This window comes from Eschrichtius robustus, chromosome 16, assembly GCF_028021215.1.
Source record: "Eschrichtius robustus isolate mEscRob2 chromosome 16, mEscRob2.pri, whole genome shotgun sequence".
Taxonomy (NCBI): Eukaryota; Metazoa; Chordata; class Mammalia; order Artiodactyla; family Eschrichtiidae; genus Eschrichtius; species Eschrichtius robustus.
This window is the reverse complement of record NC_090839.1, coordinates 63,350,939-63,637,299: the sequence shown is the minus strand read 5'-3', so window position 1 is coordinate 63,637,299 and position 286,361 is coordinate 63,350,939. Positions and strand designations below refer to the sequence as shown.

The 286,361-nt window shown below is 51.6% G+C and overlaps 3 protein-coding genes across 6 annotated transcripts; 2 read left to right on the top strand and 1 right to left on the bottom strand.

Annotated features, from left to right (window-relative positions):
• Positions 1 to 10,326: 10,326 nt before the first annotated feature.
• On the top strand, positions 10,327 to 12,011 carry SOCS1 (suppressor of cytokine signaling 1). The gene is made up of 2 exons (XM_068524553.1): positions 10,327 to 10,412; positions 10,989 to 12,011. Exon 2 carries the CDS (start codon positions 11,039 to 11,041, stop codon positions 11,687 to 11,689), a length of 651 nt encoding a protein of 216 aa, XP_068380654.1. The 5' UTR covers positions 10,327 to 10,412; positions 10,989 to 11,038; the 3' UTR covers positions 11,690 to 12,011.
• A 46,341-nt stretch (positions 12,012 to 58,352) lies between these two features.
• Positions 58,353 to 267,057, bottom strand: CLEC16A (C-type lectin domain containing 16A). Of its 4 annotated transcripts, XM_068565834.1 has the most exons (24): positions 266,806 to 267,057; positions 254,834 to 254,962; positions 250,383 to 250,516; positions 241,547 to 241,695; positions 238,676 to 238,781; positions 236,784 to 236,907; positions 233,935 to 234,109; positions 232,432 to 232,485; positions 229,213 to 229,326; positions 213,266 to 213,497; positions 198,434 to 198,563; positions 194,477 to 194,577; positions 181,593 to 181,715; positions 177,798 to 177,907; positions 176,972 to 177,016; positions 174,291 to 174,341; positions 171,077 to 171,205; positions 162,647 to 162,767; positions 114,917 to 115,068; positions 112,569 to 112,773; positions 110,697 to 110,861; positions 72,112 to 72,273; positions 65,604 to 65,727; positions 61,803 to 61,876 (listed from the first exon to the last, which is right to left on the bottom strand). In XM_068565834.1, the coding sequence occupies exons 1-23, from the start codon at positions 266,883 to 266,885 to the stop codon at positions 65,651 to 65,653; spliced, it is 2,868 nt and encodes a 955-aa protein (XP_068421935.1). In that variant the 5' UTR covers positions 266,886 to 267,057; the 3' UTR covers positions 61,803 to 61,876; positions 65,604 to 65,650. The 4 variants fall into 4 exon arrangements, with proteins under 4 accessions (XP_068421933.1, XP_068421934.1, XP_068421935.1 ...); XM_068565832.1 differs by lacking the exon at positions 65,604 to 65,727 and having other exon boundaries at positions 58,353 to 61,876; XM_068565833.1 differs by lacking the exon at positions 65,604 to 65,727 and having other exon boundaries at positions 58,353 to 61,876; positions 213,314 to 213,497.
• Positions 267,058 to 269,127: 2,070 nt separating this feature from the next.
• On the top strand, positions 269,128 to 282,269 carry DEXI (Dexi homolog). Its single transcript, XM_068524688.1, has 2 exons — positions 269,128 to 270,049; positions 281,620 to 282,269. The coding sequence occupies exon 1, from the start codon at positions 269,616 to 269,618 to the stop codon at positions 269,901 to 269,903; it is 288 nt and encodes a 95-aa protein (XP_068380789.1). The 5' UTR covers positions 269,128 to 269,615; the 3' UTR covers positions 269,904 to 270,049; positions 281,620 to 282,269.
• Positions 282,270 to 286,361: the final 4,092 nt, after the last annotated feature.

Here is a 286,361-nt window from a genome sequence, read left to right as displayed (position 1 = left end):
GAGACTAGGGAGCTCCCACCGGGCCCCGTGTGCACACACAGGTGGGCTTTCTTCCACAGGAGGTCTGAGCAGGGATGCAGGGCCCTCATTAGCAGGGAAGGGAGCTGAGTCGGCAGGCAGGAATCGAGGGAGGAAAACAGTTTTCAAGGGCCTCCTGTGGCTTGACAGGCATCTCAGGCTCACAAGAATACCAGGAAGGAAGGGATGACATTCCTTTGTCAGATAAGGAAACCGGGCCTTGAAAACCAAAACGAACTACCCGAGATTGGGCATCAGAACAAAGTGGGCTTTGAACCTGACTCTGAATCTCCTGGCTTTAAATCTTGCTGGGGAGGTGGGCTTGCCAGGCAGGCCCCAGGACCACCGTCAGTCCATGTGGTTATTCTTGTCATCTACCCAGTAAGTCATCCAGTCATTCACCCATCCAGTTCATTCATGGATGTATGATAAATGGATGGGATAAATGGATGGCTTTGCAAGTCAAAAGGACCTTAATGATTGTCTCAGTTCTATCCATGCCCCATATTCAAATACACATGAGCATCCAAAACCCAAAGGAGACGGTTAAGTGACTTTAGGAAGCACTCAGCTATTAAAGGCCCCCTTTCCCATTCCTATCCCTTAGGATGAAAGCACAACTAAGATGGCACCCCATGGCTTTGTTTCTGTGTCAGTTTCACCCAGATGAGAAACGCCATCATGCGTGGAATGCTAGAAGGAAGAAGTCAAACTTTTTGCAGGAACATGTTACTACAGTGATTTCTATGCAACACTGATTAAAGCTTGTACACTGGATGACTTATCCTTGAGTCGACATTTTGATTTCATTAAACGTGTCACGTGTTTGGGGGCCTGGTTTGGAAGCACAAAGCAGGGAAGAGGCTGGGCAGGGAGGAGGGACATGCCTTGTGATGGGATCTCATGAAAGTATAAGGAACAAATCCTCACACAGGGGCACAAATGAATGGGAGGTGGAGACATCAAGAAGACTTTGGAGTAGATGGGCAACACTCTGCTTGGGCAGAGCCCTCCTTTGTCCTATACGCTCCCATGTTCGTGCACACAGGTGCACACACACACACTCACACATGGGATGCCCACGGGCCCACACACTGTTCATGTGACCCACATGCAGTAGGCAGCCCAGGACCGTGGCAGGAGAGAGGCAGGAGGAGGGGTTAGGTATGTGCGTTCTGCAGTCCAGAGCATCCTGAGCTTGAATCCTGGCTCATTCTGTTTCCCTCCTGCGTGGCCTTGGGCTAGTGATCAACCTCTGAGCCTCACTTGTTTCAACAAACTCTACTAAGGGACCAAGTGTTTTCAGGGGCTGGGCTAGGTTCTGGGAAAACAGAGGACACACAAGGCCCTGTCCACAGAAAGAACACAAACGTGTAAGCACAAGATTTGCTGGTCACAATAAGCAGTATCAAAGGAGCAAGGTCTGGACGTAACGCAGAGCAACTCTGGTGCAGCAGGGGTGGGGACAGAGGTCAAGGAAGGCCCAGTGGAGGAGACCTGGGCCTGGAGGGCCCAGGAGGAGGGGAGCACATTCCAGGCCAAGGGAACAGCATGTGCAAAGCCCCAAGGAAGGAAAGAGCTTGAGGTGTTCCAAAGACTGGCGTGGCTGGCACAGATGTGCAGGTGGCCGCCAGGGGGTGGCAGCACCAGGTGGGGGCCAGGCCACGCAGGATTTGCAGGGCCGTGGGGAGCTTGGACATTTTATTTGGTGTGATAAGTCACGGGAGGGTCTTAATCAGGCGAGAGACAGGGTCTAGTGTCTTTGCTGGGTGGAGACTGAATGGTAGGGGACAGAAGGGACAAGGGGAAGAGCTGTGGGAGGTCATGGCCAGGAGGGAGGGAGCAGGGCCTGGACCAAGGGCGGCACAGGAGGCCTTCCTCTTGGAGGGCAGGTCTGAGATCCGAGATTCATGCTTCCTTCCCCCCAAACCTCCTGGTTCCCTGTTTAAAAACAAAAGGCCACAAAATGTCATGATAGTCATCGACACCTCAGTGCTAAAGAGTTTGGGAAGTGCTTCTAGAGAGCAGTTTTAAGGGAGGAGGTGGAGACAGAGGGTCAGAGGATAAGGTCAGGGACTTTGAGCCCCACTCACCAAAGGACTTCCCTATTCCCTGGACAGTGTCCTTTCATGATACAATCACTGAAGGCAGGAGCTTACTGTAGAGACATCAACTCTGCAATAGAGGAAGTGAGCTGGGAAGCAGACAGACTGGGTCACATGTGTGGTTTATGGCCCCATCTTAACCCCACATTTCCCTGAAACCAACACTCAGAAAAAAGTGGTACAAATACACAGACATCCAGTCACATATACAAAGAAATTGCCATTCAAACCCACTCAGACGCAGAGCCCGAGGTTCACGTGCGGACTCCCAGATACACACACCCCCATACACACACGCAGGCTCCCACCTGCCTCCCCTCCCACACACCGAAACACACACAAGCAAGCACATGCGGGCACACAGCTACCCTCCCGCAGTCAGACACATGATGACAAGAGGACAAAAATCAAACCACAGATTCATTCTTTCACTTGCTTGGTTTGGGGTGGGGCAGTAGTAGTTTGGGGGCAGGCCTGCTGAAAACCCAGATTCAGGAAACAGAGAGAAACGGATGCTAAATTCAGCCACCTAGAGGGCCTGCACATTCCCCCCACCACCACCCCATGTTGGGATGTTGGGGTGAAGTGAGGTCTGAGAAATAGACACAGCCCCGCCTGTGGTGGGACTGCTCGCTCAGCTGCCCGGGCACCATTAAGCGGACCCAACAGTCCTGGGGGTGGCGGGGGGAGCAGCCAGGGAAGAGGGTACAGAGCCTGCGTTGAGATGCCCATTTGAGGTATGATTCAGGAGGAAAAAGACCTCAAACTCTGTAGATTCAGCTCCCCTATTCCCTCGCTGGGTGACCCTGGGGCTGTCTCTTAACCTCTCTGAGCCTTATTTGCACCTCAGGCTTTGTCAAGAGGTCCAAGGCGCCATGCTGTTCTTGATCGCTGCATCCCCTGTACTTAGCACATATTAGGAGCTCAGCAAATATTTGCTGAATAAATGAAAGAATGTGCAGGCATTAAAGCAACAGTGAGGGGCTTCCCTGGTGGCGCAGTGGTTAAGAATCCGCCTGCCAGTGCAGGCGACATGGGTTCGAGCCCTGGTCCGGGAAGATCCCACATGCCGTGGAGCAACTAAGCCCTGGCACCACAACTACTGAGCCCGCGTGTCACAACTACTGAAGCCCATGTGCCTAGAGCCTGTGCTCCACAACAAGAGAAGCCACTGCAATGAGAAGCCCACGCACCACAACAAAGAGTAGCCCCCGCTCGCCACAACTAGAGAAAGCCCGCACGCAGTAACGAAGACCCAACGCAGCCAAAAATAAACAAATAAATAAATTTATTAAAAAAAAAAAAAAAGCAACAGTGAGATGCCACTTTTGAACCCAGTGAATGGGCAAAACCAGAAAAGTTTTGATAATAACAAGTACTGGGAGAACCCAGCGAAGCAAATACAGTTGAATGCAGTTGCCAAGGGGTCAAATGTGCACGCACATGTTGGCAGGCGAACGGGGCAGTGTCTATGAACATTTACAGTGTGCAAAGCATTTCTCTCATGTGTGCCAGGGCCACATGGCTTGCAAGAGCAAAAAACTGCAAACAACCCACAGGATGGCTAAATGAACACGCAGGTTCACTGAGGACTATCGTGTAGGTTTTAAAAGAATGGGGTTGATCTCTATGCTATCTACTCAGATTGCCAGGACATGCTATCAGGTGAAAAGGGCTAGATGGAGAAAGATATACCATTGATGGAGGGGAAAAATTCTACACAAAGCAACACTGTACTTCTATGGGGGAAAATGCAGGTATGTAAGTGCTTAGAAAAAGATCTGGAAGGACATAGACTAAGCTGGTGCCTGGGGATATGTCTGGGGAGGGGAAATACTTTATTTTCTACTAGGAAATGAAAATCAGGGAGAAAAGGCATGAGCATCAGTGAAGTATCTAATAAGCGCTCAGCAAAGCTCTGTTGACTCTGAAAAGAGATAGCACAGGAATGCTGAATGTAAACTCTGCATCTGCAAACTGGTCCAGGCGAGGTGACCCAGAAGGCTCTCCTCAGTGGGACTCACCACCCCAGGGCAGGGAGAGGCCAAGGCTAGCCACCCACTGCCTTCCCCCAGCCAAGCCTCTGCCTATAAACCATCAGGGTGGCACCAGGGCCTCTCCTGCTTCCTTGAGCCTCGTCTCCTGCCACCTGCCACTCGGGTCCTCTAATTTTGGCCTCCAGGCCCTTGCTGACACCCTGCTCTGCCAGGAGTCCTCTCCCTTCTCCTCCCTGGGCTGAGTCTCACTCGCTCTTTAAAATTCGGGTCAAGGGTCGCCTCCTCCCAGAGGCTGCTCATCCCTGCCGGCTTGGCCAGGGGCCTCCCTCTTCTCCAGCCAGCAGGCACCGGGCTTCCCACGCGGCCGGCGCGGGCCACCATCAAGTCTCCTGCTGGTCAGTGTGCCCTGAAGCAACAGGCCTTAAGCGAAAGAACTGGGGTGCGATCAGCCCCTCCAACGGTGTGGCAGCCGCAGAGCTGAGGAGCCCTCCTGCCCCCGCCCCCAGTGTCCCCAGCCTGTGACGGTCAGCCCTCGTGTCTAGTTGCCCAGCTTCTGCAAATTCTTATTTCCCCTCTGTGTCAACTGGCAAAGGTAACCACCATTGTTCTTGTCATCAGCTGCTGACACCTACTTTGCCACTTATGGGATGGGGTAGGGTGGGAACCAGATCGGCCTATTAGAATAATGCCCCAAAATAGGCTCCGAGCAAGATCCTGGGAGATTTACTGATGAAAAGGCACTGGGCCTGCCAGGCTTGGGCTTTCTGACAGCTCTATCGGCCACTGCATTAAGGGAACTTGCCTGAAGCCACAGGGAGGGTGGGAGGGAGGGTGGTGGTGGGGTGGGGAGCTGGGACCAGGACCTGGTGTGCCACAACCAGGGCTCTCAGAAATCCTCTTTCCCGCCCCTCCTTTTTCTGAGTTATTAACACAGTACCAGCAACTGCTTTCTGAAAGCCGGTTAATACTGGATACTTCACGTAATCTCTGACCTAATCTCTCCTTTTTCACCTGTTACACGGGGATAATAGGCCTGCTGGAATGTTCCCACCAAGTCTCCCCAGGACCTTGGAAGACCAGCCACCAGCTCAGGCCATCACTCCTCCTCTGCCGGACGAGAGCCTTCTCCTTGGGCTCGAGCGTCCCCTCCCCTCCACGGAAACACACCACCTTTCCTGCCGTCGGGACCAGCCGGGACTAGGTTCTACCCCATGTAATGCAGCAACCTCTCTGCACAGAGGCCGAGCCCCAGGTCTCTCCAAAACACTTTCACCAAGTTCCATCAGCTCCCCTTTTCTCATCTGGTAAATGGCGACATAATTTCCACCTCACAGAACCATGGGGGAGAGTAAATAAGACAACATACCAAGACACTGCCACCTGGCCCACAGCAGGCTCAGCAAATGGTGACTCCTCTTCCAGGGAGGGAGGGGTGACCCCAGAACTCAGGTCTTGGAGTCCTCAAGCAGTGTTCTCTACTACAAAGCATGAATGTCCTGGCTTTCCCTTAGGACTGTCTTTGTACCAATTTTGGGGGCTAGTGTGGTAACATCCAGGGAGGGGGAGGTCAGGGACAGTTGTGAGGTGTGTCCCAAGGCCCCCACTATAGGTCTCTGTGGCTAATACCCCAGCTGTCCAGAATTTCAGCAGCCAGAGGGTTTTTTCCACACCCAATCCTGTAGTGTCTCCTGGGCCTGAAGGAATGTCTCCTGCAGTCAGGGTGAAATCCAAACCCCTCCCACGTTCCAACAAAGCCCTGCCCCATCAACTGGACCCCTGTCAACCTCTATAACTCACCCCTGCACTCACCCTCTGGCTCTCTACACCAACTACACGTCTCCTTTCTGATCCTCAACTATGCCAATCACTCCCACCACAGGGCCTTTGCACTGGCTGTTCTCACTACCTGGAATCCTCATCACCCCACTTTTAGAAAGGCCTCAACTCCAGCCTCCAAGAGGCTTTCCCTGACTGCCTTATCTCACGCCTGCCCCCACTCCACAAACACCTTGTTGTTCCCTTTTTCCCTCTTTATTTTCCCATAGCACTTACCATGATCTGAAATACTCATGTGAATTCACTGTCTCCCCTATGTCTGCTTGAAGACCCCTGAGTTCCCAGTGCCTGGCAGACAGTAGGCACTCAATAAATACCTACTGAATAAATACTGAAAGAGTGAAATAAATGTCATTACCCCTACCTTGCAGATGAGGAAATCGAGCCACAGAGAAGCTAAGAAGCTGGCCCCAGGCCATGTGTTCATTAAGTGACAGATTGAAACCAGAATCCATGCTCTAAGCCAGCAGTCCCCAACCTTTTTGGCACCAGGGACCGGTTTCATGGAAGACAATTTTTCCACAGACGGGGGTGGGGGTGGTGACGGATCAGGCAGTAATGAGAGCGATGGGGGGGATGGATCAGGCAGTAACGCGAGCAATGGGGAGCCGCAGATGAAGTGACGAAGCTTCGAAGCTTCGCTCGCTTGCCCACCGCCCACCTCCTGCTGTGCAGCCCGGTTCCTAACAGGCCGTCTGTGGCCCAGGGGTTGGGGACCCCTGCTCTAAGCCCCACAGCTCGAGGCTCCCCAGAGGCACAGACTCCCATGGGAATCATGGCTGTAAAGAAAGGCTGATGAGCGCCGGGGCAGAGGGCAGTTTCAAGACTACACGACCTGACCAGGGGCTGCTTTTCCCAGCAGGACTTTGCCAAAGCTAGAAAGAGAAACTGAAAAACTGAGCTCCGAGGGCCAAGATCTTGACTCCCCCCAGCTGCTGGCTAAGCCCCTCACTTCTGGGGCAGCCAGGGCTGCTGAGGGTGGGGGTGGGGGGAGGAGAACCAGCCAACAGGTCTGGCTGTGACCCAGCAAGTTGTGGACATAGGGCTGACCCAACTGCCCTGTGACAAGAAGTCACTTGTGCTAAGCACTTTCTCTGTACCTGGCCCTTTGCTTTTGGGCTTTGCTTCCATGCTGCTCTGTGAGGCACAAAACCTCCAAAGCTCATTTTGCAGCTGGGGCAAATGAGGCCCAGAGAGGGCAAGTTGCTTGCCTATGGTCTCCACAGCTGTGGAGTCTGAGCTCCTCAGGGCTCCCACGTGGCCTAGCTTCCTGCGACTCTACTGCCGGTCCTCCAGGGAGAACAGCCCAGGAGACAAATGCTTGTCAATCAGTGTATTTCTTTTTCCCCTTTGTATCTGGATTCGGTTTCGTTTTGAACTCAGGACTTCAGAAAATGAAACCAAAGCTGTAGTAACTGTCACTATTGGTGGTGAGGAGAGCCCATGTGTGCTTGGCAACTTGTGCCTGCCTCACTATGGCTTGCACAACCAGGATCTGCTCAGGGTAGAGGATGAGGCCCACTGTACAGGCAAGGAAACCAAGACTCAGAACGGCCCAAAGCCACAAAGTGGGAGACAGAGGCTTGGCTGGCAAGACCCGGGGCCTCCACAAGCTTATAAAGAGGAAAGTTGGCAGAACGGTCCTCACTCCTCCCCAAGCAGGCTCAGGTTGCAAATGAATCTGATTTCTTTGGCATCTACTGTTTTTCCAGAAGACAGACTGGGATTCGAGATCACCAGGAATCTGGTTAGGGTGTGGGGGTAGGGGGAGAAGGTGGAGAGGGAGTTTACAGCACAGTAGGCAAGCGCTAAAGCTTTGGGGTCTGACACCCTGGGTATGAAGCTCCGCCCTGCCCCTTCTGAGTTGTGTGCCCCTGGGCAAGTGACTCCCCCTCTCAGTTTCCCTATCTGTAAAATGGGCAGATTGGATTGCTGTGTCAATCCAATGGTCTAAGGACTGTAACGCATTTATCACCCAGTCAGTTTAGGCCAATACACCACAGGTATCAGTAAATGAAATGGAGGGGGCTCCAGGGGGATGGGTTGGCATGTGGCAGCAAGTAGGGGGCCGAGAGGAGGAGGCCCCGGTGCCCGGGAAAAAGAGGTTGCTCTCCCAAGTGGCCATCCGGTCTGTCAATGGGGGGTGGGGGGGCATATGGGCCATCAGCTATGTATAAATCTCCCTCTGCCCAGAGGCCTGCCGAGGAGACATGCTGGCAGGAAGACAAGTCATGCAGGAGCCAGCCCAGCCTGGCTGCCTTCTCTGAGCCTGGACCACCTGCCTCCAGCTCAAGTGAGAAGGAGGTGCTATGCCTCCCCACTGCCAGCACCCAGGGGCCTGGTTTACCTCCTACTCCACCCATGCCTTCTATGGCCTGCTTTCCTTGGGCTAGAACTTCTGAAATGAAGCCACGTGTCTGCAGGCTCCATTTTGCTGTCACAGCCACTGACAGCCGCTGATAAACAATAGCAGCAACAGCGAACACCTACTGAACGCTTATTATACACCAGGGACTGGTCTAAGCATTTGACCCATAATCACTCATTTAATCCCCACGCTAGGACGGAGATATTATTACCTCCTTCATAGATGAAGAAACCAGGCAAGGGAGTTAACTACATGTTCAAGGTCACAAGAACAGAGAGTTGCAAAATTGGAGTTGGAAACCAGATAGATTGGGTCCAAAGTCCAATACTTTATATTGTCACCTACCACAGGGCAGCCCCCCGCGGGTGCTCCAGAATGACCACAGCACCTGACCACTGACACATGCATGGCTCTGCATCTTCTCACTCCCTTGCACACAAGTGCATGAGCACTCTCTCTCTCTCTAACACACACACACACACACACACACACACACCCCAAGACAACCACATCAATGACCAACACCAGCTGTTGCCAACACGAATTAACGCAGACAATGGGGTCCTAAGCAAGGCTGGTTCTGGGCCACCCCTTTGAAACACGGGGTTCCTGGGATCTACCTAGGGCCAGGGAAGGAAATCGCCAGGAAGGCGGGCAGGAGGACCTGGCTCCAGCCAGGGCTCCGAGCAGAGGAGCTAGCTGGGTTGCAGCCTGAGAGCTGCCGGTAGAGGGCAGTGTGTGCCAGCGTGAGGCCAGTCCCTGCCAAGCCTGGCGTCTTCCCCGGGACCCCTCCCAGACTGTGAGACAGGCTACCCACCAGCCCCCAAGCTCATTTGTTCTTTCTTTCATTCAAAAATACGTGTACCAGCCAGGCACCTACTCCGTGCCTTTCCACGACAGAGAGCATCACACACAAATGTACAAATCGTAGCTGGTACCCCATCATTCCAAGGCGGAGGTGTGAGTGTGGGGAGGGGGCAGATGGGAGCAGTGCGGGGGAATCTGTAAAGTAGAAGTCGGGGGAGAGGAGGGGCTGGCCAGGAAAACTCAAAGTAGGTTTTTGGAATTATCACATCTGAAAATGAACTATCTTTTCACTGGGCTCCCAAGTGCATTTAGGGGTGTCCAGATGCGCCTTCCTCTCCCCAAAATAAAAGCGAGGAGGGCGTGCCTCGTTTGGAGCTCCCCCTCTGCCAACCACTGGGCCTCAGTTTCTCCAGCTGTCGTGCAGTAGGGAGGGCTGGCCAAGGCCGCCGGTACCTTGCTGGGCCTCAACCGGTTTCCGAGGAACTGGGCTCGCAGCCGAGGCACCCCTCCCGCACCGCCAAAGGGTTCCTCCGAAGCCTGTGGTCAGGCCGCCGCTTCCTGGGAATCCCACGCCAAGACCAGGGACAGCGACAGGCACGGAAGGGTGCGGAGGCGGCCATCCAGAGGCTCCGAGACTACGTGGGCAGGGCAGTGGAGGGAGCAGTCCCGAGGGGTCCCAGTTGGGACCCCAGGGTCGGATGGAGGTGTCTGGCTCCGGAGTAGAGGACACAGCTCTACCAGAGATGGGTGCTGAGACACCTGGAGGGGAAGAGGGGTGTGTCACGGTTAGTCCAGAGTATCCTAAAGGGCTTGCCTGCAGAAATCTGCGACCGAAGGTACGTGGGGGCAAAGTAGGGCCGCCAGTTCCGAAGGGGGCGTCTGAGAAGTGCCCAGGAGGTTGAGAGGTGGTGCTAGAGACCTTGACGGGTGGGGGGGGGGTCCTAGGACAGATGCGAGGCTAGGTCAGGGCGGGGGGCTTCCCCGGGTAGGGCTCCCTGATTCGTGGAAAAGGTAGAGCCGGCCTGGCCTCCGCGGCGCGCAGAAAAAGAAACCGAAGGTGGCGCGGAAAGGCGGGCCTGTAAGGGGGTGGGGTCTGTAGGGGGAGGAGCCTTCGGCCGACCACGCCCCCAAGCCAGTTTAAAAGACTGGTGCAGGGGCGGGCGCGCAGCAGACAGAGCTGCGGCCGTGGCAGCTGCACGGCTCCTGGCCCTGGAGCATGCGCGAGAGCAGCCCCGGAGACCCTAGCCGCCCCGCTTGCGGCGCCCCGCGCCCCGCCGCCAGGTGAGCGGGGCAGTGGGCTAGGAAGCGGGAGGGAGAGGGGAGGAAAGCACAGGACAGCCGGGTGTCTGGGCGGCCTCGGGGGCTGCGTGGTGGGGTCGCGGCCGCCACGCTCCTGGCCCCCTCTGGCCCCACCCTGGCCGACCCCGCGCGTGGGGTTCCCGCAGCGCAGCTTTTCTCCTGCCTTTCCCCAATTCGCCCGGACAAGGCGCCAATTCCCGGCCTGGCCAGGAGGCGGCGGTCGCGGGGCGGTGAGCCGAGGGCCGGTTGGCCGGAATCGGGGCAGGCTTCTCCCCGGCACCTCTCCACGCCCCCTTCTTGTACCCAAACTCGGAGCGACTCGGGGGCTGCACTCCGCTCCACCGAGCTCCCACCCGCCTTGAAGTGCTCCGCGAGCGGGGAAGCCCATTTTCTAGATGAGCCCACAGAGGCTCAAAGGGCCGCGCGGACTTGGTCTTGAGCCCTCGGCCCTTTAGGAGCGGCTCACCCCAGGGCCCCACCCCTCCCAAGTTGCCTCGCGGGCCCTCACCTGCCCAGCCCCACCCAGACTCCCTGCTCACAGCCTGTCTCCCTCATCAGCGCACCCCCGGACGCTATGGCCCACCCCTCCGGCCGGCCCCGCGTGTAGGATGGTAGCACACAACCAGGTGGCAGCCGACAATGCAATCTCCACGGCAGCAGAGCCCCGACGGCGGCCAGAGCCTTCCTCCTCCTCCTCCTCCTCCTCTTCCTCCTCCTCGCCCGCTGCCCCGGCGCGCCCGCGGCCCTGCCCGGCTGCCCCGGCTCCGACCGCGGGCGACACGCACTTCCGCACGTTCCGCTCGCACGCCGAGTACCGGCGCATCACCCGGGCCAGCGCGCTCCTGGACGCCTGCGGCTTCTACTGGGGACCCCTGAGCGTGCACGGGGCGCACGAGCGGCTGCGCGCCGAGCCCGTGGGCACCTTTCTGGTGCGCGACAGCCGCCAGCGGAACTGCTTTTTCGCCCTCAGCGTGAAGATGGCCTCGGGCCCCACGAGCATCCGCGTGCACTTCCAGGCCGGCCGCTTCCACCTGGACGGCAGCCGCGAGAGCTTCGACTGCCTCTTCGAGCTGCTGGAGCACTACGTGGCGGCGCCGCCCCGCATGCTGGGGGCCCCGCTGCGCCAGCGCCGTGTGCGGCCGCTTCAGGAGCTGTGCCGCCAGCGCATTGTGGCCACCGTGGGCCGCGAGAACCTGGCGCGCATCCCCCTCAACCCCGTCCTCCGGGACTACTTGAGCTCCTTCCCCTTCCAGATCTGACCGGCCGCGCACGCAGCATTAACTGGGTCGCCTTATTATTTTCTATTATTATTATTTCCCTGGAACCACGTGGGTGCCCTCCCCGCCTGGGTTGGAGGGAGAGGGTGTAGGGGGCGAGGCGCCTTCTGCCCTGGGTTGGAGACAAGGCCGCAGACCCCTCCCCACCTCTTGTGGGCGTGCCCCCTCCCGGTGCTCCCTCTGGGTCCCCCTGGTTGTCGTAGCAGCTTAACTTAATTGTATCTGGGGCCAGGACCTGAACTCGTACCTCCTACCTCTTCATGTTTACATACACCCAGTATCTTTGCACAAACCAGGGGTTGGGGGAGGGTCTCTGGCTTTATTTTTCTGCTGTGCAGAATCCTATTTTATATTTTTTACCACCAGTTTAGGTAATAAACTTTATTATGAAAGTTTTTTTTTTTTAAGAAAACAGGTTTCTAGAGCGTGTGCTTTGGGCAAAGGTTTTCCATGGTTCTGAGTGGGTCCAGGTTCCTAAGACTGACCCGTGTGGCCGAAGATGGTGTATGGCCCGTGTTCTGTGGCTGGGAACCCTGCATGGCTCCACCCTCAGCTCTCAGGGGTAGACGAACCGTTGGTCTAGTTTTGGTATTGTGTGTAAAATGGCAGCTCATGTTTGAGCACTTAATGTGTGCCAGGCCCTGTTCTGTGCTTTACATGCTTAAATTTACTTAATCTATAAAGACAACCCTATGAAGCAAGGCTCTTATCCCCATTTTACAGAAGAGAAAACTGAGGCAGGGTAAATTTGCCTGTGGCCATTCTTATGTCAGAGAAGATACTGGGGCCTTTTTTGGCTGTCCTCCCAGAAATCTGTTTGAATGGATGACAGAGAGGAAACTTCTTTCATTCTATGACCACAACTTTTTCCAGGAAGAGGGTGGGGGTGGGGGCTTGTTGAGTTTTTGGAAGGAGGCGTGGCACATTCTGAAACTCAGCATATAGGAAGGCATATTTTATATGGGATGGGGATACAGGGTTGGGTCTGAACTTCCTTCTTCCCGCCCTGTTCTGTCTTGTGTACTTTTTGGTGAACACACAACTTGGAGCCAGAAAGATGCTCTGTGGTCTGTGGTGTCAGAAGGGCCCTGTTGGCAGCTTTGGGCAATTCCCTTTACCTCTCGGGGCCTCAGCGACTACCTCTAAAATGGGCTTGCTGGAAGAGGTGCTTTGCTGTAACCCTCAGCAGTAGGCAGTGATGCAAAGGGGACGGAGGCGGTGATGTTTTCTGGAGCTTGGGCCGGCCAGCATCACCAGAGAGTGCCCAGGAAACGGGTTTTATGGCTACGCCTTGTATCTGTGGCCAGTCTGCTGGCCACTCAGGGCTGTGTTGCTGCACCCAGTGAATCGAGTCATTTTCAGGTTTAGGGTTAAACGGCTTTACAGACACATTTTTAGAGGTCAGAATGGCCCTCTGCAGCCTTGGACATGCTTATAATGGAGTGTCCTAATATTTAATAATACCTTTCAGACTTGAAAGTGCAGCATAAAATTAACTTCATAGTTGGAGAGCTGGAGCAGCCCAGGCTTGTCTTAGGGATTAAATAGGTTCCAGACCTCAAGGTTAAGAATGACCAGGAGAGATTTTGTATCTCAGAGAGCTTTGGCAATTTCATCCTTTAATGAAGTGGGGTGGGAGGAAAGGAGGTGATGTCTGTGTGCCTCCAAGGAATCACTGCTTTTTCTTCTTTGAACCATCTCCCTGCCCTTTGTTCTCTACTGTGTGGACCAACTCCTGTCCTTGTTCTGACTTTCCTGTCTCCTACCCAGCTTGGGCAGTGCTGAGAGAAACCCAAGAAAGCAGTGCTTGCGCATACGGCAAACACTTATGAGCGCTTACTGTATGCTGGGCCCTGTGCTACCTTGTTTAAGCTGCACAACCAGCCTGTGAGTTAGCAACCTCTCCCCCATTTTACAGATGGGAAAACTGAGGCTCAGAGAGGCAAAGTAGGGCATACAGCAAGTGGTGGAGCCAGATTTTCAAACTTAGTACTGCTTCAGAGGCTGGGTACCACTAGGCAACACAGCCTCCCACAAGGGCCTAATGGTTGCAATAATAGTAACAGTAGCAGCTGCTAACATTTATATATAGCGTCACTGGGCAGGTACCATTCCGAGCACCTAGTTACCTATGTTAAGCATTCAACCTTCACCCGAGCCTTAGGATTTAGGTACTATTAACATGCCCATTTTGCAGATGAGGAAACAGGTCCTCATCTAAAGAGGGACGAATCGCAGTTAGTTTACAATATGTCCAGGGTTTTTTTCTCCTTTCAAAAAAAGCTTAAATATCACATCTTCATTATACAAACTCATACACAAACCCATTCCCCTTAGCAAAACAGCTAAGACTAAAGCTCCTCTAATCACACTTCCCAGAGCTGGCCCCTTCTCTTTGTGAGTCATTTTTTAAAAAGCTATACCGGACTTCCCTGGTGGCGCAGTGGTTAAGAATCTGCCTGCCAATGCAGGGGACATGGGTTCAAGCCCTGGTCCAGGAAGACTCCACATGCCACAGAGCAACTAAGCCCATGCACCACAACTACTGAGCCTGCGCTCTAGAGCCCGCAAGCCACAACTACTGAGCCTGCATGCCACAACTACTGAAGCCCGTGCGCCTAGAGCCCGTGCTCCCCAACAAGAGAAGCCACCACAATGAGAAGCCCGCGCACTGCAACGAAGAGTAGCCCCCGCTCGCTGCAACTAGAGAAAGCCCGCGTGCAGCAACGAAGACCCAATACAGCCAAAAAAAAAAAAAAAAAAAAAGCTATATTAACACACATACTGTGACCTAAAGTGAACTAGAAGCCCCCCAGGAGCTGCACTCCAGGCCCTGAGTGACAGATCTCCGGCATACACCAGTGCAGACACACTGCAGGGCAGGAGGGCGGGGAGGGCGCAGGCTGTGTGGCTTCCCCGTGGTGCAGGTTCTCTCAAACCTCAGCTTCACGATTCAGCAGTGCTGACGTCAATTTACAAGAATAAAAAGTGAGAGGAGGGTTGGTGTGTGTGTGGAACTGGGCTGGGGGCCCAGGAGCGGCTGAGCTGGGCAGTGGAGGGCAAACAGGATGGAAAAGGGGCAGCTCTTTAGAACGGTGGGGACTGCGTGCGGGTGTGGGAACAACCTCTGACCTGCATCAAAGCCATTCCAGAGCTGGGGACGCTGATCCCCATTTTAGAGATGAGGAAACGGGGGCTCAGAGAAGTATAGTCACTTACTCAGGGTCACACAGCTCAACAGTGATAGCCAAGACTTGCACCAGGTCCACCCCACTCTCAAGGCAATTGGTTTCCTCAAGAGTGGAGGAGGCAAGAGGGAGGAACCCTGTGAAGATGCATATTCCCAGGCCTCACCTCAGCCTGCCTGATCCTCCCAACTTTATGAGTGGAACTGTTACTGTCCCCCAGTCAGGAAGTGGAGAGCTGAGCCTCTTCCTGAGGTGATGCACATAAGGCATTTAGCCCAGAGCCTGGCAGTATGTCTCTGAATGATGTGGTATCCAATAAATGATAATGAGGTTCATATAACAAAGATTCACTGAGCACCAGCTATGTTCCAGGCATTACTCTAAGCCCAAAGGATACAGGAATGGACAAAATTGAGGGAGTCCAGTCCCTGCTCTCGTGGAGTTCACATTCAGGGCCTCAGACAGTAACTAAATATGAAACTAAAGGCACGAGAACAAACCAAGGAGTGACAGTACTCAGATGGAAACTCGACAAGGTGGTTGGACAGTGGGTGGGGCTATTTTAGAAAGAAGGTCAGGAAGGCTCCTCTAAGGTGACACTGAAATTGTGCCTGGAATGACAGGTCAGCGCCAGCCTGGGAGGCAGGCATTCTGGGCAGAGGGAACAGCAAGTGCAAAGGCCGTCAGCTGGGAGCAAGTTCAGCCCGTTCCAGTCGCTGGCTGAGCTGGAGGGGAGATGATGGAGTGAAGGCCAGCGGCAGGACATGAGGTGGAATGGGCAGACAGTGGGCGGAGCCACTAGTGAGGAGTGTGTATGTGAAGTGTGATGGGGAGCCTGGGCATGACCTGATCTCATCTGTGCTGGGACCAGGTCCTCTGACTCCTAGGTAGAGGTGCACCAAGGCAGGGGGGGCTTGGGGAGAAGGTCTTAGGCTTCTTGCCTTGTTATGTGTGTATTTGGGGATTGGGGTGGGGGGTGTCATTCTTGGTCAGACCCCTCAACGCCTCAGCTTAAGCCAATCAGGTCACAAAGAGGCAGGGACAGCCACAGGACCTACCTGGTCCAGTGCTGAGACCAAGTATGGGCCAGGCCTGGTGTGGCCAGCCCTGGGGCTGGCATCAGTCAGAAACCCCATTTATTATCAGACCCCAAGCCTAGGTCTGAACAAAGCCCCAGGGCATAGCCCCCCAGACTCCAGTGAGGGGCTTCTTGGAGCAGTGCTCACCTGTGCAGGGCGGAGCTGGCCTCAACTTTGGGGAAGGACACACAGGACCTGAAAGGAGGTGGATTGGGCCTGACACAGGGTGGGTGCGGCCACCTGGAGGCTTGCTTTGCATCCCCCTCACCTGGTGTCTACTCCCATCATCCAGAGACTCCCCAGGGCGAGGCTTCTAGGGAATAACATGGGCCTGGCCTGATTCTAGGGGGTCTCAAGGTCCCTTACAGAGAGGAGTGCAGTCTTCAACAAAGCAAATTCACAGCGGGACAACAGTGCCCAAGGTGGGCGCTCAACTGCCCCTCCCACCTGGTCCTGGCCCTCAGACAGCCCACAGGGGAAACAGGTTCCACGATCTACACGGGTTGTTTGGCCCCAGTACAACCGCCTACCCTCCCTCCCACCCGCCCCAAAACCACACACTCCATGTGAGGTCGGGCATCTCCAAGCCCCATCTCCAGTGGCTCCCCGCCGCGCTCAGAAGGCCCACCTCCCACGAGGACCCATGAGGCGGCAGGGTGTCCCTGCCCACGCGTCTGGCCTCAGCACTCACCTCACTCCCTCCGGCCACCGGGCCTTTGCACATGCTGTTCCCGTGCCTCCAGCAGTTTCAAGGTGAAGGGCTCACACAGGTACAAGTGCCGTAGCCCAAGGGCTCCGCACGGGTCCGGAGCTCCCAGGCCGCCACGTGCCGCGTGCTGATGACGTCACCACGCCGCCCTCCCCTGCCGCTGCCCCGGATCCCACCGGACGCGAACTCGTATCTGTCGGCGGCGGGCCTCGGCAATGCTCGGCTCTGTTCGGCCGCGCTCGGCTCCCCAAGGCCTCTCCGAGCCGCCGCGGGATACCTGGCCCCTCTGGCCTCCGCGTGGTCCTAACGCCGCCCTGTGCGTGCTGCCCACTTGGAAGACCCCACGCCCCCCAACCCCCACCCCGCCACCCGCCCAGAGAGGACGGTCGGGTCAAGGGCGTACTAGCGGGCCCTCCCCGCCCCCTCTAGTCTTAAGAAACCAAAAAGCGCTTCCACCGCATCCCAGTCCGCACGGAACCCTGCTGCCCCAACTCACACAGCCCTTAGATCCCGAACCCCATTTTCCTCACCTGGAAATGAGATTAGTCACTGTACCCACCCGATGGACGAAATTAAGTAAGAGGGTGCCTGTAAGGTGCTTAACACGTGATAGGTATCCAATAATTGGGACTGGCCTCTCTGCTTCTTGATTGTTGCATTGCTGCTATTTTAAAATAATGCCCATTACTGAGCACCTAATGGGTGCTCATACTTCACCTAGGTTGCATCATAGGAGATGGGCTCAGAAAGGTGAAGGAATTGCCCCCCTAATGCGTAAATGGCAAAGCCAGAGTTCGACTCCAGGCGCTTGATGCCCAAGGTCATCATCTTACCCACTACAGTGCTCAAGCGTTCATGCGTTAATGTGCTTCTGACACTTAGGACCACCCTGGAAGTTGTTCAGAGCCATAGAACCAGCTGGGGCTCAGAGCACCTCACTCGCCTGCCCTTTTCCCCCAGCACAGGCTGGGAAGCCAGGCGAGACAGTGGGCTGGTAACTTACCTGCAAGGCTGCATCAGAATTCAGCCTAGGAGAATGGCCAGGGCTGCTTGATCAGAAGGGACCCTGGGGGAGTGGCTCTGGGGCAGCCCTGGTAGCTGGTGGCGGGGGGGGGGGGGGGGGGCCATGAATGCAAATGAGGACGGGCAAGGATAGAGCCGGGAAGGTGATGTTCAGGGCTGGCCCCACCTGGGGACCTGCAGGGGCCTGTGTGATGACATACTCCCTTCCGTACCTCTCACACCTGGTGCAGCGGGAGGGGTATCCAGAGGCAGGAATGGAGAGGAGGGGGCAAGGCCTGGGTAAGTCCACCTTGGAGGGCCCCTCCCCACCAACATTTCACTGTGGGAGGCAGCACAGAGGGGCAGAAAGAGCTGGGACCCAGGCCCTGGGTTTGAGTCCTGACTGTTAACAGTGTGACTGTAGTGGTGGCCTTATCTATAAAACAAGAGTTAGACTCAATTGGACCCACTCTGCCTCTCTGCCTTGCTTGAGAAGGGTCATGAGGATCAAATGATTTACTATAAGTGGAAATAAAATGGATCACCACCCAAATATAGGAACTGTAATAATTATTACTATCTTGCATCACACGGGCTGCACAGATGTATTTGAATCAGCACAGCCATGAAGCCAGACAGACCTGGTTTCACTCCCAACTTGCCATTTGCTACGAACAGCAGTGGCTACCAGCTCATCCATGTCAAATGCTCACTAGACAGTAGGCATTGGTCTACGTATTGATAATTCATGCATTGTATCTCATTTAACCCTCACAAGAACCATATGAAACAGGTACTATTATGGTTATTATACTCATTTTGCTGATGAGGAAACTGAGGCACAGAGAGGTTAAATAAAGTGCCCAGGGTCACACAGCAGCTAGGTGGCAGAACCTAGAGGGTTCCAACACAGGCAGCCCGATTTTACAGCCATTCCCTCATTTTAAGCTTTAAACTGAGGTTTCCAAACCGTCAGATGCTGGAGATACACTTTTATGATTTTTGCCAGTTCTATTCAAGTTCCAGCTGTGTTATTCAATTATATTCTCCAAATCAAGTTACTTGGTTTCCTGAAGTAAGTTTTATTCAAAGGGAAACATAGAATTACTATACATGGAAAGCCAGAATCACCTGCCACAAAGAGGTAACCCTTAAAAAAATGCAGTGAAATTCAAACAATGTTAGTAAGTTCCAGCTAGAGATTGGTGTCTTGCTCTGCTCTGAGAGAAGGTCTGCTTTGTGTTTGGTTGAGAGGGAGGGAGGCAGGGAGAGAGAGAGAGAGAGACAGGGAGGCACGTGTCAAGTGTCAGAAAGGTGTTTAACACATAGTAGCAGCCATATGAGACTGTCTCCTTGTCTTAAGGGGAAAATATGAAATCTCTGTTTCACGGCAGCTCAATCCTTTATCAAAATGTCCCTGGGTCCCGCCAAAAACCATCATCCAGGGACCCTTCAGGGCACCCATCCCATACCTGGAAACACTGCCCAACGTGGCTGCCAGCTGTGTGTCGTGGGCACTGACTCTGAGCCTCAGTTTCCTCACCTGTGAAATGGGGTAAGCATCTGGATCTCACAGGGTACGGGGGATGAAAAGGAAGTAATTTTAAGCACACAGTACGTATTCAATAAGAGACCTGATGTTGGCAGGGCAGGGTGGGCCCTATGTCGGGGGCCCTGCCCCCCCCCCAACCCCGTCTCCAGCTTGGGACACTGAAAATGAAAGCCCAGTGTGGCCAGCCTGGGGCTCTTCTGTGCTGTTTATCTGATCTTCTGCCAAGTCCCCTCTGTACTAACCTGGTGACAGGAAGGGCCACCGTTTCTGGAAGGTGGGTCAAAGTGAAACTACCTCAGGTCCAGGCAGGAGGGGTCCTGGCGGGCTCCCCCAGCCAAGTGGGCAGGGCGTGGGAGTGGGGCAAGGAATGCAGGCTTGAGCCTTAAAGTGGCCTCCCCTTCACTGGATTGGAGATGGGGAAACTGAGGACCAGAGATGTGGGCTCAGGCCCCTTTGCAGGCACTAGAGGCAGTTGGGTGTGATCATCTAAATGACCAATTTGATCACCTCACACCCCTGGTCACATACACCCCTTCACTCCCACTGCAAATGAGTATTGCTGTTGGCTCCCTTTTATCTAGCCCTTTCTAAAGAGGTACCATTATTGTCTCATTTCACAGACAAGGCAACCTAGCCCAGGAGAGGTTGAGTTCCTTGTCTATGATCTCACAGCTGATAAAAGTAGTAGAAGCAGTATTTGAACCAAGCTAGATGACCCCAGAGCATTCTAGCGGCTCCCAACTGCTAGATACTAAAATATGACCACTTTCCCATGGGATCTGAGGGCCTTCACTGCCTGGTCCCACCGTACATGTCTAGTCCCTCACCGTTCCCTTCACATTCCTCATCTGCTTGCATCATCCCCAATTTCTCATCATTCCTTTGGCCTTTTGAGCAACCCAGGGAAAGTCTTTAATGTTTCTCATGCTTGCTCGTCACTTGGCAAACTCCTACTCAACTTTCAAAGCCCAGCTCAGCCATCTCCTCCCCCAGGAAAAAAAGGGCAAGTGAGTCAGAGAAAGAGATGGAGACAGGCAGAGAGAGGGAGCAAGAGGCAGAGATGGGGAGGCGGGGAGTGGGGAGAGGAGAGGACGGGAGAGAAGAGGAAAGATAAGAAGGGAAAATAGGAAGGAAAGAGAAAATAGAGAGAGGGCCTAGGAATGAGAGAAAGGACTTGTGGATGGATGGGTGAGTAAATGAATGAGTGCATGAATGAATAATAAGTGAATGAGTGGGTGAAGGAATAAATAATCCAAATCATGTACAAAATAAAGGGCAAGTGAATAAAGAGGAAGCATTGGCGGCCGGGACGGGTGGCAGGCTGTTACCCCCAGCGGCCCCTGCTCCTACCCTCATGGCTGTGGATGGGGCCGGGCAGGACCTCTCTGGGCTCCAGGCCTGGTCCATGTCCTGAAGTGGTGGCTGTGTCCTTGACATTTGACAAAGCCTTGCCTGCAACACCCTCCCCTCCCAACCAAGAACCTTGGGCACCTACTCCGCTCCAGCCCCAGAAAACTGAAAGTAAAAGCCATCCTGAGCTTTGCCCAGCCTTCGTGTCCCTCAGTGGTTTCTTAGAAATCAGCTGCCTGGGCTACCAGCTGCAGCCTGGACTTCCTCCCTCACCCAAGGGCCCCCTCCCCTGGTGGGTGCCATGCTCCCAGAAGAGATGGGACCAAAGGCCTGTGCTGGAGTTGGGGGGACCCCTCCAGAAAGCTTGGGAGTCATGCATTCATCCCACAAATGTTTATTCATGCTTCATGTGTGCGGGTACAAGGGAACAGATGAATCTGAGCCATTCAGAGAGTTAGGAGAAAAAGGACTTACACAGGGTCTCCGTATCACCTGATCCAGGCCCCAGGTGGCTGGAGGGTTGGTGGGGGGGCACCAAGAAAAGAATAGCTAATTAGCTTAAGACTCATGGGGAGGAGGGGGGGAGATGCGGAGTCAGGTGAGGCTCCAATTCACCTGGGCAGCCAAGGTGGGGAAGGGCATCTCAGGCAGAGGGAACAGCATATGCAAAGTGACCTATGTTATCTCCCATAATCCGTCTAACTGCCACTGAAGTAGGCATGTTTCTCTGGCTTTTGCAGGCGAAGAAACTAAGGCTCAGAGAAGTGTGGTGATTTATTTGCCCAAGACGGACCTCACGGCTGGAGTGGAGATCCGAATGCAGCCCATGTGCCTAGCCTCTCTTAACTGAGTCCCAAGTAATATCCCAGATCCTTACCATGGCTGTCTCACTGGAGCATGCCCTCTGCCCCAGGCCCTGGACTCCTGCGCACCTCTCTTAAATCCTCAGCACCACTCTGTAGAGAGACATGGTTAGGAGAAAAAATAAGGCTCAGAGAGGTAAAGTGACTTGCCTAGGTCACACAACCTGCTGGGGCAGAGCAGGGATTCACATCCAGGTTTGTGGGATTCCAAAGTGCCCCCTCCTTCCTCTGCATGAGGCATCTGGGCCCTCACAGAACACAGACCTGACCTGACAGTCTCTTTCCCCACATTGGGAAGAGGTGGAGGGGGCAGCAAGTACAAAGGCTCAGTGGCTGGAGAGCAGCATCCACACAGGGTGTGTTGTGAGCTAGAGCTTTGCTCTCAGCGAACTGCCCCACATCATTCTGTAAGGTCCTGAAGGGGCTGTCGGTCACAGTGCTCTGGCCACAGGTGGATGTGGACCAGACCCGGCCAGGGTTCCCCATGCCCCAGTTCAGGGAAGGCACGTGACCTAAGCTTGACCAGTCAGAGACCCTCCTGGGACTTTTTTGCTGGAACAGGAACTCGTTCCTCTAAACTGAGGCCTGCTGGCAGCCATTGTGCCCACTGGGTCAAAAGAGTGGAAGAGAAGGAGCACAAGACAGAGCCCTGATGCGTTGTGGGAGCCCCTACATCCAGCCATGCCTGAAATCCACCTCTGGACTTACCTGTTACACACGTTTCCGTTTTTGCTTATGTTTGTCTGAGTTATGTTTCTGCCATTTGCAACCCAAAGGTAATCAGAGTTTGAAGAGCAGCAAGGGGTCAGGTTTGGCTAGAACGAAGGGTAAGCAAGTGAAATGGAACCACTCATCCTAAGAAGAGGCCAAACAACTCTCCGACTGAAAGAAGCGAGACTAGTTTTGCCAGGAGCTGGGGCCCACAATGCTCCCCTCTCTCGCTGATATCTGCCCTCAGAGAAAGCTGGAATGCAGACACTTTCACACCTCCTGATTCATGGTTGCTCTTAATAACTTCTATTTGTGCTGGAAAAAAAAATTCCACATTAAAAAAATTTTCCTTCCCTTTTTTTAAAAAAGAGACTTTATTTTTAGAACAGTTTTAGATTCACATCAAAATTGAGTGGAAAGCACAGAGTTTCCATATCCTTACTGCCCCCCCCCGGCCTCCCCCCCACCACTATCAACATCCCCCATCAGTTCACATTATGTTTTTTTTGTTTTATAAATTTATTTTATTTATTTATTTTTCGCTGCGTTGGGTCTTCGTTGCTGTGTGCGGGCTTTCTCTAGTTGCGGCGAGCGGGGGCTACTGTTCGTTGCAGTGTGTGGGCTTCTCATTGCGGCGGCTTCTCTTGTTGCGGAGCACGGGCTCTAGGCACACGGGCTTCAGTAGTTGTGGCACGCGGGCTCAGTATTTGTGGCTTGCGGGCTCTAGAGCGCAGGCTCAGTAGTTGTGGCGCACGGGCTTAGTTGCTCCGCAGCATGTGGGATCTTCCCGAACCAGGGCTCGAACGCCATGTCCCCTGCGTTGGCAGGTGGATTCTTAACCACTGCGCCACCAGGGAAGCCCCCACATTATGTTTTAATCTCCACATTTATTTTAAATTTGTAAAAGCATCTACCAATAATGTTAGTATGAAATACATTCTATATTTTCTTGATTTCCACAGATACATACATTTTTTCTTTTTTTTTAAAAAAAAGACACCATTCTTTATGACTCATATGGTAACCCACTTTTTCCACTGAGCGTTTCGTGAGCAGCCTTCCAGGTCATTGGTTGAGAAGGTAAGGATGATGGTACCCGTTTCATCAGTAAGGAAGCCGAGGTCCAGCGGGAGCCGGGAAGGGACACATGTTGACCTTGTGAGGCACATTTCATTGGACGCTCTCAACTGTCCACTGAGGTTTTGTTTCTTCTTCAGGGATGGGAAAACTGCTGTGCAGAGAGGGAAAGTCACTCTTGTTGGAGGGAGGGGAGTCCCCAAATCCCTGCGCGGGGGGAGGGGGAGGGGCTGCTGGTCAACAGGGCTACACCAGCAGGGCCTCTAGGCGCTCTGTCCTGAGGGGAGGGAGGCTGGTCCTCTGAGGAGCCCTCTGATGTGTCCCTGAGGGACAGCCTTGCTTCATGCCTGCCTCAGCCATGCTGCTACTAAACTTTCCAGGATGCGTCCGGTGCAGAAAAGATTTGTGCCTCTGGCTAATTCTCATACTCAGGCTGGTACTGAGTACCTGTCGTACACCGGACACCGCTGGGGGCGCCATGCACACGGTCTCAGTTAGTCCTTCTTACCACCCTGCAGGGTAGGACTGTTAGCATCCCCATTTCTCAGATGAGGAGACTGAGGCCCAGAGAAGTGAAATGACTTGCCAAAGGCCACACAGCTAATATGCGGTAAAACCAAAATTGGACCTCAGTGAGGTCTGAATCCAGACAGAAGCATCAACATCCTGGTCGGGTCTCTGACTTTGTAAATTGTTAACCACACACACACACACACACACACACACACACACACACGTGCACACACACCCCAACTGGCCAAGAGGTCTTGAGTGGTGTGCTACAGAGCTCTGGCCGCAGCTACATCCTTCCTTCCATCTTCCCAGTTTCCTTCATGAGAATCCAGACAACCTGCTTATTGCAAAGACCGTGAACCCCCTGGGCAACAGAGTCAGGATCCCAAACGAGCCCTGCATTAAGACATTGAGTGGACACCAGGGTGACATTTAAGACATTGATATAAAGTCCTACCCTGGGATTAGAAAAAGCAATCACCCCAATACTGGTTGACTTCTGTCCCTAATACCACGGTTGAATGTAAGCTCAAGACGACCTGTGAGCCAGCTGCAGTGTGCACAAGTTGGCAGTAGGACCTTCCCAGCAAGGGTGTTTGGGATGACAAGTGACACGTAGTGACAGTGACAGTGTTGGCTTAGGCACCTGTGTGCACAAATGTTGAGCCCTCACCTCATGCCTGCACAGGGCACATGCTCAGGAATCAAGGGTGACATCGAGCGTTGGTGACAATGAAGAATGCTTACACCCCTCCTGGGCACATGCTACATGATCAATAAACATGGATTTGACAAGGAGAGGATGGGGGAGAGAATGGGTAACATTTAGCATCAGTAATATCATTGGTGTTATGTCATTAGATAGGAGATATCAAGTATTATCATATGACATAAGGGCTATTCTTGATTTAGCACTAATTACATACAGGCATGGTGCTAAGCACTTCACACTATCTCGTTTAATTCTTGAAACAGTCTTGCGGTGGATCCTGTTAAGCTGAATCACATGAAATTGCTGCTTTTGTAGGTCAAAAACGCAAGAGTATTGGCAATACGGTTCAACCTCACAGCATCTTCATTTCTACAGATTGAGTGAACCCCACTGGCAGGGCCCGAGGTGCCTGCCTGCTCAGAGGACTCTGGTTTTGTCCTTGGTTCCTCCTCTTCACCCCCGCTCTCATTCTGGCGACGCGTGCCCCCACCCCCCGCCCTGTTGCGGCCAGGTCTATATTTACAGCCTGAGTTTCTGTGAAGTGGGGACTCGAGGAAGTGACTTATTCCAGAGTCATCACAGCCACCCAGAGATAATGACATCCAAGAACCTTCAGTTTCTGACTGTCCCCCTCTCCCCCGCCAGTATGGGACTTCCCCCCCGCCCCCTCTGGATTTCCAAGGCTCAAACCAGCCAGACAGAAACAGAAATTGTATGTCTGCCTACCAAGTGTCCCCTGTCTGGTGGGCAGATGAAATGGAGCAGAATATCTGTGTCCATTTTCCTACCAGTAACACCGAGGAAAATCTGTGCCCAACCTGGTTGTCAACTGCCCCCGTCAGGGGCAGAGAGGAGAGAGGGTGGGTTTCTGGACATCCGGGGCCCCAGCCTGGTCCAGCTGAGCCCGAGCACCCCAGAGGCCATTGGAAGGACCTTCTGGACCAGCCCTGCCCCGCCACTCCTGGGGCTGGTGCTGACCTGACAGCCAAACCGTAGGGGTGCTGGGCCCGGAGGGGTGGAGTATTTCCAGGTAGTCAGACTGAGATAGAGAGTGGCAGCTGTGGGGGCAGCGGAGGAGGAAGGGAGCAGCCTGGTCCCCTCCGTGCACAGCCCGCCCGCCAGGCACAGCCGGTCTTCGGGGAAGTCGCGGAGTCGGAGTTCCAGGAAGCGATAATGCTTGTTGAAACCTCTTTCTTGTGGCCTGGTCTCGTCACATGGCTTGGTGGGGACCAACGTCAAGCAGGGCCACAGGTCTGAGCCAGCTCGCACCCTGGCAGCTGCTGCCACCCTGTGCTCTTCCCCAGAGGCTGAAGGGGAGGAGGGGTTGGGCAGGAAGGCAGGCACGCGTGGCTCCCACCTCCACACGCCTGTCCCAGGCTGAAAGCAAATGACCCCTGGGCCAAAGGGTTTCATGAAAGCGTGTAGTAGGTGCTGAGGAGATAGAAATTCTTTTTTCCTTTCCCGTGAAGCCAGGGAACGTGTTTTTCTTCATTCCAGAGCAGGGCTCTCCACCTCGGCACTACTGACTTTTCTGTTGTGGGGATGGTCCTTTGTATTGTAGGTGTTTAGCAGCATCTCTGGCCTCTACCCACTAGACACCAGTAGTACCCACACCCACTCCACAGTGGTGACAATAAAAATGTCTCCAGACATAGCCAACTGTTCCCAGCCAACAGATATTCTGCTCCATCTGTTTTTGAGGGACAAAACCCTGATCCAGATTCAGCGCCTGGCACATAGTAGGTGCTCGGAAATTAGTAGGTCCTCATCCCTGATGGCAGAGCATGTCTGGTTCATTTTTTTAAAAAATATTTATTTATTTATTTGGTTGCACTGGGTCTTAGTTGTGGCAGGTGGACTCCTTAGTTGCAGCTTGCAGGCTCCTTAATTGTGGCTCGCTGGCTCCTTAGGTGCGGCACATGGGCTCCTTAGTTGTGGCGTGTGAACTCTTAGTTGCAGCATTCATGTGGGATCTAGTTCCCTGACCAGGGATCGAACCCGGGCCCCCTAAATTGGGAGCACGGAGTCTTAACCACTGCGCCACCAGGGAAGTCCCTGGTTCATTTTTATACCCCAACACCTGGCATCATGGAGGTGCAAAGGGATAATTTGGGAGGCTGTTAGCCCTCCAATCTCTATCAGCCTCTAATAAACATACCATCTAAATAAAAACTGTGCTGAAGGCCTTGAACTTGAGGACAGGAGGCTGAATTGAGGGTGGGGTCAGGCCTGACACGAGGGGTAAAGGGAAAGGCCATGTGCCCGTCAGCGAGACGCCCTTTTTCCCCATCCCCCTGTATGGTCCCTGGAAGCTGGCAGCCCTGCTTTCCCCCAGGCAGGAGACTGGGGGATGCTTTTTGGAGAAACTGACATGCCTAGGAGAGGACACTTCAGATGCTGACTCTGGGATTCTACTGTGACAGCCGGATCCTGCCCAGTCGCCTGGATAAGACTCACCTGTCCACATGCCCTGCCCACAGGCAGGGAGCTTCTGATGATCTGTTTTCAGTTTCCTGCTCTTCAATATGAACTCATAGCCGAGGATCACTGGACACTGGAGGCAGGCTTGTACAATGAAAGACAGAGATCAAAATCAGCCGAAGAAAAGAACTCCTGGAAAACAGGGCCAATGCAGGGAGGAGGAAAAATCAAGACAACAAAAGCCCCCATAGGAATAAGAGATGTTGCATCTATAAAACAAGAACAAGAGGCTGCGTAAAGGAACATTCAGTGACCAAGAAAGAACTAGAGAGGTGAGAACAGAAAGAAAAACTTCAGTATTAGCATTGCAAGAGGAGATTGGAAAATCTCCCAGAAAGACAAAGAGATTGAAAATACGACATAAAAGATAAAGAAATGAGGGTATCATCCTACAAGATACAACATCTGACTCATAAGTGTTAAAGAGAGAACGGAGAAAACGGAGGGAAAAAATTTTCTAAAACTGAAGGACTTGAGCTTCCACATTGGAGAAGCTTATCAATAACTGCATTAGTTTTCTATATCCATGTACAAATCACCCCAGCTCTTGGCGCTATGGTAGGAAAAATTCTAAGATAGTCCCCATCGTTTCCCGCCACCCTGTCTAATCCCCAGGACGTGTATATAATGGATTTTGCCCCTGTGATTAGGTTATAGCATAAGGTTGGTTTTACAAAAGCCCTTCAAAATCGGAGCATTTTCTCTGGCTGGTGCCAGAAGAGGAAGTCAGAGATTTGAAGCACAGGAAAGATGTGATGCAGTGTTGCTGGAGTGGAGGAGGAGGGGCCATGTGTGGATGAAATGTGGGTCACCTCTAGAGTTAAGAGCAGCCCTCGGCTGATACTCAGCAAGGAAACGGGGACCTCAGACCTACAACCACAGGAACTGAATTTTGCCAAAAATCAAGAATGAGCTTGGAAGCAAATTTTTTCCCTGGAGCCTCCAGATGGGAACTGGAACCCCAGCTGACCCCTTGATTTTGGCCCCGTAAGACCCTGAGCAGCAAACTGCACCATGCTGTGCCAAACTTCTGACCTGAGAAAACTGTGAGATAATAAATTTGTGGTTTTTGAAGCCACTAAGTTTGTGATAATTTGTTATACAGAAAAGAAAGAAAGAAAGAGAGAGGGAGAGAGAGAGAAAGAAAGAAAGAAAGAACGAAAGAAAGAGAGAGAGAGAGAGAGAGGGAGGGAGGGAGGGAGGAAGGAAGGAAGGAAGGGAAGGAAGGAAGGAAGGGAGGAAAGGAAGGGGGGAAGGGAGGAAGGAAGGAGGAAGGAAGGAAGGAAGGAAGGAAGGAAGGAAGGAAGGAAGGAAGGAAGGAAAGGAAAGGAAGGGAAGGAAGGAAGGAAGAAAAGGAAGGAAGGAAGGAACGAACGAAGAAAGAAAAGCAAAAAAGGGAAAACCCATAGACCTGCTTAAAGGAACAGATATTTATCTCACACTGCACTGTTTCTGTGGGTCAGGAATCAGGGAGAGATTCAGCTGGATGGTTGTGGCACAGGGTCTCCCTTGAGGTTGCAGTCAAGGTGTCAGCTGGGGCTGGAGGACCCGCTTCAATGGGGGCTCACTCACACAGCTGTAGGCAGGAGGCCTCAGTTCCTCACTGCAAAGGCCTCGCTGTGGGGCTGCTTGAGTGCCCTCACAACATGGAAGCTGGCTTCCCCCAGAGCAAGTGAGCCAAGAGGGGGTAACATAGAAGCCACATGCATTTTATGACCTGGCTTTGGGAGTCACATTATTATCATCATTGTCATCAACCCAGATCTATTGCTTCCTAGCCAAGTGACCCAGGGAAGGTTCCTTAACCACTTTGAGCCTCAGTTTCCCCATCTGTGAAATGGAGAGATACTCTCCACCAGAAGGATAAGAACAGAGCTGAGATGAAATAAAAATAATACCCCTTGAAGGACCCTGCATGCAGCTGTTGGGTCTGAGGAATCTTATTTTGTCTCCATCTCCCACTCTTCTATCCAAGTCCAAATAATCCCTGGGATCTTAGGCCCAAGCAAGAGGGGCTGAGACCCAGGGCTCAGGGAAGGTTTGGGGCCTGAATTGATCACGGAACAGTCCCCACTCTGAGCCCTGAGCTGTGAGGGACACTGTCCTCTCTAGAGCTGGTCCAGCCCCTTGGGGCTCCCTCCTGTCATCTGCTTGCTGCTCAGAAATGTCTTTGTCCACTTGGGTGGCCCCTGGTGACTCCTGATTCTGCTCCAAGCCTCCATGGCTCTGCCTGTCACATGCCACCATTAGAGGACACACAAGATTTTGCACAGGTGCCAACAGGAACGGCACTGTTGGAGTCCCGCCCTGTATCAGGCTCCATCTGACAGATTCAAGAGCAGAGACAGGAATGAGGATGAGAGTGACCGGAGATAGGTACTGGGAGTGAATCCGGTCCTGAAGTTCAAGGCCTGGGTTCTGCCAGCTCCAAGTTAGAGCCCTGCCACGGCTCCTTCTGTTGTATGACCAGAGCACGTTTTCTTCCCTGAGCTCACGTATCCCAGCTAGAAAATCAGAGTAACACTGGCATTTACCTCTTAGGGCATGCGTTTGTTCATTCACTCAACAAATATGTATTGAGCACCTACTATGTGCCAGGCATTCTCCCTGGCTCTGGGTTCTCAGCAGTGACAAAAACAGACCAAGTTCCCTGCCCTCCAGGACTTTACAGTCTAGCAGGTGGAGAGACAGACCATAACCATGAAGCACACTAAGGAGTATGTGAGAGGGAGATAAGTGCCCTGGAGTAAAATAAAGCAGGTGGGGGCTAGGAGATGCCAGGGATGGGTTGCTAGTCTATTTGGATGGTCAGGGAAGCCTCTCTGAGAAGCAGAAAACTAAAAGAGGTACGTCAGCTACCCATTTGGATGTGGAAAGAGCATTCTAGGCAGAAGCAAGAGCAGATGCAAAGGCCCTGAGGCAGCATGTTCAAGGAAAGGGGTAAGTGTAGCTGGTACAGCGTGAGTGAGGGGGTGAAGAGTAGATGAGGTCAGAGAGGTGGGGGGTGGTATCTGATCAGGTAGGGACTTGTGGATTCTTGAAAGGGTTTTGGTTTTTACTCAGAGTGAGATGGGAGCATAGAAGGGTTCTGAGCCTAGGAGCTGCTAGGAGGATTCAATGAGACATGTATGTAAAGCACTCAGTAGTGTGCCTGGCACATAGTAGGCGCTCCATAATTGCTGGTTGTTATTATTACTGTTGTTATTATTGTTTAGGTACTAGGAAGCAAATTGGAAACTATAAAAAGCTATAGGGATGCAAATCTTCATTGCCCGACAGAACTTCTAAGATGTTTTCAAATGCTATCATTAAGCATTAACCATGCAAAAGGTAGGTTTCATTTCATTTTCTGGAAGAGCAACCTAAGGCTCAGAGAGGTTAGGAGACTTGCCTGACTGCACAGTGAAAAATGGCAGAGCCCAACTCACCAGAACCCAGGTCTTCTGAATCCAGCTGATGCCCACTCGTTCGGCCGTTGCGGCTGAGGGTCCTTGGTGCAGTGGGCAGGTGGTGGTCCCTGTGCAAAACACAAGGCAGAAGCTTGGGGGCTGCATTTGGGACTGTCCAGCATCATCAAAGGGAAAAGCCTAGAGCCTCCAGCTCTGACCTGGCCCATCAGGCAGAGCAAGTTCCCAGAGACCAAAAGAGTCCCCAGGGCATCATTGAGGATGCCTTTGGTCCAAGTAACAGGAAGCCTGATGTAAAGTGGCTTAAAGAAGCTGGAAATGTAATATGTTGTTCAGCAGGAAGTCCAGAGGTAGGGTAGGTTTCTGGACTGGTGGATTCAGAAGCCCCACCAGGCCTCCGCAGAGCCAGGTTCCTTCATTTCTCTGCTCTGGCATCTCGGCCTTGGTTTCACCTGAGGCTGGTCCTTGGATGGCAGATGCAAATACAGGCGTCCCATCCAGAAGGAAAATAGAAGCCATCTCTCTCCAGGGCTCCCCCTTAGGAGCAAGGAAACCTTTCCCAGAAAACCCCAGCAGGCTTTCCTCCTGTCTCATTGCCCAGAATTGGGTTACCTGCCCGTTGTTGAAGCGATCACTGACCAGGGACTAGAACTTCCTTAACTGATATGGAATGAGTGTTGGAGAGTGGGTCAAACTGAGCTTTTAAAATAAAGCCCCAGTCTTCCCTCCTTCCCTGTATCCATGCCCTTGACAATATGACTTTGCTGCTCCTCTCATTAAGAAATCTATGTCGGGACTTCCCTGGTGGCGCAGTGGTTGAGAATCCGCCTGCCAATGCAGGGGACACGGTTCGAGCCCTGGTCCGGGAGGATCCCACATGCCGCGGAGCAACTAAGCCCGTGCGCCACAACTTCTGAGCCTGTGCTCTAGAGCCTGCGTGCTGCAACTACTGAGTCCACATGCCACAACTACTGAAGCCCACGCGCCTAGAGCCTGTTCTCCACAACAAGAGAAGCCACCGCAATGAGAAGCCCGCACACCACAACGAAGAGTAGCCCCCGCTCACCGCAACCAGAGAAAGCCTGCACGCAGCAACGAAGACCCAACGCAGCCAAAAATAAATAAATTAATTAATTAAAAAAGAAAAAAAAAAGAAATCTATGTCTCTATCCTAGAACCTGGGCTGCTTTAGCCAACAGACAGTGATGAAGGTGATGAAAGTATGTCCTGCTTCCTAGCCTGGGCCTCAAGATGCCTTTTGGCTTCTACTTGTTCTCTTGGGATTCTGCATCCACCATGAGAACAAGCCCAAGCTGGTCTGCTGGATGATGAGAGGCCACACAGAGCAGAGAAGAACCATCCTAGCTGAGACCACTCAAGACCAGCTAGCCCCAGCTGACCCACCAGCTGACTATGGATGCAAGAGTGTACCAGCCAAGATCAGCCGAGCCCTGCCCAGACCAGAAGAACCACCCAGCCAACCCACAGACTATGAGCAATAGTAAATGCTGATCATTTTAAACCACTCATTCTGGGGGGGGTGGTGGTTATGCAGCAATAGATAACTGATACAGGGAACTGACCACCTTATGCAGTTAACTACTCACTGGAGGCTAGTCCTTTTAGAGGCGCAGGAAATGTCATTCATTGATTGACTACATCTTCCTGCCCACTCTGAGGCAGGCAACTCAAAGACTGATAAGGCCTGGCCCCTGCCTCAGGAAGTCCCCAGTCTGGATGGGAAATGAATTTGTCAGCTGAAGCTTATAGACCTCCCATGGTTCCCCACTGCCTGGGGAGCAGGATCTGACAGGCTGTGTGACCTGTTCCTGCAGGCCAGCCTCATTCCTTCCCCCCTACCCGCCCCCCCACCTCGCCTGTCCCCAAGCCCCACACCCTCTGCCCCTGGACCTTTGCACACACTGATTTCTCCCTCTGGACTGCTCTGGCCCACCTTCTATGATCTATGAACACCACTCTCCTTTGTGACTCAGCTCAGGTGTCCCATCTCCCAGGAGCCTTCCCAGAACCACTTCCCACCCAAGTCAAGAGTCCCCTTGGGGCTCCCACAGTCCCCTGGGCTCCCTCTAGCTCTGCCTTCATCACTCTGCGTTGTGACTCTTTGTCCTTCAGTCCAGCTGCCTCACTTCACAGATATGGAAACTGAGGTCCAGAAAGGAGAAGTGGCTCGCCCAAGGCAGAGCCAAGCTAAGCCCCACCCAGGGCTGTCTTGGCTGCCCCACCTGCAGTTTTGCTGCTTTCCTTTCCTCAAGCCCCGTGGGGGGCGGGACATGGCAGTCAGGGGGCTGGGGGGACTACCTGCGCTCCTGCCATGCGCCAGGTCCTGTGCTAGGGTGGGATTCCTGGGAAGGTCTCCTGGCAGCCTCCATCCTCCCAACGGCCCTGCGAGGTAGGCATGGCATAAGCAGCGTCCCCCTCTCCAGGTGGGGACAGGGGGCTCAGAGGGAAGAGGCTTGCCAAGGTCACACGGCCGGGAAGGGACAGGTCAGGGACTCGAACCCAGACCTCACCACACTCCGCATCTGGCCTCCTCTCGGGCTTTCAGGCTGAGCTGAGGCCACTCATGGTGGGAGGGGGTTATGGAGAGAAGGCTGGGGCGGGCAGGGGGGAGCACGGGATGTCGGGGAACCACCGAGGCAGGAAGAGGCAGAGCAGAAAGTGAAAGGGGCTAGAGGCCGAGAATAGTTGCGGGTGACAGAAGCAGGGGACTACAGATGCCGCCAGAAAGAGAAACCAGGCTGCGCCCCAGGGAGGGGGTGGCGCCCACTCCCCAGCCCCGACCTGGCTGGCGGGCCTGGGTGGATGCCCCAAAAGGTGGGAGAGGAATTGCGGGTGAAGGGGCTGTCTGGGGGAGGAGAGGATTTCATAGCTGGCTTTACTCAGACCTCCACCTATTTCAATGAGCTTGGAGGTTTTGGGGACCAATAAAACCCATCAAGACAAAATAGCCTGTGAACCGCCAGCCTTTGCTGCAAAGAGAAACCAGTTTATCAATGTCTCCACCATCGACTACCACTGTCTCCAGCGGCAGTTCAGTGCAGTGGTTTAAGCACCTGGGTTCAATCCTAGCTCTGCCACTGGCTGGCTACGTGACCTTGGGCAAGTCACTTCACCTCTCTGGGCCTCTGCTGACATCGCCTACTTCGTGGGGGTGTCCTGAGGATTAATTGACTGCGTATGTGTAAAGCACACGGAACAGGTCAGAGAAAGTGCTCAACAAACATCTCAGCTTGTATTCTCCACCATCTACATCTATAGTTAACAACACACACACACACACACACACACACACACACACACACACAGTCCCTCCAGAATGTAAATGGTGCAATAGCAGGGATTTGGTTTTGTTCACCACTGTGTCTCCAGTGCCTGGAGCAGTGCCTGGCATACAGCAGGTGCTCAAAAAATGTGTGTGGAAAGAAGGAAGGAGGGAGGTATTTCCAGGGGTGGGGCTTCCATCCTGTTTCTCTGTATTTTATCTTTTATCATGTCGCCATGCACCACTTGGATTGAAAAAAAATATTTTCAGGGAGATCCAAGAGGAGAGGTGGCTTGCAAGCTGTGATGGCTTTCAGCTCAAGATGGGTCCCTCCCTGCTGGGAGCCCCAGAGACTAGCCTCTCCAGGGCCCGGCAGGGGTGGCAGCCGTGGGGCCAGCAGGCAGTGAGAGAGGCAACAGGAAACTCATCAGGACAGGCTGTTCCCAGCCTACTGAGAACCGCAGGCGAGAGGACCCGCTGTTCAGGGCTGAGATCTGCACGTCCCCCCTGCCACCCCCCACTCCCCCCCGCCCCAGGGGAAGTGTCACCAGTGTCCAGGGTGGGGACCTCTGCCCTGGCCTGGGGTTCTTGTGGCTCCTCTGATCTCTACGAGGAACTCGGGGCAGCTTGCTTTCCAGGAACCCTTCCTGCAACAATGGGTGATGGCTCACAGCCAAGGTCTGGGAGGCTGTGTGACCCCGGACGAATCGCTCACCTCTCTGGGCCTTCGCTTCCTCACCTGCCAAATGGAGAAAGTAGGGCACCACATTCAGGAGCATGGTGAGGATCAAGAGTGAAGTTCAATTGTTTTGCTTTACCATCAGTTAAATTACTTCATCAAAAATTGTAATAAATACACATAACATAAAAGTCATCATTTTAAAGTGTGCAGTTTAGTGGCATTTAGTACATTCCCAAAGCTATACACCCATCACCTCCATTTAGTTCCAGAACATTTTCATCAGCCCCAAATAAAACCCCGTACCCATTAGCATTCATTCAACACACCCCCCTGCTTCCAGCCCCTGGCAACCACCAACCTACTTTCCTCCTCTGTGGATTTGCCTATTCTGGATGTTTCATACGAAAAGAATCATACAGTATGTGGCCTTTTGTGTCTGGCTTCTTTCACTTAGCATGATGATTCCCAGGTTCATCCATGTTGTAGCAGGTGTCCGTACTTCTTTCCTATAATTCCTAGAATCCATCGATTATTTTTTAAAAATGATTTTCAAAAGTGTTTATTGGGGTAAAACACACAATCATAGTGTGTGCTCATACAAAGTGTCCAACTTGATATATTTTGACATAGGTGGATGCCAGTGGAACTACCACCTGACTTAAGATACAGGACATTTCTGGTCCCCAAGAAGGTTCCCTCAGACCACCCTGACCCTCCTCCCCGCAGAGGTAGTCACTGGTTCTGGTTTCTGTCACCGTTGATGAATTTTGCCTTCAGATAAGTGGAATTATACGGTGTGTGAGGTTTTACATCGGTCTTCTTTCACTCAACACTGTGTCCGTGACCTCCATCCACGCTGTTACGTTAGGTGGGAGTTCGTTCTTTTTCTTCACCAAGCAGTATTCCGTCCGATGGCTGCATCACACTGTTTATCCATTGTCCTGCTGGGGGATACGTGGGTTGTCTCCAGGGACGTTCCCTGAGCGACGCTGCTGCTGTGAACATCTGTGCATCTGCCTGTGGGGGAGGGCCCCTGGGGTCTCGGGGTTAACCCCCAGGAGTGGGATTGCTAGGGCCCGGGGGCTGTGCAGGTTGCCAGTTTTCTGGGGGGGGGTGGTTAGTGACTTCCATTTCCCCCCCCCCCAGTGGGCCTGAGAGTGCCTGGGGGTCTGCATCCCCTGCAGCACTCGGTGTGGTCAGCCTTGCTGATTTTAGTCCTTCGGTTAGGGGCTGTCATCACTCCTTTAGATTCAGTACATACAATGATGAGAGAAAATGACAGGATAAAATTCTGCACGTACACTGAAGCAAACAGACAACTGTTTCCAGAGTGAGATTTGAAACCGAGGCGTTGGCAATAACAGCAGTTAACGCCTTCCATGGTTCCCACACCTGGGCCCTGGGCCCAGCACTTTCTAAGCAGCAACCCCTGGAATCCTCGCAACCAACCTATGAGGCCCGGGTATTATCCCCATCTCACTGATGTGCAAACTGAAGCACAGGAGGGGTTATGTGGGCCACTGAGGTTACACAGTCAGCAAGAGGCAGCTTAGTCTCAAGTCGAAGAACCCCAGTCCCCAGGCCCCCCGACTCTGCCCTGAGACTAGGGCATGACACGTGTGGTTTGGGGGTATCTCAAAGAGCTCCTCTGGAGCTTGATTTCAGAAGGATGGAGTGCCCGACCCTCACCTCACAGCCCCACTCACACCCACCCACACACCACGCACATACACATCTGACACACCACACACACTCACACACACCCTGGCACAAGTACATTCACACCCACCCATACACCACACACATACACATCTGACACACCACACACACTCACACACATCCTGGCACAAGTACATTCACACCCACCCACACACCACACACACACACACCTGACACCGCACACTCCACACACTCACAAAAGACACACACACTATGCACTCTTACACAAATACCACACCACACACGCTCACACACTCTTACACACACACACGAATACCCTCACACACACCACACACCCTGACACACATACTCATGTACCATCACACGTCACATACCCATACACACCACATATACCCTCACGTGCACACACACACACACACACACACACACACACACACACACAGGCTTTAGAGAGCCGAGCCTTGTCTGGGACATCTGCATACAAAAGGCGGGTGGCAGGTGACAGGACATTGCTGCAAAGCAAAGCCAACCCCCCTTCCCAGACCCTCCTGTCCTCAAATCTGACCTGGGTCCTCTGGGAACAATCCGCTGGGGCAGCACAGGCAACTTCCTGACAGCCCTCCAGGCCTGCAGGGCTCACTGACCCCAGGCCAGGCTCTGGGCCAGGAGATTTCCCTGGGTTGTTTCTCTTGACCCTCACGTGAGTCTGTGAGGTGGGATGTTATCCCCCTTTTCAGAGGAGGAAGCCAAGGCCCAGAGCAGGAAGTCACCTGGGCGGCTGTCTCCTGCCCGGGGTGGCATTTAGAGACAGGTGTCAGGCATTGGCCTGCTTGCTCTCGGAGCCTTTCCTGCTCACCTCTGTGTGGCGAGAACTGACACTCCCAGGCTGCCTTGGCCCTGGTTTCAGCTGGGTTCCGCCAGCAGGAGACTGGAGGGTGGAGGAGGGGAGAAGCGGGGGGGGGGGGGGTCTCCCTCTGCATCAGGTGGCATCTTTGGCAGCAGCGGGGACTTCTCTGTGGCACCAGCTCCCGTGGGAAAGTCCTTCCCCTGAGCAGTTCCGCAGCCATTCCTCCGCCCACGGGGGCCCCGGCTCCTGGGCTCTGGAAAACCGTCTCCCCGTCTCCCTCCCCATCTTGCGAGTGCTCAGGGCGCCGTCCTGTTGGTGCTCATCATACCCTGATCTGCCCCATCGTTCAGGTCACCATTTTCCTTTACTAGAAACACCCGGTGTGGTTTCTGTTTTCCTGACATATGTCAGGGCGGGGATTTAAACCCAGAACACCTGACTCCTGAGGCGGCCGGTTTCACCATCAGGCAGCACTGCTTCTTAGTGGAGCCTTCCTTGGAAGTGGGCCTCCTGTGTAAGCTGCTCTCACCTCCCTGTGGTCTGAGCTGAGCTGCAATACCACCCACCACCAGTAGGGGAGAAATCACCCAGGGATGGGGACTCCCACCTACTCCCCAGCAGAGTGCTTAGACAGAATCCCCCGTTTAGAGAGCTTTCCTCCCACTAAAGGAAGTAATATCTTCATTTGTTTGTTAATCAAAGGGGTTACTAACTGCTAGAAAGAACCTCTGACCCGTCAAGATTCTCAATGAACAGAATTCCTGGCAATAATAGAGAGCTTACACAGTCTTCCCTGACTAAACCACATTGGCAGAGAGAGTAAACACACAATTTCCATGGGGTTATTGCCAAAAATAGCTCCCAGAGGTCCCCGGCCTGGAACTTCTAATCTAACCCAGTGTGTTCTTCAGGTCTAGAAATTCCATATGGTTAAGACTGCAAGTTTGGTACAGTGACTTGCTTCTCTCCTTCAGCAGACAGCCCTGTGACCACATAAGAGGGTGGGTCTGGAGTCAGAAAGACCCATGTTGGCATCTCAGCTCTTTGAGTCATCTGCTGTGAGGTTTTAGGCAAGTTGCCAAACCTCTCTGAGCTTCAGTCTCCCAATTTGTAAAATGAGGATGATAATACCTGCCCTGAAGGATTGTTAGGAAGATGAAATGAGCTAAGGTGTGTGTTAAGTGCTTGGCACAAATAAAAAATGCCCATACAGCTTCCCTGGTGGCGCAGTGGTTGAGAGTCTGCCTGCCAGTGCAGGGGACACGGGTTCGAGCCCTGGTCTGGGAAGATCCCACATGCCGCGGAGCAACTAGGCCTGTTAGCCACAACTACCAAGCCTGCGCGTCTGGAGCCTGTGCTCCGCAACAAGAGAGGCCGCCACAGTGAGGTCCGCGCACCGCAATGAAGAGCGGCCCCCGCTCACCGCAACTGGAGAAAGCCCACGCACAGAAACGAAGACCCAACACAGCCAAAAATAAATAAATAAATAAATTAAAAAAAAAAAAAGATTCATTTCAATAACACTTAAAAAAAAAAAATGCCCATACCCTTTATTCCAATTTTCTATGGTTTATTTCTGCTCCATGAAGTCTAAGGCTTCAGCTGGGGGTGACTCAATGTCTGGAGGCTTCTTCTTCACTCTCATGAGTGGTATCTTTGCTGGTATGACTCAAAGGCCGGGTATCACTGGGACTGTTGATTCATGTGCCAATATGTGGCCTCTTCATGTATCTTGGGCCTCCTTACAGCTTGGCAGCCTCACACGGTGGTTCAGGGCTCCAAGAGCAAGTGTTGCAGCAAACAAGGTGGGAACTGCATGGCCTTTTATGACCCAGCCTTGGATGTCACATAGCATCGCTTCTGCAGTGCTCTCTTGGTTCAATTCATCACAGCCCACTCTGACTTAGGGGAGGAGCTATGGACCCCATCTCTCGATCCAAGAAATATCAAAAATTTTATGACTACATTTTCAAAGCACCACACCCTTTGACTTAGCCATTCCATCCCTGAGTATTACTCCTCCAGATATACTGGAAATAATTCCTGTACAAAGACAGTCATTGCAGCCCTGACTGTAACAGCAAAAAATCAGGAACAACCGCAACAGAGACCTCAGTACAGGACTGGGTAAATATTGGGTTGGCCAAAAAGCTCGTTCGGGACAACCCGAATAAATAAATAAATAAATCACGGGGCAATAAATCATGGGGCACCCACGTGCAATACCATGCATTTAAAAAGATGAAGTCACTCTATGTGTATTGATATGGAACTATTCTGAAGACCACTGCTCGGTGAAAAAAAGGAAGGTGCACGACAATATGTGTGGTAGGCGGCCTCCAGGTGAACCACAATAATTCTTGCCTCCTACTATTCATGCCCTTGTTTGGTCCTCTCCCACATTAACCAGGGCTGACCTGTGTAATTAATAGGATATGGCAGAAAGGTGTGTCTTTCGAGCCTAGGTCATAACAGAGAACGCAGCTTCCACCTTGTCCCCTTTGGACCACTCGCCCTGGGGGAAGCCAGCTGCCATGTTGTGAGGACACTCAAGTATCCATATGGTGGGAACTGAGGCCTCCTGCCAACAGCCACATGACTGATCCATCTTGGAAGTAGGTCCTTCAGTCCTCGTCGAGCCCTCATATAATTGCAGCCGCAGCCGACAACTTGACTGCAACCTCATGTGAGACTCTGAGCCAGAACTTCCCAGCTGAGTTGCTCCCAAATTCCTGACCCTCAGAAACTGTGAGGTAATAAAGATTTATTGATATTTTAAGCTGCTAAATACGGGAGTAACTTGTTATGCAGCAATAGATAACTAATACAGTATGTACAGTATACGAGGATTGGGGTGAATGCATTAACTATCTCACCAATGAAACTTAAGGAACTTGCATCAGAGAGGGTGGCTGAGGGACAGAGGGGTGGCGATGGGAACCCTTTGGTCCCTTTGGCATTTTGAACCATCTTTTCAAAAAGATCACCTGAATGGCAAATAAGTAAATAAAAACGTAGGCAGCCCTCAGAGAGTAGCAGCTATGATTATTCATTCCATGGATATTTCTCAAGCTGCCAGAAGCCCCCCTTGAGCATGCGTGGCTGAATCTACAGCATGGGTTTATGAAGAATACAAAGGCCGGGGATTGAGAGTCACACAGGAGTCCCACCATGCACTAGCTGTGTGCCTTGGGGTAGGTTGCTTAACCTCTCTGAGCTTCAGTTTCCTTATCTTAAAAATGGGGATCATCAGTACAATGACAGGGGCCTAATGTTCAGCCAAAGACCAGGCATGGGGCAAACACTTAACAGATTTGGTTGTTATTGATAATAAGCTTCCAGGATCCTGAGCTGGGCCAGGAGACTGGAGAACCCACTGAGTCCCTTGCCCCCAGCTCTGGAGGCAGGTTAGGGTAGGTGGCCTACAGGGGACAGCCAAGCCAGCCTTCCAGGGTAGACCAGAGGGAGAGAGAGACCCCACTCCAGGATCACCTGCCCACCCAGCCCCCCATCCTCCCTGTGCATGTTCTGGCCTTCCCCCAGGACTCACAGCTGGGAGGGGCAGGGCAGAGGCCCACCAATCACAAGGCATCACTTGGAGGAGTGGGAGGGTCTAGGGGTGCAGGGAGGGGCTGAGGGGTCCTGAGGTCAGGGTGCCCTGGGCTTCAGTCCACCCAGAGCTGGGCTCTCTCCCTGTCCTGTGCTGGGAAGGGCATTTGGATGTCTGGTACCCACATGCCACATGACTCTACAGGGTGCCGGCGCAGGGGGCGGGGAAGGGCCCTGGGGAATTCCTACGTGGGAAACCGGAGCATCAGCTTGGTCGAGCAGAAAGGTGTCAGGAAGCTGGCTGAGGCTCTGTGTCACTGTGTGAGCCCGGTGAGTCCCGAGGTACAGCCACCCCACCTGCTGATGGGTACGTCCTCTGGGCCCAGTGGCGTCTGTGGGCTGCCTGGGATCAAGGCAGAGATGGGAGGAGGGGTCCGCATATCCGTTCTGATCTGAGGATGACAGGGAGGCTGAGTCCCTTTGGGACAAGAGCCTGGGAGGCACTGCCTGCCCTGGCCCCGGGGAGGGGGAGGGCGGGGGCCCGACTGGGTTGCTTTGTTCATGACTCACGCTTTCTGGGACCAGCCCTGTCCCCTGGGAGGCACTTTCCAGGAAGGCTCCCTTTGGCCCCCTCTGCCCTGTGCAGATGTCCGGGGCTCATCTGTGCCCACCCATCCAGGCCAGGAAAAGGCTCGTCAGCCCTCCGCTGGGAGGGGAGCCTCACTGGGTTGGGGCACCGTTTTTCTGGATGGTGAACTGCCCAGGGCACTTCTGGCAACGTGACCAATACAGCAACTTGTCCACAAGGAAACCTGCACCCCTGCCCTGCCTCCAGACCAGTGTGCCCTGTCTCGGGACGGCCGCCCTCGTAGCCTGGACTCGACGTCTCCCCTCCTCTCAGCCCCCATATCTGATCAGCGACTGTCCTCAGTGTGGGTTCCCTGGAAGCAGACCCGAGGTGAGGGTCCAGCTGTGTTCCCAGGAAAGACATGGGTGGGGGGAAGCTCGGCAAGGGGGCGGACCCCACGGGGCCCTCACATTGGAGCAGTGAGGGTCACCCCACGGGGGACCTGATCAGGCCAGCGAGGTGGAGATTTTTTACCTCCACGTCCCGTGACTGTTAGGGGCAAACCCCTTGTGGGAGTGGATGCCCAGGCTGTTCGGCTCTCTTGGGTGCAGGCAAAGCTGGTGCTGGCAGTGAATGGTGGTCTGACAGAAGGGCAGGTGCTGACTGCTGCAGAGCAAGTTCCTTGAGAGGAGGCAGGAGGCGGTGAAGGGCTGGGGGATGTGGACGGGGCACCCACAGCGTCTGCGGCTGCTGCTGAATGCTCCTGATTTGACTCCTGTTTCTGGAAAATGTTTGCTTCTCTTCATCCCCACAGCTACCTTCATGTCTCGTGGGGATGCCCAGGGGCCTCCTGATGGGAGTCCCGGCCTCCCTCCGGCCCTGCTGTCCACACAGAGCTGGTGGATAACCCCCTCCTCTCAGGTGGTCCCCAGCCCTCGGAGGTTGCAAACTCAGCTGCCTCTAGGTGCAGGGAAGTGACATAAATGAATGAACCAAGAGTGGCCTGTACCAGCTCACCGCCCTCCCCAGATACCCCGTTTGATGGAGACCAAGGATGAGAAATGCACCTCATGTCTACGAAGACGATAAAACAAGTGCCATGATAGATCGGGGGGTGGAGACATGGGGAGCAGAGGGCCCAGGCTGCCCAACGGGGGAGCCCCTGCTTGACTTCAACTAACCGGTCCCACAGGGCCGAGGGACCAGCATGTGTGAAGGAGGCAGGGGGGTCACAAGGATTGAGAGATGCAGACAGGGAAGGCAGGTGGGGTTAGGAGCATGGAGAGGGGTGGGCGGGGAGCCCCACGCAGGGGTCCTCCACCTGGCCTTGCAGGCCCAGGCCTGGACCTCGTCCTGACAGCAGGCAAAGCAGGATGGCAAGTGGAACAGTGGAAGAGTGGGGTCCAGGAGACCAGGCTGTTGCCACGAGCAGTCCAGGTGAGAGGGGGGGTGCCTGGACCAGAGTGGTGGCCACAGGGATGGAGAGGGGTGGACACACATGGCCAGGAGGCCTTGCTGAAGGGCTGGGTGTGGGATGGGGAATAGCCACCGCTAAATCTCGGGTAGGAGGCTTAGAGCCAAGACCGCCCATCCCAGAATGCCCTTCCCATCGCTTCCAGGAACCCCCAGGGTGCTCAGGCAAGGAGGACTCCTGGTGGATCTGAGAGGCGTTCCAGAGTCCCAGAGCTCCCTGGGGTGGGTGGGAGGGAGTCAGGCTTGGTCCAGTCTGAGGTCAGGCATGTCCCACACAGGTTCTGCGGTGCAGCAGGCGGGGAAGAGGAAGAGGTAAAAGGTCCAGAAAGCCCTTCAATATCCAAGAAGGAATGGAGTCCGTAACAGCTCCCGGTGTCCACGTCCAGGCCCTACCCTGGGTTTGCTCATTCCCCTGCAAGGTGGTGCAAGGTGGGGAGGGGGGTCCCCCATTGTTCAGGTAAGGCTCAGAGAAAGGGGGGGCATGCCCAAGACCACCCCTGGTCTAGCTTCCCCCGAGCAGCAGAGTGAGTTTTCTAAAACACAGATCTGATCAGCACACCTCCAGTTAAAGCAGTCATTTGGTCCCCACTGCCTGCAAGCTAGCGTCCACGCTTCCTCTTGTCCTGGCATTCGGGGCTGTCTTGGATCTGATCCCTGACATCTCCTACCTCATCCTCCACCTTGAACCCCACATTCCAAACCCAGATGAGCCGTCACCCCTAACACTCCCTATATGTCCCTGAAGCCTGACCTTGACGCTGGTCAGCTGTTCCTGCACGCGAATGCACTTCCTGTCCTTTCAGAAACACTGACTCCTCCTTCAAGTTGACTCCAGTGGTGCCCTGTCCCCCCAGGGGCCTCCACGGTTCTTAGTGACAAACAACAGAATCCCACGGTGGCTCATTTAAACAGAAGAAGAACATACTGAACAGATATTGGGGTGCTCACCGAATGCCTAGGAGGGCAGGCAGCCCACATGAAGAAGGCAGCAGAAGGTAAGAGACAAGACCCCAACTCCAACGCTGCCACAGAGCCAGCCTGGCGATGCCCACGTTCCTTCACAGCTGCCCCAGGAACTCCATGTTGCCCAGGCTCCCTCCAGAAAGACTTTCCAGATCCTTCCTTCGCATGGCCAGCTCCTAGTGCTAACTCCAGAGCAGGTGCCTCTGATTGGCTGAGCCCAGGTCACATGGTTGCAGCAAGGGACGATGGGAAAGTGGGTGTGGCTTATTTGTGCTCCTCCAATGGGAGGCGGCTCTGTCCTGCCCCAAGGCCCATGGTACGCAGGACAGCGAGATTCCTAATGTGGGAAGGGGGATCAGAGGGTGGAGGGCTCTAAGGTGACCAAAGTTTCAGTGTCTTCCCGACCCCCAGCATTCTGGCAAAGGCACAGTGCAATATCCTGTCACTCCTTCCTTGACACCTCCCTCCACCTCCCCCCACGTCCAATCCTTCATCAAACCTGTAGGCTGTCTCCCTGCCTTCTCTATGCCAGCTCCTCAAGGAGCCCCCAGGTCAGGGGAGGAGACGGGAGCTAAAGGGGCCATGACAGCCCAGCGTGACACATGCGGTGATGGAGGGACATGCAGTGTCGGGGGAGCCCAGAGGAGGCAACTGTTCCTGCTGGGGGTATCTGGGAAGGCTACCTGGAGGTGGCAATGCTGTCTTAGAGGATGTATAGGAGTTAGAGAAGCAATGGTGGAGGAAATGCCATCCCAGGAAGAGACGACAGATTGAGCAAAGCTACGGAGGCTCAAGAGGGACCTCGGAGGAGTTCTGGCAGCCCCCGGGGTATGCATGAGGCAGGGGTGCTGAGAGATGAGGCCACACAGAGTGGAGGGGCCTGATGACGGGCCATCTGTGGGGCCCGGCTTTGAACGAGGACTTGATGCCAGGGTGGAGGAGTGAAATGGTCAGATGTGAGCTTGAGAAGGACCCCTTAGACAGCCTGACTGGTGCGGGGTCGGGGGGCAGCCAGGGGTATGGCGAGAATCCTGGCTAGCCAGGTTTGGGCTGGCCCGCTAGGCTGGTGAGGCAGCAGAAACCAGAAGACGGATTCAGAGGCCCAGTAGGCTTCTGGTGGCAACCAGAGGTTTGCCACGGTGCTGGGATGTGTCCAGGTGAGTGGGAGGGGAAGAGACCTGGGCAAGTGTCCGGACCACCCTGGGGTCCTCAGTTTCCTCATTTGTAAATAGAGGGGATTGGCTGTGGCCGTCTCTGGGACAGGGACCAACAGCCAATGAGGCCACCTCTGCTTCCTGCTCTCCTCCTTCCCACGAGCGGAGGACGCAGTGATGAGATGTGGAAGCTGCCACCCGGCTCTCCAGGAAGGCTGGGCCAGGTGGGCTGGCCACGTGATTAATCCGCCCAGGTCTGAGCTGAAGACGCTTTCCCAGCAGGGCAGCAGCCCAGCACACAGCTCCGGCTCCTGCATCAAGAGCTGCACCAGGAGAGAGAGGGATCTTAGCCATTTACACCCTCCCCCTCCCGGGGGGGCCCCACTGGGGCCAGGTTTCTCGGGACAATCGATGCCATCATTCCGGGAAGCCTGCTCCAGGAGAGGCCCTGATTACCCCCCCCATTTGCATAGCCACAGTAACAGGAAACAGGACTCACATTGCCTCATCAGCAGGGGCTGGGCCCCGGCAAAGCCAGCTCAGGGCTCAGCTGGGATGACCTGGCCTGGGCTGCCCACCCCAGCTCCCCGCTCCCCAGACAGCTGGCAGAAGCCCCAGCTGAGTGCCCTGTCCAGCAGTCAGACAAGCGGCCAGACACGTGGCCAGATAGGCACACCTGGATGTCAGACATACAGACTCCAAGCAGGCCAGCTGTGCCATCAGCAGTGACAGCTGGGTGCTCCTCTGGGGTCAAAGTGCACCATGCTATTGCTGAGCCACTCTGTTTCCCAGAAGTGACGGGTAGACTTTCTTCCAGCAGGAAGTATGCCTGCCTGCTACCTGACCCCCTCCGCACCCCTTCCCAATTCCCCCAGCTCCTTTCCCGAAGGCAAACTGGGCTTTGAGCTGGAAGCCGATTTCTCAGATGCCCCTCAGCAGGCGCTGGGCGGGGCTCAGTGACTCCACGTGCTGAGCCAGACTCAGAAGCCAGGAGTTCAGGGACCATGCCGGGGCTTATCCTCATCGGAGCCAGGTAGCCTTGGAGCCCTGGATGGCCCCCACCCCGGGGCCTTAATCTCCCCATCTGTACAACGGGGATATACATGCCTACCTCTCATGGTTGGCAAAGAGGAGAACTGAGGGAGGGCACCACAGACACGTGAGTTACTGCAAGTCTAGAGCTCACATCTGCCCTAGGCCGCTATGCTTTGGGCCTCTTTACGGCAGCTATTGAACAAGAAACCAGATTCTAACATTTTCTGAAGGTGTAGCATGGCGAAGGAAGGTTAACCCCCTCTGAGACACCCTGCAGACACAGCCCGACCCAGGTTTGGATCCTGGCTCTGCCACTTGCTGGCTGTGTGACCCAGGGAGAGTTACTTAGTTTCCTTGAGGCTCAGCTTCTGCATCTATAAAATGGGAATAAACAGTGGTACCCGCCCCTTAGGACGGTGGTGAGAACTGCATGAGATGAGGCATGAAAAGGGCCTGGTGGGAGGAGAAGTGCAATTCCAGGTGGCCATGAGCCCACCAAGCTCCACTCTGTAGAAGCCCCCATGGGAGGGGCTGAGATTACAAAAATGAACCCTACATGGCTGCGTCCATGGCTCTCAGAGAGGTCAGGGTTGAGGGGAGGGGGCTGGAAGCACCAAGTCTCATGAGGAATCCAGAGAAGGGCTAAGTGGGGATATCCAGGGAGGCTTCCTGGAGGAGGGGATAGCTGAGCTGGCCTCAAAGACTGACGGGTTTGACAATGAGGATGGAAGAGGAGATAGCCCAGGCAGAGGAGTCAGCCCGGGCACCAATGTGCCTCCCCCAAGCCCCTCCCACCCCACCCACAGGGCCCCTGAGCCTCCCCACCTGGACACTGCCACTCTCTCCCTTGCTCTGGGGTCCTCAGATGCCCATTAAAGGGGATGTCCCCTTTCCCAAGACATGGGAGCTCTTGTCACAGATGAGGCAGAACAGCTTGGTGGCACCATGCCTGGTGGGCTGGGCCCCATCCTTCCCTGTGGGACCCCTCTCTCCCTCCTTCAGGGTCACTACTGCCAGCATTGTAACACACAACTGTTTTCTGCTTGTTTTTCTATGCAAACACTTTCTAAATGAACGAAAACAGAGTTGTAGTTTTCAAACTCTTGCAACTTGCTTTCTCCTTTAATGAAAGACCACGGGCATTTTCTCAGAGGAAACAAATTTTCCAAATCATCGTTTTAATGTGGAGAGTCCATGGTATGGACAGACTGTAATGAACTTAACCAGGTCTGTAATTTCAGCAAACATTTCTGGAGGCAGCTGAGGTGTGGGGGCCAAAAGAACAAGGGCCCAGAATCCTTTGGTTCTGTGTTTTGATCCTGGCTCCACCTCCCAGAGCTGTGCGACTCTGGACAAGTTACTCAGCCTCTCTGGTTGTTCTTGGCTTCTTGGAAGATGGGGAAAGAGCAGCCTCTGCTCACGCCTTATGGTGGGACTTCTGGAGACCCTGTGTAGGGGGTACTTAATTAAGCACAGTGCCCTGTAGACACAGGATGCCCCATCCACGGGGTAAGGGGTGTTGGTGTTGCTGGTGGTGGTGGTGGTACCTGAGCCGGGCCTGAGTTCACAATCTGGAGGGTGAAGGGTTCCCTTGTGACCACATTTCGAAGCAGAAGGAGAAACTGCTTCAGGGCTGCTTCCTCCCCTCCCCACCCCCTTTCACAGAAAGCATCTGAATCTCTTCGAGGTTGGCCAGACGCCAATTCCCAGAACCGTCTGGGGCTGGTTGGCCCACAGGCCAATTACCTGGATGCCCCTCTGCCCAGAGGGTCACCAAGTTCTAGAAAGGCCTCCCCACCGTCCCTGCCCACAGAGGAAACCGGACTCAAGTCTGCCTGAAGCACCATCATCACCAACCCCTTCCTTTGGGTTGGCATTCCCCTCTGCCTTGGTCCCCTTTTCTTAGGCAAATTAATGCCCCAGGGAGGCTCCGTAGACTGCTTCAGTGAGGGTCACCTCTGGGGTGGGGGACAGCGGGATGGAGGCACAAGCACCCCAACTCCCCAAGGGGCCCCAGAGGAAGGGCCAGAAAGCCCCAGCCTAAGACTCCAACTGCTCAAATCCCCAGCACCAAATTCCCCTGCGGGGATCGCCAGGGGGAGCCTTCCATCCCCTGAGTCAACACCCAGGCCTCCTTATTCCTGCCCCTCCTCCCCAAGCGCTCCCGAGGGTCTCCCCCCTCCCATCCCCCTCTCCAGGCTGCTAGGCCACCCTGAGCCTCAGTTTTCTGCAAAATGGGGCTATCGAGACCACTAGATGAAGGACACCCGGGACTGTCGTTTCTACGGCTGAAAATCAGTGGCCCGTCGGCTGTGCCGTGGGGCTCCATCATTTCCACCCCTCCCCCCCCCCCCCCCCCCCCGCCGGTAGGTAAGAGAACTGGATGAAGAAATGAGCGGCAGCCCTTGGCCCCGTGCCTGGCTCCATAAACCTTTCATTGCCATTACTATTATTTCCTGCGGTGGGCAGGGCTGCCTGAGAGGTGTGACCTCAGCACCCAGCGGCTCATCCCAGAGCAGAGCCGGGCAGGCAGACCACGCGGTCCCACCCCAGGGACCTCCAAGCTCCGCAGCCATGGGAGGGGGTCCCCTACTCCAGGGAGGGGCCAGCCCCTGACTTGCTGGGACACTCTTTGCTGAGTCTGGATTTTCACCCCTCCCCACCCCACAAAAGCCCTGATTCAGTGTCTGCCTGGCCTGGGGTTGGGGGCGTGGGGGTTAGTTGAGTTGCAGGCCTGGAGGCCTGGCCTGCAGGAAAGGTGACTCGGGGGATTCCCACTAAGGCCCCTGGCATGTTACCACGGGGGAGTGATTAAGTGGGGTGTCACGGGTGTGCGCCCTACGCCGTGGGGAGCCATCATCCGACCTCTGGCCAGGCTCTGACTCAGGGCGGGCATCTCCTCCCCTCCCCGGGGCTAAGATCCCCTCTCGGCAGGCAAGTACCGAACTTTTCATTCATTGATTCATTTCTCTCATCTGCCCATTCATTGCATCAGATCGATCAGGGTGGCTCATTTGGGTGACTCATCTTCATTCATTAGTAATAAGCCCAGCCATCCTTCTGCGGGCCTGGCCTCCTGGCAGCTGCCTGGCCAAGTGCGTTATCTTTTACAATCCTCCCAGGGCCCCGGAGGAGGGCTGTTATTACCCCCATTACACAGAGGGGAAAACTGAGGCACATGAAAACTCAGCACCATTGTGTGGAGTCAGATTTGAATCCAGGCCTGCCACCATCTCTAGGAAAAAATGTCACTGTCCCTCTCAAGCCGTGCCTCCGCCACTGGGTTGGGGACCCCTCCTCTGTTCTCCTGTACCAGCCCCAGGGCACCCCACACAGCTCGAGTCGTCTGCCTCGCTCTGGGACTGTGAGGGCAGGGACCTGGTTGACCCCTTGGGTTTCTACTCCGATCACGGGCATCTTCACACTCAGCTCTTGGAGATTCACAAGCTCCCGCATCCTGCATTCAGCCCCTGCGGGAGGCCCACACCTGCCTCCAGTTCTCTGAGGACTTCTAGAGGCTTCAGTGCCCGTGGTCTCCCCACTGCACACTGCACCTGGGCTCTCTCTGTCCTCACTTCGTGTACCCAGGGGAGACACTCAGCCCCTCCCGCACCCCGGAATTCCTCAACACGAACCCCAGGCTCCCACGAGGCGCTGGTGAGAAGCGTGGTATCCCAGGTTTGGGAGTGTAGACAGGCAGGGGGTTTGGGGCAGGGGATGGCAGAGCTGCTGACTGCTTGGCGGGTAAAGACCGCCCAGGTGAGGCTCCTCCCGCCAGGTGGGATTCCTCTGGTGGTTTCTAAGGTTCACTGTGAGCTCATCTTCAGCGGGAGGATCTCGAGCCTGCGTGTGCCTGTGCGGGCGGGCGTCCCACCTGCCTCAAGATGGGACGCTTCCCCAGAGGCCTGTTGAGTCTGCTCTGGCTGCCGCTGCAGGGGGCTCGCCAGCGGGAGACAGGTGTTCATAGGATGCTTTGGTTTGAGACTGTAGTGACCCAGGGCAGCATCAGTCCGGAGCCCAGACCTACCTGCCCCACACCCACCCTCCCAGTCTCAGACTTTGAAGTTCTCACCAGATGCTTCAGTCCCCTTGTCTTCGGCTGCATCCCTGGGTGGGTGGGCAGAGTGCAGCCCCCTTTCTTGGAGGGGCGGCCTCACAGGGTCCTGCGTCATGCTGGTTCTCCATCCCTGGCCCCCTCCAGGCTCCGTTCCAAGGTCCCGTCTGCCGGCCCCAGGTGGGCAGGAAGTTCCAGCATCCACCTTAGGTCATGTCCAGCCAACCTTGAATTCCCTCTTTATTGCTGGCCCCTGGGATTTGCTTTTCTTTCTTCTCAGCCTATCAATATGTATTTTAAAATTTGTTCTATTTATTACATTTTATCCCCCTGAAAACTCCACCGGGGCTTCCCATGGGCTCATGATGAAGTCCAGGCTCCTTGAAGCAGCCCCGCCAGCCTACACATGATTTCATTTAATTTGCACAATCCCAGGAAGAAAGTATTACTGTCTCCGTGAATCAGATGAGAAAACCGAGGCACAGGGAGGGGAGAAGGAGGCCTGCCTGGTGCAGGGGTGGAGGGGGAAGGGGACCTCGGAGTCGGAGCCTCCTGCTTTTCCCACCTCCTGGGTGCCAACGGGAGGGCGGATTCACAGGAACCCCGCCCGAGGCGCCCTGACTGCTCCCTCCCTCCCCTGGAAGGGGACGCGTGACAGGGCCCGCCTGGCAACGGGCACCGGTGCCAGCAGGTAAACGCTGGGTGAGGCCCTTCCTTCTAGGAACAGGCTGCCTGAAGGTTTCCTTCAAAGGTGTCCTGCCCATCATGACCATCCCCATGGTGAGCCATTCTGTGCCGGTGCCGTACGGGCAGAGAGCACTGGCCATCCTCGTTTTGCTGGTGACCATTCGCTCGGTCAGGGGGTGAGAGCCTAGGCTGAAGCTGGACGTGTGGCCGAGTGAGACCTCACCCTGGCTGCGTTCAGCCACTTGTTTCTCGACAGATCCAGGCCGAGACCTGAGCTAGGCGGACACACAAACCCTCGAGCCTCTAGCTGGATTCCGGAATTCTTAGGACCTGGGCGCGTGGGAACTTCTGGAGTTTCTGCAGCCCCTTCACAGGTTGAGGACACCGGGGTGGGCACAGTCTCAGGCCCTCCCTCAGCTTGTGTGTGTGTCGCAGCCATGTCAACCTAGACACCACCCACATTCAGCTGTGCCCCCTCCATCCTCTCGGGGTTTACACAGCCCCACACCCATCCTCCTGGGCTGAGCCAGAGCTGGTCTCCCTTTTTTCACCTGGTAACAACAAATCTGATCTCTGTTTCTATGAGTTCATTTGTTTGTTTAGATTCCACATATAAATGGGATAGGCCGGTATTTGTCTTTCTCTGACTTATTTTATTTAGCATTGTGGCAGGATTTCCTTCTTTTTTTGTGGCTGAATAACATTCTATTGTGAACATACACACATCTTCTTTATCCATTCATCCACTGACAAGACACTTAGGCTGTTTCCGTGTCTTGACTATTGTGACGAATGCTGCAAGGGACCGTGGGCGTGCAGAAATCCCTTTGACACAGCACTTTCATTTCCTTCGGATATATACCCAGGAGTGGAACTGCTGGATCGTATGGTAGTCCTAGTTTTAATTTTTTTTTGAGGAACCTCCATACTGTTCTCCACAGTGGCTGCACAAATTTACATTCCCACCAACAGTGCACAAGGGTTCCCTTTTCTCCACACCCTCTCCAGCATTTGTTATCTTTTTGATGACGGCCATTCTAACAGGTGTGAGGTATATCTCACTATGGTTAACAAATTTATTTTAAAAGCTAATTTTAATCAAAAAGGACATTTCACAATATCACCACAAGAGAAACACCAGTCCAACTTGCCATAAGTAGCGGGTAACTGTAAACAAGTACAATGAAAATAAAACAATTCTGGCTCCAGAGGTTGCCTGTTGAAGATTGGGGGCGGCAGGAGGGGGGGGGGGTTCTTTCTTTTGCAGAAAGGGGAAATCAGGAAATGTTCAAAAGGCTGTTAAAGATAGACAAGCACCCAATGGAGGTTTTCTCTTTGCTTCTACCTGAAGGACCAGAAGGGAATAAGAAAAGGGGAATCACTTTCTCTCCTGTGATCTGAGGTTATTTGAGGCCCCCAAGGCATCTCTCTCACTTGGGGGGACCCAGTGGGGACATCAAGAGCCACTGGGGGAACTTGAGGGTATGGGGTGTGGTTTTAGAGGGTCCCTGGAGGCTGCGGTGGAGGGGGGTATGCTCCGTGGTTGGTAACACTGTCCCTAGCCTCACAGGCTGCCCCCCTCTCACCAGCCCCCCCTGGGTGCAGTGTGGGGAGGGGACCTGGGTTCGAATCCTGCGCTTACTACCTGAGTGAGCCTGCCTCTCCCCACCTCAGTTGCCCCCTCTGGGAAGCAGGGCCGATCCTCCCTGACCCAGGGAAAGGGAAAGCCCTGTAGGAGAGGCAGGGCATCAGTGCAGACATGGACGAGGTACAGTGACCCCAGCAAGGGCAGGGCCTGAGTGCAAAGCCTGCCAACAGGGCCCAGGCCATGACTGGGGCTTCCCCACTGGGCTGGGGTCAAGGTCAGGGCACTCAAGCAGGCCTATCAGCGTGGAAATCAATCCCAGCTCTGTCCCCCAGGTCTGTGACTTTGGGCAAGTCTTGTAATCTGTCTGTGCCTCAGTTTGGAAAATGGGGAGATCACGGTACCCACCTCACAAGGTTACTGAGAGGATTAAATGAGATGGAGTGTAACAATATGCTTAGCACAGGGCCTGGATACAGAGGCGACGCTTTGCAAAGGCCAGTGAAGACGGTAACGAGGATGAGGATTTTGACGACGAAGAAGGTGAGGATGAAGGAGATGAGGATGAAGATGATAATGAAGACAGTGATGAAGAGGATGCTGAGGATGAGGATGAAGGTGATGACAGTGATGACGATGAAGACAAAGAAGATGATGAAGATGATGAGGATGAAGGTGAGGATGAAGACGAAGAAGGTGAGGATGAGGAGAAAGAAGAAGATAATAAAGGTGATGAGAATGAAGAAGATGATGCTGAGCACGAGGATAAAGGTGGTGAAGGTGAAGATAAAGATGACGAGGATGATGATACATGTTTGTGGAGTAACGCAGGGCAGGGAAGTGTGGGTTCAGCCTTCAGAACATGCTTCCACACGTGTTTCTCACGATTACCTTCTCACAACTTAGAAGCATCCAAGGTGGATCTGTGAGCCTGGAGGGTCCCAGACCCTTGGCTGGACCCTGTGGTGGGCTGTTCATGGGGCTGCCTCCCCAGAGGCTGGGCGCTCCCTAAGGGCAGAGGTGGTTCCTTGCAGCTCCCTGCCCAGCCTGGGACAATCCTGCCCAGAGGCACCTTCTGGCAGCCACTCCCTGGAGTCAGAAGCCAGGGTAACCAGTTCATTCACCATCCACGGCACCTCAAGGAGAAAGGGTCATTGTGTGGGTGCCGCTGGGGGCCACCCACTCGCCACCCCTCCTCTCGGAAAACTGCAGATCTGCCCACTGGTGCTTTGGGAAGAAGGTGTCTGAACTTCCATCTTCCAGGAGGGGAAACTGAGGCTCAGAGATGGGAAGTTGCTTGCTCTTGGCCACAAAGAAAGTCGGTTGTGGAGTCCGGGGTGGAGCCTGGGTCTGTCTGGTCCCAAGGTCTATGGGTGTGTGTATGCACGTGCACGTGTGTGTACCTGTGCACATTTACACGTGAGCGTGTGTACACGTAGCCCTAGGCGCAAAGCTACAGGGCCTCGTCAGATTGGTGAGCTGGATTTTTGGCAACTGCCTCCATTCTTACCCTGATCCAGAATTTTCTCCAAACAGCAGTCTGGGTGACCCTGTTAAAACCTAGGTCATGACATCGTCCTCCTCTCCTCACAGTCCTCCCAGGGCTCCCCATCTGCCTCAGAGAAAAGTCCGAGGGCCCCCAGTGGCCTCCCAGGACCCCCAGTCCATCCCATTACTCCTACTCATCTCAGGTCTCACCCTCCTTGAGTCCTCCCCAGCCACATCAGCGCTCACAGTTCCTCCAATGTGCCCCAGGGCCTTTGCACTGGCTGTTCCCTCTGGCTGGGATACTCTAACCCCAGATGTCTGTCCCTTCCTCACTTCCTTCCATCTTTGTTCACATGTCCTTTCTCAGCACAACCTTCCCTGATCTCCTAGATTAAGTTGCAGCAGCCCCTTTCTTCTTCTCACCAGCTGGCCTGAGACCCCTACCTCAGCTCTATTTGTATCTTCTCATGCACTCTGGACTTTCTAGTCACTACGGAATTTCTGTACTTATTTTATTGCTGGCCTCCCCCTCCTGGGAGGTCTGCTCCAGAGGCACGGAGTTCTGCCTGACTTGTTCACTGCTGCCTCCCCAGTGCCTGGTACACAGTAGGTGCTCAACCAATGTTTGTTGAATAAATGTTCAAACGATGGGGAAAGTGAAACCTTTCCTCCTTGCCCACCGGGGCCTCCCAGAGAGGGGCCAGAGGGAGGTGGGGCTTTGAGTCACCTCTTCTCAGTGACAGATGCCACCAAGGCCAGGCAGAGGGTGCAGTTTCCAAGGTATTTGGCAGCGGCTGCCCCAAAAGGGCTGTTCCTATCCAGGTGGACTGGCAGGAAAGCCAAGTCAATAAAGTGCAGGAGATAAGCAGGTTCAAGAGAAGATGCGGAGACAGGACAGGATCCGAGCAGTTCCTGTGAATTCGCTGGAGTTGGCGAGGGGCCTGCTTGGCCCGGCCCCTCGCACGTGGGGTGGCGGTTCCTGGCTTTGCTCTCTGAGATGCGAGAGATGTGACTGGAAGCCTAACAGACTCCGGCTCGAGGCTCCACCACTCCTGAGCTGGGTGACCTTGGGTCTCGGGTTCCTCATTTGTAAAATGGGGATAATAATTGTGCCGGTCGGGTAGGGTTGTTGAGGTACATGAGATCAGGCATGTACCTCGCTTAGCTGTGCTTGGCCTGAAGGAAGTGTCCGTTAAGCAGGAGTTGTTGCTATTCGAGCCCCTGCAATACCACTTAGCAGCTGTGCAACCTTGGGTAAATCACTTGGCCTCTCTGGGCTGGGTCTCAGTTCCTCCTCTGTAAAAGAGCATAATGCTGACCTCATAGGCTGTTAGGAAGCTTCTTGGCATCTTATAGCGGCTCAAAATGTGCTGGCTAGTTGGGGCCAGGAAGCTGGGTGGGTGGAGGACTCATCTGCCTGATGCCTGGGAATATCAGACCAAAGTCAACCACAGCTGGGATGGACACGGGGCAAGTGGAGGGAGGCGAGCGACTGGCCTCGGAAAGTGGAGGATGGAGAGGAGAAGTCCCAGGAGGCTTTGCAGAGGAGGTGAGCTTTGAGCTGGGCTGTACGAATGGGGAGGATTTAAAAATTGGCAACACTCAGGCAGAGGAAGCTGTGGTGAAATGGCACATGGCTGGTGGGAGTGTTGACGTGCCGACCTTTTCTGAAAGCCACTTGGCAGTTTACAGCCAGAGCCTTAAAGTGATTTATGTTTCTATGACCTATGCTCGGAACCTCTTCTAGGGATTGATAATATAAAACACGGACAAAGGTTTATGTGTAAAGGTGTTCATTGCGGGGTAATTTAAAATAATGAAAGTGGAAGCAACTTTAAGGTCCACCCCTGGGCAACAGCTAACCCGAGGGACACATCCCCCCACATTTTATACTCTTTGGAAATGGAGCTTCCAGTAACACGGGAAATGCTGACGCCAGGGGGCTAAGTGACAAAAGCAGGACGTGAAATCACACCCGCTGTATTATGTCAATTGCTAAAATGCATAGAAAAAAGACTGGAAGGAAATCTGCCAGCGTGCCGACAGGGGCTGTCCCTTCATGGCGGGATTGTGGAAAATCCTATTTTTCTATGCTTTGCCAAATTGTCACCAGGGTCCTGCAATCCTCTGGCAATCAGTGGAAGCAACAGAGTAAAAGAGAAGCAAACACATCAAAGAAGAAAGGAGTGGAGAGAGGAGGTGACAGCTGGCTGTTTGGGGGACACTGAGTTCTCTCCCTTGTGGCCAGTCCAGCAAACCTGTCAGTCTTGCCTCCTAAATATGTCTCGGGCCACCCACTTCCCTAGTGACCCCTCCGCACTGCGATGGGCCTCTCCTGACCGTCCTTCACCTGCAGGCCCAGCGATCTCTTGCAACACGCATCAGATTACATCACTTTTTGGCTTTAAAGCCCCCACTGCATCCACTGCTCTCAGCACCGAGGCTAAAGCTCCTGGAACAGCTTCAGGGGCCTCGAGTGGCCGCCCAGGCAGGTGCCTTGGGCCAAGGCTCACGTCCGGATGCCCTCCTGCCTTTCTTTCCATCTTATTCACCATCATCTACGTATGCGGAGCCCAGCCTGGCACAGAAGCCGCTGCAAATCAGGGGCCTCAGCACGGATACGGAGATTGAATGAACTAGGGAGGTGGTTTCAGGTGGCCGTGACATTCAAGTGTTGAGCCTGGTGTGTTCAGGTGGGCACCTGCTACTGTGCTGGGGGGAAACCAGGCTGGGTCGGATGGCTGTGGCCCAGGAGGAGGACTGGCGGGGCCAGAGGAGGCTGAGCTGGGGGGTGTGGAGCGGAGGTTCTGGCAGGGGGTTCGTGGGGAGGCCTTGCACGGCCCCATCTGCACTCTAGTAAGTTCCCAGGAAGCCCCGCCTGTTCCTGGTTTGGTGATTCAAGCCTATCTTCCTTTGGAGAAAAGCACTTCAGATGTTGAGGGTTTTTTTCCCACTGTCCTCAAGGGCCGTGAGGAGGCAGGACAGCAGGGGGAGGGGTTTCCAGCCGGCTGGGAAGTGGTCATCCTGTGGGGGACGCAAGGTCACTCGCAGGCAGGACGCCGCCCGCCCGCCCTCACCTGCCTTTCCACTTTCTAGGTACCGTCAGAGGAGGCTCGGCCAGGCCTGCCGGGCACCTCCCCCAGGGCAGAGTCCCAGGGAAACACTGGGCCACTTCCAGTTGGAGGGCACACGTGGCCTGGGGGCTCCTCAGCCTGCCTTACAGACAAAGAACCGGAGACTAGGAGAGGCAGTGACTGGCCCAAGGCCACCGAACAGGCCACAGGCCATTCCCAGGAAGGGGGTGGTGGAAGCTGCCACTGAGGGTCTCACACCAAGAGCCCAGGGCCCCCAGGCCGCCTGCCCTGAGTCGAGCACCAAGCCTGCGCGGCTCTCCCCATCCGAGCCACCCACGGGGCAGCCTGTTCCCATCCCTGCTTTGCAGACAGGAAACCCAAGCACGCGGGGGTGACCTGGCTCCAGACTCTGCCTCCTGAAGAGAGGCCGGCATTTCCCTAAGAGCCGGGAGGCCCTCCGTGCCGCGCTGTGCAAGGGTCTCCTACCGGACACCGTCTCGGTTCTCACTGACCAGGTCTGGGGCCGCACATGGTTCGAGACGGTGGACAAGTGTTCCAGATGATTCCGACAGCCATTCATGTCCCAGAACTGCTGCTTGCCTCCTTCCCGTAAACAGCCTGGGATGCCTGGCCCGGCCGCCGGGGGCAGCACAAAGCGTGGGCCGGGCTGCACTCCAGGGCCCGTGGGAAGGTTGCAGAGCCCTGCTGGGCCTCCGTTTCCTCACCTGTGGGAAGGCAGGGCTGTGCTGCAGGAGAGCGCATGCCCGGCTCCTCGCTCCCGCTCCCCTGACCTGTCGCCCCCCCCTCCCCGCACCAACCCCAGGCCCGGCCCTCAGCTGACCCAGGGAGGCTCTCAGGCGCTCTGGAGGGCGCCCTGGGGCGGGAGGGAGCCGAACCCCCAACAGCTGCCGTCCCTGGTTCTACCCGTCCTGAGGCCGGTCTTCCACCTTCTCCCTGGGCATCCTTCCAGCGAGTGCCTTTTTCTAGATCAAAGTCGTCATGACACGAGCGTCCGTGTGCCCGCGAGGCTGCAGGCCGGTCCCGGCCCAGCGCCGGTCACCCAGCAGGCCCCCCCCCACCCCCCCCGTGCAGAGCGGGGTCCAACCTCAGCCGCTAGGCCTCATGGGCAGACTTCGGAGGAACCTACCGGGGCTGAAGCCGGGCCCGGTGGGGAAGGGAGCCCTGCTGGCGGCCAGTGCAAGGCTGGACACGGAGCAGCGGCCCACACCTTCCACCGACATCACCGCAACCCTCGGCACGAGTGGGGTGCCCCATTCGTGTCTTGCACTCAACTCGGGTTTTACCTCAAGGCCCAGAAGGTCCTGCTGTTTCTGGGCCAGGCTTGAGCTGGAGAGTCAGAAGTTTCTGGAAGAACCCGTGATCCCATCTCCAGCGATTTCCAGAGCTCACGCTGGTGCACGTCGGTGTGCTCGGGAAAGCTGCCGTCCCGGCACGACTTCACCCCACTGTCCTCGGCGGGGAGCCTGTCTCGCTTCCCCTGGCGCGGCAGCGACATCGCCCGGGCTCCCCGCGCCCTGGTGCGCCGGCCGTGCTCGGCCTGCGAGACAAGGGCTGTGAGGAGCCCGCTCTCCGGGCGTGGAACCTGAGGCTCGATGGAGCCCACCAGCTGAGGGCCGGAGACGCGGACCAGGCTCACAGCACCTGCCTGGGGCTGGGGCCCTGTCTGAAGGGAGCACGTGGGGCGCTCTCCCAGCCCCGGGCAGGAGCTACGCCACCTCCCTTTAGGAAGTGGGGATGCCGGGGTGGGGGCAGGGAGGGCCCACCTGCGGCCCCTCGCCAAGCAGCTGCGGACGGCCGAGAACCTTCCCCTCGCCAGGCCGTGGCCTTCCCGCCACAGAGCCACAGAGCAGCAGCCACGTTCTTGGTAACTTTTTCTCTTTATTGCCAAGTTCAGATTTACAAGGAAGTTCCAGTTTTCATCTCCACCCTTGTGTTCAGCACCCACGAAACATGAGTCATGCTGGCGAGAGCAGGTACTTCCCTGGAACGGTCCCGTAGCCCAGAAGCATGAGGTTTCCCAGCCCTGCTCCTCCTTGGGACAAGAATTATTTACATATTTTCAACTCAGAGGAACTAAAGGAACCCTTACGGTTTATGTCCAACGTCATCGTGACGACATTAAATATTTCTTATTTATTGCGTCTAGAAAAGAAGATGAGAATTGGTTCAGCCTGTGCCTTTTTGAACAGTGCATCTTGAGACCTTAGAGAAATCTGGTGTATGCCTGTAAAGAGGTGCGTTTCCTCGCTTACCCCTGGGTCGCAGTGCAGGTGCTTGGGTGGGAGCTGCCCTATGCAGAGAGCAGCAAGCAGGGCAGGCTTGATGGGGGAAGGGCAGCACAGAGGGCCTGCTGGTGGCAGGAGGACAATCCCTCCCACCCGCCCCCCCGGGGGGGGGCGGCACGTACCTGTCTGACTTTGAGAGGCGCCCTCACTGGCTCAAGTTCCCAAACTGGAAAGGACACGTGCTTCTCCCCAGCAACTTTCAAAGCTGACGTTTGGGGGTTCATGTGGCCAGCCCTGCCCCTGACTTGGCAAACCCAGTGGGCCCGACGTGGACTCGGGGAGGGTCTCTGCAGGGACATGGAGATGGCGGGCTGGATGGGCCTGCTGAGGCCGATCCCAGAGATCCGAGTCTGGTACTCGCGTGTCACAGGCCATGGCCCCTGCCCCGGGCTCGCCAAGGATTCCTGGCTCTACCTCTCTGCCCCAGAGTCCCAGCACCTGCTGTCTGGATGGGCCCCTCTGGAAGTGCCCCCACTGTTAGATTTTCTGGGGGCTCCTGAAGACATAGCTGTGCCACTGCTGCCAAGACGGTGGAGACCTGGCTGCCAGCCGGCTGTGGGCTGCCCACAACCAACCCCTCGAGCCCACCTGGGGAGAGGCCTGCCCTTGGGCCAGACGTGGGGCGGAAGCTTGGCCTGATCGCACCTGCTATTCAAGAGCCCAGGGAGGCTGGGCTGCGTTCAGCTCTCCTGCCTGGGTGGTACTGCTGCGGGTTGTCCTGGGCATGCTGTCCCCCAGCCGAGACTTTCCTCCCGTAGAGCTTGAAGCCCCCTGGAGCCGCTGGATTTCAGACAGCAGGCTGGTGGTCCCAGGGCAGGGTCCACATGCCTCGGCTTGTTCCTCACGATAATGCCACCGGCTGGGAGGTCACTGGCCTTCTCTCGTTTCTACTGCTCCAGAATCATTTCAAAACCAGCAGTGAGTGGCTCTGGGGCTAGCCTGCCCCTGTATCCTGGCAGAAGAACCAGTGGGGCCCCTGTCCCTGACAACATGGACTTTCTCCCTCTTTCCGTTCCCCCTGCCTGTCCTTTCCAGGGGGCTCTCCTGAAGGTCATGGCTTGTCCCTCCTTGCCGGGGCCCCTCGAATTTCTGCCTAAATGGCTGCCTTTCTGAGCTGGGTCTTTCCCCTGTTGGTGCTGGCTGGGCTCACCTGCCCGGAGGGCTTCTCAAGGCTGGAGAGATCTGTCCCGCAGGCGCCACTCCCCGTCCTCAGGGGACCAGTGTGTTTCCTTCAGGAGGCTGAAGTCTGGCCCGGGAAGGCCCTGCCTGACAGCAGATTGTGGGAGTTACTGGGGACCGGGTCCTCTAAGAGGTAAGCGTGTGGAGCATTTCCTGAAGCCACCTGATAACCCGGACCGGCCGACACTGACACCACGGGTGCTGGCACTCCTGTGGGACACGTGGAGGCAAGTTTTGGAAGGTCTGAGCATCAACCAGAGAGGTGAGGGTCGCTTGGCCTTGCCTGGCTGAGTAGAAAGAACATCTTGGGAGCTTTATCGGATATAGCGGAGACCTGGCCTGCACACACTCAGCCCAAATGGAGAAGGAACTGGGGGTTTCCATTTGAAAAACGAGCTTGCATCTTTACAGCAGCAGCTGAGAGGAAGAGGGACAAACCCCGAGCTCCTAGGATGGCCCTGTGAGCTCGGACGTCACGTCCTTGCAGCTGGGCAGGGGCTGGCCCTCGGGATGTCCCTGCATGCGGGCACCCACACCACTTAGCAGCAGGCAACGGACTCGGAGGACGGTTTCCATGGCCTTCTTCCCATTACGGCCACGGGGGCTGGAGTGTCTGCAGTCCCAAATCGTTCTTTCTTAGACAAATAGAGAGATGGCGACGACCGAAGGTGATGCCGGAAAACCGTCCTGTTTGGTTTCAGCCTGGAGAGACGAGGAATGGTCCTGAGCGGGGAGCTGACCGCACTATCCCCGTTTCATGGAAAGATCTTCTGGGTAACGCAAGGCCCCTGGGCTGCCACGGCAGAGAAACTTTCAGCCCTCCCAGCTCTGTGTGTACCTGAGAATATGAGTCTCTCCCTTATTTTTGCTTAAAAAATACTCTAAACTTTCCAGGAAGGGACTTTTATCATTCCACAGGCTTGCAGAGTTAGTGAGTAATAAAGAAATGAGAATCCCTTAAGACAATGGAGAAAGCCAGACTGAGAACTCTAAACCCAAAACGCTGGGAAGTTCAAGGCAAAATGAAAATGAAATCTCAACAGTAATATTACACTTCCAACATGACATCAAACCTTAGGGTGGAGGATATTTTTGAACTTTTTAAATAGATGTTTTTCATCTGCCGCCAGAAGCAGGAATAAATATCCAAAGGAGATGTTTATCGAAGTTTGCTTTTCTACAAACTTCTACACAAAGTGACCACGTCCGCTTCTTCTGTGCTCACTGGGGACGGTGGCAGAGGACCTTCGAGACTGGGGAGGGGCTGGCTGATGAAGGGAGTGTTGTCGGTGGGTCCTGCTGCCCTGGGGCCATGGGCTCTGACACCAGCCCAACCTCCTCTGCCTCAGTCATCTGGGTTCGCTGGGGGTGTCGCCACTGGTCCCAGCCTGCTCTCAAAGAGGTGTGAAGTAAAAGGGGAACTCAAACGGAGCAAAGGACTGCAAGGATGGTTCGAGGTGGTTACCGGGGCCGAGGAGAACTTCGGATGCTCCCGAGGTGTCTGTCGTGTCTGCTGCTCCGGGTCCCTGCCAGCGGGGCCGCACGCACGAAGGGAGGTCAACTCAGTGCTCGGCGGGGCCCGCTGGCTCTGGCTGTGCAGCCCCCTCGCCCGGGGTCCCTGTGCCCACCGCGGCTGGTGTGGGTGGCGGGGGGATGCCGGTGAGGGTGCGGAGGCTATGGGGGTCGACGGGCGGGACGAGGGTCAGTGACTCCGCGCTCAGCGTGTCGGCAGTGTCCTCGCAGAGCAGGGAGATGGTGGGCTGCTGGGCGGGGATGAGGCTGGGGCACAGGCTGACTGTCTCCACGTCCGCGCTCCTCGCCAGGCTCTTGCTGGGCCTGGCCTCTGCTTCTGTTTCACTGACGATCACCAACTGGTCGGGAAGGTTAGGCTGAGGCTGTCCCATAGTCATGGGGTCATCTGGGCAGGGGGTGGGGGCGGAGAAAAAGCAAAGGTATGCTCAGCTCTGAGATGCTCTGCTCACGCTGGCACCCTCTGTTCCCGTCCTGAACAAAGGCCCAGGGAGGTCTGGCTGGGAGATGATGTGCTGGGGGAATAGCTTGTCTCCACTTCCTCCTTCTGGGGACACAGAAGCTGGCAAATCCAGCCCTACCTAGGCCTGGGGGATATCTGTCAGGGCCCAAGGTTACTCTGACTTGTGATGCAAGGGACACATTAGGGGCTTGTGCAGAATCAACGAGTGGGTTCCAGAAGCCCAGTTCCTGGTGCCAGGAAACAGCCCAGACAGGCTCTGTGTGTGAACCACCTGCCTGATGATAAATATGCGTTTAGGGAGAGAACAGGCTTGGGTGTGCTTATCACCTCAGGCCATTCCCAGAGTCTATATTTGGTAACATTTCTCCAAGAGGGAACTCACTGCAGTATTAAAAAAAAAAAAAAAAAAAAAAAAAAGGAATTCTATACAATTTTTCAGCTTTGCAAAGCTAAAACAAAACCTTGGACTGTGGTTTTGTCCCCTGCTCCTCCTCTAAGTGCTGAGTTAGCACCCAGAAAGGGGCTGTGATCGCTCAGGCCATTCGTATCCCAAGGGTCTCCCCCAGGGGCCACAGAGAGAAGCCATGTCACAAGGCAGGAGCGGCCCGATGCAGTTATTTTAGGAGCGGCAATTTCTTTTTTTGGTGCTTTTCAAAATCCGTGATTAGATTACAGACAAGTGGCCTATTTGCTTTCCAAAGACGAGCTGGCCTGGACAGAGATACCAGCTGCCACTGGGGTTCCTCGTGGGAGACATCTTCCAGGACTTCATGCGCCAGTGATTTGAAAACATGGGTACGAAGGCCGTGGGCATCTCGCTTGGAAAGCAAATCTCCTCTGTTACAGATCTGGGGGCCAACAAGGCGCTGAGGACACTGTGTGTGTGGACAATGAATCTGAAAGCACTCTGGGCCCTGGGATGATGGCAGACGTTTTTTGGTTCAATGTGATTCCACTTAAGTTAGTTGTATTTTTTTTTTTTCTTAAGTTAAGCCAAAACAAAACAGAACCGCAAATTGAACACAGAGCAGAAGAATGGAAAAACCAAGAGCAAAATAAAACCGAAGGGCATACAGAATGGGATGAAGGAGAGGAAGAGGATCCCCAGCGTGGAGAGGAAGCTCAAGCAACAGATCAAGTCTCCCAAAGGACACGTCGCAGCTTCCCACAGGACTCCCGGGCACGGTGAGCTCGGAAAGGCCCCAGGTCACTTCTTCACAAGGCCTTTTTTCTTCTATCCGTTCTTTCTTTTTTTTTTTTTTAAAAAAAAAAGAGAAATAAGGCCCAGAGAAAACCACTGCATGCATGGGGCTTTGGGCCTGTCCTCACTCTGAGAGGGTGGCAGTGGGACACGGGTGAGCACCAGTGGAAAAAATGATTTGAGGTGTGATCTCAGCCCACAAATGCTGAGTAAACACCCCACACACTTTCTGGTTTCTCTGAATTTCAATGAATTTGCTCCACTCAGGATGCCTTGTGGTGACGGGCTGGTTTCAAGGCCTGGGCTCAGGTTGTGACCCATCGCAATCTGAACATGGGGCTCTGAGCACAGGCTCACCTTGCTACAAACAAGCGTGTCCAGGAACTTACGTACATAAGGACCCACGTGTCAGCTTAGCTGCTGACGAGGCAGTTTAGAAATGACTGATTCTCCAAGGGCGCTTTTGTGCCATCTGGAGACAGAGCTTCAGAGCATTTCTTTCACGTTTTCTCCAGACTTCTCCATGAGAATTCCCTCTTTGCTCGGGTCTGCATTTGCATGCAGATACTCAAAAGGGCCGACAAACCTCTTTCCCTGATCCCTAATGGGGTTTCTGGTGATAAGAATGATCAAGCGTGTGGGAAAGTTGCTATCAAATATATTAGAAAACAAATAAACCAGCGAACGATGCCACACACACGAAACTGGTTCCTTCTTTAGGAAAAGAACCAACAACTTTATTAAAAGGGTTGGTTTTTCCCCTGAAAAATAGACTCTTCCTATTTTTTTTTTTAAATAGGAAAAATAACCTCCTCTTACCCATCACCTACAACACTGTTCTTTCTACCTATCTATCTATCTACCTACCTACCTATTTAAAAAACTTTTTAAATTTTTGGCTGTGTTGGGTCTTCGTTGCTGCGCTTGGGCTTTTTCTCTAGCTGTGGCGAGCGGAGCTACTCTTCGTGGCGATGCACGGGTTTCTCATTACGGTGTCTTCTCTTGTTGCGGAGCACGGGCTCTAGGCGTGCGGGCTTCAGTAGTTGTGGCTCACGGGCTCCAGAGCGCAGGCTCAGTAGTTGTGGCACGCAGGCTCAGTAGTTGTGGCTCATGGGCTCCAGAGCACAGGCTCAGTAGCTGTGGCACACGGGCTTAGCTGCTCCGCGGCATGTGGGATCTTCCCGGACCAGGGCTCGAACCCATGTCCCCTGCATTGGCAGGCGGATTCTTAACCACTGCGCCACCAGGGAAGCCCCCTACCTACCTATTTTTAAACCAGGCACTGCTTCCTGAATGTTAGCTACAAATTTATGCATTCAAGAGGCGGAAAAAAACCAAGAACTCTGCCAAGTTTTCACGGGGGGAAATAGCGAGGACACAGTTTATGGTCAGTTTATGGTCAACCCGCAACGGTCACCGCTGACCCTCTGGCCTCGCTCACCTGATGGTGTTTCCGAGCTCTGAGGGCACAGGTTGGGGCCTGACCCAGGAAACGAGTGGAGGCTGGAGCGGGAAAGCCCGACGTCCAGGTCCCCGTGAGGGATGCTCGGCCTCCCCATGGTGCTGCCTCAAGTTGACACCAGGGCAGCGGGTCCCGAGTCCCTGGCCGGCACCCTCGGAAGCTGATCTGTGGCTCTAGGGCAGGGGCTCAGCTGACCCCGGGTGAGTGAGTGACAGTTTCCAATAAAAATGAGGATTGGATGTACTCGGGCCGGGGGAGGTGGGACTGAGAGACATGGGGAAGAAAAGGACAGTGCAGCACAGCAAGTTGGAGGGCAAAGCTCAGAGGAAGCAGCTTTTAAACGCAAGAGAAGGCAAAGGCTCCTGCCTGGCAAGTGCAGCTGCCCAGCGGGAGGGCACAGGTGGGAAACCCCTACGAGAAGCATCGCGGGAGGGTGGCAGTGACCACGGCCCACCCGCGGCCACTATTTGGAGCTCTAAATGCAAGAAGGGGAGATGATGGAGTCACGTCCGCCAGCACGCTTACAAGTGAAATGACTTGGCCTCTGGCTGGAACGTGATGGAATCTACCACTTAGCTTCGAGCAAGGCTGGGGGATAAAGGGAAAAGGAAAAGAAAAAAAGCAACTAGTTGACTTCTTTGTGGCTTTTTGCAAATTCTACTGCCCAACCCTTGTGGCCTAAACTGGGGGGGGCCCTGCGGGGATGGGGCTGGAGAACCCCCCTAGCTCAGGGCCTGCACCGAGCCTGGTGCGGAGGACAGAGTTTCCAGGCTGCCCGGGGCTGCCTCGGAGGAGCTGACGTGGGGTGAAGGGCTGCGGGTTCGGTCCTCAGGCGGGATGAGGCCAGAAAGGGACTGGAGCTGAGGAAATGGCTCGGGTCGGTGGCCCGGGCTCCCCGTGCCCTCGCCTGGCATCCCGGGAGCCTGCTGGTGTGGAAATGCAGCGTGCAGGGGCGTCGCGGGCCGAGGAGGCTACCGGAGGAGACCTGCCTGCAGTGACCGTGCCAGAGGTGCCGTGACAGCTGCCGATCGAAGCACTAAACCCAGTGGCCGCCGTGACTGTCGGCCTCCGACAGGCTGAACACTCGCCGGCGTCCTTTCCTGCCACTCCTGACTAGAGGGAAACACAGCGACAGATCATAGAAAGCCTTTAACAACGGGACGGAGAAGGTGACACGGAGAGGGGACACAGAGCAGCGACGGACGCGAAGCATCGACGAGAGCATGAGGCGGGGGGCCTGAGCCAGCGGGTGCTGGTGACGCTGCCCCCATGCAGGGAGGACACCCCCATCCCACCCCCCAACGATGAGGCGGTGTTGGGACAGCTAAGAACCAAATCATCCGCTTGTGGGACTAAAGACGGGTAAAGACGGCGGAGGTCAGTCCTGTGGGGAAGGAAATTCTCGGGGTCATCGGCGACACTTGGTCTCGGTGAGCACCCTCGGGGGCGGAGGAACAGAACTGCCTGTCGGTGAAGATGAAAACCCTGCATCCCTGGGCCAGTCTGAGGAGGGAAGGGTGTGTGGTTGGGGGATCGGAGCCAAAGCAGTTAGGGAAACAAGTAGATCTCTGACCCCAACCGATGAGGCCGAGGGCTCTCAGCGGCAGCCACCGAAGCCACCAGCGCGGCTCTGGGAGAGCCTCCCATGACCCCCTCCCTAGTCACCCCCTCCCCAGCCACGAGGTGACACTCTCCCGGCCACACTCTGGTGATCCGCACCTTTGAAACCAAGACTGAACCACAGCGGCAAGATCTGAGGGCAGATGCCAAGCGGCTGCAACAAAAATGTTAGGAGCATCTCCCTGGGGAGGAACCGCCACCTCTGAGACACAATCGGGATTACAGCAGAGCTTAAGACGAGTGCCACGGAGCACAACAAGGCGAATGGACTGAACTGTAGGCTGAAAAATGGTTAAAATGGCACATTTGATGTTACGTGTATTTCACCGCGATAAAAAAAATTAACATCATGGATAAAACTGGGGAGAAAAGAGAACACGTTTGACTTGGGGTTTTGTCCTTAAAAGTCCCACCTGACCACGGTGCCCGGGTTCAGTAACACGCAGGTCGGCCCTGGGCTGTCTGGCGCTCAGGTGGCCCAAATGGGATGGTGCTCTGGGGTGAAGGTCGTACTTTCAGACAATCGTCTCAGGGAGCAGGTGAGGATGGGGGAGGGAGGGCCCGTGTCAGGCTCCCAGCACAGGGCCACCAGGAACCAAGCTCTTCCTTCTTTCTATAAACCCTTAGGGGAGAGTCAGAGTGGCCCCAGCTCAGAACTCCCTGGGTCTGAGAATGGACGCTGGAAAGAGCAGCCTGGCCTTCAGTCTGAATTCATTTTTTAACAAATGATTTTCTGTCATCCTCCTCAAAGTGGCTCACCCAGAACACCTGTGAAGCGCAACAGATTGGAGATTGGAGGCAGAGTGGCTGTTTGAGGAACTTGGTGTAGGTCGCAGAGCTCTTAGCTGAGGAGACGGCTTTCTTACTAGAATTCCAGGCTGTGTGTGCGTGTGTGTGTGCGTGTGTGTGTGCGTGTGCGTGTGCGTGTGTGTGTGTGCGTACAGGCATAACCCAGAAGATGTTTCTAAAGTATTCCTACTGATCCGACATCTGGTTCTAAAATTGGGTCTATTTTCTCTTTCCCGCCATATGTTTTCTGCAATTTCAGCTTCTCAAAACCATAAAATGTTTAAGGAAAGAAAAAAGTGCCGATTCCAACCCCGTAATTTTCTCCCTGGGGAACAAGCCGAGGCCCACGAGGCTGGCTATGCCGCATGAGCCCGCCAGAGGTTCCTGGACTTCTCCACAGCGTGGGGCGCCCAGCTCTCCCCGGAAAGACTAGAGGATTTCAGGGCACTGTCTTTAAAGGACAGTGGGAACAGGTGGGCTCACGCATCAGGTGCTAAAACCAGACGGTAAACCCTGCTGGGCACAGCTTTAACAGGTAAATCGTCGACAATGAAAATAAAATCCCCTTGCCCCCAACTCTTTCTGGTTGGTTCCTTTGGTTACCACAGAATTCAGTTTTGACCTTTCTGTTAGTCTGGGGTGTCTCTTGGTCCCGATTTGAGGGCCTGTACTTGCTGAGAAGCCACTCACAAGGGTCCACCATGAGCCTTTGGTGTGTGAAGGAGACTCAGAAGCAGCGCAGAGGGTGTCTGTGGGTGACTGGCAAAGTGGTGACGCCTCTAGGCGGGGTCCTTCCCCCCTTCTGGTGATGGTCCCTCTGCCTGCGCTGGGTCTGCAGCCGCCGCTTGGGCCTCGGCCCTGATGGGCATAGGGGCTGTTTCTCAAACACAGACCGCCCCCTGGGTCTGTACGTGGAGGAGTGGAATTGATAGGTAGATCCCAGAAAGATAGGGAAAAGGAATCAACTCATCACCAGGCAGTTTCCGGGCTGGGCCTTGGTGGATTGTGTGACACCCAAAGGCCACCTTCTTCAGGGAGCCCTGGCCCAGTCACCCCCTCATCCCCGGGTTTTCAGCTCCAGTGACACCTCCTCTGGGAGTCTCTGGCCCCGCCCGCAGCCTCCAGCTCACAGCTTATAAACTGGACACTTATCTGTGCGGTCCTCTGATAGACTCGGCCTCGCCTGCCAGCCTGTGCCTTCCATGCTTTGCTACCCTCTGTGCCCAGGACATGTGCATAGTAGCGGGTGGCGTGGGGTACCAAGGCCGAGGTAGTAAGAGGCAGAGAGAAGAGCCTCTTAGGTGGGGTGTCGGGGCCGGCAGGTGGAGGGCCACGCTCAGAGGGACCCTTCTGAGATCAGGCCTGGTGTCCACAAGGCCCGAGGCGCTCAGACTGGAGGCCCCATGGGAAGCTGAGGAAATCCGTATTAGGGATAAGCGTGGGCCTCTTTCAACCCCAGGCAGGGAACGCTAAGGTCCCCTGGGCTGGACAGAGGGCGGAGGCGGAAAACACAACCGAGCGTCACAACAGTTTCACACCCTTATCTGGGGGTGAACCCATCTGGGCTGGCAGACGCGGCCGTCTGGGGTCCATTTTGCTGCTGACTTGGGGACCACTGGGCTTCCCCCCCACTGGAGCTGCATAGCCCTGCTTTCGCTGGCTGGGGCTGCACAGCGACCTGGGCCTCTGTGAATGGGCTGAGGCTCTTCATCTGGCTCTAGAGCAACCGTCGCGTAGGGAGGAGAGATGCGCGCCCTTCATAGGCGGCCCCCAACCGCGATCGGAACCCAAGGCCCAGGTCTCAGGGACGCCCCATGGAGGCACCTGGGACAGACTTAGGAACCGAAGCGATGCTCCGCTGGGCTGTCTCAGGAGGCGGAGCAGGGCTCTGGGTTGCCAAGGCTGGGTCCCTATCTGGGCCCCCCTGCTACCAGCTGCAGCAGCATGGCCAAGCTGTGTGACCTCTCTGAGCCCCCATGTTTTCAACAGCACAGTGTGAGGCAGAGGGTTGCAGGACGCAACAAGGGGGTGTCTGTAACGTATTTGTGAGCACCGTGCCTGACACGTGGGTTTTGGGAGCAGCGCCTACAGGGACGCCCCGTGGCGGGTACACTCCCAGAGGGCTGGGCGGGGGTGGGGCCCAGGCCACATCAACGGCTGAGAGCGAGAGGGTTGCCCCTGGCTTTTACGGATGTCCCTGCGCGATTCCAGGTTTCGACCCCACGGAGCAGAGACACGGAAAACTAGACCTGTCTCATGCCCTGGTAGATGGTATCTCTCAGGTGCTTTCCTGACCAAACCCTGACGTGCAAAGTGTGGCTTCAAGAGCAAAGAAGCCCCTGGAGTTTGCTAATTCCGGCTGCAAAGGGCCTGGTGGCTGCTCTCCACTCTAAGAACTTCCTGGACTCCGGGAAGCTCTGCAAACACAGGGTCAGGAATGCTTCTGATTCTGCACTGTGTCCTCCAAAACCACTTTGAGGACAAGTGGCTCCGTGGCTGGGCTGCAGCTGTTTGCCATCCAGGCTGGGTGGGCTGTGGAGGAGAGGCCCTGGCCCATCCTGCGGCCCGGCTGGCCCTCCGAGGACGCTGCCTCTGGCAGATGGTGGCCAGGCCCTGCGGTGGAAAGTCTGGTGGCTTCCAAACCAGAAGCCTGAACACCGGGCCACCACCCTGGGCTGACGTCAACCAGGGAACAGGCAGAAGGGCACCCGTCCCAACAAGAACCTGCCTCCCTTCGTCCATCCAGCATGGCTCGGTAGGACACCAGGCAGATGCTGGAACCATCTGGGGAGACCTGCCCTACAGGGAACATGGAAACCCCACGTGCTGTTCTCTGGATGCTCCCAGTGGCTGAAGGCCGGCCTGCAAGTTTGGCATTGAGAGGAAGTGACTGGTGGTCCTCCTGAGATCGGCCGCCCCAGCCCGTGGGCACCGATGCTCTCTCCTTCCAGGGGTCAACAGCTGGCTCCTCAGTGGAGAGTGAAGCACCAGCCGCCCAACAGGATGGCCCTGCATCAGGAGGTGAGTTATTTCAGTGTCTACGGAGATTTGGACAGGCAGGCTGGGCCCCAGGCTTTTACTGTCAGGCAGCATAAAAAATGGGGCCTTGCACGCTTGCAGGCCTTGCAGGCCTGCCAGGGACACACCGATCGGGAGCAGACACCCGGGGGCCTGACCATCACTTATCGACCTGACAACCAGGCTAACAGCCCCTGCATTTCTGAGTTGAGAAGACATGTCGTTGGCACTGAGCAGGGGATGATGGGGGTAGGGATGGAGGGGCTGAGGGAGGCCAAGAACAAAGAAACTAGCGCAAGGTGCAAGGTGGGCAAGGTGCAGAGCCCCAGGGGCCACACTCAGGTGGGCAGCTGCACACCCAGGCATGATTTTGATCATGTGGGTCTTTGCTGGCTTCAGTTTTAGGCGAAGAAGTGTATGGCTCATTGGTTCGCTTAGCTGTTGGCTGCGCCTCCTTAAAAGTGAAAAAAGGCATACACAGCGGCACCAGGAAGAGACCTTTCACCCAAAATGCAATTGTAAGTACGTGTGTGTGTTTGGGTCCACACAACAGAGACACAGAACTCTGTGCACATGCAGGCAGGATGCGGGTACAAACGTGAGCACATAAACACACAACCCTGCACTCTGGCCCCCAGAGCCAGCATGAGACCAGGCTTCAGGGGGAGGCAGAGGGCTGATCTTGGCTTCTGAGAAAGCTCTGTCTGAATTTCCCAGCTACGAGCCTGGGAACGGCAGCAGCAACTGCTTGGATACACAGCCAACCTTAAGTCGGGCTCAGAAATAGCTCAGACAGGGCAGTCATCTTCCCCGGGCTGGGGCAGGGAGGGAAGCAGGTGTCGAGTGGACGGGGGTCTACGGGAGGTGGCTTGAGGGTCACCTTGCTGCCGGGGCCTCATGAATGTCAGTCGGAGATGGAGGTAATGGATGCTTGTGGGAGGAGGAGGGAGGGGCTGCAGGCAAGAGGTGCCCTGGGCCACAGTCATGGAGACCAGGCGGGGTTAACCCTTTGCTGAGAAAAGCGGAAGCTGAAAACTCTGGAGAGAGGTGCGGGAGCCCAAGGGGATCTCTGTCTCTGGTGCCGAGCGGACGGTGGCCAGGGGCCCCCGATTTCCTGGCGCCGCGTTGGCTGCCACCCTGGCACACCACTTTTGTCGAGACCCATCGATCCATCACTTAACAGGAGTTTGCACAGGTGTCCCTGAAATATGATGGGTGAGGGCTCTGGATGGACCCTGCAGGAACGGCAAAGGACACTGAGGGTCCCCAAATGGGGGCGCATACCAGAGTTATGGGGGGGTCTCTCAAATCAGAGATGTCCGGGGCCCTCCAGACCCACGGGTCACCCGCCGGGGTGCAAAGCGTCATGCACTCTCAAGGCCCTGCTCCTCTGGCTGCATTTTGGGGCCGTGTTGCTCAGGAAATAAGCCGGCATCTTCACTCCCGGGATCTCAGGCACTGCGGCGAGGTGCTCACGTGCGAGGGGCTCACGGCAGCTCAGAGCACAGGGGGACCACGCACACGTCTCACTCCAGGCTCCCTGCTCATGGGGTCTCTCCGTGCCACATCTACACTTGTGACAGTTACAGGAGGGCAAGATGTGACTCTACCCCACCCCGACAGACTCTCAAAAGGGCGGCAAGATGCACCCCCTCGTCACAGACAACTGGACTGCACCAAACATTTAAAGAAGAAACTGGTGTGTTATGGAGGAGAAAAAAAAAACTAGCAGAGACACGATTCTTTCGCCAGAGTTCAAACAATCACGTCTGGGAGACCCCTCCTCGTGACACCTAAGACTCTGGAGGTGATAATGGGGTGAATTTAGGCTCAGCTACCTGCCGCCGCGGAGGCCTTCCAGTGGACCAGCCTGCAAAGGGAGTGATTCCTCCCCTGTGGGGAGCCGAGCCAGCCGCCCGCCGCCAACAGCACGTCCCAGTGGATGCGGAACCCCGGGTGGCAGCGTCCCCAGACACGGCGGTGAGGAGCAGCCGGGGGTCAGGGCTCTCGGGTGGAGGGGTCGCAGGGTTCCCTCCAGTCCCCCCACTGCGCCGTGTCCGTGGCCAGTACCTGCGGGGCTCTGGGCGGCCGAGGGGGTGGACGACGAGCTGGCGCCTCCCGAGTCGCAGTGGCTGGTGCTCCCGCTGCCGCTGGGGCTCCCGCTGGCGGACGGCGACGGCGAGGACAGGGAGGACGAGCTCTGCTGGTTTATGCCCTGGGCCACGGCGAAGCCTGCAAGACAAGGCGGGACGTGACCCAGCGGAGGGACAGGTGGCCTGGCGCGAGGGGTGCCACCTCCCCGGGCACTGCGTGTGCGGCCCCCCGGGGCAAGCGCCCACCGCCAAGGCTGGGCCGGGGGCCTCCGCGTGAGGGTGGCGCTAAGCGACACAGAGCCGGCCCCTTCAGAGTCTGGGTCTGCTCCCCGTTATCAGCTGAGCTCGCCGGGCCTGGGACTGACCTGGACACGCTGCGAAGCTGTTTCGAGGGAAAGGGTGCAGCCGCCATAGAGCCGGGGTGTGGGGGCTTGGGGCGGGGCTGAGCCGTGAATCAGTGCTGATGCTGGCTCTGCACCGCGCCGGCTGCGCCCTTGAAGGGGACACACAGCCTCGGGGCTCAGAGGCGTCCTGGTGAAGGTCACAGAGGGACTCGGGGCATCCTCACGGCCGAACCTCGGGACCTTTGCTCACACACCCGAGTTCTTCCAGGGGCTCTTAACGCCGCACTGGGCGGGAGGGGAGACCCTGAAGACGCTCCCTGCCAGAGAATCTGCTCTGCCCTGGAGGGTCTGGTGGCGAGCTTGGTGGGAGGAAGGAAAGCTCTGGTGAAAAGCTAGCAATCACAGAGATTCACTTGGGCCTCAGAGCAACTCCTGGTTTGGAGACGGGGGCCGCACATTTCTGGGGCCTGAGGCCTTCCCAGCCCGGGAAGAGCCCGGGGGAGTGGAGGAGCCCCACACGTTGGAGACCTGCAGACCTGGGCAAACCCTGCTTCACCGGCAGAAGCACTAGGCCGCGTGCCCAGTGTCGTTTCCCAGCTGCTGGTGGGCCGTGTGTCACCGGCCTCTCCCCAGCCCGCTGCAGCGGGGGTACAAGGGGAGAGCAAGGGGGGGTGCAAGCAGGCCCATCCAGCCGGCTCGGCGCTTGGCGCGCGGTGGGAGCAGGCTGTCCTCTATGACGGGGGGAGGCCCTTCTGACCGAGCCGCCCCGGAGCCCCTCCTCCGGTAGGCATGTGCCTTCCTAGACCGTGACTCCTGCCCTTGGTACGGCCTGCTTTCCTAAAGGGCCGCGGCTTCTGATTTCATCCACGAAACACGGGGAAGCTCCCAAGGAACGACTCCCCGTCGGCGCTCCCAGGAGCCCGTGCAGACTGTGCTGGTTCCCCAGGAGCTCTGTGCTCCGCGCCCCACCCCGTGTCTGCACCAAGTCAGGGCAGGGATGGGGGCAAGTCCTCCTCCCACCTGAGAGTGGGGGCCCCAACCCTCCTGGACGGTCACCTCAAGCCTCGCCACCCTGAGCGCACTCACCCCGGCCCCAAACCTCATGCTCTCCGCCTGCGCTGCCTGAACCTCACTCAGCCCAGAGCCCACTGACACTTCTCCCAGCAGGTTCTCCAGGCCTGACCACGCCTTTCTCGGAACTCAGGGAGGCAGCGGGGTGTCGAGCAGGGAGGGGTTGGAGAACTATGGCCCTCTGACTGTTAAATAAAGTTTTACAGGAACACAGCCACGCCCTTTGCTTACATTCTGCCTGTGGATGCTTTCAAGCTACAATGGCAGCACTGAGCCAGTGCAAGAGAGGCTGCACGGCCCACAAAGCCTGAAATATTTCACTCCCTGGCCCTCGACGGAAACGGTGTGCACAGCCTGGAAGAGGATGGGGGCACTGGCTCTGGCACCAGGAAAGCCTGGGCTCCATACTGATCTGCTCGCTTATCAGCGGCGGGGTCCTGGGCAAGTCTCCCCACTTCCCTGAGCCTCCTTCCCTCCACCCACTGGTGGGCAGGCCTCGGGGCGGGCATGCAAGGGGACCCGACGCTCTGTCCCCACCTCAGGACTTAGGGGAACCCACACCCAGCCACCGTGGAGAAGCTCTTTTGTACTAATGTTTGAGTTAAGATTATTTTTGTCTAAGGATCAAAAGCTGGGTCTATTTATACCCCCAGCCAGGCCGTCCCGGGTTTCGGGCGATGTGACTGCATGCAGATGCGAGGTCTGGAGGGAGCACGGTGGGTAAATTCCCCGCACCCACCTACGGCGGAGAACAGCAGGATTACCGTGCTGGAGTTCTCAGGAAAAGGCATCATGTGATATACTGTGTGTGTGGTGGCAGGGCCTCAGATTAAGCACGGCAGACATCAAGGCGAATCCAAACACCAATCAGGAAGATTCCCAGGGGGCAGGCAGCCACAGCCCCACAGAACCAGCTTAATAGCTGCTTACTTCTTAATCACTTGAAGTGGTAAACCCCCAAGTTTACAAGCTGTTTACTTGCTTTGAAAATGAATCACTCCTTAACAAATCAAAATGTCAGGATAGCTTTCCCTGAGCTGCTTATTTATCACAGCCGTGAACAGAGGGGCCGGAGAGTGTGGTAAGAGAGTTGAGACTAAGCCGACCCTGTTACACTCCCGACAAACGCCCCAGCCAGAACGAAGGAATGACGTGGCAGTCACCAAGGTGGTCACCCACCCCTTCTCTTAAGGACACACATCTTGGGACTTCCCTGGTGGCGCAGTGGTTAAGAATCTGCCTGCCAATGCAGGGCACATGGGTTCGATCCCTGGTCCAGGAAGACGCCACATGCCACGGAGCAACTAAGCCCGTGCGCCACAACTACTGAGCCCGCGCTCTAGAGCCTGTGAGCCACAACTACTGAGCCCGTGTGCCACAACTACTGAGCCCGTGTGCCTAGAGCCTGTGCTCCGAAACAAAGAGAAGCCACTGCAACGAGAAGCCTGCGCACCGCAACGAAGAGTAGCCCCTGCTCGCTGCAACTAGAGAAAGCCCACACGCAGCAACGAAGACCCAACGCAGGCAAAAAAAAAAAAAAAGGCACACATCTTCTCTCTCACAAACTTTAACGCCCTGGTTTATTACTGTAAGACATGTGGGGTGGAGTGCGTGGGGTAGCAGACGAGATGCTGAGACTGAGGTCAGGATACTCAAGTTCCTTCATTTGGAGAACGGATTAGGGTCAAGCCATAGGTTGACAAAAAATACGGTGCACCTTCTGTAGGTGCTAAGAGTTAGAGAGAGAAAAAAAAAAAATCACCAACCACTGATAGCACCCATTTGCGGGTCTAGCTGAGCAGAGGCAACTGAATGCATCTTTCCCTTGTCTGCTGCTACTAAAAATCCACCTCCCTTCTTTCCATGGCATGGGGACTCAGAAAGGCTCAGCGAAGTTTTTTGTTTGTTTGTTTTTTAGCTCAGTGCCCAGACTCCCCTTGCAATTTCATGGGGCTCCTCCCCAAATCGAGGTGGCAACACTTTGAGAGCCGGTTTGACATGTCACGGGTAAGGAGGGCTCTGCAGAGAACTCAAGACAAGCACCTGGCCCCCTGCTCTTCTCCCGGGGAGGCAGTTCTCGATGAACTAGCTTTGGCGGGGGTGCCGAGGGGTTTTCTGGGCGCGAGTCAAACACACACGGGCTGCCAAGTACTTGCAAACGCACAGATGCGCCAGAGATCATGGGACAAGGGCACAGGCAAACAGGTCTCCCTGAGAGCTCCTCCAGCAGATAAAATTCTTGGCCGTCCCCGAGTATGTCTCAAGAACAGCCTGTGAGATGCGCATCAAAGGCCGTATGGGTTTTCACACCAGCCGGCTGATTCCACATCTAGAACCTGACTGATGCTGCGGAAGGTGCCGTGGGTGGGTCCATGGATGTTCAAAGCACTGGTGTGTGTGGCAGGGAGCTGGAGGCACTCGGAACATCCACCAATCAGGGAAAAGCCAAATCGAGTCTCCTACGCCGGGGTGACCAAATCCTCGGCTGCTGTTAGACATGCTGGCGTAAAAGCAGATGAAGTGCCGAGGGAAACACTCAAGACATAGTAAATAAAAAAAGGTTAGAAAGAGCACGTCCCACCTGCTCCCACTGTTGTGAAAAAATAAAAGGTAAAAAAAAAAAAAAAAATCTAGGCTCTGCCTCCCTCCTTGTACGGGGAGCAGAGCAAACAGACTGGAGGGATTGAAGCAGAAGTCACGGGAGAACCAGGTGGTTTGCTATGGTGAGTTTCAGTTTAATTTTTTCATGCTTGTCTGAATTTTCCAAGACTCCTACCACAAATAGTATCTTGAACCAGAAAAAGAATGGAGGCTGAAGGAAGGCACACGAGCCGTCTGGGAGCTGGGCAGGTTGAAGCTGCTGGGTCCCTAATACAGCCCTGGGATCTGTTCTGGCCTCCAAAGCTCTCTCCCCTGGACCCACTAAGAACCTCCCCACAGCTGGGGCCACGATGCCAAGCTCCACAGCAGGCGGGCCAACGGTGAAATGCATCCCTCGCTTTCCAGGAGCCCTGGGCTTCACAGGGTCAGGCTGGGGTCTTCCTGCTGCCCTCTGGCCCCATTTTGACAGTTATTCTGGGAAGGTGAACTCGTGAGTAACTCTCTGGTGTTTGTCAAGTACAAAAATACCACAAGAAGGTCAGCCTTCTATTTTAGGTCCACTGCTAGAGGGAGCAGTGGGCTGGGAGTCAGAGCCCCAAGTTCGAATTCAAGCTCTGCCCAACCGGGCTCATGACCTTGGACAAGCCCCCTCTTCTCCACGAGTCTTCACGTCTTTATGCGAAACACAGTACAGTGAGTGAGGGTCTCCTGGCTTAAATGGCCAGTAGTTTTCTTTTCACCTATAAATCTGAATTTGACTTGAACCCCACAGCCTTTTTGGGACGTAGGCAAAGGAGAAGACGCTGAAAAGTGCACCCCAAATATTCATCAGGCACACCGTTGTCTTTGGGTGGAAAGCCCACGAGGCTTTCCCCAGGAGAACCAGGATGCCACGGCAGGCGGGGCCCAGGGCTGGCCAGCCGCAGCCCAGAGGCTCGCAGATGTGTCTGGCTTTGCTCACATCATGTTTGTGCTTGTCTGCTTGTTTTAGGCACCGCCATTCACACACTGGAAGACTGTATACACAAGTCCGGATTTCTGGCTTCTTTAAGAAAGATCTGGCATCGCTGGGCCCCATTCGCGTGTGGCAGCACCTGGAGGGCGGGGGTGAGCCGGTTCCTTCCCCTCCCCAACTTGACGCGCCTGGTGGTCGTCGGCGTTTCAGTTATTCATCTCTTGCTCTTTATCCTTGGATTCTTGGTCAGATCCACAGGACTCAGGGACGTTCCAACCCCCAGCAACGTTTTGTCAGCTCCCTCCTCAAACCCTGCCCTCACCCCGCCCCAATCAGTGGGGGTGAGGGGAGGGCCGGTGGAGACGGGGCCGCCTGCCTCTAGCAGCTCAGGCAGGTCTCATCTCAGACTGTGTGACAAGAACCACTTGCTCTTGGCCTCAGCTGGGCTGTTCCCTTGGTCTGGAATTCCCTCTTGCCTCTTTCCTGTCTTCACAGATCCCTTCCTCATCTTTTAAGGCTCACACAGCTCAGGGCCAGCTTGGGCAAGAGTTTCTGCAGCCAGTCGGGTTAACGGTTCTTTCCCCTGTGCTCCCGTAGCCTGCCCTGTCCAGCCTTGGGGCCCCGTCAGCCCACGTAGGGCATACACCCAAGTAGGGCATAAGAAACTTGACTGCAAAGATGCTTTGCTATTTTGTGTGCCACAACTACTGAGCCCGTGTGCCTAGAGCCTGTGCTCCAAAACAAAGAGAAGCCACCGCAACGAGAAGCCTGCGCACCGCAACGAAGAGTAGCCCTGTCAAAACAACTGTCATTATTTTAACAGCTAGCACCTGGAATCCTTTGGGGTTCAGAGCGTTTTAGACAGTGTTTCTGATATTGTGAGCTGTCTCCCAATACCCATTCTCCCCTTCATCTGCAATTACAGAATCTGACAGCTAGGCACGACCCTATGGCTAAGCTGTGGCCAATGAGATAGAAGTGAAAGTGACGTGTTTGATTTCTAGGAAGGCTTCTTAAAAGGAAGGAGTTATGCTTTCCTCCATTCTGCTTCCTGAAACATCAATGTGATGGCTGGAACTCCAGCAGCTGTCATGGCCCACGAGGATGAATCACATATTAGGGACAGCAGAGCACTGAGCAGGAAGGATCTTGGGTCCCTGATGCCTCTGTGGAGCCCCTGACTACCTTCATACAGGCTTCCTCTCACTGAGAGGGAAATAAAACTCTTTGGGGTTTTTCTCTATTATGTAGTTGAACTTAATCTTAACTGACAATTGGGAAAAAGCTTTGTTAAGGCAGGGATGTGAGCTGAGCTCTGTAGGGACAGGGACTAGCCGGCCCCCAGAGCTTCCAGTGTAGGGAAAGCTGCCCTGCACTTCCTGGGGGCAATCTGGGAGAGGTGGAGTGAGGAGAAAGAGGAGAAGGGGTAATTGAGATGGGGCGGTGACCCCCACGACCCCCCAAATCTTTAGGAAATGCTCCTTCAACTCTTTCCTTGTGTGGTACAAGTGGACTTTTTTTGGTGGACACAGTGAAGGAACTGTGTTTCCATCTGGGTTCACACCAGGCCACACAGAGACTACATGTGAAGGCCAAGACCTGGAAACAGCCGGGACCACGAGAGAGTAAAGGGTGGGAAGGCTTGCACGTGTGCAGGCCAGAGAACTGGGGGTCTGAGCCAAAGGTTTCCTAAACCTCCGAGGAGCAGGGAGGCCCCAGCTGACCTCTGCGGTCTGTCCAGAGCTTGTGCTGCTTTGCACACTATAACTGTATGTAACAGATATTGGTTACGTGACTGAAGTGCAACTATTTCAGGTTAAAAACCGGAAAATGTGAAAACTACCTGAGCAGGTAGGGGATTCCACAGGGACCTTTTAGAGAGCTGAAGGGGAAGGAACCCCACTGGCTTAGACTCCATCTTGGGGACCGTGACCACTGAACATCACCCCACAGCCTCGCCCCTACAGACGCTCCTACAGATCTCCCGCTTCCAGGAAGGATTTGAGGCGACTGACATTTTAAAACCCAAACCCAAATGCCATGGCTATTAAATAATGAAAATACTAAACGCTGAAAGCCACGAAAACAGAAACTAAACGGTGAGAGTCCAACAATAAAGGTGGGTGGAAAGTGAAAAGTTGTACCAGAAGGACTTCCAGGGAGGGGAAGCTGAGGTCACCACTTGGCGCTCGCTTCCCGGGAGCCAAGACCTCAAGGAACGCTGTCCCAAGTGACCTAGCTCTTGTGACATCCCAGCTCATGTGCAAGATTCCTGTCCCATTACACCCTCCTGGGCAAGGCCCCTGAAGGCAGCTTCTCGGAAGATCCAGCTGCCTGGCTGGAGATGGGGCCTCGTTCTGGAAAGATAACAGCACATCACAGCGCTTTGCAAACTTTTTTTCTCGACAGTGAAATTCTAGTTTACATGCAAGATGAAAACAGAACTGCCCTGGCTGCATGGTGCCTGATCAAGGGTGGGCTTCCCTTCCCCTGTCTTTTCTAGAACCTCTGCAGAGGCTACCTTTGAAAATCACAGACATGTCAGGGGGAACCTCAAAGCCTCGAGCCTACAGGCTGCAAACTCGAGCACCAAGTTTGGACGGGTAACACTGGTGAAAGAGGAGAGGCCAGGGGTGAAAGGCAGACAGTCCCCCCACTCGCCATCTGTTTCCCCTTGTTGGATTGCGACATGGGCACTGAGAAACCGTTCTCTTCTATCAGGAAAATCAACACGATACATGGGACATTCAGCCTGTGTCAGGGAGATGACAGGGACTGGTGGAGACTGGAGAAAACTGGAAACTACAGCTCCGCAGTCTCTCCTGACTGCTGCTACCTGAGAACGTGGCCATGGCTCCCTGTTCTTCAAGAGAAGCTGGATATCTGGATTTTGGTGGAAAACCTCCTGATCTTTTAAATGGCCGACAACTCGCTTCACCTCCCTTTTTAAAAAAAGAAGCAGGCAGCCCCAGGCAAGTCAAACCAAGCACGTCTCCTGTCCACGTGGGCCTCTGCTCCAGGCTGAGACCAGGGTCATCACAGCCGAGGCCACCCTGCCCAGCTCCTGACGTGTGTGCCTTCTGAGTCTGAAGGACATGACCCCAAGCCATTTAAGGCTCACATGGATGTGCTTCCAAGAGTCCACTTTTCCTCTTTTAGGAAAAAGATCTAAGATTTGGAGGGGAGGGCTGTCCACCCTGACAAAACCCGGGCCCTGCATTTCGACAGTCTCGGCTGGAATGAGGACCGTGGGGCGGGGGGGTGCCCCGGGTCGGCCTTTCATTAGCAAATTCGTCCCGTGGCTGTGGTTCAGGTTGTGAGGATGCAGTGTTCATATTTTTCTCACCACTCCTCAATGCTGGGAAACAGTAAAAAAATCAATCGGCCCCGTGACCTCGCGCACAAAGCCGAAGACGGCAAGCACAGCCGTGGTCTTATTTCTCCCCTCGCTGGCTCCTTCCTCGGCTCTGCCCTTTCACCTCCCAGCACAGCCTGCCTGGGCCCTGGGGCCAGAGAGGAGGTGCTGGGCTGGGACTGAGTGTGGGACTCAGCCTGAAGCCCACAGGGTCTACAGGCGACACAGAGCTTTCTCGTCCACGTTTCTGACTCGAGAGGCTGGCTCTGGAGCCCATCCCCCCCGGCAAGATGACAGCGGTGCCCAGCGATGGGGGCTGGGAGCCACGGAGTCGGGGGCCACACCAGAAAAGCCAAAGTACCAGCAACTGTTCAAAGAACACGGGGGGTGCGGAAGCAGGGTTCAGAGTCAAGCCCGACAGCAGCGCACCCACTGGGCCAGGCGAGGCCAGGTGCTCACGCAGGCCTCCTCTAAGGAATTCGCACAAAAATAAAGGAATTCACCAACATGGGTCAGGGTTCGGAATCGCAGAGACCCTGCAGCCTGGCAGGACCCTGGGGACCCCCTGCAGTCCCCTCACTCCCTGCTAGGACCCCGAAGCTTCAGTGAAGGCAGAAAACTAGGGTGTCTGCACAGGGACCCTCCTCCATCTCTCCGCAGTGGGTCACACGATTTACCGTTTCAGGATTGTGGGCACAAGACTCTGGGCTTTAGGGGCAACACACGGTCCCCACGTTGGTGACCCTCCGTGACTTCTGGCCGTCTCTGTGTGTATTTCCCATCTGGCCCAGGGGGCTGACCTGGGAAGAGGGCGTTTCTACTGCCTCCCTCGGCTGAGCCTCGATCACTGACTGGCTGCACCTCAAAATGCTTAAAGACTTTTATTTCCGGTTGCTTTGTAGGGGACGACATGTCCACTATATAAAAATAGCTGGGAACTTGCAGAATCTTTTAGCCTACAGCTGTTCATCCACGGATAAACCCTCTTGGATTTTAAGGACTATACTTGAAAACCTGCAGGAATGCTCTTTCGGTATCTTGTCTTCTGTGTGCCATCTCTGTCCCAACTCTGCCCCTCAAAGTGTTTTCGCCCTCGGGTGAAGCCTGCCCGGGAGGGCTGCCACCCACGGGAGAGATCTGAGGTCTAAGCGTCTAAGATCCAAGGTCTAAGTGGCCCTCTGGCTGCCGGGGGGCCGTCAGGGCCATGTGAACGTCAGCACCTCATGTGCTGGTGTCCCTGAGCTGCCTCGGACACGGGGGGCTGGCTGGCAATGTGGGGGCCACGGCTGGACTTGACCTCTGAGAATCTCGTAAAGAGTAGCATAAGCTGAAGGTTGCCAGGACTTGGGCTTTATCCCCAAGGACCAGGCCCCTGCCTTGCCCAGCCCCTGCCCTCCTCCGATGGCATTACCGTCTGTACAACAGTAAGCAGAGAGCCCCGCCAACCGTCTCTCAGCCGAGGCATTAGAAAGCCCACCAGTGGCCATCTTGGCTGCCTCTTTACGGAGGCAGGAAACAGGGCTGAAAGAGCAGCGAGAGAGAGGCGGGTTAGACAGCGATCAGGGGGCGCTTCCAGACGCAGGGCAGGGGTCACCGGCCCCGGACTCCTCTGGCCCCAGGAGGAGGCCTGAACCTGGAACCACTGGCCAGGGCTGGGGTGGGTCAGCTACAGCCCTGCTTGCAAAGGACAACCTCCTGGCGTTCTCACTGGCCCAGGGACCACTGATTCTTTCCAGCAAGCCTCTCATCCCATCAGCCCTGCTCTGTGCTCTCAGGCCAGAAGGGGGTGAGGCCAGGGGGCACATGTTGCATCCTGACATGTGCGCCCTGCCTCATGTGTTCTACAAGGTGCCATGTGCAAGGGGGCCAGGGGACTAGTTTTGATCTTCTGCCTGCACAGTCCACACATACTTAACACACTCCCAAAGCATCCTGCACACCCGTGGTCCTGGTTCTGTGTGTGTGTCTGCAGGACCGGGGCTCTGCAGAGTGGGGTGGCTCACGCCTGCAGCGGGGCCACATCATGGTCTCCGACCGTGTGCCTTAACAGATTGGGGTTAGGCCAGACGGACAGACGATGACGTTCGATGACACATCATCTGCAGTGAGACCTGGAGACGCCATCTAGAACTCCATGGGGCAGATAGGATCAGGCGGTGTGAGGAGCCACAGAGAGACCGTGACGGCTATCAGCCCCGAACAAGCTTCACAAGCCACAACTGAGGTCGCCGAGTGGACGGGACTGTCACCTTCTGTCCTGGCAGAGCTGTGGGACACAGGCCACCAGGCAGTGGACACACAGCTCTGTCATCTACATGGGAGGCGCCTTGAGAGCAGATACTTGGTTCTGGGCCTGGAGTTCCCACTCCGCGCACAGGGTACGGGCGCGAAGAGAGCGCCGGGAGTCCGGCCACCCCGCGTGGGCACGTGGCCACGAGGGAACCACTTACCCCACAAGCCTGTGGCTCTCACACGTAAAGCGGGGGTGACAACGGCCCGCCTCACAGGGCCCACGAGGACGGAACAAGTTGCTCTGGTCTAAGCGTTCAGTCAGCGCGAGCTGTTCTGACGACTTGGCTGGCATTTATGGTACCTGGAGTTTGGGCCCAATGAGGCAAGAACTGGGGAGTTTCATTTCTATGAGGGTCTCTACCCCTGGGGTATGTGACAGAAGAAACAGCTCAGCTCGCTAGAGCAAACAACACAACACAGAGCAGAATCGTTCCTCGTGTTAGCTGTTAGGAATGAAGGTTTTTAGGAGTTCATAGAGACAGGGCTTTTCTTTCTTTCTTTCGTTCCTTCCTTTCTTTCTTTTCTTTCCTTCCTTTCTTTCTTTTATTTTTGGCTGCGTTGGGTCTTCATTGCTGCACACAGGCTTTCTCTAAGTTGGGGCGAGCGGGGGCTACTCTTCATTGCGGTGCGTGGGCTTCTCACTGCGGTGGCTTCTCTTGTTGCGGAGCACGGGCTCTAGGCGCGCGGGCTTCAGTAGCTGTGACTCGCGGGCTCTAGAGCTCAGGCTCAGTAGTGTGGCGCACGGGCTTAGTTGCTCTGCAGCATGTGGGATCTTCCCGGGCTGGGGCTCGAACCCATGTCCCCTGCATTGGCAGGCGGATTCTTAACCACTGCGCCACCAGGGACGTCCTGAGACAGGACTTTTCTAAAGGAACTTTGAATATCTGAGTTCATGGGATTTATATGAAAACAGTATATGAAAAATGGGGTTCTTGTTACTTTCACCTAGATTCTTAAAATCTCATCTGTTATGTTTGGGTTCAAGACACACAAGACTGTGTTCTGTTTGTTAGTATTTCTTCACTGGAGAGTTGAGTGCGTTGTGGAACCATATGCAATTGCCCCTATTTCAACCAACATGACCAAAAAAATCAGAAATTTCCTATGGTTCAACCTAATATGAATTCGTCCCTCTTAAAGACCTCCACTGGAGCAATTCCTGGAGGAAGGGGAGGGGAACACAGTCGGCTGGGTACTGTGTAGTCAAACAAGTGGCTTTCCCTAGCTCTCCCTTCTCAGTTGCCATTACAGCTGTGTGTGTGTGTGTGTGTGTGTGTGTGTGTGTCTGTGCTCACATGTGTGTGGCCCTTTCTCCAGCTCAGATTCATCTTTTCATTTCCAAAAGGCAGCGGCTTTAACAAAATGTTCGGCAATGATGTTGGGACTTAAGGAGAGGTGTGTGTCTTCTTGATGGAAGATGCCTGAAAAGGGGGCTTACAGGGGCTTGGAGAGGCTTCTCAGGTGGGCTCCGGTTTTCCCTTTGTGCTTCCTTGCAAATGCTAAGCTAATGCGTTCGTTACAATCATCCTGGCTGTTCTTCATTTGTAGTTTTGACTTATTTTTTTTTTTAGTATTATTAATATTTCATCATAAAAGTATTGATTTCCTTTAACCAAGAGACTTTAAAGTTTGCTGCATCCTTAAGCATGATTTTATTATGTCTTGGGGCCAAATGTTTTTTGCCTCCCCCCAAAGGAATGCTTTTCCTTTTATGTAATGTGTGTCAAGCAGAAAAAAGGAATTGATTCACAGAATTCTGCATCATAGGCAACTTTTAAGGAACGTATCCAGAAGGGGGTACTTGGACAGACATCTCCTCCTAAACATGACCACAGTGTCTCACTGTTAAGCCAGAAATAAGAACCAAAGCACAAAATTTACGTTAAAATACAAGACAGCTCCAAGAGAAGCTAGTATGGGAAAATTAAAGACAACTCGAGACATGACCCCAAAGCTTAAAAACTCCTTTCGAGCACCTGAAGAGTCATAAAACCCTCAGTCTCCACACTGTCATCTCTCTTCCCGCCCTTCAGAAAGCCAGCAGAAAACAGGCAGAAATACTGCCGGTTTGGGGTTGCCTAGAAAAGGCTCCGTTTCCCTCTCTCTCTAAATCACCAGCCTCAGATGCCAGTTGTAGAGTTAGGGAAAGGATGCTCGGCTTTACAGACCCGTCCAGGAAGTGCGCGGAGGGCAGTGACTGGCAAACCAAACGAGGCGCTCCGCAATGTTTAAATATTGAGCATCCTTTCTCCTTCTTCCACATTTATTATTAACTTGGACCCACATCACCGTGTACATTGACTTCATTTCTTCCCAAGAATCTGAGACACAATGGACAACGAGTGGGGGGTGGAGCTGAGATTTGGGTTTCTTTCTTTCATATCCTCCCTGGATATCCTTTACGGTCAGCCCCACGTCTTTAGAGCCACGAATTCCTGGAAACGTCTCAGCCTCTCAGTGACCCCTGGTGCCCGAATGCAGATGATTAGTGCCCCAAATATTGACAGACTGGACTCTCTTCCCCTTCCAAACAAGGGAGGAGGGTCAGAGTGAGGCTGCATGAAAGATGCTGTTGCCACCGGGCGAGCGAGCTCGCGGAAACGTCATTCAGACAGGTGCTCCATCGCTTGGGACGAACCGCGGTTCCCTCGGCTTGGCCCAGGTAGAAGCGATGCCTGCGATGCCACGTGAATGTCAGAGGTGTCCAGTTTAAAAAAAACAAAGCCTGTCTACAGCCACCAGAAGTCCTTTGCTCAGTGACGGGACAACCGGGACGGGGGCTGGCGGTGGCCCTGCTCTGACACACGAGGCACATCGGATGTCAGCAGCCTGGCCAGCGGCAAAGCAAACTCGGAGCCTGGGCCGTGCGTCACTCCTTGCGAGGATGAACATTTGGGATTGGAAACAGAAACCTCAAATCTTGCCAGAAAGCAAAGCAGCACCTTTTCTTGAGAACGAGCAAGGGGGTTTGGGGGTGGACCATCCATCATGCCCCTGCAGAAACCAGCCGCCTTCCTGTCAAAAGAAGATCCTCTGGATCTGCCAGTAGGAATAAGCCGGCTACAAGTGTTCCTTTTTCCTGGGCTTTTATCTGTTCAAGAGAAATTGTCCCAAATGACCGGCCTGCAGCTTCCACTTTCTTTTAAAAGACAGTACTACATTTGAGATCGATGTTTTCCCCTGAAACGCCGGCTAAATTTATCCTTCCCTGCATCCTGCTCTCTGGTCTCTGCACTCAGCTGGCCCTCGCCTTGCTGAGTGAAGCATCTGTCTTCGGACTCCCAGTCCTCGCTGGTGCTACTCAAGCAACCGGCCCTGTCCTGCTGTTCATCACGCATACAACCCCCCTGCCCCCAATTTCCTCCAAGAGTCCTCTGCTGCCTCATTCCCTCAAGTCCCTGTGTATTAAACTCCAACTATCCGAGGTCTTCACCCGGCTCCAGCTCTCAAAAATCTACCCGGAAAAGCCTTCAGGTTGGCTGGCTTCGAACAGCTCAAGAGCACCCCCTCCCCGACCAGCCCCGCACCCCAAAGTGGCTGAGTGCTTGTTATCTGATTGCTGTTAGAGGGAGTGAGGTGATGTAGACCGCCGAGGGCCTTACGGACTGAACTGACCAGAGAACTTACTTCTCTCTCCTGATCTCTCTTGGCAAGCTGCCCTGTGAGTGAAATTTCACTGACTGATTTCATGCCTGATGCCCAGAGAGCCCAATATTTCTGAAATCTTTATTTGTATACGTGGCTGCAAGAGAATGTGCCCTAAACAGACATTTGGAGCTATGGTTTCCATTTTGCTGTTAACCTGTGGACTCTCTTTTTGGCAGTAATAAGAAATAAAATAAAATCAAATCCTTGCTAGAAAGGATGCACGGGCCCATGCTGGCAGCATGTGCACACATGCTGTGGAGAGGATTTTGCCTTGAAGTGCTGAGCAGGCTGGCAGCTCTGGAGAGCCCGGGGCATGAACATACGGGGTCCAGGTGTGGCCAGATGGGCATCCCCCTCTCTGCTTTCTGGAGAGCAACCTGGCAAGGGGCTATCAAGAGTCTTAAACATGGGCATTCTCACTGATCCTAAGGAATGCTTTCTAAAGAAATCACTGGAAACCCGGACAAAGATTTCTGTGTAAGGAGGTTCATCACAGGGTGGTTCATGACGCAATAGAAACAACCTAAGTAGCCAATATACGGGGCCAGGCTAAGTAAATATCTGCTAAACTCCAGACTGCTCAGGTGGAATTATGTCTCCTCCAAATTCTTATGTTGATGTCCTAACCCCAACTACCTCAGAATGTGACTTTATTTGGAAAGAAGGTCATTCCACAGATGTAATTAGTTGAGATTAGGGTGGGCCCTAATCCAATGTGAGTGGTGTTCTACTAAAATGGGGGACATTTGGACACAGGCACGTGCAGGGAGAACACCACGTGAAGGTGAAAGCAGAGATCGGGCTGATGTGTGTACCAGCCAAGGAACAACAAGATCGCCAGCAAACCACCAGAAGCCAGAAGAGAGGCCTGATTCCTCCTCATCGCCGTCAAAAGGAACCAACCCTGCTGATACTTTGATCTCAGACTTCCACCCTTCAGAGCTGTGAGACAATACATTTCTGTTGTTGTAAGCCACCCAGTTTGTGGTACTGTGTTATAGCAGCTGTAAGAAATGAATACTCAGAGCCAGACTATATGTAGCCATGAAAAGTGAAGTATTAGGAAGAGATACTTGACAGCACAGGGAAATGCTTCTGGCATGATAGCAATGTTGTTAAAAACAAAACCCCTACACAACAAGGAGTTACTGTAGAGCACAGGGAACTACATTCAATCTCTCATAAGAACCTATCATGGAAAAGAATCTGAAGCTGTATGCCTGAAACTAACACAATATTATAAATTAACTATAGTTAAATTTAAAAAAAGGAACCCTCTGTTGTATAGGGAATAGCAGGTGTGTGGGGATAGGGAGAAGGGAAAAACAAACAAACAAAACAAAAAACACCCCATGACCCAGCAGCTCTGATCTTAGGCTGCACATGCATCCAAGGATGCCCACAGCAACACTGTCTGGGGTGGCGAAAACCAGGAAACACCTAAAACGCCCAGCCAAAGGAATACGTGGATCCACACTATGGAATATTACACAACCCTGAAAAGGAATGTGTGAAATCTATACGCATTGACACAGAAAGATCTGTGATTCACAGTGGTGTCTGAAAAGCAAGCTGCAGAAGGGTATGCAGAACGATGATTCTGTTTAGGTTTAAAAAAAAAAAAAAAAAAAGCAGCCCAAATCATAAGACAACCACAGATCCATAAGCCCTTATCCTAAACCTTTGAGGCTGGATATGTTCTAGACTTTAGACCCTCAGCTGGGTCTTAGGCAGCTAAAAACCAAACCTATTAAATTTCTGCAGGAAAAAACCAAGTCTATTCACAATAAATGGTATCTGCAAGTCTCTTTTTTTTTTTAAGTATTTATTTATTTTTCAGCTGCTTCGGGTCTTAGTTGCGGCATGGGGAATCTTTCATTGTGGCACTCGGGCTTCTCTCTAGCCATGGTTCGCAGGCTTAGTTGCCCCACAGCATGTGGGATCTTAGTTCCCTAATCAGGGATCGAACCGGCGTCCCCTGCATTGCAAGACTGATTCTTAACTACTGGACTACCAGGGAAGTCCCTGCAAGTCTTTTAAATAGCCTATAAATAGTTCAGGGCAGGTTTTGCCACCAAGTGAGTTATAAAAACTCTTTTGGTGCTCAGTGCTGTGTGGATTTCAGAACTGCCGAGAAGGGCTGAGGCCCTGCGCTGCCCACTGGCTATGGGTGCACATATGGATGCAACTGCACAGAAAAGGTTCTGGAAGGAGATGAGCCAAACCGTGGATGTCCGGGGAGTGGGGGGAATGGGGAGGAGTAGTCAAAGGGGACTTAGGTCCCGTTTGTAACATTTTATTTTATTTTTTAAATAAAGAGTCAACTCATGCATTTCTTGGGTAACTAAAAATTAGGGAAAAAAGAGAAAGAGAATAAAAAACAGAGAAAACACAGATAAGAAGTAAACTGAAATATTAGTGATGGTTTTTTCTGGGGTGGAGGGACCATGGTGATTTCTTCTTCTTGTAGCCTTACAGTTTCCATTGACAATTTTCTACATGCATGCGTTAATGCCACAAATGCATACAAGGGGCCTGCAGCAACAGCGGACACATGACTGGTTCCATCCATTCCTGTCATTGCCAGCTCATCCCCAGGGCCCTGGTGACCTTACGGGGCTGAGTCCCACTCTCCCTGACTCACTGCCACCACCACCCCCTTTCGCTCGTGCTCCGCTTGGCTGCCACACCTCCATCGCCATGAAATACGGCCCCTTCCCGGGGCGCTGCTCACACACTTGCCACTTTGATTCATCAGCTCTCTTACTCTCTCTGTCCTTTATTTTTCTTTGGCCTTTGACTGCTTTTTGGGAGTTTATCATATTGAACTTTTATCCCTTTCCAGGAAACCCTATTCTTTTTTTCTTCCCTTTCACAGTTAATAAATAATCGTAAGAGCACTTCTTTGGGCAGAAGCACATCCTGCCTCCTAAACAACTGCTGGAGCGTCTCTTTTGGGGCCCCTCCGGGCCTGTGAAGGGCACATCACCTGTCACTAGAAGGAGAGCATTTTGGTCCATCACTGCCATGCGTGGGGGGGCGGGTGCCAACAGTGTTTTCAGTATCTGAGCTGCGCTCCATCCTACAAGACCGCTGTGCTTTCACAGCTATCCTCAGAGAAGGGACGGGAGGATGGAGTACCGGGCTGGGCGGTCTAAGTGCCAGGGTATGGACAGGGAAACAGAGGTAAGGCATCCGAGTGCGAGTGTGGGCTTTGGAAACAGACACGTTCAAGTCCCAGCCCTGGGATGCTGACCTCCTGTGGAGCCTTGAGCCTTGGATTCCCTGAGTACAATATGGAGGAAAATAATCCCTACCTCATGCATTGCTGTGAGGATTAAATGACAAGAATACATACAACCATGCTTGGCATAGGGGCTGATATATAATAACTGCTCAGTTAACAGGAGCTGGCATTATTAAGTCACAGCACTAGGCATGGCTCTGAGCCAGGGCTCCAGACCCCCTCGCCAGTTTCAACCACACAAAAAAGAGGAGCACAACTAGCCCTAAGCATCTCCAAGAAATAACGTGGGACACTTAGGATCAAATTTTAGAAGTCACTGGAGTGAGCTGAAGAGTGGCTGACATGTCATCTACCAACACCAGGAAGTGACCTGCAGTGACCAGCAGGTAGCATTCACCTGTTTTCTGTCTCGGATCCACAACGCAGATGAACCCTTGCTACTTCAGAGGTTTTCAACAAATGCTTGCAGCAGTGATTCTAATACCTACTTTCTTTCCCAGAAGTCATGATTCTGAGGTCAGACCACAATCAACAGAGATTTCTGGAAAGGTATGAAGTGCAAACTTATCTCATAATTTACAGGAAAGGGAACAGGAGTCTATTTTACCAGCAAGAACAGAGTCATTTCTTCAAAGTCAAAAAGAAATGGAAAAAAGGCAAATTTTAGGGAAGAGGAAGGGTGCCAGGTGAGACTGGATTGCATGAAGGTTTCCAAATTATTCCAGAATGTTTTGTGGGTTCCAATTTCTTTTTTCACAGTTGGATTGCTTTAAGGAAAATGTTGCATAAATCGGACTGTTTTATAATTAAATGGGACACAAATGAGATAATCTGGTCGTCAGGAAAAGATGACAGCTTTGTGACGGTCCTACTAGTTTAGAACTGGTTTTAAAAATACAACACCTTTATTGAGGTATAACTCACATAACTGTATAATCTATACATTTAAAGGTATAATCCAATGGTTTTTAGTCCATTCAGAGTTATGCAGCCATCACTACAATCAATTTTAGAACATCTTCATCCCCTGTGTAACTAGCTGTGAATTAACTTGGGGGTTACAAACACATGTATCCCCGACTATGCTGAATGAGCCCATCATCTGGCCTTTTCAAGAAACTCCCACTCCAGATTCTGCCATCTGTTCTGTGAGTAGTATAAAACATTTCATTCTTCATGTCAGGCCCGGCGCCAAGAACTATCCCTTCCAACAGAATTCATCAGAAAAATGTCCTAGGTCCAGCTTCTCCTTCCTCTTCACTAACGAGGGGAGAAGAGCTGGGCTGTTGCTGGGGGCCTGGGGCTAAACACCTTCCTGGGAAGCAGGACCGAGGTCTCGGGCCCCACTTATGTGGCCAGGGTGGAAACTGATCACAAAGGGGAATTGTGTGTCCAGCCAAACTGGCGGCAGGTGTCACATGGACAGTAATGTTTTTATTCCTTGAGGATCTGGGCAGTCTGTGCGCCCAGGCATCAATGGCTCTCCCATCTGTGTGGGCTCCTGTCTGGGATGCATTCCTGCCCTCAGGAACCCTGTCCAGGTCAGATCTCTCTGTTGCACACTGTCCCAGCTCTTGGCTGGTCCCCTCAGGGCCCCAATCACGGTCAGCATTTCTGGACTATCTATGACATCCACAGGGCCTGGGAGCGCCAAAGGGACAGATCTGTTTTGCTCACCCCTGAGTCCACAGCGAACAATGTCTAGCATGTAAAGGTGTACTGAAGACTTGTTGGCTCCATCCATCCATCCATCCATCCATCGATCCATTGATCCACGCATCCATCCATCAATCCATGCATCCATCCATGTATCCATCCATCCACCCAATGCTTTCTAAGCAACACCTATATGCCTCTCGGTGCATCTCTAGGAGCTGAGCATTTAGCAGTAAACAAAACAGTGTCTGCCGTCTTGGAGCTTACAGTTCAATAATGGGATGGGACGGGATTGTGGGGGGGTGGTGGGCAGACAATGAAGAAACAGAAACTGTTGGGAGGGAATGAGTGCGACGAAGAGAGTTAAGCAGGGCAGGGGGCGTCTGGAGGGCTGGGAGTGGGGCACAGGATGGTCAGGGAAGACCCCTCGGAGATAGCGAGGTCTGAGGAATGAGACAGAGGACAGAGCCGGGCAGGTACCTGGGATGACAGTGTTCTAAGCAGAGGCCAACCCAGTGCAGGTGCTGCAAGGCAGAGGCATGCTACACAGTGGAGGCTCAGCTGAGGCCCCTGTGGCTGCCGTGGAACGGCCAGGGGACAGTGGGAAGAGGCAAGGTCAGTCTTAGGAGCAGCAGAGGGAGCAGACTGTGTGGGACCTCGGGAGCCACTGTGAGGAATTTGGCTTTCGTCCTGAGTAAAATGGGAGACAGTGACGGATTTAAGCAGAAGACACCCATGACCTGACTTACACCTGAAAAGGATCTCTCTAGCTACGGTGCTGAGAATACCAAATTGGCCATGGAGAGAAGCAGCACGACGGATTTTGAAGGCCAAGGTCAGGAGGCAGCAAACAACCTCGGGAAGGCCAAATCCCCAAATCAGGCAATGGGCCTGGTTTTATAAGTGAAGTGTGGCTGGAATGAGGCCCCGCCTGCTCATTTGCATATTGTCCTGCGAGGCTGCAGGTGGAGCCTCGTTCTGACAGACATCACACGCCCCTTTAGGAAAAGTCAGTGAACCCCTGGCCTAGGATATGGGGTGCAGTGGTGAGAGGGGACTGGATTGGGGCTGCACTTCCCAGACAGCGCTTGGGGCTGGGTGAGCTCTGGCCCTGGAATGGACAAGTGGTTTGGTCTCCAGCTGCTCTACGTGAAGACATGTTTTCGGCTGCATCTTCCTTCCAGCTAAGTGTGGGTCATGGGATCCCGTGGGCAGCCCAGCCTGGGGCCGGCCCCTGGGGACGGCTATTTGTGGTCATCTAGTGGGCGGCCTTTAGCCCCCCTGCTTGAAGCCCATCAGTGCTTCCCTGGGCCCTCTGATGAAGTCCAGGACGGTCGACAGGCACAGGGGGTCATGCCTGCGTGGGCTAATCTCCTGCCGCCTCCTGCCTGCATGGCTCAGGCTGCTTGCAGGACGCACATGCACACCATGGTTTTCACAGCCTGGGTACTGCCGCCTGCCCGGGACGCCCCACATTTAACCTAGCCCATCCGTCAAGACCTCCCTCAGGAGCCCTCCTTGCCCTCCAGTTCTGGGAGGGCCGGCGCCCCTGTCCTGGGCTCCCACACCATCATGCATGACCAGACTATGTAGCAAGAGTGGGTAAGGTGTCGTCTTCCTCAGGACACTGTGAACTCCCTGAGGGCAGGGTCTGTCTAGAACCTTCCACTCCCCAGTCTTGGCAGAGCGTGGCGCAGGGCAGTGCTCATAAGGTTTCCCGAAAGTGGGACAAGTTTGAACTGTCCTCTCCTGAAACTGGGCCCAGGGTATTGAATACATCCTGCTCCTATACCAGACCCCCTGGTTCCCCCAAACTCGCTAAGCGGCAGCTGCTCTGATGGAGGAGAGCTCCTGACTGAGCCCGCAGCCTGCCAAGCTGTCAATCCATCTCTAGGCGACCACCGAGGCTGCTGGTCCATGGAGAAGGGACCTCGGTCATGCTGGGCCCCGTGTCGTGCAAGCCCATGGTAGATGCTCGGTGAACATTTGAGGGTTAAAGGAATGACAATCAGGACACAGCATTTGACCCCAGTGGTCACCCAGAACCCTCTTGTAAAGCCACCTAAGAGGAATTCGTCTCTGATCGTGTTCTCAAGACTGGGTGGACATTTGAACGAGCCAGGGCAAGTCACCAAACACAGTGACCCTCGTCTCACTGTTTTACCTGGGCTGCACTGGGCATGGACACTGGGGCTTCTCAAATGCTCTCCAAGGCGATTCTAGAAACACGTAGCCAGGGTGGAGGGCACAGGGGTAGACTGGCTTGGGCCAGGGCCTCAGGCGGGAGAAGATCTTGCCTGGGCTGGGACTCCACGCTTCCACAAGGGCTATGCCTCTGCCCCGGGCACCGTGGGGGCAGTGCCTGTGTGCCTCTCCAGCTGAGCGTAGGGGTTCTAGTCGACTGACTTCCTGATCACCTAGCTGGCCACCCCACGGAAGCTGCGGAGGTACAGGATCGTGGAAGGACAAGCCCACGTGCCTGGAGGACCAAGGAGCTGACCCGAAGGCTGTGCTGAGCTCAGGAGGCCCCATGACCCCGGTGGCGGTGGGAGAATGAGGCCACTCTCTAGCCTGAGGCTGGGGGGATGCCCTGGGAAGCTGGACAGTGAGCTCGGCCCCCTCGGCTTCTCGGGCACGGCACCGCTGTCCCTCGTTTGGATGCGGTTCCTGACGGTGATTCAGGGACGTGCTTACTCTAAGATGGATGAAGTGAGGTGGAGAGTCAATCAACTGAGTGGTCTGCTGAGAAAGTGCCACATGCTGGGGACAGGAGACACTTTCAAGGCACAGTTTTGAGCTTCCGGCTGTTTGCAGATTTGAGGTCAATAACTTAGAAGGAATTCTCCTCCAGTGGGCTTGTTAGTTATGGGGCTCTGAGCCTTCTGGCAGGCCCCTGAGCCATGTCAGTAATAACAAAGGATAGGGAAGAAGAGTAAAAACGAGAACATAGAGAGGCAGGCTATGAGCTGGAGTCAGAGTCAGGCAGAGGTAGGATGGACACCCGTGCGGCTGACTCGCTGTGCAAATCCAGGTAAGTTACTTACCCACCCTGAGCCTCAGAAAACCTCAAATGCAAAATGAACACGTGCCTACCTCTCCCCAGGAGGTTCTGAAGGTGAGATAATGAATCCGTGAACATGCGTGGAACAGACCTTGAAGCACAGAAGGTGGACCATTGATGGGGAGCCAGGGGAGCCTGCCCCCCTCACTCTGTGGCTCAGTCCCTTCCTGACTCGGGGCCCCCGCACATGCTGTTCCTGCCTGGAACACCCTCTTAGCTCCCCATCCAGTATGTCCAATGAAACCTTCCACTGTCAACATGCACCACCTACTCAGGGAAGGCTTCCCCGATCCCCATTAGAGAAGGCCAGGTTCCCCATTATCAACCAGTTATTTACTGGTAGGATTCTATGGATGACGCCTACTATTCTTATAAGATTGCAAGCTCCATGTGGCAGGGCCATATATGTCTTGTTTGCTCATGGCTGTCACCTCAAACCCAAGCACAGCACCTGGCACACGGTGGGTGCTCGATAAATGTTTGTAGAACAAAGGAATGAATGAAAAGGTGAATTCCACTGCTTTCCCCAAAACCCACCCATCTTTGTGGCTTCACGAAGGCAAAGAGCTAAAGAAGTCCCCAGACTCACATTGCTGCAGGGCTTGACTATATTCTGCCAGCCCCAGAACTTTCCAGAAGGTTTCTAAATGTATCCTTGACCAGCAGACCTTAAATTTCTGCTGCAGAGGCTTCTGCGCTTGGCTGGTGCACCAGCATTTTCCATTGCAGGTCAGCACCTTATTATATACCTTTTAAAGAGTTCTGGCTGAGAGCCAGCCCGGGCTACAAAAAGTAGGAGAAAAAGCTGTTGATACATCACACCTATTGGGCAAATGTCAGTTGGCCTGAGGAGACCTAGACAACCACTTAGTGCTGCCAGCCAAGCACAAGCATCTCAGGCCTGATTTATCAGCAAGCTCTGACAGGTGTGCTCAGAAAACCCTTCTTGGCCCAGTAGTGAAAACTGGAGCTCAGGAACCACGTGTGAGGGGACATCACGTGTGAGCTGAGATCATGGTGTCTCAGCTTCCAACTGTGACTCTTGCAGGGTGAGGCCAAGAATTTCTTCAGGTCCCCAAGCCCTGAGCAGGATCCCTGGACACTGGACTGAGCAGACTGTGGGGTGAGGTGGCCTTGGAGTGACCGACACCACCATGTAGTCACCGTGTGACTTAACCTCGGGGCCTCAGCCGCCTCACCTGTTAGGTGGGGGTGGTACAGGGCCTTCCCCCGCAGGCTGCCATGACCCCTGAGTGTGGAGACACCTAGCCTGAGGCTAGCAACGTGGCGAGCCTCAAGAAACCCTCTTCAGTGCTGCCCGAGCCGCTGAGACATTTCAACCTCGGAACGGCTCAGGGGGGCAGAGGTCCAAGCACATTACTGCTTCTTGGAGGTGTGAGCTGGCTGGTCACCTCGCCTCTCCGGCCTCAGTTTCTCCATCTCCCCCTCCTCGTAGTGTTACTGAGATCACGAGTGGGAAATGCTCTGCCAACCCTGAGGTGCTACGTGACGTGCGGGGAGAGCCCCAGCCTCAGGAGCAGGTCTGTCACAACCTGGCAAGCTGTACCCAAACCCATCACCGACCATGCTAGCTAAGGGTGTACCCCTGCCCGCCTGGCTCCAGGTTCCTGGGTGGACCCCAACGGCCCCCGCACCGCTGTCTCCAATCCACTCCCCACCCAGCAGCCACGCAAGCGCAGACAGACACCAATCAGGCGCAGCCCTCCCCGGAGCGCTCAGTATGAAATCCACACGCCCTCCCCAGGCCGGCCCCGTCCCACCTCGGCCACCTGCTCCCCTACCCACGCACCTTACTTCCTGCGTTCCAGCGCATGGGTCCTGTAGGCAACACCCCTGTGGTGAGACTGCCCCCATGACCACTAGTACAACGGTCACCCCATTTCTATGTGTGCTCCCCACGTGGCCGTCGGCCGCAGGAGGTGCTGGAAGAGTGCATGCCGCCTACGGGGGCTCCTTCTTTGGTGGCTCTATCAGGGCAGCTGCCCAGAGGTGCCCTTGCCTGGCAGAGCCTGAGGGCACTGGGGAGATTACATGCAAGCTCCCTGTGGAGCGGCCTGGAGGAGCTGGGCCAGCTGCCCTGCGAGGGGAGGGGGGCGGGCTGCTTGAGCCCTCTGGCTCCCCCCCGCCCCTCAACAAGCAGTTGTTGAGATACTGGGACAGCGTGAGGCACCCACAGGGCTGAGCTGCCCCAGCGAGGCAGGTCCTATCATCAGCCCCATTTGACAGAAGAGGAGACTGAGGCTCAGGGGCCTTACGGAACTTCCTGACATCACACAGCTGTTGATGGGCAGGTACCGAGTTAAACCCAGATGGGCCCACTCCAGGACGTGTGCCCCTGACTTCCTTGTGGCAAGGGCTCCCTGGCAGGGATGTGGCAGGTTTGAACAGCATGGTGGCACACACTGGTGCCCAAATGCTGGTATCCTTTAAGTGGCTTGAGGCCAGCAGCTTCCTGTGGGTGTCCCAGCTGGCATGGAGGGCCCCTCGGCCGACCCAGTGGGGCCAGGAGTCAGTACAGGGTGGTTTCTGCATTTGCTGTCTGCGCAGGGTGGAGTGAAGAGATCAGAGAGGGGACGATGAGCGGGCCGCAGCCTCCCCCAGGCCCGGGCACTATTACAGGGCACTAGGATGCTGCTCTGAGCGGGTGGACATCTCCCTTGGGCATCGGGCAGGAAATCTGGCACACACACACACAAAGCATTTATCCAAAACACCCGAGGTTTTATAAATGTCAACTATTTCAGAACATTCTCCAGTTTACTAAGAGTGGGGGGGGGGCGGGGGGCGGTTTAGGGGAGGCTCATTCCATCACATTGACAGGGACCTGCTCGATTCAAGAAGCTGGAGGGTGCATGGGACCCAGCACCTGAGGCCCAACCGTAGCTGATGAAGTCAACACACTCAGAAAGCCACAACAAAGGGCAGCTTTACCCCAGAAGCACCACAGAGGCTTCAAGTCAACTTAGCAGGAAAGGAAAGAACACCGAGCACGAGATAATCTCTTTCTCAGGAAGCAGGCAGAAGCATTATAAAGAGCAGGCGTCGGAAACCAGGCTCAGTCTCTCTGGGACACGGGGCAAGGGACTCTGCTTTTGACTTCTGCTTGCCCATCTGCAAAAGTGGGATTAGTCACAGGACAGTTTTCACATATTTACCTCCTGATTTTCTGTAAAGCAACTGGCCTAGTGCCTAGCACATAGCTGGCATTCAATAAAAGGGACTTTTATCCTGGGGCCTTAAAAAAAACCTGTGACGCTGGAAGTACGTACCACATACACCACGCACCTGAATTTTTATAAACTCACAAATATTTTGGGGGGAGTCACTGCAAAGCACAGTCTGAGCTTAGTATTTCACACAATTAAAGTGCCTACTCTCAAATCATGTTGTAAGGATGCAGCTTTCAAGGACCTGAGCTCACAGCAGGCAGAGACAGGGACAGAGTAAAACAATTCATCAGCCCCAATTTGATGGGCTTTGGAATGTTTTTGTGACTACTCTGGGGCTTAAAGGAAGTAGGCTGGTTAAGTGTGAAAGATGTCACAAAACAGCCATTCCCGTTACGCTGGGATAATATTGACTTCTGGCCCTTTGGGGATTTGAGATGTTAAAAAAAAAAAATACTCTGTGTGTGTGTTTTCGGAGAAAAGCACACTTATACAAAATGCCATGGCTGGACAGCCACAAATAAAGGAAGCTGTATTTCAGTCATGGGATGCTGGCTACAGACAGAGAAGCATCCCAGAGAGCTGGACCCTCAGCAGGGTGCCAGGAGGTAGGGGCAGACCCCCCTGGTGGCTCTGTCCTGCCACCACACTCTGTCTGCGACAAGCCATGGGTGCGCTGGCCCTTGGAGACCCCTGCCAGCCCCTGGGAACTTTTCCAATCAGCACAGCTCCTGAAGGCCTTCTGGATAGAAAAACATCCACCAAGTAATGAGGATTTTCCTGGGTCAGAAGTTGGGCCATCAAAATGCCCTTGTTAAATACACAGAGAACATTCCCAGAGAAACTGAGGCTCCTTGATATTTTGCCTGAAACTAGCCCTGTGGCCCTCCACCCACCCACTTCACTGGTCACCAAATCCTGTTAGTTCCACGGCCTACATATTTCTGGACTCGCTTCATGTTTCTTACCCCAGGGAAATCCTTGTGCAAGGGGCCAGGGAGGCGCTCCTATTTGCTAAAGACAAAAAATTGGCCACAACCTGAACATCCATCAATGGGAGACTGGCTAAATAAACAACAGTTTGCCCACATGACAGACTGCTCCGCAGCAGTCAAAAATGAATGAGGGCACTCTTATGAACTCACATAAAACAAATGCAAGACATACTGCTGAGTGAAAATAGCATTCATTTAGGTTAAAAAAAAAAAAAAAAGACAATATAATACTATAGTACAAGTATAGTATGTAAATGCCCTGAAAATGTATCGAAGGATATATACCAAGCTGAGGAAGAGGGTACCTCTGTGGAGACTTGTTCTCATCCATAAGATGGGCACAGCCTCAAACTGCACCGGTGGTGAGCGCCAAGGGAGGGTGCTTCGCTCCTTTCTGGCACCCCCGTCTCCCCTGCCCTTCCAACTCCAGTCAATCAAAACCCAAGCCTCCCGACTCATCACTCCTCTTCCTTAGTCCCTTCCCTGTTGCTTCCAGGATAAAAGTACAACCCTTCAGCAGGGCCGGAAGCCCTTCACCATCTGACCCCGCCTAGCTTTCCAGGCTGTGTCTAATCACATCTCACGGCCGTGACATCAAATGTTACCTGCTCCCTCAAGCCTTCGCACGTGTTATCCCCACCATGCCCGCCTCTCTGCTCTGCACGACCTGTTTGTAAGTCCTTCTCCCTGATCTGGTCCTCTTTATATGTAGCTCTGCACAGCATTTATTTACTTCACGAGAGACCTCAGAAAGATCCTCCCTTTCCCGACCCTAGTTAGAGTATGCATCATGTAACTTCCTTGGAATTTTTAAAGTCCTTAAAAAAAAAAAAAAGCCAGTTCTTCCCTCACCTGCCCCCCGCCCCCAATTCCTTCTCTCCTGGTGGTCTCCTACCCTGGCCCCTAGGAGCTGCCATGCTTTGAGGGGGCCGTCTAGGGCACAGAGGAGAGGACATGTGGAAGACCCAATGACTTAGGCCTCTGTGAACCTGTGAGTGCTATAATTGTGTCCCGTCCCCACCTTCTGTTTTGGCTCTTCTCCCGCTTTGCAGGTCCTCGTGAATTAGCAACTCTCCTTCCAGCCGTCTGTACACTAAGCAATGCCGCTTACTTGGCATCTCATCCTCTCAGATCTCAAGGTGGGCACTATGACTGATTCTTGGGAAGTGGTAAAGTGGTTCTCAAACCCTGTTCCAGGGGGAACCCTGGGGTTCCTTGAGCAAGTCGGGAGATATTTTAAGACAAAAAAAAAAAAAGCTCAAATCAAATCAAAGGGGTCTTTTTCCAATTCAGAGATAAAATTAAGGGCTAGAATTTTCTCAGTTTCTGAGTTTTATCCCACAAACGAGCCTTCGATCCTTAGCATTTGTAATCACTTGTCTGCTAATGATAACTTGCAGTTAATAAAACAAATGACTCAGCAGCAAAAAAGAAACATCAATAGGAAAAGGCTTGGAAAGTTTCTTCAAATAACTTTATGGACTGTCCCTTTAGACGCAGAGACTTGCATCCACAGAATACAGTCACGTTCTCTGCTGGTTTCTGTGCTCCTGGAACGGGAGACAGCGATAGTTCCCAGGGTTCCTGAAGCACACCTGATCCTCAGCTGTTCTGCCACCGGATAATCTTCAGGACTGAAGATACAGGGGTTCGTGGAGTGGGAAGCCGACGGGCCAGGTGCTCCCCTTCTCTGAGCTCCGGTTTCCTGGTCAGCACACTGAGGAAAGGCGCCAGCCCCCCAGGGCTGTTGCGAGGCTCAGTGGGAACTGCCCGGCTCAGGCAGGCGTGGAGTCAATGATGGCAGCCAGTGTCAGGGGTGCACGGGTATGGGCTGAGCCCGGGGCTGCAGGGGACATGTCTCTGTTCGTCTCTGGCCCTGGCTCTGCCTCTAGAGCTGTGGGACCTCAGGCAAATCATGTGACCAGAATTCTCATGGCCCTTCTGCAGGGGAAAGGAAATTCTGCCCTGGTGTTTTATCAGCACCTGATAAAAGCCTTTCTGAAATGAGCAAATCTGTACAGCTGCGGGGTGTGGTTTTTTTTGTTGTTATTTACAGCAGGAGGGGCCCCTGGATTATTAAGTTTGTGCAAACTGATTTAACGTGTAGAAAGGGAACTTATCATTTGGGGTCCCAAGGGTCAGCCTTGACTAATAACAACGACCATAAAAAATACTGAGATAACCTTTACTGCACGCTGCGCAAGGGGAGGCAATTGTTCCAGGCACTTATGTGAATTAACTCATTTTATGCTCACGGGAGCTTAATGAGCTAGGTGACATTTCCATCCTCACTTTTATTTCCTTTTTAATTGTGGTAAAATACACATAACATAAAATGTACCACCTTAACTATTATTTAGCGCACAGTTCAGTCGTGTTAAGTACATTCACACTGCTAAGAATCATCCCCATTTTTTATATGAATAAACAGGCCCAGAGGGGTGACTAACTGGCCCAAGGCCACGTAACGAGGATGAGGTGGAGCCAGGACTTGAACCTGACTGTCTGCTCCAGGGCTGTGCTAAGCCACCTCCTTCGCTGACTCTCACCTGGGCAAGCACTGCTGCTGAGAAAAGAAACCCCACAAAGGATGAACAGAAAGAACAACGGGGCAGGACACCGGACAGTCTATCCTTTCTATCTTTTCTTGGTACTTTTCCATCTTTCCAATTGTTCTGCAATTAACGTACTTCACTTATACTAAGAAGTCCGGAGTCGAGAAGTGACAGGAGCTGCGTTCTGGGGGCGGGGACTGGCATGCACACGAGTAGCTGTGCCGCTTGCTCTGGAACACACCTGCCTGTCCTGTGCTGCCAGCGAGGCTGCCCCGTGTGGGCCTGCCCGAGCCCACAGAACAATCCAAGGTGTAGCCAAGGTCAAATGGCAGCATGAAGCTGGGGTTTTGCTCTCTTCCCACACCCCACTGCCTGGGCTCCCAAGCTTTTCTCTGCCGGCAACCCACTCCCTGATGCACCGTCATTGCCAGAAGGCTCCAGGGCACTCAGCTGCTTCAGCGTCGGAGGTGGGTAATGACCTCGACAAGTGAAGCAACACTCAATTCTTCGGAACTCTTTTCTCCTCCCAGCCTCCGCGTCCCCGGAAAAGCCTGTCTGGAGCACGATGGCTGGCTCTGCCTACTGAGCGCTCATTTCACAAGAGGGCTCCTCAAGACAAGTGCTGGTGTGTCTACTGGGAAAGTGTCTTTGGGGGGTGCACGTTTCAGGGGGAAACACTGTGGGCCCTGGTTTGGGAACGTGGTTCCTGCCAAGGCCTGCGTGCTCCCAGCCTGACAGTATCCTCAGGCTCTCTCTTCACGGCTGCCCTGGGGACTCCGAGACGCAGCCTGGCAAGCAGGAACCCCATGGACTCAGCTCAGCCACTTGAAGGCTGATCTCTTAGACACAATTGCCAGACAGCTTTGAAAGAAGCACAAATCCTGCTACTTTTGCTCAGGCAGGATTCTGAAATCCCGTTTCTGCTTTTTGTTCGTGAAAGACCAGGAACAAATTTGTACGAGGATGGCCTTCGAGTGACCCTGACCCCTAGCCTGGTTCGGAAGCGGCGGCTCTGGGAGAAGAGTGTCTTTCTGCATCACAGCTTTGCAGGTTTGTCCCTGATCCAGTGGAGGCGGGCTTGGAGCGGGAGGACTCGGGAGCAGGTGTGTCACACAGAAGACAGGGATGCAGAGCGCTCTGCCTGGGCCAGGGCCACCCAAGAGTCCCCTCTCTCCTCAGGTTCTGTCCTACCAACCTCTCACGTGGCAGAGCCGTCAGGTGGAGCTGCTCAGCCATCACCAAGCCAGCCTTGAAGCAAATGGTCTTCAGAGGCAGGAAGTGGAGGTAGGGATCTCGGCCACCCGTGGGAGCTCTGTGGGCTTGGTCTGAGCCTCAGTTTCCTACCTGTACAGCAGAGCAAGTGATACTCGCTTCCAGAGCTGTGCGGAGGATAGAATTAATGTATACAAAGTGCCCGGCACAGTTAATTCTTCCAGTCAAACTGTACCCCACACTTCCAGAAATAGATGACTTTTCTGTCCGAAACATGCTGAGGGTTGGAGCCAGCAATGTGGTTTTGCCCGATACCACTGAGGCCGCGGGTGGGGAGAAGTCACTTCGGGAGCATCAAAACTGAGTCAGGAATGAAAGGGACTGGAGGTGGTGGCAGTGGGAGCTCAGGGTGTGACCTGGGCAGGCCTGCGTTCAAAGCCTTGCTGCGGACGGGTATCGGGTGTGTGTGACCTTGGGTGGGTGGCTTCCTCTATGTAGAAGAGGAAAATGGTAAAACCTTCCTTCTGAGGCAGATCAAATAAGAACCCTGCATAAAGTGCTTAGCAGCTCTATATATTTTGCTTTAAATAAAAAAAACAAAGGCCTCGGGGGTCAGATTCAAGTTTCTTTTTTTTTTTTTTAGAGGAATCATTCATTCATTCATTCATTCATTCATTTATTTATTTATTTATTTATGGCTGTGTTGGGTCTTCGTTTCTGTGCGAGGGCCTTCTCCAGCTGTGGCAAGCGGGGGCCACTCTTCATCACGGCGCGCGGGCCCTCTCACCGTCGCGGCCTCCCCTGTTGCGGAGCACAGGCTCCAGACGCGCAGGCTCAGCAATTGTGGCTCACGGGCCCAGTCGCTCCGCGGCATGTGGGATCCTCCCAGACCAGGGCTCGAACCCGTGTCCCCCGCACCGGCAGGCAGACTCTCAACCACTGCGTCACCAGGGAAGCCCAGATTCAAGTTTCTGTAACTCACCAACCCAGTGGCCCGAGGCTCTGACCAGGGAGCTGGGGGCTGGGAGGGGTTAACATGGGGCTAGGGAGACTGGAGGGAGGTGGGGGGGAGGGCGCTCCTTCCCATGTGACTCCAGAAAGGGTATTTCTTCCCCTTGGGCGAGCTGGTAGGAGAGAGCTGGCTCCAGTTTTATAATCGGAAACAAGAAAAATAACAGGCCTAAAAAATTAGTTTCTGGAGAACACTGCCATGAGATGACATTAGCACCTAGTATGTTCTCCCCAGGGGAGAAGTCAGAACTGAGGTCTATGAATTAAACATCGATTTTTTTTCTCCCTGTCTTTTTTTTTTTTTTTTCCCCCGGATGTCAGTCGAGGCTCTGTGGTCAGCTGGGCTGGCTCCCCGTGCACTGTAATCTTGCATTCTTTCTCAGTTACTCAGCTGCCAAAGGCTGGCTCTGGAACCGCACTGCCTTTCCACAGAACTATTTAGTGTTCTGGGTCAGTGACTGATAAGGCCGCTTTGTTTGCCTTTGACAAAGATCACACCTATGGAAAGCACAGCACTGGCCCTCCTGCTCAGTGATTCCGATGTTTGCCCAGAGACAGATGGCGCCCTGAATCCAGTGGGATAAGAAGTGAGGGAAGCTCACTCTCCCTCTGGCACCCAGAGCCCCAACCGACTGGGGCCGGAGCCAGACCCAGGTGCGAGCGAGGCAAGTCACAGTCTGCTGGGAACAATTCACCTGTCCGAGCCTCCAGCTACCAATCCACGTCCCCACCCGCCTTCGACAGTCACTGAGCACCTGCTCGCTCGTTAAGTGTCAGCCATTGAGGGCAGGACGAACAAGGCCCCAGAACCTTCTATCCTAGCACAGGGCAGTGATGCAGACGAGAAGACAAGTGGGCAACTTCAGTGAAAGGTGAGGGCTCTGAAGACTGTGGGAAAGCAGCTCCTCAAAAAGTTAAATTCCTATTCAACCCAGCAATTCCACTCCTAGGTAGACGGCCCAAAAGGCCGAACGTTGGTGTTCAAACAAAAACTCATACACACACACTCGTAGCGGCACTATTCACATTGGCTAAAAGGTGGAGACAACCCCCATGGGCACCAACAGGTGCAAGAATGGATAAATCAAAGGAGGTCTATCCACACAATGGGCTGTTATTCGGCCATGAAAAGGGGTGAAGCTCTGACATATGCCACAATGCGGATGAACCTCCAAAACATCATGCTAAGTTAAAGAAGGCAGAAACAAAAGGTCACACATTGTAGGGTTTGTATGAAATATCCAGAAGAGATAAATCCAGAGACAGAGTGGATGAGTGAGTGCCAGAAGCCTGGGGGGAGAGGGGATGGGGAGTGACGGCTTAGTGGGTACAGGGTTGATTGGGGCTGAGGAAAATGTTTTGGAACTAGTAGAGGGGATGGTGGCACGAGACTGTCAAGGTACTAAATGCCACTGAGTTGTATACTGTCAAATGGTTAATTTTACGCTCTATGAATTCCACCTCAATTGAAAAACTAAAACCCAGCTGCCGCACAGAGGGGGACTGGGGTGGGTGGGGCCCCTGGGGAGGCCTCCGAAGAGGAATGTGAGCAGAGCCCTGAACGCTGAGAAGGCACCAGCCTCACAGAGGGTTTCAGGTTCCAGCCAGAGGGCAGCGCGAGGACAGAGGTCCTGAATAGGACGCGCCTGGCCCTCGCTGAGGTGCAGACAGAAAGCCAATGGGGCTGAAATGCTGGGTTGTTTTATTATCTGCAAAGAGAGCCCAGGACAGAGAAGAGAGAGGGAGCTGATTGTGGAAAGGGGGCAGGGGCCAGACTGCAACAGGACTATCCTGAACAGGGTAGAGCGCAGTGAAAGAGGCAGACCGTCCCTTCCCTGGAGCTAAAAGGCTGGTGGGGGGCAGCTGATTGTCCTCAGCTGGGGAAGGGTCACTTTTTTTAAACATGTCGCTGAGCCCCCGTCAGTGAGGGCCAGTGGGTGTCAACCTGCTTGGCTGTCCCACTCCGATCCCCGTAACACGCTGGGTTCTAGAGCCCTTCTGTTTGGGTAAGAATTAGGAAGGGCCTGGGTAGGACCCGAGCCAGAGGACGGTGGTGTTCTGTCACCAGCCCTCCCACCCCCAGGTGAACGCCTGTGAGCAGCCTCTGGGCCAGAAGGAGCCCAGAAGGGGTCAGGGAGGCCAGAGCCCTGGCCCGTGGACTGGAGCCCACTGCCCCCTGATGCCCAGGGTTAATTCCGGGAACAGACTCTGCTCTGGGGTCTGCTGGTCCATGGGTGTTCATGGGAAGACTGCACTGTGGGCTAGTTTTCAACACCCCGCCCTGCCTTGGCAGATTCTGGCAATCAGCTGTCAACGTGGGTCAGTGGAACGGATCCTCAAGGGCACCAACCATGGAGCACCGCACCTCAAAGCCGGACTCTAGACCCGGCCGCGCCTGCCCGCCAGACGCGCCGGTCACTGCTGACCCTTCCCTCCCCAGCCATGCGCACACTGGCCTCTGCCCTCGTGGAGCTGAACATTCCATGGGGGCGAGAGCCATAAACATAAAACCGGCCAATAAACAGAATTTGTGGTTTCTTTCCAAGCCAAATGGAAGAAGAAAAATATACCAAAGTGGCTAGTCGCCTATTAGTCCTGATTTATATTCTACTTTAATATCTCTTCCAAGGAAATGAAAGGTATATTTTCATCAAATATAATCATGTATAGCTTGGAAAGGGGGAGACAAATGGCTCTGTGACAATTACCTGGACCTGCAGATAAAACTGGAAGATGTGTCACAGTAGAGCTGCCTCTTCCCGCAGTCTCCCGGAGGCAGGTGGCCAGCACTGTTTCTTCCCCCGTGAACTGTTCCCAGGCAAGAGCAAGGATCCCACCCGGCCTGGGATGTTGCAACAGTGTGGCCTATGGCAAGGGACACAGAGCAATACCCGGATGGCGGCTATGGGTGCCACAGCATCGGAGGCCAACCTGGGCCAGGCTTCCGATGACCCCTCCAGCAAACTCTGAGTAAGGTGAGCACGGTGAAACTGAAGTGCAACCAACCCAAGTCTTATCACCCGGGTGCCCGGGATGCACATCTCACTCACTTTGGTGACAGGAGTTAAGCCGAGGAATGCTGCTGAAGATCTGGGGGCCGCCGTTCCCTCGTGTTCCCTTGTCAAAGTGCCGCAGCCTAAACCACCCAACGTCTGGGGCCCCTGCGGGAATTGCTCGTCTCCCTGGTGTCCGCACAGGGAGAAGGCATCTGGCAGGATCTGCTCTGAGGCTGTGCGGAGAATAAGAACAAAGCCTCACTCCTTACTCAGTGAACTGAATGAAAGTACCGTGCTAGGGGCTGCGGTACAGCGGTGAAGGGGACACTCCAGGTCCCCGTGGAAGTGACCCTCTCCATGGGGGAGGAAGGTACACAAATAAGTCTGCCAGGTACGGAGCCCCAGGGCCATGGAGAACATAAACCAGGCTAACGTGATGCGGGGGGCTGGGGGTGGGGATGGGGATCAGGAAAGGCCTCTCTGAGCAGGTGGCGTGCAGACTGAAGCCTGAGTGATTGGCAGGAAGTAGCCACACACAGATCTAGGGAAGAACATTCAATGCAAAGGCCCTGGGGCAGGAGAGGGCACAGTGAGTTAGGGTAGTGGTTCTCAAAGCATGGTCTGGGGAACCCTGGGGGGCCTCCCAGGGTCAGAACTTTCATAAAAATAATGTCGGCATTTTCCTTTTACACTCATTCTCCCAGGAGTACACAGAGGAGTCTTCCAGAGCCCACGCTCTCACAACAGGTTGAAAGCAGAAGCAGATACGAGAATTCAGCTGTCTTCTATTAAGCCAGATATTAAAGAGACTTGAAAAAATATAAAATATTAACTTTTTTTGTTTTGGAAAACACTTATTGTTCATAAAGAACTATGTTATTGGGCTTCCCTGGTGGCGCAGTGGTTGAGAATCTGCCTGCCAATGCAGGGGACACAGGTTCGAGCCCTGGTCTGGGAAGATCCCACATGCCACGGAGCAACTGGGCCCGTGAGCCACAACTACTGAGCCTGCGCGTCTGGAGCCTGTGCTCCGCAACAAGAGAGGCCGCGATAATGAGAGGCCCGCGCACCGTGAGGAAGACTGGCCCCCGCTTGCCGCAACTAGAGAAAGCCCTCGCACAGAAACGAAGACCCAACACAGCCATAAATAAATAAATAAATAAACCCAAAGTTTAAAAAAAAAAAAAAGAACTATGTTATTTATGTTTGCATAGGATGGGTTATTATTATTTTTTAAACGAGTAAGTAAATATTTAAAGTATTTCTCAGTTTTAATTTCTAATACCTGAAATATCAATAAACATAATCCATACACACTGAAGCTCTGTGAATTCCTCAATACCTTTCAAAGAGTATGAAGGGTCCTGGGACTTCCCTGGCGGTCCAGTGGTTAGGACTCCGAGCTTCCATTGCAGGGGGCGTGGGTTCGATCCCTGGTGGGGGAATTAAGATCCCACATGCCATGCGGCCAAAAAAAAAAAAAAAAAAGAAGAAGAAGGAATCCTGAGGCCAAAACCTTGAGAAGCGCTGACTTGGAGGAGCAGCAGCGGTGGTACAGCCGGGGCAGGGGACAGCATGAAGGCGGGGGGCTGCGCCTGAGAGGCCGGCTGGGGCCCATCCCACAACGATCACACAAGGTCAGAACGAGAGATCTGGATTTTGTTTCGGGCGCAACGGGAAGCTTACTGGAGGGCTACAGGCAGGGGCATGATGTGATCTGACTTATGTTCTAGAAAGATGCCTCTGGCTGCATGGAAGGGAGGGAACAAGGCTGGAAGCCAGGGAATGCCGCTGATGCCACTGCCACGATCTAGGAAGAGATGCTGGTGGCGGGGGAAGACGGCGGGGTGTGTTCTGGAGGCAGAGCAGCCCCGTGGGTGTGGGAGAGCAAAGGGAAAACGAAGGATGACCTCAAGATGCTGGGCATCTGCGGGGCCAAATCTGAGCTAGCAGGTGGCGAGAAGCGGGGCTGGGGGGGGGGGGGTGTTCCCTTCCCTCTCTCGAGTCATGCTAAGGCTCGCTCTTCAGGTCACATCTCTGGCCCAGGCGAGGACAGGGGGGCAGCGAGGCCTCTTCACCCAAGGCCCCAGAGCAGCCGCCCTCGGGGGCACAGCTGAGAGAATGTCCCCACCGCCAGGGGCTGTCGGGGGAGAGACACTGCCAAGGGGTGGATGGCTGCGTTCAGGCGCCGCCTTTGACTTCCACAGTCCCAGCTGGCCCAGCTTCATGTATCCCGACCCTGGGACCAGCAAGAAGACATTGAGCATTCCAGCTGTGCCCCCCCGCCCCGCCCCCCCCCACAGTGAGGCAGCAGGCCCGGGCCACTCTCGGCAGGGCGACACCCCCAGCACTGGATAACCTCACTCTTCCCCTGGAGCCCAGGCGGGATGGGAGAAGTAAGTAATTGCAAAGCCTTCTGCAAACGGAGGGGTGGCTATGCAGAGGCCGAAGAACGTGACATCCGGCTCTGTTTATTAATTTACACTTCCCTTGTTCCAAAGATGGGGGAGCGGAAACAAGGACCAAGCTTTTCTCCTTAACCCATTAGTTCCTGAGCTCAGAGAAGCCCTGATGACCCTAAAGAACTGATTTCTTAAGTAATATAATCTTAAATGTCAATTATATTTCAATTTAAAAAATTACGAAGCGGTGCTTATACAAATGTTGTAATAAAATTACAACTGTGTGTTAAACAAAAAAAAAAGGAAGAAAGAAATGATTTCTTACCAGGCCAGTGTGTATTTAGTTAACCTAGACTCATGGTCATCATTTATATTTACTTAGCAACCATCTCTACAGGGCAGAAAGCAATCTGGAGAATTTTTAACAAAGAAGCCTCCAGACCCCCGAGCAGGCAGAATCATCTCATATTTCATGGCTGAAAACAGAGGCAAGGCTACAATCAGTCTTGTAGCCTAAGACTAGATTTAAGAATGAAAGCAGTTGCAGGCAGTGGGTGGCAGCGTGAACTGGCGCACTTTTTCCAGAGTGCATGTTGGGACTACATATATTAAGATGAAAAAACCTCCCCTTTGACTCGGCAGATCCACCGCTGGGAATTTATCCCACAGACATGTGAGATTTGCATACTTACACAAAGATACCCCGAGGAGGTTCACTTTGACAATGGAAGAGCAAGACACTGGAAACGACTCAAATGTCCATCAGTACAAAATGTTATAAAAGACTTTTTTGTTCCGTCCATATGATAAAATACCACACAACAGTGAATGAGCGTTAGGTTGATTTACATGTGCTTACACGTAACACTGACTTGTCAGTAAGTGAAAACAGCAAGATGTAGAATCACACATATGGTATAACCCCGGGTGTAAAAACAGACAAGCAAAACATTTCTGGAAGGAAATGCAAGAAACTGTTAACCATGGTCACTTCTGGGGCCAAGTAGTCTTATTTTTCATTTTATCATGTCCTGTTTGGGTTTAAAGAAATCATATGCTTATAGTATATACTATATTTCTGAAATGAATTAATCAAATCAAAGAATGAAATCAGAGTGAATCATGGGGTGGAGGGGAAACAGGGATCCTGGTTTGGGTCAGGTTCTTTTCACTGGATTTTGTTCTTAAATGGGTAACTGCTTTTGAAAACATTTTGCCACATTTGCAATTGAGGTTCGAAGCCCTAACTGCGGAGGAGTGAAGTTGCAGGGGACAGCTTGGCCAGTTTTCTTTAGTTTTGTAACCAAGGGCAAGGTTCTCTTTCGAGCGGTTGGGATGCATATGGATTTACTTAAAGCAGACGTGTCAGAACAGGAACGGGGAGCCTGCCGGCCCTTCTGGAGAACCAGTACTTTCAGCTTCACCAGGCGACCTTGAACTTTCTATTCATGCTTCTCTTTTGGAGAGGCGGGGAGGAAAGTTAGAGATGCGCTTCGGGGAAAGTAGGAAGAGAGGCTCCCAAAAGAAGAGAGTGGCAGCCGCCCCGGGGGCAGCGGGACCTTCTTCTGAAGTCTCACTTCTTCAGGGGCTTAAACAGGAACTGCACGCACTAGCTCTTTCTAGTCATCCTACATGGAGGAAATGACTCTCCCACAACCTCGTTACTAATAATCTGAAGTATTTCCAAGAAACTTCCAAGAAATTTTCAGTTTTAATTCTGAGAAGTTCTTCCACACCCTCAAACAAATCTCTGGAAAACCAAACCCCGGCAGCAGAACACCAAAGAGAAAGCCAAGATTTCTTTCTGGGGCTTGTGTTTAATCTTGTGCTGCACTTTGATAAGTTCTAAGAAACTGGGTTTCTGAGATGGGAAGGAAAGCCTACACAGGCTCCAGACAGAGAAGGTCCTGGAACCACCACTCTCCCGCTCCCCGGAGGGGACAGGAGGTGGCACAGGGTGGGGGCCGGCTTACCTGGCACCTTGTCCACTGACGCGAACACAGAGCGCTGTACCGTGGGGTCGCTGCTGCCCCGGCGGCACTGGTCGTAGAAGCGGAAAGGCAGGTGCTGGGTGGAGGACGAGCTGAGACCAAACCCCAGGACTTCAGTTGTCGGCTGGATCGGGAGGTCCAGGAGGGCTGCGTTCAAACAAACCCGTGGTTCAAGCTCAGCACGTGCGTGGGATGGGAGTGTAGGCGACGAGACTTTGGGTGGCGCGACTGTAGCAGGTGTGGCCACGGCCCTGCCAGGCACATCCCTCGGACAATGCCAAGCAGACAGCCGGCAGCCTCGAGCTGGGGAGACCAGCGTGACACCAAGGGTCCCGCCTACGGCTCATAACACAAGCAGTGCCTAGAGAGTGGTTCAGAGATGAATGCCAGGCCCATCTTCACCTCGGATTCTTGGCTTCCATACACAAAAGACCCTACCAAGGCTTAGCCTTGGGTACAGTTTCAGACCCCAAAGCAAACGGGGCCAATTCTGCTGTGAAAGTTCACAAATCTATGCGTGTGGGGAAGAGTGTGTGAGCGAGAACTTACACGCACGTGTGCCTGTGTACTTATGAGTGTGTGTGTCTCTGTTGCTGTCCTCTCTTCCACGCAGAAATCTCACGATACAGCAATTTGGAGGGGTTTTTTAAAATCAATTTGAGAAATACCCAAGGCGTTAGTTCTAACAGCCACTTTATGGCATAATTCTCAATTTTCAAATGAAATATTTAGCCGTCATGCCAGCTGTGAGAAATTGCTTTACATTAAAAAAAAAAAAAACCCTCTGGAAATAAATCTTAAGAGAAAGGACTGAATGATTTAAGTCACTTTGCACATTACAAAATGCTTCTGTAATGATTTTGGAGGCCAAGTTTCAGCTAAGTGAGAAATAAGATGAGGACTATATGGGATGCAGGCCTGCGCAAATCAACGGGGCACGTGCAGGAAATGACTGAGTTCGCAATATCCAGAAACCCTGCCCTCCAAGTGTTCATTTTTAGGTGACCCCTAGAGAACGCTCCCCTTCTCCCCCAGAGGACTGGAAAGCCTCCCAGTGACCACACCAGAACGACCACTGGTGCTTGAGCTGAAAGGCACTGGTTTCTTGTGAAAGGCTGTTCGTGATTTTAGGAGTTGACAGAACGCCTTTTCCCCGAGGAGGACGCTGTGCCTTCCACCCTGACGAAGGGAATGCCCTCATTTCAGTGCCTTCACTTCTAAGAACGCTGGGGCCTTCCTGACACTGGGCGGTGTAGGGCCGCCTCACAGATTCACCACAGTCCCTGTGCAGTGTGAAACGACACTTCCGAATCCAGTGCTGGGTCACGGGCCCCTCACCAGGCAGGGCTGCCTCTCATGAGAGCTGGGAACGGAGAGGAGGAAGGGATGGGCTTTAGTGTAGGAAGTTCTGCGTTTGGGTTCTGCCAACTAACTGCCTGCGTGGCTGTGGGCAAGTCACTGAGCCTCAGTTTACTCTTCTGTAAGATGGGCAGAATAGGCCCTACTCATCTCAAGGGTTGTTTTAAGGGTCAGAGGTGGCAGAGGAACGTTGAAGCGCTTTGCAGAGATACGCTAGAGAACGTCCGTGTGCAGGAGGGAGAACCGTCGTCCCACACTGACGGCTGCCTCTTGCTTGGGAGGGAGGGCTTGCCTCTTCCAAGCAGCCCTAGACGTGTAGAAATCAAACACTCAGGGTTCTCCATTCTCTCACCAAAACACAACTCATTCCTGAACCGTACGTTTCCTCTTCTAGAGGAGTCACAAGGTTCTTAAGGTCAATGTGAGAGCCATGTTGATGGCCTGCGGCAGCTGCTGCCCCGCTGCCGAGAGGACACCTGCCGGGGCTGCACTCACCAGCTATTCTCTGCATCTTCATGCGTCTCGCCTGGATGCGGCCCTTGGCCAGGCGCTGCTTGGCGATGATGCAGCGGATGTGGTCCGAGAAGACGAAGGTGGCCTGCAGGATGGGGAAGGGCTTGGAATGGGGGCTGGATGCAGGCTTGTGGATGGTGATATTCAGGGCGCGGCTGTCGTCCTCCACGCCAGTCACCTGCATGTCCTGTGGGGGGAGGAGGCCAAAGAAAGGGTGTCTGTTAGGTTCAGGGGGAAGGTAGCTGCTCGGAAGCTCTGGATTCACGTCTCATCTAGAATGAGGTCCCCCAGATTGAACTTTGCTTTTGCTCTGGAGGAGACCATCAGTCCCCCAAGTCTGAGAGAGTCAAGGATGGGCACAAACCAGGCCAGGCCTGGCGGGAAGCGACGGGGTGGGAAGCACAGAGAGCTCAAGTGGCTGATGCTGGCTGTGGTGGCCGGTTCCGTCCCCGCGAGGACTTGAGGCAGCTAGTAAACACACGGGACACCAGCCTCTTCATGGGGCCTCAGGGAGCCCAACAAACTCCCAACAATTCTTGCTTCGGAGAACTAGAGATAACAAACCCAAGTTCCTAGCCCTTTCCGGTGTGATCTCCTCCAGCGTAACAATTCCTTCCTTGCTTCTCTTAAGAAGGGGGCATCCTTAGCTCCCATTTGTATGTCTCTGACAAATTCCTGGTCCCTAAAGGAAATAGCTAACTCCGAGAAAGGAATAGGGGAGGACCACTTAGCAGACGTTTGAAGAAAGTTACACTTGAAAGGTAGAGGAGAACTCACGTACAGCAAGTATCCTCAGGACAAATCCAATCTAAAACCTCAGATTGGATTCTGTGCAAAGAATTTGCTTCCCACTAAGTGAGGTCTGAGATAAAAGCAGGAGACAGGAGACAGACATGAAAGTCAGAAAGGTGGGGAAAATGTTGAAAAGGCTCATGAAGCAAGACGGATACGGTTCACGGGCATTCAATCTGGCACAAAATGTTGCAGTGGGGATTAGATGAGATATTACGCTTTTAAGACAGAGAGAGAGGCTGGCCCGTAATAATGGCCTGACGAATAAGAGCTACTGGAAGACAACCAAAAGAAAAGGTTTATGTGGCTTTCGTTGTCTGAGGGACGACATGTGTTAATCCTTTGAGGGAGAAAAACACTTTCCTGACACTAAATTCTAAAGGAAATTGATCATAAACCTAGATAAATAAGAAGCACTAAGTCACCTAATGGACAGTCTCGTACGTGGAAGTCTTTTTCTAAATGAGAGGTTCTTCAGATAGCTGCTTCTCACATCACCTTCTGTAAAAGACCTTTTTTAAATGGAAAGATCTTGAAAAAGAGAAGGCTGGGAAATGGTTGCAACAGCACCCTCAAACACGTGGGTGGTCCTCCTGGGGAGTGGGTTGCCCTGGAGAGGTGGATGTGGGTCGCCCCGGCAAGGCCTTGCCAGCAAACAGGACTGCCCAGCAAGGAAACGGACTCAGCGCAGGGCAAGTCAGGGCCCAGGGGTCTGGCGGGGGTGATGGTGGGGGAGGGCATGCGCTGGAGGCTGTTTTCAACTCATCTGGTTCCACGGTTCGTTCGACCAACTAGCTGGCATTAGTCACCCATCATTTAGACAAACATTAAGAAAACCCACGCTCCAGCTTGACGTTTGGCAGTTTAGAGCCCAGGCCTGCTGGAGAGGTGGAGGACACAGGAACGTCCATAAATCAGCAGTGGCAACAATCATTCTAGAGAGGAAATAGGCACAGCCCAACTTCTTGGTGTCTGCCCTAGGGAAATGCTGGCCCAAGTGCACAAGGAAGTCAGGACAATTCTGTTCACGGCAGCACCGTCTGTAAAGGTGAAAGGCTGGAAGCAGCCACAGGGTGCTGGCTAACTCTGCCTTGGTGTGTGGTCAGGCAGCAGTTAAAAGAACACCAGTAAGTCTGCAGAGACTAACACAGTCAGTTCTCCAAAACTTTCGCTGAGTGAAAAAAGCAAAGTTTACAACACATTCAAGGTGACAGTATAAAAAATACACACACACACACACACACACACACACACACACCCTTCCAACTATATGTTGTACAATTTTTAAAAACAGTACATGTAGTTACAGTGATACACGTATTCGGCAAAGCACCGTATCTGATAACGGACGAGAGGAGTCAGGATTGGGTTTTGGTCAAAGGGGACCTGGCTCTTATCTGTGAGGTATTCTAACTTTTGTCAATGATAATCTGTTCACGTGGCCCTTACGTCATTAGAACTTGACCGTAAAGATGACACTTTTGTGGGTGTTTGTACAGCCAACCGAGAACAGCTTCCGGAGCTCTCGGCCATCGTACCTGCAGAAGGCCTGCGAACTTGACCACTCCCCAGCCCAGCCTGGACACGTCAGGCTCCACCAAGCTCATCTGGTAAATGTCGACAGCCAGGAACCGCTGGAGCATGCTGCCGTCCTTGGTGATCACCGTGCACGCGATCAGGTCGCTGTTGTCTGTGGTAGAGGGGGACAGAGCAGAGTGAGGCGCGGTCCGCTGCCCAGCTTGACAGACACGCTCCAGCTGACTTGTGTTCTGCCGGGCAGTGCAGCTTGGCCCCGGACCCTGGGCTGGAAGTCACACACACCTGGGTCTGAGTCCCTCCTCCAAGTCATGCTGGGCAACTTACTGTACCTCTCTGGGCTTCAGATTCCTCAGCTGAATAATGGGGATCATGCCCCTCCCACTCAAAGCACTGTTTGTGAGGACCAACTCAGATAAAGTACATAAAGCATCAGTACAATGTTAGCCGTGGATTAGGCACTGCACCTGTAGCTAAAAAAATACCCAACAAATCCAGAATCCCAGTGACATTTCAGTGCTTCCCTGCAGGCGTTGGTGGTTTACACCTGTGATGGTGTTCACCTAGATTAAGTGAAGACAGGAAAGGAAGAGCCCCTCGCTCGGTTATAGAATCACCAAGACCTCAGTTTGGTGTCTGACAACTTAGAGCCGATCTCTACACTAGATGATGCGCGATCTGGGGCAAGGCACTTGGCCTCTCTAAACCACGGTTTCCCATCTGTAAAATGGGAATAATGTCCCCTATCTTGAGATGTCTGATACCTTAAAATGAGAACAGGTAGGTAAAGCATTTAGCAGGGGGTCCTCAGCTTATGCTTGGTCCCTTCTCTTAGCTGGAAGTTACTCCCAGATTTGAGGTCTAATTTACTGCCTGTCCTTGATGGCTTTGAAATTATCTGAGTAACGCAGGACCATTAAATCTACAGTCTGCTTTGAGTTCCCTCCAGTGAAACCCTCTGTAACATGTTTTAAAAGAAACAGCTGAACCAGGAAACAACCTAAATGCCCCCAAATAGGGGAACCACTTGAGTATGATTTTTTTTCCCATCATATGGAAAATTATATACCCATTTAAAAATTATGTTTAACCAAACTGTGAACTGTGGTTACCAATGGGGAGGGAAGTGAGAACTGGGGTGGGCGGGAGAGTGTGTGTGTGTGTGTATGTGTGTGTGTGGTATCAACAGGAGAACTTTAATTTTTGCCCTCTATACCACTGTATTTCTTGAAATTATTTTAAAATGAGAAAGTATTCAACATGTACTTTTGAAATACATATTAAAGACCCAAGTAAAAAATCCTATTTACAAATAATTGCAATGGCATTGGAAAAGACATTACAATTTTAAATGAACAAGGTGATAAAAACTTTATAACTATGATGTTGATATGTTAAAAAAAAAAGTATCCCTACAAAGAAATACAAGCACAGATAAATATACTGAAACATTAAAAGAGAGTCCTGATTAGAAGAATGGTGGGTGGGTTTTTTTTTTTTTTTCTCGTAAACAGCTTTATTGAGGGATAATTTATATACCATAAAATTCTCCCATTTTAAGTGTACAGTTTGAGTTTTAGTAAATTTACAGCTGTGCACTGTGACACTCCAGTTGTAGAAACTTTCATCACCCCAATACGTTCTGTGACCTAATATTTGGCTTCATTTTATTGGTGGTGGGTTGGGGGGGAAAGGTAACACAGATAGTAACAATTCTGGCCCCAAGCACATGTGATAAAGTTGGGCTCAGGGGCTTCCCTGGTGGCGCAGTGGTTAAGAATCCATCCACCTGCCAATGCAGGGGACACGGGTTTGAGCCCTGGTCTGGGAAGATCCCACATGCCGCGGAGCAACTGAGCCCGTGCGCCACAGCTACTGAGCCTGTGCTCTGGAGCCCATGAGCCACAACTACTGAGCCTGCGTGCCGCAACTACTGAAGCCCGTGCGCCTGGAGCCCGTGCTCGGCAACAAGAGAAGCCACTGCAATGAGAAGTCCGCGCACTGCAATGAAGAGTAGCCACTGTTCGCCGCAACCAGAAAAAGCCCGCATGCGGAAACAAAGGCCCAACGCAGCCAAAAATAAATAAATAAAATAATAAATTTATAAACAAACAAACAAAACAACAACAAAAAACCCTTGGGCTCAGGTATTTTGCCAAGGTTTTGCCACACCCCCCTCTCCATTTTTACTTTTCATTTAGATCTAAGGGATGATAAGTACATTTCTCCTCTGCCATCTTCTTTTCCCCTCCCTCCTCCTCCCCCCTCTCCCCCTCTCCCACACTACCTCAGTTTAACCCTCTGAGAGCATAATCCATCCGAGATCCTGGCTTCATGGGATGCCTTCCGGTCCATCCTCTCAGCTTTGAAAGACCTTGTGTTTCTGTCTTTTCTCCCCAGCATATGACCACCCGGCACAGCCAGATACCCCATGGCAAACACCAGCACCAGAGAGGCTCAACTGTCTGGATTGCACATTCTCTTACTGAGGGCAAGAAACTTCCTCCCTTTCCCAAGGGTCCAGCCAAGTATTTAAGAAGAGTTCTAAAAATGACTGTATCCAGAATTTCTAGTTCCACGTGGAGGACACTAGTCTTCTGTATTATCAGAAATGGAAGCCCTCACACTCTTTCTTACAAACATTTTCTTTGTGGTAGGCAGAGTTTATTTTCTTTACTCAATACTTAAAACATGTTCCCCAATTAGAATCTTTTACTTTTTAAAAAGAGAAAACTAAACTAATAAAGGATGCCTTTTCTTTCCTTTTTTCCTTTCTCTTTCTCTCCCCCTTCCCTTCCCCCCTCAACAGGACAACCTGGCTCTTCTTTCCCCACATTCACAGAAGAGGTTCATCTGCGGGTGAGAGCCGGGAAAGCGGGCACAGCCAGGGCGTTGGTGTCAGCGGGGTCTGTTGGCAGGCAACCCCCTTACAAAGCCCAGGGGCCTTAGGGGCTTCAGGGGGAAAAAAAGACCTATCACCTCTGCCACAAAGAACAAAAAAGGAAGGACAAAACCCCAAAGTGGAACAACTTTCAGAAATGCAATTGAGACATCAAAGCCCTGTGAGAGATTTCATAAGAAAACTAAAAGGCAACCGTCACCAGTGAGACAGGATGGCTCCGAGAGGGAGGGAGCCCCTGGCTTTTCAGAAGCTGTGGGGGCAGTTAAGGAGAAATGAAGCGCCTTCCGTGGACTAAACAGAAGGGCATATGGGCATCCTGCAGAGAGATCAAGGGAGTCTGGCTGGGGTGACATCTGCGGGCCCCTGGGGCGGCATCTCAGGTAACGCCTTCACCACCTCGGCTCTCAACTAACTCGGCTGCTCCACACGCTGGCTGTGAGCATTCCCGTCGGAGGAGGACCCAGGAGAGAGAGCTGCGGAACGGGGCCCAGCTCTGCCCCCGGTCCAAGTCCTTCACCTGCTGCCTGCGCACAGGCCCCTGTGGATTTCACCCTGAGCCGGGGGGGGGGGGGGGGGGGGGAGGCGTGCTGGGTACCCAGGTATACCGGGAGGGAGGGAGGGATGCAGGCTTGTGGGGAGGACTCAGAAGCGGGCGGCTATGTCGGGGGGTGTGGCGGCCTCTCAGGACTGGCCTGCGGTCGGGGGAGGCCAGTGCAGGTGACGGGCCACCCCTACACTGGTGCTGCTCAGATCTCTCGGCCCACCTGGGTCTCCTGCGTCCTTCCCCCACCAACTTCACTTCAGAAGGGGTGGGGCCGAGGGCTTTCGTTTTTAAATTGACGGAAATGTATCAGACTATCCATATGACCTTAGGGAAGGATTTCTCTAAAAAAGACACGAGGATCCATACACATGAATAAATAAGTGTAAGGCTGATAAACTGACTACCTCAGAATTAAAATTCACCTCATGGATAACAAACGAGCTCATAAACAGATTAGGGGAAATATTTGCAAAACACCTTTAAAAGGCAGAAGATGAATAAAGGAGAAAATATGGAGAACTCCGTAGGCCATTCACAGACAAGAGAATGAACACACACACAGGTGCCCCCCTCGTGCTAAGTCAGGAGACAAAGCAGAACAGGAGCCCACCCGACTGGCAAAAATAAAAATGTCTGATAACATCAGGTACTGGGGAGGCCACAGAAAAACTGACATTCTCAAATGCTGCTTGTAGAATTAATTAACGTAGCCATTCTGAAGGGCAAATCAGCATTATTTATTAAAACTGAAAGTTTCACACTCTATGACCCGGCAATTGGTACGTTCCCAGGAAGACATACGCGTGGGCCGAGAGACAGGAACAAGGATGCTGACGGCGGGATTTGGGTCTGTAATGACCCAGGTGTCCAGTGAGAAGGGAGAGCTTTTTAAAAAGATGTATGTTTATTTGGTGTAAAAACATATGGCAATAACAAGGAAGGAATGAGATCTCTAGATGTTTCAACAAGGTTTAGTCTCAAGAATGTACTGCGGGGTGGAAAAAGTTGCAGCATGACACATGCAGTATGACACAATTTGTATAAAATCAAACCACACAAAACGACACTGTATATTTTCTATGGACTCAAGTATGTGTGTGTAAAAGAAAAATTTAAGAAAACGTCTGGCAGGGTGCAGAGTGATTACCTCTCTGGACGGGAGGAGGTGGGACTGCGGGTGAGGGGTCAAGGTCGTTTTAATTTATATGCAGTGTTCTGATTTTTCCAAGAGGTATGTCGTTTGTGTACTTAAATAAAAGGAAAAGTGACTCTCCTACGCAAAGGGCCTCAGGTCCTTCTGGGGCCCAGCAAGGGTTGGGAAGCAGCACCAGGCCCAGCTGTCGGCTGGCCGGCTCTCCCTGATCCCGAAGCGCAGTGACCATCATTGAGATCAGGGCAACGGCAAGAAACCGGCAGCGCCTCTTGGTACACAGGTGTGCACGTTTCCAAACTGGCCAGATGTGTGAGCTGGAGAGCTCTGGCGTCCAGTTCATCAAACGTGTGGGTGTTAGATCCTGTATTAGGGAACCAGACCGTGAAGAATGAGGCTTGGCACTGCCGCAAGGGGCTTGGGGACTGGCAGGGATGCTGGGGCTCTGGACCACAAACCATAGTGGAGACCAAGTCTCCATGTGGGGAGGGACCGGGCCCTAGGGGCAGAGCAGGTGGGATGACAGACGTCTCCACTGCACTCCAGGACCAGAAGGAACCTCCCTCCAGGTAGAGGTGATGTGTTCCTCCTACCCTTAGGCACTGCCTTTCTTTCGGTTCATTTATTTGAAGGGGGGAAAGATTTGTCACTTTATTCTATTGGAAGACATTAAGCTTATCAATCTCTTTGAATAGATAACACATTCGCATGTTCCTATTTTAAAAGGTGTGGAATTTTTTCTTTGCTTCTGGGCAGGGGGCTCTGTTTGGTCTTAGAATTTAGATATAACTGAATTGTAGACAGCAAAACAAAACAGAACGAAAACAAAAAAACAAAACTGATGTTGTGTCGTGTTTTTGTTTTTAAGAGATCCAAACGGGTCAATTTTCAAAAAAAAAAAAAAGATGTGGAATTTTTTATAGTGGATGGTAAATCTCCCCAGTCCTCTTCTGCAGAGGCAACCACTACTGATGTCTTGTCGTCTGTCCACTCTGCATTTCCAAGTGTACATGTAGCTGTACCCCCCACCCCCTGCCTTGTCTTTCACAGATGCCACATACACCCTTTGCTTTTACCACTGAAGCCCGCGTCTTGGTGATACATCAGCACCCAGGGACGCGCCTCACTATTTTTCATAGCTGCGTTCTCTCCCACTGCAGTCGTGACTCTAAATGACTTCACAGCTCCCCAGCTGATGGCCATTCAGGTTGTTTATAAACTTTTGCTACAGCAGACAAAGGAACCTCCTTATTCATATGCTCACGTGAGAGTAAATCTAGAGCAGCAAAGTAGAACTTGTCCTTAATTTTTCTCTTGAAAGCACTCATGTTTTACTAAAATAAATTTATTTTAAAAGTTAACTTCCTATCATTACCATGAATGGAAAACCAGAATTACTTACAATAAATAAGGTGACCATGAAAATAGATTGAAAAGATCTTTTTATTAAATTATAGCGTAAAGCCTGCTCTTTTGATAAAAAGGGAGTCCCAGGAGTTAGAGAAGTTCTGAGACAAACTAGTACCAGTCTGAGACCTTCTCCTTGATGTAACAGAAAGGACCCAAGGGGCACTGAAACGTATTTTCTTGTGGACTATACTTTCTAAAGTTGGCCACAGCAATAGCTCCCCAGCTATGTGCTCTTCTTACAGTGTGACCTTGACCCTCCTCCCATCAGGTGGTAGTGTCTGTGTCCCTTCTCCTTGAACCTGGGTGGGCCTCTGTGATTGCCTAGACCAACAGAGTACAGTGGAGGCAATCCTGTATGATTTCTAAGCAAGGTCATGAAAATGCTCCTGGAACCTATCTGCCATGCTGTGAGGAAGCCCAAGCAGCCATGGAGACACTGACTGAGAGACACCAAGGCCCTGGGCCCACAGCCCCCAGCTGATCCTCTCGTCCCCAGCTGGTACCACGTGGAGCAGAGATGAGCTATTCCCACCGAGCCCTGGGCAAATTATAGATCTGTGAGCAAACTGAATGACTGTAGTTGTTTTAAGCCACTGAATTTTACGGTGGTTTGTTACTCAGCAATAGAGAATTGCAACTGTGATTTACTTTAATTTAGTACTGTATCCAGGCACACTTAAAATTCTAAAATTCTTCCAGCACCACCAAAGGGCTGCACACCACACCATGGAGGACCAGCCTGGAGAAACAGCCCAGGGCTGATTTGGGTGCATGAAAAGTCCTGCAGTGTTTAGCAGAATGAAGGGAAAGGAGTGCAGCCATTTTCCAACAGAAGTTTAAGATGCTGGGAGAGAGGAGGAGAAGAGGAAAAAGCTTGAAAGAGCCACCGTGCCATGAAGTGCAGAACCAGGGCAACTTGTCTGGGTAAGAACGGCTTGGGTTTTGGAGCTGTAGAGACCAGGGTTTAAATCCCAGCTCTGCCATTAAAAGCTGTGTGGCCCTGGACAAGCCACCTCCCTCTCTGCATCTCAGGTTACTTATAACCCTGGCAGGACCATCAAGGGATCTGAGAGAGGCGTGGGGCCGCACCCAGCACAGCACTGGTTGTTGCCTGGAAGTGCCCTGTTTTTGGAGCCCTGACTCACCGGTCAGAAACCTTCTGCCTGAGGTAAAGTCACGCTTGCTGGATGCAGGCCCTAGACTAAGGCTCTTCAGAGGGAGAAAATAAATCATGGCTTTTGGCTGTTTCTCAGAACTCCTGGGGGGTGATGGGCCCAGCCACCCAGGCACTCTCCACCACACCTACCCACCTTAGCCCGCCGCTGCTCCCTAATGCCTGCCAGCCTCCAAGGGTCCCGTTTACTCCTTCCTCCCTGGTTGGGGCCTGCTCCCTATCTGGACAGAAGCCCCAGGAAGGCATGGCCTGACCTGTCTCACTCACTGCTGTACCCACGGGAGCGGGGCTGGGCAGTGGCAGACGATGAAGAAGTATTTGTCACTGGATGCAGAGATGCTAACATCTTCTGGTCCTCCCCTACTGAAGGCAAAGGACTTTTCAACGGCTGTCCTCTTAGCCCTCCGGGCTGAAGCCTTCTTCCTCCACAGCTCCCTCTGACAGGCCATAGCTCATTACTGAGCAATAAATGGGGCTGATTGACTTTTGCTGTATTTAAATGATCCCTTCATAATAAAATATGGATGCCAATACTGTAATTTAATTCTTGGCTTGGTGGCTCCAAATACATTTAGAATCGAGGTCTTTATCCTTACAGCGGGATTTCTAGGCCAGCTGAATTCCAGGGCTTTGAAATCCAGTACCCTGGGCTTTAGGGCCAATTCTTGGAACACCAAGACAGCTGGAGTTTAGATTACCAACTCTGTAAACACTACCAAGTCTTTCAGGTGCCTTCTGTTAATCAGAGGTCAGGAAGGGCTGGGAACAAGGTACAGATTCCTTGAGAAAGGCAGGCTTACCCTGGGATGCTAAGATAACACGCCCACAGGGACCTTTCACAGCTAATAGGAGACCAGGATTTCCTTTGTGAGCAGAAAAGCATGAGTCCTTCTGCAAGGAATGTGTGGTCCTGGCCTCTCTCTGGATCCAAGAGCAGACTGGGTTTCTCTTCCAGACCTGCAGGTGTGCCAGGGATTAGTGAGGAAGAAACCGCAGGGGACCGTGGGCCCTCGCAGGGCGAGCTAAGACAAGGAGATGGCTGACTTCCCTGGGAGCTGGTGGCCGCGTCTGGTGGGGATGCTGGGCCATTCGGGCCTGTGGTTCTCAAAAACCACGTGTTGAAAGACTGTCAGGGCTGAGTCTTTGGACAGGGGCCCCCTCCCCTGCCCCCATCAGTTCTGTGCTGACACCACAACCGATGCGTCTGTGGGCCAGGTGCTGAGCTCCAACTTGACAAGTTCCTGGGATCCTATGAGGGGGCTTCACTGATTCCCAAGGACACAAACTGCAGGATGTCAAGTAACATCCTCAACGGCACATGACTGACACAATATGATGAGCTATGAAGCCAGACTGAACATGCGGCCTTCACAGCATCGTGAACAAGCTGACTGTGACGTGGGGTTTTAGTCTTCAGGATGGGGCCAGACAGAGGAGTGACCCCCGTTTCCCTCAGAGAAGGGGGCACTCCTGATCCCGGCTAGATCTTAAGGGTGAAGGATGCTGGTTGGGTCCAGCAGGGGGACAGTCAAATGACCAGAGCTCTTTGCAGGCAGGTCCCAGGGGTCTGATCTCATGGTGGCTGATGGCGTGAACCTGCTGTGTGCTCCTGGGCAAGGTCCCCCTTCACCAGGCACTTGGCAGCCCCTTCTAGTGGCAGCCCTGGGACCTCCTCTTTCTGGCATGCTGGGTACCTGCCGCCCTGGGGCTCCATTCAGGTGCAGGGATACAGTGGGAGCAGGATGGGCCGAGCCCCTGCCCTCATGAAGCCTTCAGACTAGTGGGCAGACGGCAGCCCTTTGAGACAGAGAAGGTACTCTGTGGCACTGAATACAGCTTTGACAGCCACTCCAGGGAAAACCAGCCTGGCGTGGCTCTCTGATCACAGGATGCAGCTGAGGGGAGAGGCCTTAACTGACCAGTAATGCAGGGCTGGGAAGCAGCTGATGAATCATCGGGCCCCATTTGGCTCTCTCGGGGGGGTCTGGGAGGAGAGGGAGGCACAGGCGGTACAAGGCAGTCAATCAGAAGCCCGCTGGGAAACTGCAATCCATCTCCCAAATGTCACCACTCCATCAACGTCTGCTACAAAACTGAAAACGATAGCCGTTCTGGGGCATGAGAAAGTCACATGCATTTCCTTGGGAGCTACTCTGAGTGCCAAGTAAAGGAGTCTTGTGCTGATTCAAATGTAACCCAGCAGAGCTGGGTGACAGGGAACCGGGCCCTGGTGATTCTACAGACCCAGCAAAGGAGAATGGTCCTGTACGGGTGACACCCAGACCTTCTGGAGCCTGGTGAACACCAAGGGGAGACTCCATGCATGGCCCATGACATTCCGAAATCAAAACGAGAAAGAGATGTGACGGTTCCCACTGAGGGTGTGAACCAGCACACTCAATTAGGTTGGCTGCTTCTCCTGACAGTCAAATCAATCCTTTGAAGAAAATTAAGTAACTGTTTCTCCATCAACCCAGCAACAGCTTATGGGTTATTTGCTGCAAGTAGCAATCAATTACTTTGTCTTCTTTGAAGCTCCCTAAAGCCTTCCTTCCCAGCACGGCACGGGGCAGCTGTAAAGTGTGATATTTCCTGGATGGAGAGCAGGTCTTGGCAATTTCTACTGCCAGGCATATGAGTCTGGTCCCTCCAAGAATAAAGGGGGAAAGGTACTGGTGTTCCTCGGGTTTGCAAGGGGGTGTAGCAATTAGGGATGCAGGTCTTAGGATACGTGCTGAAACCCAACCACCCAGGGAAACTGTGACCTAGTGCTCGGCTCCAATATTTCATCCATGATCACCAGGTTATCCCCAAACCCACACTGATGACCTGGCCTTCGGCGTCCTCGCCACCGGCCCCTCCCCCAGAGCTCCAAGAGACAATTGCCTGAAACACTCCCAAGGCACCTAGCTCTGCTCCCCACCCCATAACTACAGCTCGAAAGGCAGGGATGGCTGCAGGGAACAGTCCCGAGCCAGGCTGCCTGAGGTTGAGATGTGGCCCTGCCACTTTCTAGCTGTGTTGACCCTGAGCTCCTGACTGCTTCGGTTGCCTCATCTGTAGGCCAGGGTAATAAAAGGCCTGTATTGCTCTACTTTACCATATGTATGCTGATGTTTTTAGGGAGAAGGGTACTGATGTCTGCAGTTGACTTTGCAAAAAAGAAAAAAATAACAAGGAAAAAGAAAGAAAAGATGGGCTGATGGCTGGATACAAGAGTAGACATGTGATAAAAGAAGTACAGTCGATCCTTGAACAACAAGGGAGTTAGGGGTGCGGACCTCTTGTGCAGTGGAAAATCCACTTACTGCTCTTTCTGCCTCAAAAACAAAGGAAGTGGGGCTTCCCTGGTGGCGCAGTGGTTAAGAATCTGCCTGCGAATGCAGGGGACACGGGATTGAGCCCTGGTCTGGGAAGATCCCACATGCCGCAGAGCAACTAAGCCCGTGCACCACAACTACTGAGCCTGCGCTCTAGAGCCCGCGAGCCACAACTCCCGAGCCCACGCGCCACAACTACTGAAGCCTGTGCGTCTAGAGCCCGTGCTCTGCAACAAGAGAAGCCACCGCAATGAGAAGCCTGTGCACTGCAACGAAGAGTAGCCCCCGCTCGCTGCAACTAAAGCCCGTGCGCAGCAACAAAGACCCAATGCAGCCAAAGATAAATAAAAATAAATTAAAAACGAAAAAAAAAAAAAACAAAGGAAGTGATAAATGGCACCCAAGGGCAGGAAGCTAGCTGAACACTGGATAGAATCAGGACTTAAACCCTAGTTCTTTTGATTCCACATACTGTGATCTCTAATCCAACACAAACTTTTCGCCACACTTAGTTAATGTAAAGATCTATAAAATGAAAATAGAGGTACTACTTATTGAAAAAAAATCCATGTATAAGTGGACCCGCCGCTGTTCAAGGGTGAACTGTACAGTACATTGTTAGTGGCAGAATGTGGATGATGGGTACAGGGTGTTCCTTATACAATTCCGTCATCTTGGTTGCATGCCTGAAATTTTTTAAAGGAAAATGTTGGGGGAAAAACGGACCACCTAGGGTTGTTGTGAAAGGCGCAGAAGTACACAGCAGCGCGCGTAACACGCTCAGGCTGGGCAATCAAAGGTTATTATTAATTCTCGCCGTGAAGATCTATTTGGTTCCTGAGTTTGAATTTAACAGGAAGAGCTGGGGCCTGAGGGGTACCTGTCGTGTTCTTTGTAGCATTTCTTAACCTTGTAGAATCTTAACATCACCCAGTGGATTCCAGGGCCACCGAGGATATTACATCAACGCTCACTTTGTTGATATGGGTGGATAAGTCTGCCATTTGTTCATTCAGCAATTACTCAAGCAGTTACCGTGTGATGGGTTGGTGCCTTGGTGACTGTTAAGTGACCCAGGAGCAAGAACTAGCTGGAGGGAGGGCCTGCTGCCATTTTCAGACAAGGAGCTGAAGGCCTGGGGAGGCCAGCCCCACAGGCTGGGGACAGCGCTGGGCTCGGGCTCAGTTCTACCTGCTTCCTGAGGACGGGTTTTCCAGGGCTACTTCCTTACTCTTGCTTGGAAAGCACATGTCATGTTTAGTAAAATAATGTGACTGATTTTCACAAAGTGGCCAAGAAAACCCATTCCCTGTCTTCTCGGGAGAACAAAGGGCAAGGATTTGACTTTTCTTGTTCCACACGTCTGGACGTGTGTGGGGCAGCTCCCTCTGACTGTTCTGAGCCTACATGAGGATGCGCCACTTGCAAGTGCTTTATTCCTTGTTCCTTCTTTGCACTCAACAAAGTTCACAGACAGACAACTTGGTGGAAACGTAATTACCAGAATCTGAATCCAAGTGAGTGGCAATTCCAGGTAGAGCGTGGCATATCCCCTTATCAAGTGACACACAGCCTGCCGCCAGAGGCACAGCGACTTGATCTTTATAACACATTGGCAACCACACTTATCTTGACACTCACTCTCCAGAATGCCGCATTAGCATAGGACATTGCATAATTTCCTCTCAGAAAATGGCCCTGTTTAGCATGAGTAAACAAAGTTACCTAGCTCTGAGGCAGCCAAATGGAATACTTGAGATTTCCAAGAAAAGATTTGAATACCTAAGCTCTTCCCCAGGCATTGCAAGACACACTGAGATAGACAGAATCCACTTTGGGTGGGGCTCCCTCCTTCCTGCTACTCAGAAGCCCAGCAGCCAATGAAGGAGGGTACCCTGGGCTTCAGGAGCCCCAGTGCCCCCCACCCCCAAGATTTCTCTGCTCTGGGCCCCTCCCCAGGATATGAAGGCTCTGCCTTTCCCTTCCTTCTTTTATTCTTCCACCCATCTCTCTACCTGGCATTTGCCTGGTGGCCACTGGGTGCCAGGCGCTTGGCTACAGGGATGAAGGAGGTCCCTGCTCTGGGTGACCTTTCTGAGCCTCAGTTTCCTTATCTGAAAAATGGATATACCACCTACTTCTTAGGGATTCTGTGAGGAGCAGATGAGATGAGGTACAGAAAAGGCCTGTGATTTTTCTCTGCGTGGTCATGTGGGCACATCTCCTTTCTCCCTCTGGACAGAAGGTTCTTGAAGATAGGGCCAAATCTTCTCTTTCCCTCAGATTTCCTCTTTATGATACTTCATCAGAAAAGTACACAGGGTACTCTAGACAGCAGATCTGGCCGGGGGGATTCTCCCTCCTTGGGCAGGAGTGGGAGGAAGGCGGTTCCTTCTGGCAGAGGACATGGGCTAGAGTGTTTCCCCCAAGTGTTAAAACCGCCAGGATTTATACTATTAACATCACTAGAGAAGACATATTTGGGCATCACACAGGCATCTGTGGGGGATCTGTGCACCCACAGATGCTGGCTGGACTTCAGGGGTCTCTTCTGGTCAATGGCTCTGAGCTTGACCTTCAAGGCCCTTCTTGGGTGCGGAATGTTCTGTCTTGCTAATATCCAACCAGGACCCTGCTCTCTCAAGATAGGACAGTGGTAGAAGGAAATGGCTTTGTAGATAGAACCATTCATATCCTCTTTCCCCTTCACTGTCTCACGCTTTTCATTCCAACATTTCTGAAGCACTTTCCTCCACGCTGGACCCTGTGCTTGGCGAAGGCGTCCACAGAGATGGGCAAGACTCACCCCTCAGGGGCTCCTGTGTTCCACGGGGGAGACCAAACAAGTGACCATTACATTACAACGTGACAAAGGCCGTGGCAGGGAAAGGCCAGGGGCTGCAGAAGGCCAGAAGAAGGCCACCGACACAGCTCGGAGTCAAGGAAGGCTTCCTGCAGGAGGAGAAGTTTTAACTGAATCCTGAAAGCCCAGAAATTGACCAAGCAGGGGAAGAGAGCAGTGCTTCAGGCCAAATCAAGCCATTATCCCTCTCCAGAGGGCTCGTGGGTTCCTCTCTGATACGGTTTTGCATCTGACCTTTCATGGCCTAGCACTAGCCTCCCACTTTTCACCAGTCCCTTGGGGTTTCAAGCTCTTCGCCTGATTTTGGTCAGAATGTCTGGAGGGGCATCCACACGCATTCCCCGGCCCATCACTTGGGTCCTCCCTCTGTATCTGTCCTTTCTCTGGGTCTTAGCCTCCTGGGACAGCACAGTCTGGTGGTGAAGAGCACGGGGAAGGGGCCAGACTGCCTGGTGCGGGTCCTCAGCACGCTGCTGTCCACGCTCTGGACCTAAGGTATCTCATCCATCAAATGGGGTGATAACAGTACTACAGTACTGCTGCTGTGGAGACTCAGTGATATTCGTCAAGTGCTAGAATAGTGCCTGGCACCTAGGAATAATAGAATTAGCATCCTAAACTCAACTCAGCAAGAGCATGAAGGGTTTGGTGAGAAGAGTGAGCTGAGAGCGAGAAGAGGCCTGGGTCTGAATCCCAGCTGGGCACGTACGAGGCTGTGTGGCCTCAGTTAGGGCAAGTGACCTTTCTGGGCAGGCTTCAGTTTCCTTCTCCCTGAAATGAAGAGGTTGGGACTAAACCACACACCTCTTTTCTGATGGGAAAGAACATTTAAATTTCATACCAGGGGACACATTTATGGCCGTCTGACAGAAATTAGTTCACAGAGCGAATGCTTACCGGCACAGCAGTCTGATTTTTAATTAGCTGGTGGGAACTCAGTATACTTCAAACACTAACAGTAAAATATGGGAGACCTCTGGTGGAGACAAGCCATACCTTTGGGCTTAAACAAAAGCTGTATCCTTCACACACCAAACTGCCTGCTTTCTGTTTTTAATCGCTAGTGCTCAAATTGAGTATCGATAAACGTTTTGGCATTGGAACAACACTTCCAAAGCGTATGATTCAAAGTGATGCAGTTAGGCAGAAATAGAGACACAGATGTAGAGAACAAACGTGTGGACTGGACACCAAAGGGGGAAAGGGGGGGGGGGGTGATGGTGGTGGGATGAATTGGGAGATTGGGATTGACATATATAAACTAATATGTATAAAATAGACAACTAATAAGAACCTGCTGTATAAAAAATAAAGAAAAAAGAAAAAAAATAAAGTGATGCAGTTAATATGAAACTAAATCTTATCAGCTAACTCTGTATAATCCTAGGCACCCAATCAGATGGCCTTCTTTTAAATTACTAAACTGCATTTCAAACAAGATAAGAATCAAGAATCTCAACTATTTTTCCCCTCTGAGTTTTTTCTTCTTTCGAAAGTAAACTTGAACATGAACCACTCTATTAAATTCATGAAGAGCAAAATAAGGAACGCAATTCATTCTTCATTCATTCCTTTTACTTTAGTTTTTCAAGGTGGGTGGGTCCTCACAGACTTTTGAAGGATATGTTGCAGTTGGCAGGGGGAAGTGTGTGAGCCGTGGGTCAGAGACATACGAGAACATGAGGAGTCTGGGAGACTGCTGTCCTTCACGGGGGCTGGAGTACGTGGAACAAGGCAGCAAGGGCTGCTGGAGGGCGGGGCTGCAGGACCTGGGGAACCTGTCAGTAACGGCTGTTTATTAAAGCCATACCAAGGAGTGTAATCAGATGCCCAGAACTGGGAACTCAGGGAAGATTGCCATGGCAACTAAAGGTTTTGCCTGCGGTTATTTGCTGAAACTTAATTCAGGAATTTAATTGGAAGTTTCTAATTAAGACCCAGTCTGGAACTTATAACATACATGAAAAAAGGGCTTACTAAGGATATGAAAAAAAATTAATACGGTTTCCCAATCGGTCCTTTATTTATCAATTTAGAAAATATTTACTGTGTATTTGCTACAGCCCCAAGTACTAAGGATGCAGGAGTGAAGAAGAATGTCCCAGTCTTCACACAGCTCACAGTCTGGTGGATGCAGACAGACCATAAACAAATAACTTGAATAAACCTATTAGGATAAAGTATGCTTACACAATGGGAAGGCAACACTTACCCTGCTTATAAAGAGACTCTCTCCAAAAGTTAATTTGCAAATCCTGCAAACAGACTATTCAGAAGTTTCACCTGCAAAAAAGGGAACCCCCTAAACTGTTGGTGGGGATGTAAACTGGTACAGCCACTATGGAAAACAGTACGGAGGTGGCTTAAAAAACTAAAAACAGAGTTACCACATGATCCAGCAATCCCACTCCTGGGCATATATCTGGAGGAAACTCTAATTTGAAAAGATACATGCACCCCAATGTTCACAGCAGCACTATTTACAGTAGTCAAGACATGGAAGCAACCTAAGTGTCCATCGACAGATGAATGGATAACGATGCGGTATACACACACACACACGTACACACGCGCACCCACAAAATGGAATATTACTCAGCCATAAAGAAGAATGAAATAATGCCATTTGCAGCAACATGGATGGACCTAGAGATTATCATACTAAGTGAAATCAGACAGAGAAAGACAAATATCATATGACATCACTTATATGTGGAATCTAAAAAAAAATGACACAGATGAACTTATTTGTAAAACAGAGACAGACTCACAGACATAGAAAACAAACTTATGGTTACCGAAGGGGAAGGGGTGGGGAGGGAAAAATTAGGAGTTTGGGATTAGCAGAAACACACTACTACATATAAAATAAACAAGGTCCTACTGTATAGCACAGAGAACTATATTCAATGTCTTATAATAACCCATAAGAGAAAGGAATCTGAAAAAAAAATATATATGTATAACTGACTCACTTTGCTGTACACCAGAAACTAACCCAACATTGTAAATCAACTATACTCCAATTTTAAAAAAAAGTGCCACTTGCAAATGCATATCTATGCCAATTTCAAAAATTAACAGTTGCAGTTTATTGAGTATTTTAATAAGTGCCTGGCTCTGTGCTTCAAAACAATCCAACAAAGAAGGTACTATTATCTACAGGTTACAGATGAGAAAACTGAGACCTCGCCAGAGTTATCCACTTGCCCGAGGCTGTGCCGCTGTGATTTTCAGTGCGGTCAATTCCCAGGACCCCAGGCAGGAAATACCCAGAGTGAGCCAGACCAAAGTGCCTCCACACACTTGAAACCACTTAAAACCAAACCCCAATCCTGTGAGAAGACTCCGTGGGTCACACTCTACGCTAAGTTGGATGAATCTGGACCAGCTGGGGAAACGACGTTTGACCACCTGTGCTCAGACATGGCTGCTTTTAGAGCAAGAGCCGAGTGGCTCCGTTTTGGCTGGGCTGCGTGAACGTCACTGCCTTTGGCTGCTTTGCTGATTTCTTAGCAGAGGAAATCCACCAACAGGGAGAGAAAAGGAAAGGTTAAGAGAGACAGAGATTTGGGCGGATGGAAGAAGGGAGCAACAGATGGCAAGGAAGCACAGAATCCGGGGAGCTGAGAGCCCCGCACACCCACCTCCTTGCGACAGCACGGCCGGCGCTGAAAACCCCTTGCCTTCCTGAGCCTGATGCACAGAGCACGTCTGCAGAGCTAGGATGCCATGGATTCAAATTTATCAGGCAAAAGGAAGGCAAAGAAAAGGCAGGCGGTGCCTTTTCTGCTCTCTATGTGGGAGCTAGTCAGGCTGTCCACCAGGAGATAACAATAAGGCACGGGCCGAGGAAAAGAGGAGACGGCCAGGCTGCGGAGGTCTGCCTGGACGCTGGGTGGTGGGCGGAGACACCTCCAGCAGCCGTGCCATGCAGCTCTGGCTGGACGAGACTCGCAAGCCCCACCATTTCTGCTTCCTGCCATGTGCTGGGGGCTTACATGCAGGGCAGGCTCTGGGCCTCCACATTCCCAACTGTAAAGAGGGGTGATAACAGCACTTAGCTCCCAGGCACTGGAGACTAAACAAGCAGGGGATCAGTGCCCAGTAACCACTGTTTTTGTGATCATCACGGCCTCACATGCCCTCCAGGCCACAGATGAGGGCACTTGAGGCTCAGCAGGGTGAAAAACACAGAGCCGGGGTTCTGAAAGACCCCAAGACCTGTGCTTTCCCTGTTTCCTGACTTTATCCCCCCAACTGGCCTAACAGGACTCGCTGCGTTGATGGAAATGCCCTTCATCTGTGCTGTCTAGATGGGAGCCACCCGCACGTGTGGCTATTTGAATGAAAATAAAATAAAATGAAATTTTTCATTCTCTGTCGTGCCAGCCACATGTGGCTACTGAGTACTTGAAACGTGGCTTGTGTGACTGAGGGACAGAATCTTTAGCCTTACTTAATGTTATTTTCATTAACTGAAATTTAGATAGCCATGCGCGGCTCGAGGCTAGAGGGACCCAAAGAGAAAGCAGGGAGCTGACCACGTACGGCCCGTGGGAAGTGGGCCCTCTTCACTTCTGGCAGGAGCTACGACTGAGAATGACTTCTCAGGAAAGCTTGGTGACACCAGGCAGCGTGACCCAGGGCCTGGGAGCTCCCTGACCTGGAAGGAGTCGGGTGTTCCGGCCACCTGTACTCCTGGCTCCCGGCTCACTCAGTGTGGGAGCCTAGTGCCCATGAGTCACCTCAGGTCCCTGCGGATCCACAGGGGACAGGCCCACACAGTGCTCTGCAGCACTAGGGACACACCGAGGCCAACAGGCTCTGCATCTCCATCTTGCACTGGGCAGGGAGTCCTCATGGGCCTCCTGCTTCTCTGCAGCCAGGCATCCGAGGACAGGCAGGGTCTGGCGTCCACTGCCAGGCTTTCTCGACGTCCTGGCCCCCACGTGGGGCTGGGCACAGTGTAGGGGCAGGAAAGCCTCGTGGAACGAATGGGCTGGAAAGTTACTGCTACGCATCTAACACTTGGAAGGGAAGGTTCAAACACCTGAAAAGGCTGCAACTCAGACACATCACCTTGGGAGTGGGCCAGGGCGCCTCACAGTGAGGGCCACTGACGGCCGGGGCACCGGTGGTCAGTGCAGAGCTCAGGACTCTGGACTTAGGGGGTGGGGCCCGGGAGGGTCTCCGGACATGTGACTGGAGACCTGTCAGGGCCCAAACAGCTGTACCGGTGGTTACACGGAGGCTCGGCGCTTATGACAGTGAAGAAGCCACAGCCAGGCCGGTTCTCCATACTGAGAAGCCTGGCAATTCTCCCAGGAGGGGACGTAGAGCTACCAGGTGGCAATTGAGAACAAGAGGCTGGGAGCTCCTTGGGCCTGCCGTCTGCTCCTGGGAGCCGGGGTCACGCAGACTTACTCTCCAGCACGCAGGCCCACCCGGCCCTTCCGCGGAGCGGGGCTGATCAGGACTGACTTCCGGTGCTCCACCTTCTCCCCAGACCGGTTTTTGTGAGGGGTGGGCACCGAGCGCCCTTCTGTTAGTCACCAGGCTAGAGCCTGCCACAGAGGCCTAATTAAACCTTACAGCAGTGGCACCCAAACTCTGTTGCACGTGGAATCCCTCGGGGATCTTTAAAATCACTCATGCGGCTCCCACCCCTGCACATCTGATTTCACGAGTACAGGGTGTGACCCGGGCACTGGGAGTCTCCAGGCGACGCTGCTTTGCAGCAAAGTCCGCAGACCACTGCGTTACAGCATCGCCTGAGGAGGCAGATGCCCCCTCCTTGTCCCCCTGGTCCAGCTGAGGAGACAGACTTGGCCAAGACCACACCCTGACCAACAGTGAACCAGGTCTTGATGAAGAAAGAGGCTTACGATCCTGCTATTACAACGCAAGGAACTTGCAGCCCATCAATTAATCCAAAACAAAAGAAATCACAAAATCCTTTCCCTCATCTTACTCTAAGACACTGGGGCAAGATGTTTTCAGGCCATTCACAAAACAGATGTTCAGCAGGGCCGGAAAGCTGGTGGGGGTCTCACGCACAGGGGAGGGTATGTTGAAAAAACACCAGTAAATACGTGGGGCTGTAATGCTATCCGGGTCTGATGGATTGCTTACGGCGTCTTCGGGAGTTAATTAGAAGAGCCCTCAACTCAGTCCTGTATGTCAGCACTCTTTGCCATTAATGATTCAGGTAAAGAAAGACGTAAAATAATAGGGCAGGGAATGAAGTTAATTGAACTAAGCCTTTTAAAAAATATTTCTGATACATCAAATTCTAATTAAAGATTAACACACACAATGGAAATATTAAAAGGCACTTACAGAGGCCCCCAGAACACAGGGAGAGAGAATGAAATTTGTCAAGGGTGAGGGCACTGATTAAATCGTTCAGATAAAGGAATTGGTAAGTGATGAGAGGCATTTACTTACAGCTGTGATTTAAATCAGGAAAACAGCGGTTGGTTACTTACCCGGCTGCCCATACTGGTACAGCCTTCCTGGAGGGAAACTTGGCAATAAGAAAGGAAATCTTCCAACTGAGCTTGAACCTGCAAGCCCACTTCTAGAACTGTATGCTACGGCCTCACAGAGATTCAGCTACAAGGAAGTTCAAACTCGGGAGAGAGAGAGAGAGAGAGAGAGAGAGAGAGAGAGAGAGGAGAGAGGGAGAGAGAGGGAGAGAGGGAGAGAGGGAGAGAGGGAGAGAGGAGAGAGAGAGAGAGAGAGAGAGAGAGAGAGAGAGAGAGAGAGAGAGAGAGAGGGAGAGAGAGAGGGGAGAGAGAGAGAGAGAGAGAGAGAGAGAGAGAGAGAGTGTGTGTGTGTGTGTGTAGAGGGCTTAAGTAGGGAAGAACTCACGGATAAAAGGTAAAAGGAAACTAAATCTTGGCAGACTCTCATGACGGGGTGTTATATAGGCAGTTTTAAAAAATGCCATTAAAATAGTGTTTCCTAAACCTCAGTCATTTCTTTACCACCGTAGGGATTTTTCCATGGTTGTACCACCATCTGTACCATTTATCTGGTATTTTCCTTAAGTTCTGTCCCTCCCTTTTAACTTTATTTTAAAAGGAAACTTTGTATCATTTACATAAGTGCAAAATTAGCATCATCTGTCAACGGAAGACACAACCATTTAAATGCACAAATATTCATACATGCACCACCCCAAACCATCTCAGGCACCCCCTCTTGAAAAGCACGCTGAAAAGAGTGGCTGATACGCAGAAAGGCGTGCCCGTGGGGCCTGATGTGAAAAATGAAGGTGACCAAACAGCATGCACAGAAAGACCTTGTTTTTTGTAAAACAAACTCATGGTTATCTTCGGGTTACGGTACGGTTATTAGTGATTTTTAAAATGCTTCTCTGTATTTTCTAAATTTTCCACAATGAACCAATAAGACTTTTATAATAAAAATATTTATAAAAATTTCAGTGGTCCTGTGTTTCTCCTACAGGTGCCCATGTACTTCTTGGGAGGTAGGTCTGGAAGGACACAAGGCCCGACTTATAATCTGTTACCCCTGGGGAAGTCGGAGGGATGGGGCAGGGAGGGAGAGGGGCAGGAGTTACTTAGTTTTGTTTTCTTACGAGGACAGCATATTTGTACAGTATTTATGTAATTAGAAGTTAATGAAAAACATTAACTTCCAAAGCGAAGGCCCCGTTTGGTGGCAATCTTACGCCGCTACCACGCCTTGACCATCCAGAGGCGTGTGGCCAATTGCCCGGCCATGCGGCTGCCTCGCTCCCCGTGAGACGGAGCTGGCTGTGGAGAGAAGCCAGGTGCCAGCAAGGTGAAGATGGGTGGCGGGGAGAGCCCCGGACCCAGAGTGAGAACACACTGTGGCCAGGCTGGGATCAGGGCTCACACAGCCTCCATCCCTCACGGGGGATTTTTCTTACCCTTTCTTGTTCATTCTCCACTCTCCTTTCGGCTACTTGTTCCCCCTTCCTGTCTCTCTTCTCTGTGGTTTTTGCTCTTAAAGCACAGCCTAGAAAAGGCAGGCCATGTTCCATAACATTACCGCCCACTTTTTCCTGCTATTTACATCAAAGACCCCAAGCTCACACATTTGAAACTTAATGTCATGTAAAAGATTACCAACTTAAAAAAAAAGATTATCAACTATTCAAAGAAGAAACAAGTCACGGAAAATCTGACTTTCATTCTGGTTCTGCTTGATCACACCTCCCAAGAAGAAAGTAGAAACTTCAAAGGCATCCCGGGTACTGAGGAAGCCCAGCAGCTGAGAAAGGTTACTTGCTTTTTCGTGGCTGATCCACTGGGGGACAACTTTTTCCATCCCTGACAAGGAGGGGTATATTTAAAGGTCCACGGCCCTTTTAAAGGGGCCCCCACTTCTTCACAATAGGATAACTGCATTCATTCTACAGACTTATTGATTTAAATATGATTCAAGTAAAATTCACGCAAAGCTGATTTTTCACATCTGAGTTGTGTTATAAACTCCATGGCAGAGGCAATAGGGAAATGAGAGCAGGCATATTTGGGCAGTGGTGAGGGCCCAGGCAGGCATGCAGGGCCCCAAAGGAAAAAAGGGAAAGATTCTTTCTGAAGAACTCAAATGCAAACAGGACACACGAGGTCAGTTCTCAAGAAGGGAAATGGCTGGGTGTGTGCAGTCAGCTGTGATAACCGGGACTGGGGCTGGGGGTTGGGCGGGGGAGGCGGAGCCTGCAAAGGCCTCAAACTTCAGAGGGCAGGTCTCCTGCGGGGCTCAGCTGCCCCCGGCCTGAGCAGCTGTGCCTAGGGGGCCCGTTAAGCCACAAGTGAGCGCTGTCTGCCTCCTCCCACCAACCTCGCACCTGTAGGTGAAGGCTGGCCTTCGTGGAGGGCAGGGGCCTCCAGACCGTTTACTGTAATCACACGTTAGGGCTGGAAACTTCTCCGGCTCGGCCTGACTGGGACTGGCGCTCGGAGCTTCTGGGTCAAGCCTATGGAACCCCTGACTCACATCACCTTTCAGTTTCCCTTTGAGCCCCCAGAGGCCACATCTTCTGTCACCAAAAGGTGACACAGCAGCAGGGCCTATTACAAGGCAGTTCCTTAGGACGCCGGCTGGGAAGGGCCCTGCAGGGCCAGCAAGTACCCCGGAGAAGAGGTTGAGACCTGGGCATCACTTAGAAGATTGGGGTCAGTCCTGCTTCCTAACAGCACCGTTATAAAGGAAGGCAGAGCTAAACCGCCGTGGCCCGGCGTGGCCACAGAGACCTGGCCTGATTATCCAAGGGCACTCACCCCACGCCCACCCCCTCCAACAGGGCATGAGGCCAAGGGACCCTCTCTACCCACTGGGCCCTTGGCCCCATCCCCACGGGCCGCCTTGGTTCGTGCCATCATCCTCTCGCTCCAGGTCCAGCAAGAGGCGCCTTCCAGCAGCTGCTGGCCTAAGGTCTTGCTGCCTCACCACTGCACGTGACCATGGCGTGGCAGGACCTTGCTGGAGCGCACATCCCAGTGTGTCACACCTGGGCTCCAAGCACAGCTTCTCCTTCCTTGTGAGCGGCCCCCTCGACCCTGCCATGTCCTCCGTGCCCTCTGCTCTCCCCCTCCCCTCCCTGCTCTTCGGTCAGTCCTGTGCACAGCCTGCCCTTCTCCACCCATCTGTGCCCTCTGCCTGGTGGGCTTCCACCCTCCCCTGAAGGCCTGGCTGATGCTTACTTCTTCAAAAATGAGTTTCCTCTGCTCCAAGAGGCAGGTATTTGGTGGCTACCCACTGCCAGGAAGCACAGGGAGAAAGCTGCCCTCCTTCCACCACGGGGAGCAGAGCAGAGACAACCAAGTCTGGGCAAAATCACCCAAGTGTCCATCAGCGCGTGCTCTACGGCCCTTGCCACTGGGAGCCTGCTGTTTCTTTGGCTGAGCACCACAGGCTGTGTCGGCTGGTCTTTAGGAGACCGCGATGCACTCCAAACACACGTTTTTGAGACGTGGACTCATACTGGCTAAGGGACAGCTGCTTCTTTTCTCCAGAGGCCCCGGCTCCAGGGCCCAGGCTCCGTGTGAGGGATGACAAGAATGAGCCGCTATACGCCGCCTTTCCCTCTCTTTGCTTTGCTGAGCAGGTCTAGATGAGCTCACGTGAGCTAAAGGTCACTTTACGCACTGCTCCCAAAGCTCCACAGGGTTGGAGGGTGTGGGGACTCCGGAGACCGAGAATCCAGGGATGGGTCCTGAGGGAATGGTCCAGGCGAGGACGGTCCTCGCTGGTCCTGGCTCCTCGCTGCTCCACGCAAAGCTCAGTACCCTGTGGAGGGAGGCTGCCTGCCTCCTGGCCTGTCTCCCACTGGGCTGGGGACAGTCGTGACAATGAAGACAATAATGACAGCTGACATGCACTGAGCATTATACTACGGGCCAGGTGCTGGACCAGGCACTTTCTGGTATAGTAAGTAATTTAATTCTCACAATAACCCTGTTTTCCAGATGAGGAAGTTGGGGTCCTCAGAGTTAAATGAACTTGTCCAAGGTCATGTAGTTTAATAGACAACAGAGCTGGTGCTCAAACCCTGATACATTCTGACATGGGAGCCCCTACTCTTACCACTGGGCCCAGAACAAAAGAAAGGAAGAAAAAAGAGAGAAAGCAAACCAAAAGTTTTTGGGGTGAGAACTGGAATCAATTATGTTTGAATTTGTATTTGCAAATCCACTTTCAAGGAAACGCTGGGAGTGCCTGTGGGCCAGGGACTGGTTTCAGTGTGTTTTTAAAGAGCTTCCTTCCAACCACATACGCAGGGCTCCTGCATATCAGGCCCAAGTGGACCCTGCAGTGGGCACGGGCTGGCTGGTGGGGAACCATCCTGACCAAGCAAACCCCTGGCAGTTGTGGGTAACATTGCTCAGAGCTGCCCACGGGGGTTCAGAGCACCCTTGTTCAGGACATGCCTTCCCTGCAAAGAGAAGTGGGGTGCTTTAGAAGGGAAAGCTCCGGCCCTGCCTGGGCTGGAGCTTAGTTACCAGACACCTAGCAGGTCATCATCTTGCAGCCTCAGTGGTAAATCTCTGGTTCACATTTCTTAGAAGCCTGCTGTGTTTCAGGCACTGTGCTCAGGGCCTTCCTGACAATTCTCCTCATTTTCCAGATGAAGGGAAGCTCAGGCTCCTGGTTCAGTGTCTCTGCAAAGTCACCCAGCTGACCAGCGGCAGGGCAGGCTGGAGGGCTGGTGGGTAGGCATTCGGGGCGCACCGCTCCCTCCCTACCTCTCCCTGCCGCTGGGCCAGGGCCCCTCCCTCTGTGGTGCCTGCACCTCCCGACAGCCCTGCAGAGGTGGGTGGGAAGCTCTGAGCCCCGGGGTTGGGGGCGAGGTGGGGGCAGGAGCTGCCCAGGGCACACAGCTCTGCCACCCCAAGTGGCCGGGCCAGAATTCCAGCCTCCAAAGGCCCTACTCTCTCAGACCCCGGAGCACCCCTACAAAGTGGGCCTTCTTCATCGAGTGGCCGACACTGAATAAGCTGAATAATCCAGTGAGCTTTTACTGAAAGCCACATACAACTTCCCTTTCACCCTTCGGAATAAGTGATGTCTTTCTCTACTCCGGTTATCGATCTCCTGTGTCTTTTAATAGAAGCAGTTCATGGTGTGAGTCGGGGCAGATATAAACATAGGACGGAAAACTGTTTACTTCAGGACTTTACTGAGAAAGCAGGTTGGTAGCTTTTAAAAGCGACGTCTATGGGAGCCTCCTAAGACATGGGGCTGCCGAATCCATGCTGGGGGGCCAGGCTGGGCAGGTGGCTGGGGAGTTAGTGGAAGAGGTGGAGAAATAAAACGGTCCGCTGCGGGGACGCAGAGGCTCCACGGCGCTATTTGAGATGCCCTCAGACGTCAGCCTCTGCTCCCTTACCCGTCGTATAAGAATTCCAGTTCGAGTCCCCCATGGTCCCTTTCCTGACCAGCCCCGAAGAATCATTCAGTGAATCCACAAACGTGGGAAAAAGATGAAACATTCTGAAGGCTCTTCTTCAAGCCACATGAATGTCGATGGGTCACCCGTGGGACTGATGAAGCTTTAGTCCTATGAGGCAGGTCCCCTTCTGAGGAACCAGAATTCATACAGGGGATGTACTATTTTATGAGATGGAGGCTTGGCAGAGAATCAAATAACTAAGCAAGCATATTTCTGGTACTATGTTAAAATAAACAACTGCCAAGCAGGGGGTTGGGAACTTCTAAACAGATACTTGAGTGTGAAGGGTGGTGGAGGTTTGAGAGGACACAGCTGCGCGCCCCCTAGTGCACACGGAGGAGGCAGGCTTGCCAAGGGCTGGAAGTCTCTTCTGGCGCCTCTCAGAGGAGCAAAGCGGGGGATGGGAAAAACGGGGCGGAGCACGGGGTTGACTGGTTTGGGTGGCGCCTCAAGGGGCTGGGTGGGCTGAACCCAAGCCGGGAGCTGAGCCCGGGCTCCTCAGAGAGCACCCAGGCTGCCTGGGGTCTGGAAGGCGGAGCTCCTGCAGGCCCCTCTGCCTACTTAACCAGGCTGACGGTGCTTAGCAGATGGCTGTGCTCTTGCCCATCACACTGGCGCAAATGAAGAAGGCTGACAGTGGTCACTGAGGGCGAGGGGTGAGGAAATGGGCCCTCCCTATGCTGTCAGCAAGAGGCCTGATGGGTACAGCGGCTTCCGTGGAGGGCAACTTGATAGAAGCTGTCGTACATGGCGAGATACCTAACTCTACCCCAGCGATTTCACAGCGAAGCAGAGCTGCTCTCCAGGCCCAACCCTCCTGGGTTGTTGGGACAGTGAACAGCGGGGAGCCGGCCAAACGCCCATCAACGGGAGTGGCTGCCCGAGGACGGCACTTCGGGCCCTTCCATTCAATGCACAACGTGCAAACAAGCTCCATCCGTGTGTCCTGACAAAGGAAAGCCCCGCTGTTAATTGCAAAAAGCAAGCTGCAGACCAAGATATGCGAGATCCCATTTGTGTAAAAACTACAGCGATGGTCATGCATTCAACAAGTATTTCTCACGTGCCTACTAAGTGCCAGGCCCGTGCCTGGACCGGGGTGACGGTGATAAACAAGACAGAGTTTGTGCCTACGAGTATGAACTTATGTGCGCCAGTGCAGAGAACAAGGTCTGGGAGGAGACATGCCCAGCCCGAGCTGGGAGTTACTGCTGTAGAGGCTGGAGGGTTAGGGAGCGGCCGCAGGACGTTGGGAGGGGTGAAAGGGTACTTTCACTTTTTACTCTACACACTGTATTATCTGACCTTTTTATTTAAACAACATGAATGTGTTTCTGTATTATTTGGTGACCTTTAAACAGCAAAGAAAAACATGGAATTACTGACTCAACGGCAGGATCCCAACCTGACTGTTCCCAGGATGGGTGCCCACTCTAGGGGTGGGTGAGGGGCAGAGATGGCGTTAAGTATGAGTCCATTTTCCAACCAGAGCTGAGGCTGTGATTCTGCATCATTTCCAGGCCCTTTGGGAAAAAAAGGTTTGCAGAGCACTGACTCCAGCCGCCCATCCATCTCCTTTGGATGAACATGAACATCATGAACATGAACATGAACATCCATGAACATCAGCCCTCCTGGCTAAGGACAGCCTGACTCTGCCTAGGCCGTGAAGAAGAAAGCAAGGAGTCTTGGGGGCCAGGCAGCCGGGGTCCCCAGGCTGGTTCTGCTGTGTCTTAGCTGTGTAAACTTGGGCCGATCACGTGACCTCTGGGAGCCTCAGTCCTCAAAGATGTAAAATGAAGATGTTACCTCTTCGGAGGTGCTGAAAGATTCCACAAGAATCCCTTCCCCCCTCCGTGAACCCACGTAAGGGGACCACTGAATCCAGGTGTGGCCTCCAACGCCCTGGGGAACTTGGTAACAAATGCAGATCCCGGACTAGTTTATCAGCATTTTAAATATATATCCCTGGTGACTGTGATACATAATTTGTTTGTATACGTTCCCTGATTCCCTGGAAGAAGTGTTGAGACAGGAATAGAACTTTCTTCCCTGGGGCGAAAAGAAACCTGGGATCGAATCCCCCTGTATTACTCAAGCTCAGCCTTCTAAACCCACGCTCCACCAAGCAAAATCTGTCGCATTTAATATCTATAGGTGGCCGTAAAAAAATAAGAAGTAGTTTGGGTTCATTTCACAAATTAAAAATGACAGTACTGACTATTAAATGTGGCTGTACAACTGCCTTACCACCCCACCGCTGTGAGATGAAAAGCACAGCCAAGCCCAAGGGAGGGGGCACTACTTCCTGGACGCCCTGGGAACCAGACGGGGCTCTGCAGGCAGGTGGGGTCCTGGAGGTGACTAAAAGCACACCTTACGTGCGGACCCCGGGGGGGACGGGGGACGTGAGGTGGCTTTAGAAGGCACACGTGTGAATGGTTACTTTTACTTTAGTCATTCTATATTTATCTTCATGTGTAGTGAGAGAACTATACGCTTATTACTATGGATCCCGAGATTTCTGGTAAAAGTTAGGATTAGCTTGACCTAGCCCACCTGGCCCTGCGAGGGAGTTATTGTGAACAGACGCAAAGAAAAAGATTAAATGAATGATAATACACTTGGTTCTTTTACGTGGCAAACACCTCCGAGGTGGTACTTGAATACTTCCCGCATGGGGAGCACCGGTACCCGGTGCCTCTGCTGAGAGGAGTGGACGTGAACTGAACGGAAGAGACAGGGTAGCACTGATTTAAAAGATGACACCAGGCTCCTGAAAGGCAAGCACTCGGGCCGTGTCCAGGCGCTCAGGCCTTCACGCCGTCTCTGGGGCAGTGGTATAAAGTGACTCGGCAACTGCCACTACCTGAGGGCCACACGTCTCGGCTAAGTCTTTACCAGGGGAAGGAGCTACCCCTGAGTTACTGTCCCAAGCATTTATTACGGCAAAGCACTGTGAAGACGACATGGATTCCCTCACAGAATCCTCATTATACCCCCTAGAAGGGGAAACTGGTTACTATCCCCAGATAGTGGGTGAGATGAAGTCATCTGCCCAGGGCACAGAGGTAGCGAGTGGGGACCTGAGTTGGGGGGACTGGCCCAGCCCGGGCTCCTAACCACGACATCCAGGGCCGCCACCTGTCAGGCCAGGGCATGAGCCCAGGGACCCCCACCTGAGCCTTATCCTTGGCTCTGGTGCTTCTGTGCATACCCCAGAAACCAAAGAAGTTTCTCAGACCAAATCTTCTCCAAAAACAAGCACACCACCAACAACAGCGATAATAGTAACAGTGCACTTCCAGCAAACCGTGGCTCTGTGCTTTACACACGTTATCTTGTTTCATCCTCATGACATCCCAGTTGAGTACCCATGATTTATTATTCTCCCTACATCACAGAGGAGGCAACGGAGGGCTCGAGAGGTGAGGTCACTTCCCACGGCACACAACCACCAACTGGCAGAGCTGGAAGTGGGGCCCTGGCCAGCCAGCCCCCAAACCTCACATCCACAGCCCCTTCCGGCCCTTCCGCCTCCCAGATTTCAGCCTCACCACCCGTGTCATTATCTCCCTCAGTCCACACACTGCTGAAGCCCTGCAGGGGCAGCCGACCAAGATGGTCAAGTGGTGTCCATGCTCTGCCGGCCTCCCTCTTCTCTGGTGGCAGTGCTGGGGGGACCCAAGGGCAGTTCTGGAGCTTCCTGTGGTGCCGGACGGTCAGCCAGCAAGAGTGATGGTTTAGGGACATGACCATTTGCAAATGAACCCTGCTCCCTGAGTGGGCCTGCCCCATCTCAGCCCGGCCCAGAACTTGCTAACATCTTGAAATCAGTCAAGGCCTTTTTGTTGGGATTTTCCCTTTGCCTTTCAGCTTCGGTCTTTGCTTCTCCCTCAAGGTCAGTCCCTCAGATTTCTTCCTGGCTGAGCAGGGCGGTGGGCCTGTGTGCTCCTGGCCCCCCAACTGCCAGCTGTTGAACTAAGAGGCTGGCAGGGATTAAGCAGAGGATGTGTATTCACCAGCACGGCAGAGACATTCACTGTACCAAGCGGTCACGCCCTCCTATCTCCCCAGCCTCCACTGTCTCTCCACCCTCTGACAGTTTGGTGAGGCCACAGGGGCAGTGAACAGAAAGCTCACCCTTCTGGCTGAAGCAGCTCTCTCGCTTTCCCTGCCCTCCACTGTGAGAAGGGGTGTGCACGCCAGGCGGTGCAGCTGCGGGACGGTGGGGCCTCCGTCACCCCAGCCTCCGAGCGACGTGAGGAGCAGGGCACCCCGCTGACCCACGTGGGAAAAGGAGCGTGAGCAGGAAATACATCTCCACCATGCGAGGGAACGGAGGTTCATCGTTCCCGCAGCGCAGCCCGGCCTGACCTGGAGAAAGCGGCACCCGGCACGCGGGGCCACAGACCATGAGATGAAGCCGCTTACGAGTAAGCCGCGAGGTTGGTTTTGGGTCTGACGACCCAAGACCACAGCACGCAGTGACTGCCTGTAACGCACAGGCGCCGTGCTAAATGGTCTTAAAGCATTTCCTCACCAAATCTTCTTTGCAGCCGTATATTATGCTGTTGGGCCTCCTTATCCTTATTTTGCAGATGGAAAAACAGACACTTGTAAAGATGAAGAGGGCGACCGAGGCCTCGTGGTGAGTGACAGAGCTGGGACTTGGCCTGAGCCCAGCTGTGATCGCCAGTCTGCTGCCTCCCAGCAGCTCCCTCCCTGGGGACTCAATCTGAGGTGATCGTTCTCTCTCCTTCCGTAAAATCGCCACACCGTTTGTCTTTTATAAGCCACGGATGTGCTCTCTGACCATCCAACTAAGGCCTGTGGCATGAAAATGGGCCTGTCATGTTCTGCTCTGACAACCAGGCTGAAAGCCCCTTCCCACGATCCCACCAGGGACAAGGATATGGGCTTCTCAGCCCTGTCTGTAAACAAGTCCAGAGCTCGGCCCCAGTTGGGAACAGGTGTCGAAGAGGTGCCTTTCAACCCCTCAGACGACGACGACGACGAAAGGCTCCCAGGAAGAGGGGCTCTGGAGCTGGCTCCCTTCCCCCACCCCTGCAAAGCCATCTGTTTGCTGTCGGCAGAAGAACCGCGGATTTATCTGCGGGGCCAGGAGGGGCCTCCCCAAACCAGGGCCCACAACCGCCGTGTGAGTTATTCCAGCCAATGCGCAGCCATCTGGCCACGGGCCCTTTCTGCCTCTGGAATTGATGGCACAGTATTAATTTTCCTCGAGGTAGTCACCGTCTGGGCCTGGGCTGCTTCTCCCTAAGCAGCGTCCTTCAGAGCAGCTGCACAAGGGCAGGCGTTTCAAGGGACCGGGAGAGCACCAGGTAGAGCGCGCTGTGATTCACTACACACTGGGACGCATCCATGACCTGCAGTTTCAGACTGCCTCCCTCCACAATGGAGATGACTCATACAGCTGGGCACGCTCAGAAGACGAATGCTGGCCCGTCAAATCCAGTCCTGATCTCATTCTAGCTCCCAGTGAGCACAGAGACCAACCCAAAGCGAGGGAGAACGTCAGATGCTGTCAGAACGGAGAGGCCCCCAGGTACGCCCCTGGCCCCTGGAATCACTGTGTTTTGAAAACAAAGTCAGTGTCCCCATTTGCAGGCTGGATCCTAAGCCACTCTCTCGTTTCCATTCATTCACCTGCGGCAAATCTTCACCAAGGACCCGTTACGCTGTCAGCCCCAGGATTCAGCCGTGAACAAAAGAGTCAGGGTTCCTGCCCCAAGCAGCTTGGTGCCCACATGAATCAAATAGCAGCACGAAAATAGAAAATTACATACAGTGGCCAGCGCAGTGAAGAGAGAGATCTGGTGGCCAGATAAGGTTCTGCTGGGAAGTGAGCTGTCAGCAGAGATCTGAAGGATGTCGGGGAGGGAGCCAAGCAAAGGGGCCCTGGTGGCAGCAGAGAGCGTCCCAAGCAGAGGGGCCTGGCCTGTGCGAGGGTCAGAAGCACGGTCAGGGAAACTAAAGAGGGTGACGCAGCCAGGACCCAGGGTGGGTGGTGCAGCTGGAGAGCAGGCTGAGGGCCCGACTGCAGGCATGGTGGCCCCGGAGGGCTCAGGTCTTGAACTCTGCTGGTCAACAGCGACAGCAGCAAGGGAGAGCTGAGCTTAGATGTGCTGCTGACAGAGGCCAGGGGCCTGTGTTCCCCGCACTCTCTCCCTGACCAGGCCAAAAGCCCGCCACTGGTTTCCATCCTGGTAGGTTATCACAGGCAAAGGCAGCTCAGGGCTGTCCTTCCCTCTCCCGAGGCAAACTCTGCGACAGGTTCCCCTCAGACGGCCTGCCTGGCCCTCCCAGCCGACAGAGCAGCTCGACAGGGAGGGGGAGGTTGGCAGGAGAGGGTCCCCAGGTCAGGAGAGAGGGCTGGGACCCCGGGCCAGGGCCTTGTGTTTATTCTGGTCTCCAAGCTCCACCATCGACCAAAACCAGCACTGGAGAAACTGGAGATGTTATTACCTGTGCTGAGGAGGAATAAGGCTTCAGGGCTGAAAAAGCTGGGTGACACAGGATGGCAGAGGAGGTGGTGGGGTTTGGTGGGTGGGAGCCTGGGCACTGGAGGAGAACGAGCCTGGGGCCAGGTGCTGGCTGGGCCCCTCCAGGCTGTGGGGTGAGGCGTCTGCAATAAACCCTCAGACAGAGCCTGGTGTCTGATGAGCTGCCAGTGAGGGGCAGCTCCTACCACCCCTACCTGCTCAGCGGCTTTGGGTCTGCAGGATGTCTCAGAGCCCTTGACCGGGCTCTCCAGGGGTCACAGCCGGGAGGATAGGCCGGAGGACTTGCTGGAGGAGGAGATGCAACCTCAGACCCCGATGGGGAGCTCCCACTCTCTCCCTGACGAGGCAGGGAAGCCATCCATCTGCAGCTGACTCTCCACCTCCCACAATTTTCTGAGTTAAATACAATTTCACACCCACACACAACCAAACAGCAAAACCAGCATACAGATTCACCAAACATGGATATTTTAAAACTTTAGATCCTGGGTGGGAAGGACCTGCTACCCTGGACCCGGCTGCACGTGAGTCTGGCCTTAGGAAGAGAGTGTGTCTTTCTTTTCAAGAGAAGAGGGAAGGCCGTAGAAAGGGACTGAAGAGGCAGGGCCCCCCTGCCTCTATTCCCAGTGCCCGGCCCGGGCCCAGCTGGCACGTAGCAGGGCCTCAGTAAATGGCTGCGGAGCCAATGCAGAGTCGTCCCTTTGGCCGCCTGGACACACAACTCATTCCCAACTCACCCGTAAACCCATCAGGATTTAAGCCTTGTCCAGTCTCACTTTTAATCCCCAACTTTTCACCCAAATGAGTTCCTGTCTTTGTGTCACCCAGTGTCATTTAGGGCGTGGGGTGGGGGCTGTCGCTTGTTTTCAGGAGAAACACTGTCTTCCCAGCAGGAGGAAGTGAAAGCTGGACCTGCTTGTAGGGGTGGGGCGGCCTGGGTGGGGACGTGGCACCACCCATGAGCCCAGGTCCCTGGCCCTGAGGGGAGAGTGACTAAATCAGTGGATGTGGATTCCATAAAGCAAGCCACTGTGCTTTCCTGTTACGTACACACAGGTGCTCGAACACACACACACGTACACCTACACACACACACGTGCACACACGCAGTATCTAAGGTTATGGTAGGTTTTGTGTTGTGTTGTTTTGTTTTTTTAAACAAGAGCTATCAAAATCGAGGGAGGTGTCTGCACAATTTTGCAAAACCTCAATTCTCATACGTATACTTAAGGCCTGAATCAGAATGTTTTTCCATCATGGTCAACAATGTTCTCATTTCTTGAGAAAAACAAAACAAAAAAACAACAACCCAAAACACATTTATTTTATTTCATTTTTACATCCAGCTACTTTAGTCAAGGACAAACATTCTGCCACAGACCATTTAATGACCAGAACCCTCTAATCCTTTGCCGGAGAAAGGTCCTTCTCAAAACCCAATGGGGGTTTTGATTAAAATTCCTCCTGGCCAAAATCGGCTGGAGAGAACCCGCACCCTTAGCACGGCTGTCCTAGACTAATGGCATGGGGGAAGAAACCATAAGGACCCCTGTGGTTTGAGGACCCGAGGGAGTGGTGCTGTGTGTGTGTGTGTGTGTGGGGCGGGGGGGGGGGTGGTCCAGGACTGGGGGGATCAGATGGCCATGGATGGTGACATTGGAGCCTTTTAGGTCAAAAAGGAGAGCTTTGGAGAGAAGGGAGCCTGAGCTGCCTGGGGGAACACCAACCACAGGAAGAGCCTCGGCAGCAGGAACCCAGAGGAAGGAAAGCCCGGCACGAAAGGCAGGAAGTGGCTGGGTGCTGGAACCGGGGGAGGCGACCTGGGGAATGTCAGTGGGCAGAGACCAGGGACCACCTGGGGATGGTGGCAGGAAGTAGGGAGGCATGGAGAGAAGAGTTTTAACCTGCACCACCAGAGTGGGGCCCTGCCGGGCATGCCTCAGCCCTACACGGGGCTGAAGGTTCTGGAAGATGTGGTGGGAGGTGGGGTCTGGTCACATGACCCAGGAGCACCCGAGGGGTAGCTGTCCCTAGCCGGTGCATCTGCTGTTGGTTCTCAGGGACTCCTTAACTGCAGGGTGTCACGCAGGGCCTCCGCCCCATCTGCTGCCAGTTTCCACATCCCACCCATGGTAGGCAGCATAATGGCCTCCAAGGATGTCCATACTTGAGTCCCTGGAGCTTATGAAGGTTTCTTACAAAAGGGATATCACAGATGTGATTAAATTAATGACTCTGAGATGGGGAGATGATCCTGGATTATCTGGGTGAGCCCTGTCTAATCAGAAGAGGTCCTTAAAAGTGGAAGAGGGAGGCAGACAAGGAGGTGAGAGTGATGGGATATCAGAATGGTCCAACCCACCACAGTTGGTTTGAAGATGAAGGACGGGGCCAGGAGCCAAGAATGCAGGCAGCTAGAAGCTGGAAAAGGCAAGGAAATGATTCTGCCCTGGAGCTTCCAGAAAGGAAAGCAGGCCAGTGATTTTAGCCCAGTGAGACTTCTGACCTACAGAACTGTGAGATAATAAATGTATGTGTCGGGCTTCCCTGGTGGCGCAGTGCTTGAGAATCTGCCTGCCAATGCAGGGGACACGGGTTCGAGCCCTGGTCTGGGAGGATCCCACATGCCGCGGAGCGACTAGGCCCGTGAGCCACAATTGCTGAGCCTGCGCATCTGGAGCCTGTGCTCCGCAACAAGAGGCCGCGATAGTGAGAGGCCCGCGCACCGCGATGAAGAGTGGCCCCCACTTGCCGCAACTAGAGAAAGCCCTCGCACAGAAGCAAAGACCCAACACAGCCATAAATAAATAAATAAATAAATAAAAATTAAATGTATGTGTCATTTTAAGTCATTAAGTTTGTAGAAATTTGTTATAGCAGCCACAGGAAACAAACACATCACTCAACATTCTAGACACACGGTATGACCAGGTTGCCATACCACCTACGTTGTCTTCACTTAGGATACCCCCTGCCTCGAATGTTCTTGCCCAGCTTGTCTGCCTGCTGAACACCCACTCAGAACAACACTTAGCTCAATGGCTGGGGCTCTCAGAAGCAATTCCTGTACCTATTCACCCCCACCCCCAGCCAAGGCCCAACTCCCCGCTGTTCTCCCCACTGCACCCTGCAGTTCCCATCAAAGCACCCATATCCATCTGCTGCTGTAATTCCTGCCAGGACGCCACCAGCTGCCTGCAGGGAGGGCTGTGTCTTATTCTTCTTCCTTCACATTTCTAGCACCCTGGCAGTGCCTACCACTCTGTAAACGATGGACACGCTAGTGGGTAAGTGAATGGATGGAGGGGTTGTAGCCCAGAGTCAAGTGTTCAAGTTCTGCGGTCTGAATCCTGTGTATGTGTCCTGGCTCCCCCACTTCCTGGCAGAGTGTGACCCTGGGCAGGTTATTCTACCTCTCTGTGCTTTGGCTTCCTCGTCCATAAGATGGGGATAATAACAAGACCTACTTGGCCAGGTTGTGAGGGTTAAATTAGTTAACCCATGTCAAATACTTAAAACAGTGCCTGGCCCAAGGAAATGGACCAATACGTGGCACCTATTATCATTCCTGTGGGATCCAGCAGAGGATGCTGAGCACGAAGGGAAGAGCTAAAGCCAGGGGCCAGGGAGACCTCAGGGAGTGGCATCAGGCTGCATAAATCTAGTCTAGAACCTTCAGGAGACACTGCCTGGCCCTCATGTTTCTACCTCCAGCTTCCTCTGTATGAGTCTGGTGCTGGGGCTCATCGGGCTGAAGGGAGCAAAGGGAAGGGGGCCCAGTGGGGAACAGAGAAAGCGGTAGATTTTCACCAATTTTGCTGCTCTGGAGAACGCAAGCCATCACTGGGAGGGAGGCACATTTTATGAGGCACCAGTTACAGGCTAAAGGTTAACTGGAGTTATTTAAACGACATGCCTATTTCCTGGCTTTGCACAGCTCTGGAAAACCCCGACTGCACTTAGAAAAACGTAAAGCATATTATAAAATTCAAAGGCCTGAGTACGGGTGATGAAACAGATGAATGCAAAAGATAACCTGGATGTGCCAAACCGAAAACCAGGAAGCTGCATGGGGCTTGTCTGCACAAGGATTTGGCAGGGAGAGGAAAGGTCTACTTCACCTTGAACCTGGTATAAAAAAATGGCGGCCCTGAGCAGACCAAGGGAGGAAGGAAGGGAAGATGGGATGAGAACGTTTAGCTCTCAGTTATAAGCAAAACAGTTTAAACAGTGGGGAGAGCTGGAAAGGCAGGCTCAGTCCACGGGTCCTGAGCCTCCTGGTCTGGCTGTCTGCACCCAAGGCATTTTTACGACTGTGCCTGAAGCAGAGCAGGCTGTTTCCAGGCCTGGCGCTGGTCCAGGACACCTGGAGAGTTAGGAACGGGCTGGGGCTTCAGTGCTGCAGAGACTGCTGGGTCAGCAAGGGTGGTTCTCGCCCAGCCCGCATGCATCGGATGGAGCAGTAGGGCTGGGCTGGGGTGGCGGTCTAGGAGGCCCAGCCGGTCACTAGGCGTTTCGTCTCTCCAACAAGGTGCCCCAGGCTGGAGAGGTGACATGATCTGTCTTCAACTAAGGCAGAAGCACACTGCATGCACGGTTAACTTACACAAACTCAACTGCATTCAGGAAGGGAGTGGGGAGAGAAATGTAAGTTTAGATATCGCGGCTGCTCTGCCTGCCACCCCACTGAAGGAGCACAGCCTGAGGGGCAGGTGAGACTCGGTGCCTCCCTCGAGGGTCCTCAGGCTCTCCTGCCTCTACCCTAGGGGCCCCTCCCAGTGCCCAGCGAGACAGTCCCAGGTAAAGACTTGAGCGCTCACACAAGGAAGCCAACCTCCTCTTCCTCTGGTGCTCAGGACAGGTCAATTTCAGCCCTGGAGTGAAGACCGGCTGCGTTGGCTCACTGAGGGACGTGACTCTCCTATGCTTCACCTTCCCAAGGGATCTGTAAGGGTAACCTGCACGGCACAAGCTTTCCACCTGACAAGTGGACTTCAGAACCTAGAGAGAGATGTGGCCACTGCATCATGCCACAAAGCCAGCTTCCCTGGTGACATCCGGTTGCTTAGGAGGTGGGCAAGGAGAGCTCCGAGAGGGAACTGGAATTCATGAAGATCAGCAAAGCAGAGACCAAGTGTTAAGTTCCAGAAACTTCCTCATTCTGTCTAACACAATGTTTTGCAACACTGGCTATACGATGGAATCCTCTAGGGAGCACTTACAACTAGAGAGGCCAGGGCCCATCCCCAGAACAAGTGAATCAGAACCTTCTGTAGTGGGGTCTGGGCACAGATAGTTTTTGAAACTCCTAAAGTGATTCTGAGGCACATGGCGGGTTCTGATACAGGGAGCCCTGGGCCAGAGACTGCCCGCTCCGTCCCTACCCTGGCCTGCAGAGTTAGGGGCAAGTGAGCCACCCCCAGAGCAGTTCCTCTGATATGCAGCCACAGGCAGGGCAGCATGGCAAATCCATTTTCGCTTCTATTTCCAGGCAGGTCAAAGTGGAAATGACAATTTAAGCATTTCAATGTCCCAAGATCAGTACTCCGTACATTTCTCGAAAGCTCAGCAGAGCAAACTACATTTGACATTCATTGGAAAAATCAGTGCAGACGGCTTGCTGTGCTGGGAAGAGGGCGATCCTCCTCATGGGACTCCTTCAGTCTTTAATCAGGACATTCTCTTAAGGCAGATTCAATGGTCTAGTCTATGTTATTCCAGTTGCTTCCCATGCCTCGACTTCAACACATACTTAGGACTCTAGGTGCCAGCCTTCCTAGTACTTCTGCCTCATCTGAATGCAACACGTCTCCCTCCTCAGCAAGAGGCGGAGGAAGGTGCTGGTCCCTTTCCCCCCATTCCTGGTCTTTAATGGGGGACCGGGGTGGGCTGGAGGCTGAGGACCGGCTGAAAGCAGAGCAGGGTTGGCAGCAGGACAGGTGCTGGAGACGGTGGCACCGGTGTCCCGGGCCGAGGGAGAGGGCAGGCGCCTGCCCCTGTCACAGACCTTTGGTAAAGGTCACGCTGTCTGTCGCTGCTTCAGTCTCCCCAGAGATTTGTTTTGGGGGTCCTGTGGTTAATCAGAGAGCAGGGCCAGAGGCCAACACTCTGCCCCAAGGCCTGAGCAGTCACTGGATCCCGTGTGGTCCCTGGCGGCAAGGCAGGGCGGTGGAGGTGAGCAGGAACCGGCGGCTTCGGGGTGGGGAGGCCTCGCCGAGCGGGCTGGAGTGAGGGGTCTTGAAACTCAACGTTAACCCTCAACCCCACTACCCCACGAATTTCTGTTTCCTGTGGCAGCTCACTGCCACTGCCGTGCCATCAGCCAGAAGTAAGGAAGTGATCACGGAGGCCGGCTTCAGTGCCCAGGGCAGGACTCACCTGTGAGCCTTGTGAGTGGAGGAGCACAGGAGGGAGAGAAGGGGGAGGAGGGCGGGGGCCTCGCCACGCAGGCTCTGAAGAGCCCAGGCAGGACTCTGGAGGGATCTGATGGCCACTTTACGAAGGAGAGGGGAGAACGGGCAGTGGAGGAAGACGCACGCCAGTCACAGGGTGGCTTCCAGAGCTGAGGTCAGGGTGGAGGCGCTGACGCTCTAAGCAGGAGTGAGATTCAGGATCTCTCTGAGGCCTGAACTGGCTGCACCGGCAGAGCCTGGTTGAAGGGATGAGAGGAGGTGGGATCCTCCAAGGCTTTCGGCCCGAGTGGCTACAAGGACCAAACTTCCGTCTGCCGACAGGGCAAGGTGGTCAAGCACGAGGGGCTACTCTGTCGGCCTCTGCTGGCTGGGCCCCGTAAAGTCGCCAAGCACCGTGCTCACCACGGCAGGCAGCACCTCTCCCGCGAGGTACAGACAGAGATCTGAGGTCAGGGGGACATGGTCATGTCTGACACAGAGTCTGACAGCGCTAAAGCTGGGACCCCACCACTACCTGGACGCCCATCCACTCTCCCGGCTGCCCTGAGATGCGGCCGCAACCACTTCCCAAGGGGGTGACATGCCTCAGAAGATGCTGCTTGAGCAAATCTAAGCCACAGGCCCCCTGTGATCAGAGAAATCAAAACCGTGGCCACATTTTCAAATGCCTGGGAAGGACTGGGGTTTGGGAAAAAAATACTTAAATTGCAGAATGCCTTCAGCAGAAACGATCATTTTAACAGGCAAAGAAGGAGAAAGCTCAAAACCCGGTCTCTACACTCAAACACCTCACCTCGCCAGTGCACAGGACGGAATCTAGAAATCCTGCTTTGTAGAGGGAAAAAATAATAATTGTTGTCTTTTTCAGAACTGTCTAGGACTACTTTAATACATAACCAACAACAGAGGGCACAGCCATTAGGTGACCTTGTGATTTCAGCAAAACATGTCTCTCTAATGTAGCTCAATTATGATTGTAAGTTTATAAAACAGGGAAAGATTACAGGAATATACATTAAACCACATCAATGAGTGCTACTGAGGAAAAAAAAAAAGGTCCAGCAGACAGGTACCAATCAAATAATCAATACGTAGGAAACGGCTACATCACCCTGCTTTAAGAGAACCAAATAATGCTGCAATTGGATTTACTTTAAAATTTTCCACTTGAACAAAACTGACAGCTGTATTATAATCACATTGCCAGTCACTTTATAAGATACAAGTTTCATTTCTCCATATTTCTACTTCATTTCTGAAAAGGGGCCAGCAACATTATTCATCAAGCACACGGAGAAGCAGCCTAATTCATAGGGGTGGGGTGGGGGGAAACGATGTTAATTCCATGTTTTCCGTTTCCTTAGAGAATTGGTGGTTTAATTCAAACGTGACTTTTTCTGATCAGTCTAGTTCAGGGTTCTAGTTTCAAAGAAGGGTAGGGAAAAAAAGAGCAGCATGTTATCCCTTAGGTAAAATGATTTGGAATAGCTCAACTGTTGAAATTAGGACAATCTACATTTTTAGAAAATACCAACGTGGGTTTAAGATTCTTGGTATATTTCAACAGGGGGGAAAAAGCCTGCATTGGGAACCTGACTATTCAAATGTTATGGTAACGATGAACAAACATCATGCTTTCAATTCACAATCCAACTGCCTCAAATTACTCAAGACAACCTTTAGAAATGCCACTTTCATGTTAATGAAAGTGCCTTAAGTATTTATGCATAATTTAAGAGAGTGTTAAAGCTTTAATCAGTTCAATCCAACAAGCCTTCTTTGAGTGCCTACTATGTGCCAGGCCCTGTGCCAGGCACTAGGGATAGAAAAACAAAGTGCTAAGTGCATGTCTGAGGTGTGCCTGGGGAGGGCGGAGGAGGAGGGCTACCCAACCCGGCACTGAGGAGGAGGGAGGCTGGGAGCGGGGCTGGGAGGGCAAGCCTGGCAGAGGGGCCACCTGGGCAAAGGCCCAGCAGAGGGGAATGGCAGGAAGGCTGTGTCTAGGAAACTGCAAGCAGCACCACAGGCAGGTGGGCTCAGACGCAGGGAGACATAAGGCAGAGGTGGAGGGCCAGGGGCTCTGAAATCTACAAGTGGGGAAAGTGATGTGTTAAATCTACAAGTGTGGGCTAGATTTGCCTTTCAGACACAGCAGCAGGGTAGACGGACCCATGTGGAGCAAGGCCATGGGCTGGGATCCCACATGGAAGACACTGGGCACAGAGAGTCTGGGCTGGGAGGGGGCAGAGCTGCAGAGGTGGGATGGCTGCTGACCCCCTGGCCCTGGGGTTGGAGCAGGGTCAGGAGTGGTTCCAAGCCAGCAGGTGGGGATGTGAAGAGGCCCAGCATGGACCGTATTCCCTTTAAAGACAAAACACGGTGGGGGAGTGCAGGCCGAAGAGCCACAAAACCACACTTGCTTGAGGTGGGACTTCAAATGCCACATCCAGACTTGCCTCTCGGGTTTCATGCTAACAACATTAGTCCTCTTCAGCGTCAGCACAAAACAAACCAGTTCTCCGGAGCCCCAGGCCCGTATGCTTGAACTAAGTTGTCCCCGAGGAGCCATCTGGGTCTGAATCAAGCCTCCCCTACAGGTTTCAGTTCTTCTCCAGTTAGCGGGCACCCACCTTCCTGAAAGTCATCTCTCCAAGAAATTTATCTAATTAACAAGCTCGTGTGGCCTCCTCCACTTCTCAGTGCATCCCCTGGACGGAAAGAGTCGCGAGGCTTTGCTTTCTCAGAACTCCTAAAGAGCACCGGCTAGTCCAGAGGACTCACTCCGTGCCCAGTGTGCAGTCCAGATGGAGAATGCTAATGACTGTTTGCACTAGGAAAGCCTTCGCACACTGAGGACGCTGCTGAGCATTTTTTGATGGATTCACTCTTTATCAACAGAACAGCTCTGAAGCAGGCAGTATCATCTCCCCACCTTCACAGATGAGGAAAAGGCTCAGGGAGATTAACTAGTTCGCTCAAGGTCACACAGCTGGGATTCAAACCCAGGTTTTTCTGAATCCAGAGCCCCGAATCCTAAACATTACACTGCTTGTTAATTAAATGTTGGATTTTTCAAGGACTTGATTTCTCGCTTTCCACTTCATTAAGCTTTTATTTTGAAAAATTTCAAACTTTCAAAAAAGTTTAAAGAACGGTACAATAAACACACATATGCTCTCAACCTAGATTCATCAATGGTTAATATTTAGCGGCATTTGCTTCCTCCCTCACTATACCCACACACTCACGCATTTTTATCTTGTGAATCATTCCAAAGTTGTAAGCAGCATGGCACTTTACCCCTGAACTCTTCAGCCTGTGTTTCCTAAGAACGAGGACATTCTCCCACCGAACCACAGTGCCATCAACACCCCCAAGAAAGGTAATGCTGATCTCGATTACATTATCCAATCGCAATCTATGTGCAAATTTTTCCAATTTCACAAAAAAAGCCCTCTAAAGCTACTTTGTTTTTATTCCTCAATCCAAGATCCAATCTCAGGCGACAGTTGTCATGTCTCTTCCATTTCAGTAATCTAGAACAGTACCCTGGCCCTCTCCATTCTGTTTGCTCTCCCCTGACACTCCCATTTATGAAAAGTTGTCTAAATGTCCCGCATTCTGGGTTTGTCTTTCAGAGTCTTCATTACTTATGCTCTTTTCTTATTTTTGCCAAGATGAGGCACATGACAGTGACCGGGCCATCGGCAAAATAAGGCAACACAGAGGATTTTCCAGAACTGACAGGACCACAAAACTAGCCCTGGCCTCGCAAGAGAAGCAAATCAACGAGCTCACATTTTCACGGACTTACAATCAAACCACATAACTTGCTTAGGGAGCTTCACAATACTCCTGCTGGAAACGACTCTTTAGACATTCAGATGAGTACAGCCAGAGATGTCCACTTTGTCTAAAAGCTCTCGCCTGCAAGGGCGTTAGGACAAAGCACACAGAGTGCTGGAAACTGGGGAAAGAGGGAATATATAACATTCACATTCGCATTCATTAACAAGAGGATAATAAAGAGAGGGAGGCTTGGTCCAGAATTCAAACGCAGATGGAGAATTTGGAGTACGATTGCCACATGTGGGCGTCGTGGGCCTTGTACGTGCCCATAGCTGTGCTTGTTCTGGGGCACGAGCGGTCTGCAGGCGGGGCGGGGGGGTGGGGGGGGGGCGGACACAGCCAGAGCAGAGGCCCGTGGTGGGAAGATGCCTGGTGTGTCTGAAGAACAGCAAGGATGCAGAGAGAGCCAGGTGGTATCGGGTGATGCCCAGCCTCATAGGCCCCTGTAAACATCTCTCCTCTGCGTCAGAGTGGGACGGAGGCCACTTGGAGCAAAGGAAGGGCATGATCTGACTTAACGTGTTAACAGGATGACACTGCACACAGTGTGGAGAATAAACTGTAGGGGACCAGGCAGAAGCCAGTGACCGGTTAAGAGGCTGCCGCAACAGTGCAGGTGAGAGATGATGGCAAGCCAGGCGCTGAGGGGTCGAGCTGGGAGAGACGGTCAGATCCCGGATATATTTGGAGGGAAGCGCGGCCTAGGTGTGCTGACCGACAGGAAGTTGAGTTTGAGAGAAGGAGGGGAGACAAGCAAGAGCCCCAGGTGTTTGCCCCCAGGATGGAGCGGCCTGCTCCCACGTGGCAGGGGGGAAGGCTGCGTCCCCACGCCTCATTCCCCACTGCCACTGGCCCTGTCACAACCTCCTAACTGGCCTCCCTACGACTGTGCCAGGCGCGCCACATACCCTGCCTCACTGACTCCTCCCAACAGCTCCGACTTACACACGACGAAACTGAAGCGCCAAGAGATTAAGTTATTCGTTGAAGGTCATACGCTGGCAGGCGGCAAGGGGCCGAGCTGGGATTTCTCCCGGCACAGCGTAGCTCCTGAGCCCACACTCATAACCACGAGGTTATGTGGCCTCTCCAGACCCTCGACATGGCTCACAGGCCTCTGCCGGCACCGTCTGACCCAGCACTTCCGGTTCTAGAAGTGCACATTCAGGATGGCTGTGCCCGTGGACACCCTCTGATGGCTTCCCACTGCACTGGAGCTGAGATCCTGCTCGTCGCAGCCCCTCTCTCCCCTGCTCCTTTCCTGCCAGCCGCACGGGCCTCCTCCAGGATTCTGGGAGGCCGTACCAAGCTCACTCTCGCCTTCGCCTCCCGCTCTGACACCTCAAACTCCCAGGCCTCATCTCTGCATTTTCTCATGCAATCTTCTGGTCCCTCCTTGCCTGTGCCTCTCCAGAGAGGCTTCCCTCACCTGCCTATGAGGCCTTTTCTCCTAGTTATTCTCTAGCCCTGGACCCTGTTCATCACCTCCACAGAGCCACCTCAGTCAACCTGTGACTGTGCCTTTGGTATTTACTTCCTCACCTGTTTATGGTCCCTTCCCCTGCCCCCAACTGCAAGCAGCACAGAGCAGAGACCAAGTCTGACTTCAGTTCACGATGACATCCTAGATCCCAGCACTGTGCCTGGCCTACAGCAGGTGCTCAGTAAGTAGCTGAATTAATGGATGGGTTTCGCTGAATGGATTTAAAAAACCAGAATACAAGATTAGCTGCGTGCCGCACATGGTATGGTTACAACTATGTAAATGTCAAGTGCCCACATGGATGCTTCCTGAGGATGCCTGGTTGCCTGGCATCTCTTTTGGGTGTTTGGATAATGGGGGAATTTCCCCTACTGTCACTGCCCATGTTATCTGGACGCAGGCAGACAGGCAGGAACCTGGCTTCTCCTCTGCTTGTCCTCAGAGCACTACTGGGCTGTCGGTCGGTAGGCCCGGCGGTGACTGTGCAGGAGTGCCCGCCCGCCTGGATGCCTGGATGCGGTACAGCGCCCTTCATCTGGGCCCACGCAGCCAGAGCCATCTTTCTTACCCCCCAAAACGGCGCCATCTTACAAGTGATGAACTGATTTAAATATTTCAGGATGCGCTCCTCAAAATGTTGTCAAAGCAGAAAATGCCAACCCCTCAGCACCCCACAGTGTGAGTTCTATCTCGTTCATTCAGCAGCTGCTGAGGGGACGCCAGCTCTCATTCACCAAGCACCTGCTACGCGCCAAGCTGGGCGCCGCGTGCTTCATGAACGTGATCTCTTTTGATCTTCAACAGCCCTCCTCGCAAGGTCTTTTAGAACCATTTTAAAGGCAAGGCCACTGAGCCTCAACGAGCATTAAGACCCTGAGCAAGGTCACAAAGCTGCTTGCTTCCAACTACAGCAGGGGCTGCAAAGTCAAACGTCAATGGGGCTAGGTGGGCGGAACACAGGAGAGCGCGGCCCGTCTGCGGGCTCCACCCAGAGCAGCGGTGGGGCTGGGGAAGCTCACCATCTGCAGCGGTGGCAACCAATTCAACCAAGGAGAGAAACCCGAAGTCCTTAACTGTTAGAGAGAAGTATTTTTAGACGCAGTAACATGATGTCTTCCCTTTGCTTTAACACACTGGGGGCGGCGGGGAGCAGGGGTGGTTAAAAGAGAAACGGTGGAGCCAAGGAAATGAGGCTTAGCACAAGGGCAAAAACGACTGAAGCTGAAGCCTGCGTGTACAGAGACTCTACGTTCCCTCTAAAATCTAATCGATTCTACCTAGTCAAGTCTACTCTAGTCTTCCCTCCCCCTCCCCCTTCCCTTCCCCTCCCCCTTCCCTCCCTCCCTCCCTCCCCTTCCCCTCCTTCCTTTATGGCTGCCAGTCCTGACCTCCTCCCCACACCACACTTCTTTCCAGTGAAAACAAAACAGGCCTTCAGCACAGTTCACTTTTTTTCTGAAGGGGTGACGGCCTCTTTGATGCTCTTCTTTGGAAGCCACCTTGACAGAGCTCACCCGCCACACCTGGCCCCCCCAGCCGGCTGCTGGACATGTGGGATGGCTTCTGAGTGCTCTTATGCTGTGGTTTCTTATCAAAGTGTGACAAGTTTAGTAAATACACTTAAAGTCTCTTCCTGCTGCGGAGCTGGTATTCCTTTAAGCAGACCCTATCACCTTAGATAAAAGTTGACCAACCCCCAAACACTTCTCCCTGAGTCAGCTTCCTCAAGCTTCAGGGAGACAAAACACGACCTCATAAGAAGCAAGCCCAGCCTCCAACATTCAGCAACTACGAATGCCTTCACCTACATTAGGAGGTTTCCTACCTTTAGTATACACAGGAAGGCATTTTGTGAAGTGCAAAGCACGTTAATTTTTCCCCAATGGAAGGTGAGAAGCTCCAGCATTTAAGAATAAACACCAAAAAGAAAAGTCAACACATGCGTATCTTACTCTAGTACCACATGCTCATAAAATCCATAATTCATAGTATTTTCTGGATGGCACCCTCTTTAGCAAAGACATAATTTGCAATCAGGCTGGGTAAAGACAGACAGCCATTGCTTTCTTAATGGCCAACTACCCAAAAAGGCTCAGTTAAGTGATCTCAACTAGCAATCTAATCAATTAAAATTGATAAGTGAAATACTTTTAACCTTTGTTTCAGCAGGCCATTCCTAGCGGGAGGAGGGAGGGAATATGAATTCCCAGCATAAAATTTAATTCCATTTCACGGATGCAAACATTCTTGCTGCCTTGATGGAGTGGCCCCCTTTAAAGCACACTGTTTCTCTCTCTTTCCTTGAATCCAATCAGAGAAAGATGGGTTTATGGGTCTCTCCAGCCAATTCCATCAATTTAAACCTTTACAGAAACCCCTGTGACCGTTTCTCAAGGGGGAAAAGGGCCAAAGAAGATGGGCATAGAGCACAGAGGGGACGCAGCTTCCTTGTTCTTCCGAGAGAGAAGGAAAAAAGAGCAAAAACCAAGAGGAGGCAAGAATAAGGAGTTGGACATCAGGTAAAACCCATAATAATCATTTACCGAGAACCTTCCATGTGTCAGGCAGCGTGCCCTGCTCTTCACAGGCACCACCACATTTGATTATTGGGTAATACTCCGGTTTCCTGAGCATATGCGAGGCACTATGCTCGGTCATATTCTATTTCATATTACAGTTCACTCAAGTCTCAAAACAGCCCCGTAATGTAAGGAAGATCATCCTCATTTTACAGGTGAGGAAACAGAAGTTGTGGTGGTTTCAATCATTTGCTCGAGGGAATACAGAGCAGGGCAAGGGTACCTGGCTCAAAAGCCAGCCCTCAATGGTCTATATCATAATTGCTGGTCACACAGTTGAATGAGTTTTGCTAAAACTCATTCAATTGTACACTAAAACTTGGTGAATTTTATTGGATGTAAACTATATTTCATTAGTGCTGATTTAAAACAAGGGCCCTCTCGTCACCGTACACTACAGAGCGGCCATCTGCTGCTCCTGCCTCTCCAGCTCCCATCTCTTCTTTGTGATTTTCCTTTGAGGGCCCCCTCCTTCCTCACCCCCAGGTGATGGGGTTCAAAAGGAACAGGTCCCACCTCCCAGCACCACAGCTGAGCATGTGACCTTGGCCTAGCCAACTTCTATAAAAGTTATAGGGAAAGAGAAGCTCTGTTTCTGTCAGCGCTGCTTAGCCAGTTCAGCAGATCTTGGTCATCTTGTCACTACTTGGTGAGAGCCCTCTGGAGGATGAAGCCAGAACAAAGGAAAGCAGAGCTGAGAGATGGAGGGTGGCAGCTTCCTGATGACATTGCTTGAGTACCTAGATCTAGCCATGCCTGAAGGCAGACTACTTCTGGTTTTACAGTGGTTATCAGCGAATTCCCCTTTCTTTTTCCTTAGGCTAGTCTAAGTTGGGTTTTCTGTCTCTTATAACCAAAGAGTCCTAAAATATCATAATGTCTTTAAGAAACAAAAAACTATCTTGCCCATCAGTGTGCACGTGCCCCACAGCAAACAGAGGAAAAAGAGAGTTATATGAATATGAGAAGGGTTACGGGAACATGACCAGGCTTTATACCCACTGTCTCCTTTAAATCTCAGCCTCACACCGCAGAGTAGAGCACTGAGGCACTGCGTGGTTAAATAAGAAGCCCAGGGTTGCAGGCTAAGCACATGGTTCTCTGGCTTCCAAAGCCATCATCTTTACCTAAATGCTGGTGATTTGCATTTTTGAAAGTTTTCTTCGTTTTAGCAGCAGAACCCTTTAGAATCCTCATTAAAATCATACAGACAACCTTTAATACACAAAACCAATCAGACTGGTGCTGCTATGACTATACGGAGGGTAGGGATCCTGGAGCTGTGCCCACCGCCGCTTGAGACCCCAATCACCATGCACAGATCTTTCAGCAAAACCCCCGCACAGCGCCCACTGGTCTCCAGAAAGCAGGGCCCACAGACTGACTTCAAGGTGCCCAGAATCTAGGGCCCTTTCTTCGAGAGTTTCGTGTGACAAGCGCACTCTGTTAGCTCGCGGTCACTAATCAATCCCAGTACAACATGCAGGTCGCACATGACCCTCCGAGCGACGCGTGAGCCAGCCTGGTGGTGTTCCCCCCGCCATGACTTGGGGTGACCAACTCACTCAGATCAAGGACGTCATCCGTTTTGATCAGGTCTTCCTCCCGCGTCAGTGGCAGCTGGGTCTCGGGCTGCCCTCGCAGTTGCAGTGACAGGGAACGGAGCATGAAGAACACCCGGATGGCCTGGACCAACAGGTTGGAGAGCAGAGAAGATGGAAACTGAAGTCATTTTGGTGAGATGCTCCAAACGGAGAAATCACACAGTGACTCTTGATTTACAACAAACAAAATAAAGCCCCCCTCTCTCAGTCATGGTTCTGGTGCTTTCAGAGCCAAGATAAAAAACAATCCAGGATGCACCCTGTTTTCAATTACCCACAGGTTCAGGTTTGGGCCACTTCACCTCACTGAGCACCTGTCACTCGCCAGGACCTTTCCTCTAGTGTCATGTGACCTTCACGGCACCCCTGCTCAGCAGGCAGCCCCGCTTCGCAGATGAGGCACTGAGACCCAAGGAGGCCAAGTGACCTGCCCCCGGCTCACATCTACGGAGGGCAAGAACCAGGCCTCTTCGAACTAAACCAGCACGGAATTTGGAAATCCAAACCATGAGTGTTTCAAGGACCCACCTACTGAATGTGGGGGTGAGGGAGACAGAAGGTGAGATGCTGGTGGGGTTCAGCGCCGGCCAGACCAGGCAGCCCTTAACCCGGGAGCCTCGGCCCCTGGGCCTTACAACAGGGGCTGTGCCACTGACAGGGCAGAGGACCTGGCACCTGGCAAGTGTGCAGTGACGTCAGTGCCCCGAGAGCCCCTCAGACTTCCCCAGCCAGCTTTCTGGGCACAGAGGTGGCCCCCATCAGCACAGGGATTCCTGGCCCATCGAGGAGGAGTCCTGGCGGACTCCAGTGTGAGCAGGCATTTCCAGAGAGCAGAAACAAAGCAGAATCCCAGGCCTTGGAAACCAGACAAGATTGTGCAGAAAGCAGCCTTCACCCTGGCGTTAGCCTGCTCTGGAGGTACCCTCCCCTTGAGTCCTAGATTGGGGCTGACTTGCCCACCAACAAGAGGCCAGGAAGGGGAGGGGCAGCCACAGGGGAGGTGGCCTCTGGGCCACTTGCCCTGACTCATAGCTGGTGGGCCTGCCCGAGGGAAACGGCTCCTGAGTCAGACATACAGGTCTGCGTTGGACTCTCAGCTCCACCACGCTGGGCAAGGCCCCTGACCCCCACGAGCTTCCATTCCCTCCTGCGTGAAATGGGGGCGGAGTCTCTACCGCACGGGGCTGCTGGGAGATTCTGAGATGACCCTGGCGGGGCAGCAGCCAGCACGGGGTCCGTAAAGGGGCAGCCGCCCCTTACTCCCGCCACTCAACATCTGGGCACGGGGAGGCCACGGGGACAAACCACTGTCGCCACTGGTGAGCCACGCGGCCGCTTTTGGGTCCTCTTGTTTCCAAGTTCTGAGGCTGCAGGCCTGGGTCACTGAGACGGGAGGCTGCCCTTTATACGACAAGGTGCCTCCCAAAGCAAGAGGCGGGGGGGACAGATGACTGCCTGCAAAAAGCCAGGCTTGCACTGGCTCCCGATGACCCAGACAACCAGGGTGCCCGTGGGCACCTCTAAACCCTAATCCTGCCTTGGCCCAGAACTGGCAGGAGACCTTGGGCCAATTACTTAATTTCCTAATGCAGAAAACTGGAAGAACAGTCCTATCTCCTGGACCTATTCTGAGGTCAGGTATTCCTCTGTCAACCAGAAGCACTAGAGAAAAGATAAGCTTTTATATGATAATGATGGTGGTGGTGGTGGCATTGATCGGATTGTTTTTAACGTTTTAAAGTGCAGTCTTCAAAAGACATCTGTAATAATCAGAAGAAAAAGAGTTGTAGTTTCACCATAAACCCAGCAACACAGGTTTTCTTTATTAAGCACCAATTGCGTGCCAAGCACCATAGGCACCTTATTGCAATGTAAAGATTTTAAGCAGGAAGGAATGGAGCTGAGAGGGGCAGGGCGATCAAGTTCACACTTGAGAGAGGTGAGGTGGGGGCTGAAACCAGGAATGTTTGATACTTGTGTCACTTAGGCATATACACAAGAGAATTCAAACCCAGCCCAAGTGCAGAAAGCCCAAGATGTGGGTGGTCACTTAAACTATTTGGCTGTTTGAGCTCTCAAGTAAGGAGTCCTGACCTCGGAGATGAGGGGAAATAAAACAGAAAAAGGAAATAAAACAGAAGAAGGGTTTTTCTGTGTCAAACACCCATTCCTCTCGGAGTTCTGAAGGCAAAGAAATCAAGCAGGACCAAAGCTGGGGGATGAGAAAGGAGAAACGTGTGTGGCTTCCTACAGCCCGATCACTCTGAAAACCAGAAACCTTCCAACATTAAAGGAGCCTGGAATTGGGCTCCTAAGGTAGACCTTTTTGATAAAACATCTGCTTTTGCTCTTCAAGTAACAAAATGGAAGATATTTCCGGGAATACAAAATAATAACAATAATAAAATAATTAAAAATATAGAACAAAATAAATACCCCCAATAATACTTTTCCTGCGTCCTGCCCCAACTCCTAAGAGAAGGAAGAGCATGTGAGAAGCCCACACCCATGAATGTGAGGGCAGGTTCCCACAGGGCCAAGTACTCCACTTGGGCTCCCATGGGCGTCTATGGGGTTTGGCAGGCATGGTGACCAGCCCCACAACTCGGAGAATCCACAAAAGAAAGGTGAGATACCAGGATAAGGGTCATCAGATCATCCCACTGCCCTCTAAAACAATAACCGCTCCCTCTGTTTACCCATGGCCTGCCAGGTACAGGTGAGGGTTGTACTGTGTCACCTCGTTCGAGCCTTTTAACAACCCTGCATGGTTCCCATTTTATAGACAGGAAACCAAAGCCTAGAGACGTTAGGCAGCCTGCCCAAGGTGATTCAACTAATAACCAGACTCCAAAGTCTGTGTTCTTCCAACCACATGCCTTTGCCTTCAAAAGACTGAAGGATTAGGGCCCAGGCTTTTATTGAGTGTTTTTCTTGACTTTGCTAAATAAATGTGCAAGTTTAAAAGTATTACTGAAGAGGAAAAAGGCATCCTTATTCTTTGAGGTGTTTTCATAGAACGATACGAAGACTGATTCTGGAAGAAGAGATTAGATTTGGAAAGGCGTGATGGCTGACCAAGCTCAAATATAAAGAAGAGACTTTTCCGGTTTGCTTCCACGCAGCTGGGAGTAAGCCCTGGCAAGGAGAGCCCCATGAGTGGGGTGGGGGAGGGCTTCCAAGTCAGACAGAACTTGGTTCATCCTGGGGTCAGGTGAGTCACGTGGATCCCCCGAGCCTGGGCTGGAGCTCTGGAAATGGAGTGCCCACCACCACAATCACAGGGTGGGAGATAGTGGAGGGGACACCTTGAGCCCTGGAGCAACGCTTGGTCCGAGCCCTCTCTTCCGCTGCCCTTGCCGCGTGTGCAAGCTGATGAGTTCAGGCGACAGTCACTCAGGTTAGGAGCCCACTGAGGCCGTGGAAGTCAGTCATTCTTAAAAGAGTGCTGAAGCAGTTTAAAGTGGGCATAGCCCCTTGGGAAAGCAATTTGGCAATATGTAGAGAGTCACACAAAAAAATGTTCATACCCTTTGAACCAGAAATTCCACTTCTGGGAACTTATCCTAAAGAAATAAGCCAAAAGAAAGGAAACACTGTATTTGTGAAGCTGCTCATTACAGCTTAGTTGAAAATAATGTAATACTGGGAGCAACCAAAATGTCCACCAGCAGGAAAATGCCTGAGTAAATTATGGCAAAAGTCACCAGATAAACTTTTTACGCAGCAGTAAGAAATTAGGCTTATTAAAACTGTATCACAGTATAAAAAACTTCTTGCTCTACAATGGAGAGAGAAAAGCAGCAAGGATGAATGCAAGTCCATGGGTCCATGCCCCACGCAACCATGAAAAGATGTGTTTGCAAACAAAAATGGGAGGAGACACACAAAATGTATTGTTTGTTTAGGGTGATGAAATCACAGGAAATTCTTTCCCCCTACTTTCGAAACTTCGTGAGATGTTATTGTATTTTCTTTAATGCATGATATACATCCAAAGAGTAAAAGCAAAATAGCCTATTTCCTCAATGTCAATAGCGATAAACACAAAAACTGTTTGTGGTTTTACGAGGGAACAGGGACACGGAACGAACGGAGGGACAAATAAAACTTCATGCAAATATCTTTATTTCATAATGGCTTCCATGGTTACTCCATAAAGATGGCTACCAAATGTAAAATAGATAGCTAGTGGGAAGCAGCTGCATAGCACAGGGAGATCAGCTCGGTGCTTTGTGACTATCTAGAGGGGTGGGATAGGGAAGGTGGGAGGCAGACGCAAGAGGGAGGAGATATGAGGATATATGTATATGTATAGCTGATTCACTTTGTTATACAGCAAAAACTAACACACCATTGCAAAGCAATTATACTCCAATAAAGATGTTAAAAAAAAAAAAAAAAAAGATGGCTAGTGGCTTAAATTCAGTTTTGGGTATTCACCAGAAAGTCCTCTCCCTAACTCTATTTTCTCTAGCATTAAGCTTCGGTAGGTTTAGATCATTAAAGACTGTTTCTTTCCCACTCAAGATGCTAGAATGCTCTACCACTCTTCAGGCACCTCACAGCTGCTCTCTCCCATTTACTCTGGGCAAGACCTGAGAGGCAGGACACATGAGGAACCTGAGGCTCAGGGAGGTTAAGTAACTTGCTCAAGGTCACACAGCTGAAGTTGGGATTGACTGAACCTTGATTGGTCTGTGAGCCTGTGTTCTTTCTTAACTGCTTCTCTCAACTGCCCTTCCATGTGGGGTGGGTCCAGCTCAAGTCCAAGGTTATGCATGCATGTCCTCATCAGATGCCAGTAGTTCCTGTGACCTCATTTCAACATGAATTTCCCTTCTTAGATGGGATGGCTCAGTGGCACTCTTGCTATTTTGGTCTTATTTTGTATTATTTGTTTTCTGTCTATTCTTGCATCTAGCACAGTGCCTAGAAAATGCTTGATAAACATGTCAAATGATAGGATAAATGGTGTAACTTGCAAAAGGCAAGAGGGAAAACATGACTTTATTGCCAGATGTCTCCCCGTGGTCTGCAAGGCTCTGACCCTCCTCTCCTAACCCCTTCCCTCGCTCAGCTCCAGTCACCCCGCTCCAGTCACCCCGCTCCTTGGACACGCCTTACTCTTTTGCATCTCGCAGCCTTTACACTTACTGCTCCCTTTGTCTGGAAAGTGCCTCCTTTACATCTTTGCCTGGCTGGCTCCTTCTCACTCTCTAGGTCTCTGCTCAGATGTCACCTTGGCCGAGCAGCTTCCCCTGATCACTCTGTCCAAAGCAGTGCCCCCTCTTTGCTTCAGAGCCCTCACTGCAGCCTGGTATCACACTTGTTCATAAACTTTGCCTCTCTCCACGCGATGAGAGGCCCCGAGGTGGGGCCGCATGCCCTGCTCACTGCTGCACCCTCAGGAGTCCAGCGGCTCTTTGACAAACGTACGAAGGAATGATTTACCAGTAAGGGTGGTTTGAACTACTTTGACAAGTCCTTAAGGAAAATAAAGGGTGGGATTTCTGAAAAGGGTCAGCCTCCCAGAAGTTAGAAAAGTCTATACTCGGCAGAAGGGAAAAAAAGAAAAAAAGGGAAGGAAAACCTTTGAATCCAACAGGACGAGATGGAATGTTCTCTGGATACAAGCAAAGAACATGAAACAAACCACATAAGCCCTCAATTGCTTGCTAAACCATACACTTCCTTTAGCTCAAATTCAAAGCGCACTGCTGTGTTCTGATGCTTGAAATGGGCCGAGGAGCTAAGCTTCTGGAGGATTCCAGACAGCTGCCTTGCATCAGGAACTGGACTGGGGCGAGGGGTCAAAATTCCCCTTCAGAAATGGATCCTGGAAGTCACAAAGGGAAGCTTCTCTCAGGTGGATGGCTCTGCTTTGAGGTGGCCAGCCCCCTTTTATCTCATCCTGCCACCTTCTCCCTGGCTCTAAACCCACGGATGCTGGGACTTGAGAGTTGCTTTTATAAACTCACCGGACAGATGAAGGCCAAACAAGCGACCCCAGGGAAGCCCAGACGTCCCAGGGGCTCTGCCTGTGCTTCAGTTAGCAGTTTGGGCCGTGCAGCCCATCTGGGGCAAGGGAGGCGGGCAGCACAGTCCTGGGAACTTGAACTAAGAGAGATGTGAGGGCAAGGGAGGAAGAACCCCAACCTCAGGCACCTACTGGCCTTTGTGTTTCTGCCTTATTGCTGAGTCCTCCTGAGGACCCTGGCAGGGCAGGCACTGCTGCTTTCTGGGTGAGGAGACAGTGGCTCAGAAGGGAGCAGGAACCCCAAAGCCCAAGCAACCTTCCCTCTGCCATACGCCTCACCCCTGAATTTCTCCTGTGGATCAAGATCGTTTGCCCCAAGCCAGCAGGACATGATGCCAGGAACCAGCCAACAAGGCCAAGGTCCTCGCTGGGCTCCAAGGCCTCTGGGAACTGCCTCCTTCGGCTCCTCCCAGCCCCATCACTTCCCACGTAGCCTCCCTCACGGTGGGCTCCAGCCACGGTCCCCTCTTCGTCAGCAGTGCCACGTCATATGAGCTCATAGCCTGTGTGAATGTGCCACGTCTTTCTGGGCCTTTGCCTCCCCCAGCTGCCCAGCCCTTCCCCACAGTCTCGGCTCAAGGACCAGCCCTCTGTGCTGCTCCACCTCCTTCCCCGGGTAGGATGAGGGACCTGACCCCACGTTCCTTTAGAAACGGCCTTGGCCCGTGGACTGGCGCTGCCTCTTCCCACCTTGAGGAGTGGGGCTAATAAACACAATGAAGGCGGCAGTGGCAGGCAGGGGGTCAGAATGGCCACACTGCCTGGGTTGAATTCTGGCTCTGCTACTTATTAGCTGGGGGACCTTGAGCAAATCACTTGACCTCTTCGTGCCTCAGTTTATCCCTCTGCAAGATGGGGATAATACTAGCGCCAACCTTCTAGGGTGGCTGTAGAATTACGTGAGGAAATTCATATAAAGAACTGATATGAATGATCTGTTTTATCACACAGGCTATGAGCTCATATGACTGTTAAGGAAACCTGACGCACTGTGGACCGAAAAGCAGGCAGGATGCAACCCAGAGCAGCAGCTCTCAACGTTCACAACCTTCTGGACCTTCCGGCTCAGGGTCCAAGGAGGACCTGGGGACGGGTCCTCTCTGGCCTGGGGACACAATAGCTTGACTGGGTGTGTTGCCATTACCCTGCTCGGGAGCATCTCCTAGGCCAACCGAAGGTTAAGGGTGAGCATGTCCACTCCATGAAGGAGTGCAGACATGACATGCATTTGTCAGAACCAATCCCCCCCGTAAAAGCCGGTGCCAAGGATGCCCAGTGCAAACACTGCCACCCGCAAACAATCGTGTGCCCGGCCACGGGGCCCATAGCCCTGGCTGGAAGCACAAGGAAGGAAGGCGTCACTGGCCCGGAGAGAGGGTGGGTCCTGCGGTGAGGGCTGTGGGTTTGGTCAGACAGCAGGGAATGTGGATTGACTGCAGACTCGGGTCCAACTTCCTCTGTGCCCCACCCCCACCCGGCCAGGCATCTGAGGCAAAATCGCCAGCAGGAAGGCCATGGAATCCTCTTGCTTTAGGCGGATCCAGCAAGTCAATCCCGCCCCTCAAAATCTAAAGGTTAAAACACTTCTGCCACTCTGGTTACACTTGGATTAACTCAGAGGAAGATGCGGCCTGATAACGGGAGCCGAGTGCAATGAATTCCTCTAATTTATCCACTAACCGCCACATCTCCAGGGAACGATTTTCTAGGAAAAGGTTATGGTGCTTTCTAAGAAAGAAACTGATCTTACCAGGGAGATAAAATACCCTGAACAGCCCTGGGAGATTGCTTCAGAAAAAAAGTGCTGATAACGGAAGCGCACACTGCAGCTGGGTTCTGAGAACTAATCTCTTCACACACCTCTCCTGCAGGCCAGCGAGAATCACAATTGCATTTGCGTGTGCCTCGCCCCCAAGATCCCTCAGATACCTTAACACCACGCCATCTCTGGGGGACCCGGCCTCTCGGGGCTGATGTCACAGCAGCCTCACCTGCACTATGTCGACTGCTCACCCCCCCACGCTCCTTCGCAGAAGCCCGGCCCCGCTTCCTCTCTCAGAGCTCTGGGGTTGGGACCGGCTCCGCGCCAGCGAAGGCAGCCTGCCTGCCACCGACATCCGACATCCGGCATCCGGGGCCAGATACGATGGAATTTCAATCTCTGCTTTAACAAAGCGCAGCACGCCTGGGGAAGTTAGGCCTGGTGGCGCGGTGCGAGGGAGGAGCTCTGGCTCTTCTGAAGGCGTGTTGGAAGGCAGGTCTGGATGTGGTCGGAAACCCTCTGCCCCCCGCCCTGGAGGTGCTCCTGGCGGGCAGCAGCCCAGGAGAGGCTGCGTCCAGCGCCCACTCACCCGCCGGGTCTTCTCCACGTCACCACACGGCAGCCGCTTCACAAAGTCAATGCCCGTCAGCGGCGTGCCCGTTGGCGGCAGCAGGATGGAGGCGTCCATCATGAGATATTCCACATTCATGGGCTTCATCTAGAAGACAGACATCGGAGGGAAGCTCACTGAAGGGAGGAAGGGGCGGGGGCAGGTGACACTGGCCTCTCACCTCCATCTGCGCATATTAAAGAGCACATCAACCTCGATTCAGACCGAGTGAAGCCTCGAGGCAGCCAGATGTGAGAGATGTGCCTTGTTGTTTTCGAAGTTGCAGATGTCCCCTCATCTGCAGTGACAGCTCACACACTCTGGAGAAGCTGCCTCCCTGCTGTGAAAAGCTCTTCTTTCTCACCCTCTTGTTCCCCTCCCGAACAGGGAGAGGGGCCTCAGTAAGGAGGCCAGCCCTTTACGGTGGTCCCTTTAGGGTGGTCTGCCCTGTGTGCGGAAGCCTGACTGCTGCCCGCCTCCTTCGCTGGCACTTCCAATACGATGACAGCAGATGTAGCGACGTGGCTCCCGTTTACGGGGACCTGACTGCGGGGCAGGCAGAGAACTAGCGGCTTTGCACGTAGGCCCCGTCCAAGCCTCCCAACAACCCCAACAGGGAGGCTGCCGAACTTACAGAGAAAACGGAGGCTCAGGGAAGCCGAGGAATGGATGTGGGCACACTCAGCCGGCTGGTGGCAGAACCATGACACGGACCCAGGCCTGCCCGGCTCCAGACCCACTATGATTTCCACAACACAACCCGCATTCCCCCTTCCTTCCTCGCCTCCCCGGCTTCTAACCTGGGGTAACAGAACCAAGTCACTTATTAAGCACCTACTACTCGCCAGGCCCCTGCAGGGCTCACCTCCTACTGTGCGGGTGCCGGGGCTGTCCCATACTACAGAGGGGATCGCTGAGCTCGGAGGGAGGGCGCGTGCCCACAGCCACTGGGCCAGCCAGGGCAGAGCTGTCTGCCTCCTTCCACACCGCCTCCAGGAAGTCTTCTCCGATTACCAAGACACATGCTAACATCACCTCCCCTCCTGGAACTTTGTTGCATCAGTACTGACCCCTTAATGTGCACGTGTTGTTGGACACTGACACTTCATTTACCTGGCATCATAAAGGAATGACATTTCACAAAGGTAAATATTCTATAGAATTAATTTTACTCCTTTAAGCATCATAAGCTTTTTCGTGCCTCCATTTTTTAGAAAGTGGGCTTCAATCATATCACACTTTCTTTTCCCTCCTGTAACATAAAGCTGACTAAACAAGGCAGAGCTGTGGAGAGGGTCCGGCCGTCCAGAGACCTGGTGAACAGGGAGCCCCTTCGCACGCGCTGCCTACCTTCTTTTGGACCCGTGAAGCCTTCCTCCAAAGGCCTGAGGTCCACCGTCGCTGTTCCTTTACGCCAGAGTGGGGGTGGCAGAGCCCTGTCGCCCACCCGGGGCGCCTGGGGTACCAGCCTTCCTGCAGGGCCTTCCTGGCCTGCCTTCGGCTCCCTCGTAACTTTCTTCCCTCCACCCCTCCGCTCTCAACCACCTCCCAACAAGCCCCCTCTAGGACTCCTGCCCATTATGCCTCTGCATGAAGCAAGAGGTGACAGGAAAAACAGTGAAGGGTCAGAAGTGAAGGCCTGGCTTTGGCAGCACCCGAGAGCCTGTCCCAACTTCGCTGAGCTTAGTGCTGGTTTCCTTAAGTCTGAGCTAACGACTCAGATACGGGGGCTGGGTATATGTCAGCTGTTACTTCCCTAGAGTGCCAGGCTTTGTGCAAAACATGCAATAAATGTGTCACTGAGACAAACAAACAAAACCCAGGAAGCTCCCTAGGGCAGGAGGGAGGGGAACCGAATATCTGTGTGCTGAACCTCTATAGGAAGCAGCCCTTAGGTATTTCACAACCAGCCTGGAAAGCTGTGTGGTCTGGGCCCCATTTTACAGATGGAAAAATCCAGGCTCAGAAGTAAGCAACCCGCCCAGGGTTCCAGTTAGTAAGTAGCAAAAGCAGAAACTGTGCAGGGGTTTAGGAGCCCAAGCTTTTCTGTGTTGTCAAGTGACACACGAGCCTTACGTTTCCAAACAAGAAGCCAAACTTCTGGAGAATTACATTGTGGAAGGGGACGTCACGGGCATAACATAAGACGGCAGCTGACCACTGACTCCACTCCACTCCAATTCATGGTCCAAAGAGTAGAAGACTGAGACACTCTTTTGGGGGGGGGGGGGGTCGAGGGGATAACGGGGTGTGGCCATCAAAGGTGTGAGGGGCACACGGGCAGCTCACATAGCACCGAGGGGAGGCCTGGTCACTGCTGGGGCATTTCTGGAGGTGAATTATACCAATTTACACTTTCCCCTTGAAAAGGCTCCGCGAGGCCTCAGACGTGCTGTGAGCGAGGATGTGGTGAGGGCCCAGCCATCCAGAAGCCCAGAGACGAGCCAGGGACCCAGGGAGCTACACAGCACACGCTGTCTTTTTCTTTCTGACATTTTAAACCCTTGGGTTTATTGTAAAGTTCCCGAATCACTTCACTCTTTTGTCCATGAAAAGGGCGATTTATCATCTAGTTACTGAGTGTCAACTAAGGGGCAGGTGCTTATGGGGACGCAGAGGCAAATGAACAAAACAGAGCAACCTGCAATCTTCTGCAAGACAGGGAAGACCCCGGGCTGGCACTGCAGGTTCAAGGAAAAGCCAGGTGCGGGAACATTCTGGCGGCACAGAGAAGAAGGAGGCAGCACAATATGCAGAGCAAGGCAGGACACTGGGAGGTGACGGCTCTGCTCCTCGATGGCTGGGCACATGTGGGCACCTCCCTCAAGCTCTCTCTTATTTCCTTATCGGCAAAAGCAGGATAATGATAGCAGTGACTCGCATCAGGCTGACGTGGGGATTAAGAGATTTCACATGTATGACATGCTGTACACACCTGACACGGACTAAGTCCTCAATCAAATACTATTCACATCAAAGTGAATCTTTCTGAACCAACTTATGACTCAGCCTAACTTAGGGGGAGTGAATGTCATCTGAAATTTCACTGGTGGGGATCAAAAGGCACTGTTTTCAATGCACTTCCCCACCAGTCTCTGCCATTCGCACGGAAAGCTCCGAATGAGACGAATTCTCCCCTGGTTCGGCAGGACAAGCTTTGCATACCCACAAGCACATCTGGCCCCTCACTCACCGTCATGCTCCTGTACTCATCTTCAAACATGTCCAAAAAGATTTCTTCTCCCTAAAAAGAAAGGAAGGAAAGAGAAGATTATGCACATTTTTTTCCCATAAACAACAAAGTATTATAAACTCCAGTTCGAGGCTTTTGGGGCCATCTGTTTCTTATTAGCCAGTTCTCGTAAATTACCAGGAAGTGAAATACACACGTGAATAAGAACACACACACCCAAATGAAAGCCCAAATATCAAATTGCACCTCAAGGCTTTTCTCCTTTTTTTCAAGCATGTGTAGTTAGATTTCTAGTGTCAAGGCAGTTAATTAAAAACAACAAAAATAACTTCATATATAATTAAAATATAAAAAGGGTTAATGTTTCAAGTATTTAACATCATCTGCTTGCTGAGAATGGTTGGAGAAAATAAGAATCTCCGTTAAGTTGTCATGTTAAAGCTACGAGGCTCCACACCTCTGAAAGGAAGAGTATGATTAAATATGCTTAACTCTAAAATTATACGGCTTGTTCCATTTGTTTTTGAGGCGCGCCTTTGGGGTTGTGGAGTTCCTGCAGCCCTGATGACTCTGCCCCGGAGGTCCCTCCCAGAACAGGGTGGCGGGGAGGAGTTGGCTCTGAGACACACAGACCAGGGGCCAATCTCAGCCGTACCTCTTGGAGCCTCTCTTTGTTTCACTGCAAGACTGGGATGAGAGCCCACGTCTGTGCAACAGGAAGACAAAATGAGTTGATGCACACGGTCATTATGACCACCCTGGATAGGCCCGCAGCGGGGGAGGGCAGGGGAGACTTGGCTGAGCGAGTCAGGGCTGTTAGAGCTGGCCTGCCTCCTAAGCGCCCTCCCCCCCACCCCCCGGCCACACACACACTTGGGGGTGGGAAAAGCAATAGGTCCTCTATATGTTTTTCCAGTGATCAGAACCACAGGTAAACTTGAAAGTTCTTGTGTGGTGTGAGAACCATGCAATAAGCACAGAAATAGCAACCCTTGAGAATATCCATAAGCTTGTGAGATACTGTACTTAGGGTGCAAACCTTTTAGGATACAAGAGAGAAAAATCTGGGTTGGGAGAAGGGAGCTGCAATTCAACTGCAGTTCTCCCTTTTGTCAGTGAGAAAGAACAATCCTCTGGGAAGATGCCTACCTACATGTCTTCCTGTTTTTGCAATCCAGAAGCTTTCTGGGGGCCAGGGTGGGGGTGGGGGGGGCAGGGGAATAAACTAAGAGCAGTTATCCTGGAAAGAGCTTCAAAGATGACTCTGCCGAGGACTCCTATCCTCACTGCAAGGCCAAGTGTGGTTTGGGCCGGTCTAAGGGGAGACTGGGATTTCTGCCCCGGTGCGTGGGGCCCACAGTGGTGCCACCCTTGTCTGGGCACGTCCACCGTGTTGCAGCTGCGTGGCATCATCTGATCCCGGCGAGGTACACTTCCAGATTACATGACCTGGTTTTATCTCAACGAACACTGACAATAATGGGCAGTGGCTTAAAAAGCTTCTGACAAAGAAAAAGATTCCCGTGCATATATGTATCTAGTTCACAGCAGTTTAAGGAGAGTACAAACAATGAATAACAGTGCAAGTGAATGAGAAAAGGGCGGGGCCGACGCCTTTCCTCCTCCAGGGAGGATCTCTTCATCAGCCAGAGTACAAGGGCAAACCACCACTCACTGGATCTGGAGAGATGTGATGTGGAGGCCAAAAAGTCAGAAACTACTAAGCCCGCTTGGCATATGGATTAATCCACTGTTGCTGACAAATGATGAGCCTTGCCTAAGGCTATATTATGCCTTAAGAAAAGAGGTAAACAAAACCATCACAATGCAGTATCTTAAAACGAATCATCTGGAAACTGAAGACAGATCTACAAGTTTTCCAAATACTGAAAGTTACGGTGGTCCTTTACCAGCTCTCGCTAAATTCATGATAAATGTTTAGAGCCTGTGTGTGCACACAGGCACACTTCATTTTATTGCACTTTGTTTTACTGCTTCACAAATACTGAATTTTTTTTTACAAATTGAAAGTCCATGGCAACCCTGTGTTGTCAGATGGTAGTTAGCATGTTTTAGCAATAAAGCATTTTTAATTAAGGTATGTACTTTTTTTTATACACCGTGCTATCACACACTTAGCAGACCACAGTACAGTGTAAGCACAACTTTGATTAGCGCTGGGAAACCAAAACGTTTGCGTGACTCTCTTTATTGTGAAATTTGCTCTACTGTGGTGATCTGGAACCAAACCCACAGTATCTCTGAGGTCTGCCTGTACATGTATATAAATATTACACATGCATATAATTTATAAACTCATATGTAATTCAGTAATTTTATATGTATAAGCATATGTAATTCATGAACACATAAGTTCATATGTATTATTTAGTCATATGAGTATCTGTATATAATTCATCATTTACATGTAAATTCATCAGTAAACAAATTCATATATAATTGATAAATAAACAGTCCCATACTAGGGGTGAGTCCTCAAGAGTTGTACTGATACAAGAGCATGGACAGATAAGTGCAGAGACCACTGCTCCGGAGAGGATGAAATTGAACATTTTTACTCAGGACCCATAGGGTGTAAGAAATAACTGAAGACACTACAGTCTGGTTTATACGACACACACACACACACACTGCTGTACCCCTGAGTTCTGGCAGTTTACCTTATAGAAATGCCGCACCAGGTGGACACTTTCTTCTCGGGCTCCCTGTTAAAAGAGAGGGAGGGTGTGAGGGGGGCAGGTCTCACCGAGGCGAGTGAGTTGGGTAAATCACAAATTCTAAAGTCTGAGTCTATATAAGACATATGCTGGGCTAATAATCTTAATCTATAAAGTGGTTCTTCATAAGGGGGTGGGGGAGAAGGCGCTCAAAATAAAAACGGGCAAAGGACAGACGATTCAATGTGGTGACATGGAAAGTTGTTGATACACAGTTACATGAGAGAAACGGGTTCTACAATATGGCCTTGATGACTCTGTTTTTATAAAAAGAAAACTTCACTTGTAAACGTGTGTGTTGAGTGTATGTGGTATCTGGAAAGACACACACCGAAGTGTCAACTATCATTACCTTTTACCTCTCTGTAGTTTCTAAACTTTCTAAAATAAACATGGAAAATAAGAGGGAAAACAATGAGAGCTATTTAAAACAATGAATGAACATAGTAGCACGATAAACCATAAATAAATAAATGTGTATCTGTACACGTATAAAACTTCCATAATATAAAAAGAAAAAATCCTGGAGACAAATACAGAGCCAAATACAAGAGAACTACTAAAACTCACTATTAAGTGGGCTTCTCGGGCCCATCTCAGTGGAAGGGCAGGTCCATGGGAGCAAGTGGGTAGAGGGGGCGGCAGGGGTCTGGGGCCCAGCTTCCTCCCAGTGGTGCTGCGGACCGGGCTGCGGACCAGATGCAGCAGCTTCCCAAGACCTCCTCCTACCCTCCCCCAGGGCACGGGCGCAGGAGGAAGGGGGCCTCACCTCCAGGCAGGCCAGGTGTACGTCCTTTATGATACAGCCTGTGCTGGTCACGACTTGCTGCTTTAGGAGCAGGCAGCTCAGCTCCAGCGTTGCCAACCGGATCTTGCCATCTGCAGAGCACACCAGGGTCAGCCGCGCGCACCCCGGGCTGCACGCCCTCACAGGCAGTCTCTTGCCTTCCCGACTTGGAGGTCAGCAGGTCAGCTGGCAGGTCCCCCGACATCCAGTGGGGGTACAGAGGGAACCCCCATGTGCCAACCTCCTTCCCTATCAATTACAATTGAATGTTTTCATCAAAACCGCCTGTACCAAATGCTACCCAAAGTCCCCTTATGGAGGGAGGGGAGGCAGGAAAAATGGATAACTACTTATTACTGAAGGCCTAGAAAGTGGCCATCTGCGGTCACTTTGCTTGTCCAGCATTCCTTCCCTTTCTTCAGGGACGAGCACCCCCAGTTTCCCTTGGAGAGCCACCAGCCCTGCTCTCGGTCATGTGATTTGGGTGGAGCTGGTCCTGCTTCCCCTGTCCCAGGGGTGGGCACATCCCCCAGGCTGGTCAGGGCCATCCAGCCCCCTGGTCACAGTGACTGGGTAGGGGGCGAGCAAGGGAGCCAGTCACAGCCAGTCACAGCCAGTAAGGCTCAGTTCCACAACTTGCTGGAACCACCAGGCTCGAGACCCTCTCCTCGTGCTGGGCTGCGGAGAGGACAGGGACAGCGGTAGGGCCCTGATGGCCCGAGCACTACAGTCCGCAGTGGCCACCTCACCAGCGTGCTCTACAAACTGAACCCCTGAGTCCTCCCTTCCAACAGGCTGCCCAGCGTCTCTCCTACAGCAAGTCCAGAGCCCGACAGGTGGCGGGAGCTGCAGGCAGGCATCTGGCCAAGGCAGAAGGCCACAGAGCCCAAAGGCAGGCTTGAAAACATTGTTCGAGCCCCGGACTCAGCTGTGCCTCAAGCCAGCGCCCAACAGACGTGAAGTCACACAAGCCAACAGTCTTGTTTGTTTGTTTGTATTGTCTCAGCGAGTCTCAGTTGGGTTTCTGTCAACTGCAACCAAGTTCTGACTAACACAGCCTGCTGTCCTGCTGTGAGCCAGGCATGGTCTGGATGCTTTAGAGACGCTCCCTCAAGGAGTCTCTCTGAAACCCCACTGCAATGGGTGCTCTAAAGGCTGAGGTTTAGAGAAGTGAAGTGGCTTGTCCCAAGTCTCACCCTGGGCTGTGGTGGACTCCAGGTGCCCTGAATGCCAAAACCCACATCTGGCATCGTCCCTAGAAAGCACCCGTGACCGCCTGACTGAAGGGCATCCTGCTCTTAGCAAACTCCCCCTCAGTCTTTAATCTCATTTCTGGGGAGAGGCCTCCACGTGGAAGGAGGGGCCAGGAGACGGGGTAGTTTCTAGGCCACATCTCCGAGGTCTTGGAAACAACAGGGACCAGGATGGACCGCTGGGGAAAAACTCAAGGCAGACACACCGCTGCACACCTCCCTGGCTGGCCTGTAATGGGTGTGTGTGTGTGTGTGTGTGTGTGTGTGTGTGTGTGTGTGTGTGTGTGTGTGTGTGTGTGTGTGTGTGTGTGTGTGTGTGTGTGTGTGTGTGTGTGTGTGTGTGTGTGTGTGTGTGTGTGTGTGTGTGTGTGTGTGTGTGTGTGTGTGTGTGTGTGTGTGTGTGTGTGTGTGTGTGTGTGTAGGGCGGCAAACAGGTGAGAAGAGGGAATGTGCTTGCCCAAAAATGAACTGGTTACATACGAGCAAAACCAGGCCTTCCTAAGCACGACACAACCCCAGGGGCCACCCGGGCAGAGGCTGGTTAGTCTCAGCTCGGCCGTCCTCCCGGGCCCAGCCCCACCACCACTTCTGCACCGCGGCCCAGGCCCGGCAGCGCCCACCCGCCCTCCTCCAAGCTCAGGAGTTCTCCGGAGCACAGTCTCACTCCCGCCTGCCCCTCCGCGGAGCCGCGCTGTGGGCCAGGTCAGAAACGCCCCTCCTGCTGCCTCCAGGCAAGCGGACGGTGATTTTCCACCAAGACCCTTCTTCTTTTCCAAGTTCCTGCCAAGTTGCTGAGTATTCCTCCTGCTGGCCCATCTCTCCAGGGCAACGGAGGGAGCAGCAAACTCCTGAGGCCTCATCGAAGCTTCCAGATCGTCCCTCTGAGCTGCCCCAACCTCTTCTCTTCAGAAATACACCGTCCTCAGGGGGCCTGCTGATCCTCCCCACCGTGGAGGCTCCTCCCCAACACCCAGGCCATGCTCCACCTTCCCCATCACCGAGGCACGTCCAGCTCACGCAGCTCCTGCCAACCGGTCCTGGGCCACCATCCTCAGGAACGTGCTCCGCCTCCCCCAACTAGACCTCCCGTGGAAACTGACTCCACCGAGCGCCCCTCGGTCCTGAGCCACCCACATCTTTCTTGCCACCCAGGACACCCTCCTCCTGGCCCTCCCCCTCCCACGCGGGGCCTGGCCCAGGCTCTGGAGCTGGCTCCCCCTCTATGTCACCTCCAGAGATCGGTAGTGGCCCAGAGCTCAGTCCTAGACACGCCTCTCTCCTCTCTTGTGACTTTTTTTTTTTTTTTTTTTCCTCCTGTGACTTTAAAAACCATCTGTGAGCCCCACAGTGTTAGTTCTGGCCCTGAACCCACACTGAGGTCTACATTCCATCTCCACATGGAGTCCCAGACTGCCGGGACTTCACAGACCCCCAGCCGTGGCTCCTGGAGGACAGGATCCACGTCTGTCCCCTACTTCCTACACCCTCATCCCTCGCATACAGAGGCTGGCATACAGGAGGCACTCAATAAACACTCGTTGAGTTTACCGATACCCTTTAGGCCCTGGACCCGGTTCTCCAAGCCCCTGCACTCACTCCGCAGCAGTCACACTGTGCTTCTGGCCACCAGCCCCCTTGATTCTGAGGTCCTCAGCTGCAATCACAACCCTGGACCGCTGCCCTTCTCCTGAGCCTGACCGGGGCCCGCCCCCTGGACGGCTCCTGGTCACTCAGCTCAGCGGCTCTCTCTCCACCAGGCTGCATCTCCGTCCGGCCCTTTCCTGCGCACTCACTCACGCCCCGATGGCCTCTCTCCCTGCCTTGCAACTAGGGTTGCTCAGCCTCAGCACCATTGACATTTGGGGCCAGATAATCCTTTGCTGTGGGGGCCCGTCCTGTGCACTGTAGGATGTTTAGCAGCGTCCTGGCCTCCACCCACTAGATGCCAGGAGCAACCCCTCCCCAAGTTGTGACAACCAAAAATGTCCCTGGACATTGCCAGATGTCCCCTGGGGACAGAGCTGCCCCCAGTTGAGAACCACTGTGCTAGTTCATTCCACTTGCTCTTTCTAGCCCCTACTGTGGCTGCAGGTCGGTGCTGGCCAAGACCTCAGAACTAGGCTGACACGTGCCAGACACCGGGCATGTCTCGTATTATCAACCTTCCCCCTCACTCACACTCTCAGCCTAGTTCATGCTCAAATGTGGCCTTGGGCCACCCCAAGAGGAGGGTTGCAGACGCAGGCAAAACTGACCAAAGCAGGGTTGAGTATGGAAGAAGAAAGAGAGGGTCTGGCACAAACACCATGGGGGAAGGAAAGCGGAGGAGACCCCGAGATGAAGACACAGCTGGACGGGAGGGGTCTGGGTGGCCCAGGACACAGGGGTATGTGGCAGGGGAATGGCTGAGGTCTGTCTGGATTCCCAGCAGGGCCAGATCTAGAAGCCAGGGCTCCTGGTGCCAGCGCGGGGCCTGGTCCCCGTAACTCCACCACCCCTGTGAACCACCCGCACGCCCGGGCACCTGGCTGGGCCGCGTTGTTCATGATCCTGATGAGCCTCTCAGCCAGTAGGTGGTTGTAGGTCGTCTTCTCGGCCGCAGTGGGCACCGGCAGCTGGATCCGCTCGAGTTTCTCAGGTTCCATGCCTGGAACGGAGAGAAGGGGCCGGCTGTAAGCACAGCTGCCATACCGAGTGCCCTCCATGTCCTGAAAGGCCCCTTCGAGCGGGGCTTCCTCAACCTCGGCTGTACACGGTCCGTCTTCGTGATTCCTGCCATGACCGTGTGCTGCCTGTACTATGACTCACCTCAGAGTTTTCTGTAACTGGACCTTAAGTAAATATATTAAAACATGTATTTTCTTTTCTTTTTTGGCCATGCCACGCAGCTTGAGGGATCTTAGTTCCCCGACCAGGGATTGAACCCAGGCCCTCGGCAGTGAAAGCGCCGAGTCCTAACCACTGGACCGCCAGGGAATTCCCTAAAACATACATTTTCTAACACTACTTGCAAATGGGAAATCAGCATGGCTGCGATACCAACAGTAACAAAGTTTTTATGTTTCAGCCAAAGACTGTTGACTGGCTACTCACTGTGGCCCGAGGCCTGCTCTGAGTTAGAAAGGGCGATCGGCAGGTACGTGAAAGGTGTTGAGGTCACACTAGCCCGACTGTGACATGCTCCTGGGCACAGTCAGAGGAGTGGGAAGTGGGTGGGAAAAGGAGAAACTCTGGCACTGCAGGCTTTGCTGCCGTTTCGGGGCTGGTCTGCGCGCCCCCCGAGGCCACCCCTGTGTGAGACCCGTCCCACAATGGGGGAAACGGACCAGACGGAAAGGAACCTACAGTTGTGCCCACCAATTGCATCTCCAGCTCTTAACACCAAACTGGAGAGCTGGGCCCCTGCGTGGGAAGCACAGAGGCGGCAGCCCCGTGCCGGTCTCACAGAAAGGCGCAAATGCGACAAAACTGACAGAGCGGGTCTACGTTTAAGGGGCAGAGGAATCACTTTTCCTCCAGGGAAATCTAACAGCATTTCAAAGACAAAGATGAGACGGGGGTGGGGTGGGGGAGGCGGAGGGTGGGGCGCTTGGGAAAGGAGAGAGGGCGCGCTCAGAGTCTAACTGAACCGAGCATCAATCACTTTTCCTAAAGCAGGACCTGGGGGCCAGGGTGACAGGACGACCTGCTGGGGTCACTTCGCCAGCCCAGGTGTGGGACAGGCAGTGCTCCAAATCCCTCTCCTCCCGCCGAGCCCAGCTCTGGAAAACTAGACTTGCAGAAAAGCTCGCAGAAACAAACATTTCACTTGCTCCACGCCTGGGGAGCTGGAAGGATTGTTTGTGCCTGAAGCACGTCTTTTCCAGTTATTCTACGAAAGGGGGGATGGTGGCACTTCTGGGAACTCTTGAAATACGGCCCCTTGAGTACTAGAGGATGCTTCATTTAGAACCCTGACAAAATAGCGGAGGATAGCAGCGAGGAGCTGATTGTCTGGATTCTAAGTAACTCCCACACTCACACATTGACGTAATAAACCATAACAATATATCTTGCGCTACTGAATTCCTTCCAACTCCGAACCGGAGGTTAAGTCATGCCAAGGAGATGACACGGGTGGAGGCGGCCCCAGGGCTGGAGGTGAGCAGGTCCCCCTCTCGCACCGCACCAACGTGGCTTCATCAAAAACTTTGACTGTGATGAAAATGTGATTTGTGGATTCTGTATCTCATTTTGATGCTAAATGTCTAGCTCTGAAGCATTCTGGTTTATTAAATGGCAAGAAGGACATCAACTGAATCTTTCTGGCATTTGCTTTTTTCCAGAAATGTCAACACTGTGTGAATCTCTCTCTACCCTTTCGTTCTTGGCCCTCTGGGAACTGTCAGTCAGTGATTCTGGGGAAAACAATGGCTCCCCGGCCTGCCCGGCACATCACCCACTTCCATGACCCCCCATCCGTCATCCCACTTCAAAGAAGACGGTGCGAGGAGCCAGCTTCTGGCTCCCCCCGGAACGCAGCGGCAGCGGCAGGGCCTGGGAGACAGACTCGGACCAGCTCTTGAATTTCCATGGAGAGTTCCCTTTTTTGTCTCTTGCCTATTAGTGCCCTGACTCCCTTAGAATTTGTCAAAAATGAGGAAATCTGTGGCAAAATCTTTTCTCAACAGGAAGAAAAACCTGCCAAGGTTATCCTGACCTTCCTCGGCTAGCAGCTCCACCCTCCGTGAAGCGGGGGACCCAGGGGGACTGAAAAACCTCAAGACTTCACAGGACCAGATTCCAATGCAACCTCTTCCTTTAGTGAGGAAATTGAGGCCCAGAGATGTTAAGTCACGTCCCCAAGGTCACAGACCACGTTAGAGGCCCAGTTAGAACTAGGTTGATTCCGGAGATGGACAGGATCCAGACGGGGAGGGGGTGGCACCCCCTGTGTGGTGAGCTGACCACAGCAACAGTTTGAGAGGGGTCTGCCCTCTGGTCTGACAAAAGCTACCGCCAGCCCCGCAGGGCCTCCTCGTACCCTTGGGCTCGTTCTCTCCCAGGGTTCTTGCTGCACTGTGGCCGGGATGGAAGGGGAAAGAGCCAGGTGCCAGGTGCTGGAGGAATTTTGTTTTGATACTTACCTCTTGGACTCCCAGCCTCCTTACATGTTCAATGGGAATAATTACAGAAACTGCCCGTCCCAGGGTTGCTGTCAGGACGCAGTAAGAAGCAGCACTCGGTCACGTTCAATAGTTACCTGTCGTTACCTTGCACTGATGGGAATTTTTACTTTGAACATGGCTTAATGTAGTTCTATATCAGCTGTGTTATAAGAGGAAAGAAAGAATGAAAGAACAAAAGGACGGAAAGGAAAACAAACTAACCGAAGCTAACATCAAGCTATTTTAGGAGGCCCAGAGAAGGCACGCTGAGCTGCCTATCGGGGGCACGGGGGACGTGCAGCTAGGTTGGACTCTGAAGGATGAGATGCTCAGGGACGACCGGGACTTGCCAGGCCAAGGGGCAGAACTCGGGGAGAGCGGGGTCGGGGCTTTGGGTGGAAGTGATGAGGCAGAAGCCAGGGGAGGGACAGACACGGCTTGGATGCCAGGACCCCTGGAGGGCAGCCAGCGGGTGACATGATCTGGTTGTCATGGCCAACTCTAGAGCAGCCCCCATCCCCCTGGCCACTCCAGGTGATCTCCCCGCTTCCAGCACTTTCCCAAAACAGACTCCATGTTGCAACGCATCCTATGTGCAGTAGATTTTACCACCAGCCAAGGGGAGGCAGAGAGCAGGGTCCACTCCACACAACACATGGCAGAACTTTGTAAAGAACCCCTCTGGGCATCTCCGCTCTTTCCCCAAAGTTTCTGGTCGGCCAGGTGCCTCATTCCCTCCCTGTCTCTCTCTTTTTCCCACCATGGCCTCTAAGACATTCTTCTGGGTCCAAACAAAACAGTGGCTGACAGCTGTGAATGAACAAGGTCAGTGTGACAATATGACAATGATATGCATGTGAAAGGGAAACGGCACGTGTGCAGGCGGACGGATGGACAGGCAGACAGACAGATAGACATAGACACACACACACACACACACACACACACACACACACACACACACACACGTTTCCAGTCACTGAGAAGCAGGTTTTGTTGCAAACCCGATCGAGTTCCTTCGCCAGCCATTTCCCTCTGACTGAAATAAACACTGTAGATAATATACTGTCCTATTTGCTTCAACCCCCTAAGTGCCGAGTGACAGACAAATTCCAGAGAAACCCAGATGCACTTCACACGGCCCGGGAAGCCGTGCTCGCACGTCCAGATTCCAGCAGACCACACGCTTCCTCGTTCCCGCCCCACCGGGGTCAGATCCCGCTCTGCCCCAGTGAGTCAGAACGGGTCTCCCTTGCCATCACTCCCACCCTACAAGCACCGGGCTGCGGACTGGCGGGGGCCAAACTCCCAACTAACTAATTCAAAGAATCCCAAATAGAAGGGAAGGGTGTGGCTCCGTGATGTCGGTAACCAGATCCTAAGCTTCCCCTCTGGGTTCTAGATTCTTCCTCCTTAGTGGAAACCCCCATTCAGGACAAGGGTAGAACAGACCCAGACCAAAGCTACATAAAAAGAAGTAGACAGACAAACCTGCCTAAAGAGACCACAATAGTGCCAGGTAAAAATAATGGTCAAAAAATTTTTTTCTTGGACTTCCCTGGTGGTGCAGTGGTTAAGAATCCTCCTGCCAATGCAGGGGACATGGGTTTGAGCCCTGGTCGGGGAAGATCCCACATGCTGCGGAGCAACTAAGCCCATGTGCCACAACTACTGAGCCTGTGCTCTAGGGCCTGCGAGCCACAACTACTGAGCCCGTGTGCCACAAGTACTGAAGCCCACGCGCCTAGAGCCCGTGTTCCACAACAAGAAGCCTGCGCACTGCAGGGAAGAGTGGCTCCCGCTCACCGCAACTAGAGAAAGCCTGCACGCAGCAACGAAGACCCAATGCAGCCAAAAATAAATAAACAAACTAAAAAAAAATTTTTTTTTTCTTTCTTTCGGTCTCCTTGGCTGGAGTCACACAAGCATTGCCAGCTTTGGAAGACTATAGACCAACTATTTCGAAAGCTAACCAGATGTTGGGCCAATTTCCAATGTACTTCCAGTTCTGATTATGTGTCAGTCGAGATCCAAAATGATATTTTGCCAACTCTCCGCATGGCAAAAGCCTCCCTTTATCCTGTTACCTTTCAACCTTTCCCATACCTCTCGTCCATGTTCCAGTAACTTCTCAGCAAAACACAAAAAGCAAAAAGCCCAAGATTCCTCTTGGGTAAACAATGATAAATGGAGGGGGCAGGGAGCAGAAGGGCTAGTGGGTGGAGCAGGGGAGCCTTTAGGAAGACGAAGCTGCAAAACTCACCTCCCTTCCCCTTCCCCTGGGCCAGGGCCCTGCAGACTCGATAAAGGAGAGAGGGCTGCATCTGCTATTACAGATGTGAACCAGCCTTCACCACGGGGCCAGACGGAATCGCAGCGAGAGCCTTCCTCCAACCGGTCAGCCCTTTCCACTGCGCGATATTCATTTCGGTGCAGCATCTAATCTATTATGATTTACTGGAAGGCCTGAGCTAACATTTGGTTTTTATTAACATTGCTTTTATGTTAAAATTGTCTTATGATGGAAAATCTATCAGAAAGAGACCATTTCATTAGGGCCCCTGCTTAGAGGGCATGGGTCTGGAAAAGCGAGGCTGAAGGTTAAGTGCAGCGAACTGCCTGCTGCCTAACCAAAACAGAAACCACCCACCCACCCACCGCCACCAAACGGCCCCCACCAAATGCAGACCTGTGCTCGCAGGCCAGACTGGAGCATACACCAAGCGGCAGCTTCCCTTGGGGGTGCCCCAGGCACCTGGGCCTCAGGGTGCTGAACGTGAGCTCTCCAGCTTCCGCTCCCAACCTGTTTCCTAGCCCACACTCGCTGGTTCTGGAAATGGCACCACCAGTCACACAGTGGCAGGAGGCAGGGCCCTGGGCATCACACAGACTCCTGCCGTGGTGCCCCCTCCCACCCAAATCAAGCAGAAGTCTCCGCCCCCGGCCCCACGCCTCCCCTTGTCTCCCTGTCTTCGTAAATGGCCACACACAGCTGCCCCAGCGTCCCTTTCCCTCACCCCCCACATCCAGTCCATCAGCTCGTCCTGGCTGTAGCTCCAAAATGTATCGTAAAACCTTCCAATTTTTCTCCATCTCCGCGGCCAATGCGCCGTAATTCAGTCTACGTTATCCCTGCCTGGACTACTGCAACAGCTTCCTCACGAGCCTCCCAGCCTTCCCCCTTGCAACTCACTCCCCCACCCCCATTAACTGACTTTCCATCCAGCAGCCAGGGTAATCTTCCAAAAATTTCCATCTGACCATGTCACTCTTCTACTTAAAAATCCTTTAGGTGTTTCCCACTGCACTTGGAATAAAATCTAAATTCCTTTTTGCGGCCTTCAAGGCCCTTCACGATCTGGTCCCTGCCCACCTGGTCAGCCTCACCTTGACCTGCTTTCTGCTCCTCAAACCTGTAAGGTCTTTTGCACCTCAGGGTCTTTGCACAGGCCGTTCCCTTTGCCGGGAGCACTCCTGCCTCAGATCTTCGCAGAGCCGACTCTTTCCCATTCTTCAGGCCTCAGCTCTGATGTCTGTTCCTCAGAGAAGCCTTCCCTGACCACCCAAGCTAGTGACCCCTGCACCACCACCCCTGGCTTCCTCCACAATCACAGATCACACCCGTCACGCTGCCTTCTCCTCCACCACTGTCGCCTTGCTCCCTCCGCAGCAGCCACACTCGCCACCAGGAAAATCTCTGTTTGGTTCACCGCTGTGTTCTCAATATTAACCACAGTGCCTGGCATCTAAGAAGGGCTTCAGAAATATTTGTCAGAAGGCTGAATGAGTAAATAAATGAAAAGCATTAGCAGGAAGTGGAAGAAGGAATTAAATTCCCTCGAATACAGAGTCCCACTCTTTTAGGAAGAAAGAGAGGTGGGCTCCCCAGCAGGACCTCGGCAGGGTCGTCTCTCTGGCCACATTGTGGACGAAGGAGCGTGGCGTGCCAGCCACCACTTCTCCACTCCCCAGCACACGGCGGGGCTCCTGGAAGGAAGCCCGCTCAGAAAGCCAGCCCCCCGTAAGACGAAGTGTTCACCCACGTGCCCCCTGGCCTTCTGGAGCTGGGCGCCCCCACCCCCGCCAACAGCACCCTCCCTGCGGAGGCCCCGAGTGCACCGAGCACCGGCTGCCAGGAAGAGAGCAGCGCGGGGGAGCTGCCACTCGGCTGAGAGGCACTCAGTCAGCAAGCTCTGGCTGAGCGCTGACCGGGTGTCAGGCGCCGAGCTGAGTACTGCAGGAGGCCATTGAGAGCGACGCGGTCTCTGCCTTCAGAGGCCCGGCGGTCCAGAGTGGGAGAGAAAACACGCGGAGCAAAAGCATAAAAAAGTGCCATGGGAACTTCATGGAAATTAAAAGCGTCTGCTTTTCCAAAGGTACTGTTAAGAAAATGAAAAGGCCAGCCATAGATGGGGAGGAAATCTTTGCAAAACACATCTGATAAAGGACTTGTATATAGAATATAAAGAACTCTCAAAACTCAACAATAAGAAAATGGACAATCCATTAAAACACGGGCAAAGGAAATGAGAAGATGGCAGACTAAGCACTTAAAAAGCTGTTCCACGTCATTAGTCATTAGGGAAATGCAAATTAAAATCACAATAGGACACCACTATGTACCCATTAAAATGACTAAAACAAAAAAGGTGGTCGTGCCACCCACTGGTGAGGGTATCAGAACACCAGAACCCTCGTGCACTGGTGGTGGGATGTAAGCGCATGCGTTCGCTTTGGAAAACAGTTTGGCAGTTTCTTAAGAACAAACACACACACACCTATCATATGATTCAGTCATCCCATTCCTCAGCATTTTTCCAAGAAAAATGGAAATACACGTCCATACAAAGACTTATATACAAGTGTTCACGGCAGCTTTGTTCGTAATGGTCAAAAGCTGGAAACAGCCCAAACGTCCGTTCACAGATGAATGGGTAAACAAATTGTGGTACATTCACACAGGGAATACTACTCAAACATAAGAAGAAAGGAACCACGGATACACACAACAACATGGACGAATCTCAAAATAATTATGCAGATTGAAAGAAGCCATACAAAAAAAGAGTATTTATCGCACGATTTTATTTACATAAAAGTCTAGAAAGTGCAAACCAAGCTATAGTGACAGGGAGCAGTTCAGAGTTGCCTAGGGAGAGGGGTGGGAGAAGAGAGGGATGGAGGGGAGACAAAGGGCAGGAGAAAACTTTTGGAGTGATGGATACGTACACTGACTTGACTGTGGTGATAGTTTCATGGGTGTATACATGTGTCAAAACTTATCAAATTGTACACTTTAAATATGTGCAGTTCACTGTTTATCAATTATACCTTGATAAAACTTTCTTTTTTAAATGCTACAACTTCCAGCCAAGAAAGGCAGACCATCTAAAACAATGGTTACGAGACACTGGACAAGACAACAGGCAGCATAGGAGGGTGATCCTGAGAGAGAAGAAACTAAGGCAGTGTGCCCAGTGATTGCTCCAGGTCTCTGTCTGGAAAGTTTCCAGGCCTCACCACTGACAGAGAAAACCCAAACAAAGCTCACGGTCTCTCTGAGGTGAGAAGGCAGAGTCTGCAGTTCAGAGAGGCCAAGTGGCTGGAATTGATACGAGACAGTAGCAGAGACGGGGGAGCTGCACAGATCGGCGAGGGGGTTCCTTCTTAGGTTCCCGCTAAGTTCTGCCCTGTGCATGCAGGTGAGGAAAGGGAAAGGCCTGCTGGGAGGAGGCAGGTGGAACAACCCCAGGAGCTCACACGGGGCTGAGAAGAGCTCACATTCCCAGCGGCCAGCGTGGAAGGACTACCTAATCATGGCTTATTGAGTAGAGCCCTTGGAAGGGGACGGCCTCTGTACTGGGGCCAAGTGAGCCAGAGACTAAAGGCTGTTCTGGACTAGCACCAACAAAGCTTAAAAGCAAGCGTCTAAGAAGACCTAAACGACTCCTAGTAACTCCACCCTGTCCCAGGACAAAGCCCAAAAGTATTGAAAGGAAGCAAGAATTCAGCATCCAACAACATAAAATTCATAGTAACTGTCAACCAATCAAAAAATATCAGGCATGCCAAAAAAAAAAAAAAAAGGGAAAATATAACAAATATAACCTAAAATCAAACCGGAAGAAAAATCAATAATAGAAACATGGCTAGAAATTACACAGATGATAGAATAGACAAAAAGAAATCAGAAGGGAACTTATAAAATATTTTAAACTGAATAAAAATTAAACCACATATATCAAAATTTACTGCAGGCAGCTAAAGCAGTGCTTAGAGGAAAATGTACAGCATTAAACTCACATTTTATAAAAGAAGAAAAGTTTAAAATTCAATGACTGGTATGGAGAGGGTATGACTGAAAAGGAATAGCATGAAGGAATTTTTTGTTTGATAGAACTACAGCGTAACACCTGATTATAGTAGTGTTCACACAAATCCATAAATATGCTAAAATTAATGGAACTACACACAAAATGAGTCGATTTTATTGTATGCTAATTTTTAAAAGTAAAATAAAATAAACTGAGTAGCATAAAAAAAAAATCAATGATTTAAGCTTCCATCTTAAGAAACTACAAAAAGAAGAGTAAATTAAAATTGAAGTAAGCATCTAAAGGTAAGAAATAAAGAACAGAAATCAATGAAATATAAAACAGAAAAACAACAGAGAAAAAAATCAATGAAACCAAAAGAAAGTTCTTTGAGAGGACCAATAAAATTAATATAAATTTGATAAATTTCTAGCCAAACTGATCAGGAAAAAAAAAATGAAGACCTCAACTATCGATACCATGAATTAGAAAGGGGGCACCACTATAGATCCTACAGACATTAAGAGGATAATAAAAGAGGAATTCCCTGGTAGTCCAGTGGTTAGGACTCTGTGCTTTCAGTGCAGGAGGGTGCATGGGTTCGATCCCTGGTCAGGGAACTTAGATACCACATGCTGCACAGCACGACCGAAAAAAAAGGAAAAAAGAAAAAAAAAAAAAGGAGGACAATAAAGGAATATAGTAAAAAAAGTTTATGCCAATAAATTCAACAGTTTAGATGAAATGACAAATTCCTTGAAAGACATAAGCTACCAAAACTTGAACAGAAGAAACAGATAAGCTTTAACAGTCCTGTATCTACTATAGAAATTGAGTACTTTGAAACCTTTTCTCAAAGAAAACTCCAGGCCCAGATGGCTTCACTGGTGAATTCTACCAAATAGTAAAGGAAGAAATAATACCAGTTCTACCAAAACTCCTCCAAGAAATTCAGGAGGAGGGAATACTTTCCAATTTATTTCGTAAGGTAAGCATAACTTGAGAGCAAACAAAACAAGAGAATTACAGGGAGACCACAGACTAATAACACTCAGGAACATAGATGCAAAAATCCTTAACAAAGTTTTAGCAAATCAAATCCAGCAAAGTCTAAAATGTGCCTGCCACACGAGGCAGGACTAACCCAGAGTGAGTATCACCTGAAGGGATCAGAGAAAACTTCCAGGAGAAGGTGAGTTCTCAGCAGACCCTTGACAGTTGAGCAGAATTTCAATAGGTGGTGATGTTACGGCAGAGAAAATGGCAGGAAAAAACACAGATGGATACAAGAAGGTGGCAGATCAGCCAAGAACAGGTAGACGTGTTGGCTCTGACTGGGGTGGCTGCCAGGCTTCCAAAGAAGCTCCCTTCTCTGGGAGCAGTTCCAGACACAGAGCTGAAACCCCTGGAGCCAGCTCTGTGCTATGTGACCCTGACTCTCACCCACCCAACCCCCAGCCATAACTGACTGTGCCAGAGTTAGACATATCACCAGCCTGGAACAATGAGATCTCTTGCCCAACAGTTTGAAACCTGAACAGAGACAGACTCCCTGCCTGGGATCTGATGGGCTCTCAACACGATCTACCTTAAGGGAAGTCCCCAGAGCTGGTCCTGCCCTTCCCTCGGCTTTTCGGCAACTTCTTGGATCCCACGAGCTGCCCCAGGGGCCTTCCTATAAGACTCTCTCTCTTAGTTAAATTAACGTGAGGTGGTTTCTGCGCCTTGCTATCAAAAGAATATTAAAGAGTTCAGTGAGTACCGTGACAGCCACTGCAAGTTTATCTCCATGCAAGAGTTCAATCACTGCGTAGTAAAGTTTGACTCCCTGGGCCGGAGCCAAGGGTTTATGACAGGGAAGTTGGTGGAATCAGGTCAAGTTAGAATGGTGGGTGCAATCCAGATACTCAAAATGGCAGGTACAGGAGACTGGAGTTCAAGGGAGAGAAGAAAGCACCAAAGGTTTCTGAACAGGGGAAGGACATGGTCAACACAGTCTTACAGAGAATCACCCGGCAGTGCTGTGGAGGATGGATTATAAAATGGCCGTGTGTTTGACCCCTCGGGGAGGCTGTGATCATGGCCACTGGGATGACGTGTTCAATATCTCTCTTGCTCTCGTGCCTTTGGTTCTCGCCTCCAGCACCTCACTTAGAGCCAGGCACTGAGTTGTGCTCAGTTAAATTCTGCTGATCAGACAGGCTGAAGAGGGAGAAATGACAACACCTGATGACTAAATGCTGGGCTCAAAGGAGGGAAAGAGCTAAAGGTCGTGGCAGTTTCAACCTTGGCTGGCAATTTCAACTGAACCGGAAATGGAAGGAAGTGTGATGAGGTCAGGGTATATCTTGGGGGGATGAGTGTGGTGTAGACAGACTGTTTCAAAGTGGAGCTCAGTCACCTAGGTAGACGTCTCCAGCGTGCAAGGGTCAGGAGTTCAGACTGCAGGGCTGGAGTGAGGCGGGCTTGGAAGGTGAGGGTCGGGGGAATGGCAGGCGATCCATGGGTGGGACCAACTCCCATCGGTCAGGCTTGGAGTTCTGTTTACTCCCAGTAACTGAGGGCTCCCGTGTGCCAGTCACCAAGGCAGGAGCTGGAGGGAGTCGCAGAAACCATGGGAGTGAACGAGATTGTGGAGGGAGGATTCGGAGCCTGCTATGCATCTTTTAGAAAAGTCTCGGGCTAGATCTACACCCTTGCGTGTGAGCACAATGACTTATACAGGAGAAGAGCCATCATGGCCAGTCCTGTCTCTAGTGGGAAAAGCCTGGAAATAGACTCAGTGTCATTCAGTAAGGGGATGGCGGAATAAATGATGGCACAGACACAGGATTAAAAAGCACGAGGCAGTTCTATAGGGATGGGAAGTGACATGTTGATACATGACGATGTGAGAAAAACAAGGCACAAAAGAGACAATAAAGAATGAACCTCCATTCATGTTGGGCAGGGGGTGGGGAACCCACATAAATAAAATAATATACACTAGTACTTGGGTTTGCATGGATATCTTTAAAAAGACACACAAGAAACTGTTAACATGAACTGCCTGTGAAGAGAACTGGAGGACAAACTTGAGAGAGGAGGCCTTTTTCACTATATTTCCTTTTGCCACTAATCAACTTATTTATCATGATCAATGATTTAAGAGTAAGTACATACTTTATGTTGAGTGCTTTCTAAATGACTCCAGCCATAGGCTGTCTTAGTAAAACCCACCTCCAACTACCTCCCAATAAGCTTATGAAAAACCTACTAAAACAAAACTTGATGCAAAGTCTCATCTATGCCAAGCCCAGCGCTTGGCAGGGTCCAGAAGGAATATTCTTGATTTCTTCTTCAAAGAGATTCTGATGTGGTGCTTTGAGAACTTGCCCGTGTCAAGCCAGGTGGCACACACACCAGCGACTGTTCTCAGAGAGGAAGTAAGTGAATGGATTCTAATCAAATCTGTCAGCTCCGCGGGAGTCTGATCCTGACCACTCGGCCCCAACAAGGGAAGCCAGAGAACCACACCTTTCTTCAGAAAGGAAACCTACGCTTCCACACAATCCACTCAGAGTCTATTTTAGCTCTGAACCCAGAACAGCACATCAACTTTTATAAATAGCAAAACCAAGATTACAATTTGACTGATTTCTGTTCTGATGTTAGGAAAGAGGTATAGGAAGCCTAAGTCAGTTGTAAACCAAGGGGTTGAAAGCAAACCACAGTGCGAACAGTCATGCTGGGTTGGACGGTCAACACTTGAAACTCCCCCTCTGCCCGCCCCAGCCCCGTGCCGCCTGAGTAACCGATTCCTGTGGCTTTAGTCGGTAGAAAAGCACCTGAGAAATTCTAACGAGGCTGAAGAGAAGTTCTGTGGGAGTCTGCCAAAAGCAGAAAGGAAATTCTTCAAGGAAAGCAGCTTTCCTTTGCCCTGAAGGCAGACAAGCTGAGCAGCTTACCTTTGTTATGAGACATCGCGTACAGGAGGCAGAGCACGAAGAGCGCGTGGTAATCGTCATCTGGGCTGTCCAGGGCGTGGTACACCATATCCAGGAAGGGTCTGGAAAAGAGGGGCACGCATGAGCCTCACCTGCACACGGGAAGCAGCTGCCTTAGCCCTTTACAGCCCCACCGCCAGCATGCAGCGCGTCCGCCGTGTGCCCAGTCCAGCACCAGGCCTGAAGGACACAAAGGGGACTGAGAGGCAGGCCCCGCCCGTGCGAAGCTGCCGTCTCCAGGATAAACCGACTAAGGAACGAACCAACCGCTTAATCACTCAGCATCGTTCACCCGCTGTCCCAGACACTGGGGATAAATGATACCAAGTCTCTGGTCTTGCGGCACTTCCATGCCAGTGGGCAGACAGAGAATGGACACGCCACATCATCACTTCAAAGAGTGACAAGAGAATGAAGAAAACGGGGCAATGTGATAAGACTCACAATAGCAGACAAGGCACCAACAAGTCTGAACAATTTTAGAATGTGGACCCTGGAGCAAGAACTGCCTGGGTTCGACTTCTGATTCTGCCTCTTCTTAGCTGCAAACCCTTGGGTACGTTACCTAAAACTTTCCCCCATCTGCAAGATGGGGATTAAACCCTTCGGGGTTACTGTGAAGATTCAAGTGAAATGACAACAGAGAGGCATTTAACACAGGCCCAGGCACAGGGTGGAAAGTGCTCATACATGAGAGCTGCTGTGGATGTCTATTTTGAGTATTCCAAGGGCACTTCTCCAAGATCTCACTTTGGCAGGTCCTGGCCCAGTGATTTCTTGGGCTGAACTTCCCGGACTGGAAGGGATCGATAGGAAGTCTCTCGCCTGATGCTTTGTGGGTGAGATCTATAGAGTGGCTGCAAATATCACAAACTGCACACCCTGAATGCTGCCCTTCCAGGTGAAGGGCCTGGCCCGGAAAGACTCTTCAACACGAGGATACTAGAATATGCACAGGTCTGGCCTGTAGGCAGGAGGCTCTGATCCCATGACTGTCTGCGGCTGCTCCCGGATGCCAGGTTGAAGCCAAGAGAGCACAGCAACTCAATGAGTGACCAAGGGCACACTTTACCCCTGGAAGGACACAAGCTACTGTCAACACTGCTGACTGGGCGGGGGAGCGGGGGGGGGCGAGATGGTGCAGCAGAGAAACAGGGAGACTATTCACTGCATAACATTTTATACTTTTTTGAATTTTGATACTCCACAAATGTATCACCGATTCAAAATATTATATTGAAAAATGCAGAAGCAGTGAAATGCACTTGTCATAACATTTCAAACAAGCACGTGACACACAGAAATTAAAGGAAGAAACTTTTAAGGAACATTTACGTTCAGGCTCTATTTCTCTGGAGCCCCAGATCTGTCATCACCATTCAAATGTGCGAATAGTCTTGCCATGTGTGGATCTGTTTTTTTCTAAGCCCCTAGCAATAATGCTTCCAAACGTAAGAGCAGGATAAAGTATAAAACACTTTCTTGTAAGCCAGCTGCTTGGAATTTGGACTGTATTGTCATTTGGGAATAATAAGAATAACCAAATGCCCAGTAGCAGAGGGAGGGCTGAGTGGATATACCATCTTTCATGAGACGAAGTATTATGAGGCCATTAGAATTTTGTTTACTAAGAGTACAATAAAGTGAAAAAGATGCTTGGGGTTTGATATTAGAGAAAACCAAGACTAAAAAGTAATATACATGGCTATTGGGGGTATAAGCTATTGGGGGGAAGAAGGGCCGAATTCCCACTATATTGGCATTGAAAACTGACTGGCAGGAAATCACCAAAATGCTAATAACAGCTGCCTTTGAATTATGGAGAGCTTTTTTTCCTTCTTTATACTTTTCAAGTTTTACATTTTCTGAATGTGTATTACTTTTTTAATTTTAAAAGGATTTTTTTTTTTTTTTAAAGAAAAGAGAGAATGTTGTGAATGGTTTCTGGTTTCTTAAGCCTATATTTAACCATGAATGCAGATATAGCCCACAGTGCATGGCGAATATAAGGACAGTTCCACTTTGTACTATGCTGTTTCTTTGGACAAGCAGACCAATGTCAAGATCCAATTCATGTCAAGGACAAACTGTCCCCTCCCTCATCCTCAGTGCCCTCCTCCTGGCTCAGTGCAGGAGGTGAGAGGACAGAAGTCCGTGGCGGTGTCTCTGACAGCCAACAACTCAATACCTTTGCAAAGGTATTGGCAACTCTCCACGAGGGCCAGTCTCTCCCTGGCACCTGGTCTCAAAGCACAGCGCAGCTCCTGTCCAGAGTTCCTGGGGGCCACAAATCTGCATGTGGCCCAACTTAAGACACAGGATCAGCTTCCATTATGAACCATGTGGTAGAAGATGCCAAAGTCACCGAAAGTTAAGAAACAATCTCAATCAACTCTAAGAAAAGCCCTCTCTTCACTAAAATTCAGGAAAAAAAGAAGTCTCAACTCCAACACTCCAACGTAACTTTCTGGTCGGTTGACTTTTTGTTTTTGACACTACATGGGTATTTTTCCTCCTTTAGGAAAGCTACAGTATTACCATACTATGCAAAATACGTGCTGTTTCCATTTATTAGATCCTAAGAAACTGAACACATCATGACAGTATTCATGGAAAAGCAGCCGCTAATATTCTATTAAGCAGATGCGCCTACGTTAGCTTAAGCATCCCCCACGACATGTCATTTTTGGTTTTTCAATGATTCATATTCGAATTAAAGCCGTGCAAGCACCTAAAGGTTGCTTCCCCCTCCCTTTCTGTGTTTAGAATGATCTTCTTAATTTTCAGAGCTTCAGGTGTCACATTTTGTTGTCACAACACAAAGTCAGAAAGGTCCTTGTCAGTACAACTGACAGCCCACATTGTGCTGCAATGATTTTTATTTAACCAAAACTAAAAGTGGCTCCCCTGTGCAACTGATAAAAATTAATCCTGTCTGTTAGATAATTGAAACACGTGTCAAGAAAGAGATAAACAAGACGCGGAGGAAAAAATTAGCCTGCTTCGAGTCTTCACTTTAAGTTGCATTAATAAATAGGATGCGTGTGTGTGTGTGTGTGTGTGTGTGTGTGTGTGTGTGTGTGTGTGTTTCATCCACCCCACCGTGAGAGTTCAGGAAGTGAATGCCTTGCAGGCTGACAGAGAAACCATGTTGCTGTGCATTTATTACCACTAACGTGGGATTAGGAGGTTATCGCAGGCATCTGCGCAGTAGGGCCATCTGATAAGGATGAAGAAGCCCTCCTAACAGTTTGCTGCAACTTCAGGAGCAGCCCTCCACCCAATTCCTTCTGGAAGGGGTGGCGCTACAGCAAGGCTGCAGGCAATGTGGCATCTGGAAGCTTTCAGAGGACATAGTTTGGGCAGCCATCACTGAAATGAACAATCAGGCAAGAAGTTGAAGGTGGACAGCAGCATTAAATCCAGCATTAAATCGTGCAGGCTGAGTCACGAGGTCAGGCCCTACGGACAGTGGTGCACGTGGCGGCAGCAAATGAATGAAATCCAAACGCTTTCCCCAAGGGGATCCTTTCTGGGGACAGCAGAGTATGGCCAGGAGCGGCCAGTACCAGGCCACACCCGTTAGGACGCGGCCCAGCACCAAAGTGCTTGGGGTGGTGGTGCCACGCCTCGGTCACTCATTCCAAGGGGTGAATACCACGGCCTTGAGGGCCAGCTCTGTCCCTGTGGCCTCTCGAGAGGAGCCGTTGTCTCTGGTGGAGAAGAAGGACGGCTTGGCCGGGAGGCAGAAGAGGCCATCAGCGGGGGGCGGGGGCGGGAAGAGGCCTGGCTTATCCTCTGTGGGCACCCGGCCAGGGCACCCCCTTCCACAACATCCCAGAGACCAAGCAGCGGTGCCCTACCCCCAGCCCCCGATGGCTGGCTCGATGGCAGCCCTCCCGCAGCCCCGGCGACTACCTGCTCCACTGGACGCTGTCCAGGCCAGTGGCGGCACTCTTCTCCTCGTCCGTGGTGTTCTGCTCCTGCACCGAGGTGCTGGGCGCCAGCTCCGGGAGCTTGCTGCGCTCCATGATTACCATCTCTATCTCTGGAAGCAAACACAGACACCAGGATGAGCCCACACGGCCCCGGACAGAGCTTTACAGACACTCTCGTGCTCAAGATGGAGCCTGGCAGACCGCTCCGCACGCGTCCAGCAAACGCTCGACGGCGGTGGTGGAGCCCCTGCAACACGCACGCTGGGGGGAAATAAGTCCGAGGCCTGAACCTCTCTCTCCTTTCATCTTGGCAGTGTCGAGAAATGGGGCCCTGATTTTGACAAGAAAGCACAGATTGCAATGATTTATTTCAAGATTTTTTTCTTCAACAGTTATTTATTCTACTTTATTGATACCATGCTTCCTTCCCAGAGGAGTTGAGGAGCGTGGAAGAAATGACGCGTGGTTAATAAAACATAACCAAATTCACTGAAAATATTCTGAAACTGTTTACACTGTAGAAAGGCTCTGACATGACCGAAGCCTTTGTTTTCCCTTCCCACTTACAACTTCCAGAAAGCAGAGAGGGGAAGGGACCTCGTTTTACTTTTCCCAATTAAGTAGGGGCAACTTTTGTAGCACCTGACTTGAGCACCGTGTACATTTTCATTTTGAGAAAAAGGTCTGAACCAACAAAGGAAAACATCCTGAGTTAGAGGTGGACGGTTGTTGTGCCATGAGGTGTCCTGTTACAGAGTTCCTTGATGCACAGGTGTGGACCTTCAAATACTTAGTTCTTAGAACCCAGAGTTCTGGTAATGCCCCCCATCTTCGGGAGACATGATGAGGGGAAACAGATGATGAAATGTGAATCTGCATCTCTGTTCAGGAATGACGGGCCGCGGACCTGGGCTCTGCCATGGCCTTGCCATCGTCTTCCCCTGGACTCGTGCAGGAACCTCCCATGTGGCCTCTGCTTCTCTTCTCGCCCTCCTAGTTTGTGGTCCACACCGAACCAAGTGATTTTAAGTGGAAATTAGCCCAGGTCCCCTTCTGCCTTCCTATCACACTCAGGACGGAATCCAAATGCCATCCATGGTATCAAGGCCTCGCCACGGCCTGGCCCCCATCCACCTCTGACCTCACCTTGGGGCCCTCCCCGCCCCGCCAGCTGTGCTGAGCTTCCTTCCCACTTGTCTTTGACCGGAGTGAGTTTGTTTCTGCCCCAGGATCTTTACAGGGCTGTTTGCTCTGCCTGGAATGCTCTCACCCCAGTCCTCCCTACCCAGGCACGACTCAATCACATTATTCGGGGCTCAGTTCAAACGTCACCACCTCAGAGACGTCTTCTCAGACACCCTCTCCACTGGTTTTTCCTTTACCTCTTTTAGTTATCATGAACTAAACTCCATACTTCATTCAGACTTCCTTAGTTTCTCCCTAATATCCTTTTTCTATTCTAGGATCCCATCCTGGATATCACGTTATACCCAGCTGTCATATCTCCTTAGGCTCCTCTTGGCTGTGACGGTTTCTCAGAGCTTCCTTCCTTACAGTTTGAGGAGACTGGTCCTCATTTTGTAGAATGCCCCTCAATCTGGGGCATTCTGACTGACGCTTTTCTGATAATTAGACTGGGGTTATGGGTTTCTGGGAGGAAGACCGCAGAGGGGAAGTGCCCCTCTCATCACATCCTACCAAGGGCACAGGCTATTGACATGACTTATGGCTGTGGATGGTCATCTGAATCATTTGGCCAAGCGAATGTTGGTCAAGTTTCTCCACTGGAAAGTGACTTTTCCTCCTCCTTGCATCCCACACCCTTTGAAAGCAAGTCATTAAGCACAGCCCACACTTAAGAATTAAGGAGTTCTGTTCTGTCTCCTTGAGGGAGGAACAGCTACATAAATTACTGGGAATTCTCCTGTATAGATCTGTCCCCTCCCCCCCATCTTGATTTTACTTTATAGTATGTATAACTACAGGTATCCCCACCTTTTCGAAAAGTTTGCTTTAGGCCACTTTGCTTTTACGAAAGACCTACATTAGTACCTGTTTTTCTAACCGAAAGAAACCCGAAAAGGATTTTCCCTTTTACAAAAATAGGCAAAAAGCAGAAATAGCACTGAGCGTTGCTGTTGCAGCAACCGTTATAGAGGCGGCAGGCACCGCAAGCAGCGGGAGCGGCCCCGCCAAGCTCCTTCCCGTGAACCGCACTCAGCACCTCAGCGTCAAGCTGCCGTAGCTCTGAACTGTGTCTGGGAGCATTGGTGCTTTACCTCCATTTATTTTGCGCATCTGTTACCAAGATGTGTCCTAAGGTAATTGCGTCTTGGCTTTACGCCATCTTGTCCTACGAAAGGTTTCATAGGACCGCTCTACTTTTGGATCCCGGGGGGGAAACCTGCACCTGGATTTTCTGTTTTCTATTTATTGGTTTGCTTGTTTCTTGTCTGCCTTCCCCCACTAGGATGTGGGCTTCATGAGAGTATCTGCCTTATCTGTCTTGTTCTCCACCAGAACTCCAGTGTCTAGTCCAAGGCCTGGCACACGGCAAGTGCTCATTACACATCTCTGGAGTGGAGCAATGGATGACAGGCCGCCGGGGGAGGTTTTGGCGGCAGGCAGGGCTGGCAACGCTGCACAGCAGCTGTGGCGTGCAGGGCGCCCCACCCAGCCTGCGATCAGTGTGTGCACAGTGCCTGCACCGGGGAGTGTCGCATCCTTGCCACTTTTCTGGGACTCTGTTAGGCGTGACTGTGCTTGCGACTATCCTCTGGCTTGAGGACTGCATCCCCACATGCCCACGTGGGCCCGGACCCGGGGGAGGGGGCTTACTCGCACCAGGCCCTTCCCTCCCAATGTGGTCTGGAGTCAGACGCCGCAGATCAGAGTCTCCCACAGGTGGGGGCTGACACACGATTTTTAAGTGGAATGTGCCTGCATAGTTTTGTATTTATTCTAATGTGCATTAGAAGAAAATTCTAGCTGCACAGAAAACCTGTTCTTTTGTGGATGTTACTGCTTAGGATGAAGCTAAATTTAAGAAAAAACAAGTGAATCAATTCACCAAGAGCTACGGAGTAAACAGCGGTCCACGCAGCCTGCGGCCACGGCAAAGGGTGGGAGGCGCTGCAGACTGCTGTCTGAGAAGCACCATTCTCTCCCGTCCTCGCATCCTCCCCTCCACCAGCCTCCTTCAGGTGCCTCCAACTACCCCCGTCTTCTCCAAAGTGGGGTGCAGACACACTTCAGTAGGTATGCCAGATGATTCGCTAGGCAGTACCTCTTTTATTTTTAATTATTATCATCTTTTAAAAATCTACTCTGTGTTATGATGTACGTAACATTTGTACATTAATACAGATATGTATAGTTTATAATAAATGTATATCTATTGGGGAGATGCAGGTTCAATTATGTATTTATCTGTGTTTACTGCTGGGGCGTGCCATCAAAGACATCTGAAGACTACCAAATGAGATGATGGTGCCAGTCTCCGGCTTCTGCCCTGTGACCTTTGACCTGCTTCCCATACTACTGCGAGGCCCCCTTCCTCGTCGACTGTCTGGCTGACACAGCAGGAACTCAGCTCCAAGGACTCCCCAAGGTTCCGGGGCCAAGCCCTAGTGCCTCCACCTGCTGTGACATGGTTGTCCCTTTTTGGCTTTTTAATCTCCCTGGACACTCTGAGAATTCTGGAATAGAGGAGAGGTTAAAGATAATCCAGTCTAGTGCTCACCAAACTTTGTTGAGCAGGTGCATATTAAGTCTGAACGACAATTTCCCAGGGCACCACCATGGTAAGAGATGAGAGCAGAGCTGCTCCAGGTACAGAGTGGGTGGGCGGGTTCCCTCACGGCCTCCACAGAGGCCCCTGAAGCTCCTTTCTGGAATTCTGGAGCTTCCCACAAAATGGCCTGAAAACCACTAGTTTGGTCCTGGATACTGAATCTGAAGAAACAGAAACCCAGCAGTATAATGACTCAACACAGCTAGAAAAGCAGCCGCCGCAGAAGCCAAGCCTGCTCCCCCTCCCACCTCCTAGGTCATGTCCCGGTGCGGAACCAGGCCCACGAGGGACTCTCCACGCACAAGGAGGTTCCCGAACCTCGGCTGTGTCCCCCTGGTTCTCACAGCTGCACCCCTGCTCCCCTCCTCCAGCCGGCACAGCTGTGGGATGGGCTGCCCCGCTTAGTTTTCCAGGTAAAATATACAGCGCTTCTTCCAAAGCCAAACAGGTTTTTCCCCTTCTTTTAAACAATTTTATCCAAACAACTCTTAAAAGTAGTGATGCTTACCTAGGTCTGCCAGCTCCCTGCAATTGTATGCAAAATGCTATGTGGGCATGAGAGGAGTGGCTAATAGGTTTTTGAGGAGAGGGTCTCGCCAGATTCTCACCGTTCCAAAATGGATTCTACAGCCATCTTCAAAAGTGGCTGCCGAAGAGCATCTGGCCTGTCTTGGTGATTGAGGGTCAAAGGGCACTCCTCTTTATGCCACACCAGGACGGCCGGCATGGTTCTGCACAGCCTTCTGGGCCCCCCACTGCCACATCTCTCTGCTGACACTACGCCCGCCTCAGTGAGGCCTAGCTCCCCTCCCAAGGTGCATTCGTCACGCTGCTGCCACCAGGGAAAGCAGACCAGTGGGCTCACGTGGACACAGATTTCCACTGATGGTCCCTGAGGCCAGGACCCAGGTGCTGATGATGAATTCCCAGGGGGCGCCATCTGAACCTCAGTTATTAGGTTCTTTACCATGAGCTCCCACCCCACCAGGTTTCTGTTTTGGAGTCTGAAGGGACTGCAGCAACACCCTAGCCCAGTTTTGCTCAAACTTCAGTCATTTGCCTGCCTTTACAATTTCTGCCATGTCTGTGTGTTGCTTGTACTATTTGTTATTTACTTAATCATTTTATTTGAACGCCCACTTTTTTTTTTTTTTTTTTTTTACTTAAATACATTTTCAACGAAAACTTTAAATCACTCCTATATCCTTCAATTGAGCAATCCCACTCGCAGGAATTTATCTGGAAGATACACCTCCAACGATATAAAAATGCACACCTACAAGGGTATTCAGTGCACTGTTATTTGTAATTGCAAAATACTGGAAACTACCTAAATGTCTGAGCATAAAGATTGGTTGAATCAACTATGGTACGCACAGTGCAGCTGGGAAAGGAATGAGGAAGATCGCTGGTGAACTGATACGGAGTGATTTCCGGAGATAGTGCTAAGTGAAGAGAGCCAGGTGCCAAAGAGCATACATCGTGGGCTATACTCTGCGTGTAAGAAAGAAGGGAAAATAAGGAAGCATACCTACCTCTGCAGCTTTTTACACAAAGAAACGCACGAAGGATATTCCAGAGAACAATAAGTTAGCTATCTACAAGAGGGAGGGGAACAGGATGGAAAGAATGTGGGAGGAAGGACACTTCTTTGTACAAACCCTTTCGCAAAAGTTTTGAGTTTGTTAACATTCCAAATTATTTTTAAAAAAAATGAAATCAATACGAATGGGAAGGGAGAACCCTAAACTAAAACAAACAAACAACAACAAAAAAGACCAAAATATATTTCAAATGAATACCATACTTATCCTGAAGGGGGAAAAGAAAGGAAAGGCAGACAGATCCAAGTAGTTCATGACACAATACTTGACTCTACACCGTCAATTTGTGGACGGGGGATACATGAAGTATTTGGTGGTGGTGGGGAGCGGGAAACTGCAAACAACCCTGAACTCTTTATTTATCAAACAATAAGCAGTTCTGGAACTTTTAAAAGATGTACTATAGGATTGAGCAAATCGTAAATGTTCTGATGTCACTGGGAGCCAGGGCTCTCGCTGTAAAAGAAGAGACATACAAATCTGGAGTGGGGGAAGGCAAGAAAGAACCCTCTGGGAATTGACTGGAATTGGAGGAATCGGTAATGTGTATTTTGTATACATACATGCATATATTTCCTAGCCCTGTGCATTGAAAGGGCCAAAAAGCAAGACACCCCATGTAGTCATGAGCACATCTGGTGCCCAGATCTTGGCCTCTAACACCATCGCCCATTGAAAGGAACCAGGGCTTTTCAGAGAAAGTAACCCCGAGGAAGAGCACAGTAGGTGGGAAATGAACCTAGAATACCTTGTTATGACAGAAAGTGTCAGGACCGATTGAAAAAAAATGATGGGGGCAGATCACAAAGACATAGGAGCCAGCTTGAAAGGGTTCTCAAGGGCCAAATCTGGGATGATTTGAGTATTAAATTAATTAAACACAGTAATGAAATATAAACCACTAAAAAACTGGAATCCATGAGTCTGTGCCAAGAAGAGATAGATAAATAAATAAATGAATGGGAAGAAGGAGGGAATCTTGCTTACAATGGAATACCGAGTGCTGACACTGGAAAACCAACATTCTACCACCATCCTGGTAAAGACTGGGTCAGCAAGAATCATCAATGAATGCCATATCTAAAGGGGAGTTCTTTTTAACTGAAGTATGGTTGACTTACAATATTGTGTTAGTTTCAGGTGTACAGCAAAGTACGCACACACATATATATTCTTGAACATATATATATTCTTTTTCAGATTCTTTTTCATTATAGGTTATTACAAGATATTGAATACAGTTCCCCATGCTATACAGTAGGTCCCTATTGTTAATCTATTTTATATAAAGTTGTGTATATCTGTTAATCCTATACTCTTATTAATTTATCCCTCCCCACCACTTCCCCTTTTGTAACCATGTTTGTTTTCTATGTCTGTAAGTCTGTTTTGTAAATAAGTTCATTTGCATTTTTTTAGATTCCACGTATAAGGGATATATGATATTTGTCTTTCTCTGTCTGACTTACTTCACTTAGTATGATAATCTCTAGGTCCATCCGTGTTGCTGCAAGTGGCATTATTTCATTCTTTTTTTATGGCTGAGTAATATTGCATTGTACATATACACCACATCTTTATCCATTCATCTGCTAATGAACACTTAGGTTGCTTCCATGTCTTGGGTATTCTAAATAGTGCTGCTATGAACATTGGGGTATGTGTATTTCCAATTAGAATTTTTGTTCTTTCTGGATATATGCCCAGGAGTGGGATCACTGGTTCATATGGTAGAACTATTTTTAGTTTTTAAAGGAATATCCATACTGTTTTCCATAGTGGCTGCACCCAGTTTATTGGGTTGGCCAAAAGGCTCCTTCAGTTTTTAAAGTAAAAATAAAAGACACATTTTTCATTTTCACCAAGAACTTTATTGAACAACATATTTACCATTTTGTTCCCCTACCTTCTGCCATTTTTCAGGCAGCTTCATAATTCCATCTTCCCAAAACTTTTTATCTTTTTGAGCAAAGAACTGTTCCAGGTGCCTTTTGCAGTCTCCAGGGAATTGAAAATTTTTCCATGAAGAGAATTTTGTAAAGACCGAAATAAACGGAAATCCGAAGGTGCAATGTCTGGTGAATATTGCAGATGAATTGGAACTTACCAGCCAAGATATAACAGTTTTTGCCTGGTCATCGAAGAAACATGCAGTCTTACGTTATCCTGATGGAAGATTATGCGTTTTCTGCTGACTAATTCTCGATGCTTTTCTGCTGCTTTCAGTTGGTCTAAATGGGAGTAGTATTTGTTGGAATTAATTGTTTGGTTTTCTGGAAAAAGGTCATAATAGAGGACTCCCTTCCAATCGCACCATATATACAACATCACCTTCTTTGGATGAAGACCAGCCTTTGGTGTGGTGGGTGGTGGTTCATTTCGCTTGCCCCACGGTCTCTTCCATTCCACATTATTGTACAGCATCCACTTTTCATTGCCTGTCACAATTTGCTTTACAAATGGAACGCTTTCCTTACGTTTAAGTAGAGAATCGCATGAGGAAATACGGTCAAGAAGGTTTTTTTCCGCTTGACTTACGTGGAACCCAAACACAAGAGCGATTAACATAACCAAGCTGGTGCAAATGATTTTCAACGCTTGATTTGGGTATTTTGAGTAGGTCGGCTATCTCCCGTGTGGTATAACGTTGATTGTTCTCAATTAATGTCTCGATTTGATCTCTGTCAACGTCAACTGGTCTACCCAACCGTGGCGCATCGTCCAGCAAGAAATCTCCAGCACGAAACTTCACAAACCACTTTTGACATGTTCGATCAGTCACAGCACCTTCTCCATACACTGCACAAATCTTTTTTTGCGTTTCAGTTGTGTTTTTACCTTTCTTGAAATAATAAAGCATAATATGCCGAAAATGTTGCTTTTTTTCTTCCATCTTCAATATTAAAATGTCTACATAAAAATTCACCAATTTTGATAAGTTTTTTTTTTTAAATGCACACTGATATGACAGCTATCACAATACAATCTAACAAAATTGTTTCAAATGAAGTTAAAGACAACTAAGCACTACTGGAGCCATCTTATGGAAAAAACCAAATGAAATTTTTGGCCAACCCAATACATCCCCGCCAACAGTGCAGGAGGGTTCTAAGGGGGAATTTTAATGAGGCACAGGATATCTGCATTATCTCCAAGTGTCTCCCCGTGGATTGCTAATTAGTTGCTAAGAAAAGGGAAAGTAACGATACAGTGCAGAAACTAGGCCATACCTTAACCAGGTGGCCAAAATTAACATCACCTATGAAGGACAGACAGAAGGGCATCATGTGCCTCCAGATGTAAACAGGTGTTCTTTATACTATTTTTGCTTTTTTTCACCTTTTATAAATTTGAAATTATTTTCAAATAAAATATTTTTAGCAATTGCTACAATCAGCATAAAACCAGTATAAACAGAAAGCAACTGTGAAAATATACACACGATGAATAAACAAAACAGTGCTGAGGACTGTTGTGCGCATGGAAAGGGGAGATGAGGGAAAGTGAGGGGGTGTCAGACACATACACCCACCACGAGGCTCCCCTGAAGCTGAGCTCTCGGCAAAAATCCTCACACTATGGTCTTCAAGGCCCTCTCCGTCCCACCCAAAGCCATCTCCATGTCCACAGGAGGGGCAATGCTGATCTAGCGGAATCTCTGCAGCTTACGGAAGGGAAACTGAGGCGCAGAGAGATCAGGAGGTGGGCTCTGCCCCTGGCTGCTGTAGGTGCCTCTTCCAGCTCTGCCCGTCAGCTGTGTTGCGTAAACGAGCATCTGTGCGATATCCGCTCCTGTGCCAGGCACCGTGGCCCATGATCGTGAAGGCTCCAGCACCCGAGCCTGCTGGTGGGGGGACCCCTCACACCACTGAGTTTTGAGCCTCTGGGAGTGGAGGGACATGCCTATGAAGCTGCCAGGCTGGGAGCAAGAACTCAAATGTCCAGCTCCTCTGGCTTCAGCAGGGCCTGCCTGGGCCCTCCTTGGCCTCTATTGTTTCCACAAAAACCTCCAAAAGCAAAAGAGGATCTGCACATCCATATTCACAGCAGCATTATTCACAGTAGCCAAAAGGTGGAAGCAACCCAGGTGTCCACCAATGGATGGAAGGATAAGCAAAATGTAGTATATCCAAAAAATGAAATATCGTTCAGATTTTAAAAGGAAGAAAATCCTGCCACATTGTTACAACATGGATGAATCTTGTGGAATGATGCTCAGTGAAATAAGCCAGTCATAAAAAGACAAATACTGTATTGATTCCACTTATATGAGGCACCCGGACTAGTCAAATTCATAGAGCCAGGAAGCAGAGTAGTGGCTGCCAGGGCAGGAGGGAGGGAAAATGGGGAGATGTTTTGTGGGTACAGTTACAGTTTGGGATAATGAAGCATTCTGGGGCTGGAAGGTGGTGATGGTTGCACCACGATGCGAATGTGCAGGAGAGGCCTGAGGACTCTCAGGACCCAAGGACGTCAACCTCCGTCCCTTGATATGACAACTCTGGCCCAACCCGTGAACTTCCCCAGTACTCTGACACACTTGATTTTTTTAAATAACAACCATAATTCATCAACTTCCCAGGATGATGGGCATTCTAATCTGATTAGTATTTGGTAAATGAAGTGCTTTTCAGGGAAATGACAGGCATGACCTCCCAACAGTCTTTGACTTGGATTTTCTGAGAAAATGTTCAAGGATTTTCTCAGTTGTCCTCTGTGGTCAACATTCCAGCAATCACGGCGAGGCCAGACAATAAAAAGAGGGGAAGGGGATGATAAGAAAGCCTTCAAAAGAAGGTTAAGGGAAAGAGGAGAAAGCTGCCCTTGCTGGTTACCTAGGAAATATGGGAAGGACCGCATGCTACTGGCTGGCTTTGGAGCAGAATTGTAAGAGGCCAACAGAGCCTGGCAATGACAGGGTGTGTATGTGCTGAGTGTCTGGGGTACCCCTTCCTTTGCTTTTATTATCATTTACTGGATAGCACAAGATTGAATGCAGAATGTTTCTTCTGGGAAGTTGCTTTTCAGAGGATTTGTCTAAAGTGACCTCCAATCCTTCTCCTTATACTACCTAAGCCCATTGGAAAAGCTGGTGCTCCCACACCTCTCTACCCCAGTGGCCCATGCCCCACCACAACTCAGCCACCTCGCTATTCGTTACAGAAATGAACAGAGAAACAGGCCCCACAGAAACTCGCCGGGGTGACCAAGCACAGAGTCCCCCCAGCCAAGCTCAAGTCCCCCTTCCAGGCCCCTTCCTCTGCTCTTCATCTTGCCAGGGCTCCTATTCAGTGCTCAGGTGTCACATGCTAAATGCTGAGGCACCGACGTTCTCACTACTGACAACCTGAGGGCTGGGCATCGTGTAGCCCCCGTATAGGTAAAGAAGCACAGAAAGGGTGATGACTTGCCCAGGGTCACACAGCTGCTCGGGGGCTGAGCCACAGGCGTCTGGGCTCACAGCCCCGACCTCCTGATAGCTAGTCCCTGGCTCGCCCCAATCAGAAAACTGCCGGGCCTGGGATTGGCTCTGGCTTTGCAGAAATGAGGCCAGGTTCCATTCCATTTCAGTAGAAACTTCAAAGAAAAGAAAAAAAAAAAAGCCAAGCTGGGGATCCAAACTCCTAGGCACCCCCAACGCCCAGCTGACTTGGCAGGTTCAAAGTCAGTGCCATTCTCTTCCCTCCACGCCCACGTGGGGATTCAAGAAAGGAGTACGCTTTGAAGGTCAGGCTGTGAAACTGATGCCTACACTTTTTCCATAAGCAAAAAACCTATTTTTCCATAGGCCAAACGCTATTTTTCAAACAAGAAGTTCAAACGATTCATTCTCTTGTCCCAGGTCCATTTATTAAGTTACTGCTCTAACTGAATCCAAAAAGAGATGACGGTCCTTCCAGACTGGAGAGGAGACTGACGTGGAAGTGCATCTGGGTGGACTCGCCTCTGGCCAGAGGGACCAGGGCACCCTGGTCTTCCTTTCAGCACTCAACTTCTGAAAAGTGAGGGGGCCCTGTGATTTCTTTTGGCTTCAGAATGAGTTGCCCATCACTTGGGACCTGAGGCAGAGCACATTTCTTTGCAAATTGGGGGTGAGAGTGGAGGGTCCAGGGGTGCATATTCATTTCACACAACTTCCTTGTCAGGGCTTAAATGTGGAGGAGGTGTGAATTCTGGGTGCTGCCTTTGTAGAAAAAAAACAAGTCAATGCCACATACAAATCAGGTCATGGCAGAATTGTGACTTGTGACCACATGTCTTTTGACTCCTGTGCTTTACGCCACCTTTTTAAGTAAAGATTTCACCACTGAAATGGGTGAAAATGTCAGGGTATGAAAGGGGGAACTGGCGCCAGCATCTCTTTACTCAAAGAGTCAAGGCTGTCAACAAGCCCCTAGATCCAGGGACAATGCAAGAAAGCACGCTAGAGAAGAAATAACTTGGAGGAGAAAATAGCCACATGTCCACCTCAAAACAGGAAGGGAATGGAAAAGAAAAAAAAAAAAATACAGGAAGGGAGAAGACAGCCTGAGGAAAATGGCGGAGTACACAGAAATAGTGTGGCTTTCTAAGGGAACACCGGCTGTCTCTGCTGGCCTGGCACCCACGCCCCCTTCTTCTGATAAACGCACCTCATTTCTTTCTGAGGCAGTCACCTTAGGGTAGACACACAGGGCCTGGCCAGTCAGCACAGAACATCCCTCTACAGGGTGGGCAAGCCAGGCCCGTCAGCAGCAACGAGCATCGGCTCCCAGACTTCAGCTGCAGCCCATGGGAAGGAGCAGCTCCCTTTCCACTCGGTGGCAGGCTGGCAGGATGCGAGCCTCACGCTGCCAATGGCTGTCTGTGCACCCAGTCCAGCCCCGCCCAGGCCTCCCAGTCCCATGAACAGTAATTGCCTTTTTTGCTTGAGCTAGTCTGAGTTGAATATCTAAATCTTGCAACTACAAGAATTCTAACATAGCCTCATTAAAAAAAAAAAAAAAGTCATTACATTTCCTACAGTCACAATTTCCAGATGGGGAAAATGAGGTCCAGAGCTTGAGGAGACCATCCAAGGCACACAATAGGTCTAGCTGGCGAGACAGGACCGTAGGTCACATCTCCCATCTCCTAGGCACCTCCCCCATCTACACTGTCCTCTGGCTTGAAACTGAGTGAGAAAATGTGCCTGACACCCTTCCAAGTCACAGCAATTAACAGCTGTGTGGTTTTACCCAAACATAGATACAGTCTAGGGAGAGAACACCTTCAAACAGGAGAATAACTAAGAGATCAAATAAACAATTCAAAAAGCCCCAGAATACAGCTGCTGCTGCCCAGTTAGGTGTCTCTTTGCTGGACAGGCCTGTGAAAGTTGTATTTAATTTACAGTGAGCTGGGTGGGAAGACAAATATGCATTCGAGAAAGCAGGAGGGCACTACAAAGCAGAGGGGTCGTGGAGAGCCTCGCTCCACCAGGCTCTGAAGTCTGCATCAGCCGTCCAAGTTAAAGCCTCTGGGGAAATTCCTGGGCCCTGCCTGGCACAACCTGGCTGAGTAACCGCCCAGAAAACAGGGTTTTGGAGGCTGGTGAACATTTCCCCCCCATGCCCCCGGCACAGGGCAGGTGGGCCCAGCCTGCAGGGAGTCCTTCCCCCGACCCCAACCTGGGAGCTGGGATGGCAGCCTTGCTGAACCTCTGAAGCCCCAGTGCGCCAGGACTGGGCCGCCTGGCTGAGTCATTTGATTGTGTGTTTGAGGCCAAGCCTGCCCTTGTCCACACCACGGTTAGTCACGGCCCCGGCGTGGTTAGACAGCAGCCCTTAAAAGGACTGGAACAAAAGAGGTAGCATCTTTCCAAAACAAAATTGACGAGAACACAGGGTGCAAAATGGAGTGAAGTCGTCCATTTTCCCCCCCGTATGGCTACAGGACAGCTAAACCTAGGGGTTTAGGCAGACAATTTTCTCCCAAGTTAGAAAAAAAGTCAAAACGATCCAAATAAGCAAACACGTATGGCTTACCTTGTGTCTGCCCCTCACCTCCCCACCAAAGTGACATTTGTTGGCAAAGGTTTCCCAAGCCAAAAAGGAATTCCTAAACCAAGATGCTTAATGCACACTTTGAACAGAAATAAAAGCGTACGAGAGACCTCAGCCTTAAAAAGAGGGCTGGTGGCACTGGGGAGACACTCTGGTTATACTTATCGAAATGTGACCGTGGCATTCGCTGAGAACTGCCAAGAAAATCAGAATGGGGCCAGCAGGGTGGGGATGGGGTGGGGTTTGGCTGCCCAGTTGCAGCAAACTCCCCAAAACAAATGCGTTCTCAGTCACTGATTTACTGAGCTGCTCTGTTTTCCAGCTTCAGAGGCCCTGGATGCCCACAGTCCGGGCTGATGGCCTGGGGAGCTGGCTGCACAGCAGCCACTGCTAGCCCAGGAGCCAGGAGGATGGCTCGCAGGAAATGCTCCCCACACCCCCAGCAGAACACAGCTGGGAGCTGAGGAGAGCCCGTGTCTGTCCCAAGAGGTGTGGTGGGAGCTCCCCTCTGGTGAGCAGAGCCCCTACCCCACTTGATCCCATCACCTCCTCCACCCTGAGTGCCCGGGGCCCTGGCCAGAGACCCCATCTGTGTGGCTGTGAGCCCGGCCCATGACACAAGCAGCTGGACAGTTCAAGCTTGCTTCATCCCAGAGCAGACAACGCTCTCCAGATGGAGGAGGTGTTAGCATCTAAACGAGAGGGAGGTGAAAAATAAACCAGAATCATTCCTGACAAGGGCAGAAAAGAGCACAAAACGATTCTGTTTATTGAGCACATAGGCACCAAACACAAGTGTACCTCACTCTAAGCAGATGAGGGCTTGAAAAAAAATCTTAATGTAAGAATCTAGGGGACTATATTTGATCATTTGATGCCAAAAAACCATAATCTTATTAAAAGCACCTAATTTCATTAAACATGGGCCATTTTTCTTCCTGCAGTGCACTGGAAATAATGACTTCTGTCAAAAATCATAATCCCGGGTTATCGGGAGTAATAAGAACAGCAGTAATGATAAAGATGACAGTAATAACAGTAGAAACAGTAGCAGGAGATACTTATGACATGTGCCAGGCACTGCTCTGAGCATGTTACATGTATTAACCTGTTTAATTCTCTTAATAACAAAGTAAATACTATTTGTTAGCCTCTTTTGACAGATGGGGAAATGGAGGCACGGGGCTAAAAGGAAAGGGCCTTGCTCCAGGCCACCCATCCGACGAGGGCAGGCCTTGAACCAGATCTGCCCACAGCTGCTTCCCAGTGGCTGGCTGTGTAGAATGAGGTACACCGGTGCCTGGAATGACAGCTGCACCCACTGACACACAAGGGGGACCAGACACAGAGGACAGCCTGGCTGTCAGGTCGGCGTTCACGGGCGCACTCACCTTCACTCTCCCCACTCGTCTTGGTGCCTTTTGAACCACCCTCTGTACCTTTAGCCTTCTCGGCGTCTTCTTGGGCATCCTCGGCGGGCCCTTTCTCCTCATCTTCTTCCTCCCCAACGTTTTTGTAGTTGGGTCTCTTTTGCACCCGCCTCTTGCCCTTGTGCTTGTTCATCTCAAGGGACCGCTCTAGCGTCTCGGTGGGTTTAATGAAGCACCGAATGCTGGGCTTGGCCTGGAAAGTCGAACCAAGGTAACAGACGGATTTGAACGTTGCAATCTCACTGGCTCCTATCAAGCTTCCCGAGAGTTTCTGCCCCAAGAAATTCCTTTCAATACAACAAATTCTACCTCCTCGTTGATTATTATGACTATTATTAACATCATCACTATTAAATAATCTAAACCATAGCACCAGCTACCATTTATTGCCCACAGTCCTAAGTCACTCTGCACTTAACCCACACCAGCTCCCTGCTTCCCAAAGGTCAGAAACACACTTTCAATACTTTTATGGTACTTTCTATGTGCCCGATGCTGTTCTAAGGGCTCTGACTACATTATCTCACTTAAAGTTTACAAAAACCCCACAAAATAGTACTGTTGTTATGCCCATGTTATGCTCAGATGACAAAACTGAGGTTCAGAGATGTTACGTGACCGCCCAAGGCCACACAGCCAGGAGGTGGCAAAGCTGGGATTCAAAACCACTTACCATCTGCACAATTTATGTCTTAACCACAGCACACTATTAACTGCTAACTTAAATATATTTATTTTAAAAGGAACCGTATATCACAACAGAAATGGAACACCAGTGTACCTTGCTAGTATAACAATAAAAAATAGAAAAGAAAAAGCAAGGTGTATTGGATGTAACCAAATGCTGGCTCTCTTTAGAAGGGGAGTCTGGCAAGTATGAGTGATAAGTTAAAGCTCGTCCCCAAAGGAAGCTTGCCCCCAAGGAAGACGTTTTCCCCTGAAAAGTCGGAAGGCTTCTAAGAGAAATGAAAAAGACCTGTGTGTCACCATGGTTCATATCCTGTATTGTGGAAAACGTGGCTGTATCTCAGTCCTTATAGCAACCATGAGATGTAGGGATTATCAGTCCCATTTTACAGATGAGAAATGAGGCTCAGAAGGGTTAAGTGACTTGCCCAATGTCACACAGCTACTGAGCCGCAGAGTCAGAATTTGAATTGAAGCTTGCCCAATCCCAAAGCCCAAGCTCTTTCTAAAATAATAGTGCTTCACCAGGAGCGCAAACTCAGTTCCATGTCTAGTGCTCTTTAAAAAGTATTTACATGCAAATGAACCAGGTCTAGAAAGTAGCAAAGACCACAAAAAAAAAAAAAAATTGTCCCTGATTTGTTTGGGGCAGGATTCTGATTGAAGTGTTTTTCTCCAGGGTCTGGATGATATTCAGACATCATTTTGTCATTGAAAAACAGAAAAGTTTTAAAGTATACTTTTCCATTATCTTGATATGGTCCATCTATCTTATGAATTTACCCCAAACAACCACCAATTTTGTTCTGGGGGCCACTTGCCAATAAGTGGAATGTGCTCCAAGAACACAGATTAATTTCAATAACACTCAAAACAAAACCTAATTGAAAGTTAAATTAGCATCTAAATCCAGACATTAATTTTTATTTACCTACTTTGGATTATTCATCCACAAAAATGACAGATACATTGAGACATGATTCTACTGTCCAAGAAACCCTGATAGTGCATTACAGATGCCAATAACCAAGAGCCCAGAGACGGGAGCGTTCCGGGCGCGCACCACTTGACAGACAGCATCAATCAGAGCCCACTTAGGACGCTGTGCGATTGAACGCAGCCCCGGATGCCCCCCTCATCCTCTCCTAAAGGACCCAAACCCGCTAAGTTAGGGCCCCAAGATGAAGTGACTGTTTCCTCTGATCACCACTTACTCCCCAGTGAATTTTAGAGCATACCATACTCAAAGCTTTTCAGAAACAGAAAACTGAGACCAAACGCAGAGCAAAACACCACTCAGTTAGAAGCTGAGAGCAGAAATTCACATGGATAGATGTAGAAACCTCTCCCTGAGCTCTGTATAGACTTCGATGTACATAACAACCGGCAGCACTAAGGGAAGCGGAGCAGTGCACGAGTTCCAGGGCTGGTCAGAGCGGTGTGAACCCCAGCTGAATCCTACATGAGCGGCGGGGCCTCTCCGAGCTTCTGGCTACTTGTCTAAAACATGGGGCAATTCTGGCTTCCTAGAACTAAAGGAAATCAGGGATAGAAAGTTCCTTCAGAGCCTGGCAATGCACTAAGCAAACAACAGTTACCTTCCTTTCCCTGACTATACTAAAAAAAAAAAAAAAAAAAAAAAAAGTCAACCCTGAAAATGAATTCAAAAACTTTCCAAGGGGTCTGCTTTTCTCCATGATCAGGTGTTGGGGAGGGAGGGGGGAAGGATGCTTACCAGGGACATTTCAAACCTTTAAAATGCAACCTACACAGTAAATAGCTGGAAATAACCTAAATGCCCATCAACAAGGGAGTGATTAGGTAATTATGGTCTGTCCACAGAGTGGGAATCCACGTAGATGTTAAAAAGACTGAGGACTTTTTATATCTAGATAATGCTGATGCGGAAACAGCCTCAGGATAAAAAAGCAAGAACAGGAAACAAAGCAGAGTCCCTTTTGGGTAAAGCTTTATGATGGTATAAACACAACTTTTCCTGGAAAGCTGCTTAAGAATATATTAGCATTTCATGTTTGGGAAAAGAAAGAAGGCAGGTGGTACTGTGTGTGCACACCCACAGAAGTGCACTTAAGAGTTTTTCATTTCTATACCTTTCTGTTTGACTTGAAATTTCTATTCATGTATGCATGTTAACTTCTAAAAAAATTCAACAGGGATCATTTGGACACTGGAGTTATAGACTTTATTTTCCCCCCTTTTCTTCTATATTTAAAAAGCCTGACTTTTGTTGTTATTGTTGTTAATACTAACAACACCAAGACCCCATAGTTATCATGGAGAAGCTGATACGGTGTGGCTGGGAGATGTGGGCAGGCATTCCTGATCATTTCTGCTGCTTCTCATCAAGAGTCTTCTGGCTGCTAGCCCCCCAGGAATCTCTGTGTTACACTGGACAACCTCAGATGTTCCAGACGAAAAGCCCCCAGGAGAAGGGCCATCTCACACCCCGCTGTGCTCTCCCACTAAACCAGGTACCTGGAGCAGGGCAAGCCTTGACAGGCTGCTGAATGGTGGCCTGTATCATAATACGGAGAGAACAAGAAGAAAAGGGAGGGGGGATGAAGAAAGGAGCCTAACACCTCAGGAGTTGCGCTTAGTAGAAGAGCCAGCACAATGGAATCAACCAGAAGAAATGGGAAAGCTCACTTCAGAGTCAAAAATCAGAAGGCCTTTGGGTTTATCTTCTCATAAAGAAAGCACACCACGCATGCCTCAGAGAAAAGCCTTCTGCAAATAAGGTCTAGGTTTCCCAAAGGCCGCAGGCTCGGGTTTCACCAAGGGCTCACCTCGCAGGGCCCCGGAGCCTGAGCTGCAGGAGGCGTGGAGACTCAGGGCCCTCCTTGCTGACTCCAGAGATCCTGCCGGGTACCCGAGTGGGGGATGCAGGAGGGGAGCCTTGGGGTCTGTGGCTGGGACGTTCAGGCTGCCTTCTGGGGTCAGAGGCAGCTGAAGGCCAGCAACGCCTTCTGCCAGCCTTCATGCCTCTGACCTTTGGTCCTTGCTTCAAAGTTAAATACTCGAAAAGGTGACTCCCCAGGGGTCAGTGATAACTGAGGCCTTTCAGGGGCTGTGGGATCTGAGAACAGGTTCTGCAAGGACAGTGAGAGGGGTCAGGAGGAAGGACGGAAACATGCAAGGCCCGGGCATCTGAGGGGAAACGGAGAGGCAGTATCACCAATGCCACAGACGTCAAACGGAATGTCCTCCACTAGTTCTGGGTGCAGCCCTTTGAAAGACCCTGACGCAGACCGGACCAAGTTGCAATCAATCAATCGAGGATTCCGTTCACAGTTAAAAAACAAAACTATCAACTTAAAACATGTACATCGGGGCTTCCCTGGTGGCGCAGTGGTTGAGAATCTGCCTGCCAATGCAGGGGACACGGGTTCGAGCCCTGGTCTGGGAAGATCCCACATGCCGCGGAGCAACTAGGCCCGTGAGCCACAATTACTGAGCCTGCGCGTCTGTAGCCTGTGCTCCACAACAAGAGAGGCCGCGATAATGAGAGGCCTGCGCACCGCGATGAAGAGTGGCCCCCACTTGCCGCAACTAGAGAAAGCCCTCGCACAGAAACGAAGACCCAACACAGCCATAAATAAATAAATTAAATAAATAAATAAACCCCCCCCCCAAAAAAAAGTTAAAACATGTACATATACACCATGTTTTCATGTGTTGATAGATATTTGCATGACAGTACACAGAGCAAGGTCTGGAAGGATACACAAACTGAAAACAGTGGTTCCTTTTGAGAAAGATACTGAGGTTGGGGGAACTTTCACTTTCTACTCTAGTCACTTCTGTATCATTCAGTTGTTTTACCCCAAGAAAGTATTACCAGTGCCATTAAAATGTAAAGAATACCTTTAAAGAATGTACCTAACGCCACTGAATTGTATACTTAAAAATGGTTAATCCATTGTAAACATTACTTGTTATAGGTATTTCACCACAATTTAAAAAAAAACTTTAAAAACGGCACCTCTGAAAGTCAAGAGTGGTGACTAGCTGGGGGGAGGGGGGTGGGGTGCTGGTTACAGACTGAGAAGGAGCTGCATGGGATGCCAGAGATGTTTTCTATCTTGACCTGAATTACAAGCTTCCCCCGCAATCTGAAAGTAGAGCATTCCCATGAAACCTTCTGTAAGCCAGGACAGTGCAAAGCAAGAAGCAATCGCCTTAGGACACATCTTGCTAACAGATATGCAAAATAAATGGTGATAAAGCACAGATGCTCACAGACACAGCACAAAGCTACGGGGCTTGACGCTGAGGTGCTGAGTGCGGTTCCCGGGAAGAAGCTTGGTGAGGCCGCTCTCTGCTGCTTGGCGTGCGCACTGCCTCTGTAACAGCTGCTGCAAAACCAACACTTTCACCTTTTTTCGTAAAAGTGAAAATCCTCTTTAGATTTCTTTCAGTCTTTTGCAAAATGGCCTTTGGTAACAGAGAAGCAGCCTCAAGCAAACTTTTGAAAAGTGGGGAACGCCTGCACACATTAACGTAATCATAGGTACAAAGCCATCAAGCAGTGCGGCGAAGATTACTGCACTTTTATGCACTTTACTCATGTTATCCCTCGATTTTAAAAAATGTTTGCTAGAGGATTTCCAATAAATTCAGACCGTCATTATGCCCTAAATATAAGCCAGGAGCAAATCAGACAACTCGAGAAGCTGGCTTCGCGGCAGCTGCCAGGGGCTGAGCCCCGACTGAACACCAGGCGCTGGGCTAGGAGCTCACAGTCCAGCCAGCAGCCGCCATGCACTGCTGTGCGTCCCACACGGACACCAGCAGACAGAGGACACTGCGGGCACACAGCAAGGAGTGGGGAACTGTGCCAGGACAGGGGCGGGTGGGTGGGGGAGCTTCGGAAGCCTTTGTGGCGAAGGAAATGACTGGTCTGAGTCTTGAGTGTTAGCAGGTCACCAGAATACACGGGAGGAGAGGAGAATGGTTAGAAGGCCAGCTCAGAGCTCTGGACAGTCACCTTTATTTCTGTCAAGGCCAGGACCACCTGGAGCTGGTACACGTGGTGACAACGGTGGTGCCCTGGGACACAGTGTGCTTGGCCAGCTCCCAGGTAGCAGCAGGGGGTGGTGCTGAGCCAGTCGGGTGGTCTCTCCAGCCAGCTGTTCAAGAAGGAGTTCGTGATGCTCGTGGCCTGGGAAAAGACGTCTGTGGCCCCTGCCTTGGCACATACAACCTGCTGAGTGGGTTTCCTGGTGCCACTCAATGCTGCAGAGGGGAGGGGGGAAGGCAGCATGGGGACAAGAGGCAGGCCACGCAGGGCAGAATCCTGACTGAGAAGAAAAGGAGGGAGAAAGAGACTGGTGGCTGGAAGGGGCAGGTAAAGGAAAGGACAGGTGACATTGCCCGAACTTCTGTCTGGATTCGTGGGAGCTGCCACAATGGTCAAGCTAAGAGAGCTCACCTTCCAGGCTTTCCCAGGCCTAGCCTGCTCACCTTCTGAGGAAGCAACTAGAATCCTTTTGCTCAAACAGCTCTGCTAAGGGACTTGAGAACTAGGAGACAGGTTTTCCCCTAAGGAAGGAGGCAGGTCATGATGCTAACAAAAACATGTGCAGCATAAGGGCAGACCTGAGCCCAGATCTCAGACCCGCTTGCTGGCCAAGCGAGCACCGAACCTGACCACATGAGCCTCAGTTCCCCCATCTGAAAAACAGGGACAATAGCAGCTCCATCACACACGCTGCCATGGGGCTGAAGTAAGATGCTGAACGCAAAACTGCTGGCATGACGCCTGCCACAAAGGGGCACTGTAGAAATATTTATTCACCTTCGAATATTGCCCTCCCACCCCCGCCCCAACAAATAGATCACGAGGCTGGAAGAGACGGCAGGGGAGGGGGGCTAACTTATAAAAACCAATCAAACTAGCAACTTTACCATTCGCTGGCTTTCTGGTTTGTGAGTGGGTTAGACTCACGTCCCCAAAGTGCTCCTGGGCCCCGGCCCCCCTCCCTGACCTCCAGCCTCTGGGCCTGCGGGGTGTACGGCACACAGGCAGGGTGGGATCCACGGGGCGCTGGAGCAGTCGGAGTCCGGCTCGCTGTCCCACGCACCCTGCTTGCTGCTTTCTCCTCTACGAGCCTCGGTTTCCATGTGTATCAAATGGGCCTCACGTTGGCACTTCCCCGCAGGGCTCCTGTGAGGTGCCCAGAGGTAGTAACGCGCTTTCTTGTTATTTTTTTCAGGTAATTATAACAACCATGGCTAATACCCAGTGAGCATGTGCAACGTGCCCAGCGCTGCTCTGGGCACTTGACATAAATTGACTCACTTTACCCTGCCAACAACAGAAGCGGGAGGGAGCTGCCAAGGGCGAGGGACTTGCCCTAGGTCACTGCTCATGAGAGGCAGTGGTTTGAACCCGGGAAGTGTAGCTTCAGCGCTCCCCACGTGCTCAACCATTCTGCTGCCCCACTCAAGCGTTCGCTCCCTCTCACAAGCACCTGCCGAGCCTCCCCACGTGAGCCCAGTCCCCTGAAGGGTGGATGTAAAGGCCCTGCCATACCCGGGTCACACTGCCCGGAGGAGCAGGTAGCCCTGCTTGGGGACAGTCCACACATCACATCACTCACTGGGTGGCCCTCTGACCTGACAGGCATTATGGACGAGCACAGTGTGTAATTATTTCCCATTTTTGTCTCACATGCACAGAGCTCCAAATGTCACAGGGGTCACGGTGACCCAGGTTTACGCCAACCGTAACCAATGGCACTGCAGCACAAGCTTGGCAACTGGCTTTGCAGGGAAGCAGGGCCACTAATTGCTGCCAGGCGAGCCTATGCTCATTCCAGAACGAGGTGATCAGCAAGCAAACATCAGACGGAATAAACTCCTGGGTGATGTATGGGTGCGTGTGCTACATGCCAAACCCTGAGTGACACGGGGCTGCTGAGCCAAAGCCCACACACGTGTCCAGAATGCACAACTGCAGCCACGTCAGCGAGGCGACTGGGCAACACAGCTGAGCTTAATGGCGAAAATAAAACCCATGGCGGGGGAAACATGAAGAGGTAACAGGCCACTTCCATTAACAAGAGGAGCGTGGCTTTCTTCCCCACGATCGGCCAATTATCAGGGAGTGTTGTGGCGGCCAAGGCATAACCCAAAGCAGTGCGCATTTATCTGGAATCGGAGCCCTCTTGGAGCTCAGACGCCTTGCGCTGCACACGGCTGGTGCTCAGAGTCTGTGGGGACCCGCAGGTCACGTCAAGATGGTGCTGGGACTTCTCAGAAAGCAGCCTCGGGGTGCTGCTGGGTCTGTAGGAGACCAGCCTCATCCCCTGTCCGTCCCCATCCCTGGTCATCTTCTCTGTCCCTCTCAACGTCTAGCATTGCCTAGTCTGTCCCTCTGATGCTGCATCTGGCACTCCATCAAGAACTAATGAATGCTTGCAGGATGAATTAATCCCAAGATATTTATGATTGAAGAGACATGTTCAACGCTCATGCAAAATAAAATATCTTGTACTCTGATTAAACAGTGACAAACCAAGCACTTAGTTGGTATTTCTTTAGGAGGAGTATTTAACATCTTGTCCTCTAAAAAAACATAATGAACTATGAAATAGTGGTGACTCTCAGTGACCTGAAATGTTCAGTCCAGAACCCCACATCTCACGCTAACCTGGAGACCATCACTGGGGATGGTGGCAGAAGAGCACGAAGTAGAAACAGCCTGGGGACTTGGGGCTGGACGCGTGCAGTCCCGCACAACTGGGGGACGACAGAAGGGCCCCTTAACCCCTGTTAAGTTAGCGCTGGCTTCCGCATGCAGAGAATGTGATGATGACACTGCCTCACCCCGTGGGTTATTAGGGGCCGAAAATGAGACGGTAAGGAGGTGAATGAGTGTGCTCCTCGTCTGTAAAGTGAAAACGTCCCCTCCCGCGCTGGCCTTGCCTTCTGGCCCCTTGCCTGCCTTCTGGCCCCTCTTCCGATCCCAGACAGCCAGTTCATAACCATCAAGGTCCCTGGCCCACCATCTTCCGTGCCTTGCCCAGCCCAACCCTCACCACTACCCCACCCTCATCAAGGTGAGCTCCTCATCCTTCGTCCTCAAATCCAGTGGAACCTCACCTCCCTCACTGTCATCTCCCAAAGCTGTTTTCCATGTCTTCCCAGACGCAAACCTTAAATCTGTGTTGACATGCTTGTTTACCGTCTGTTTCCCCACCAGGATGTCAGGACAGGGACCTCGTCTGTCCATCTTGCTTGTCCTGCAGCCCCTGAGGGCAGCACCGCGCCAGCCTGGAATGGGTGGGTGGTCCCAAAATACCGTGGCGGGAGGTGGGGGAGGAAGGAGAGCAAGCACGCCAACCAGCCTGGCACGCGGTCAGTGCCTGACAGAGGGGCGCTGCTCCTGCTAGGGACGGACCATCCACAGTCCAAGTTTCACCCAGAACAATACCGATGGCCCAAATAAAGCCCTTTCAGGTTTTTTTTTTTTTCTTTGCTCATGAAGCTTTCAAGAATCTGCCCCTGTACCTGGCTAGAGGTTCCCAGGGGGGGGTCCCCTGAGGTTATGAGCATCGCAGCAAGTGGTCAGCGGGCAGTCAATCTCAGGCCAGCCAGGACTCAGAACTCACGGGGGCAACCACACTATCCGTCCTCCAGGATGAGAGTTACACCCACCCGCCACGCTGACTTGTCCTAGGTTGGGCAGTGAGTGACCGGAGCGGCCCTATTCTTACCCATGTGCGGCCCCCCAGCCTCCTGTCGGGTGAAGCACCCCCCCAACCCCCGAGCAAAACCCAGTTTCCTGGGTGGAGGACTTTGGCCCTGACCAGGACGGGATTTTCTTGCTCCTTAGAGATATGGTGCTTGCCGTCCCTGCTGAGATTCATTATTTCAAGACAACTGAAGTTGTCTTGCACGCCAAACACTGTGGACCCTGAGGTTAGGATGTTCCCACTTCCCCCAGCGTAAACTCCTGAGTCCTCCGATGGCTTGAAAGGCGCCACCTGCTTCGGACTCTCATTCCCACCCCCCACCCCCCCGCCTCATCCCCCACCACACTCTGCCTCACCACGCTGCTCTTTGCTGGTCCTGACACACCAGGCACACTCCTGCCTCAGGGCCTCTGCACTGGCTGTTCTTTCTGGCCCAAATGCTCTTCCCCCCAGATTTCTACATGACTTGCTCCCTCACTTCGTTAAAATCTACGCTCTAATGTCACCTTCCCCGTGAGGCCACCCTATGGAGAAGTGCACCCCTCCCAAGCCTCCTAGCACAGCCCCCCTCCCTCCTCTGCTTCACTATAGCTGCTCTTCCAGAGCACGTCTCACATCAGAACATGCTCTGCTGTTCATTAATAGTTTTATGGTTCCTGTCTCTCTTCCCACTACGAGAGACGCTCCCGGAAGTCAGGGGGGTCTTTGTTTTGTTCATGGTGTCTCTCTAGTCCTAGAACACTGCCTGGTACACACCCAGTAATTATGTATTGAACAGATGAATAAATAACGCTGACCCAGCTTCAAGGAACTCAAAGTCTAGTTAAAAAACTCAAATGCCCAAAGGGGCCTGGCCACTGATAAAAACTCACAAAGCCCCAGGGCACAGACAGCAGAAGTGGTGGGTGCCTCCTTTTCCCGTCCCCACCCTCGATTTTCCTGATTTCAGGCGAGACCTGGAAGAAGCCACCAATGGCTCAATGCAGACTAGGGGAGGTCTCCATTCAGCCGGGTGGGCGTGACACTGCCTCGCCCCTCCGAGCCCCCTCTGAGCGGTCTCCAGCCTCGTGGCTGCCCCAGTCCGTTCTGTGTCATGCTGCGGGGCAGACAGAAAAGCCAGCTCAGGCCTGAGTCACAGAACCTTCTGCGTGCCCACCCCCGCATTACCCACTGTGTTTGGCCCTGTCAGCTGCTCCAGGCTGTGGCCAGCCCGAGAATCCCTGGCCCTCCTCTGCTCCCTGGACCAGGACCAGCCCCGCAGCCCCGCAGGTCAGTCACCGGTGGCCCTGGCTACAGGCCACGCCTCTGTGAGCCTCCACGCCGCAGGGCTTCCATCAGCTGTGCAGCCCCCCGCTTCCGCACAGGAGGAAGGGAGAGGCGACGGTTCCTATGTGGAATGTGCTGCACCCTGGATTCTCTCTGATTCTGTCAAACCCCCATGGCCTGCGAGCCAAGGCTGCCACACACAGGACTCTGCGGGCAGCGGGGGCGCCTGGGAGCTATAACCCCATTGAGGGATGATGGGCTAGACCACAACGGCCCTGCAAAACGGGAGAGTACACACAAGTTCTAGTTCTTTGTGGGAATGCTTGCAACTGTGCCAGCTAAGGCCCTTGATTTACACACGTCTATTTTTTCCCTTTGGTGTTCCCGATCAACCCCCTCGCAGAAGCCGATTACGACTTTCAGGAAGAAGAACATGTGTGCTCTGGAACCAGCATTGGTTACCCCGGGGGTCACAGGTAAGGTTAGGGGCACCGAAAGATACGGGGGAACTCTAACCCTGGCCGCAGAGGGCTATCCTGCCCGATGCATTCAATCCTCGGGGGGCTCTGCTGCCGTCTGATTCAAGCCTGGTTTGGAAAGCCAGCCGTGCAGTGGCAACCCGGGGACCCAAGCCAATGATGAACTCTCTGCTTCTGCAAACACACAAGCCAGAGAAGCCAGGCTGCTACTTTCTCAGCTGCCAGCTCCACACACCACGCCCCAGCAGTCTTCTGCCAACAGAGGGTCCAGCTCCCAGGAAGGACAGGTGTCACGTGGAGAACCGGTGGCTAACATTCTGAGTGTGCGCTCACCCTTCTGGATCCCCCAAGAATCACCTGGAGACCATCCCAACTGGCTGAACTGGTGCCTATAGAGAGACGGCAGATGTTCTCATTTTGGGACAAACAAGCCTATTCTGCCCCAGAATTCTGTCCCCACTCTGAATTCAGAGCCGGCCAACCACGTGAATGCATGCTGGCTGGCTAAGAATTTGCACTCTCCAGAGTAGAATCTGGGGCCAGCTGAGGTGGAGGCCCAGCTGCACACAGGCTCAGCTGCTGGCACTACACGGCAACGTCCACAACTGGTGCCGTCACCGCTGTTGTCATGGTAGTCGTCATGGCCGCTACACTTGACCCTCTGCGCCCTTGTGTCTGGTCACAGGACACCTCCCCTTGGGGCACACTAAGTGTGCCTCTGTGTTAACCATCCCAAGAAGGGAGGTCCCAAGTAGGGGATGCACGGTTGTTCCAAAGCCTCAGAAACTAAGACCTTTCTGAAGCTAACATCTGCTATTTAGGCCGTGATGTCTGCCAGACTCTGGAATAAGCACGTTAAGCTGCATTTAATCCTCTCCGCAAACCCGCTGTTGTTATTCTAATTGGAGAGGTGGACTAGCCTGCCCCGGACACACCTAGTAAGATGAGGAGCCAGGATTTGAGGTGCCCAGGCAGCCTGGCTGCGGAGTCCACTGCACCAGACGGAATGTGGAACAGCACCAAAAGCAACCCCCTCTGCCACTCCCTCCCCACTCTGCCCCCGAGCAAAGAGAAGGTGGCATGTGAGGGTCAGGCTCTAAGAGTCATGAAGGACATCACAAGAGCCCTTGTGACCCTGCCGCCAGTTTACCCACTGAGTCATTCGTGCCTGCTGTGAGCCCCCGAGCATCTCCGGCCAGTCCCGGGACAGCACAGGCGACGCAGACGTCTCTTAAGACACCGTCCCCTGTCCTCTAGGGGGGCTGGGAAGCCCAGTGAGGGCAGGGGTCGTGTCCTTCCTGGGCACCAGTGCAGCTCTACTCAGGGAATGGATGAACGAATGCAAAAACCAAGGAAGCGATTCCACAGAAACCCAGGATGAAAAAAGTCCCTTCAAAAACAAAAAAGTACCTACAGGTAATGATGCATATCCCATAATCTAATGTGTATGTTCATTTTGCAAAAATAATGAGATGTTAGCAGTTTCAGAATGAGTGTTCTCTTACTCTGCTTTCCCCGACAAGAAACGCTATCTGCTCTGCATTAAAATTATAGCAAGAATTATCCCTTAGCAGGAACCATATGATTTTAATGCACAGATGAATTTCAATTAGACATTTATCTAACCATGCCGATGTGTTTTCAATTTAACCCTAAATTACAGACTTTTCAAATAACTCTACTCTCCCCTCTGCTTCTTTCTCTTCAATTTTGGTTTGGTTTTGTGAAAGGTCTGCTGGTAAAATGAAGCAATACCAGTAACTTATCTACAAATTACGGGAAGGAGAAAGTAGGTTAAAAAAGACCAAGAAACTTAAAACAAGCATGATCAAACCACATCCGAGTTAGGCAGGAAACAATAGGAGACAGTTCTTGCTCAGAGGGAAGGAAGGTAAATCTTACCGGGACTATTGTCAAACAAGTCATAGATGAGATAAACTCTTCCCGAATTTCAACTGCAGTCGTCAGAATACAACAAACTTCGACTTCACACCCGGGGAAAGGCAATAACCGGAAGTAGAAGGCTGACACTTTCACTTGGGCTGGCAATTCCTTCCACACTCAAAAGAATCTCATTTTCAGTTCAGGCGGCCACCACACGAGCGCCGTGCATCTATCACAGCGGAGGCAGGAACTCATCCCAAGGGGAGGTCATTGGGAAAAAGAACAGATCTCCTAGACAATCCCGCCAATTAGAGGGTTCAACTAAAGTGGGTATCCTAAGCTGAGAGGTCACCAGTAACTTCCTGCAATTTGCTTTTGCTCTAATTGCAAATCCCCCATGTATCAATGTCAATATCCTGCTTGTGACATTGTACTAGCGTTTTGCAAGATGTCACCACTGGGGGAAAACTAGGGAAAGGGTAAGGGATCTCTCTCTATTATTTCCTGCAAATGCACGTCAATGAATTGCAATGAAAAAAACCTGCAAACCCAAGCACCCCAACAGTCTCTGGGTCCACCTCTTGGAACACCAAGTCTAACTTCAGCAGCGAGGGTCTTATAGGTCTTACAGACATTGTGCAATGAGCCATTAGCAGCTATCTTGGGCTCTGGAAATCATGTGACAAAACAAAGTCCAAAGGAACCCACTCCATTCCGGTCTGTTATTAACATAAATGTAGTATGAGTTAGCAGCAGGCTGGGTGGGGGCGGACTGGGCAAATCTGACAGCAGACACATGCCTCATCTGATGGGGGCGGCTTCTGAGAAGCTTCCTGCAGGAACATACGCACAGCCGGGACCAGATCTTCCGACTGTTCAAAACCATCCTGAAATCTGGACTTTCATGTGAAACTTCCCAAATGTTAAAGTTGGCGATTCATAAAATTTTCTTTCAAACATTGTGAAGACCAAACCAAACAGCTCTGAGGGCCAGACTGCAGCCTGTCAAGCACTTGATGGGCACTTTAAATCTATCTTCTCCCCATCCTCACCACGGCCCTCCCGAGTGGGACCTACACTTGCTGTTTTCTAAATGGGGTAAAACGACTTGCCCAGGGTGACCTGCTGGCTGGAGGGGTCCTCAGCAGCCCTGCCTGGAGGCCCTGCTGATTCTTCTGACTCAACGTTCCATTACTTGCATTCATTCAGCAAAGGCGAGTTTAAGAAAGTTGCAAAGAAATATCTCCAGCTGCATCAACACTAAGTCAACTCCACATTCTCTAGCCCATGTGTTGTCACAACATGGACCACTAGGGGAGTCCTTCCTATTCATCACTCGTCACCCCCTTCACTTCCAGGTTAAATCCTCTCACCAAACACTACTCCTTCCTTTTAGAGCACATATAAGACTTGAGATAGTACACTTGTTTGTAAGCTTAATCACAGTCTGTCTCTCCTGCTGGACTGTAAAGCTCCAGCGTGACAGAGGCTATCTAGGTTTTGTATATCCCCCGAGCTAGCATGATGCCTGAGCCAAAGAAGGGGCTTAATAAATACTTCTTGAATGAAGCAAAGAAGGGATAGGCCGCACAAGAACCATGACAAGGCCCCATTCAATTCAGCTGAACTAACGCCACCACCAATGAGGACAGAAGGTTTCTGGAAACCTTTTCCGAGGCTCTAATGAGCCTTAAAAAGCACAGTGGCCCGGCCAAGACACTGTACACCGGAAAGACCAGACGGGCAGGGGCCTCCTGTAACTGTACTCCAGGCAGTGCTGGCCCTTCGCGCTCCGGGATCACTCTCCACCCGCTCGCTCAGCTATGACCACAGAGTCGGCTGCCCAAGGGTAAGCCCAGCCCCTTCACCTGCGTGCCCACTGAGACCCGGGCTGCAGAGACAGAGCTCTTATGAAACGGCCTTTGTGTAAACGCCTCTCATTTCAGACATGTATGTGGAGCCTATGCTGCAGCAGATCCAATGACAGACAAGACGCCTGCTCAGAGCAGGCAAGACCTTTAACGAGAGGGAGCCAGGAGCAAGGGCCTTCCAGGCAGTGGGTAGGGTTAAGGACACAGGTGTGGAGGGAAGAAAGCACAGGGCACGCTGGGGAAAAAGCAAGCAGGGCCAGGACTGAGGTAGCCTGGAGCTCAGTGTGTGTGTGAACAGGATGGGAGGAGGGAAGGCAGGCAAGACACAGGGCCAAGCAGGGAAAGCCTCGGGAGGAGTCATCACCCTGGTGATCAGGGTTTCCCTTTAGCAGAGCACAAACATGCACAAACCACAAACATGCTGTTTAGGCCACAGTTGGTGATAATTTAAAACTTGGGAGTATTTGCCTAAAAATGCAGCTTTCCAGTGTCTCTAGGAACATGAGAAAACCTGGCAACACAGCATCCACGTTCCTGCAGAACAACTGCAGGCTGGGGTGAGCAACGGCTGCTCACAAAGGACACAGACACCCTCCAATTTGTCACAGTCCCCACTGCTCCCTACTACCCTCTCATGGGGTCTGTGTCATTCACAGATGCTCCCTGCCCATCCTCTGCAGATGCTGGTGCCTCGGACAAAGTATTCTCTCATTCGGACCCAATAACAGTGTCTCACAGATACACAACCTGAGGCCCAGAACGGGACAATGCCACGTTCAATAACGTACGCTCAGTCACATCCACTCTTAGTGCCCGACCCCAGATTCTTCTGGGTACGCACGTCAAGACTGATCAGGTTCCCTGAATCCCAGAACAGCTTATGCATCATCAGTGCTGTAATAAGCAGAATGTTGGTTTCTGGTTTTAAAGAAACACACATTCACAAAATGAGCAATGGCTTTTTATCAGGGTCTCGAGACAGTCCCCCACTAATGACTTACACAGCTTCTCTGAACATCCTGTTCGGGCTTAGTGTACGTCTCAGACAGATCGCCGTTCAGAATGACTTCAGCTAATGAGTTCACCAGGGGTGCGTGATGTATAATTAGGAAGACCTGGTGAGGGGAAAAAAAATGGGATGCACATTAAAGTGTGCAGACTTTCAACCTCTTCCTTCCTTGATCTGAAACAACGAGGCTGGGCTACATGAGTCTCAGCAGCAATCCCGGTGATGCAAAGCCCAAAGAATGGGTCACACTGGGGAGAAACCAGTTCTACTCTTCTCCTTCTAGAGTTGGGCCCTCCGTCTTTCAGACTGTTACCTATTTGGCTGGCTGTTCTTTGGCGGAAGGAAGTGCATTAAAGCGAGACTGTCCCTCAGGCCGGCTGCAGCCAAATCTGGCTGAAGTGGAGCAATGTGGGAAGGGAGCGCCAAACCCACACCCTCCTTCCTCTCCACAGGCATTTCAGTGTCAAATCCGATTAGGATTAAGACTAGGAGGCACCGGCCCAGCACTTCGGTTACACAGAAGAAGGGGCTGGTGAGCCCCGTTCCAATCAAGGACTTGGCAGAGGATGTCTATGCGGAGATCCCATCCCTGGAATGAGCTCTGACCCTTGCGGTGGGTTTGAGCGCACCAGAATTCCAGGGCAGCACTGGGAGGTGTGGAAACCATGGGGAGGAAAAGCCGCACAGGCCAGAGACAGACCGAGTCGTGCCAGGAGGCAACATCAGAAGGTGCTGGGCTGTCTGGGATGGCCCGGCCACCCCACCCTGCTGCCCAGCGTTCAGAGGAATGGCTTGAGGAATCAGGGTACCGAAACTGCCTTGCAAAGCTGGCTCAGACACACCTGCTGGTTTCTTTTAAAATGTAAAGGCAACACGGTACCGCAGTGCAGTGTGGGATGTATGGACCATCTGTATATCAGAGGGTGTGTGCGCCCATTTGTAGTTGCTTATATATACAGGGAACAGGGTCTCGAATCCTCGGCACTACTGTCAGGCGACACATCTCTGTTGTGGGGGGCTGTCCTGTGCACTGGAGGATATCTGGCAGCATCTCTGGCCTCCACCCACTAGATGCCAGCCGCAGCCCCTCCCCCAGGCGTGACAACCAGAAATGTCTTCGGGCACTGCCAGACGTCCCCCAGGGTGGGGCGAAATCGCCACCAGTTGAGAACCCCTGGCAGAGTTCTCCCCATCTCTGGAAGGAACTAAAACACTGGCTGCCTCTGGGGAGCGGGACTGGGTGTGTGGGGGACAGAGGTAAGAGGGAGATTTTTCCCTACATGTTATTTTGTACTGTTTGAGTAGGGTGAATATATTGTTCAAAAAAATAAATACAATTCAGATTAAAGGTACAGGCAGAATAGACAAATGTGATACCTACCTTAAAACAACAAAAAAAGCACACCTGTTTTTAAAACACCAAAGAAACGCTATCATAGACTAGACAGTATGACCAAATGGGTTAGCCTACGTCCAGGGCTGATCAGGCAGGCATTCAAGCATGGGTGACTATGATGATGACGAAGGAATTCAGTCCACAAATATTCAGTGAGCACCTGCTAAGGCCTGCGTGACAAGGGCCCTTGTGGACACACATGGTGTTCGTTCCCTCCTGGGCTCTGGACGGAGAAAAGCCTGGGGAGGGCTGGTCACTGCAAGGTACGTGGAAGCGTGTGCGGGCCAGACTCGAAAGGCTGGGCCAGCCTGCCCGAGTCACGCTCTCGTCCCCAGTGGTGGTTTAGTTTCAGCTGGACAGCATCCTCGTCACACCAAATTAACGTCGTTAATGTGAATTTTCTTGGTTTAGTAGCGATGCTTGTAAAATAATTTGTAAGGATGTTCTGATGTAGAGTTTAATTAAGGACCGGGATTTATACCCAATTCGAGGTTTTCACACATTCGGGCAACGTGATCATAAAGCTCCATGGAAATGCAGGGGAGCGAGACCCTTTACTCAGGCTGAGGAACGCCAATGACAATGCTTTTTGTGAGAGACTGAAACAAGTAATTAGGTGCCTGAGCTGCTGGTCCTTCAGGAGGAAAGCAGGAGAAAACAGGTTCTCGGAGAAAAAGCGTGGCCTGACCCCCGTGCTCCTCGGGGTGTACCAGCAGCTGAAGGGTCCTGGGGGCGCTTGCCATGGGATTCCTGTGGCTCAGCATCTGGCCTGCTCGGGTCCTGCCAGACTCCCAGAATCCCAAGCAGGAGAAGCTGGCGGATTCGTAATGAGGCGCCGGAAATTGCTGCCAGGAGGGGCTGGGGCTTGCACGGAGCTCCATCGCACAGAGGGGCATTCAGGAGTCGGCGTGCAGCTCTGAGCAAACAGAGCCCCCAGAACAAGACTCCGGGAGCAACGTGAGCCGGCCACATGCGGATCCTGGTTGGCCCGGCCACTGAGAAGAGGCCGGGTCTGCATCTCTCTTCTCAGGCCAATGGGAGACAGACCCGCCTCAAACTCCAAACGGCCCAGGGACCAGGTGAGAAGGACATGATCTCAGCAAAGCAAATAAATACCTGGGCCACTGCAAAAGTGGGAACAGAGCTCTGGTCAAACGTCTGACTACTTGACAATCTAATGAGATGGCCTGAGAGTCTGGAATGCTTGTAATAAAAATATTTTTAAAGTTATGTAACTGGGTCACCATGGAGTTTTTCCCTTCTTGTAAATATTATATAATTACGAGAAGGAAACACATTTGTTTAAGAGGGGGAGGCAGACAAATTGGCTCAAGACACAAATCTGGGTGCTAAGGCTGCTACAAGACACCTTCCAGAAGGTAATCTGGGAACTAGAACCATGACAAAAGCCTTTAAAAACAGCCTCATTAGTAGAAGTTTGTTAAACCACGGTTGCTGTGTGTGTACACACACTGGGTCCTGCAGTTTGGGGCTTATTTCAATATGGCCGAGAACAGGGGCCACCCAGCCCACATTTCCAGGGTTTTTAGAATACTCCTTGGTTGTTTTGGAAACCTCAGGCCCCACAGTAGAAACCAACTACATATGTGTCAGGTTTGATTTATTTCTCCTTAAATTTCCAAGTACTACCACGAAGAAGATACATAGCACCTCTACTCAGTGCTGTTATTTCATTTCAAGATGGGGGACACAGAGAGAGAAGATGGGGCAATGTGGCCTGGGAAATTTCTGAAAGGCAGCAGCATTCCAAGGACCCCCAATGTGGCGGGGACACAGGTGAACGATCAGACGTACCTGGGACAGAAGGTAGAGAGAAACCGGCAGGCTGATTTTCGGTCGTTCTCCTCCCTGGTGAAGGTTGGGGGAAAGAGACAGAGAAACCTGGGTTACACATGTGAGCAGCACAAAATCCATGAAGCCAGAAGCCATCTGTCTGAAGGAGCAGCGCCCAGCACCCTGACTTCCTCCAAGACCCTAAGGTTCTTCTTTCCTGGTGGCAAAGTCCACCCTGCAAAATAAGTTCACAACCTAATCCTATCTGATACCATTTGCAAGGCCACTATTCTTCCACCTGAGAAATCTTTCACCATGAGTCACGGATTAGAGGCTGGACCCGAGAGAAGAGCTAGCTCCTTAAATTACCAAGAATGCTAATTTCCCCCAGTTTGGGCACCGAGAGCCTGAAGCCCAGAAGGAGAGGCCCCAGGGGCCTGTTCTCAGGAGTGGGGCAGGGAGAAGTTGGGGCACTCTGGCCTCCGAGAAGCCCCTCATTTGTATTGGGCTTCAACGAGCTCCATCTCCCACCAACCCTGTGAGGATCTTCAGGACCCTCGTTCTGCTCAGGCAGGTTGACTGCCTCATCCAATGTCACAGAATGAGGAAAGGGAAGAGGCAGAGTTTGAACCCACGTCTGAAAACTCCAATTCCCATGCTTTCTCTCTGCCTCCCAGAGCTGCAGCTGGCAGATCTCGTTAGGGTTGCAATGTTCTTTTATTCCCTTATTTTTAACAAGAAGCCCCATGTTCCATCTCCAGAAAGCAAGCTAGACCTCCTTGGGACACATCTGCAGAGGCCAAAGCCCCTGCAGAGTAACCAGCTGGCTCTGTCCCGCCTCCTGCCAAGGCCTCTGCCCCTTAACTCTTAGAGGTACCGGCCGAAGGTCTCCCCTCCTGGAAGTGGCATTTCTCACGGGGGCAAAGAGAACCACCAGCTCAGCATCACTTGCGGGGCAGGTTCCCAGTCCACTCCAGACCCACTGAGCCAGCATCCCGGAGAGGAGGGAGAGGGCACCCGAGGATGTGCGCTTGAACAGGCTCCGTCCCCACAAGGGCCTCGAGCCTGTGACTGTGGACAGTCACTGCCCCGGGGTCTTTTCCTAGGTGCGCTCCGTCCCCTCCTGTCCATTCTGTGAGAGTTTTGCGGCTGGCTGGATCTTCTCCAAATCAATTAGCTCTGGCAACTCTCTGAAAAACTTACCAGGGATGAGAACACCTCAAGAGAAGGATGCATAGAAACCAAAAGCCTGAATTTGTAGAGGTTTCCTGTTTCCTTGTGATGTCAGTAATCTTTTCTCATTCATTTACAGTCCACATGCACACACGCAACGCACACTCATATACTCTGTCTCTCTCTCCCTCTCTTTCCACCCCCTCTCAGGAAATAAGAGGAAAGGAAAGGGAAGCCAGCGTGCTTTGAAAAGAATCTCCCTCAGGCTCAAAGCCTTGGTCCCTCGCAAAGCCCTGTCCTATTGGGGTGACTGCTCCTCCCCTCCTACAGACGACCCTCAGCCCGGCCCACCTTGTCCTGGTTCTCCAGCGAGTACACATAGAGCGGCAGGAAGAGCCTGTTGAGCAGGTGGTCTGTGAGCACGTCGTTGAGGAACTCGCAGTTAATGATCAGGATGTCATTGAGATAGTGCAAGTGGTCCAGATGCTCAGCCACCAGGTCACTCAGCTTCCCCCGGTTCCGGTGCCTGCCGGGAGAAACGCCCATCTCAGCCCGGACGCCAAAGCTCAGAGCCTAGAACCAATGGCCTGAGACTTAGGTCGCAGGTGGCACTTCATTCACAAACAAATATTTGAGCCAGTCTCGAGAGACACCCATCCTGGCCCTACCGGTGGATTACAGAAAGAGAGAACGGACAGGTCCGCTGCATTCGATTTTAGGGGACTCATGGGGTCCCCCCACTTTCTGGGGGCCTCAGTACAACTCACACCACCATCACCACAACGGCCCAAAACAAAAGGGGTAAACAAAGCAAAACCCAACGAAGCTCTTAGCAAGCCACTTCAAACAAGGGCAGTCACTAGTCCAAGTGGCAAGATCCCTTGGCTCCCAAGATAAGCAGCATTAATGGAACAATAAATCCTCGATAATTAAAATGCTCCAGAGGAGTTCTGAAGAGAGAAGCAGGCCTCAGCAGCTGCGTCCAACCCACAGGCCCCGTCTGTATGGGGGGCACAGCGCAAGGACGTGACACCCCACCCCAAGCCCCAGGAGGCCCTGCCTTCTTCCAGTGAAGCAACAGGCACTGGGGCCGCCAGGCCCCACGAGCGGATCGGTCTCTGCCAAGGACGAAGCCTTGAAACAGCCGATGGGGCACTTTCACCTCCCCCAAAGCGTTATCTGTTGCAAAGAGCAATCTAGCTACCATAAGACCTTTTGTTTTTATTATGATTATTACTCAAGCAATAGATGGTCATTGTAGAAGACAGGCGAAGAAAATAAAAGCAAGAAGAAATCAAAGTCTCCTAGTCCCACCACTAACAGATAATATTACGTTATTTCCACGTCTCCCTATAGTCACATCTAAAAGGCAGGTGCTACATATCTATCCATCTAATCACATATGCTTTTAAAAAAAATAAGGACAGGATCAATTTTGCTTCTTTTACATAATTTTGGATAATTGTTCCTTATTATGCTTTAATAAGATGTTTAGTAAATATTTACAGCAAATACACATTGTAAAGCCTAATAGTATAATGAGCACCCATGAATCTACCTCCCGTGAGACCTAGAACATTTATACACAATGTTTTGCAACGCCTCCCCTGCACTTAATAAGATACTGTGTTCATTTTCCTTCAGCAGGATCTTTAATGCACTTCACTTTTTAAACCTTTAGTTTAAAAAATATCTAAGTAATACATGCAGATGGATTTAAAAATCGAATAGTACTGATGAGCTGATCATAAAATGCAGCAGCTCCTGGCCCCGCCTCCCCAACCCCTGCCCACTCTCCAGAGGAAGCGGTTTTCAACTCTTTTAGGTGTTTCTGTGGATAGTTCCTCCTGTATTTCTAGAAAATCTACAAGGACCTCTATTTTGCGATTGAGCCATTTTAGATGTTACATAATGACCTCCTTTTATTGTGTTCCCTCCACCCTTCCCCACCCAGCAGTCATCAGCAACTGGCGTTGACATTATAACCATTCGCTGCAGAGCCCCAGGGAGGACCAGGAGTTCACTTCCTTCCTTGTATAACTTTCTGTTCTTTCTGGAGTTGTGTCTCATTATGTCTCATATCCAAGACTATCCATATCTATATGGGTCCTTATCCTCCCAAATGCCCCGTCAGATCTGCCATCCACCTCGCCTTGCTTCTTTCCCAATATGGAAGCTGATATTCCCACCCCCCCCTTTCTCTCTCTCTTTCTCTCTCTCTCTCTCTCTCTCTCGCCCTCTGCCCCCAGGAGACCTCCTTCCCGAGTCCCTTCATCGTCCTGACCCCATCTAGGTGCGCCTCTTACCAGATCTGTGCGAAGCTGTCACCCTGGGGCAGTGGTTCTCAACTGATACAATTTTTCCTTAAGGGAGACGTCTGGCAGCATCTGGAAGCATTTTTGGTCTTCACAATTGGAAAGGGGAGGCTACTGGCATCCAGGGGGTGGAGGCCAGGGATGCTGCCGAACACCCTACAATGCACAGGACGCCCCACACAAAGAATTGCCTAGTTCAAAAGGTCAATAGTGCAGAGTCTGAGAAATCCTGTTCTGGAACTTCTATTCATCACCAACTTAATTTTTTTTTTTTTTAACAGATTTACTGAAATATAATTCACATACCAAAAACTTCACCCAAAGTACACAATTTAATGTGTTTTAGTATATTCATTCCGCCCCCCCCCCCACACCCCTCCTCCAGCCCTAGGAAACTACTAATCTACTGTTTCTATGGATTTGCCTATTCTGGGCATTTCATATAAGTGGAATCATATACTAGGTGGTCCCTTGCATCCTTTCACTGAGCATAATGCTTTCAAGGTTCATCCATGGTATATGTGTCAGTACTTCATTCCTTTTTATCGCCAAATACTATTCCACTGCACGCAAATACCATATTTTGTTTATCCATTCACCAGTGGCAGATCATCTTCATCTTTTTACCAGCTGCCTAGCACCCCATCTATGGATGTACTGGATTCACTTACCCTATTCCCCTCTGGGAGGTATCTGAGTTGTTTCCAACTTTCTACTGTTATGAAAAGTGGAAAGATGGGCAGAACCTTTCAGAGTATGGAAGTCCATATTCCGCGGACACATAGGTGGGTAAGTTTTGTTCTAGTGCTTATTTTTTCTCTACAAAAACGGAATTCTCCCCTAAGCACTCTGTCTACCTAACAGGCACCCTGGGGGATCACTTACTCCTCATCCGTCTGCACACAGTTATCGAGTTCGATCACATGGCTCCCGATGAACCAGACCAAATTGGAGAAGTAAGGGACAGCAGTTTTATCTCTGATATAGTGCAGCATGGCCTGGTTATCCACTGAGAAAATCCACAAAAGAAGAGGGGAAAAAAAGTCAAGCTACCAAATATAACTTGGGGGATATAAAAAACAACAACAACAACAAAACCACAATGAAAAAGCCCTCTACTATAATCTGAATCTTTTCTGTCTTTCCTGGAAATACTTAAAAATGGTTACCTTATGCAGAAAACTATACTCATCAAGGTAGTTCTTACGTTATTTTTATAATTAATAAAATCAATTAATAAAGGTAGACATTAATAGTGCTTTAGGAAGCCTACTTATCAGCAGTGCATTTAGCTAGACTACAGTGAAAACTATACCATTCTCAAGCAAGTTTCCTGTATTTGCATGTAAGGATAAGTTAAGAAAGCGGAAAAACAGAAGTTATTAACTTACATGACACTGGAATAAGGAACACGGGAATCGTCATTGAAGGAAAGGCAAAAAACAGACCACAGTTAACAGGGTTAGGAACTGGGAGGGTGAGACAGTTGCTCAGAGGGGCAGAAAGCTAGGGCAGGAGGCATCTAGACAGAAAGACACAGGTTAGAAGAGAGCAGAGAGAGCAGAGAGCAGAGAGCCTGAGGCGGCCAGACTGGGGGTCAGACCAGGTCGCAAACTCAGAAGCCCGCAGGCTGGCCAACAACAACTTGGTGAGCGAAGCCAGCCGGCCCAGTGGGTGAACGGGGGAGCGCAGGCCTTGACCCCAAAGCGGGCAGCTGCTTCTCAGCGTCAGCTCACCACTGCCCTGCAGGACTGTGGGTCCAAGCAGCCACACCTACATTTTCAAGTCAGAAATCCAGACTGTTACCCAAGCTCTCCCAAGTTTGAAATATTGACAACTATACTTTTTTTTTCAAAAAATATCTAAGCCAATGAAAACCTGTCTGAGAGCTGGATTTGGCCCTCAGGTCCTCAGTTTGCGACCCCCGGATGGGCCCCTCTGGGCTCTTAGAAGGCTCTCCAATTTAAAGCAACCCCAGAACCAGGCTGGAGTGAGTCCCCGAGGAGCTCCCTTCCCCTCCCAATTAGGAGTCATCTCAATTAATAACATCATAACTCATGAAGGTCAAAACATTGGTCCCTGAGAAAATGGGGTCCCAGCTCCAGGGTGGTGACTACACGGGAAATAACCCCGGTGTTAGGCAGAGCGGCCGTAGCCTTGGAGGGCAATTCCAGGTCGGCAAACTCGTGTCCAGCCAGCCTTTGTGCTAGTGCGGGCGGGGAGCCACGGAAGGGCTTTCTCCTGGAGGCAATGATTTGGGCATTAAGTACTTCTTGGGAGAAAGGAGGAATTTGTTGTTGGGCTTTGTAGCCGGTTGAGAATGCAATACTGCCCCCTGCTGTTTGCGACAAGAAATGCTCTCATACATTATTTAAAGATAACATACCCCCTGGCTATACTGAAGTATATTTTACAGGCCAAAGGCAAGAATTTAACTTTCACGTTTCAAAGACGGCTTTGCCTTACCTAATTATCACATGGCCGCTCCAAGTCCCACATGTGCCTCTTTTAGGACATGCATGACTTCTGTGTATCAGCAACGAGTAGGGCTTTAACATGCAGAACTAAGTGTGCATAGAGAAGGTGGTGGCACACAAATTTATGTAAGGGGGTAGCTAACTGTTCAATGATGACAACCTTTCATGAGACAGGCAGCCCCAGCTACAATAAATGAGCTCTCTGTTACCACCAGAGAATTGTTTGTACGGACTCAGGAGAGCCAGCACTAGCGGTCAAGTTAGAAACCCCATGAGGCATGAGCTCATAAGGAACCTTACCTTTGTAGACGTTTAAAGTTATGGTTCTTACAGCAATTCTAACCATACTTTCGGGGTGATTGAAAAATTTGATGGCTTCTGTGTACAGGGCGAAGTCATTAGTGTGCTAAAACACAAGAAGTACCGAAAATGAGTTACAGACCCATAAGACAGGCTGGCCCCTACCCCAGCTTTCTGAATCCTATCAGAGACTTCAGTAAAAGACCAAAAAAAAAAAAAAAAAAAAAAGGTACCCACGTGAACCTTAAGCCAGTGGTTCATTCCCAATGGGGAATGAGGGGAGGGTTGGGAAGGTGAGACCGTGGAAGAAACAGAAGCGGGTCTAGGAAATGCCAGGCCTGGGTTCATGATCTTTCTACCACTTCTTAGCTGTGTGATGTAATATTTCTAAGCCTCCGATTCTTCATCTATAAAATGAGGATAATAATTCCCACTTCATGGTTGCTGGGATTAAATGAGATTATTTCAGGTACAGTGATTACCCTGGCACCTGATACCTAACGAGCACTCGGTAGTAATGCTAGGTGTTATTATTAGATGCCGCTTCTACTAATAAAAGGCAAATGCAAAGTCTGACTACATTCAGAACCTATAATATATATTTCCCTATTTGGAAACACTAAAAGTGTAAACATTATCATGGAAAAGGAGGGTCTCGGGAATCTTCTGCCATTAAAAAGGGGTCATCAGAACAGAGCAAAACAGTTCAGAACCAAAGAACTCCACTGATGGAGCCCTAAGGAAAAGGCACACAGGATCCGGGCTACAGCACGCTGTGGCGCACTCTGCTGCCCTCTTCTGGCCAATTTTCCACATGGCTCCGGATCAGACTGGAGGGCACCCCCAGGCAGTGAGGGGCGGGGAAGAGGGAACCCATGACCTTCAGCGAGGTGACACCTGTCTAATGAAGGCAACGCCACTTTGAGCACTAGAAGCAGATGTGCACGTCACAGGTGGTAGCTACTGCACTGGTCCACAGAAAAGGAAACTAAGTCCACCTCAAAAATCAGCCTCCTACCACTCCTCTGGGGATCAGCAAGATACTCTTCCAGAAGCATCACTCGGGCCCCAGAATCCCTACATTCTGCCCTCCCCACCAGGTGCACAGAAGCCCAGCTGCACCCGAGTGGGGGAAGAATGGGGCTCCCTCTCTGGTCTGAACTTTGCAGGTGGGTTTTCTTCCGCCCGGGAGAGCCTCTGGGAGAACGCGAACCGCACCCCTCTGGTCTCTGGGCACATTTAGTGAGCACCAACTGTGGGCCAGGCACTGGGCTGCACAATGTCCATCTTCCAAAGTGCCCCACACTTTGTGACTGGCAGCTAGTACTTCTCCCCTTTGAGGCCAGCTCTTGCCACTACAAATCTAGACAAAGAAAGTCAAGGTGCAGGCTGCTGTTGCCACATCCCATGGAGACAGCTAGATGAATTTTGCCCAAACTCAGAGGAAATGTTTGGGACTATGGTCTGACTTCCAATACAGGCTGTGCAGCACGTGTGACCACTGATCAGAAGACACCTGCCATGCAGACAGCATGTGGCCTCCAAGATGGCCCAATGACCCTCTCCTCCTGAAGTCACAACTTGTGCGTCCTCTCACGCTAAGTCAGGGCCTGTGCGGCCTAAAGAATACAGTGGAAGTGATGGCATGTGGCTTCCGAGGCCGAGTCCTGAAAGGCATTACCGTTTGCCTTGGTCTCTTAGGATCGTTTGTTCTACGGGAAGCCAGCTGCCGTGCTGTGAGGACACTCAAGCGGACCCTGGAGGAGCCTGTGTAACCAAGGCCTGCCGCCAATGGCCAGCACCGAATGGTCAGCCATGTGAGCAAGCCACCTTGGAAGCAGATCCCTCAACCCTAACCCAGCCTTCAGATGACTGCAGCCTCGTGAGAGACTGAGCCAGAACTGCCCTGCCAGCGCTGCTCCCCAATGTCAGACACACTGTGAGAGAAATGTGACAGAATTCTGACCTGCAAGACAGGAAAGGAAGTCTGCTGGGAGGCTTCTGGGAAAGAAGTTTTTTGGAACGTTAGAAGGGGGCACAAGAAGGGATGTGATCTCATCACGCTTTTCGGCAGTGGCATGTAAGTATGTGATGTTTGGAGCTCCTGCGGCCATCCTGAGACCATGAGGGGTTGAGCCTCAAGACAGATGCCAACTGTATGGTCAGCAGAGTAGGAAGATGGAAAAGCTTGGGTCACTGATGAAATGGTCGAGCCACAGGATGAGCCAGCCCCAGGACAGCCAGCATCTGTACCTTTTGGAACGTGAGATAAATTGACCTGATTGTTCAAGCTCCTCTTCATTGTGAGAACAACGGCTATTTATTTATTTAAATTGTTAGTGATTCTCTCAAGGAATACCAGGGATTTTAGCTTATAAGGCATGGCAATGGCTACAGTTTTAGGGAGCCAGGTACATACTAGTCGCTTTGAAGACATCAGCTCATTTAATTCAACCCCTGGAAAACCCTCCAAGGTAGAAACTATCATCCCCATTTCTCAGACGAGGAAACTGAGGCTCAGAGGACTGGGACTTCTCTAAGGTCACACAGCAGGGAAGTGGCAAAGCTGGGCCTGACCGGAGTTCCTGTTTTGCCAACAGAGGAACACGACCCCAAGTTAATTTCTGGGCACTTCTCCCTACCAAGAGTATCATGCTCTCAGGTAGTGCAAATTGCATTTTACATTAAAAACGGAAAAGGTAGCTTGTTAAATAAAAAAAATTTAAAGCATGCCAAGGTCAAACAGTGTTGCTATGAAAATGAGGAAACAGTGAATGCATAAGTGCTTTGTAAACAGAGGTCACCCAGACCAAAGGGGCTGCTCTGATTGGCTAGCTTTCCACCCAAATGTGCCCCTCTGCAATTACTTACCTCATTGTAAAAGAAATGGACCGTGTGGTTGTTGAGTTTTAACGAAAGTGTTTTCAGGAACGATATATAATATGCCATAATCTCCTCATCAGAAAAGTCAAACTTATGGACAATGATAGAATTTACATAGTTATTAGAGAGCAAATAATCTAGAGGGAGAAAAAAAAAAACACACAAAAGAAAACAGGTTAGTTAATTCATGCTCGAGGAAAGGCAAGCAGAGAAAGTCCAGGAACAGGCAGATGACCATGAGAATCTATCAGTACTTGAACCAGTCAAGCTAATAGGGAGCAGCTTAACCTTTAACCAGCAAAGAAATCAGCCACCATGTGTATAGTCACTAGAAAGTTCAAGGGCAATGCCAGAGAAAAGCCGGGTCACCCTGCCTCCCACACCACAGAAAAGAACACTTGAGCATTTTCTTTCGTTGTTGGCAAAGTTCAACAAGAGAGCCGGGGGGTGGGGCAGACGAGCTGGTATTTGGGTATTTTCACAAACCACCCACGGATGAGGGTAAGCTGCACTGTATCTTATAAAAGCTGGCCCCATTTTGCCATCAAAAGTCACACTGTCACCCTCGAATGCCACAAAGGGCTCCACGTGGTTTTTTTCCTTCCTATCAGGCAACATGATTTCATAAAGGCCACTTGAGGCTGAACCTCCACTACCTGCCCAGCACCAGGCTGACTGCTTTACATTATCATTCACTGTCATGATGATGCTGCAGAGTGGGCCTTGTTTTCCTCGTTTTGCAGATGAGTAAAAACTAAGGCTAATTAACCTGCTCGAGGACACAGAGACAGTAAGTCAGAGATGGAATTCAAACTCAGGTCCGATGCCCTGTGTTAATACCACGCACTAATGGGGGCCAAGGATGAAAACTGGATGACGAGGCCCTGTGGGCACTGGAGCCACAGGAGAGCAGCCACCCCTGCTAAGCTGCCAGGGCCCAGCCCCTGCAGAAGTGCAGGCCCAGCGTGGTGAGAGCTTCCAACTGTGCAGAGGAAGCTGGAAAACACAGATCATAATGCTGTATTGAAATGTCAGCCACTAGATCAACTCGTTCTGAAAGCTGTGCTGGCCAGTGAAAATGGGTCTACAGACCCACTGCGACCCATGGGCCCACTGTCTGCAATCCTGGCCTTGGGCCCTGGCCAGACACGTTATCCTCTGAGTCCTTACCAGCTACCCTGCGAAGCCAGTGCTGCCTTGCCCACTGTCTGCCTTTCGGGCTGCCAGCCTGTGGGCTCTGTACCATCCCAGCTGCCTCCCCACAGACGGGGAAAGGCAGGACGTGATCCACACCTGTACCACGGGCAGACGCGGTGAGGCAGGGGGAGCAGGGTGGGGCAGAGCCTTGCTTCTCAAAGTCTGGTCGTGGGACCGGCAGCACAGGAGCTTGTCAGACGTGCGGAGGCTTGGGCCCCAGCCCTGACCTCCCACTCAGATCTCTGGGAGGGCCCAGCACTCTGTGTGTTAAGAAGCCCTGCAGGGCTTCCTGTCACGCTCATATCTCAGAGGCACTGGGTTCAAAGGTAAACTTGGACCCACACTGCCTCTGCCACTTCCTAGCTGGGTGACCTTGGGCGAGACACTTACCTGCCCCACTCCCCAGCTCCCGTCTGAAAACAGGAATAAGAAGACCTTCCTGGTGGGGCGTTGTGAGGACTAAAGGAGATAATGCACAAAAAGCACTGAGGACAGTGAGGAGCACAGAGGGAGCACCCGATCCCACGAGCTGCCACCCCGCATCTTCTCACGAAAGCTTGGAGATTCCTAACCTCCACCGCCAGTCCTCCAGTCACCGTGACTGTTGTTCTTGGGGGGAACAGAAATAAAACAGTAAGTTTTATTTGGTGCCAAAGAGGTACCTAACTTAGGCCAGTCACAGTATACGGAAAAGGCTAGAATCACCAAACACAACACAAAGAGCCATCCAGGAGCACGGGGCATGAGAGGGGCCGCAGCGTGGTCCTTAGAACACAGTCTCAGAGCAGGCTTTGCAGGTAGGACGTCATGTCTGTAGTTTTCAAAATCTCCTAACTATAACAATTCCTGAGGTCAATCTTGGGTCCCACATTAAGAGAGGAGGCAGTAGATCTGAAGTGGGGTCCTAAGAATTTTAATATGTTTAAAAATGAGGTTACACGCACTACACAAAACCTGTGGGATGCAGCAAAAGCAGTCCTAAGAAGGAAGTTCATAGCAATACAGCCCTTCCTCAAAAAACAAGAAAAATCTCAAAAAAAAAAAAAAAAACCAAAAACCAACGTAACCTACCACCTAAAAGAAAAAGAAGAAAAAACAAAACCTACAGTCAGCAGAAGGAAGGAAATAATAAAGATCAGAGAGGAAATAAATAAAAGAGAGATAAAGAGAACAATAGAAAAAAAATCAATAAAACCAAGAGCTAGTTTTTTGAAAGGATAAACAGAATCAACAAACCTCTGGCTAGGCTCACCAAGAAGAAAAGAGAGAGAACCCAAATAAGCAAAATAAGAAATGAAAGAAGAGAAATAACAACCGATACTGCAGAAAAACAAAAAAACATAAGAGAATACTGTGAAGAGTTATATGCCAACAAAATGGACAACCTAGAAGAAATGGACAAGTTTCTAGAAACATACAGCCCACCAAAACTGAATCAAGAAGAAATAGATAATTTGAACAGACCGATCACTAGAAGTGAAATAAAATCTGTAATTAAACAAACAAACAAAAAAACAAAAAAAACCTCCCTGCAAACAAAGGTCCAGGACCAGATGGCTTCACTGGGGAATTCTACCAAACATAAAAAGAACTTACAGTGATCCTTCTCAAACTCTTCCAAAAGACTGTAGAGAAGGGAACATTCCCAAAGTCATTCTATGATGCCACCATGACCCTGATACCAAAATCAGACAAAGACACTAACAAAAAAGAAAATTACAGGCCAGTGTCTTTGATGAATATAGATGCAAAAATCCTCAACAAACCGAATCCAACAACATATAAAAAAGATCATACACCATGATCAAGTTGGATTCATCCCAGGGTCACAAGGATGGTTCAACACATGCAAATCAATCACTGTGATATACCACATCAACAAAAGAAAAGACAAAAGCCACGTAATCATCTCAATAGATGCGGAAAAAGCGTTTGATAAAATTCAACATCCATTCATGATAAAAACTCTCACCAAAGTGGGTATAGAGGGAACATATCTCAACATAATTAAAGCCATTTATGACAAACCCACAGCCAACATGATACTCAATGGTGAAAAGCTGAAAGTCTTCCCACTAAATTCTAGAACAAGACAAGGATGCCCACTCTCACCACTTCTATTCAACATAGTATTGGAAGTCTTAGCCACAACAATCAGACAAGAAAAAGAAATAAAAGGCATCCAAATTGGAAAGGAAGAAGTAAAACTGTCATTACATGCAGACGACATGATACTCTCTATAGAAAACCGTGAAGACTCCACACAAAAACTATTAAAACTGATAAACGGACTCAGCAAGGTAGCAGGATACAAGATTAACATACAGAAATCTGTTGCATTTCTTTACACTAAAATATCAGAAGGAGAAAGTTAAAAAAAAAAAAAAAAGACAATCACTTTTAAAATCATGTCAAAAAAAAAATAAAATACCTAGGAATAAACCTGACCAAGGAGATGAAAGACTTATATGCTGAGAACTATAAAACATTGAGAAAGGAAACTGAAGATGCTTTAAAGAAATGGAAAGATATCCCATGCTCTTGGACTGGAAGAATTAGTATTGTTGAAATGGCCATACTATCCAAAGCAATCTATAGATTTAATGTGATCCCTATCAAATTACCCACAACATCTTCCACAGAACTAAAACAAATAATCCTAAAATTTATATGAAACTACAAAAGACCCAGAATTGCCAAAGTAATCCTCAGGGAAAAGAACAAAGCTGGAGGCATAACCCTCCCAGACTTCAGACAATACTACAAAGCTACAGTAATCAAAACAGTGTGGTACTGGCACAAAAACAGACATATGGATCAATGGAACAGAATAGAGATCCCAGAAATAAACTCACACACGACTACAGTCAATTAATCTTCAACAAAGGAGGCAAGAAATACAATGGAGAAAAGACAGTCTCTTCAGCAAGTGGTGTTGAGAAAGCTGGACAGCCGCATGTAAATCAGTGAAGTTAGAAAATATACAAAAATATACAAAATAATATACAAAAATAAACTCAAAATGGCTTAAACACTTAAATATAAGACATGACACCATAAAACTCCTAGAAGAGATCATAGGCAAAACATTCTCTGACATAAATCTGACATAAATCGTACCAGTGTTTTCTTAGGTCAGTCTTTCAAAGCAATAGAAATAAAAGCAAAAATAAACAAATGGGACCTAACCAAACTCATAAGCTTTTGCACAGCAGAAGAAACCATAAACAAAATGAAAAGACAACCTATGGAATGGGAGAAAATATTTGCAAACAGTGTGACCAACAAGGGCTTAATTTCCAAACTATACAAACAGCTCACACAGCTCAATATCAAAAAAACAAACAACCGAATCAAAAATTGGGCAGAAGACCTAAATAAACATTTCTCCAAAGAAGACATACAGATGGCCAACAGCCACATGAAAAGATGCTCAACGTTGCTAATTAGAGAAATGCAAATCAAAACTACAATGAGGTATCACCTCACTCCAGTCAGAAGGGCAATCATCAAAAAGTCTACAAATAACAAATGCTGGAGAAGGTGTGGAGAAAAGGGAACCCTCCTACACTGTTGGTGGGAATGTATATTGGTGCAGCCACTATGGAGAACAGTATGGAGGTTCTTTAACAAACTAAAAATAGAACTAGCATATGACCCAGAAATTCCACTCCTGGGCAGCATATATCTGGAAAAGATGAAAACTCTAATTCAAAAAGACACATGCACCCCAATGTTCACAGCAGCACTATTTACAAAAGCCAAGACATGGAAGCAACCTAAGTGTCCATCAACAGATGAACGGGTAAAGATGATGTGATATGTATATATATATATATATACACATACACACACACACACACACACACACACAATGGAATATTACTCAGCCATAAAAAAGAATGAAATACTGCCATTTGTAGCAACAAGGATGGACCTAGAGATTTTCATACTAAGTGAATTAAGTCACACAGAGAAAGACAAATATCCTGTGATATCACTTATATGTGGAATCTAAAAAATTGATACAAATGAACTTATTTACAAAATAGAAACAGACTCACAGACATAGAAAACAAACTTATGGTTACCAAAGGGGAAAGAGGGGTGGGGGGAGGGATAAATTAGGAGCTTGAGATTAACAGATACACACTACTATATACAAAATAAACAACAAAGACCTACTGTATAGCACAGGGAACTATATTTAATATCTTGTAAAAAAAAATGAGGTTACGTATATCATAAATCTAAGTGTATAGCTTGATATATGTGAAAATGTACATATATATGAATCTTAAGTACTCGTACCTGTGTGTGTGTGTGTGTATATATATATATACGTATATATATATATATATACACGCACACATCTCACAAACCTTAGGTGTCCAGCTTGATGAATTTTTGCAAATAAATACACCACCCAGATCAGGCACAGTGCACTTCCAGCTCCCCGAAAGGTCCCTCACACCCCTGCCCCGTCAATACTCTCTTCCCAAAGACAGCCCCTAGCCTAACTTCCAGCACCACTGACTCGCTTTGCCTGATCTTGAACTTCATATACATGGACTCATACAGGACGCCCCCTCTGACGTCTGGCCTCTTTCACTCATCACCACATCCCAGTTATCCATGTTGCTGCATGTGTGCTAGCAGTGCATTCCTTTTTTTTCCTTTCTGCTATATAGTATTCTGTTCTTTGAACAGTCCACAATCTACCCACCCAGAATCCACACCTGTAACAACCAGCCAGGTGATGCTGATGCCTCGAGCACTTCTTTTCATTCTGTCTTGCCAGCTGTGGTTGGCTGGGGATGAATGGGCTTGCCGGAGAAGGAATGTTAGCCCCACTGTGACTGGTTAGTGGCTGCCGGGCCACCAGGGGCTCAGACGCCTATGCTGGCAGCTTGAGATGTGCAACCTCGGGCTTCTCGGCTGCACTCGTGAGGTGGAAGAGCCACACGCTCCCATCCTTCCCCAGCAGGGACTTTTCCAGGGCCTCCACGACATGACTCTGTGGTCGGTGAGGCCACCATGGGGGTGGCGGAGGTGCCTCTATTAATCGACTGGGATTTTTCTACTACCCCCTCACTGTGTGGCCAGCTTTCTGTGGTATCCTTTTATAATAAACCCAGGAGTCTACAAGTAATCTCAGGCTCTCAGGCCTTCTGTCACTTAGGTCACCAAACCCAACAGGCAACAGGTGCACTCGTGAAATGGCTGCTTGTAATAATGAAAATACGGAAACCACCTAAACGCCCATGGTCATGTTAAGCAAGTTATGGCCCAGCAAGATGCAGCTCTTAAACCAAACAAGGTAGGGATGCATGAACGGACAATATGAAAAATCTAAGATACGCTAGTAAGTTGGGAAAAATAAAACAAAGAGCAAAATGGTATGTGTCCACTGAACTCTTAGGGTGAGATTCTATAGAACTTTTGCTTCCTACAGTTTTTTAATGTTTGATTTTTGTTGTTGTTGTTGTTTTATAAAGAGGACATTTTCTCTCTATAATTAGAAAATAAAAATAAAAGCAAATCTCACCCATCCTTCTCACCCCCATACATCCAAGTTCTGTAAAATGGGAGTAATTTCTGCTGCTTTGGCAGAGCTTATGAAAGCACTCTGATGAATTCCCTGTAAGGCCAGCAGCATCTGCCTGGGTTTTCTTATAGCACAGCGCCCTTTTTAGTCCTAGTACAAGAAAGGCCACGTGATCCAGAAAGCCCAGAATTTTCAACCCCCTCTTCAATCCAGTAGCCCTGGGGTTAGCTGGGTTATCAGAGACATAAATCATACCAGTGTTTTCTTAGGTCAGTTTGGGGGAATGCTGGATTTCATGATAAAACCAACTCTAACTGGACACTTACACCTGCCAGACCCCATACTACACTCTGCACACCCACTGTCACACTCAATCCTCAAACCACTCTAATCACCAGGTACTAGCATTATCTCTACTTCACAGATGCAGAAACTGCAGCTTGGAGAGTTCACTCCCTGGAATACACATGGGGTGTATGTGGCAGAACCAGGCCTCGGACCTGCTTGGGTCTGCGTCCCTGGCCCGTACCACCGAGCTGGGTCTTCCCCTCTCGGAGTTTTCAGAAACCACACGCAATTGATATCCAGGGTAACAAAAGCTGTTGGGAAACCACTCAGGGAGAGTGAGTCAACTCACATTTGGCAACTCACAGACATGGGGCAGTGTAAGGAGAGTGTCCTGGGACAGCAGCACCATCTAATGGCCATCAGTCAGCAGCTCTTTCCTATCCCTCCCTCCTCCCTCCTCAGGAGGAATGCCACCATCTCTACCTCTCTCCACCCATCAGAAATTTTTTAAACCTGTCGTGGGCACCTAGAGCCTGCCTGTGGCATAGACATTCTATCACTTGTCTTCTCTTCCCTGCTTCCTGCAGGCAGGGCCTGGGGCTTGGTGCAGTCACCTTGAAATAATAAAGCTCGTGATCAAGCCCGGAGGATTAGGAGCTAAACCAGGGTTTCTAACCCTTGGCACTGTTGACATTTTGGGCTAACTAATCCTTTATTGTGGGGGGCTGTCCTGTGTGTTGTGGGATGTTTAACAGCATCCCTGGTCTCTACCCACTAGATGCCAGTAGCGCCCACCCCCCAGGAACGTCTCCAGACACTGACAAATGTCCACTGGGAGCACAGTCACCCCTAGTTGAGGACCACTGAGCTAGCTGACCTGGGCTGAAACCCCTTCTCAACTCCTACCTTGCTAGAGCTGTCACCTGGGGCCAGTGACTCAAACTCTCTAGGTGTTAAATGAGGGCACTGACAGCACCTGCCTCGCAGGTTGGTTGTTTCAGACGAAGAGCCCGGGGCTCATCGAGGGCCGGGAAGAGGCTCTGAGTCACACCCTCGTCAGTCGGGCAGTGGGACTGAAGCAGGCAGGTCAGGGGCCATAGCCACGCCCTTCCATGCTCCTTGGCCACGTTCCTCCTCACCTTGCTGCTTCCATGGCTTATTCTGTTGGCCTATTATTCAGCGACCCAAGCTCTTTAATAACAGGTTATAAAGAAGAAATGCAAACACTCCCAGAACGACAGCAGAGGGGAGCCCTCTCTTAGCTCTTCACAGCACCCTACCACGCAGGGGGAAAAAATGACATTAGGGAGTGAACTGTGTGCCCCCAAAATTCATATGCTGAAACCCTAACCCTCACCATGACTGTATTTGGAGATGCAGCCTTTCAGGAGGTAATTAAGGTTAAATGAGGTCATAGGGTGGGGCCCTGATCCGAGAAGACTGGTGTCCTTCTAAGAAAAGGAAGAGACACCGGAACTCTCCCCCTCTCCACGTGCACAGAGGAAAGAACACGTGAGGACACAAAGAGAATGTGGCCATTTACAAACCAGGAAGAGAGGCCTCACCCAAAACCCTGATGGCACCATGATCTTGGACTTCCAGCCTGCAGAACTGTGAGAAAATAAATTTCTGTCGTCTAAGCTGCCCAGCCTGGGGTATTTTGCTATGGCAGCCCAAGCACACCGAGACACACAGTAAGCACAGACATTCAAACAGCAACATGAACGCCACGGCAAACGACATGCAGCTGACACTCAGAGGTGCAGAGGCAAGTGTCAGGACTGTCCTTACAAAGTGAGGTCTCGTGACTGATATTCTCAAAGAGGATGTTCAAGGTCTGCAACAGCTGAACGCACACGTAGCGGCCTGACTTCTGCCGCAGGATGTTCAAGAAGAAGACGAACATGTTCTTCTCCAGGAAGAAGCTGGGGAGAGAATGGGAAAGCGTCAGTGGTCTGCTTCTACACGTGGAAATGCATGTCGTCCTCTGGTTGCACGCCCAGCACACGCGTGTGCACCCCAACAAAGGCATCCGCAGAGCAGCCAGATCACACCACCCGTGTGGCCTCGGCTTCTGCGATACCCAGCTCCCACGATGCTGTCCTCCACCAAGAAAAATGCGACCTTTCAGACTCTCTTCCCGGAATGTGAGAACCGTGCTGATTCTGGGAAGCAGTGAACTCCTAGATTTCTGACAGAGTGGGAAGGATCTTTCCCAACTAAATGATTACACAGTGACCCACCTACACTTATAAACCCAACAAGCAGCATTTTCCATCCAATATTTTATAAGCCTAGTTTTCCTCTCTAAGCCTCTTTCCTTTGCTTTCATAGCTTTGAGTGCTCACCAACAACCTGGGAACCAGAGTAATTCCCTACAAAGGGGTAAGATGATGCTGAATATTAAAAGAGTTTGGGTTTCTCAATTAACAAGTCTGTCGTTTCCACATCTAGGGTATGAGAACTGGAAGGAAAGAGAAGGTGCTGATGTGGTCATGGGACCCCAGCTGGTCCCCAAGTCTGCTTTGCCTTTCTTGTCCTGGACGGGACATTTGTCTACATGCAGCCTGGGGGCACTGACTTTGGGGGCACACATTGGCTCTTTTAGTCTTGAAATGCAGACCCCCTAAATGCCTGTCTTTAAAGGAAGAAAATGACGTTTCTAGTTTGGTGTTCTCTGTATTCACGCTAAGACCAGGTAATCTCTCATCTGGGATACTCAGAACAATTCCCGGCAGTCCCGTGGGTCTGCTGGTTGACTCAGTGTTTGGTCTCCCTCTTCCCTCTGCTGTCAAGTGGCAGGAACATGGGCCTGGCACTTGCTCAGTGCTGCAGATCTTCTGTTTGAATCCATGAAAGGGTAAATGAATAAATAAATATGACCTTAAAGAGACCTCTAAATTATTTTCCAACTCTGATTCTGGGAGCCCGTGTGCCTACAAATGCCATCCACGTTGATCCCCAGAATATTTCAGTCATTGGACCTATCGTGTCTTCCTTTGCGGCAGGTTGTACAAAGCACTGACTCCCAAGTATCACCCAACAAGCTCAGCGCACCCCAAGAGCAACTTGGGAACTTGTTAAAATGCTTGTACCTACACCTTGCCCAGGGGTAGATTCCGTAGGTCTAGTGTGAAATCCAGGAGCCTGGATTTTTAAAACTCCCTAGGGTAGTAAGGGGCTCCTTGGAAAAGTGGCTAATTCTAGGGCTGGGGCAGATAAAATGCAAGATGAGCCTGGAGCACCTCAGAGTACCAGAAAGTAAGGAAGTGCTCCAAAAACCAAAAGGATGGGGCTGAGTCAAAGGGACACAGGAAGCGTCCTGAAAGAGCTCCTAGTGCCTGAAGCTGGAACAATGCCAGCAAAACAATAAATAACGTAGTATTGGATTACAATCCAGAGGATAAAATAAATATCCATGAGTCCCTATTGATATACATGTGCCTTGCAGATATTGTGTTTTTCTTACAAATTGAAGGTTTGTGGTGACCTTGTGTTGAGCAAGTCTATTGGTGCCATTTTCCCAACAGCATTATTTTTTAACTGAGGTATGTACATTGTTTCTCAGACACAATGCTATTGGACACTTAACAGACTACAGTACAGTGTAAACATAACTTTTATATACATTGGGACACCAAAAAAATTCGTGTAACTCGCTTTATTGCAATATTTGCCTTATGGCGGTGGCCTGGAACCAAACCTGAAAGATCTTCAAGGGATGCATATAAATAAATGATTGAATAGACAAATAAATGAGGAGAAGAGACAAATCTTCCACGAAGAAGAATTTCAAACAGTGTATGTAGATACTCCCCCCTTTAAGAAGGTGGAGCTTAATTCCCACGCCCCCAACGTCCAGGTGGGCTGGACTTAGCGACTCACTTTCGAGACTACTGTAGGGGAGGGGGAAAGAGTAACTTTAAAGTAAAAAAGCCTGGCAGACACCACCTGAGCCAAGTGATCAGGTTAACCTCTCCAGGAATCATGTGGATATCAGGCACGTTGACATTCTGGGATGGGAAGGACACTTCCCCTCTGTGACACTCTTCCCCAAAATTCCCAGGCTAATCAGGAGAGAAACCCAGATTGGGGGACATTCTACAGAACAGCTGGTCAGTACTTCTCAAAACTATCAAGGTCATAAAAAACAAGAGAAGACTAAAAACCTGTCACAGACCACAGGACACTGGGGAGACGTGACAACTAAAATGACTGTGGGTGCCTGGATTGGGATCCTGGAGCAGAAAGAGGATGCTAATGGAAAAACTGGTAAATTCCAAATCAAGTCTGGAGTTGACGTAATGGTGATGTTTTAACAAATGCACTCTAGTCATATAAGATATTAACAGGGAAACGGCGTGAGGGGTAAATGGGAACTTTCTGTACAATCTAAATCTAAAATTATCCCCAAACTTAAAAATGGATTAAAAACAAGTTCTCTTGGGGCCTCTGTGGGGCAGTGATTTAAGAATAACTGGGCCTCTAAGAGCTCGGTGGTTTTTCTAAGATGACAGACGGACTCGTCCATTCTAGTAAAGGTGACGCGGTTTCTAATCTTTAACCCAAGGGTCTTTTCTCATTTCCATAAACAGATACCGAGCAACCAACAAAGAGTAAATTCCCCATGGGTCCTGAAAGGCAACTAGTCCCGCTTATGAGCAACACCTATTTATTACTCGTGTCTTCCCTTGGGGAACCCAGCCAGTGTCACAGGTCTGCATTTTAAACAATTTGCATTTTCCACAAGTAGCTCCGTATTAGCAAACCTCACTGACGAAAATATAGAGCTATCCAGAAAATCAGAGCATCTAATAAGAAGCCAGGTTGGAAATGGAACACCTGTATTTGTTTTCAATGGGTTTTTTAAGTGGCCTCAACACTTACAATTGAGATTATTTTATATAAAAATAAAATCTGTGTTTGGTGGTTGTCATAACCCCAATCCTTCTGCACTCAGACGCTGGGACAGGTCTGTTGAGGAAAGTAGTTCATGGGTTACGGCCTTTGCTTTTTAACTGTCCAATAGGGACACCTTTTTTTTTTTTTTTATAAATTTATTTAGTTATTTATATTTTATTTTTGGCTGCATTGGGTCTTCATTGCTGCGTGCGGGCTTTCTCTAGTTGCGGGAGCGGGGGCTACTCTTTGTTGTGGTGCGTGGGCTACTCGGTGAGGTGGCTTCTCTTGTTGCGGAGCATGGGCTCTAGGTGCGCGGGCTTCAGTAGCTGTGGCACACGGGCTCAGTAGTTGCGGTGCGCGGGCTCCAGAGAGCAGGCTCAGTAGTTGTGGCTCACGGGCTCTAGAGCTCAGGCTCAGTAGTTGTGGCGCAAGGGCTTAGTTGCTCCGCGGCATGTGGCATCTTCCCGGACCAGGGCTCGAACCCGTGTCCCCTGCACTGGCAGGCGGATTCTTAACCACTGCGCCACCAGGGAAGTCCCAATAGGGACGCCTTTTAAAATGATCATTTGCTAACATTTCTTGAGTGCCTAACTCTGTATCAGGCACTGGGCAGGGAACTTGCTCTCTCTCACTTAAAGATGAGCAAACTGAGGCGGGCCTGAGACTCTTCACCTAGGAAGTATGAGAGTGAGGAGAAACCCCTCCATGGGCTCTAGGTGTGAGCCGCTGCTTCTCCACTTACCAGCTGTTTGACCTTGAGCATAAAAAGGGGTGGGGATGAGGATAAGGATGGGGATGGGGATGGGGATGAAGATGGGGAAGGGGATGAAGATGGGGAAGGGGATGAAGATGCGGATGGGGAAGGGGATGGGGATAAAGATGGTGATGGTCCTCTACCCTCGGGTAGTTGGGAGACTTAGAAGGATTATCTCATCAAGAGCTCAGCACTGTGGCCACCCATCAGTAAACACAATCAATGTTAGCCCTTAGTGTCTCCACCCAGGGAAGGGTCTTTTCAGTTCACTTAGAATCTAACTACCCAAGACATTTTCTCCTTCCTTTGGGGGAGATAATCAGACATTACTTGGAAAATTATCCATGATATTTTCAGATTTTTCTAGGGACACTCTTTTCCATAACTTTCCCATTTTCAGCAGGCATTTTTACAGTGTTTCAAGGACATTTTAGAGAGGCAGAGAGAGAGGGAGAGAGAGAGATATCTGTGCAGAACCAAATTGGCATCAAATCCTGACATCATCAGGAATGACTCATGGTACACATTTAGAAAAATATTCAAAGGAAGAAGAAGAATCAAAAAACAAAAAACAGGAAACCCTTACTCAAATACAGAGCTGTCATTCTGATCCCCCCAGATCAGAATCTCGGTGATGGATCGGATGGTCTCCACCAGCAAGTTCCTGTTCTGTTCTGTGACGGTGGTGTTTTTGGTCAAAACGTGGTACAGATACCTGAGAGAAAGGAAAAAAAAAGAGAACCAAAGGTTACCAGTTGAAATGTAAGCCAAGCTCAGTGACCATTAGCAACATTTTAGGGACAATTTGGCTGTGCTTTTTACAGACACAGTTGTTAGCACAATTCCCATTCAGAGGAGACATAACTCACCACCTGAGAAAAATGGCAGACAATGCTTCAAAGTGTTAAATAACCAGGGACACACCAACCCAAACTGAGGCAAGACTGTCAAGCTTTTGAAGACAGCCATCCTCAAACTCCAGTGTGTGCAAGAGAATGACGTGGAGAGCTGGACAAAGCGGGGCCACAGAGCCCACCAGAGACTCAGATTTAGTGGCACTGAAGGAAGACCAGGCATCGGCCTTTTTCACTCTCCTGCGTGATTCTGACGCTGACGGAGCAAGTGGAGACACACGGCTCAGTGCCAAAAGCCTAAGACCCGCTGCCTGGCTGATGCAGAGATCAGACGTGGAGTCACACAGCAGGGAGGGTGGTCCCAGAGCCAGTGGCTGGGCACAAATCAGGTGCCGTCATGATCACCCTTGGAATGCCCTTAATCCCCCATGAAGCACAGAACTGATGGCTCAGGTGAAGTAGGTGGCTTGCAGTTCAAGGGCACAGCTCTTATTTGCTGTGTACAGAGTAAAGTGAAGTGGGTTTGAGAGGCGATGGCCATGTATTCAGTACTTCCCCCACCTGAATGTGCAGGGCCAGGCGGGCCCGGCCTAGTCCTCGAGGCCCTCTGCCGCTGGTGAGGGCAAAGCCAAAGCATCGCAGAGGCCACTCCCGAGCAGTGCGGGGACTAGCAGCCTGGCGATGCCCCGGGGGCGCCACCTGGCGCGGTTTTAAGAGAGTGTCTCCAGGGCCGGCAGACTGAGGCAACTTCAGCTGTCATGGCTTGGGAAGGAAAAGGGGACAGCAAGAGGGAGCGACTCAGGAAGAGTCACTTCCCGACTTCTTTTCTGGCCACCTTCAGTTTGGGGGTGGGGGACTGGCGAGAGAAAGGCAGGGAAAGACTGGATAGGTCATACCATTGAAGATCTCTAAAAATGGGTAGGATGTAAAGAGGTAGAATCTTGCAAATGGAACCACAGGAGCCATCTGCTGCTTTAGGGGGTTTTAGTTATTAGTGCTTGTGCTGTTTGCCTAAAGACATACTATAATCAGTTTTTAAAAATCATTTAGTTAATCTAATTAATTAAAACTACATGCAACTTTTAACATGCAATAACTAGCATAGCTCTCCCAAAACAGAACTCTCCAGCACCTGTGCCCAAATCCACCGGCAGGGCCATGTGTGTGGGGGTGAGGCCAGTGGTCCCCTGTGATTAGGTGACTCCACAGCACTGACCCACCCTGGGATGAATCCAGGGGACCCACTCGTGAATCTATGTCTCCATCTTGCCTCGAGTGCCTCTTCCCCAAAAGGCTCAAAGAGCAGAGTTTTTCAAATTGTGGTTCACGGGCCTCCTGCATCAGAATCACCTGCTTAAGTTGCAGATCCTGGCTTCCGAGCCCGGACTCCCGGAATCTGAGCCCTGGGTGCAGGGCCCCAAATCTGCATTTTGAAGGAGCTCCCACTCACGCCATGGCCGTCAGTGACACTGCCCGTGCAGTGCACAGTGCGCCCCCCCACCTGCTGTGACAGGCGTTGTTGGCAACGTGGGGAGAGGCGGATGCTCCCCACTCTGGTGTTTCCTTCTGCGTAGGGGACAACATGCATTAGCACCTCACTGGCACACTCCTGGCCCAGGAGGCAGCAGCGTGGGTAAGTGGGTCTGCTCTGAAGACCCCCAATAGGGACAGGAGAGGTTAAAATCTTGACGATCAGCCCTGACTTCTATTCACTGTGCTTTCTGCCTGGAATACCCCTGCTGCCCCGACCAACCAGCAAACTCTTACTCATATGTCAAAACCCAGCTCAGGCATCTCTTGGTGAAGCCTTCTCTCTGGCACCTCTGTACCCATATGCATTTGCTGCGGAACAGACCACCCTGATTGGCAATGATCTGTCTCCTTTACTAGACCTGAGCTCCTCAAGGTCAGGAACATCATCTTATTGATCTTGGTGACCCCAAAAGACTCCAGAATATCTGGAACACAGTAGGTGCTCAGTAAATGCTGAATGGGGGAAGGGTGGAGGACCATCTCCATGAATATAAGGTAGATCAGAGCATACAAGACCAAACATAGTCAAGGAGCCAAATGCCAAATACAGCAAGTAGTGGAACAGAGTGGTAGTGAAGAGTTCAAATATTTGGAGTCCAACAGACAGACCTGGGCTTGATTCCTGGCCCTGTCACTTCCTATGAGTGGCCTTGGACAAGGCACTTACTCTCTCTGGGCCTCAGCTTCTACAACCATCAAGGCCTCCTTGCTGGACTGTTCCAGAGATTTGATGTGATAGCACATAGAAAGAGCTGAGCATGGTGCCTGGCACACAGTAAGCGCTCAACAGATGCAGGGCTAGCTGCTACTACTATTATTATAAGGTGGTCGTTATGAGGGGGGCTGTTATTAAAATCATTATTAAATTATACAAAGAATATTCCAAGAACGTAGGAAGGAGAGATCAGGCTGGATCCAAACAGTCATGAAAAGAGGACTTCACTGCAGGAGTTACGGGAAGGTCCAGAGAAACCAGAGCAGGAAGTGGAACGTTTGGTATTAGCTGGGTGATGTCAAGCAAATTACTTAATCTCTGTACCTCAGTTATCTCACCTGTAAAATGGGAGCGGCAATAGCACCTAAATACTTTAGTACTTACCCATCATGGTGTCGTTAGGAACAAACAAGTAAAAAGGTAGGTAACTAACCTGGCAGTTCCCATGGATGATACAAGTGCCAGCTATTACTGTTGTTATCATTGCCTTCACTAAATAACCCCTCAAAAAAATTCTAGTAACTATGAGGAGGCCCTTACAGACAAACCCAGGGGAAGGGCAGGGTGTTAAGTCTTGAAAAGAAGATTCTAGGCACCCCCACGTGCGGTGCATGGCCTACATGCCTGGCCCTGTGTGCGGGCCTTCCTGTGACCCTCATACTCGCAGTAACCTGGGGCCGTGCACATCACTAGCACGGCACAGGCCAGGACAGGAACTGAGGGACGCTCGGCAGCTCATCTGCAGCCAAAGGGCAGAGGCTGGCTCAGAGGGCTCCAGCCAATCCCCCTCCTCGGCAGGGCTTGCTGCGCTCTGCCTTTCTCAGTGGCGCCATCTGCTGGCACGTGGTGATGCCGCGCCGGGGTTTCACCGCATGACCACGCATGAAGTTGGGTACCTTTTCACGTGTTCAGAACCATTTAAATATCTACTTTTGTGAGGTGCCTGTGCAAGTTTTTTGCCCATTTTTCCTAGGTAGCGAACCTTTTTTCTTATTAATTTGATGGAGTTTATGCATTCTGAATACAAATCCTTTACTGGATATACATATGGCAAACATTTTCTCTGAATGTGGCTTGCCTTTTCACTCTCTTTACAGTGATCCTTTGATGAGCAAAAGTTCCTAATTTTAATGCGGTCCAGTTTATCAATCTTTCCCTTGGATAGTGTTTTTTGTATCAACCTTAAGACATCCTTACCTACCCCAAGGTCATGAAGAAATGCTGTTTTCTTCTTTTCAAAAGTTACTATTTTACCTTTCACATTTTGACTTAGAGTACATTTGAAACTCATTTTTGTGTATGGTGTAAGATACTGGCCAAAATTCATTTTTTCCATATGGCTATCTAGTTGATTCAGCATCATTTACTGAAAAGGTCCTCATTTCTCCAAAGCACACCGATGTCACCATTGCCATTAATCAGGTGACCACGCATGGGACTCTTTCTGGATGCTCTAGTTCCACTGATCTATTTGTTTACCTTTGTGCCAACACCATGCTGTCTGATCACTGCAGCTTTATAATAAATCTTGCAATGTGATAATGTAAGTCTTCCAACTTCTTTCCTTCTGGTTTTTTTTTTATTATATTGGCTATTCTTGGCCCTTTGAATTTCCATATAAATTTAAAAATCACCTTCTCAATTTCCACAAAAATACCTGCTAAGATTTCCTTTAAGACTGCCCTAAATCTATAGCTAAATATGGATAGAACTGACATCTTTTGGAGAGTGTAACACGATGACATTTACATTTCCTTCAAGGGTTGCTGGATAGGGGACTTGCACATCTTTTGTGAGATTTATTCCTAGGTATTTGATGGGTTTTTTGATGCTGTTGTAAATGGGAGTGTTTTAAACTACTCGTTTTCTAAATGTTTGTTGTTGGTAGATGGAAACACCCGCTAGATCTCAAGCTCTGAATTCCCACCGCACTGGCCCATCTTTTCGCCCTCACGATGCCCTAGCACACTGTTTTTGGTATTCTTTTTGGAAGAGACCCTCGATATATGTTTGCTTAAATGTAGTGGGGGAAAAAAAGAAAGAAAGCTGAATGGATTAAAGATTAATATTTTAATGCTGCGTCTAACTCCAGGGCTTTGGAAGATCAAGTAATTCAACTACCTCAGAGATACTAATATAGTTTAATAACTTTTTGGTTTTAAACGTAACACTCATTTTAGAAAGGTTGGAAATCTCAACAACGACAAAAAAGAGAAATGGCAATTGTCAATCATGCCACTGCCCAGAGATGACCACTGCTGGAGTTGCAATCTATTTCCTCGGGTCTTTTTCTTTGCTATGGATATTACTGGAGTTGAGCTCATGCTGTATGTCCATTACCATGCCCACCTTTTTTCCCACCTCTGGCTAAAATAAAAGCATTTTTGTTATTGGCAACTGTTCTCAAGCATCAGTAGTGACTACGCAGTACACCACTGAAAGGACGGCACAGCAGTTCCTGGGCATTAGATTCCTAATTGTTCAGATGATCAACAAGGTTACAACAGCCATCTCTATGTGCAAGGCTGTGTTCCCTATCTAGATAAGATTCCAAGGACAGTGACAGATTTTTCTCTTACAATGATAATAACTGTTACAACGATAACATTTTCTCTCAAACTCTATGTGTGTACATTTTTACCATCATCATCATAAAAACAGTTGCAGCCTCCTGGGCTTTCCTGGTGGTGCAGTGGTTGGGTGCCCGTCTGCCAATGCAGGGGACACGGGTTCGAGCCCTGGTCTGGGAAGATCCCACATGCCGCGGAGCAACTAAGCCTGTGCGCCACAACTACTAAGCCTGCGCTCTAGAGCCCGCAAGCCTAGAGCCCATGCTCCACAACAAAGAGAGGTCACTGCAATGAGAAGCCCGCGCACCACAGCGAAGAGTGGCCCCCGCTTGTTGCAACTAGAGAAAGTCTGCGTGTAGCAATGAAAACCCAGTGCAGCCAAAAATAAATAAATTAATTAATTTAAAAAAATAAATAAATAAAAATAAAAACAGTTGCAGTCTCCTATTGCCAGGCCCTGTTCTGAATGCTTCAGATGTGTTCACTCATTAAACCCTTACAACAATCCTGCAGGGCTGATGATCTGGGGAGCTGAGGCTCTGGGAGGCTAGGACCTGCCCAGAGTCCCAACAGAAGGACAGGGCACCCAGGCAGTAATCCCTTGCTTGTAACCATTATAGTATAGAAGATGCAAACAATGAGTTCAACACTTTTATTAGCCAAGCATTTCCATGAAGTTATGAATGCCTAGCACACAAGACAACCAAATAAACAAACTGAAAAGGCATGACAACACTATTCAGATCTCAAGATAAGTGCTTATCACTGACTCTTTTTCCACTTCATTGGAAAAGAGCCGGCATTATCATATCTCCAGAGAAAGTTCTGCAGAATGTAGAACCCCAATTTCAGGCTCTTGCACATGAGCAAACTTTACTTTGAGAGACAAGCTTAGGAGCTTGAAACGCCTGGAGACAGAAAAACTGCAGCCTGTTACCAACGTGCAACCAACACATTAGAGGCTCATCACCAAGGACTACGGGCTGTAAACAAATCCCTCCTCCACAGACTCTGCTTTCTCAAGACACTCACTGATTTCACAAGTTAAACGATTACAGTTAATAATAATTATGTCCACTTCAGAGACAGACATACTAAATTCAAATTCATACAAGTTTTATGACTTGTATCATGCCTCTTAGGATGCTCCCATTGGAAGATACTGAAACATGCGCAAGCTAGAGTGTGAGGAAGGATAGGGCCTAGGGGGGCTGGAAACCCACTCCCCCGAAGCACATCCCCCAGATAACAAGGTCTGGGGTGAGGGGACACGGAGCCTGTGTCTGTGTGGCCTCCTCAGCACCAGGGCAGACAGCTCCCAGAGGGTCCTACTCTGTGTCCTGAAAACCCCCATTTGGTCAGGATCCAGCCTTCTGGCCAGCAGGACAAGGAGAAGCTCCAGGCAGGGTGGAATCGGACTAGAAGACTAGCAGAAGGTGTTAAAGGTGGTGCTTCTCCTGATGAATCACCCCTGAAAGATGTCAAACTGGGCCAGCGGGTGAGGCCGGGACTGAGACGCTGAGATGCCGGGGAGCCGGCAATCACGGCGAGAACGTAGCAGGGCTTTCAGCCCTAGAAAAAGTCACAGCTCTGGCACAGGCGCTGTGCCCAAACTGGCAAGAGCAAACTGCTGTTAAGAAAAGTCAGGCCAGAACTCGCCTCTTTCGTTCATCCTATGACGAATTCTTGTTGATCTTTTACTGCGTGCTAGGCCCTGTACCGGCATCTGACAACTTCCACGTGAACAAGCCACCCAGGCCTCTGTCCTCACAAAGCTTACGTTCAAATCTGGGAGTAGCAAACAAACATATTCAAGTAAGACCATTTCTGATAGCGAAAGGTCATGCCTGAGGAGCCCTGGCCAGCTTCCTGGGGATCTAACTCACAGGTGGGATAAAGCTTGACGAGCCCAGAGCACCTAGCAGCTGGTCTAACTCTTTGGCGATGAGAAGACCTTATGATAACATGCTGAGTGAGACGGTGGGAGCAAGAACAGGAGAAGCTACAGATGACGGTAAAACTTCTTGTTGGCTTAAGTCACCAGGGCAATTTTTATGAAAGAATTGTTTAGGTTTGTTTTGTTTTGTTTTGTTTTTTGTGGCCATGCCACGCAGCTTGTGGGATCTTAGTTCCCAGACCACAGATTGAACCCGGGCCACCGCAGTGAAAGTGCTGAGTCCTAACCACTGGACTGCCAGGGAATTCCCAAGAATTGGTATTTTAAGGATACAGTTAGGCATCTGGAGAGAGCACAGGTGCAGACAGGTGAGGTGTGTGCAACAGTGAGGGAGAGAAGGACCATCAACGTGAAATGGCACAAGAAACACCCCTGGGCTACTGCAGGCACTACCCTCACGTACTATAAGACAGAAGCAGGCCCTGAGGGGACGCGCCTCCAATCCATTCTCCAAACTTCGGCCAGACCACAGCACACGGCTCCCCACTGTTCTCAGTCTAGTGTCCAAATTCCTCAACAGGATTTACAAGGCCCAGTGGGACCTAGGCTCTGTGACCTCTCCCGCCTCATGGCTCTGCTCTCGGGCCCTACACACCCCCTTGCCCTGTGTCTCTCTCCTGCAGGCTTCTCAAACGCTGTTTCCTCTGCCTGCAGCATCCCCCCTTCCAGCCTGCCCCCTACTGCCTGTAACAACCACTCATCCTTTATGTCTCCACGTAAATGGGTGTCTGCCTACCAAGGATGCTCCTGGCTCCCCAGCTGGGGTGAGAGGGTCTACATCTGTGCTCCCAAGCTTAGATGGGTGGGAACAGTCTGGAGCGCTCTGATGGCCTGGGGGAACTTTAGACTTGACATAATGGATGCCTCGGACTCACTATGAGTGATACGATGAATATGATACTCTAAGAAAATGAAATCTGGCGATACTGTACCCCAAGCTCTAAAACTAATCAGTGCTATCTTAGGCAAAAGTTGAATATACCAAGAGTAGGTGAACGTCTGCCTGCTGGGTATACATTCCTCTTCTCCCTAACTTTCCTACGCTGAACCATCCCTTTCTCTCATTCTCTGTCCACTAGCTTGGAAGGAGCTGATGCCACCCTGACTCCAGGGAAGGGCCACTTAGAGTACCCCATGCCCCCCTGTCACAGTGACTAGCTCAGGGGCGGGCATGAGACCCCAGGCTGGTTCAATGGTGCTCATTTCTGGACTTCTGCTGGCAATATTAAGAAAAGAAGCTCTCTTTTTCTCAGGGGTTGCTAAGCTGATACGATGTAAGCCTGGAGCATGCTGAGAATGACACCAACCCAGAAGAAAGCGGAGACAAGAACTGGAAAGAAGCACATACAGACAGCTTCGTCTGAACACTGAGACTCAGCTGTGGCTTAGCTAGGACAGCCTGTTCAGTGGCAAGAGCCAATCAGTTCCATTTGGGGCTTAAGGCAATTCCAGCTGGGCTTCTGTCACTTAAAACCAAGAATCTTGACCCATACACAAAGGCGATTAGAATTAAGACAACAACACAACCCAACACCAAGAAAGTTCTAGCAGTTTGTGGACTCGCCGTCCCTAGTGAAGGTGATGCTTCAGTAGCAATCAGGCAACTCCAGCAGTCAAGGTTTCTGCTTGTCAATGTCACAGCCTTGCCACTAGTCTGGGCAATAAACCACCCATGATGTGTAGCAAATGACCTCTTACTATTTCAATCTGCCTCAACTAAATCACTAACTCCATTCAGTAGACAGAGACCACAGTACACAGCTTTCCATTATTTAGCAAAAGTAAAACCCTGTCTTACAGGAAGATTCCTTTCCAGTTTGAAAGCCAGGAATGTTATGAATAATGTGGTTCAAAAAGGGTTTCCAGCTCTCCGTACTATCTTCTCAATTGTTCTGTAAATCTCGAACTGTTCTTAACAGTAAAGTCTATTTAAAAAAAAAAAAAAAAAAGGAAGAGGGTTCCCAGATGCTTTGTGTGCCCCCCTCCCAAAACTGTCAATTCTAAATTCGTTTAAATATCTTAATCTCTCCTCTCTACCCACACTGCCCTAAGTCAGGGCAACAGTGTATTAGGAACTGTCACTTGTCACTGGTAGAGTGACCAATTAGTACTGGCTGCCCAGGACTTTCCCAGTTTTAGCACTGAAAGTCCCACGTCCTGGGAAACCCCTTAGTCCCAGGCGCCCCGCAACGGTTGCTGGCCCTCCGTATCAGAGGAAGCCCAAGCCCTGTTCTACCTCCAGCCTTGTGTCCCATAACTACCAGCCCCACCTTGACACTCCACAAACCCCAGGGCCGCCCCCACATCCCGCTGCTGCACATGGCGGTTCCTGCTCGTCCTTGACAACTCTGCTCCGGCTGCCTACCCCAGACAGCTTCCAAGAAGGGTTCCCACCGAGCCCTGAACCTACGGTGGTCCCAGCACTTGTCATACCACAGTCACTGGTTCTATGGCTATCTCCCCCACCAGCCAGCGAGCTCCCTCAGGGAATGGGCTGTTCTGTGCCCAAGCATCGGGGTGGGCACTAGCTGTTTATGGCACTCTTTCCCAAGTCGCTTTGGGGTCTTCTAAGCCCCCCTCCAACACACAAATCGCCAGGTTCTTCAGGCTACAGTATGGATTCAGCTGATCCGCCAGATCCGGGGCAGGCAGCTCTGGTTTCCAAAAAGCACCCAACAGCCGTGTGACCTAAACAATGAACCTGGGCAGTTCCCAGGCTACTTCAAAGGAACCTGAGAACCTTTACCACTCCCTGGCTGGGCAGAGGGCGAAGACAGCCATTGGGCAGTGAGACTCAGCCAAGTTGAAAGTCTTCCCAAACTGACTTTTAGGAAATTTTACTCAAAAAGACAGTGTAATGAGTGCAAACACTTAAGTCAAATCCTGGCTTTGACACTTTTCAGCTGTTGTCACCTTGGACAAGTGACTGAACCTCTTTGGACCTTAATTTCCAGTCTAAAAAATGGAAACAATAATATTTCTGACAACTCCTAAGACTTGTGAGGACTAAAGGAAATAACACACAGGAATTCCTTAACAAGCACCTGGCACCGAAAATGCATTCAATAATTACTAAAGTAATTTAAAAGGGCTAGAGTCAGGCAGAGTTAGGTGAGAGCTTGCAGGTACCTGGATGCTGGCAGCAGGCCCAACCTCCTTTAGATATCCCTCCTCCCCTTCTCGGCCTCATCCACCCACTCTCTAAATTCCTGAAATCTCTAAGCCTCTCCCTTTCCCATCCAGCTGCCCTCCCTACACAGCCCCATGCTTGCCCTAGGCCTCTCTCCTCCCCATGTCCTCTCTCATCAACACCTCCCAAAACCATTCCTTATTACATAATGATCCCTCCTGCCGCCCACTCTTTGAGACCCACAAACATTTATTAAACACCTGCTCCATGCTAGAAAGGACACAGCTGAGAATTACAGCACCCCTACCCCCAGCCAAATGAGAAGCCCCCATCTAACTTCCCTCCCACCAACACTTTCCAGGGGCCCCTGTCTTCCTGCTACTGTTCCCTGCCCGCCCTCTCCATCCTTCTTTCCCATTAGTAATCCTGGGAGCTCCTTCTGGAAATCAGCCAATTTCTTACCACCAAAGGTTTGCCTACTCCCCCACTCTGTCCCCCCAACCCCCAACACTATATTTTCCTCCAAGTAGTCATTCCCTCTTCAAAGGTCTCTATTTTCCTTCACCTCCACACCCCCTCCTGCAAAAAAATCCTAGGCTCTGCCTGCATGCTCTGCACCTCTCCCTGATTCATTAATTTTTTTCATTCTTTAAGTATCTATTGAGCTCCTACTGTGTGCGAGGCTCAGAGCTAGATGCTGGGAATACAGCTTTGAGCAAAACAAGCCGTCTCTGCCCTCCTGGAAGTACCAGTTTAGTAGCAAACAGAAAAGCAGTAAAAAAAAAAAAAAACAAAACAGGATAATTGCAGATAGTGGAGATTAATCAAATGAATGAAATCAAGAGAAAGATCTAACAGAAAGGAATTGAGGCAGGGGAGGCACTTTAGGTAGGGTGGTCTGGGAAGGCCTTGCCCAGCTGATAAACAGTTACCATTATTGGCCACCAACTGTATAACAGACACTGGATCGATCTCTTTCCACGCACAATATTACTGAATCCTTGCACAATGTTCACCATCCCCATTTGCAGACGAGGAATCAGAGGCTCAGAGAGGTGAAACAATTTGTCCAAGGTCACACAGCCATTAAATGGTGGAATCAGGATTTGAATGCCAGTCTGACTGCAAAGCCACTCTGTGTACTCCTGCTTCCCAGGACCACCTTTGCCACCTGCCTCCCTCGGAGCTCTACTTCTGACGCTTTAGACTCCCCTAAGAAACTAGTTTGTTTTTAAATTATTGTCCTTTATTGAGCACTTGTAGAAGCTTCCAGCTTTACATACATTCTCTGATCCTACCCTCAAAACAATCGTAGAAAGCAGGTGCTCTCACTATATCCATTTTACAACTGAGGAAACTGAGGCCTAAATTCATACGCTTAAGTTCAAACCCACATCTGTCTGACTCCAGGATCCAGACCTCTGACCCGTAAGCTGTCCAGCCTAAGAAGTACCACCCCGGGGAAGCTTGGTGCCCATCGTCCGGCCCCAGCAAGAACGAAGTCTGCATCCGTAAACGGAAATCTCATCCCCTTACTTTACAGATGGGGATACTGAGACTCTGAGAAGCGGAGCGACTTGCCCAAGGTCACACAGAGAGGAGCTACGGGGTCAGGGTTCGAACCCAGGCGCCCTAAGTCCAGAGCCCTAGCGCTTAACCACCGCACAGCCTTTCCCGAGCGCCTCTCTCGGCCCTCCGCCTCCGCTCTCACACTTCCCAGCGCCCCCGGCCAGGGGCTATGCGCCTCCATCCCCAAGTCCAGCCCCGCGGCCTCCCCCTTCTGCCCCCAGTACACTCACTTGAGGTGGTCCAAGGAGTGGATATTGCGGGAAGACTTGCCATGGCCCCCGCCCACCCAGCTCCGCGAGCGGCCAAACATGTCGGCGGCCCCGGCCAGTCGCTTGCCTCACGGTCTCATGCCCAAGCGGCCGAGCGGCCGGGCGCCCGCGGCGGCGGCACAAGCGGAGAAGGCAGCGGCGGAGGTGCTGGAGAGACGGCCAACCACCTTCCCCCGCCCGGCCCACAGTTCAGCACTGACATTCAGCCGGAACCGGCCCTTCGACCGCCGCGCTTTACGGCGCCGTCAAGAGGAGCGCTGGGAAATGCAGTTCTCCCGCGAAGCCCCCGCTGACAAGACTCTGCGAAGGAACTACAAGGCCCGGTGTGCATCACGAAACTTCAGGCCAGCGGCCTTGGAAAAGAGGCGGAGCGAGAAGAGGACAGTCCGCAGTATCTTAGGGATAGGCGGGAATGGGAAACCTATGGGCGGAGCCCTGAGAAATGAATCCGTGAAGATTGGGGAATAAAAGTTACCACAATATTAACAATTACTACCTTTATGATAAGAATAAGAATAGCTGTTGCTTGGCGTATGCCGCGTGCCACTGTCCTAAGCGCTTTACATATATTGTTATTTAATTCTCACAACATCCCTGTGAGGTGAGTACTACTATTATCCCCATTTTACCCAGGAGGAAACTGAATCACAGAGGGATTGACTTGCCCAAGGTCATACAGTTAATAAGCGGCAGACCCAAGGTTCAAACCCAGGCACCCTTATTTTTATGCCCCAGCAAACGAAACTTCACAAAACCGGTAACGTCCTGGTTTGTCCTCACAGCCTTTTTCTTTTTCTACTTCAATTAAAAAATAAATATTGAAAGTCCTTCAAGCAACAATGTACCAAAACTGAAAGTCCTGTACTTTCAGAGGATTTCTCTGGTCTTTGCCGAAAATCCATGCCATTTCCAAAACAACCATACTTTTAAAAATAAGGAAACACCCAGCTTCCTACACCAGCCAAGAAGATGTATCTAAATTTCTCTCCTGGATCGGGAGTGGGAAGCTCCATGGAGGCGGTACTGCCCTGTTCACCATTCATTCATCCATTCATTCATTTCTACATCTCACAGTTATCTAAGGTCTACTGTGTCCCATTAACTGTGCCCAGGACAGAATTGGGCTAAGGGTCAATATTCTCCCCAGTGCCTAGCACAAGGTTTGGCATATAATAAGTGTTCAACAAATATTGTCAGAGTGAATAAATGAATGAATGAAGATTTGTTTCACCTTCAGCAGTTGGAGGGTTAATGGTTTGCTGTGTAATTCACCTAAAGGGGCAAGAGACAGTCATGGAGAAAAAAGCGCCGGTTCTGGCCTCCAAACACACACAGGCCCAGCAGCTTCCAGAGTCCTCCTGTTTCTCTGGGCCTCAGTTTCCTCACTGCAAAAATGAGTAACATACACTTCCCCATCTGGCTCCAATTAAGCAATGCCTGTAGAGCACCCAGCTCAGCGTGGCCTGAGATTTAAACGTCTGTGGACTGCTTTGGAAGGCACCTTGGGCAAAATCAGTCTCCTGAAGGACGTACAGGGGTTACCCCTGAGGAGGGGAATCAGCGAGTGGAAGAGACTCACTTTTCTGTGTACTTCTTGGTTGTATGAATGTTTAACCACGTGCACTATTATTGTTTTAAAACGTGTTTTACAAAGGAAAAACAAGAAGCAACCCTAGTGCTGCAGGTCTGACCTGTCGGGAGTTTCTTTACTCAGGTGTCACGGAACCCTATTAGGCAGATTTCCAGCTACCAAAACCCCCGGCCCGCCCCGCCGAGGGGGCAGACCTTCCAGCAGCCAGAGTTTGGAGAGATGAAGGGGGCACCGATTGATCTTCCCCACCGTGGAAAATTGCCACTTTAGGAAAGGCCAAAATTTTCAAGGTAAGGTCCACCGCCCCTGCCCTCCCCCCCGCCCCCTTTTTCAGCAGGTAAACTGAGTCCCCAAAAGGCGTGACGCCAGTACTCAAGTCCAGCCGGGTGCTGATGAAGCTCGCGGTTACCTTCAGCTTTTGTAGCCTTAGGATGAGTCTAGGTTTGAATTGTGTTCTGACTCTTTCCCCTCCCCCTACTCTGTCGCGGATTCGCAGAGCGAATTGGATTCGAGATCGGCCCTGAATCCGGAACTAGTAAAGCAACTCAGAAGCCAGTGGCTCTAGGGGCGGAGCGAGGCGGTACCCGCCCCCGGACGGCTCGGGCCAGTGAGCTCGGACGTTGGGCAAGCCAATGAGCGAGGGCAGGGGGCGGTGGGCCAATGAGCGCGGGGCTGCTCCGGAGGCGGTGCTCGGAACACTACCAGGAGGACGACGCGGCGGTCGCAGCAATGGGTGCTGGGCCTTCGGGGCTGCGCAGGGGGCTCGGGGAACGGCCGGGCGCGGCTGAAGAGACCGTCGCCGGGACTGGCCCTTGACGCTGAGCTGCGGTGGGGTCCCCGCAGGCGCTGCGAGGGCCCGTGAGCGGGAGCGGGGAGCATCGGAGGAGCCGGGCCGCTGCCGGCCACTTCAGGGGGGCCCGCCTGACCGCTGGGCGGATCGACAGTGCCGTGTGGGCACCTCTGGGGGTGGGGTGACCCTCCTGGCACGTTTCGGGGACCGGGGCGCCTCCGCAGGGGCCGACGCGCATCCCCGGGGGTGCACCGCCGGGGCCCAGCGCTGCCTCGGCCAGCCCCGGGGCGCCCCTGGATGGCTGAGCTGCCCTCTCGCCGGCCGCCCGGGCGCCGCAGCGGCTGAGCTCGCTGGGATCGCCGGGCCGCCGCCGCCCTCGCCGCCCCCTGCATGCCCGGCGCCCGGGTCGCGGCCCACCTGGACGCGCTGGGCCCCTTGGTCCCCTCCGTGCCGCCGCCCCTGCTGCCCTCTATGTTCTACGTGGGCCTGTTCTTCGTCAATGTGCTGATCCTATACTACGCCTTCCTCATGGAGTACATCGTCCTCAACGTGGGCCTCGTATTCCTGCCCGAGGACATGGACCAGGCGCTCGTGGACCTCGGCGTGCTCTCCGACCCCGGCTCGGGCCTCTACGATGCCGACTCGGAGCTCGACGTCTTCGATGGTTACTTGGAGTAGGCCTGGCTGCTGTCCCCCGCTCTCCCCACGACCCGCAACCCTCGGCCCGGACCGGCGCACGAATTACGCCGCCGCTGCTGTTTGAGGGCACCGTCTGGCCAGGGATGGGACCCCCAGGACGAGGCTCTCTTCGGCCTCCGAGGCCTGTAAGTGCCCTCTGCGCAGGATGAGGGCGGGTTGGGGCGCTGGCGAGGAAGAGGGAGGCATCCCAAGCCGGACACACACCGCCCCCCACCAGGCTTCTGATTTCTCCATCCACCTCTTCCAGGTCTGTTTGGATGCCAGGAATGGCTGGACTCTTCTTAGGACCTTAGTTAGGGCAGGAAAGCTTCCCCTTAGCAAAGGTGACAGCTGTTGAAGAAGGGAAGGGAGGCAGGACCTAAGTCGCTTCTTGGTTAGCTGTAGTACCAACTGTCAAAGCCTTTGCACCCAGATCCATTTGAGACAGGCCTGTCAACTCCTCCCCCCATCCTTAACCTGTCTTGATGGTGACCTTGGCTTTTGGGGGATTCTCATTAGTCCTGGAAGGATAAAGACTTGCAGTGTTAAAAGAGGTAGGAAGCCAGGCACTGATCACCTTTGTCCTGTGGCCCCTTGGGGACTGGGTGGGGACTGAGAGCAAGGGCTCCAGGCTGATGCTGTGAGAGGAGAAACCCCCTTCAGCAGAGAACCCTGTACTTCCTTTGGCCTTGGCTTGGCTGCCGTTTTGGAGTCAGATTTCAGGGTGCCGCAGCTCAAATCTTCAGGGGCTGCCAGTTTCGCAGGCTGCTTTCACAGACCAGGCCAGCGGGCGGGGGGGGGGTGGGGGTTGGTGCTGGGGTGGCTTTGCCTGCAGTGTTTGCAAGGCAAACTCAAGGGGCTCTTGGGCCAGCGGAAGAAGGGACCACAGGATCATTGCACTGAGGTGTTAAAGTCCTGCCTCTGAGCTGCCACCAGGAAGCTGTATCCAGCCCCATCTTGTGTGTTTCTGGGAGGGAAATGAAGATCCAGAAAGGAAGAAGATTTGGCCAAAGTCACAGCAAGGAAGAGAGGCAGCTGGACTAGATGAGAGAGGGCCTGGTGAGGGTTCATAGGACAGCAAGGAATTCCTCGGCTCAACCCCTCAGCTGGACGGTGCTAGGCACAGGTCCTGAGTGGCAGTGGCGGGGGGATACTGAGGTGGTGGGCAAGGGCTCCTTTTACTTTTTTTTTTTTTTTTTGGCCGCTCGGCATGTGGGATGTGGGATCTTAGCTCCCTGACCAGGGATCGAACCCGTGCCCCCTGCAGTGGAAGCATGGAGTCTTAACCACTGGACCACCAGGGAAGTCACAAGGGCTCCTTTCGGAAAATGGACACTAATGTCACTCACCCCAAGCATGCTACGTTTACCCCCCTCTCCTTGCCTATCTTAGCCAAGATGACCATAGTCAGAGGGTGATGCAAGGTGGGCAGGACCCACTAGCAGTGTCAACCTGAGGGGCTGACAGTGAGATTTCTTTGAAGAAAGCTTCATTTGAGCTCAGGGAGACCTTAGCCAGGGCCAAGTGCCAGGTGGAGCATGTGTCAGCTGCTCTGCATACCTAACCCGTTGGCCTGCCTGCCTGCCATCCATCCATCAATTTGTTCTTTTATTAAACAGATGTTTACCGAGTACCTAATGTTCTTGGTGGGTGAACACAGTGAACAAGACAGACTCAGCGCCAGCCCTCCTGGCACTTCGTGAGAAAGATAAGCAGGTTCCCAAACAAGGCAGTGAGATTTTTTGAGAGCTCTGAAGGCATGTAAGAAGGCATGGCATCCTCTATTGTGTTCATTACTATTTCGGCACGTAGAACAGCGCCTGGCATCTAGTAGGTGCTCAGTAAATGCCTGGGTAAGTGAAACAGAAGACTGGAGATGGGCTGCTTCAGACAGGGGCTTCAGAGAAGGCCTCTCTGAGGAAATGACACCTTTGAGCTGAGCCCTAAATTGATGGAAGGAGCCACATGTAAAGATGTGGAGAAAAGCTATCCAGGCAGAGGGACCCGCTAGTGCCAAGTATGTGGAGGGGGAGGGGCAGGGGAGAGAGTTGGTTCTTCCAGCAACTAAAAGGAGGCCAGTGTGACAGGAGAGCAGCCCCAGGAGAAGTCAGTGGGGTGGGCAAGGCCAGATCATGCAGGACCTGGGAGGCCCGGCCACGAGCGATGGGAGGCCATCAGAAGGTTTTAGGCAGGGGATGACACAATTCCAGTCCGCATTTTGCAAAGAGGACTGGCGGTTGTGGGCAAGATGAGCCGTAGGGGCAAGTGCGGAAATAGGGAAGCCAGTTAGGAGCTGGTTAGTTGCTCAGGCCAGAGATGATGTAGGCTTGGATGAGGCAAAGTTAGTGAAGGTGGAGAAACACACAGAGACCAAGAACACCTTTTGGAGGTAGAACCTATGGGATCTGTTCAGAACCTGTACTGAGTATTGAGCATATACCACACCTGGTTCTAGGCCCTTTGCATATTCACTCATTGGGTCATTCAACAAACGTTAGCCCTGCTCTTCTACCAGGCCCTGGGGATTCTTAAGATGAATCCCTGCCCCCAAGCCAAGCTCTTGACTTTCAGTCAGTGTAACTTGGTGAAGAAAGTCTTATTTTATCTCTTCACCACATCAACAGAAACACTTCCCCTTCCAAATGAAAACATTGGCATACTCTGAAGCAAAAACTGAAGCCCAAATGCTTTGGCATACTTTGCAGCAAACGCTGTTTGAGCAGAAACACCAGGAAGTGTGTCTCAGGGACAACCTTGCAAAGCTCTCAAAGTGACAGGGCCTGACTCTGGCAGGTGGGGAGGCCTGGGGCTGTGGGAAATACTCATCCCTGGAGAAATAGTGGGAACCACGCACAGCATTTGCTCGCTCAGCCCCAGATCCAAGCCACCAGATTCGGGTCGGGGAGGGGTGGCTAGCAGCAGGAAAAGCCTGTGGGAAAGATTAAAGATGATCTGACTGCACCTCCTCTCCCGGCCCCTTTGCATAAGCAGAGGAACACTGGTAGTCAAATCTCGCTCCTTCTCGCTCTTTCTCACGTAGACACAATCTGATGTTACACACAGGCCGATCCAGGAAACACTGACTAAGGGCGTGGGCACGCCAGGCACTGGGGACTGGGGTGATCTCAAGATGAAAGCTGCACTCATTTCACTCCCTCTCTTTCTCTTTTCTCTTTTTTCCACACAATTCAGTTCCTCAAACCGTTGTTGAGCGCCTATTTAAGGAGGCAGTATTAGGGTCATGATGAGGAACAAAGTCCCTAGATTCAGATGACCTAGGTTCAGATCCCAATCCTTGTTGTGACCTTGGGCATGCTACGTATCTCCCCATGTGTCAGATTCCTCTTCTATAAAGCAGGGATAATGAAAATCTACCTCGTTCTGAGGATTGAATGAGATAGATGTAAAGCTCTTAGACCGTCCCGTGTATGTAAGTGATATATTAAAATTAACCACTATTATTATTAACAGTCAGATATAATGGAAAGTGTGTACACTGAGTCCCTTGTGAATGTATAAACCTGCACATACACTCATGCATGAATATTTATGTGCCACAATGAGCAAAAGAGGACTAGCTGCCTGAGTGCTGGGTGGGTCCTGGTCTGGACGACCAGGACAGACTTCCCACTCTGCCTTGCTGGCCTGGGACGCTCAAGAGACCTTTCCCACTGCCCTGTGGTCTCTAAAGGCCACCAGGCCTGGAGCCCAGGAAAGCTGCGGCTCTGTGGTCTTCCTAGAGTGTTCATCGTTGCCCAGGAGCAGGGAGTGGGGATCAGGGAATCCCACCTTCTCGGGAGAAGGGACCGCTGGGGCTGGCCCAGGAACTGGGGAGGGTCCTCACTTCCCAGTGGTTCCGGTGTGGAGGCAGCTCAGCTGGATTGATTTGTCCTGGTTCTTGATGAAAGCAGCTGGTGCCTGCCAGCCCTGTCTTGCCACGGAGGGAGGGCTTTGGGAGAGGAGCCTCTCTGTGCTGGAAATGGAGAGACTGGAAAGCGTTGCTGCCACAGTCAGCGTGGCCTGGTGGAGGCCAGATTTGGAGCTAAGGGTAACCAGACTAGTCTACTTACTACAGGGTTTCCCTGGCGTCAGGGTCCCGACTGGGCGCTACAGCTGCTCCTTCCTGATCTGCCTGCCCTGGTCCCTTGGTGCCAATCTGTGGCCTGTGCCATCAGCCGAACACCCAGGTTCGGCATATGGCTTCCCTGCTCAGAAACCCAAACCTCCCTTGGGGACAGTGGAGCTCCGGGGGGGTGGGGTCAGGGGAGCCAGGTGGGAGGCTGTGGCTGTCGTCCAGGTGAGAGACATGGTGGTAACGAGGGGAGGCATGTGCACCCCCAGGCCCAGCTGACTCTCCACCTCTGTCCTGACGTGAGGCTCCCTTGGAAGTGTGCTGGCTGCCCCTTTGTACAGGAGGAGACCCCAATCTGTGTCTCAAGACAACTGAGATGCCAGGGCTCCTGCTCCCTTGTGCCTGAGTTATGCAAACTGGAGATTTCATCCAAGGCAAACGCTCACAGCCCTTGCATCTGTTTTATTGAACGAAGAAATGAAGGGCTCCTATCAACCTGACCGTTTGTATTCCTGGTTTATCTGCTGTTGTCCGCCCCGGGACTCCTGAAAGCATAGTTTGCTTTTGGGAAACCAAGATCACAATAAAAGGGACAGGCATCCTCATCCCCATCTCTCAAATAAAGGAACTGAGGCTCAGAAAGGGACAGTGAGGGGCCAGGGGTACAAAGCGAGTGAGACAGCTGAGCCTTCTGACCCAGTGCTGAGGGAGGGTGCAGGGGGCCTCCAGAGAGGGACTCCCAACCTCCATCCTTGGAATACCACTCACCTGGCTCTGCCAGGCCTGCCTCATATGTACTCTCACTCCTTTTTCTGAGCTTTTTTTTTTAAACTTTATTTTGAGATAATTTCATAATTACACAAAAGTTGCAAAGAATTCCCTTATACACTTCGCAAAAAATGCACCAATTGCGTCAATTCACATTTGCCACATTTGCTCATGTATGCAAAATGCTCACTCTGTGCGTACATGTATATATATTTTTCTGAACCATTTTTGAAAATGGATTGCAGACATTATGTTCCTTTTCTCCTAAATATTTCAGTGTGTATTTCCTTAGAACAAGGACATTCACTTAAATAATCACAATACAACTGTCAAAATCAGCAAATGTAACGTTGATACAATCGTATGACCAATCTAAGCTATGACTATTCAGATTGCATCAATTGTCTCAATAGTGTCCTTTCACAATAAAAAGGGGTGGGCGGGGGCGGGGGGGAGTTGAGGTCCAGGATCCAACCCCAGATCACGCTTTGTATCGTTTGTCACGTCTCTTGTGCCGTCTTCAGTCTGAACTGTCCCTCAGTCTGTGTGTATCTTTCATGACATTGACATTTTTGAAGAGTACAAGTCTGGTGTTTTTAAATTTTTTTTGTTTATTTTTTGGGTGCGCTGCGCGGCATGTGGGATCTTAGTTCCCGGACCAGGGATCGAACCTGTGCCCTCTGCAGTGGAAGCACCGAGTCTTAACCACTGGACTGCCAGGGAAGTCCAAGAGTACAAGTCTGGTATTTTGTAGATTTTCTCTCAGTTTGGGTTTGTCTGGTGTTTACTCTTGAGATTAGATTCAGATGGTGCATTTTTGGCAGGAATACCACAGAGAAGTGAGTGTGTGTCCTTCTGAGTGCATCGTACTGGGGGACACGTGATGTCTGTCAGCCTCATTACTGGTGATGTTAATGCTGACCACTTGGCTAAGGTCTTGTCTGCCAGCTCTCTCCACTGCAGAGTTACTGTTCTTCCCTTTATAGTTTAAGTACACTCGTTTTAGTGCTTCCTTTTTTAAAAGTCTACTTTTTGTGTGTGAATTTATTTTTAAAGGAATGTTTATGTCACTGAAAAGAGAAAACCAGCATCACTTGGCATGGATAAAAATACTAAGTGCCAAAGTCATTAACTTCTGGCCAAATACTGAAGCCAGCTAAAGGCGCAGGGCCCCTGGTTCTTTGTTAAAAAGTCAGGTTAGCAACTGTCACGTGATAAACTCTAGCACCAAAGTGAAACTTTCTTGTCCAAGTAATCGTAAAGGTTGGCTAAGAACCAAAAAGCCAATCACTAGCTCACTGGGTGTGTCTCAGTGTTATCTCAGGCCATCTCCATGTACCCCCTAAGACTGGTGCTTCGAGGCTTTGAAGTCAGACAGACTTGGGTTTAAATCCCAGCTCCACCAACACCTTGGACAAGTGACTTCACCTCCCCAAGCCTCAGTTTCCTTCTCTGTAAAGTGGGGAGGATAGTAGTTATTACCTGCTGAAGGGCTCGTGCACATTAGATGAGATGCTGATGGTCGTGTAGTCGGTTGTTAATGATGCCATCAGTGTTGGTGGTGTGTCAGACCCAGAGGGGGCTTGGCCCGGGGAAGCCTTCCCCTTTCTCAGGCCCCCTTCCTCTGTGTGGGGGCCAATTAACCAAGGAGGGTGTGTCTGTGTGGGCAGCCTTCGAAGGAGCCCGAGGGCCGTGATAACTGGTGCCTGGGGGCCCAGGTGATGCTGGTGCCCTCATAGCTGTCAGACCCTGCCCCAAGCCTGGGGGTGTCTGGGAGCTGGTTCCAGTTTCAGTCACCCCCAAAGGGGCAGGCTCCACTCCTGGGAGTCCTTCCTGACAGGGGACTTAGCTTCCCCTGAGCGTCACCCCATGAAGCAGGCAGCACAGCGCTCATTAGCTCCATTAGACAGGGCGGAAAACTGAGGCTAGGGGAGGTTCAGGGACTTGCCCTAGATACCAAGCTGTGAGGTGGGCGAGTGGGGCCTCCTGGCCACACTCCCAGTGCTTCCCTGAGTGAGGTCCTCAGGCGTCCTCAGGTCACAGGCTTCCCCGGGAGGCAGTGAATACGCCAAAGCCTAGTGCGACCCACCTGTCGGTGTCCTGCCCCCTCTTGGGCACTTGCTACCTTTCCCTTTTGAGCAGAGAAACCAGGCCCAGGCTCCCTTTTTTGCAGGCCAGTGGTATCTGGCTAGAGTTAGTGGTTTCATTTTCATCATTTGTTTTTAGTGTTGCTTTCTGTTTATGATAAATGATACTATTTTTTATTCATGATAGTGACATAAAGATTTCCTTTTAAAATTTTGGAGTTTGAGGGAAAACGTGCCTTGACTTAAAATACTAAATAAATAGGAGTCCAGGTGGTTCTTGGCTGTGACAGGACTCACGAAGGTGTTGGGCAGATGCTGCCCTTCAGGAGGCCTCACTGAGCGTGGGGCGCAGGCCAGCTGGAGACACGTACTGGACCAAGAACCTTCACAGAACCCATGGCTGCGGAGCGTCAACAGCTGACATATAATCCGGAAACTCTGGAGGAACCGGCCAGGACACTGGCTTCCATCAGGAACCTGGACCCAGGCAGACAGGCAGCATCTCCTTTCCCACCCCTTCAGGCCACCCGCTCGTCAGCCGGACAAGGCAGAGGCCTTCCTGTTGCGTGGCCCGGCGCTGAGACGGCAATGGAGACAGTGGGCAGATCATATCTGGGTGACATCTGTCTTTAGCCACTTTAATTGGCTGGTTGGTACGTTGAGAAAGAGGAATAGCAGTGGGCATCCAGCAGGCAAGGTCTTTGGAGGAGGAAAGGGCTGCCCCTTTCAGAAGGCCCCCTGCACTGAGGAGACCCCCCGCCCCCGCCCTGTGTGTTCTCCAGCTGGGACCAGGTGGGGACACGGAGGGGAGGGGCCATGTGTGCCGGGTATTGCAGGCATTCCACCAACACAATTTCATGTAATCCTCGTAACAGACAGCCAGATGAGGTAGGCATTTTTTCAGATGGGGACACAGCCCCAGAGAGATGAGGTGACTTGCCTGAGGTCACACAGCTAGGAAGGGGCAGAGCCAGAATGACTCGAGATGGGCCAATTCCAGACCTTGCCCTGGCTACCCCATAGGAGCAGGACAGTGGGGCGGCCCAACTGCAAAAGGAATCCTCTTCCAGCAGGTCCAGAGCGTCATCCCACCAGCACCTTTAAGACACAAGGTCATTTTCTCCCTTAAGCCAAATCAAACTAGGCAGCATCTCCACAGAGGTATCCAGCTGAGACATTGCTTCTTAAAATGGATCAAGTGCCCAACTGTCATTCGGATGACAGACCAGTCAGCCAGCCACTCCTTCGGTCCAGCTCTGGGGAGTGGCCTGGAATGAAAGGTTACAGTTTCAGAAAGAAAGAAAAAACAGCCAAAGCCAATAGCTGGTGAGTCATGCTCTAAGGATGTTAGGAGGTTGGAGAACCCACTGCCTGGACTCTTAAGCAGCAGCCTCAGGACGCTTCTCAGCCCGGGGCTTCTGATGCCCAAGGAAAGAGATGAACTAGATGCTGAGAGGAACTGAGATAGACGTTGCTCAGACCACGGAGGTTCAAACCCTGGCTCTGCCATTTATGAGCTGTGTGACATTGCTCAGTCACAAGCGTAACCTCTCTGAGCCCCATCTGAAATTCAGGGATGATGGTCCTCCTTGGCCCCGCCTCCTAGGGTTGTTTTGAGGAATAAATGAGCTAAGCCATGAGTTAAAGCAGATAGTACAAGGTAAGCGCAGGTGCTTGATAAATGTCAGCTGGTTTGCTATGAGACCAGACCTGCAAGTCAAAGGAACAAAGGGATTGACCTTTAACAGCCATGGTGTGTGGCACAGAGGAGAGGACCCAGGACATCCTCCAGCCACAGATACAGAGGCCTGGGGCCACATCTCCGTCCTCAGTGTGCTGTGTGGCTTAGGGCAGGTCACCGCCCTCTCTGGGCCCCCTCATTCTCTGTGGAGTGACCAGCTCAGATCAGGGTCTCCCAAACCTCACATGACACCATCAACAGTTTTTGCTCTATCTGCTCGTTGCCTGAACTGTTATTTATGCAGTTATTGTCTTTAAACCGGAGGCTTTTTTTAAAGTGAAGTTAATGATGTGGAAAAAGAGGAACTTTATAGTATTACTATCAGAAATGGAAAACTGGCATCATTCGCCATAAATAGAAGGTGACCCTACAGATAAACCATGAGAACAAGAGGGCGTTAGTGAATTCCAGCTGGAGCCGGCACCTGCAAGGCTCTGCACCTGTTCCGATCGGAGGTTAGCACGTGTGACAGAGTCGCGCCAGCCAGACTGACGCTTGCCTGGGACTCAACGCCGTTTGCTATCACGAGCATTGGGAGGGGAGTGAGTCCCTGTTCCAAGGGGTGGTCCCATGTTCTCTAACAGCCCTTCCGCCCAAGTCTGAGATGGGCTCAAGTACCATCCCCTGCCTTGGAGAGTGCGCAGTGAGCCCTGGTAATGCTGTATCGGAATAAACAGTTCTGCTCCAGTTTCCTGGATGCCAGGGCTCTCGGGAGCACCACTGCTGACCCCAACAGGGAACCCCAGAGTCTCCTTGGAGGAGGGAGGTCAGCAAAAGGTGGGCTCCTGGCAGGACAGGAGGGGAACCCACGAACACCTTTCTGGAGGGCCGAGCTCTCCGATGCTCTGGTTTAGCCCCGGCTTCCCCTCCTGCCTACCAGGTCCAGTGGGGAGACCGGATGGGGCCCAAGGATGAGAGGACTTGCATGTGTCATCAGTGGGAGGCGAGGAAGATCTCTGACTAGTGGAAGGGCATGTTCCTAGCTGACCCTAGGAGATGAATCTGGCAGAGGACACAAGAAATTTGGCCCCTGCTCACCTCTCCAGCCATGTCTCCCCCATGGCCAGCCTTCAACACCTTACTCTCCACCGCAAACCAAACTACAGGAGGTTCCACGACCTGCTCACCAGCCCTCCCTCTACCTGGTGTGTCCTTCGTGCACAGCCTTCCCCAGACCCTGGGCTCCATCCATCTCCTGTGCTTCTTCCCGGCGTCAGTGTGTTAACTTGGGCTAAAATTGCTCACTAGATTGTGTGTCAAAGGCAGAGGCTGCACTCATCTCAGGGTCCCCAGCACTCAGCTCAGGACATGGCACACAGGAGGTATGAGATTATGTAGTGTTTAAGATCTCCAGTAGGACAAAGCCCTGGAGAGCTGAGCATCCTTAGACAAGTTTCTTACCCTCTCTGAACCTTAGTGTCTTCATCTGTAAAATGGAATCATTATAGTACCTAACTCCTGGGGTGTTAGGAGGGTTGAACGAAATGGCCTTTGTAATGCTCCATCTCAGGCATGCTCTCCGGGGAGCAGACCCTGGGACCCTGGGACGAGGATTCAAGTGCAAATTGTTTACTTGGGAGGTGATCCCAGGAACTACTGGTGGGGAGGGGGGCAGTGAGACAGGAAAGGGATGTGTCATCTAGCAGGTTACCACCGCAGCCCTGGGCTCAGTCCTGCTCGGGACCTCTGGGAACCAGTGTAGATGGAGAATATGCCTCAGAGTCATCCCAGCTGCTGGGTGAGAGAGCTGGGGTATTGGTCCTCCACCAGCTTTCTGGCCATCACTGGTTGGAAGGCAGCCGTGGGGAGTTCTGCCTGCACTTGCAGCCTGGGGCCCAAGCAGACTCTAGAGGTGGAGAGGCCTCAGGCAAGGAGGGGTGTCCCTGCAGGTGGAAGCTGCCAGGTCAGTCTGCCTCGGGAGGGTGAGTGGAGGAAATGGGGTGAGGCGCCCATGCTCTGCCTGGGGCTTGTGGCACACGGTAAAAGCTCAGTAAAAGCACAGTAAAAGCTGACTGTGATTGTTTGCATCGCTGTCACTAGTCCACTGCCAGCCCTGCTTGTCACAGTTATGCAGCCTTAGACAGGTCACTTGGCTTCTCTGAACCTCTGTTTCTTAGCCTATAAAATGGGGAGATTCATGGTTCTCAGTGGAAGCAGTTCTGCCCCGCTGGGTGGCCCCTGGAAATGGGGTGAGGGGGCATTTTTAGTTGTCACAGGGACTGGGAATGCTACTGCCACGTAGCAGTCAGCGACCAGGAATGCTACTAAACCTCCTGCAGTGCCCAGAACGGGGTCACCCCCGCCCCCACCTCATCAGAGAATTGTCCTGCCCCAAATATCAGCAGCGCCTGATGAACAATAATACATGTTGTGTTTAACGTATAAGTTTTATCTGATGCTCGATGACATTTGCGGAAGTAGTCTGAGCTGGCAGAGGTGAGGCTCAGAACTGGGGTGGGGCTTGTGGGGGCTGTAGGGCGGGTGGGCGAGGGAATACGAGATGCTGCAAACATATTAGCACCCGGCTGGACCTAGAGAGAGAAAGGGACAGTAAGTGAGGACCTGCAGGGAGCCAGGCACTGGGGATGATGCCGTGTCCTGGGAGAACGCGCCAAGTGGGGCTGCTGAGTAGCTTGGCTGTGGCCACAGCCTTCCTGTAGGCTGCGAAGCATTTTCCGGGCAAGGTGGGAGCTGCCGCCAAGCCCTGCCCACTCCCCGGAGCTGACTCAGCTGCCCTAGAGCTCAAGTAAGCCAGCAGACCCCGGGTGACCCTGGAGCAGGCTGCCCTCCTTCCTCAGGTCCCAGGATCCCCCTCCTGGGGGTTATCTCCCAAGATATTGACAGTCCTTCCTCTCCCAGGTGAAATTGCACCGCTTCTCCTGCCTAGGGTACTTAGAAATCAGACACATTCATAAAAAAATTTTAATAAAAAATTATAGGACAACACCCCCAGCCTGAGGTTTCTGGTGGTTCCCCAAATTCGAGCCTCCTATTGGGTGGTGGGGCGGTGCTTCTGTGCTGGTAACACCCCTTTGTCCCTCTTGTTAGGCCTGCTCCCCTCGAAAGCCCTGTGCCAACAGAGAGGTGCCCGTCCAGACCCAGGATGGTGGGACAGAGAGATTGAGACTGGGTGCCGAGGTCCAGAAGGCACGTGCCCCTGCCCAAAGGGTAAGGCAGGGGTGCCCGGAGACCTTGCCCGCCTGCAGCGTCGCGCAAACGGCCTTGCCTTGGCTTCCGAGCTTTCGCCGTTGCAATGGATGTTTACAGGAACCCAGCCAGAGTCTGCCTCCCTGCTCTTCACCCCCGACTGCATCTGCTTCTCCCACTTAACCTTCGGAGCGGACACTTCACACACAAAAGCGACTCCCAGCTCTGTTTGATGCCAGTGGAGCTCTAAGCCCAATGGGGTTTGGCCCGAGGCCGGGCTTAGATGCAGCAACTGTTTCAGAGAGTGACTCAGAAGGAAAAGAAGAACACCTGGGGGGCCGAGGGTGGGGTTTTGACTCATTCATTTCAAGTTGTTTGCTCTCCATCAAGTTGCCAGAACTGATACATTGCAACGGGGACAGCGTTCCTCCAGCCAGAAATATTTTTCGAAAATGTGAGTGGTATGAATACCTGACTGACTTCGATAAACCTGTAAAAGCAATACTTAGGAGGCTAACTTCTTTCAATTAAAAAAATGTATGCAACTCCAACCCCTGGGGCCCTGCGGAGGTGGGGGGTGTTTGTTTTGTTCTTTTCCTTTGAGATTCCATAAAGGAGTCCTGACGCAGAACCTCATGGTTGACAGAGGGCAGAAGGGTCAGGGCCTCCCCAGTTGGAGATCCAGTGGGGTTTGGAGAGTCTGTCCAAGCTGCGTTGGTGTCGGAGTCCCAACCCGGCCCCCTCCCGGCTTCCAGGAGACTGACAAGCCAGGGCCCACCTTGGTTGTGGTGGGAAAGGCCTGGTGGCCAAGCTGAAAATCAGGCCTGAATCCCAGAGCAGTGGGAGGTGGGGATCCCCCATGCTGGGCACATGGTAGACCTCCCCTAAAGATGAGGGGAGTGGGCGGGGGAGGGAAGGAGCAAACGAACGACTGAAGTTGGGTCCACGTGCAGCAATTCTCCCCAGTTTGCAGAACAGCTGATGCTTTTCAAAGTACCTTCATGTATATACTGTGTTGAACAAGGAATGGGTGGTCAGCTCCATTCTACAGGTGAGGAGACCAAGGTGTGGGAGAGGAAAGGTCCGGCAGAACTCAAGAGAAGGCAGTTACATACCACCTGTCTTCATGTGATTCTAAGAAGGGTTGCTAAGAAATGTGAATGGAAGACATTCGAGAAAAAGGGGAGTGGGAGAAGGGAGACATTTCTTTGGGAGAGAGGCCTGAGGGGAAAGGCAAGGGTTTAAAAGGTGCATGGCCCTGAAGTCCACTGAACGTGGAATCATGCCGTCAACGGACAGTGTGACTCCAGACGTCATCTGCCTTGATGCCTCTGGGCATCACTTCTCCCACCCAGCAAATGGGGAGCAATTCCAGCGCCCGGTGCCTATGCCTGCAGAGTGACCCTCCAGAGAAGTCAGAAGTGGAGTTTGTATCTTGACTCCCTCTTTTATAGGAGTGTGACCTTAGGCAAGTCACATCTGTGAAATGGGGACTGTCATTTACCCACCTCATGAGTTTGTGTTAATGACAAAGGTGCCCCTCTGGGCAGACACTGCTCCACACCAGGACTCACAGCTTGGCAAGCAGAGCCCAGACTGGATTGCAGCCCCCATTTGCTCCCTTGTCCAGGCGCCTCGTGCAGTGCACAGACTGCCCAACCGCACTCGACAGCCCTGCCCAGGGAGTTTTTTTAATTTACTAAAATGCAAGATTTAACAGAGCAGGGACCTTGAGCATTTTATTGAGTACACCACGGTGTCACTATATATTTGTGGCATGAATACAGCAAATAAAGAAAGCAAAGTTGTGGTGAGGATTACTTGTTCATTCCACAAACATTTATTGAGCCCTTACTATGTGCAGGCACCTTGCTGGGTGCAGAGGGTACCTCTGCACAGCAGTGAACAAACAGACAGGTTACCTGCCCTCTTGGAGCTCACATCCTAGGACAAGAGCAGACAAATAAGTGTGAAAAAGATAAACTAGTGACGGGATAGGCCGGGGGAGGGGTGTCCGCGTTTACTACCGTCCTGAGGAGCTGTCCTTTAAACTGAGTCCTGCAGGCCGTGTGAAGAGCTGGGAGAACATTCCAGGCAGAGGTGAGAATGAAACACACGCACGTGTGTAACAATGACAGCCCACACGCAGGGAACTGGATGCCAGGCTCTGGTTCTCAGCATATTTGCTCATCGAATCTCTACGTAACCCCGTGAAGAAGGTACTGTGATTATTGCCCATTTTACGCATGAGGAGACTGAGGCACAGAGAAGTAATTTGCACAAGTGAGTGGTGAGCTGGACACTGAGCCCAAGCAGTCTAGCTCTAGAGTCTGAGATGCTTGACCCTACACCGTGGTCCCTCTTGATAAGGGGGGTGGGGGGACTCAGCACGGTGCCTGGCACAAAGTAATAATACTTGCTAATATTTATTGAGCACTTACTGTGTCCCTTGTGCTGTGATAAGCACTTTACATGTATCAACTCATTTAATAAGTGGTAGCTATCATTTAAAGTCTTTACTATGAATAATTATAGCCTCTGACCTCATTTTATCACCTCTGAACAGACCAAAAGCAGTGGGGACAGTTGTGCCCACCCCGCCTGGCTGAAGGGTGCAGTAGATGCCTGGATCAGAAGGAGACTGTCTTCCTGTGGCTGCACAAGTGGGAGTTCCGGGGACTCTGCAAGGTCCACAAATGCAGGCACACCCTGAGGGGTGATGGCCCAGCTACAAGGCCTGATGCCCTGAGCGACTGGACCAAGGCGGAAGGCACTACCTTTCTGCGAGGATTGCCAGCGGGGCAGCGGGGTCAGAATCCCTCTGGCCCTCCCGACCCCCAACACCCACTTACTGGGAAGAGGAGGAGAGTTTGAGGAACCAGGCATCAGGGCTGGCGCACTGGGGCACAGGCAGCTCCCACAGCCACCAGCAGAGGGCCAGGTTGTCCCAGATCAGGGCTTCTGACCGAGCCAGCCGTGCCCCAGTGAAAAACAACAGCAGCCGACCTGGCAGCTCTCTGTGTAGACAGCAAAGCTGCCAAGTCCCTTCCAGGCTTGCCGTGGCCAGGGCCGGATTCCAGCTCAGCTAAGAAACGACTCCCAGGGTAGAGCAGAGGATCAGAGACAGAGGAAAACACTCTGCAAGGCTCACGGTGCTTCAGCCTTGCTGACCCCCAAATAATGAATTTTCCAATGAATGGTAGGAAGCCATAGAGAAAATCCTTTCCCGAAAGACAGGACTTGAGCCGAAGTGGATTCTGCTGTGTGTGTTGGGCTTAGGGGGGTGGGGAGGGCAAGAGAGCGAGGGCCCCCGTCAACTGGCCATAGAATATGGCAGAAGTGATGCTGTGTGACAGCTTCTAAGGCTGGGTTACAGAAAGGGCAGGGCTGTTCGCCATGGCCTCAGTCTCCTCTGCCCCCACAACCTCTCTTCCTCTTGGGGTGATCACCCTTCAACGCAGCCACCATGCTGTGAGGAAGCCCAAACTAGCCCACAGGGAGCGTCCCCCCTGCCACTTCCTTAGAGGAACCAAGCCCCCAGCCACTGGGCAGCATCGGGTGCCAGACATACGCGTGACTGAGCCTCCAGACAGCCCCAGCTGACACTGAGTGGGGCAGAGACAAGCCGTCCCCGCCAAGCCCTGCCCGAAGGACAGGTGTGTGAGCAGAGTAAATGTGTGTGCTGTCTTCAGGCACTGCGTTTTGGGGTGGTTTGGGATGCCTTAGCTAGGCGGAAGAGTGGGCATCCAAAATGGTCACCACGGTATAAACTCAAACACAGGACCTGCCCGTGGGATTAAATGAGCCATTTAACATGTAGTGAAAAAAGACACAGGAAATGAAGGCAAAAAGGCAGATGTGGCTCCAGTCCATCGCCCCGCCCCCCCTCTGTTAGTGTACCATCAGCTCTTCTCCTGCTAAGGTCCAGTGTGTCTGGCCAGGCCTAGATTTGGCCTCGGCAAACAAAGTTAGTGCAAACCAGTGAGTCCCAGAGACAGAAGGCAGCTGCCGTAGAATCCCAGCCGGTCATGGTTTGGGAAATCAGCAGGCAGGGGATGGTCGCTGGTATGCTCAGAGCGTGCCCTTTAGGAGAGCAGCGTGGAGCAGTGCTTTCTCCCTGGGCCGGCAGGGACCTGGGCAGGTGGGGGTGTGGCCGCTTCGTCCCTCTCTCCGGCTTGGCCACAGCTGTCTGCAGTGTCCTGCAGGGAATGCCTCAGGGCTCTTGGGTACACAGCAGCTGCCACCAGGCACCGGCCCATCTGCCAGGGCTGCAGTGGCTGAGCAGGGCTGACATCAACCTGCCCCCCGAAGGAGCCTAGGGCCGGGCCTGGGTCTGTTCGCAGAGCAGGCCATAGGTCCTTTCCGCAGCTGGGCGGGGGCCGACTCTGAGCCGCCAGGGCTGGGCACCAGGACGCCAAGGCTCACGGGAAACAGCCCAAGAAGAGCTGTGTCCACAAATAACCAGGTCAGGGTCCAGCACGGTCAGTGTCCTTGGAGAACAGGCTGTGAGAGGTCAGGATGGGTGGAGATCAGGCAGCTTTAGGACAGGGCAGTTCAACACGTGGATAAAGTGTGGTCGAGATTGGGGAGGGGAGGGATGGTAGGAATGGAGGAGGGGGATGTCCCAGGTCGCGGGAGCATGG

Coding starts and splice junctions, on each gene's coding strand:
- CLEC16A (XM_068565832.1), bottom strand. CDS start 266,885: ATGTTTGGCCGCTCGCGGAGCTGGGTGGGCGGGGGCCATGGCAAGTCT. Junction 238,782..241,546: donor TCCATTTCTTTTACAATGAG/GTAAGTAATTGC, acceptor CTTGTGTTTTAG/CACACTAATGACTTCGCCCT. Junction 112,774..114,916: donor AGTTCGCAGGCCTTCTGCAG/GTACGATGGCCG, acceptor CTCCCCCCACAG/GACATGCAGGTGACTGGCGT.
- DEXI (XM_068524688.1), top strand. CDS start 269,616: ATGCCCGGCGCCCGGGTCGCGGCCCACCTGGACGCGCTGGGCCCCTTG.
- SOCS1 (XM_068524553.1), top strand. CDS start 11,039: ATGGTAGCACACAACCAGGTGGCAGCCGACAATGCAATCTCCACGGCA.